We start from the raw sequence: 288,358 nt of genomic DNA on the forward strand, positions 1-288,358 counted from the left end.
GGAAATTTGTCCTTGACAGGATTATTATTATTGGGAAATAAGTGGTAAAAAACTTTTTGAGCAGCGAAACTTTTTAGTAACAATCTTAAATGTGAAAAATGGGAGGTTTTAGCTGAGGTTCCCTTTATATTATATTTTTATATCTCTTCATTTTCCTTTTCTTTTGGTAAAACACTTCTTATCTTACAAAATTAACACAATCATTTGCAAATAAGATGAGGGGATTTCAGAATTGAACAATTGGTGTTGTTTTTGGTTTCTGTGCAAGATGTTTGTAAAATGAGTAACTCTGTTATGAGAAAACACATAATGGGTTTTTAAAATTCTTTAAGCCAATGGTGAAGAATGGTGAATGGTAAAATTCTTTGAGCCAGGGATAATCAAAATGTGTGCCCAGACAACAATGGTACGTATGGTAAATATAATGTGAAGCGTGATATTGTGAGAGAAAATAGCATATTGTAAAATAACACCAGTTTTCGTGAATATGTGCATTGTTAAGGGGGTACTACACCCCTGCCTATTTGTGCATTTTTCTCAAAAATTATTATTAAGTAAGATATGTATATTATAGGGGCAAGGACTACAACTACTGCACTGGAAATTTTATTTCAACAGACAAAAGTTGTGGAGTTACAGTCAAAAATGAGGGAAACCCAATATTTGATCAATAAGTCAATAACTACTTGCCTTGAGTTGCTGAATTTTCAGTGCAGTAGTTGTAGTCCTTGCCCCTATAACATACATCTTACTTGTCACCAATGCGCTATCATTTTTGAGAAAAATGCAAAAATAGGCACAAAATTGGCCAGGGGTGTAGTACCCCCTTAAGTTGAGGATTTCATTTATTTCCAAAGCTTGCAACAGGCAAGTGAATTGTACTACATTTTTATATCAAGGTGATTTTATGCAACAGGGGAGAAACCCCATGATTGGAAACACAATTCTATTTTGATAATTCTGTTCTTAAGTTTAGCATAGACCTCTGACTGGAAGTTTATGTGACACAATCTAATCCATTCAGACCAAAGTCGGCAATGAAATTGAGGGATAGACAAAAATAAGGAACAAAGAGCATCAAAAGTTAATCACTTTGCAACCAAGTATGTCACGAGACTTGGAGATTTCAATATCATTAAACTTGGGTACTGAGCAAGTTAAAGGAGGATTTTGTGATCCTAGCATCCTCTTTTTATGACATTTTTCAGTAGATATCCACGAAAAAAAGCTTATTTCCAAAATTTCAGTTGATTCCGATTTTATGCTTTGCGAGTTATGCATGATTATGTGTATTACACTGCTCCATAGACAATGTGTTGTAATTTCGTTCTGGTGCACCAGAACGAAAATCAAATTTGGCAATATTTTTGCTAAACGAACTAATCTGCAAGAAATATTTGGTACATAAACATTATGTAGCCAGAGGTATCCAGTGGTGTAAAAATCTCAACTTTTTTGGGAAAAGTGGGGGATGAGGCTGTGGATCACGAAATGCCCCTTTAATTATGGTAATAACTCAATGTTGAAAAATGCACGTTAGATTGAGTGGATCATATGTGTCACATATTGTGTTTCAGAGTTTGCATGTGAAAGAAGAAACCATCACTTTTACCAAATATGTTGAAGAAACCATCACTTTTACCAATTATGTTGTTTGATCAAAGCTTTGATCAAGTATAAGTATAGTTTGCGATTTCCAAACGTAGTATCAAACACACATGATACGTACATTTGGAAATCGCAGTCTCTCTATTATGTTTCTTGTAAGTACATTGCAAATTAGCAATTCGATTCATACAATAAAGTGTAAAATTTTATAAATCTATAAATGGAATTATCAATTGTTATTCCTTAAAGGGGCATTTAGTGATCCACAGCATCATCCCCCCACTTTTCTCAAAAAAAGTTGAGATTTTTATATCACTGGAAACCTCGAGCTACATAATGTTTATGTACAAAAAATTTCTTGCAGATTAATTCGTTTAGCAAAGATATCGTGAAATTTGAATTTCGTTCTGGTATACCAGAACAAAATTACAACACATTGTCTATATGGAGTAGTGTAATACACATAATCATGCATAACTCGCAAACAGAAAATCGGAATCAACTGAAATTTTGGGAATAAGCTTTTTTCATAAAAAAGAGGATGCTAGGATCACGAAATCCTCCTTTAAATAAGCCATGATTTTTTATTTTACACAAGTTCATCAAGAATATAGAAAATTTAAGAAAACAATTTGGGAATAAATTAGCTTACATTTATATTTTGGTTATAATGTACTTTATTTTTGAATAAATACGGAAACCTATTGATGCCGACCAAATAACATGAATAATATTTTCTCTAAGGTGGTAGGACTAGAAAAGTTACCCCAAGTATTTTCTTTACAAATAGACAGTGGCGGTGCCACGGGGGGGGGCAAATGCCCCCAGTCTGAAGTCTTGCCCCCTGTTGCCCCCCAGAAAAAAACAAAAATTACGAAAAATTCCACTTTTTGCGGTAATTTTGCATAAAATTGGTTGATTTTGCCCCCTGAAATTCACTTTGCCCCCTAATGCCCCGAAAAAAATTTCCTGGTGCCGCCACTGCAAATAGAGCAGCTAAGTGTAAATATCATTATGCCTTGAATATGAAATAATGCACCTTTCATGGTTCACAGAGTAATCATGTAAATTATATGTACATTTTGAAAGGTATTTTGTATTTGAAAAGAGAAATAATTGCATTGTAAATTCACTTCAGTCAGAATTTGTTTTAATTGGTTACTGCTTATTGTTTTACAAATTATATTCTTGCTGTAAATAAAATACAGTGAAAATAACTATCCAAACAACTTTTTTGTCATAGTTCCTTTTGAGTGGGACATGCTTTTTGAAGTTCTGATAAAGTGGCATTGAGAAATGTTTATATTAAAAATTGAAATGATTAATTTAGGTCTTCCAGAAATATTAATGTCGTAAATGGTGGAATTACAGTCCTTAGAATTATGACTCCCACTCCATTTGATTTCCATGCAAGGTATTGTGTTAGGTTTTGTACCATTTACAGTAAAAAAACTGTATTGAACGATAAATACTCCGAAATAAATACTTATTTCAATAAGTTGAATTGAAAATGATAATGAAAGTAAGCGGAAAAAGATTGGTGTTATGAAGTAACAGTTAAACAGAGTTGGTTTAAAAAGATTAAATTTAAATGCATTAGATTGTTGGATGCAGGGTTGTGGCTACGCTGGGCGGTGGCGGGCGGACCCGCCCGGCACTCTTAATTTCCACCCGGCACTCAAGTTAATTTTAAGCCCAAATACCCGGCACTCCAGTCTCAAATGTTTCAAAATCAATGAACAATCAGTAGAAAAATTAGCAATTCTTATCAAAATTTCAATTTTTTTTATCATTTCATATAAATTTCACCCGGCACTAAAATTTGCCTAGCTATAACCCTGGTTGGGTGTTTTACCCGGAATATTTTGAAAGGAATTTTGTTTTGAGAACTTCTTAAAGCCATAATGTATGATCTTATAATATGAATTTGGTTAATCATAATTATGACTTCATGTCTGCTAAGAACTCCATGTTAAATGACCAAAATAGCCAGTGGAGCTTGTTTCACTTTCCCTTGTTATTTAAGCTTAAAATGGCCAGAAAGCCTTCCTAGCAGTTATTACTGATATTATTTCAGCATTTTGGGTAAAGAATGACAAAATTTAAATTTGACGGAAATTGTACATTATGGTTTTTAGTGAAATTTATGAACTATCATACCAGTCAATCTTCAAAGCCTAAACCAAGTCGGGTTTGGCTTTGAAAGAAATGTTATGAAAAATATAATTTGAACCAACTGTATGTTTTTTTTAATAAAATTGTGAGTATAATACATAGTTTTGCCAAGATGGGCAACTGAAATACTGCCATTTGGGAAGAGTCTTATCATGTGTACATGTTACACAAGGCCTGAATACTTGTAGAATCTGTCATGGAAGCACAAAATGTGTATGCTTCCAAAAAGATTGTTTTTCCTGTAACTTACATGTGTTTCCCTTATATGTATATAAACTGAAGTAGATTTATATAAAATAAATTTATTCACGACAGATGTATGAAACCCAAGACATATGAGCTGCATTAGTTACAAAAACAGTTTATAAATTTGAATAATGTGTCGAGAAAGTACAAATTAAATAATTTTATAAATAATTTTTAAAAATTGGAATGATTTGGATTATAATTACAGATTCAGATACCATTTAACTTTGATGATTAAGTAATGGTTTTGAGATGAATTTTGGCAATGGTCTTTTGTGTAATGATTAACAAATCGTAGAAGTTTACTGAAAGCTTGATTTTTGATTTTTATATGGTTATTAATTTGATAACCCCTTTCTGATAATCAACAGAAGTGGAAATTGCTTGTACTTATCTTCAGAATTATACAGTGGGTGCACTTGTAATTTGGACATTCGAAATCAAAAGTAAGATTGCTTCTATTATGTTACTTGTATTTTAATGTCAATATTTTGTCGAACTTTGTTATCAAGATGAAGTTATTTGAAATGTATTATACCAAATGAAATAAATTATGTTGTAAGGCTATGAGCAAAATTTTGTGTTGTCCATTTACCGACAGACCCGATTGTGTCACCGTTATTTCCCCATATTCCACATAGAAAGGATTTGAAAAGTCAATAAAAATTGAAGAATTTCAATACCTATGGCTAAACAAACGTGACTGTTGAACATCTCCTTGTTACTGTCTAAACTTTTAGAGAATAAAGGTATTGTTTGTAGCCGCTGTCGTGCATTTATCGTCTCGTTTAACACGGGCGATATCATTAATAGTGTTATATGAGACGATGCAAGACAGCGGCTAAAAACAATACAATGAAGTGATGTATAAGCTCATCGCACATCCACTCATTGTCGGATGATCATCTGACGTCAGTCGATGATCACCCACCTCATAGGCAAGGGCAGCCCATTTATTTAATAATCCCACAAAGAGGTATGGGGCAACCTATTTTGTTACAAAGTCTCTGCAGTTGCATCAGCAGATAGACGAGGTCTGCTTGTTTTATGTTGACAAGGGGCAATCATCAGTGAACGGCTCTTTTCAGAGCCACCCAACCTTTAATTTAGCAGATAGGTGAGGTCTGCTTGTTCTCTGTTGGCAATGGAGTCTTCAGTGAACGGCTCTTTTCAGAGCCACCAAACCTTTTACATTAGCAGATGTCTGCTTGTTCTCTGTTGACAAGGGGCAATCTTCAGTGAATGGCTCTTTTCAGAGCCACCAGTAGGCAAGGGGCGGTCTACATGTCTCATTCTTAGGTACTGTGTCCTGAAGAAGTCAGAGCTATTCCTGACGAAAGTTTGACAGTTTAAACTTATCCCATATAAAAATGAAACTCATCGTAAGACCCGGGTCAATTAATTTGGGTCCTTTTCACTCGGCCTTTTTATATCTCGAAATGCTAAGAAGGTATGATCCCCGAGTGGTGTCAATTGAAAGAAAAAAGTTAAAGAATATAATGAAAATATTTCCCCACTGGGGGTGACATTACTCATGTCCAAAACATGTGAGAGTGGTATAGGCCTATCATAATAAAGTGCCGAAACTTGCCATTTGGTAGGTCACCGCATCTTGCGAATGGTAGCGAGCTTTGGCAAAAATTGTATTGCTCATTTCATAGTGCGCGCGTAGAAGAATTTAAATATCACAGATATGCTCTTGTAGGTCCTGTGGTTATTGAGTTATGTTGTTTTGTAAAACGTACTTAACTTATTCACAACAATAAATCAAGCAAGTTTTCAAAGTATGATTTGTAGAATGAACTTTTGCAAAACAGCAAAGTGTTATTTTTGCTGAACCATGAAATGGTATCAGCCTATATTAGTGTATCTTACTTCCTTACTTGGTCTAAAATGGGCATATCTCAAAATGCCACTAAGGTATGACCACCAAATGGTGTCAAATGAAAGAGAAAAAAATAATGAATATAATAGAAATATTTCCCCACCTGGGGGTGGCACTCATAAGAAGCCCTGGGTCAATATTTATATGGATCCTCAAGTTTATATCTCAAAATGCCAAGAGGGTATGTACCCCCCGAGTGGTGTCAAATGAGAGAGACAAAGCCCGGAACAAAGTAAAGAATATAATAAAAATAATTTCCTCACCGGGGGTCACACTCCTCATAAGACCCGGTTCAATATTCCAATTTTGGGTCCTTTTCATATCTCAAAATGCCAAAAAGGTATGACCCCCTGAGTGGTGTCAAATGAAAGGCAAGAAAGTAAAAGACTTTAATTAAAATAATTTTCCAATCGGGGTGACACTTCTCGAATGACCTGGGTCAATATTCATAATTGTGGGTCCTTTTCATATCTTGAAATGCTGAGAAAGTATGACCCCCTGAGTGGTGTCAAATGAAAGAGAAAAAAGTACAAAATATTTAAGACAAATAATTTCGCCACCGGGGGTGACACCCCATGGTTCAGCTTTAGTGCAGTAACCGCTCTAGTTCAATGATATATTGATTTTGATAGTCAATTTTTTGGCTGTTTCGACCAACAATAGATCGTGTAGCCTTAAGGTTAGAAACTGTTGTGTTGCGATTTGGTAGTTCACATCATCTTGTGAATGGTAGTGAATTGCATTGATCATTTCATAGCGAGTGCGTATAAGAATGCAGATATACTTTTGAGGTCCTGCGGTTCATGAGTTATGTTGTAAAGAGGGCTGACACAACAACACTTTGTAAAACGTATAACTCATTCCCAACAATACATCAAGCAAGTTTTCAACGTATATGATTTGTAGAATGAACTTTTGCAAAACACCAAAGTGTTATTAATTTTTCAATATTGATTTCGATAATGAAGATCGATTCTTGACTGCTTCGACCAACCCCCGGGGACCAACCATACCAGTAGGGCCTAACCCAAATAATTTGGAAAGCGAAAATAACAGATGGGCAGATTTATGCCCTACATATTGTGCGTGTGGTTTGTCGTTTGTCCATAAAACGGCTGCAAAATATTTCTTTTGTCCCATAATCTGATAATAATAGCTAATAATGTTTTGTACATGTGTATACATGAATTATTAATGATTGTAGGCTTAGCTATAAGTATAAATGTATATTTCGACCCAGAGATACATGGAGATGAAGAATGAATTACCTAGTTTGATCAATGTATAATAATCATGATATTAATGTTTGATAAGTTATGTATTGGATATAGGCTATACAATTAAACAGTTTCATGTTTACTGTGTTGTATAAATGACGTATTTTTTACACAAAACATGCACGCTGTGAAGTGTATTGTTCATTGTATAGCTGTTCGGGAATCCCCAGTTTGTTATTTATAGTCTCGATCCCAGCCGGTTGTGTTCTTCCGTCACTAAACAAGCATAACCGGTTTGTTTAGTGACGAGGAGCACAAACCGACGCGACTGGGACTGAGACTAGGTTATTTATTAACTTTGGGAATTCCCCGGCTTTTAGACTCCTTAACAGTCTGTTTCTGTCGTTCATGTTCGCGACTGAGCCATATGCAGTGACTATCTCCGGTCTACTGAGCTTGTGTCGCACCTCTGCACCGAAAAATTCGGATTGGGATTGTTAATGTTTATATTAAATTTCCAGACTGAGATTTTAAGATCACCACTGCTTTCTGTGCAACTGGCGGGCTGCACTCGTTTTCATGCCTGTATAATATACCGTAGGGCAAAGCGCATTCGACAGGAATGGAGATTCCAAGCTATCCCAGAAAGCAGATACAGATACGCAAGAGCTTCAATATTATTGGTGCATGGTGCATTTAACATAAGAGGTATGGATCAAAAATGAGATGTCTTAGCAATGTTATTGTGAATTATTGTACACATCATCATGTTCAGCTTACTCGCACTGTGGGTTTTTTGGTAGGACGAAAGCGTTTTGTCTCATTTAGCTGCTACAGTTGTCCATGCATCGATCATGTTGATACCAGCCATGCTTCATCCACTTCTTCAAGAGCTTCAATGATGTAGTAAAATTACCAGAAATTTGCCTACACAAATTTACAATATTAAGCATCTCCCAGCCAGACTTCGTCAGAAAATACGGCATACTATTAAATTAATGTAGATATTGAATACATTTCATACGGATTTTGCCTTGACGGTAGGCCTATTACCTCTCTAAATACGCCAGTGATGATGAAACCCGCAGGTGATGAAGATGGAGCAAATGAAATGCTGATGTAAAATGTGACCAAACGATACTGAACAGCTTTATAGTGTTTTGTTTGCACTACATGGCAACAAATATATGACGTGGGAGTATCACTGTATTCATTTGGAGTATCTGGCTGATTGACATCGCCACTAGTAACCGTTATTATTTACAAACAAACAAATTCTGTTATATATTTGCAGCAATTATTTAAAAATATTTTAAAACTATACACGAGGCTAGGATCAACGGTTTACGGTTACCCTATCGAATTATTCCGTTTTATTCTAAGAAACAGGCGGAAAGGAAAAATAAAGTTGACATGTGATTTTCAGAATTAAAATGTCAGCTACACCGGATGCAAGCATTTGATTAAGAACAACTGTTTTTTGAAAAAAAAAAAAAAAAATACACGGAAACCTATTATCTGAACTTTTAACATTAAAACGAAAATTGTGTGTTTTAATAGCAGGAATATTTCCCCCTTTTTCAGTGTCAACGTTTCATTGATATATGGAAGACGCGTATATTGGTACAGTTTGTCATAAGGAATATGTTCGGACTTATAGCCAGGACCAGGAGGAGTTAAGGACATAATCTTTGGTTGGTAAGTTAAGAAGGTTAATAATATTTATTTGTTTGCTGGTTTGTTTATTTACCTGTAAGGGACGACACACGCTTGGTTCCTTGAAAATCCAGAACTATGCAGAAGCTTGCACAAGTCGGGCTAGCTTAGGCTATAGAAACAAAAGCGCGCGATGGCCATTTATGATTTATTAATTTCGTGATCCACAGCCTCATCCCCCACTTTTTTCAAAAAAAGTTGAGATTTTTATACCACTGGAAACCTCTGGCTACATAATGTTTATGTACCAAAAATTTCTTGCAGATTATTTCGTTTAACAAAAATATCGTCAAATTTGAATTTCGTTCTGGTGCACCAGAACGAAATTACACACAGTGGCCTATGGAGCAGTGTAATACACATAATCATGCATAACTCGCAAACGCAAAATCGGAATCAACTGAAATTTTGGGAATAAGCTTTTTTCGTGAATATCTACTGAAAAATGTCATAAAAAGAGGATGCTAGGATCACGAAATCCTCCTTTAAGAAACGTACAGCAAGAATACAGAAGCAAAGGCCACTTGTATGTTTGCCTCACGTTTAACAGCTTTTAACGTAGTTGGGGGACTTAAGACCGACGTTTACCTCAAAAAGCTGTAAAATGTAAATAACAAAATTGGAAAATGTATACGTATAGTTTTAAATTCTCCCCTTGCACCATGTACCAGGCTTACGTTTCCATATTATGTACCCGTGTTTTTGCTGAACCATGAAATGGTATCAGCCCACATCAGCTTATATTATTGGTGGACCGCATAGCCATGATAGCGGGAACACCCTATAGACATGATAGAAGTGTATGTTAACTACTTACTCACTAAGTAAAAAAGAAAAAGAAAGAAGTAAGGAATACAATAAAACACCGGGGGTTCTAATCCTAATACTAAATCCATTTTACTATCCCCACCCCTCCCATGAAAAAAGATGCAAGTGTGCTTCAATTCAGTGCAGCTGTGTGGTCAATGACAGGTTAGGACATGTATGTTGCAAATTGCCAAATCGGGGATGCATTATAACCCTTTAAATGAAGAAAGAAAGAGTATAGTCAGTTACATAAATAAAACATATGTAATTGAATTAATTGAATTAATAAATTAATTAATGTCATCAGGCAGAGGTCAACCGAGGTCAAAGGTCATATGGGGTCAACGAGATAGGTTTAGCTCGGTCCACCAGTTTGTGGTGCAAAAACCGCTCTTGTATATAGTGTATTATGTTACTAGCTTACTTATACTAGCTTACTAAGATTTTGGTCTGAAATGGATATATCTCAAAATGCCACGAAGGTATCACCCCTCCCCCCGAGTGGTGTCAAATGGAAGAGAAAACAAAGAAACACATGGGGTTCTACTCCCAATAGTTTTAAAGTTGTGGTCCTTTTTGATCTTCAAAATCATCAGAAATCGCACAATTGGGCTACTGATCACGCAAGTATTAAAACCGACCGTTATTATGTGCAGTGGATATGACCACAATAACTGGTAGTTAGAACTGGGGTGAACTTGTCAGTGTATCGGATTACGACACAACCATGCCAACTAGCATGGACAGACAGCACATTAACAAGTGATTAATCGAGTTAAAGAATTCGGTCGATTCACAATACGATGCGCCACCAGCGGTAGCTGGGGAAAGGCCGAAACACGCAGTGCATCATGGGAAAATGTCGACATCCAAAGCCCGCGTAATACGAATACAACACAGGAACATGTCATTGTGTGTTTAAATGTCAATATAATTATGTTACACGCGAATGTACACTGAACAGCAGTTTACAATAATTGTAGTAGATCTATTGATCACACGGAATCCCTCCTGGAGCTGTTTTCAGCATTATTATTATCACACTCGCGTAAAAATCCAATGGTGGCTAAGAGGGCGATGCCGATCCTGGAGGTCAAAAACTGGACTAGCAAGAGCAACCGTTGGTGGCGCATTGTATTGTGAATAGCGAGAATTAGTTAATGAATTAATTAAATGCCAATAAGTAATAAATTAATTTAATTCGAAATGCCAAGAAGGTATGACCCCTAAGTTGTCAAATAAACGAGAAAAGTCCCCCCGCCGCTGAAGCCACATGGTCACATGGTTCAGCTATGGTGCGGTAACCGCTCTAGTTTGTCTCGCCGAAGGTAAGGGATTCGGTATCCACTACTCAAAATATTAGACCTGCGGAGCCTGCCTGTCCATCTATCACACGACATAGCGTCATCATCCCTATATCTTCGTGTCCGAAACAGCCATGATAGTAGGGCGAATCCACTAGTTGGTCAACAGCACGGCATAGCAATTTTGTTCCGCCGTGATTTAATAGTTTCGAGATAAAGGCCAAGCACTCCATTCAAAGTATAACACACCACCTGTAGTCCTGTGTACCCACTGTGACCTGTACCTGTACGAACACCACCTGTGCGATAGATAGGCCTACATAACGTTTCTTTTCCACTACGCATACTATACGCATGTTCCGCTGCTGAAATCACGATCTGCGCATGCTCATTATCAAGTTCACGTTACTAACTCAAAAAGTACTCCCACCACATATTTTCCGAGTCAAGTGCTAGTTTGACTCGAAATCCGTGTGTTCTGGGCCCGGGTGCCTGGGAGCTGAGACTAGTATACCTAAGGTATACCAGTCTCAGCTGGGAGTCATTACCTGGAAATTTTACCCAGCAGAAATACGAGTATTTGTCTCGGTTCCTGCTTCCAGCCGGTTTGTGTTTCTCCGTCACTAGCAAACAGGTTTGCTTCGTGACGAATGAGCACGAATCGGCTGGGACCGAGACTATACGAGTGTATGAGGGAATTTAAAAACACTGCCAAAAAGGAAATAAAGCGAAATGGGAGTGGCTGTGGGTAGGAGATTCTCATGGTACTACATGTAGAAACGCAGGAAAGGAAACCAATATGCCTATCGAACATGTCGAAGAAGATGACTGGATGATCATAAAAGTGCGCCCTTTTCGCTCTCTGTACATTGCAGGCTGCTTCAGACGATGAACAATCCGATGGCAAGGTGCATGATGATCAGTTTTGATTGCGTGATTTTGTTTCAACATGGCGGGGAAAGCCCTTGCCGAAACACTTCGTGGCAATTTCCACATCATATTAAATGCATGGTAAAATCGATGCAATATCAAACCTTATAAATGGCGCTCAGTTAATAACTGCATTGAGAGCTTTAACGGTAAATACGTTTGTGGTAAGTTGCTGTAAGTTACGATGTTTGTTTTTTGTGTGTACGGCGTTTGTTGCTGCTGTCGTTATTGTTGCTCTTGAGGTTACGTTCTGTTATATTTGGTTGGAATTTTCGTGTTGTTTATCATGACAATTTTGATATTTATTTTGTACTACTAATTTAAAATTGCTTAACGTTCTTAAAGATTAATAATGTTTCTTGCACTTCAGTCGCGTGTGAATAGTTAGTAAAGTATCGTTACCGGCGCGAAGAACGCACGGAAATTGCTTCGAATGAATTCCACTACATTTTTATGAACTAGACACTTGAATTCAACTCTTATGTCCGATTTTTCTCTATTAAATTTGGACGAATTACAAGAATTATGTTTTAGTTCATTTCAGTAAATCGATGTAAACCGCGTGCAGGAAGACTACTTACAAGTTTGACATTCGAATATTTCTTTTTATTTGAAAAAGGTAAAAGACGCAGCAATTTCCATAAACCCCTTTTCGACGCAGCATGATTATTGATCCATATATACTCTGCACTTGTCTAGACTCATGAAATATGGTGAGAGAAACGTTTCAGGTGACCATATAAACATTTTGTTCCCATTCCAAAGGATGGGGACTTGCGGATGTTTATGACAATAGAATGTACGGTGTCCCATATGGTGAGGACATGTATACCTATATGGCTCCCCAGAGGTTGAGAATGGACTAAAATGTATTTTGATAGTCAAAAATTACACACCCCATCACTCCCGGGAAAGGGGAGTGGGAAGTATACTTGAATAGCGCATTACAGCCGGTGACATGAGAGGGGTTTTCCCCAACCATCATTATATCATGCAATCGTAAACTTCATACATTGCATGATTCAATTTAGTCGGCAAGGACGGTAGGATCCTCAGATTAGATAATCATAATGTATCCAATGGCGCATGAGGTGTCATTTACAAGCAGCTGACAGGATTATTTCCGACCCTTTCCGAAGTTTTGCAAGTCCATTTTATTCTAAACGTACAGCCATCGAGAAAGGTTTTCCCCATACGACGAAACAATCCTTTGTATAGAGAAATTAGTTTACAGTCATTCAACACAAAAATTATTGAGACTAACCTCAATATTTCGACGTGAAAACACACGCCTTCATCAGGAGAACTCCAGAGATGTTGTGAAGGAGTTGACTTCACGATTGACCTGAGATGACTTCGGGTCGAATAATTGAAGTGTAAAGTGTCGGAATCTCAAGGCACTGGTCATGTTTGAGTTGTGGGGAGGGTCTCCTATATTGAATGGCTTCCCTCATTAGGCGAGACTAGTCTCAATAAGAGTAGTGTTAATGACGTAAAAACTTTAATGGCTGTTCGTTTAACTACCAGCACGTATGAACATTCACTCACTCCAATAAGAATCACATGAAATCATTTGCAGCAATCCAAGTGAGCAGGAATGAACGCAAAATGCGAGAAAGCATAGGCCTATATGAACTTGGGCCAAAAACTCATCGGTGCACTGAGCTTTAATGCACAAGCATGTCCCTTCCAAACTCTCTAGCAATAAACACCATCTACCATGGATTTATCAATCCCTTAAGAGACAGATGCGTAAGCGGGATAAATTATTTAGCAAAGCTCGTAAATCTAACGCCTCATCCTCCCATGCATGGGCAGCCTACAAAGATCTTCGCAACACAAAGTCACCAAAACTGTTCGGCACTCACATACAAAGTACTTGAATGAAGTTGTCGGAGGTTCTTTACAAGAAATCCCTCAGACATTTTGGTCTTATGTTCGCCTCATGAAAACTGAAAACATTGGCATCTCTCCTCTGAAAAATTTGATGGCAAATTGCATGCCACTGACACAGCCAAAAGCGTCTACCTTAAACTGTCAGTTCAAATCTGTGTTCAACGTTGAATCCCCAGTTGATATACCTAGTAAAGGTCCCTCTCCGTATCAGACATCAGTTGCCTTGAAATACGAGTGGAAGGTGTTGCCAAGCAGGTTAATAACATCAACCCAAACAAGGCCGGTGGCCCGGATCAGCTTCCAGCAAGACTTTTTTAAAGACCATGGCCTTTGAAATAGCACCAGCAATTCAGTTCTTATTCCAGCAGTTCTACAACTGTGTTCCCGAAGACTGGACTAAAGCCATTGTCACAGTCATCCACAAGAAAGGACCAAAATCACACCCTGTTAACGGCCCATCTCCCTTACATGCTTAGTGTGCAAGATAATGGAACACGTTTTTTTAAGCCACATTCAGTTTCAAAACACCTAGCAGATCATTTTATTCTCCTTGACTCTCAGGATGGATTTCGTGAAAAACTGTCCACGCAAACACAACTCATATCCTCAGTTCAATTCAAGGATGGGCCGTGGCCAGACCGACTTGGTCTTGCTAGATTTCAGCAAGGCCTTTGACCTATATAATAGTGCCGCATCATAGACTTGCTACAAAATTGGATGTTTATGGCATTCGTGGTCCAACCCTGAGATGGATAACACCTTCCTCAGTGACAGACAGCAGGCGGTGGCAGTCAATGGTAGTCTCTTGTCATGGGAACAAGTTATATCTGGTGTCCCGCAAGGTTCAGTTTGGGACCGGCGCTATTTCTCTTGTATGTAATTATAAATGATAATAAGCCTTTTTGCTGATGACAGCATTGTGTTTAAAGAAATCGTCTCTCCGTCTGATCACAACATCCTCTGGCAAGATCTTAAAACCTTGGCTACCAAATGTGACCAAATGTACATTAAATATCTTCTAGGGTCTTTGGTAAAACGGATGTGCCTACTAAGAATGCCGGAAAATATACTGACCTATGTCATAGAGATGATATACTACTTGTGTGAATCGTGACCTTTTTCAGTCGCAATATATTTGTTTGTTCTGTAAAAAAAATGACGAACATTTTAGTCGTTTCTTTCCATTACTATCATATTGTGAAAAACCAAGTAGCTGAAGTGTTAGCTCAAATATGCTATGAAAATATTTAAACCGATGGCCCCACGTTGACTGACTAAATTAATCAGCTGTATTTTTACTGAAAAGGGTCCGAATTTATAGTATTCGATATCTCCTAAAATTCTGAAAAAAAAATATTTTAAGAATATATAGGCTGATAAATGTAAAATATCCGCTGGGACATCAAATGTAGCCATTGCCATTTTACAGATGTAGTCCTTAAACCGCCAACATCCCTCGGACTGTCTTATAGCTGGCGTGCAGGTCATCGGATTTAGTGGCAACATGTGATGTAGACCAACCGTTTGTATTGCGACATATTGAAAAATACGTCAGTTCTGTCAAAACACACAGAGTGGATGGCGAATTGTCATATGTGCAAGGAATGTGTATGCAAAGGATATAATGTCAGTTCTCTTCAAGTCTACAGTGGACTACAAGCGCAAGAAAGACTTTGTTGAGTATCAAACATAATATCTCTTGTAATGATCATAGATTTGAGTTGCCGGTATATGCGAGAGTATTGTCCAATCAACTGTGCGTTTTATTAGAGAATTAATTTTTGCGGTTGACTCATAGTCCATTGTGTACGTAGTACATCCTTAAAGGGAAATTTTGTGATTCTATCTAGCATCTATGTTTTATTGTTTGTTTCAATAGATATCCACGAAAAAAATCTGAATTCGAAATTTTCAGTTGATTCGGGCATTGAATATACTAGTTGCGCAGTACAGTTCTCCATAGGCTGTTAATCTTCGGTCTGCCGTCAGCCTGAAAATGACCGAATCTGCAGGAAAGGTTGTAGACTAGACACGATTTCAATAATTCCAATTTTATACGGCATTTGTTAGTAAAAGGTGATAAACCAAGTATCTTTACTAATTTGGACCTGCTGAATTAAGACAGTTATCAAGCGTTATTTTGAGTCTATGTCCCTCAAAATTACTCCGATTCCACCACAGATATTGGAACATATCTGTGATTCCACTCATCCAGGTCATAAGGAGTTATAAGGGAACGTCTTCGAATTACCACGTTACTTTTAACGTGTACACAACGTGCCACGTTGCAGTCAGCGCTCGTTAAAACTTAATAAATGTACTCCACTTTACATCCCGGGCTTTACCTCCACGTTAGCAGGGCTAACTTGCACGTTAAAAAGTACAAGTTGCTTTACTTTGAAAGTAGTCAGTGGTAGTAGGTGTTGAGCTAAAAGGGCAGAACTTACTACCAGCAAGCAGCTAATTTCCGCTCAGACGTTTCAAGAATCCTACATGCCACACGTACACACTGCAGGATGCATCCACCCATTGGTGTTTACCTCAAAGGGTACTGAGCACTTTACAGCAATGACTACAGCAATAATTACCTCTCTGCAGAAGTTCAATGAAAATAGAAGAATAGTCTACATTAAGCGGAGTGGGCACTATTTGGAAATCCTACCCTATATTTGGACCCAAGACATAGTGTTTTTCGTGCTAAAAAGTAAGATGCACAGGGCAAGTTTTTTCTTCTATTATGATTTTTAGGGGGCGTCCCCTCTTGCCAAAATTTAGGGGGCGTGTCCACCGCCATCCCCCTTCCGCCGCCTATGCATGTATTGCCAATTTGGTATAGCTAGCTTCCATTAGAAAATTTTGGGCATTTTATTATTTGGTTGAAGAAATGGTATTGAATATGTGAGATGAAACACTGTGACAAAGTGCACTTTGTGTATACATTGTATTTTACGTTTTCAATTCTATCAAACAGCAGCTTCATTTGTGGCTAAAATAGTCTGAAATTGATTTTTTTGCGCGCTTCGCGCCAACTGGTTGGTGAGTTATATGCCAAAATGTGCCGAATTTGATATGATAATGAGTGAAGGGTCCACGCTGACGAAGGACAATATAGGAGTGATCTAATAACACCAGGGATGCAGTGTGTTGTTTTCAATTCACTATTACAGCCTCACAAATTTCAGTGGATAACATTCTGAACTCTTTGGAACTTTTGGTTATCTCTAGAGTATTTTTTTGATATTTCATCCCCACTTCCTACAATCAAACAGCAGCTTCATTTGTGGCTAAAATAGTCTGAAATTGATTTTTTTTTGCGCGCTTCGCGCCAACTGGTTGGTGAGTTATGTGCCAAAATGTGCCGAATTTGATATGCTAATGAGTGAAGGGTCCAAGCTGACGAAGGACAATATAGGAGTGATCTAATAACACCAGGGATGCAGTGTGTTGTTTTCAATTCACTATTACAGCCTCACAAATTTCAGTGGATAACATTCTGAACTCTTTGGAACTTTTTGGTTATCTCTAGAGTATTTTTTTTGATATTTCATCCCCCACTTCCTACAATCAAACAGCAGCTTCATTTGTGGCTAAAATAGTCTGAAATTGATTTTTTTTTGCGCGCTTCGCGCCAACTGGTTGGTGAGTTATGTGCCAAAATATGCCGAATTTGATATGCTAATGAGTGAAGGGTCCAAGCTGACGAGGACAATATAGGAGTGATCTAATGACACCAGGGATGCAGTGTGTTGTTTTCAATTCACTATTACAGCCTCACAAATTTCAGTGGATAACATTCTGAACTCTTTGGAACTTTTTGGTTATCTCTAGAGTATTTTTTTTTGATATTTCATCCCCCACTTCCTACAACAAATATAATGTACACACTGAGATCGCGATGAGGTTTCTTTGAATTGAAGGTTTTTCGTTACGCGTTTGGCTTCAACTGGGACTTCAATTTTTATCCCCTTGGACACCCCTCCGAATGGATGAAAAAAGTAGCAGTTTTTGCTTTGGTTTTGGACACCCGCGCACCACAGACAAATGAGGGAGGTAAATAAGAATAATTGGCTGGGTTGGCAATTTTCATTTTTCTTGCCCAAATATTAGGACAAATTATCTACTGGGTGAGTAGCTGTATCCTTCACGGCATCCAGACCCGTAGCTAGCTAGAATAGATTTTCCAAAACAGAGATCTTTTTGTAAACCCTTCAAAGCCTTTAGTCCCCATAAAACGGACCTTTGATATTTTCCACAAAAGAAAATGGAAATAGTGTTATTTCCTATTGACACCTAAGAACAATAATATAGTTTTAGGCACAACATCTGTTTTGGTCCTATAGCACTATCGGTGCCCCGATAGGTACCGATGGCACTTTCTATCGCACACTGACCAATTGAACAATGCTATCGTTTTTTTATTTAATTGAAAGCGATAACACTATGCAAATGTTAATTATTACGCTTGATAGAATGCATTATATCTTAAAGATATGATAGAAAGAGTCATCGGTACCTAACCGGGCACCGATAGTGATATAGAACCAAATTTGATGTGGTGCCTTAGGGCTATTTAAAAGTAATAAATTATTGAGCACTCACACTTTGCACATTTCACGATAAGGGAACGTTCATAAATACTTTGGCGGGGGGGGGGGGGGCTGGAAAATTTTGATTTCGGTATGTCAAAACTTTTTTGACCCCCCCCCCTCTGTCTGTATGTTAAACTTTTAGAACCCCCCTCTTTATGGACTGAAAACTTTTTGGACCCCCCCCCCTTTTTGTATACACCCAAACTTTTTACCCCCCACACACACATAATGAAGGTATACTAGTACTTAATATAATCCGCACTTGTTTCCACTATAAGTAATGCTTTATTTTACTAGTATAGTGGATTAAACTTATACAGTTTGAACCTTGTTACAAATTCAAGCAAACAGATCCGCAATAAATTTATCATTTATCAGTGTCACTCTTACAGGCCTTTTGTCTATAATAGGCCTAAATTGTCAGGACATCATAAAATATAAATAAATTGCTTTCAAATAAGGTCTCAAAAGTTATTGCACGGATGTATCAGGGGTGTATCCAGCTTTCTTGGTGGGGGGGGGGCAAATAAAATGTTGGGGCACAGACGAAAAACAATTGCAGTTGCTTTACATACATATATACCAGAGCTTTAAAAAAATGCTTTACTGGATGTGCGCGCGTAGCGCGCAAAAATTTTGTATTTTACTCTATTTACACCTATGATCTGGATGAAAAGGGCTTTATTATTGTGACAATGTGCGCGCACAAATTTTGTATTTAACTTTTTAGACCCCCCCCCTTTATGGGTGTCAAAACTTTCTTGACCCCCCTTTGCCACGTTAAAACTTTTTGACCCCCTCTTTTGGAAGGTCAAAACTTTTTGACCCCCTACAAATTTTCCAGCCCCCCACATAAGGTATTTATGAACGTTCCCTAAGCACTCATGTAGCAATTTCTTGGTTTATAAGTAGACCAAAATAAGTAAAAATATAGACCAATACTTCTTAGTTCTACTCGGGCCAAATAATAATTCATGCTTTTGACGAAGTTCAACTGTTTAAATTATAGATTCATTGATAACAAAAATGCCATTTTTGAAGGGAAACTCATCCCACCGACCCCGTCATTACCAAAATTGTATCAAACAAATGTTGTCACCACAATTCACACTTACTCTAGGTTACACAAAACAACTTTCCAGTTTGTACATTATTTCTGCTTTATAGATTCATTGATAACAAAACATTGCCATTTTTGAAGGAAACTCATGCCCTTACCCCGCCATTACCGAAATTGTATCAATTGTAACAAATGTTGTCACCACAATCCACACTTATTCTATATATACAAATCTACTTTCCAGTTTGTACATTATTTTTGCTTTGTACATTAATAAACCATGAACAGGAAGTCTGAACAGGTAACAGTAACATTTCTTGACAATTGTTTTTTGCTCAGATAGCGAGACAAATTTGTTCCCCTAAAACTACCCATCGGCATCGGCTCCCTTGATATCTAATGGTGTGTCCTTAATTCGATGTGCTTGCTTTCTGAATGTTATTGCAACTCAACATGCATTGTAAGGGGCTTTTGACTAACACACGCGTCGCGTCACGTCACGTCACGTCACGTCGCGTCACGTCGCGTCACGTCACGTCACGTTGATATCTTCTTAAAAGTTACAAACAAGTCATACGGTTGAGATCCAATTTGACCTTGACCTCTATCAAGCTGGGGGGCATTGGGTGAATGCACCCGAGGTGGGCCACATACCCCGCCCAACGAACTGGGTACCGTTGGGTCCCTCAATTCTCTGTTTTCAACTCCTATTTTCCTATTTTATTTTTATTTGATAAAAACTTTCCCGGAAACTTTTTTCCCTTTCGCCACTTAGTTTGTATTTCTTTTGCCAATTGAGAATGCTTGACAACCACCTGTATTTACTGCCTTTTTGACAACCCGATCCAATCACCCAAAACAAGCCAGAACTCAACATGACCCTTGTTTGCACCCCAATCAATGTTTCGCTTAGCACATACCATGAACATGCACTAGGAACTTCCATTGAAAAGACCCGATATGAATGCATGGGATACGCGTGGCTATTTTTAAACTGTGGAAAATACCCCGGGCCGTATTCTCGCAAAGGGGCTAACACCCGTCCCAGGACACACCCCGGCCCCGCAGAAAAACCCGCAGACGCCACGAAAAAATGAACAACACAACCGCGCAATAACATGACCCAGCCCACCCCACTACATACAGCTGTGTTTGTTTTACTTGGTCACGTTGTTGCACACGTGTTTTCCATGGCCTGCTCTATTGCATATGATACACACATGCTGATATCGACAGCGAACGAACTTGCACCCGCTGGGCCTGTTGAAATCAAAACAAATCTTTGCCGGGGGTCCACTCTTGCAGTAGATGGGGCACTTGGGGTTCTTTTTAGACGGTATTGGGAGCCTCCGTGAGGGTAATTTGTGGAGTTTCCTGGGCCTGATTGAGTGGGATTTTTGAACCCAGAGAACCCATTAAATGGGGTCGGATTTGACATGAACATTACTGCAAGAGTGGACCCCCGGCAAAGATTTGTTTTGATTTCAACAGGCCCAGCGGGTGCAAGTTCGTTCGCTCATGAAGATATCAACGTGACGTGACGTGACGCGACGTGACGCGACGTGACGTGACGTGACGCGACGCGTGTGTTAGTCAAAAGCCTGGTAAGGCTATGTAAAGTGACAGAATGATTGACAGCTGTATTATAGGAGACACGCTCTGATTATAGTCGGCCCAGGGGACGGCAAAGAGTAAAGTATCCTTATAATGACAAAAAATGGGACAAGAAAAAAAATCGGGACGAAAATTTGGCTCTGCCCCCTCACACTAAAATCCTGGCTATGCTACTTAGTTGGACTGGCTATAGGAAGCGTCGGGAAATTTTCCGATGGGCTTTGACGGCCATACAGGCCAATATGAACTAACTCATCCTGTCAAACCAAGTAGCTAGCTGCATGGTTTCGGTATGTGGATGATATCTTCAGTAGGCTATCTGTAGTATTTCTAGCTATCATGCTAATATTCCCAGCAAGTATAATAGTCGGGCTCTCATTCACGCGCGGATGGGAAATAGTGTTCACTTTATGTTTGATACGGTTTCTAGACTGAAATTTTGCGTAGAACACGCTCCCGTAGTCCACTTTAATTAAAAAATGTGCCCAAAGTGCTTTTTCCGGGGGTGCCCCTACAATGGGGGTCAAAATTAGTAAAAATGTATTCTAAGGCCAATGGTGGTGATTTTGGTGTCTAAATATATGTTTATGGACATGAGAAAGTCATTTAGACAGTTTACGAAATCCAAAATGGTTTCCTTATGTGCCAAAATTCAAAATGGCGGCCAAAATCGTGAATTTTAGCCAAACTTATTTGAACGGCTTTTTCAGGCCGATGGTGGTGATTTGAGTGTCTATGAATATGTCTGTGGACATGAAAAAGTTATTTACATAGTTTATCAAAAGCCAAAATGGCTGCCTTATACAAAAAAATTCAAAATGGCCGCCAAAATGCCGAAATTTATTCTAATTTATTTGAACGGCGCTCTCGGCCCGATGGTCGTGATTTGGGTGTAGGTATATGTTTGCGGACATGAAACAATCATTTATATTGCTTATAAAAATCCAAAATGGCTGCCCTATGCCCAAAAATTCAAAATGGCGGTCAAAATGTCGAATATTAGTCTATATCATTTGAACGCCATTCTCAGGCCGATGGTGGTGATTTTGGTGTCCAGTTATATGTTAGGGGACATGACAAAGTCATTCAGCTAGTTTTCGAAATCCAAAAAAAGTTGCCCTATGGTCCAGAATTCAAAATGGCGGCCAAAATAGTGAATTTTAGTTAAAATTACTTGAAAGATATTCTTAGGCCGATGGTAGCGATATTGGTGTCTAGGTATATGTTTCTGACATATAGGTCCCTATAGTGTACATGACCAAGTCATTTCGATGATGAAATCTTAAATGGCTGCCCTATGCTAAAAAATTCAAGTGGTGGTCAAAATTGCAAATTTTATATTGATTTCACATAATTATCATATAGACACCCCAGCTCTTGGGACTTAATTTTTGTTTTAAATCTAAGGTCGCCGTGTCACAATATATAATCACTTGTAATTGGTACATAGATGTCCAAATTATTCAAAATGGCGCCATTAACCAAATAATAACATTTGATGTCCATTGATCTATTATGATTAAAAAATCATATCCCGTAAAAGATAAGCGATTTCTATCTTTAAACTGGGGTATTTGAAGATCGGCCATAATAAGAAACATAATAATCATTATAACGCAATTAAGGAAAGTGATTAACCCTAGAACTACGTAGGAGGTTGTACCACCCCTAAGCTTTTCCATCCGCCATAAAAAAAAACACGCCTCTTTACGCCCAAACGACTTAAACTAATCGTAGATCCATCAAGTACGCTCTTTTAAGTGATACAATTTTTACCCCAGCACCTTACCAGGGGTATGTCCGACCATCAAAGATGATTGATCATAGAGAGGGGGTGAGGCCCACCATAGGTTTCTGCAGTAAATACAGTTTCATTTCACTCCTGTAAAATTATTCCAAGATATATTGACTTTTACTTAATTGTTAGTTAGGTTGAAATAGTCATTTTCTTTTATATTTATGAGACAATTCGGTGAAAATCGCATATTCGTAGAATATTTGGAAGGAGATCAATTTTGCCTATACTTTTGTAAATAACCAAAATTGAATACATGAATACAAAACCCACCCAAGTCCATCGAAAGTGATTTTGAGAAAACTTAAAAACATATGTGTATCATACATGCCATTTTGGATTTCACATGCTAATAGACCCACGTAGATGGTTGATTTGGGTTCAACTTTTATACATATGATAGGCCTATGTATAAGCAACAATTTTCCATGCTTAACTCAATTTGGCCAAAGTATGGACTTGGGTGGGTTGTGCATTCATATATTCAATTTTGCAAGGATGTGCTCACATTATGACGTCATAGAGATATTATGTGGGAATGTTTGTAGTTGTACTTCTTTTGGTATCACTGGATAGACAAAGACCCATAGCTATACATTGGTACCAAATACAATTGAAAATTAGGGGCATTTATTTAACCTGGGGTGACCAATCAATGCACTGGCACTGTTCTCCCTTGGTTCCCAGTTCTAGTGTTAAACGTACACATGTTTCCACTTTTGATTTGTTATGAGTTAAAATGAGTCCAGGGACGCCGTTTTCAAGCAACCAGCCGTAGTTGAGAGGATATGTCTGTTTATACAAATCATAAAAGCAGTTAACAATGCCATTTGCGACGAATATTACTCGCAGGATATGACATTTCGTGGATTTTGTGCATGGTCAAGGAGCCTTTGCTAGGTGTAAACTTTTAGGCGTTTCTTCCTCATGCCGCTATCACCATGATGGTATATAGCGACTGTTCCTTGGAGTCAGTAGGGAACTGCGAAAGCTGGATTTGTTAGAAGCTGTACGAAAGCCATCACATTCGCTTGTTTGGTAATAATATTGACCAAGACCTGATATCCTTCTGATAAAGGCGAGTATCCATTGAGCAAGGATATATGATAAACAATAGTTGCCACTTTTAGCACATTAATTTCACTCATAACAGCCCGCATAACAGATCAAAAGTGGAAACGTGTGTAAGTTTAACCCTAGAACTACTGAGCCATATTTTGTAACACGGACTACAAAGGGGTTGGGTGTTGCAACCCCCCCTAATTTTCAATTACAAACGTCATATGCCGTTATATTTGGTACCAAAGTATAGCTATAGGTCTACTCTCTCCAGTGATTCCAAAAAAAGTCCACATTCCTCAGTCATAATATCGCTATGACGTCATAATGTGAGCACACCCTTGTAAAATTGGGACATTTTGGCTATCTACAAAAGTATAGGCAAAATAGATTCGGCCAAAAACATCAACGATTTTAAATCTAAAGTGCGATTTTCACCGAATTTTCTCATAAATATAAAAGGAAATAACTATTTCAACCTAATTAACAAGTAAAAAGTCAATATATCTTGGAATAATTTTACAAGAGTGAAATGAAAATCATGATGGGCCTCACCATGGCCATCTTTGATGGTCGGTCCTACCCCCGGGTAAGATGCTTGGGCAAACATTTTGACACTAATGAGCGCAATGGATGGATCTACGATTAGCTTGAGTCGTTTGGACGTAAATACGCGTGTGTTTTTGGCGGATGAAAAACCTTTGGGGTGGTACAACTCCCTGCTTAGTTCTAGGGTTTATCACTTTACTTATTGCGTTATAATGATTTCCATAATATGATGTTTCATATTATGGCCGCCAAGGTCTTCAAGTGCCCAGGTTTAGAGATAGAACTAGTTCACATTTTACGGGATATACAACATTTTCAATCGTCTTTGGACTACCTTATTAAATCATAATAGATCAATGGACATCAAATGTGATCCTTATAGTGTTAGTTAGTATTAACATTTGGTTTAATGACGCCATTTTGAATATTTTGGGCATCTATGTTCCATTTATAAGTGATTATATTGTAACACGGCGAATTTAGATTTAAAACAAAATTTAAGTCCCAAGAGCTGTGGTGTCTATATGATAATTAGATAAAATCAATATAAAATTTGCAATTTTGGCCACCATTTGATTTTTTTAGCATAGGGCAGCCATTCTAGATTTCATCAACTATCTAAATGACTTGGTCATGTACACTATAGGGGCCTATATGTCACAAACATATACCTAGACACCAATATCGCTACCATCAGCCTAAGAATATCTTAGTGTCTTAGAGTATCTAAGTAATTTTTACTAAAATTCATTATTTTAGCCGCCATTTTGAATCTTGAACCATAGGGCAACATTTTTGGATTTTGTAAACTAGCTGAATGACTTTGTCATGTCCCCAAACATATAACTGGACACCAAAATCACCACCAGCCGCCTGAGAATGTCGTTCAAATGATATAGACTAATATTCGACATTTTGACCGCCATTTTGAATTTTTGGGCATAGGGCAGCCATTTTGGATTTTTATAAGCAATATAAATGACTTTTTCATGTCCACAAACATATACCTACACCCAAATCACGATCATCGGGCCGAGAGTGCCGTTCAAATAAGTTCGAATAATTTTCGGCATTTTGGCGGCCATTTTGAATTTTTTTGTATAAGGCAGCCATTTTGGATTTTGATAAACTATGTGAATAACTTTTTCATGTCCACAGTCATATTCATAGACACTCTCATCACCACCATCGGCCTGATAAAGCCGTTCAAATAAGTTTGGCTAAAATTCACGATTTTGGCCGCCATTTTGAATTTGGGAACATAAGGAAGCCATTTTGGATTTCGTAAACTGTCTAAATGACTTTTTCATGTCCATAAACATATATTTAGACACCAAAATCACCACCATTGGCCTTAGAATACATTTTTAGTAATTTTGACCCCCATTGTAGGGGCACCCCCCGGAAAAGCACTTTGGGCACATTTTTAATTAAAGTGGACTACGGGAGCGTGTTCTACGCAAAATTTCAGTCTAGAAACCGTATCAAACATAAAGTGAACACTATTTCCCATCCGCGCGTGAATGAGAGCCCGACTATAAGTTACGCCATGGTCATTATTTCATGTCATTATGTACTCCCCTGCGATCTTTTAAAATGTTATTTGTTAATTTTAATCAAGCTTGAATTTTATTTTGGCGATTAGTAAATTCTTACACGTAGCCTACACATGTCCCAACTTACACTTACCGGTAATAAAGTACTAGTAGCTTATAACTCAATGTTAATTTGTTTTGCTCGTGAGTCGTGACCATGACGTCTATGAGAAATGTGGAAAAAGCATAAGTATATGGTCGAATCCAACCAAAAGTGTCCACGGGCTAAAAATAAAAGTCCGAAATAAAAATGTCTCCACAATTTTTTCCTTTTGTCCATTGATTGATGACATATTGGCCTTATAGGAACCAAAAGTGCCATTACTAATCTTGAAAAATAAATCCAGGACGTGTGATAGTAAATGTGATATCAAAACCCAATGTTACCTACGAATACCACTAGGATGCTTTCACTATCGCAATACTAATCAACCTAAAACAAATGGAATATTCCCATTAACGCTTTTTTCGTGTAATGTAAACCACAGGGTGTCAGGAAAATGCTAGCTCAGCCAGAAAATATTTGTTTTTATTTTTATAATGCGATCAATATGATCTTAGTCAATTTATGCTAGTTTATTTTTGAAAACGAAGTTTAGGTCAGTTTCTGTATTTTATTTATCAAATGAGTATGAATCAATTTACACATTGTATAAGAACGAATCGGATATATGTTTTCAAGAATATTAGGAATTATACGCATACACCTAACGCTTTATACAATGAAAAGGTGAAGAAACCCGGGTATTCGTAGGTAACATGAGCGATTTAACAATATCTATATTGAGTTTAGAGGTTTAAATTTTGCTATTATGGTAATGAATTAATAAAATGGTAGTTTTAGATCTCTTTCAGATGGTACGTCCAAATGAATAAATGCTATTACCTTAGATCAAAAAAATTTTGATGCTTTTAGCAAGATTTTGACCACTTCATTTTGATATACAAGTAGTTAATCAGCAATTATACATAATAAATAATTGTTGAATGAATCCGTATATGGGTAATAATAGTGTCCTGGGGTACCGCTTAAAGTTTTTGACAATTAATTTCCATTGGTAGGGACACTTCATTACACATGTCATGTATTATGCTGTATTCGTAAGTAACATTTCAGTATTTGTAGGTAAGAATTAGACTTTTGGTGGATATCACAATCAAAACTTCATTTTATAAAGTACTTTGAATGTATTATTTTCTTTATGTGCGTTTATTGATACTTTAGACCCTATCATGTATTAATAATGTCGGTTCACAGCGGTTGAAAGAGGATTGAAGTAAGAAACAAAGGCACTAAAGTGACTTTAATTTGCTTAATTGCACACAAATCGCTTAAAACCGTTATTTGCAGACTTGTGAAGTCCATCTTGGAGTCAGTTACGTCTTGTGGCCTTTCATTTGAGGGCAACTACAATTAGCTTTATACCAGGGTCCATCACTGTGTTGTCTAGATCATGAAACAATGAGAACAGTCGTTTTTTCCATGGTATTCGTAGGTAACCTTAGCGAAAACGTCAAAAGTTACCTTCGAATAAATCAATTTGGACACAAATTACTCAGAAACCAGAAGGTCGGTAAACATTTAAAATGAAGCACACATGACAGTTGACAAATCCAAGTATTTATCCCTTCTAATCTTCTTTGAATCTGATTTTTCTTTCAAATGAGCAGACCGTCGTCTATTTCAGTACATATTTTTCAACAATTAAGCCGTATTCACTTTTGCGTGGTGGGCATGTATGTGAATTCGCAACTTTCATTGACATATGATTTGATAGCAAACACACAGGCCTTCGTTATGTAGCAATGTGGGCATTGGCATGAATGGCGGTGTTTCACAATACTGTCATGATAAAAATTGTATTCGTAGGTAACATTCGGTTACCGAAATTTACCTACGAATACTTGCTTTTATTGTTGACATCTCAGAAATATTTAAACGCAGGCTATTGAAACTTGGTAGAAATAAAGAGTGTATTACCCTGCACCTATTGCTTAACTATTGTTTACTATTCTCTCACTTTGTGGAAATGACACAGCTTTTAACATGTATTCGGAGGTAATGCATATTTTTACCAAACCTACCTTTGTGCCATTTAGAATTTCTGGCAGCTAAACACAATAATAAAGATGTCCGAATGCAATGCATTTCAGTATTGGACATATCAAAGCTTGTATCAATTGCGCATTTATTAGTGATTTCCATTTTTTAAGATATATCTAGTGCTATGAAAAATTGTATTCGTAGGTAATGTAAAAAAATACCACTCAAAAAATTATCACAAAAAATTCATAATTATGTACAAATATGTGAAAAATTGAACTGGCAATCTTTGAATACACACCTTTCAGAAAATCAATTTAGATTCAATCCAATGACTTCTTTTCATAACTGATTTAGATGTTTTTAAAAATACCTTAAGAAATATTTTGAAAAAATGGGTAAAAATAGCATGTTTTGGGGTCTCTGTGTCTAAGTTTTTCACAGAAGGGGGTCTTATTATATATGGCGCGAAGCGTATGATCAAGGCGAATAAACACAATACAAAAACGAATGCTAATTGATTAATACTTTTAAGTTATGGCCCTGAACATGCCGTGTACACTTTTCGTTGGATTCGACCATATAGTGACATTTCTGAACTACGTAAAACGGATTTAAAAATTTGGAATGTTGTGCTTGTTAATACTACAATAGACCAATTTACCATTGGAAATAAACATGCCTTGACACACTTTTCATTTACAAAATATATGCACAATTTCGGGAAATTGAGTATTAAATAAAGCATTGTAAGAAACGAGATATAACAATATGAAATGATCGTCATTTAAAATCTTGGAAATGGTGAAAGAAATGAAAAGTAGAAGTATTAGTTTTCTGTTCCTTGAAATCATACTCAAAATACCAAATTAAGAAACAAGAGCATTTATTGGAAACAATGATAAAACACAAGACTATTAGTGCTGAATGCTAATTCAAGTTATATGTTCTGCAAGTTTGATAAGCTTTGCCGTGGTAAGCAGGTTAAGCAGGCTAAAAGATTAAGATTGAAAATTCAAATCACTCGACTGAATAATACAATCAAAAACCAGAGCCCTGATCAAAAACGATTTGTCCCTAATTCGGGACGGCATACGATTGAAAATTCAATCTTTTTTGATTGTATATTCAATCGGGCAAAAAGAGAGTTCCATTGGTTCCAGTTTCAAGAACTTGATGTTGTCGTTATGAAAAAAACAAATAACTATATATAATTGATTAAGAATCACCGACTTTAGCGTTGGAAACAAATTATCGCAATATCATGAATATTGTTCACGTTACAGATTACAAGTTACAGGGTGCAGATTACAAGTTTCAGGGTGACGATTGTCATAGCCCAAAACATGAATACGTAACGAAAGCCCAGACGATGGTCCGCCCGGGCCGATATATGGACATATTACCGTGTTCTTGTCATTCAAATGTTGCAGTTTGTTAATTTTACTCAAACTTGGGTAATGGGTATTTCAAAACACGCTACTCCCGCTAAGATTAAAAAAGTAATCTATTCGATTGCGATGAGGGACAAATCCAAGCTTTTTTGTTTCATCTCATTTCGATCACTTACAAAAATAATTTTACTCGGCATATTGCAAACTATGACAATGACGAATAAATTGACCAGAGCAGATACCACTATTGCATAATGTATGTTATCATTTACCGGGAAACTATTGATAATAATAATCAACAAAGTATTGACATAATTATTCTAGTATAAGCTGGTTCCTCTTATTTGAAGTGGCCAAATGATAATGAACAAAGGTATTTCTATACTCGGACACATGCAATCCGTGGAGTGATTCCCAAAATGACAGGAATATTGCCATTGGTGTTATTGCAATACATATTGAAAATAGTTGGAACTCTCCCTTCTGAGATGCTTTAATCGTAACATGAAAACCTGAGACCAACACATTTTTTCCAATTAAACAAAATGGTATAGCAATTTTGTATAGAGGGTTTATATACTGTTTACAAGTGTACTTGATTTCTTGATATTTGATAAAGACTTTTGTGTGATTTTGCTTATTTTTAAGTCTTTATTCATCTCATCTCGTTCACTGCCCTATACTTAATCAAAATAATTTGACTCTGCATACCATGATACGGGAAACTATGGAAATGACGAATCGATTGACCAGAATAAATACTATTGCGTAATGTATTGGCATTTACTGGGAAACAAAGAATTAAATCAACAAAGTTTCAAAGCATTCTTGCAGTCTAGTTCCCCTTATTATAAAGTGACCAAAGATATAATCATGAAAAATGAACACAATTGTTAGACATCCCTGGTGTGATTCCCAGATGACACAAATGGCACGATTGGTGTTATTATTATTTATTGCCACTGTACGTGTAAATGAATAATTTGAAAAATACGTAATAATTATGATAGGCTAATTAAAACTTAGAAGTATATTAATTTGCAATTCACATCACAACAGCAACGCCATCCGTAAGCAACGCTTGATGTCTTTGTTATATGTCATCTCGGCAGACTCTGTACAAGATATCAAATCAAATTTGATTGGAATAACACTTTTGTTACATCAGACATCTCACGGAGCTTCCAACATAAGTTTACATTAAAGAATACAGGTAAAATTGATAGCAAATCTTAGAAAGTACACAAGTATTCGTGAACAAAATTATAAATTAATAAACGAAAACATAATGATATTCTATTCTATTCTATTCTATTCTATTCTATTCTATTCTATTCTATTCTATTCTATTCATCTATTGACATTATCCGTCTACACATTATGCTGAAATAAATTTACTTACATATATACAGCATGAAGAAATAAATTTGACAAATAAAATATGCTAGATCATTATTATTGGTAATGATATTGATATAATGATGAAGTGGGTGATGCAATATGACGATGGTGACGATGACTCGGATGACGACGATGATGATGAAGATGATGATGTGAAATTTACTCATGATATACCGTATAATATAGGGCCTATATCGTGTTAAATTAAATATAATTGCAAATATCATTACAAAATATACCAAAACAGTGGAACATATTAAAAAATACATTACATTTCAACACCACTATTTCTTTCATGGAAAACACGTATAGTTGAAGAGCAACATCGCTAAGGGGAATCCCCGTGATGAGGATATAAACAAGCGACAGAATAAATTGAGATGTATGCTGCATCCGATACATTGATTGGTACCTTCTAATATACGAATAATTATCGAAGCTTTTTTTGACAGAGTAAATTATAAGCAAAATATATTATAATAACGGTAAATGTAAATTGGTAGAATGATGGTATTATCGATTTGATGTTCCTTGTCATATATATAAAGATCTTGTCAAGTTGTGCATGGATCAGACAATGTGTTTAAACTGAAACACCCAAAGCAGCAAAGCTGATACGTCTTCACCTGCGTAACAGGGAACCCAATTCAAAGCCCATTGAATCATTTTAATCTTGATCTTTTTTGTGATGTTACATAGGTAACAAAATACCTGAGATATAGTAAACTATTCTTTGTTTAAAATGTTGTTTAAAATATTGTTCCAAGTGGAACAATTTGAGACCATTTTGAGCGATTTTTGATTTTTTTTTACCCCTGTACGTTCATGGAGACCAAAATTTGTCATTTGACCTTAATGCCTATAACTCAAGAACTATACATCGGAGATAGGTCAAACTATACTTTTTCTGAATACAATTATATGATTTATCTCCACATGCCCCTAATTTTGACATTGGACAAAAATGTTGGAGGCCTGCATTACGGCCATTTTGGATATGCAAATTAACATTTCCCCTGTGCCCTGTTTTGCCCTTTTTGGATATGTTGTTGAGTTTGTCTAGCTCATTTAACTGAATTAACTCATCTAATTCTTTCGCTTTTATAATGTATATTGCCTATGGGGATTCCCCTTTGCTCTTAAAAACTACGTGTTGTATGTGAAAGACACTTATCATGCTTATTGTGTTGAAAAAATTACACAAATGTCTTGCTCGGATAACACGTACGCAGAGCAAATGACGCAAAGGGGGACTGAATATTATGTTGAGAAAATAATTATACAGTACTGTGATGTAATGTGATCAATAATATTGATTAGTACTTCGAATAATTATTGGCAAAGAAGTAAATTATTTAGCATAATAATAAGTTTCACAAAGGTGATGTAAATGCTCGCTACTTGTATTTAACGTTGTTACTGTATCACTCTTTGTGGGGGGGGTAAATAAAAATTCTGCACAATGAAACGGCTCAATCCTATATAATCATTCATTTAGTACTAACTTGAGATACAAGAAAAGTTCACTATTTTACTAATTTCTTGAAAAAAAAAGAGCCAGAAACATGCATTTTCGGCATGTTTTCGGACAGTTAAATAAACATCTCAAAAAAAAGTAACTAACCCCCTTAAATAATGACCATTATTCAAAAACAGGTGATTGTATTACAAATCTGTAAAATGCGTTGGAAGCAGAATTTATTTCTGCACATTTTGACACCTCATTTGTAGCAATTGACTAAATATTGACGTCACAGCGTACATTTGAATCAATGTAGCCCAAGATTTGAAAATTGCAGTATATTCTATTGATTTTGCATTCAGTGTAATGGAAGGAAATCTGTGTAATGATATCTGAGTGTTTTTGTATTGTAACAATTTTATGTAAGTGCAACTTTCAAATCTGGACCTCACTACATTAAATTGACCGGTGTTTTATTGTTTTCCGGGCTATCGTATCAAATGAGGTGTCAAAATGCGCATTTTACAGAATTACAATAGCCCCTTTTGAATAATGGCCATTATTTAAGGGGGTTAGTTACTCTTTTGAGATGTTTATATCATTTAAATATATCAGTAATGAAATAAATAGTCAGATCTTTAGCAACAAAATAATAATGTTGGCGTGCTCTACCCAGGCCTACTGTTATTACTGTTTTTGATTTCTCTCTCTTTGCCTGTTTCGTTACATGCATACATATCGTAAAGATGCATGATAGTCTAAATAGTGTTTATTTATTACGGTATTTATTGTGTGTTGATTAAGTAAAATGTTCGAATCAGCCTATATTTGGTCAAAAATATAATATGCTCTTTTTCTGGGTCATGTCCGGGGCTATGCGTCCTTTTCTTTGATATTTGTTATATCACCTGACAATCACCTGATAATACTTGAAAGAAGTATAACAAAAGTTATCTATGCATGATTGGTATACAAGAAGGAACTAACAGAACAAACTTGGCAAACAACAACAGCATTGAAATTAAAATTTAACTCGTTAGTTTCTCAGCTCTATTTTAACATGATTTTGATACATTCAACAGGTCATGTTTAATCCCAATATTCCACTTGGAAGTGACTACTCCCCGGGCCAGCTTCGTAGCACTCCGTCGTATATATTTAAGACAGCGGACGTATTGGGAGAAGGAGCAACAAGCAAAGTCTTTCTTGGAAGAAATAAGGTAAGCTTCTTGTCTGAAAATGTCAAGTAAAAATGACTACCCCATAATGGTTGAAATCCGGTTAATGATCAACGTCTATTCACGGTGACGTAAGTATCAACTCGTTGATCATGAACCTGATTTCATTCCAACGTGAAGTTAATATCGGGTCGAACATTTTGTCGAATGGTTGAAATTAAGTCGATAAAAGGTTGAAACGCGGACGCACATCGATGTTGATTCGATGTCGATTGACTTTGATGCAAATTTTTTGCTGGGATTATATGAAACTTGATAGATAAAACTAACAACTTTCATATAGCGCAAAGAAAGTAAAATAAAAAGTTACAAAAGCAATTCTTAATATTCATAGTGAATATGCCGGCCTATAACTTACATTATTTACATAAACAGTAAAAACCCATTTTTCATGCCAAAATTGTCACATATACAAATACTAACGAAATAGTAGATCAGTAAGTGAGAAAGTAAACAATTTCTGTCAGTTAAACCAGGCCAAGTATATCATTTTTTAAAAACAAAGTCTGTATTTGTCCTAAATATGAACGAGTCACAGGTTGGAGTGAAGCTTCATCTATACCTCGTGAAAGCACGGCAGCCGGATACTTGGCATAGTTTTAGTTTTTATTAAATAGACAAAGTCACGCACAATGCAGACTGTCACTTTGCAAACGACTAGCCACGCACAGCAGTGTCATCGCTCCGATATCTTCATGGCAGAAATCCCTGTGATGGTAGTTCGAATCCACTAGTTCTTCAACAGCCACGCAAAGCCATTCTGTTCCGACCCGTTTAATAGTTTGAGACTATAGCGAATAGAAATGTCAACTCTATTTTATAAATGGTGATATAGCGGCGTGATATCAGATACACGTGTATTGATTTAGTTTCCCGCTTGTACAATATAATTATTTACCTGGTGTTGTCGCTGTTCCCTAGTGGGCATGATGCAGGCTGTTGGCCACCAGGCCGGTCAATTTAACTTAGTGTTGCCTAGTAGTAGTAGTAGATGCATCACTGACTGCAAGGATCGAAACCCAAGTAGGGCCCCCTATATACCTTCCAGTGTTTCTTTCTTGTTCCGAGTAGAATGGCAATATTTGTTTCTGCTCATTTTTGTTTTGTTTTTGTTTTTTCTCCCAAAAGAATTTATATTGCATGTGGTAGGCCTGTATCACCATTCAGATTCGCCCACACACTTTGATATACCGGTGATTTTTTTAATGACTTTAAGTCACTTTTAAGATGAGAAAACGAGTATTTTATACAAAAAGGTGTCGGACTCCCCGTCAGACTCCTTCGCTTAGTGAGCGACTTTACGGTGGCATTAATTGAAGGTCTCACACTTTAATGAATAGAGCAGCGATCTGCCTGAATTGTGGCGATTCACAATATAATGCGCCGCCAGCGGTTGCTCTTATCAGTATGGGTCTCCAGGGTCGACATCACTGTTCTAGCCACCATTGGATTTTCATGCAAGTGTGATAATAATAATGTTGAATACAACTCCACGAAGGATTCCGTGTGATCAATGGATAGAAAATGGAACCACTAATATTTGTAAATTACTGTTTTACTGTGTATTCGCGTGTAACATCATTATATTGACATTTAAACACACAATGACATTATGTATGCTACCTGTGTTGTATTCGTATCAAGTTACGCGGGCTTTGGATGTCGACATTTTCCCATTATGCACTGTATATTTTGACCTCTCCCCCCGGGCCTCTCCCCCAGCAAACGCTGGAGGCGCATCATATTATGAACCGACCGAATTGATCCCGCATTTGACAGGACAGTAATTGTTTGATACAGGTTTATAATTCGCCGTAGAAGTAGTGATGTAACAGCATAGCAACATAGGTTTACACTATTTTTGAATGTATTGTCCCGCACTATAAGCAGGATTCACTCATCATCTGTGTATGTGTGCAATGATAGATTGACTACGATACCGCTCTTTTCAAAGACACTAATCTTATGCGGCTTATACACGATCAATGTGATTGATCAATATCAAAGACCCTATACAAGAGTGGATACAAAATCTGCGATTGTGCACTGTACACACGAACATCAATAGTGATTTTGTTGTCCAACCGTCAATAAAATCAAACTATATTAGATGATCTCTTCAATAATATTGAACATAATATTATGTTGTATACAATCCTAGGGTCCCCAATAAAATGTGTATAGAATTACGATCTTTATCCCTGTTCTTAGATAATCTATGTGCAACGGCGTAACGTCTAGTGCTGGGCAAAACGTAAACCCTTTGCATCATGGCTATGGTAATTAATCCTGTTTCATCACTACTTCTGCGGCGAATTAAATGCACAAGCACAATATTCTTATTAATTTGCAATCAACATTCACCCACCGACAGCAGCCCATGCAAAGAACCTGTCCACGTACCTACCAACATCCACATACCGTAAAGATTCGCATAATGACGCACATGGGCTACTTTGCCCTAGCGTAAATTAAACGTACAAATAGAGAGCTCCTTCCTCTTAAAATCTCAACAAGAATTAAAGGTTCGTGCCCTTATTGTTGTGGGATTTTTACCGGAGGGCACTTTAAGTTTGTGATATAAATTCTAGTTAATGTCAAGGGAGCCCATATGCACCATAAGGCGAATCTCGATTACGCTTACCACAAAATGTCTTACAGATTCATACGTGAAAAACTGCTGATTATAATTTATTTAAACTTGTGCCATATTTTTAATTTCACCTATTGCGTCGTCATATTGGTGGCCCTGACGATTTCTTGAAATCGACTGTAGAATTGTTTGGGAATTTCCTTGAATCGGTCAGAGATTACAGCCGATTCCAAGAAATCATCAGAGCAGTATCCGGTTGACGACGCTGAAGGTCCGCGAGAGCGATCCCGATACACCCAATTGAAAAGTATTGTTTAAAATTCAGATTAAACTCAATCCACACGACATTACTGGTTATTTTCCAGAAATCCGGGGAAAAGGTTGCTGTAAAGGTTTTCAACAATGAGAGTTTTCAGCGTCCAGATGCTGTTCAGGAAAGAGAGTTTAATGTTTTACTAAAAATTAACCATAAAAACATTGTGAAGCTTCTCGCTATTGAGAATGACGTAAGTATGACATGGCATTATTTATTTTGATCAGAAACCGACAAGGGTATAGCAAATTGTGAACAGGGTTTTTTTTATTGAATCTTAAGCTATGCAGTAGTATTGTATTAGGCCAAAACCTTTTGCTGCTTTTTTTTTTTCAAACCGTTATTAAAAATTCAGTGGGCCGGTCGGAGAAGAGATCACAGACAAGAAACGAGTTTACCTCAGCACATTTGCCACTCTAGTGAAATAACACCGTTAAGACAAGCTAAGACAATAGTTGACCTGATTGTGTCATCCAGGTACGAAGAGTGTATTCGTGATCATATGGTGAATAAGTAATACATAGCGTTGAGGCATACTCTTCACGTTGATCGATGAAACCATTAACCATTCTTGTTTCAGCAAATATCCAAACACAGGATCATCATACTGGAGCTATGTGGTTGCAGTGTACTCAATATGCTTGATGAACCCAAATATATCTATGGCTTTCCCGATCAAGAATTCTTACAGGTTCTTGGTGATACAAGTAAGTGTTGCTTTTATATAAGAACAGATTTCTTTATCACGAAATTCGGCATATGATTTCGACCAAATCTACGAATATGATGGGTGATAGATGTTACTCTTAACTTTAAAATTAAACAGCAAACACCCCTCGGCTCGCTTTTATCCATACAACCCACATTTCCAACAAGATCTCACTTTCTTCACCAAGCTGTATTCGACCATTGTTGGAGGTAGTCCTCTTCATACAATATCTTCCTACGGTCATCGTGCTACCTCCGTTTCTGTATGCCTCTTGATCTTTTTCCTGTACTTGGTTACCACTCTGTAAGGCTTTTTGCCAATCTGTAAAGCCTTTTGGCCAACAAAACCATCGACTCCAAATATTGAGGTCATTTCCCATCAGCATTATTGATGCTTAAATGTTCTTCATTTTGACTTGTATTGATCAATATTTGCAGCATCAGGAATGAAGTACCTCCAGGAACAAGGCATAGTACATAGGGATATCAAGCCCGGGAATGTAATGAAGAGACTGGGCCCGGGAAGATGTCCCATCTATAAACTTGCTGATTTTGGAGCCGCCCGACAGCTGCAAGCTGAAGAGAACTTTACTAGCCTGTATGGAACTGAAGAATATCTGGTTAGCATTTTTACTGCTTTGATTAGTTTCATCGATGATGAAAATATTGATCTTCAGTTAGAGAAAAGCAGTTAACATACTTTATGTTGTTGCCATGCATTGTATATTGCTATTACCAGACAATGTCATGTATGGAATCATTTTTGTACTAAACTCCTCAACAAAAGTTTGGAAAGTTTTTTCAAGCATCTATATCTCAAAAGTATTTGTGACATGTTCATATCGTGTTGCATATCAATGGATAGCTACTTTATACCCCTTTACAATGACACCACATTAAAAACAATCACTTTTTTCACGGCTGAGTACAAGTCTTGTGAATATAGTGGGGTCTCAAACAGAATGTGCTAAATTGACCATTATTCTGTGCAGCAAGCTGGGATCCTATAAGCTCCCATATCTTCACAATCTGGGATCTAATGCAATCCTCCAAGAAGACAACGCTCGCCGCTACAGAGCCATGGTAGTCAACGACTACCTACAGAGTATGGGAGTAGAGAGAATGGAATGGCCTGCCATCAGCCCAGAGTTGAACCCGATTGAACACTTGTGGGGCCAGCCTGGTCATACTGTGCATGCCAGAGCAGCCAATAAAACCACATTGAATGACCTGCGACGAATCTTGGTTGAAGAATGGAAAGCTATCCCACAGCAACGTGTGACCACCAGGCTGGTGAGCAGCACGAGGAGGAGGTGTCTGGCTGTTGTGGCTGCGTATGATTGACTACTGACTAGTGTTGTTTGAGCACAGAATAATGGTCAATTTGGCATAATTCTGTTTGAGACCCCACTACATTAACAAGACATTATACTAATCTGTGAAAAAGGTGATTGTTTCAAATGTGGTGTCTTTGTTAATGGAATAAATGAGCTGTTCACTGATATGCAACACGATATAATGTCACGATTAATCTGAGGTTTAGATGCTTGAAAAAACTTTCCAAACTTTTGTTGAGAAGTTTATATATAAATTGATTGTCATAAACATGCACAACAAGTTAGAGTAACATTGTACCCAATTAACACGGTATGTTACTATAGATAGATTACACACAATCAGACATCTTCAAGGTATAGAAAATCTAATTAAATTGCTTAAAACAATACGGCTTCCTGCAACAAGTATTTAAATGATTGGTACCCAGCAGTTTCAACCATTTGCTGAATGAGAAGACCGCCACCTACGACACCAACATTTGATCAACTTGAAACACCAGAAACATAGCTACTGTGATTCCAAGTGGATCCTATGTTGCATTTCAGGTGGCATCCTTTGCAATAAACATTGGAAAGTCACCTTATCAGAGTCCAGTCCTCGTTTACGGAGTTTAGGGTTGGGGTAGGGCAGTCTTGTAATAAGACTAGTAGAGTTGCACCCTATTCGGCAATCGTTTTGAAACATGTTGTATTTTCTGTTATTGATGTCTCCTCGTGAAGAATACGGATAAATGTATTATCATTTCATTGATCAACAGCATCCTCATATGTTTGAACGTGCTCTTCTGAAGAAACCTTTGGTGAAACCTTTCAATGCTAAGGTGGACCTGTGGTCCTTTGGAGTGACAGTCTACCACATTGCTACAGGGTTGCTTCCATTCAGACCGTATGGAGGGAGGAAAAACAGGAGCACAATGTAAGTACAAAATACCTATTTCGTCAATCTTGCACCTCGGACATGTCGGAGTTAAATTGTGAAATATGTGCCGAAGAGAATTTGCATAACTTGTACTCGGTATACTGCATCGATGCGGCAGTCAGTAACAGTCTCTATTCTTCGTTGCCTGTTCGACAAAATACACGATAGCTTATTATATTATAGCCATGCTAATATTTTATATATTTGTTCCAGGCATAAACTTACGACACAGAAGGCTACGGGTGTCATTTCTGCAGTGCAGAGGGAGTCCGAAGATGGACCTATTGAATATGGGACTGAATTGCCCAAGAACACCAGAATGACATTGTAAGAATTAAGAATATCACCTATTTTAACATTGAGATACCCACACTTTATCATATCACGAACTGCTTTCATATATAATTTGCAAAGGTCAAGTGCCAGTAAAACCGTGAACATTATTAGCCTAGAATTTGCATTCTCTCTTTAATGAGCAATGAACAATAACCATTCATTTATTTGTTGCTGAATGTGCTGTGAAAAAGAAACATGTAATTGTTATATGTTATTCTATTGCGTGAGCCTCTGAGGTAACGAATCTTGGTGTGTTTTTGTTTTCGGTTTTGTTCTATAGTGGATTGAAGTTTCAGATAACAGACATGCTAGCTGGTCTACTGGAATCAAACACAGATAAGATGTGGTCATTTGAGACGTTATTTCAGATGGTTCAATCTATTCTTAATATGCGTGTATTGGACATACTTTGTGTGTCATCGGCTCAGTTAGTGCGAATCTACATTGATCCAACAGCATCGTAAGTGTTTAAATGTAAAAAAAAATATGGTCAAACGAAGGAAAAGAAATGAAAAGATAAAAAAAATTACTAGTCCTGAACTCAACGTTGGCTATCTTATCATTCAAAAAGTCATACGTATAGAGCCTCATTTATAACTTTAGTGATAGCCGTATGGAACAGAACACTCTGGTATGGAAAGAAATGGAAATCTTCTAATTTTGTTTGTGTGAATTCGTTGAAAAGGTCTGGTCTCGTTTAGCTTTAAGGTTATAGGAAACAAAAGCGTTCAACCATTTTTCTCTCTCTACGTCACCCCAAACCCCAAACATGTGTTAATCAATTCAGTCAATTTGTCAGTTTGATTTTGCTTTACGTCACCTAAACCATCATCCAAAACACGAGTTAAACCATTTTGTCAATTTGCCAGTTTGGTTTTAAAGACACGTCTGAAAACAGGTTGTCAAGTATTTAAATCTTAACCCATGCTTCTTTATTTTTGTACAATGATAATGTCTTATTTACACGTTACTTGGTTCATTCGCCTGACTTTGTTGTAGGTATGCCGAGTTCCAAGAGCACGTAGCGGTGCAAACAAGTATTCCGTCAGATATGCAGATTCATATCTACGACAATGAGTTCTTCCATCCTGAGGCATCAGTGACATGTGCATCATATCCAGTGACATCAGAAGAAGATCCAATCTATCTCATTCCACATGGATTTAAAGGGTCTGCAACACCTGTTTCACCTAACGCACGTAAGACTTCTTCGATCCCATTGTCGTAGTCAACCAATTCTATTGATGTTGATATTTTCAATCGCACTGCACAGAATGAATAACCCTTTTTGTAGTAATGCTCGCATATTATTATAAACCAAACACCCAGTTTATCAAATTCTAATGTAATGATATTTTGTGTCTTTGCAGCTTCTATGCCTGAAGTGAAAAGTAACTATTCATTAGATGGGGATTATCCATTGGCAAGAGTGAGTAGGCTATAGCGTTTGCCCGAACGTTTGACAAGATGGGGACTGAAAGCATGGCTGCCCCTAATTTATCTACTTTCTTATTCCGCATCCATCTGCATGAATGAGTTGACTTTAAATATATTAATAGAGAGGAATCAGTGATTGTATTTGAAGGCTTTTTTGGATGGGGTTTTCTGTAACCATTTTGCTCTATAGCCCTAAATTACCAAGAATGGCTATAAAGAGTTTTGAATCATCATAGTGATCATTGTAATTTTAATTAGACATGCAATGTGCAATATGTGATACTTTGTGTAAAAATATATGTTTTCCTTCTTAGCTTTGTGCAGGTGTATTACATTTTATGCAGTGGAAACAGAGTACATTACTGACAACAATGAAGACATTTACTCCAGTAGTTAAAGCAATTAGGTGAGAACATATATCGATTTGCATTACATGTACAAGATTTTTTTTAATGATTGATGCCACTGTCTTCAATGAATATTGGAAGTTCCTGGATACCAATCGTAAACGGATTGTAGAAATTACAACACAAATGATGTGTGTATCTCTTATAGTATTTTAATATTGTTTAATATTTGGGATTTCGTACTAAGCAATCATAGATGTATGGTCCACAACACCAACCTCACCCAAACGAAAAGGCGCAATCGAGGTAGAATAGAGCTGTTAGTGGATAATCCGCAATCCTGCGCGAAAAGCTTGGGACAATTTGTTTATTTTACGCATCCCCGCTCCACTTATTCAATGTTGAATGCTGAAAAATAATAAAAAGTGGGCGCGCTCAATGTCTGCTCCAACATTGTTTCCAGGGGAGGAGGAGGGGGCGTAAGTAAGTAACGTATCATGTATTTTCAGCCTCATGTTCAATTCACAGGAATTTGATCTTTAAAATATCATCAGCCTATACCTTTTTGCAATTGAGATGATTTGCGTCTCAATATGTCAATTGGGGGCCTTGTCAAAGCGGATCATTGAGTAATTACCGAAGCACATTTGCAACTATCAACGTCATTGATTTATTTTTGATCTTTTGTTTTCCTCTAAAAGGCGTATTACCAGAAATGAGGTAATGGAGCTAAGGGTTCATCTTGTTACCATCGATGTTAAACAGCAGTCCGTTGAAAATTCCCTCCAATGTGTCAGCGAGAAAACAACATTCATACTTGAACTTGTGGATTCGTATTTACTGCAAGCAAACGGCAGTATTGACGAAGGGAATTCAGTACAACAGACATTGATTGGTATCCAGAATGAAATAGATGACACTAAACAATCATTGCAAGCTGTAAGTTGAATTTGGTCTTTTTTGTCGCGTTTTAACCATGAGTCGTGATTTTAAACATGTCATTTGGTAAAAACTAAGTTTTTGATTCATGAGATCTTGTATAACACTTCAAATTGGAAGTCAATAATATTACCCATAAATTAATATAATTCTTGAATACCAGATTACAGCAAAGCAGTTGCTGGCAAAGAAGACGTTAGCAACATGTGAAGATACAATGAGCTGGGAAAATATACACGAATGCCGTGCAGACGACAGATGGTAAGACAATCAATACACCATTGCGTTGTATAATGCAGTGTTTCTATATCCTTTGCGTTTTATAATGCAGTGTTTCTATATCAGATATAAGGCTTCATATTCTATATACACATTTAAGAATATCAGTCGTTAAAATTACATCTGTAATAAGTCAAAATGTTTATATAGTAAAACATGTTTTATGAATCTACCTTATGCCAGGGACGTAGCAAGGGCCTCAGGGGCCCATGGACAAGGAGCAGGTCGGGGGCATTTTGATATCTCCTTTATCAGCCCTGTCCCTAACCCATTTCATTTTCGCTTTTGCTCGGGCCCCTGAACCGTTGGTGCCCATGGCCACCCTGTCCACCCGCTTGCTACGCCCCTGCCTTATGTAATTATGTGTTCATATTGATAATCTTGATTTCACCCCTCGATTTCTCTAAAGCTTCGAGAAGCTAGACGTATTCCGAGAAGGTGTTGAAGAAATTATGACGCAGTATCGACGTGATAGGAGAAGCAAGCATCTGGGATACAATGAAGTACAAATACACAAAATGGAAAAGTACGTTTCATTGTTTACATAAAAGCATAATGATTAACACTCACGGTGACCGCGAAAGACGGTGATCGCGAAAGATGGGTGACCGCTAGTTATATTTAATATCTCGTGTACATCAAGCTTTATCTGTGCTGCGACTAAAACAGTACAATACAAACGTATTAATGATGCAGAATCATTACAGAAGATCCCGAAGCACGAAACATAATAATGCAAAGTCTATAGTTGAACGTTAATCTTCGCTTCTCTCAAAGAATACACTATCAATTTGATCAATCTGGTACCTTTTATTCTCATCAATAGATTGAAGCTACGAGAGCTGACAACAGAAGCTGTATCCCTTCTGCGAAATCACTGCGAAAACAATTGGCGCGAATGTCATTTGCAACTCATGGAATGGTTTCAGTAAGTATATTGGGAGTCTGAAGTAAGCTGAGTAGTGTATTATCTTTTTATAATCTTTTTACTCGATGAATGTAAATCATAATACTACTCCTACTAGTAACAGTGAAGTTTTTGACATTTCCCCTGTATCCCATCAAATATAAATCAATATTAAGGGACTACAAAATGCAGGACACTCTGATCTCCTAACATTCATCCTTTGCAACTATTGCATCCTTTGCAACTGTTTGTTTTCAAACCCAGGAATCCAGGGTCTCCTCAGTAGAAAATACCAATAGTAATGTACAAATATTGTCATACATAGAGTCTCTTCATAAGGATCATGTGCCTTTTCCACGCATGTGTCCTCCTCAGAGAAAGGGTAATTACTGTGTCTACTGTGTACAGCGGTCCGGGTGTTCAGCAGTGTGACTGATTCATTGACGTCATTCAGTCTTGGCATCGCAATTTGCTTCTTGGTAAACAGTACCACAGCATTTTCCGGGAGGAATCTTATTCTTGGACGCAACAAGTGCCGAGCGTATGACGGACACACCTTGCTTGGTGAAAATTTTGCGTAGGGCTTCCGACGCACTACGACGTACGGTATACTACTAATGTGGGGTTTATCTCTGATGGAGAACCCAGTTATGTAAAGCATACATTACTTTTGTACATTGTTACAAAGAACCCAGGTTTGGAAATAAAACACTGCTTTTGCCCATTGTCACAAAGGAGGAAAGCATACATTAATTTTGCCCAATGTCTCAAAGGAGATCACGTATGGAAAGCAAAAACTCCTTTTGCCCATTGTGACAAAGGAGAACCCAGTTATGGGAAGCATATACGGTACATCACTTTTTGTCACAATGGAGAACCTAGGTATGGAAAGCAAACACTACTTTCGCAATTCGTCCAATATCAGAGGAGAATACAGGTATGGAAAGCAAACACCGTTGTTACCCATTGTCACAAAGGAGAATCCAGGTATGGAAAGCAAACCACTGTTTTTGCCCAATGTCATGAATGTCAGAAACGCAAAATAACTAAGGGCATTGTGGGCTAGGATTTATTGGAGCTGATGCTTTTCAGTTTGATGCTTTAACAAAAATACAACTTTTTTCTACTTTCTAGACAAATCTCCCCAATCCAAGAGAACATCCGCACTGTAGACTCATTATTAACAAACCTCATCAACGAAGAATATCCCAGGATTGTCGCAGTAGTCAATGCAAAATGCGCAATATGGGAGAGCCGACTTCTTAGCACTCGTGAAAATCTAGCAGGGGTATTCAAGATGTCGGGTAAGACCCAACTACGGAGCAGAGGACTCAGTATGGTAAGTGTAGTAGGAGAATATTGATTGGGCGTAAACTTCTTAACTTTAGTCATAGCGTATAGTCGTTAATAATTGTACTTTATCATATTTATTGTTGATTGCAGACTCCAAGACACGGCAAAGCAAGTAGTTCCATTGGAAAGTTGACTTCTGCTTACATGAACGGCAATGAGCAACCTACAATATACCATCCACCAGATAGTCCTGAGAGTCTATCATTGCAAATGTCCTCTGCAGGAGCTAGTAATGTCACCATGATCAGCGTACCAAGATCATTGAAACAAGAGTAAGTAACTTATAGCAGCTTAGTTTACACATCTTGAATGATAAACGTGATGAACGAACACCTTCCTGATACATTTCATGAAATTAAACTTTTATTTAAAAGTGTTAGAACGAAAACACTCAAGTGCTTCATTTCATTTGAATTATCTGTTTCTATATTTTTAGTCATTATTTTCCTACTTCTTCAATTAGCTGGCGCAGTGCACGTTAGAATCTGACCGTTGCCTGGGCAACTGGCTCACGCTTTCTTTGTTACGAACCACTGATCGAAATGATCACAACACAAAACCTATGACATGTCATAATTCGGAATAGGTGTATAAGCCTAAGCAACCAATAACCATTGGATACTAATGTATAGGCTACCACGTCAGCGAATTATATCTATACACCTATCCGACTTCGCCATTACTGCGGTGTCCCCGATGTAAAACTGCGGTGTCCCGAGGTCGGGGGTTCTATCCATTATTTATTGTGTGCTATACAGAATTGTACCCGGGAATTGTACACAACAGTGATATTCAATACACAATCATGAGTATTGAATTACGAATTAAATCTCCCGCTCTGGTACATCTGTGTTGCCGTCAATAGAGGGCCAAATACAGTAAACGCTTCTCGGATTGGTGTATACCTCACGTATCACCGAATGTAGTACGGTATTCGTTTAAATGATTCGTGTAATAACTCCCCTTTTTCTTGCAAAGAAGCTTAAAACAATAGTGTTTATCATGACTAAACTAATTTACATTCTTGTGTTCATTGACACCATAATAGATTGCAGTCATATGAATCAACAGCTGATCGAACCAAAGAGACAATTGAACTCAGTAAACAATTGATGAAAGAAATAAAGGACGCATCGCTAGACAGCAGCCGATTCATGGAAGAATTACAGGATTTTTCTTTGGGTATCTCAGATCAACCAGATGTGAACTTAGTTAATCACTTAGAAGATTGACTTAAGGATGTACGCAGGAAGGGTCTACTTTGGTGGGAAATATATAACCTTAATTTTGATCTTATTTTTAAAGGTAACAAAGGCAAATACATAAAAGTATAATAGTTTAGTTTGAAGAAGGGGTATCCTGCACCCTCAGAAATCTAATTCTACTCGCTATATCTCTATCAGAAATGTTCGTAAAAAACGATAAGCTATGTTAACAAAATTTCGAACAATTTGAGACCATTTTTGGTGAAGTCGGAGCACCAAAAAAACTAACCACACCCCCTGCTTTGACCTTTTTGCTTATATTTCAAAAACGGTATGTTGCAGGTAGGTCAAACTTCTTAAATCTTTATGACCAGAGGAATATTTCGGCATGTTCTTTGACAAAATCTGAGCAATTTTGAAATTTGAACTCTGTTGTATGAAATTTGACCCCTTTGGACATTTTTAAATTTGCTAACATTTCTTATCGTTTTTTACGCATTTTTCTGATCTTGGACAGCGATTAGTTGAGGGTGCAGGATATCCCTTCTTCCAACTGAACTATAATCGTTGGAAAGGAAATGACGTAAGAAGCCCAGCTATGTCTTCACATTTAAATGGAAATAACGTAGTTTTAGATATCACCAAAAACAATTCCAAAAATAAATAACTTTCATGAAAAATTATCTTTACACAAATAGATGTTATAAAAATGCACATAAACATTAACGAGTTCACAAATATACTCGCCTGTTTATCTTGGGTCCTTAATTGATTTGTTTTTATTATGGTAATTCATTGTTTTAAATGGAAAATCCATTTGTGGTGGTAGTCTCAAAATATGCTATTTTCACCAAATAGTTGTGTTTCTGGTGTCGATTCCTTGCCATCTTTCACGTACTTGTCTTTGTTGCTTTTAGAGATAATTGAAGAACGTTAATTGTCCCATCAAAGTGACCCTCCCTGTATTGTTTTTGCAACATAAGTATATGAAGATTTGAATGTCAGGTATCATGTCATCAGAAATATCGCATGGTGACATTACACTACCAATTCAAAGTGTTATATTCTTTACAAGAATTATAAGAATGCATCGGGGGTATATATACATGTGTAAACAACCCCGGGTATGGATTGGAGCACACAGATTTGCAACTGGCAGTGAGCAGACTATATAGTTGGCTAGTGAGGGGATTGGTCGATGGTTGGCGAATGTTGTTTGGAACAAGATGGCCGTTGAACTTGAAATCGAAGGTCGGACTTTTTGATACAGACACTTATTTAAGGCAGATTTTAACCAACTTGGATAACACCTATCGAATCTCTCTCTCTCTCTATCCTCATGCACTGGAAGTTAATAACCCTGGATTTATGGAAACTTTCGGGCCTCAAGACTTGATGAATCCATTTGTGAGGTTGTGACCCAATGTTTTTCGGGAAACGTAACAAAAAAATTTCATTAATATTTACATTTTTGATTGAATAATGCTAAATGTTGCTCAAAAATCATAAAAAGCCTGATTTTCGCCCAGATTTCAAATCGTTGGCAGAGTGCTACACTATCGTAAGTGCAGTTTAGACAATTTTACAGGAGTAGCATATTTTGTGTTTTGCGTAGCCGTTTATTATCAAGTAGGCCTAGGCCTAGCCATAAAATATCATGAGAATGTAAAGCAATTTTAATTTTAATCATACTGCAGTTACTGTCCGTTTTCCTATACACAATACACAGTGCTCTCACCATTGACGCGTGACCCTACAAATGATGTATGTTGGGAGAATGGACACTTGCCTAGTTAACATCACTGTGTGAAAAATAACCAGCCAATATTTTATTTATTCTCCAAAACTTCTAGCAAATATATTTCTCTAACATGACCTAAAATTACAGCTAGGTTAGATGTTCAGAAATGGTCGTACTTTTGTAAAATATGAGTGAGGGCAAGGCATAGCTAGCCAACTCCCCGTGTTATTTGAATGGAGATTTGACCGAAAATATTGGTATCGGACCGCTCACTTCTGAAGGATGCCACAAAAAACCGGTAAAAGCTACATTTAAATTATTCTAAATAGGTTCTAGAAAATAAAGTTTTGTAACATGTCCTAAATTTTTAGCTAATTTAGGTGTTTGGAGAGGGTCGTACTTTTGTGTTTTAGGAAGGACATGTAAACGACAGATAACACCAAAAATATGAAGAAATTATTTCTAAACCGTGTGAAGTCAAAAATCATTATGTTGCTCATTTTCAAGAATGCTGGTTTACAAAAAGCACGACATTGTCTGATTTCGTGAACAAAGCCACACATAACATTGTTTCCTTTCGTTTCCTTTGTAATCGGTTACCCAACTGAAGCTATGAATAGCTATGAATACCAGCTTTATTGCGATATCGCACATGAAAACAGTCACTTGTGCACAACCAGAGAAGATCCGATTTAATCAGTTGAGCTGTTTCAATGAGTGTTATCTTGGTTTAATAGCTTTTAATGGGGTTAAGTCCTGCAAAGGTCGAGATGAATTCTACTGTAGACATGACTGCATCATGTACTATATAAATGGTGTTAAAGTTAAAGAGGAGAGCGTGGCCTAGCGGTTAAGGCGTAGGACTGTGAATCCAAGGGTCAAGGGTTCGAATCCCAGGTCCGGCTCTTTGTGTCCTTGAGCAAGGCACTTCACTCTACTTGCTTAGTGCTTCGGAGGGCACTTTAAGCTGTCGGTCCCGTGTACATGCATATTTTCTCACATTAATGTAGTGTGCACGTAAAAGAACGTCACAGGCTATTCGAAAAGAGCAGGGGATCATCCCGGTACTGTTGACTGTACTTCAAAATACACTCAATCTACTCTAGGTTCCAGAGTAAAAATAAGTACAGCTTGTCTGTACGCAGTGCGATAATACTCATACATATGAGGTAGGCACTTACAAGGAAGAAGAAGAAGAAGAAGAAGTTTACTGATTTAGATGTCGTAAGTGCCACATACGATAGTGTTGCACTCAAATAGAAAGTAGTGTAGAGTGCAACACTATCGTATGTGCCACATACGATAGTGTTGCACTCAAATAGAAATGGGTATAGAGTGCAACACTATCGTATGTACCACATACGATAGTGTACCGTAGCATTGATTGCTAAACTAGGATATACGTAATATCGGTTCAAGTTTCCTATATCTGTTATTTTTGTTACTTAACAACTGTTAATTTATTTCGGCACATGGTAGTTACAATAGCAAGACACCTTTTGCTCTAATGTTATCTCTCGAGATTTATTACTGAATCTAAGAATAAAAACTTGGTGACAACGCCTACAGCCGCCAGCGTGGTTAGTGATGTGTTAGAGAATTTGCACTTACGACGATGGTGTAGCATTCTGTGATTTTTGTTTAGGTCTAAAGTAGCGTGTGGCACATACGATGGTCTTGCAGCAGATGGAAAAACAAGATTAGCGTACAAGACTATCGTAAGTGGCACATACGTTAGTCTTGCAGGCATTAATAAAATGGCATTGCACTTACGATATTTTATTTTATTAATTAAAAAATAATTATGAACCTTAAAACCTGGTTTAAAATATGTGTTTTTATACGACCATCAATAACTCATCAACATCTCAAATTGGCCAAAAATGTCATTTACGATGAAGCACTCCGCCGATGAAATTTTTCTTTTGGTGCAGATGATCAAAATAAAAACAACAACAACAAAACGGGTCCTATGTTTGTCTATCTAGTTTTTAAATATTAATAAAAGAAATTTTACTCAAGAATGTTTTTGTTACGTTTCCCGAAAAAATTTGGATAAAAGACCGTTTTGGGGGCTTTTCTCCAAAACTGAGCATCTTTGCCCAAATTGGTCCTCACAGATGGATTTCCAAGTCTTTGCCATTCTTAATATGTATAGTTTTATATACTTTAGACCAACAATTTAGCAGTTATAAGGATCTAAAGTTTCCATAATTCCAGGGTTAAGACGACAATAAGTATTGTTCAGGCTTTCACAGTGAAGTGCAGTAATAACATTAAAATAAGTATTTCTCCTTATCCCTGCTTCAATTCTACGATCCTGTTTTACGCAAATAACCAGTTTAGTCATCATAACTTTAAAGTAAAAAGTATATGAAACTATTTTTTTCTTGTGCAAGAACACACAGAATGAAAGGAAATCAAGGTGAAGAGTGATTTGAGGATCCGGGTTGGGATCCGGGTTCACCTGCAAAAAGTGAAAAGAAGAACTGATTAAGGGCTGGGGTATGAACGTTTGGGCAGTATTTATTTTGGGACATCAGAGCACATCAGACATATCGAATTGCATTCTGAATACGAAGAATGTCATTCTGATATCAAATAATTTTGATTTTTTGAAATTCGCAATTTAATACACATTTTATGGCAAATCATTAAAATTGATATTTTTGATATTTAACAGTACTTGAAGTAAACTTTATAAATCTGATGATTTATACTTAAAGTGTATGTAGGTGGGATGAAAAGCCGACGATCAATTAAAAATGTTGACCTTTTGTATTGAAGATATGGATTTTTTTCCCAAAACACCAAACAAAATTAGGTCTTTTTGGGGAAAAAATCCATATCTTCAATATGAAAGGTCAAAATTTTCAATTGACCGTCGGCTTTTCCTCCTGCTACATACACTTTAAGAATATATCATTAGATTTATATAATTTACTTCGAGGACTGTTACATATCAAAATTTGAAAAATATCAAATTTTTATAATTTGTCATAAAATTTGTATTATATTGTGATTTTCAAAAATGAAAATTATTTGATATCAGAAAGACATGCTTCGTATTCAGAATGCAATTCGATAGGTCCGAGGTGCTCTCATATCCACACAAAAAACTGTCGAAACGCAATAAACGCTCATTTTAGATCCCTTAACTGAAGTATAAAAGTGCAAGTAAAGTTAACGTAACTTCAATTGAATTATATGATGAAAAGCACCCTTCTGGATAGCTAAGGTAATTCCGGTGTTTTTTTGAACCCGTTGGTATAGAAATAGTTGCGCCGATTGCATTGCCTTGTAGGCTTACTATGTATCCAAGAAACAGTGCGTAATGTTCAAGAGGGGTGTGTGTGTGTGTGGGGGGGGGTGTGAGAGGAGAGAGAGAGAGATAGAAGGGGGGGAGAGAGAGAGAGGAGACTATACTTTCGTTATGAATTATTATTGCATTCCAGATTGAAATTGTTGCTATGTAAAGGGGCTGTGCAATCATTATGAGTCCCCACCACCCTCCTCCCCCGGTGAAAAATTTCCAAACGGTGTGCCAAAATCGCTTGCTCCCACTCTCGGTCTGCCAAGGAATATCTCCCCTCCCCCTAGGCCTGCCAAGAAATCACCCCTTTCACATGGCAAATTGTTGGGATCCCAATTTGCAAACCTTAAATGGTCTAGATATATATTTCGAGCGCAGCGAGCATGACAATTTGCATATTTAAACGTTTCTTTACTGTTTTCCATAAGCCTTAGAGTTTTATTTTCTTAGAGGCCCCATAAATGTGTGCCAAACAGTTCTTGCCTCCCCAATTTTACCCTCCCCCAAGGGCTCATGATTATTGCACAGCTCCTATGTGTTTTCAAGTTATGAGACCAATAGGCTGTAATTTTCGTCTGCAGGATGCCCGGGATCATAAATACGTAAGGTTATAATTTTCTCCAAAAAATTAGGGTCATAGGGCTTTATTTGCAGCTATACAGTCAAATGTTCGCGCACGCATTCTTTTTCAGATAAAAATGGAGGACTCTCACTCCTGTAACACATTTCTTGATCGTTAATTGTGTTGGGTCCGTGTGAGCCATTCCCTCATTTCAAATATTGAGTTTTGATTTTGGTTTTGGTCACGTGGTGTCCTATTATCCTGCTTAAGCTCTTGACTGACATAATTATCGATATCTTTGTTTCTACCCTTTGTTAGAAACTTAAGGAGATTCGGTTTTCATTTCAGTTTGTTGTATAATCGTGTGAAGAAGATAATAACTTGGTTTGAAGTTACCTGATCTAAGTATACAAAAGAAATGTTTAGATTTCGCAGTGCAATATTCACGAGCAGAGAAATCAAGCATGTCAATCTACATTTAAAAAACGTGGTTTAGAAAATCCAATCAGCCTTGGCTATTTTCGCTGTGAAAAAATATAGACTATCGAAATATTTGCATTTGACATTACAAAAGGGGCGACTCAAGTGACATCGATTCATGTCCCACCCCTTTGGCTACGCCACTGGTGTGCCAGCGGAAGTGGGCACAAATTTCGACCCGGTGACCGGTGGTTAGGGAAAATGACCGTCTACTCACTGACCTATTTTGGACCCCCCTCCCGAAGAAAGAGCACTGATTTCCAGGGGAGGCATGGGAGTTTTTTGAAGAAAAAACTGCGCCCACTACACTAGGTGAGCCCTAAAATTTTTCCGCCCCCAGTGATGAATAAAAAAAACCACCCATGCCCCATAAGGTATACATTAATATTAAAAATAAAAACTATCAGGGGTCGGATAGCAGTATTTTTTTAGTGGGACATGAGAGCACACCAGATACATCAAATTGCATTCTGAATACGAGGTATGTGTTCTTCTATGGCAAATTATTAAAAGTTATTAAAAAGTATTTTTGACATTTAAAGGGGCATTTCGTGATCCACAGCCTCATCCCCCCACTTTCCCAAAATAAGTTGAGATTTTTACACCACTGGATACCTCTGGCTACATAATGTTTATGTACCAAATATTTCTTGCAGATTAATTCGTTTAGCAAAAATATCGCCAAATTTGAATTTCGTTCTGGTGCACCAGAACGAAATTACAACACATTGTCTATGGAGCAGTGTAATACACATAATCATGCATAACTCGCAAACGCAAAATCGGAATCAACTGAAATTTTGGAAATAAGCTTTTTCGTGGATATCTACTGAAAAATGTCATAAAAGAGGATGCTAGGATCACGAAATCCTCCTTTAACAGTCCTCGAAGTAAACTTTATAAATCTAATGATATGTACTTGAAGTGTATGTAGCTGGGAGGAAAAGCCGTCCATTATTTGAACCTTTTGACCTTTCGCATTAAAGCTATACATTTTCCCCCAAAAGACCTAGATGTTTGGCCTTTTGAAGAAAAAATGTATGTTCAATACAAAAGGTCAAAATGTTCAAATGATGGACGGCCTAGCTTTCCAGCTCTTTCCTCCCAGCTATATACACTTTAAGTTCATATCATTACATTTACAAAGTTTACTTCAGACTGTTAAATATCAAAAATATCAATTTTTTAATTTAATTTAATAATTTGCCATAACATTTTTTATTATATCGCGAATTTCAAAAAAAAAATCAGAAGGACATTACTTATATTCAAAATGCAATTTGGTGTGTCTGATGTGCTCTCAGGAACAACAAAACATACTATGCAAACGTTGCTATCCGATTCCTTAAATTAAAAAAATCCACCCGCGCCAACCGCTGATCCCCCATCCCTTCAAATGGTGCGTCCCTTAATTTACTTTGTTAGGACGTTCGTCATCAGCTTATTTCGCCATTCGCTATGTACGGTTGGGATTTTTATAAATAAAATTTAATGCTTTATGTGTGTAGCAAATTGCAGTGTTTAGTTCCACAAAAGAATATATTTTGTAAGATATGCAGTGCTCCTTTTTTGACTGATTCAAAAGCCCGTTCAAAAGATGAAAATATGTCAACGCCAATTACCAAATCATGTCTTTCTTTTATGTTTAAAAAAGTGAGAGCATTCAATTTTTAGAGTCATAGCCAATGACCCACCTTCTTTTTTAGGTTCGGCTACCCATTGGTACCCCTCTTTCCAGATTTGTAATACTGCAAAAACTCACATTCTCTTGTTTCAGCAAACTTTCGTATTTGTACTAGTTTGGCAAAAAAAATATAATTTTCCTAATTTGCTTTGTTTGGAAATTTATACCCGATGATCCCAAGATCAAGTAATAAGTTGACGAGTTCCTTCAGGAGGATCATTTTAAACAAAACAATGAATCATCCCCGTCACATTATAAACCTCTGGTATTGAACATGGTGTTGCCAGAGTCCACAACTCGCCTATCACCCTTGACCACAACTCGCCTTTCACCCAGTCTATATAACTCACCTTTCGCCCTTGAACACAACTCGCCTTTTGCCCTTGACCATAACTGTCAGTAAATCACCCGTTCCATAACTCACCATTTACCCAGCCCCCCCCGCCCCCCCAAAAACAGCGCCACCATAAAACTCACACCACAAACACGCTTTAATAATATCATGCTTGTTTACTTCTGTCTCTGTGAGGTCATATGCAAATAATAACACACGGGTCAAAATTATTCTCTTGCATATATTAAAAACTATTTTTGGAAACACGGGAAATCCCAAATACATTTATAGAGAAGGAACTGAGTGGAAACGAAAAATACGGAAGTGTCTCGTCAATGTCACTTTTTCTTTAAAATATATGCTTCTTTTTTGCCTAATCAAACCGGACTCATCAAATACTGGAAATATTGAATCATCTGACACAGCACAGATCTTGAATATTTGGATTTCAATCCGGGATCAATGAGTTCCCGGATCAATTAGTTCCTATATGAAGATTGAATATATTGTGCTATTAATATGGAATTTATATACTTCAAGAAACCTGGTGTTCGAGACAGGACAGCATTGTCGGGACAAGGAAGGTAAGACGATCGAGTAGACCTGCATTAGTCTGATTTTCGATTAATAATTAGTCGTTTAATTAGTCATTCAATTTGTAGGGCCTAATACATGTAAATGACTAATTAAATCACGATAAATCACGAAATCATAAATTCGCCATTAGTCACATAATTTCTTATTCATTATAAATGGAATATTATTTATAAGTCATGAAAATGAGTCAAATTAATGTGAAATGCTAATGTGGTTTTTTTAGTACTACAAATACATCATTTCAGCATTATTTTTAATGAATAACAAAATTATATACAGTCCCAATTGAAACCCAATGGGGTTCTTTGTAGAACCAAACAAAGTTCTGTAGCCAAGAAAAAGGTTCTTTGTAGAACCTAAAGCTTGAAGAACCTTTAAGGAATCTTAAAGAAAGAACCCTCAAAGGTTCTAAGTAGAACAGAAAAAAATGTTCTTTATCCAAGGAAATGATTTTTTAGTACCAGAAAGGGTTAACACTACGTTTTACTTTTCTTAACTTTGTGATGAGTCCCTGAATGAATGAATTAGAATGTCCCCAGGCCTATTTAAATCTTTAAGGTTCTTTATAGAACTTTTGAAGGTTCTTTTTAGAACCTTATTACTGCTTAGGGTTCTGCATACAGGACAAAAAATTTTTTAAGTTGAACCTTTTTTCTGAGAGTGTATCTTCAATGACTAATTTTTAATTAGTCGAATTAGACACTTTTTTGACTAATTGAATTTTAAAAGCGATGTGAAGATAGCATTATAAGTATAAGCATTTTCTTTACTTAAAGGGTTTCTTTACTTAAAAGTAAAGAAACCCTCTGTTCTATATACGGGTGGAGGGACTCTTAAAGCCGGATCGGTCGTTCGGTTGGTTTTCATTTATATTTGTTCAATACACTTATCATGATTAATGTACTAGTACATTAATAACAAATATTCATTATTTACAATATAGGCCACATATTAACTAACGTTAATTACTTTAATTTGCATTGTTAAGAATTGTCAATAAAAGCATTTCCATCCCTTTATATATATATACGAGTATAATCATGATGTTTACAGGAGCAAATAATCAGATCATTTAAAAAAATGTTTTCAGAAATAAGTGTCTATACTCGTTTGTATACAAGATAAAACGTTTTTGACAAGTTCTAACTTGAGAATTTGTGTCGGTCGGGCCCGTAGAACAGGGTTTCTAAAACAGGTTTCTTGTCAAAAAAGTTTTTGAGAAGTTCTAAGAATTTGGGTCGGTCGGACCCGTAGAACAGGGTTTCTAAAACAGGTTTCTTGTCAAAAAAGTTTTTGAGAAGTTCTAAGAATTTGGGCCGGTCGGGCCCGTAGAACAGTGTTTCTCTTTTTTCGTCGCCTAAACGCGTGTAATAACCATAAACCATTTAAAAAAATACCTTTAAAAGTATTTCAGTTTGTCCAAAGTTCAGAATAAAGGTGAAACAAAACCCACCATGTGGAGCCTTTTGTAATTGTAGATGATCCTTTATGAATTCATATGAAACCTACTTTAAAGCCATATAACATTTGCTGAGGAAGACGCCCTCACTGAATTTTTAAAATTCCTTTTTTCACATGATTAAATTGTACTTTATTAAACCAATATACCCTGCAAAAATCAAGACTCTAGGTGCTGTAGTTTTGTCAAAATCCGAGATTTTGAATAAAACGCCGGAACCGGCGCTTTATTATTACGATGGAATTATTAGTCGAACGCATACACGATGTCGTACCGTAAAGGGTCGTACCACAACATGACCGAAGGAGTGGTACGTATTGGCGACATGTGCGCTGGTAGTAAATTCAATTTTCTTTGCTATGCCGTAGTTGTTCGGCTCAAATATCAAAGGGGATATATCTGACAGTAAAAGCTAACATTTTATGGCAAATAAATGCTAATCATATTTTGTTTGAAAATGCTATAATATGGCTTTAACTTTACTACCTCATTAATATAATATTTTATATAATATGAATGAATCTTTAAGCATATCTCCATAATAACAAGCAAAATACATTATAAATTATAAATTGAAACAGAAAATAATCCGAAAACAATTATGGAGTCACGTGTACTCAGTGAGTAATATGCAGAAGGACTCGGATCACTGATGTTAATTGTTATACTTATTCTTTTTAATCCTTTCAAAAATCAATCTATAAGAGTCGTTAATAAAACGTAAGAAATATAATAGTCATGTGATGGTCATTTGCCGATTACGTCAGGTATAACGTCATATCAGGCGCAAAGTGCAAACTGAGCTCAGGTGCAAAGTAAGCAATTAATATTGTACGTGATGCATGTTCATCACTGCTGCTTAACAATTTCTACATACAAATGGCAATAACTGAAAACGTCATATAATATCATTGAAGTCCATAATTTGAAATTGTGTAGAAAGAATTTTAACACCAATACTAAGCATCGGAAATTTAGTATGATTTTTTTTGAGCTTTAAGAAAGCCCCACGTCAAGCTTTAAAAAACACTAGACCCCTACTGTCATGACTGTATTCATGATGAGTGCCAATCTGTTATTTTTTCTGTGTTAGGGGTTCACATGCATTGGTAAACCATGTAATGCACGTATATGAAAATAGAGAAGGGCAGACCTATCGATGTAGTCTCGATTCTATTTCTACAACCCAGGAAAAAAAGGTTGGCACAGTTTGCCTGTCTTTTGGTATATCTCTGCCCCCGCTCCCCCAATTCAATGTTGGACCAAGCCATGTTGTCAACAGGTCCATGAGACCCTCCAACATTGAATGATGGGGAGTGGGGAAGGATGAGATATAGGGGGGAGTCTGTACAACACATATATTGTATGCATGTTTTCCTGGTTAGTGTTCCATATAAGATTAATAAGATACCATTAACATAAATTTACATATAGATACCATTAACATAAATTTACATATAAACCATAAATATTAATATAAATTAGTAAATAAAAAAATAAATAAATAAATAAATAAATAAATAAATAAATAAATAAATAAATAAATAAATAAATAAATAAATAAATAAATAAATAAATAAATAACTTCAGTACATCCCAGTACATTCTAATATATCCATGTACATTCTAGTACATCCCAGTACATTCTAGTATATTCTAGTACATTTTAGTACATTCTAGGACATTCTAGTACATTGTAGTACATTCTAGTACATTCTAGTACATCCCAGTATATTATAGTACATCCCAGTACATTCTAGTAAATTCTAGTACATTATAGTACATTATAGTACATCCCAGTACATTCTAGTATATCCCAGTACATTCTAGTACATCCCAGTACATTCTAGTAAATTCTAGTACATTCTAGTACATTCTAGTACATCCCAGTACATTCTAGTATATCCCAGTACATTCGAGTACATCCCAGTACATTCTAGTACATTCTAGTACATTCTAGTACATTCTAGTACATTCTAGTACATCCCAGTATATTCTAGTACATCCCAGTACATTCTAGTAAATTCTAGTACATTCTAGTACATCCCAGTACATTCTAGTATATCCCAGTACATTCTAGTATATCCCAGTACATTCTAGTACATCCCAGTACATTCTAGTAAATTCTAGTACATTCTAGTACATTAGAGTACATCCCAGTATATTCTAGTACATCCCAGTACATTCTAGTAAATTCTAGTACATCCCAGTATATTATAGTACATCCCAGTACATTCTAGTATATCCCAGTACATTCTAGTACATCCCAGTACATTCTAGTAAATTCTAGTACATTCTAGTACATTCTAGTACATCCCAGTACATTCTAGTATATCCCAGTACATTCGAGTACATCCCAGTACATTCTAGTACATTCTAGTACATTCTAGTACATTCTAGTACATCCCAGTATATTCTAGTACATCCCAGTACATTCTAGTAAATTCTAGTACATTATAGTACATCCCAGTACATTCTAGTATATCCCAGTACATTCTAGTACATCGCAGTACATTCTAGTACATTAGAGTACATTAGAGTACATCCCAGTATATTCTAGTACATCCCAGTACATTCTAGTACATTCTAGTACATTCTAGTACATCCCAGTACATTCTAGTATATCCCAGTACATTCGAGTACATTCTAGTACATTCTAGTACATTCTAGTACATCCCAGTATATTCTAGTACATCCCAGTACATTCTAGTAAATTCTAGTACATTCTAGTACATTATAGTACATCCCAGTACATTCTAGTATATCCCAGTACATTCTAGTACATCGCAGTACATTCTAGTACATTAGAGTACATCCCAGTATATTCTAGTACATCCCAGTACATTCTAGTAAATTCTAGTACATTCTAGTACATTATAGTACATCCCAGTACATTCTAGTATATCCCAGTACATTCTAGTACATCCCAGTACATTCTAGTAAATTCTAGTACATTCTAGTACATTCTAGTACATCCCAGTACATTCTAGTATATCCCAGTACATTCGAGTACATACCAGTACATTCTAGTACATTCTAGTACATTCTAGTACATTCTAGTACATTCTAGTACATCCCAGTATATTCTAGTACATCCCAGTACATTCTAGTAAATTCTAGTACATTATAGTACATCCCAGTACATTCTAGTATATCCCAGTACATTCTAGTACATCCCAGTACATTCTAGTACATTCTAGTACATTATCGTACATCCCAGTACATTCTAGTACATCCCAGTACGTAATAGTACATCCCAGTACGTTCTAGTACATTCTAGTACATTATAGTACATCCCAGTACATTCCAGTACATCCCAGTACGTACTAGTACATCCCAGTACGTTGTAGTACATCCCAGTACATTCTAGTACATCCCAGTACATTCTAGTACATTCTAGTACATCCCAGTACGTTCTAGTACATCCCAGTACATTCTAGTACATCCCAGTACATTCTAGTACATTATAGTACATCCCAGTACATTATAGTATATCCCAGTACGTACTAGTACATCCCAGTACGTTCTAGTACATCCCAGTACATTCTAGTACATTCTAGTACATTACAGTACATCCCAGTACATTCTAGTACATCCCAGTACGTACTAGTACATCCCAGTACGTTCTAGTACATCCCAGTACATTCTAGTACATCCCAGTACATTCTAGTACATTCTATTACATCCCAGTACGTTCTAGTACATCCCAGTACGTTCTAGTACATCCCAATTCATATCCCAGTACATCCTAGTACAACCTAGTACATCCAAGTACATTCTAGTACATCCCAGTACATTCTAGTACATCCCAGTACATTTTAGTACCACCCAGTACATTCTAGTACATCCCAGTACATTTTAGTACATCCCAATGCATTCTAGTACATCTCAGTACATTCTAGTACATCCCAGTACATTCTGGTACATCCCAGTACAGCCTAGTACATCATAGTACATCCCAGTACATTATGGTACATCCCAGTACATCCTAGTACAACCTAGTACATCCAAGTACATCCCAGTACATTCTAGTACGTTCTAGTACATCCCAGTACATTCTAGTACATCCCAGTACATTTTAGTACATCTCAGTACATTCTAGTACATCTTAGTACATTCTAGTACATCCCAGTACATTCTAGTACATATCTAGTACATTCTAGTACATCCCATTACATCCTAGTACATCCGAGTACATTATAGTACATCTCAGTACATTCTAGTATATCCCAGTACATTCTAGTACATCCCAGTACGTTCTAGTACATCCCAGTACAATTCTAGTACATCCCAGTACATTCTAGTATATTCTAGTACATTTTAGTACATTCTAGGACATTCTAGTACATTGTAGTACATTGTAGTACATTCTAGTACATCCCAGTATATTCTAGTACATCCCAGTACATTCTAGTAAATTCTAATACATTATAGTACATTATAGTACATCCCAGTACATTCTAGTATATCCCAGTACATTCTAGTACATCCCAGTACATTCTAGTAAATTCTAGTACATTCTAGTACATTCTAGTACATCCCAGTACATTCTAGTATATCCCAGTACATTCGAGTACATCCCAGTACATTCTAGTACATTCTAGTACATTCTAGTACATTCTAGTACATCCCAGTATATTCTAGTACATCCCAGTACATTCTAGTAAATTCTAGTACATTCTAGTACATCCCAGTACATTCTAGTATATCCCAGTACATTCTAGTATATCCCAGTACATTCTAGTACATCCCAGTACATTCTAGTAAATTCTAGTACATTAGAGTACATCCCAGTATATTCTAGTACATCCCAGTACATTCTAGTAAATTCTAGTACATTCTAGTACATTATAGTACATCCCAGTACATTCTAGTATATCCCAGTACATTCTAGTACATCCCAGTACATTCTAGTAAATTCTAGTACATTCTAGTACATTCTAGTACATCCCAGTACATTCTAGTATATCCCAGTACATTCGAGTACATCCCAGTACATTCTAGTACATTCTAGTACATTCTAGTACATTCTAGTACATCCCAGTATATTCTAGTACATCCCAGTACATTCTAGTAAATTCTAGTACATTATAGTACATCCCAGTACATTCTAGTATATCCCAGTACATTCTAGTACATCGCAGTACATTCTAGTACATTAGAGTACATTAGAGTACATCCCAGTATATTCTAGTACATCCCAGTACATTCTAGTACATTCTAGTACATTCTAGTACATCCCAGTACATTCTAGTATATCCCAGTACATTCGAGTACATCCCAGTACATTCTAGTACATTCTAGTACATTCTAGTACATTCTAGTACATTCTAGTACATCCCAGTATATTCTAGTACATCCCAGTACATTCTAGTAAATTCTAGTACATTCTAGTACATTCTAGTACATCCCAGTACATTCTAGTATATCCCAGTACATTCTAGTATATCCCAGTACATTCTAGTACATCCCAGTACATTCTAGTAAATTCTAGTACATTCTAGTACATTAGAGTACATCCCAGTATATTCTAGTACATCCCAGTACATTCTAGTAAATTCTAGTACATCCCAGTATATTATAGTACATCCCAGTACATTCTAGTATATCCCAGTACATTCTAGTACATCCCAGTACATTCTAGTAAATTCTAGTACATTCTAGTACATTCTAGTACATCCCAGTACATTCTAGTATATCCCAGTACATTCGAGTACATCCCAGTACATTCTAGTACATTCTAGTACATTCTAGTACATTCTAGTACATCCCAGTATATTCTAGTACATCCCAGTACATTCTAGTAAATTCTAGTACATTATAGTACATCCCAGTACATTCTAGTATATCCCAGTACATTCTAGTACATCGCAGTACATTCTAGTACATTAGAGTACATTAGAGTACATCCCAGTATATTCTAGTACATCCCAGTACATTCTAGTACATTCTAGTACATTCTAGTACATCCCAGTACATTCTAGTATATCCCAGTACATTCGAGTACATCCCAGTACATTCTAGTACATTCTAGTACATTCTAGTACATTCTAGTACATCCCAGTATATTCTAGTACATCCCAGTACATTCTAGTAAATTCTAGTACATTCTAGTACATTCTAGTACATCCCATTACATTCTAGTATATCCCAGTACATTCTAGTATATCCCAGTACATTCTAGTACATCCCAGTACATTCTAGTAAATTCTAGTACATTCTAGTACATTAGAGTACATCCCAGTATATTCTAGTACATCCCAGTACATTCTAGTAAATTCTAGTACATCCCAGTATATTATAGTACATCCCAGTACATTCTAGTATATCCCAGTACATTCTAGTACATCCCAGTACATTCTAGTAAATTCTAGTACATTCTAGTACATCCCAGTACATTCTAGTATATCCCAGTACATTCGAGTACATCCCAGTACATTCTAGTACATTCTAGTACATTCTAGTACATTCTAGTACATCCCAGTATATTCTAGTACATCCCAGTACATTCTAGTAAATTCTAGTACATTCTAGTACATTATAGTACATCCCAGTACATTCTAGTATATCCCAGTACATTCTAGTACATCGCAGTACATTCTAGTACATTAGAGTACATCCCAGTATATTCTAGTACATCCCAGTACATTCTAGTAAATTCTAGTACATTCTAGTACATTATAGTACATCCCAGTACATTCTAGTATATCCCAGTACATTCTAGTACATCCCAGTACATTCTAGTAAATTCTAGTACATTCTAGTACATTCTAGTACATCCCAGTACATTCTAGTATATCCCAGTACATTCGAGTACATCCCAGTACATTCTAGTACATTCTAGTACATTCTAGTACATTCTAGTACATTCTAGTACATCCCAGTATATTCTAGTACATCCCAGTACATTCTAGTAAATTCTAGTACATTATAGTACATCCCAGTACATTCTAGTATATCCCAGTACATTCTAGTACATCCCAGTACATTCTAGTACATTCTAGTACATTATCGTACATCCCAGTACATTCTAGTACATCCCAGTACGTAATAGTACATCTCAGTACGTTCTAGTACATTCTAGTACATTATAGTACATCCCAGTACATTCCAGTACATCCCAGTACGTACTAGTACATCCCAGTACGTTGTAGTACATCCCAGTACATTCTAGTACATCCCAGTACATTCTAGTACATTCTAGTACATCCCAGTACGTTCTAGTACATCCCAGTACATTCTAGTACATCCCAGTACATTCTAGTACATTATAGTACATCCCAGTACATTCTAGTATATCCCAGTACGTACTAGTACATCCCAGTACGTTCTAGTACATCCCAGTACATTCTAGTACATTCTAGTACATTACAGTACATCCCAGTACATTCTAGTACATCCCAGTATATTCTAGTACATCCCAGTACATTCTAGTAAATTCTAGTACATTCTAGTACATTCTAGTACATCCCAGTACATTCTAGTATATCCCTGTACATTCTAGTATATCCCAGTACATTCTAGTACATCCCAGTACATTCTAGTAAATTCTAGTACATTCTAGTACATTAGAGTACATCCCAGTATATTCTAGTACATCCCAGTACATTCTAGTAAATTCTAGTACATCCCAGTATATTATAGTACATCCCAGTACATTCTAGTATATCCCAGTACATTCTAGTACATCCCAGTACATTCTAGTAAATTCTAGTACATTCTAGTACATTCTAGTACATCCCAGTACATTCTAGTATATCCCAGTACATTCGAGTACATCCCAGTACATTCTAGTACATTCTAGTACATTCTAGTACATTCTAGTACATCCCAGTATATTCTAGTACATCCCAGTACATTCTAGTAAATTCTAGTACATTATAGTACATCCCAGTACATTCTAGTATATCCCAGTACATTCTAGTACATCGCAGTACATTCTAGTACATTAGAGTACATTAGAGTACATCCCAGTATATTCTAGTACATCCCAGTACATTCTAGTACATTCTAGTACATTCTAGTACATTCTAGTACATCCCAGTACATTCTAGTATATCCCAGTACATTCGAGTACATCCCAGTACATTCTAGTACATTCTAGTACATTCTAGTACATTCTAGTACATTCTAGTACATCCCAGTATATTCTAGTACATCCCAGTACATTCTAGTAAATTCTAGTACATTCTAGTACATTCTAGTACATCCCATTACATTCTAGTATATCCCAGTACATTCTAGTATATCCCAGTACATTCTAGTACATCCCAGTACATTCTAGTACATCCCAGTACATTCTAGTAAATTCTAGTACATCCCAGTATATTATAGTACATCCCAGTACATTCTAGTATATCCCAGTACATTCTAGTACATCCCAGTACATTCTAGTAAATTCTAGTACATTCTAGTACATCCCAGTACATTCTAGTATATCCCAGTACATTCGAGTACATCCCAGTACATTCTAGTACATTCTAGTACATTCTAGTACATTCTAGTACATCCCAGTATATTCTAGTACATCCCAGTACATTCTAGTAAATTCTAGTACATTCTAGTACATTATAGTACATCCCAGTACATTCTAGTATATCCCAGTACATTCTAGTACATCGCAGTACATTCTAGTACATTAGAGTACATCCCAGTATATTCTAGTACATCCCAGTACATTCTAGTAAATTCTAGTACATTCTAGTACATTATAGTACATCCCAGTACATTCTAGTATATCCCAGTACATTCTAGTACATCCCAGTACATTCTAGTAAATTCTAGTACATTCTAGTACATTCTAGTACATCCCAGTACATTCTAGTATATCCCAGTACATTCGAGTACATCCCAGTACATTCTAGTACATTCTAGTACATTCTAGTACATTCTAGTACATTCTAGTACATCCCAGTATATTCTAGTACATCCCAGTACATTCTAGTAAATTCTAGTACATTATAGTACATCCCAGTACATTCTAGTATATCCCAGTACATTCTAGTACATCCCAGTACATTCTAGTACATTCTAGTACATTATCGTACATCCCAGTACATTCTAGTACATCCCAGTACGTAATAGTACATCCCAGTACGTTCTAGTACATTCTAGTACATTATAGTACATCCCAGTACATTCCAGTACATCCCAGTACGTACTAGTACATCCCAGTACGTTGTAGTACATCCCAGTACATTCTAGTACATCCCAGTACATTCTAGTACATTCTAGTACATCCCAGTACGTTCTAGTACATCCCAGTACATTCTAGTACATCCCAGTACATTCTAGTACATTATAGTACATCCCAGTACATTCTAGTATATCCCAGTACGTACTAGTACATCCCAGTACGTTCTAGTACATCCCAGTACATTCTAGTACATTCTAGTACATTACAGTACATCCCAGTACATTCTAGTACATCCCAGTACATACTAGTACATCCCAGTACGTTCTAGTACATTAGAGTACATCCCAGTATATTCTAGTACATCCCAGTACATTCTAGTAAATTCTAGTACATTCTAGTACATTATAGTACATCCCAGTACATTCTAGTATATCCCAGTACATTCTAGTACATCCCAGTACATTCTAGTAAATTCTAGTACATTCTAGTACATTCTAGTACATCCCAGTACATTCTAGTACATCCCAGTACATTCGAGTACATCCCAGTACATTCTAGTACATTCTAGTACATTCTAGTACATTCTAGTACATTCTAGTACATCCCAGTACATTCTAGTAAATTCTAGTACATTCTAGTACATTATAGTACATCCCAGTACATTCTAGTATATCCCAGTACATTCTAGTACATCGCAGTACATTCTAGTACATTAGAGTACATCCCAGTATATTCTAGTACATCCCAGTACATTCTAGTAAATTCTAGTACATTCTAGTACATTATAGTACATCCCAGTACATTCTAGTATATCCCAGTACATTCTAGTACATCCCAGTACATTCTAGTAAATTCTAGTACATTCTAGTACATTCTAGTACATCCCAGTACATTCTAGTATATCCCAGTACATTCGAGTACATCCCAGTACATTCTAGTACATTCTAGTACATTCTAGTACATTCTAGTACATTCTAGTACATTCTAGTAAATTCTAGTACATCCCAGTATATTATAGTACATCCCAGTACATTCTAGTATATCCCAGTACATTCTAGTACATCCCAGTACATTCTAGTAAATTCTAGTACATTCTAGTACATCCCAGTACATTCTAGTATATCCCAGTACATTCGAGTACATCCCAGTACATTCTAGTACATTCTAGTACATTCTAGTACATTCTAGTACATCCCAGTATATTCTAGTACATCCCAGTACATTCTAGTAAATTCTAGTACATTCTAGTACATTATAGTACATCCCAGTACATTCTAGTATATCCCAGTACATTCTAGTACATCCCAGTACATTCTAGTACATTCTAGTACATTATCGTACATCCCAGTACATTCTAGTACATCCCAGTACGTAATAGTACATCCCAGTACGTTCTAGTACATTCTAGTACATTATAGTACATCCCAGTACATTCCAGTACATCCCAGTACGTACTAGTACATCCCAGTACGTTGTAGTACATCCCAGTACATTCTAGTACATCCCAGTACATTCTAGTACATTCTAGTACATCCCAGTACGTTCTAGTACATCCCAGTACATTCTAGTACATCCCAGTACATTCTAGTACATTATAGTACATCCCAGTACATTCTAGTATATCCCAGTACGTACTAGTACATCCCAGTACGTTCTAGTACATCCCAGTACATTCTAGTACATTCTAGTACATTACAGTACATCCCAGTACATTCTAGTACATCCCAGTACGTACTAGTACATCCCAGTACGTTCTAGTACATCCCAGTACATTCTAGTACATCCCAGTACATTCTAGTACATTCTATTACATCCCAGTACGTTCTAGTACATCCCAGTACGTTCTAGTACATCCCAATTCATATCCCAGTACATCCTAGTACAACCTAGTACATCCAAGTACATTCTAGTACATCCCAGTACATTCTAGTACATCCCAGTACATTTTAGTACATCCCAGTACATTCTAGTACATCCCAGTACATTTTAGTACATCCCAGTGCATTCTAGTACATCTCAGTACATTCTAGTACATCCCAGTACATTCTGGTACATCCCAGTACAGCCTAGTACATCATAGTACATCCCAGTACATTATGGTAAATTCTAGTACATCCCAGTATATTATAGTACATCCCAGTACATTCTAGTATATCCCAGTACATTCTAGTACATCCCAGTACATTCTAGTAAATTCTAGTACATTCTAGTACATCCCAGTACATTCTAGTAAATTCTAGTACATTCTAGTACATTAGAGTACATCCCAGTATATTCTAGTACATCCCAGTACATTCTAGTAAATTCTAGTACATCCCAGTATATTATAGTACATCCCAGTACATTCTAGTATATCCCAGTACATTCTAGTACATCCCAGTACATTCTAGTAAATTCTGGTACATTCTAGTACATCCCAGTACATTCTAGTATATCCCAGTACATTCGAGTACATCCCAGTACATTCTAGTACATTCTAGTACATTCTAGTACATTCTAGTACATCCCAGTATATTCTAGTACATCCCAGTACATTCTAGTAAATTCTAGTACATTCTAGTACATTATAGTACATCCCAGTACATTCTAGTATATCCCAGTACATTCTAGTACATCGCAGTACATTCTAGTACATTAGAGTACATCCCAGTATATTCTAGTACATCCCAGTACATTCTAGTAAATTCTAGTACATTCTAGTACATTATAGTACATCCCAGTACATTCTAGTATATCCCAGTACATTCTAGTACATCCCAGTACATTCTAGTAAATTCTAGTACATTCTAGTACATTCTAGTACATCCCAGTACATTCTAGTACATCCCAGTACATTCTAGTACATCCCAGTACATTCTAGTACATTCTAGTACATTCTAGTACATTCTAGTACATTCTAGTACATCCCAGTATATTCTAGTACATCCCAGTACATTCTAGTAAATTCTAGTACATTATAGTACATCCCAGTACATTCTAGTATATCCCAGTACATTCTAGTACATCCCAGTACATTCTAGTACATTCTAGTACATTATCGTACATCCCTGTACATTCTAGTACATCCCAGTACGTAATAGTACATCCCAGTACGTTCTAGTACATTCTAGTACATTATAGTACATCCCAGTACATTCCAGTACATCCCAGTACGTACTAGTACATCCCAGTACGTTGTAGTACATCCCAGTACATTCTAGTACATCCCAGTACATTCTAGTACATTCTAGTACATCCCAGTACGTTCTAGTACATCCCAGTACATTCTAGTACATCCCAGTACATTCTAGTACATTATAGTACATCCCAGTACATTCTAGTATATCCCAGTACGTACTAGTACATCCCAGTACGTTCTAGTACATCCCAGTACATTCTAGTACATTCTAGTACATTACAGTACATCCCAGTACATTCTAGTACATCCCAGTACGTACTAGTACATCCCAGTACGTTCTAGTACATCCCAGTACATTCTAGTACATCCCAGTACATTCTAGTACATTCTATTACATCCCAGTACGTTCTAGTACATCCCAGTACGTTGTAGTACATCCCAATTCATATCCCAGTACATCCTAGTACAACCTAGTACATCCAAGTACATTCTAGTACATCCCAGTACATTCTAGTACATCCCAGTACATTCTGGTACATCCCAGTACAGCCTAGTACATCATAGTACATCCCAGTACATTATGGTACATCCCAGTACATCCTAGTACAACCCAGTACATCCAAGTACATCCCAGTACATTTTAGTACATCCCAGTACATTCTAGTACGTTCTAGTACATCCCAGTACATTCTAGTACATCCCAGTACATTTTAGTACATCTCAGTACATTCTAGTACATCTTAGTACATTCTAGTACATCCCAGTACATTCTAGTACATATCTAGTACATTCTAGTACATCCCATTACATCCTAGTACATCCGAGTACATTATAGTACATCTCAGTACATTCTAGTATATCCCAGTACATTCTAGTACATCCCAGTACGTTCTAGTACATCCCAGTACATTCTAGTACATCCCAGTACATTCTAGTACATCCCAGTACATTCTAGTACATCTCAGTACATTCTAGTACATCCCAGTACATTCTAGTATATCCCAGTACATTCTAGTACATCTCGGTACATTCTAGTACATCCTAGTACTAGTACATCCCAGTACATTCTAGTACATCCTAGTACATCTCAGTACATTCTAGTATATATTAGTAAAATCTAGTACATTCTAGTACATCCCAATACATCATGGTACATCCCAGTACATTCTAGTACATCTCAATACATTCTAGTACATCTTAGTACATTCTAGTACATCACAGTACTTTCTAGTACATCACAGTACATCTCAGTACATCCCAGTACATTCTAGTACATTCTAGTACATTCTAGTACATTCTAGTACATTCTAGTACATCCCAGTACATTCTAGTATATCCCAGTACATTCGAGTACATCCCAGTACATTCTAGTACATTCTAGTACATTCTAGTACATTCTAGTACATCCCAGTATATTCTAGTACATCCCAGTACATTCTAGTAAATTCTAGTACATTCTAGTACATTATAGTACATCCCAGTACATTCTAGTATATCCCAGTACATTCTAGTACATCGCAGTACATTCTAGTACATTAGAGTACATCCCAGTATATTCTAGTACATCCCAGTACATTCTAGTAAATTCTAGTACATTCTAGTACATTATAGTACATCCCAGTACATTCTAGTATATCCCAGTACATTCTAGTACATCCCAGTACATTCTAGTAAATTCTAGTACATTCTAGTACATTCTAGTACATTCTAGTACATCCCAGTATATTCTAGTACATCCCAGTACATTCTAGTAAATTCTAGTACATTCTAGTACATTATAGTACATCCCAGTACATTCTAGTATATCCCAGTACATTCTAGTACATTCTAGTACATTACCGTACATCCCAGTACATTCTAGTACATCCCAGTACGTAATAGTACATCCCAGTACGTTCTAGTACATTCTAGTACATTATAGTACATCCCAGTACATTCCAGTACATCCCAGTACGTACTAGTACATCCCAGTACGTTGTAGTACATCCCAGTACATTCTAGTACATCCCAGTACATTCTAGTACATTCTAGTACATCCCAGTACGTTCTAGTACATCCCAGTACATTCTAGTACATCCCAGTACATTCTAGTACATTATAGTACATCCCAGTACATTCTAGTATATCCCAGTACGTACTAGTACATCCCAGTACGTTCTAGTACATCCCAGTACATTCTAGTACATTCTAGTACATTACAGTACATCCCAGTACATTCTAGTACATCCCAGTACGTACTAGTACATCCCAGTACGTTCTAGTACATCCCAGTACATTCTAGTACATCCCAGTACATTCTAGTACATTATAGTACATCCCAGTACATTCTAGTATATCCCAGTACGTACTAGTACATCCCAGTACGTTCTAGTACATCCCAGTACATTCTAGTACATTCTAGTACATTACAGTACATCCCAGTACATTCTAGTACATCCCAGTACGTACTAGTACATCCCAGTACGTTCTAGTACATCCCAGTACATTCTAGTACATCCCAGTACATTCTAGTACATTCTATTACATCCCAGTACGTTCTAGTACATCCCAGTACGTTGTAGTACATCCCAATTCATATCCCAGTACATCCTAGTACAACCTAGTACATCCAAGTACATTCTAGTACATCCCAGTACATTCTAGTACATCCCAGTACATTTTAGTACATCCCAGTACATTCTAGTACATCCCAGTACATTTTAGTACATCCCAGTGCATTCTAGTACATCTCAGTACATTCTAGTACATCCCAGTACATTCTGGTACATCCCAGTACAGCCTAGTACATCATAGTACATCCCAGTACATTATGGTACATCCCAGTACATCCTAGTACAACCCAGTACATCCAAGTACATCCCAGTACATTTTAGTACATCCCAGTACATTCTAGTACGTTCTAGTACATCCCAGTACATTCTAGTAAATTCTAGTACATTCTAGTACATTATAGTACATCCCAGTACATTCTAGTATATCCCAGTACATTCTAGTACATCCCAGTACATTCTAGTACATTCTAGTACATTACCGTACATCCCAGTACATTCTAGTACATCCCAGTACGTAATAGTACATCCCAGTACGTTCTAGTACATTCTAGTACATTATAGTACATCCCAGTACATTCCAGTACATCCCAGTACGTACTAGTACATCCCAGTACATTGTAGTACATCCCAGTACATTTTAGTACATCCTAGTACATTCTAGTACATTCTAGTACATCCCAGTACGTTCTAGTACATCCCAGTACATTCTAGTACATCCCAGTACATTCTAGTACATTATAGTACATCCCAGTACATTCTAGTATATCCCAGCGTACTAGTACATCCCAGTACGTTCTAGTACATCCCAGTACATTCTAGTACATTCTAGTACATTACAGTACATCCCAGTACATTCTAGTACATCCCAGTACGTACTAGTACATCCCAGTACGTTCTAGTACATCCCAGTACATTCTAGTACATCCCAGTACATTCTAGTACATTCTATTACATCCCAGTACGTTCTAGTACATCCCAGTACGTTGTAGTACATCCCAATTCATATCCCAGTACATCCTAGTACAACATAGTACATCCAAGTACATTCTAGTACATCCCAGTACATTCTAGTACATCCCAGTACATTCTGGTACATCCCAGTACAGCCTAGTACATCATAGTACATCCCAGTACATTATGGTACATCCCAGTACATCCTAGTACAACCCAGTACATCCAAGTACATCCCAGTACATTTTAGTACATCCCAGTACATTCTAGTACGTTCTAGTACATCCCAGTACATTCTAGTACATCCCAGTACATTTTAGTACATCTCAGTACATTCTAGTACATCTTAGTACATTCTAGTACATCCCAGTACATTCTAGTACATATCTAGTACATTCTAGTACATCCCATTACATCCTAGTACATCCGAGTACATTATAGTACATCTCAGTACATTCTAGTATATCCCAGTACATTCTAGTACATCCCAGTACGTTCTAGTACATCCCAGTACATTCTAGTACATCCCAGTACATTCTAGTACATCCCAGTACATTCTAGTACATCTCAGTACATTCTAGTACATCTTAGTACATTCTAGTATATCCCAGTACATTCTAGTACATCTCGGTACATTCTAGTACATCCTAGTACATCCCAGTACATTCTAGTACATCCTAGTACATCTCAGTACATTCTAGTATATATTAGTAAAATCTAGTACATTCTAGTACATCCCAATACATCATGGTACATCCCAGTACATTCTAGTACATCTCAATACATTCTAGTACATCTGAGTACATTCTAGTACATCACAGTACTTTCTAGTACATCACAGTACATCTCAGTACATCCCAGTACATTCTAGTAAATTCTAGTACATTCTAGTACATTCTAGTACATCCCAGTACATTCTAGTATATCCCAGTACATTCGAGTACATCCCAGTACATTCTAGTACATTCTAGTACATTCTAGTACATTCTAGTACATCCCAGTATATTCTAGTACATCCCAGTACATTCTAGTAAATTCTAGTACATTCTAGTACATTATAGTACATCCCAGTACATTCTAGTATATCCCAGTACATTCTAGTACATCGCAGTACATTCTAGTACATTAGAGTACATCCCAGTATATTCTAGTACATCCCAGTACATTCTAGTAAATTCTAGTACATTCTAGTACATTATAGTACATCCCAGTACATTCTAGTATATCCCAGTACATTCTAGTACATCCCAGTACATTCTAGTAAATTCTAGTACATTCTAGTACATTCTAGTACATTCTAGTACATCCCAGTATATTCTAGTACATCCCAGTACATTCTAGTAAATTCTAGTACATTCTAGTACATTATAGTACATCCCAGTACATTCTAGTATATCCCAGTACATTCTAGTACATCCCAGTACATTCTAGTACATTCTAGTACATTACCGTACATCCCAGTACATTCTAGTACATCCCAGTACGTAATAGTACATCCCAGTACGTTCTAGTACATTCTAGTACATTATAGTACATCCCAGTACATTCTAGTATACCCCAGTACATTCCAGTACATCCCAGTACGTACTAGTACATCCCAGTACGTTGTAGTACATCCCAGTACATTCTAGTACATCCCAGTACATTCTAGTACATTCTAGTACATCCCAGTACGTTCTAGTACATCCCAGTACATTCTAGTACATCCCAGTACATTCTAGTACATTATAGTACATCCCAGTACATTCTAGTATATCCCAGTACGTACTAGTACATCCCAGTACGTTCTAGTACATCCCAGTACATTCTAGTACATTCTAGTACATTACAGTACATCCCAGTACATTCTAGTACATCCCAGTACGTACTAGTACATCCCAGTACGTTCTAGTACATCCCAGTACATTCTAGTACATCCCAGTACATTCTAGTACATTATAGTACATCCCAGTACATTCTAGTATATCCCAGTACGTACTAGTACATCCCAGTACGTTCTAGTACATCCCAGTACATTCTAGTACATTCTAGTACATTACAGTACATCCCAGTACATTCTAGTACATCCCAGTACGTACTAGTACATCCCAGTACGTTCTAGTACATCCCAGTACATTCTAGTACATCCCAGTACATTCTAGTACATTCTATTACATCCCAGTACGTTCTAGTACATCCCAGTACGTTGTAGTACATCCCAATTCATATCCCAGTACATCCTAGTACAACCTAGTACATCCAAGTACATTCTAGTACATCCCAGTACATTCTAGTACATCCCAGTACATTTTAGTACATCCCAGTACATTCTAGTACATCCCAGTACATTTTAGTACATCCCAGTGCATTCTAGTACATCTCAGTACATTCTAGTACATCCCAGTACATTCTGGTACATCCCAGTACAGCCTAGTACATCATAGTACATCCCAGTACATTATGGTACATCCCAGTACATCCTAGTACAACCCAGTACATCCAAGTACATCCCAGTACATTTTAGTACATCCCAGTACATTCTAGTACGTTCTAGTACATCCCAGTACATTCTAGTACATCCCAGTACATTTTAGTACATCTCAGTACATTCTAGTACATCTTAGTACATTCTAGTACATCCCATTACATCCTAGTACATCCGAGTACATTATAGTACATCTCAGTACATTCTAGTATATCCCAGTACATTCTAGTACATCCCAGTACGTTCTAGTACATCCCAGTACATTCTAGTACATCCCAGTACATTTTAGTACATCCCAGTACATTCTAGTACATCTCAGTACATTCTAGTACATCTTAGTACATTCTAGTACATCCCAGTACATTCTAGTACATCTCGGTACATTCTAGTACATCCTAGTACATCCCAGTACATTCTAGTACATCTCAGTACATTCTAGTTCATCCCACTACATTCTATCATTATAGTACATACCAGTACATTATAGTATATCACAGTACATCTCAGTACATCCCAGTACATTATAGTACATTTCAGTACATCCCAGTATATTTTAATACATCCCAGTACATTCTAGTACATCCCAGTACATTCTAGTACATCACAGTACATTCTAGTACATCCCAGTACATTCTAGTATATCCCAGTACATTGTAGTACATCCCAGTACATTCTGGTACATCCCAGTACATCCTAGTACATCCCAGTACATTCTGGTACATCCCACTACATCCTAGTAAAACCCAGTACATCCAAGTACATTCTAGTACATCCCAGTACATTCTAGTACATCCCAGTACATTTTAGTACATCCCAGTACATTCTAGTACATCCCAGTACATTCTAGTACATCTCAGTACATTCTAGTACATCCTAGTACATTTTAGTACATCCCATTACATGTACGTTCTAGTACATCTAAGTACATTCTAGTACATCTTAGTACATATTCTAGTACATTCTAGTACATCCCAGTACATTCTAGTAAATCCCATTCCCAGTATAATTATTATAGTATATCCTAGTACATCCCAGTACATTCTAGTACATCCCAGTATATTCTGCTACAGCACAGTACATTCTAGTAAATCATAGTACATCCCAGTACATTTTAGTACATCCTAGTACATTCTAGTACATCTTTAGTACATCACAGTACATCCTAGAACATTCTAGGACATCATAGTACATCCCAGTACATTGTAGTACATCTCAGTACATTCTAGTTCATCCTAGTATATCCCAGTACATCGCAGTACATTCTAGTACATCTCAGTACATTCTAGTATATATTAGTAAAATCTAGTACATTCTAGTACATCCCAATACATCATGGTACATCCCAGTACATTCTAGTACATCTCAATACATTCTAGTACATCTTAGTACATTCTAGTACATCACAGTACTTTCTAGTACATCACAGTACATCTCAGTACATCTCAGTACATCCCAGTACATTCTAGTACATATCAGTACATCCAAGTACATCACAGTACATTCTAGTACATCCCAGTACATTATAGTACATCATAGTACATCCCAGTACATTATAGTACATCCCAGTACATTCTAGTACATCTTAGTACATTCTAGTACATCCCAGTACATTATAGTACATCCTAGTACATCCTAGTACTTTCCAGTACATTCTAGTACATCCCAGTACATTCTAGTACATCCCAGTACATTCTAGTACATTCTAGTACATCATAGTACATCACAGTACATTTTAGTACATCCTAGTACATTCTAGTACATCCTAGTAATATCCCAGTACATTCTAGTACATCATAGTACATCTCAGTACATTCTAGTACATCCCAGTACATTCTAGTACATCCCAGTACATTCTAGTACATCCTAGTACATCCCAGTTCATTCTAGTACATCCCAATACATTCTAGTACATCCCAGTATATTCTAGTATATCCTAGTACATCTTAGTACATCCCAGTACATTCTAGTACATCCCAGTACATTCTAGTACATCCCAGTACATTCTAGTACAGTACAGTACATTCTAGTACATCCCAGTACATTTTAGTACATTTTCGTACATTATAGTACATCCTAGTACATCCCAGTACATCCTAGTACATTCTAGTACATCATAGTACATCCCAATACATTCTAGTACATCTCAGTACATTCTAGTTCATCCTAGTAGGCCTACATCCCAGTACATCCCAGTACATCCCAGTACATTCTAGTACATCTCAGTACATTCTAGTACATCTTAGTAAAATCTAGTACATCCCAGTACATCATATTACATCCCAGTACATTCTAGTACATCTCAGTACATTCTAGTACATCTTAGTACATCCTAGTACATCCCAGTACATCCCAGTACATTCTAGTACATCTCAGTACATTCTAGTACATCTTAGTAAAATCTAGTAGGCTACATTCCAGTACATCCCAGTACATCATAGTACATCCCAGTACATTCTAGTACATCTCAGTACATTCTAGTACATAGTACATTCTATTACATCCCAGTACATCACAGTACATCTCAGTACATCCCAGAACATTCTAGTACATCTCATTACATCCCAGTACATTATAGTACATCCCAGTACATCATAGTAAATCCCAGTACATTATAGTACATCCCAGTACATTCTAGAACATCTCATTACATTCTAGTACATCTTAGTACATTCTAGTACATCCCAGTACATTATAGTACGTCCTAGTACATCCCAGTACATTCAAGTACATCCCAGTACATTCTATTACATCACAGTACATTCTAGTACATCATAGTACATCCCAGTACATTCTAGTACATCCCAGCACATTCTAGTACATCACAGTACATTCTAGTACATTATAGTACATCCCAGTACATTTTAGTACATCCTAGTACATTCTAGTACATTCTAGTATATCCCAGTACATCCTAGTACATTCTAGTACATCACAGTAGGCCTAGTTCATCCTAGTACATCCCAGTACATTATAGTACATCTCAGTACATTGTGGTACATCCTAGTACATTATAGTACATCCCAGTACATTCTAGTACATTTTACATCCTATTTCATTATAGTACATCCCAGTACATTCTAGTACATCACAGTACATTCTACATAGATCTATGCTGTTAGTTTCCGTTTCCATATTATTTATTTACTAGCGGGAGACCCGCGCTTCGCGCGCGGTTCCCCGCTAGTTGAGTAAACGGGAGCGGTTAGTAAACGGGAGTGGTTAGTAAACATGGTAAATGGTGTCTTGGTGTAGATTATTCATCCAGTATACATGTATAGCAATGATCATGTTAGCTTGATAATCATATGTTATAGCTCCTGTCATATTAAAGAAGCTAAACTTTAAGTGAATCCAGACCTGTGATAATGTTGTTACTCACTCAATCCCTCAGATTTCTTTTGAAACAGCTCGTGACAAAATGGTTGATTTCTTTAACTTTATCCCAACTAACATAAAACATTAATGTTAGAAGAGGTTGCTAGAAAACGTTTCAATTTTGGGTTATAACGGTATAAAACATGTAAGCAACATGTTTAAAATTGCAGCAAAACATTTTAAGCGAGCCTGTGTTGTTAATAGCTAGGCCTACATTATAGCCAGGATTTATTTGCGAGGTATATTTACATTCCATGCTATTATTCGGTACTTAACTGCAAACTGAAACTCGCTTCTGTTAACCTCTATTTGTTCAAGTATGCCTGTGTACTGTAATACATCCGAAAGCATGTAGACTATGGGGCATGCATCTCTACGGCCCTTGGTTTTCCACTTTTGTAGTCTACTCTTGGGAACTACATGAAAACACAACAAATCAACAGTAAAGATATGTCTGAATTGATATTCAAAAAGTTCCCACGTTTTACTTGGGACATTAAGGAGTTATTTAGGGTTAAAAATGGGTTTTTCGTGATTGTTTTCCATTTTTGCCCAAAAATATCAAATATTAAAATAGCTGTAACTTTCAAAATAAATTGAGTAGAAATTTCATTTCTATTGTAGATGTTTCATGTCACATGGATTTCCAACACTGATGAATAAAAATGTTACAGCACAACTCTAAAATATAAAAAAATGGCAAAAACCATATTTTTGTGCTATTTTGGCCATTTTTGAGCTAAAAATGTAATTTTTGCATGGGAAAAAAATATATATATATTTTATTGATTTAAAAAATATGTCATTATTTCAACCTAGTTATTCTGAACAAAAAAGTTAATGATGGTGAATGTCTGTGACCTATAGTTTTTGATCTATGGCCCTTTCAAATTCACATATGGACTAAAATAGCACATTTTTGTTCAATATTTCCAAAATAAGTTGAGATTTTTATACCACTGGGTATCTCTGGCTACACAATGTTTATGTACCATAAAATGGGGTAACTTCAGTCAGCGGGGTAACTTTGGTCGGTCAAATATATTTTTCTTAATGGTCATATTTTTGTACAGCAATATTATTTCTAGTCATATTTGGTGTCAATTTGTTAAGATATATGTTTATAATGTATAGGCCCACTGTTAAAGCGAACTTTCCTTCTTCAGGATATCCTTGCAAAATTATTAAAATTCAACGGAGACCTACTGGGATCAACTTCAATAGGAGTTCAGCGCCCTCATAGATATGAAATCCATGAACATAAATTCTGAGGGCACTAATACTAGGGATGACCACTGTCAAGAAATTTATGCAAAATAAAAGCACCCTGAACATTTATGCATGCATTTTTAGCAAAATATTCGCAAAAATTATATGTAAATGAGCTTCTCCAGTCATTTTAGCTCATTAGCTTTATTGATTATTGATAAAAACAATAAGATACAAAGAAAATATAAATTGATATATTTTGAAAACTGTATGTCCGATTGACTCCAAACAAAAGGCATATTGATCAGTGTACTTTGCTCTACTCAATTAATATGTTTCAAACATGTGAGAGCACTTTCATAATGCCTCCATAACCACCTTAACATCTGTCCATTCATTTACCATGTTTACAACTTCGGAATAGATATAATTAATTATTACAGAGTACAAAATGATATAGAAAGGCCAAACTTACTATTACAAGCAATTTCCACAAAACCTGAAAGAATTCTTACGAGCCCAGACATTTGGGTATTGTTAAATAAGCATTGTTTTAATAGACACCAAGTATTTACTATTTAGTTATTTTCAGTTGTGGCGTTAAAATATCCAAACAATTACGTTTCCGACAATACAGTTCTTTCAGGGACACCATGTAGCTAATATAAGCAACTCAACAAGTGTTTTTGTGTGTGTTCTTGAAATGTTAAATAAAAATTCCTTTAAAAAGGAATGGGGCGCCCAATGTGAGCTGCACGGGATATGATGATCAAATATGAGAGAAATGCTTCATGGAATGAAGCTTTCGTGTCAATTTGCGATTATGTGGGGTGGAAGTTCTGTTTGGGGGCCCTATTGTAGTGAGGATATTGCTTTGGATATTGATTATTGTTAAATTTTGTTATGCAGGGCCTAGGGTATATGATGGATAGTATAGAAGACACAAATAAGTAAGCTTCCCCTAGTCATGTTTGTAAAATAGTTTACAATAACATTTTTTGAAAACATTTACAAATATTGTTGTAGTGTGTTTTCATACAAAACGTTATCATGACCTTTATATAACCCGACATTTTAATGTCATTAAAACGTTGTTACCTAAACCAAAACCCAAAATATAACTTATTTAAAACGTTTTTAAAACGTTTTTGTGTTTGCTGGTTCTAATATCTTTGGTAACAATCAGTTAGCAGTCAAGCGCATAAACCAATTAGTGATTTCATGATTGGTCAATGGTTGTTTGGTTTGGTTTAAGGATTAGGTGTGCAAGGTCACGGCCCTGTTGCTACTGCAATCACTATGGACCACAATGGCCTCATTCCAGTCGCATATTATCAATAGCCTCAATTAAACAATCATAGTGCAAAATTGGACCTTAAGTTGCAGAGTATGAGTTTTTGTACTCACATTTTCAAAGGTCATTCAATGAATGCACAAATGTATTGGGGTTAAAGAACTGTCCCCTGATAGATGAGCATGTTGTAGATTCTTCACGCTGTAAACAACTAGTTCATGTGCAAACATGTTCAAAACATACATAATTAGAATGGTCAAATGTCACCGTCTATCGGGTTCTAAGAGGCGGTAAACTGGTTTAAACCAATACATGAGCATACAAAGGTCACGGTTTATTTGGCGTTTTTATAAGGCCATTAATTTTGTATTTTAAACAAAGAATATACGCACAACATTTTATCCCGTGCATATCAGAAAACAATAATAAAATAAAATCCAAGCATATTGTGGTTTTATTCATAAGCTTGGCAAGTTTTAAGCAAAACAGTTACGAAGTAAATCTAGCAAGACCGAAATTAGAAGCATTTTGCAAAGTCAAGCCTAATAATGGGGCCGCCGCCGTAGCGGGCGCCCCAAAAAGGGGTACTTTTGTAAAAGTGTACTTGAAATGCATAAAATAGGGTATTTTCTAAGGCTAATTTGTACCCGTTTTCGTGTCCAATAGGGTTAAGAAATGACGAAAATGTTCTTGAAAGCGCGCAGAATGGGCTATTTCAGAAAATAGATGCACATCCCCTATAGAGGAGGTCGGATATCCGGACTTTTTGGTCAGTCGTGACTGTCGGAAATCCAGACTTTTAAAGTGCTCAAAGGCAAAAAAATCCGGAAGAAAAACAGTTCAAAATCAGGAATCCTTCATTTGAGAGCATTGAAGAAACTGTGTTCGAATTTAGGCAAAATAAATAGTTAGTGCCAAGGACAACCAGATTACAATATCTGGTTGTCCGTCTAAGTTCTAAATGGCTTCAAATGGCTTTGTCATTTCAAAATAAGTAACAAAATCAGTGATAGATGACTCGTTGCTGTTCAAATGGATATACATGTATAAGGGTCTTTGGGTGGCAGATCAAAAGGAAAATATAAGGAGTATTTGGGGTGACAGAGCATGTGACAATAAAAACAAATATGGGGTCTTTGGGTGACTGCGGTGCATTTCACACGACATAAGAGTCATTCCATTAAACTGACTATGGCGAGTATACAGCTAGAAATGCCGTAACTTAATTACACAAATGCTCTTCTACCATATTCTGCCCAGTCTTTCAGAAGTTCAAAGACGGTCCCTTTCCTCATCTGTTGACAGATACATTTCTTCTTTCATAATTATCAATTGAATATACTCAGATTACCTCATACCAAAATAAGGTCTGTAAACTGCTTTGGTCCTCACTTCTGCTTCTTTTTATTACACGTTCCTCAAAGCCACCACGGAAACATTTTTGAACATTTTGCAGGGGTCAGGTCAAAGGTCATCTGGGGTCAAATTTTAAAATTACTTTTTCTGTTTATTCGTAAGGAGAAAGGGACTCAAACTCGAATTTACTAGAATGTACTGGGATGTACTAGAATGTACTGGGATATACTAGAATGTACTGGGATGTACTATAATGTACTAGAATAAACTCACCTTATATGTACATTTTTTATTTTAAAATAATTTGATATTAATTCGCAATGTATAGTTTACTATATAATAGATGATGGCAAAAACATTTATAAAGGATTCATTACTCACTGCAATCTTCACTCTTGTGTGTTTTGACTGCAAGTTTATGAATGAAATAAAAAAGATAGAAAGTAGCTTCACTTACGTTATGTGTCATTTTATTTATAACATAGAAGTTATTAAATTAATAAAGTAAGACAATTTATTTATCTATAAGTGCATGTCAAATGGGTACATTGTTGAATACTAATAGGCCTACATGCATAGATTATGTCCATATTATAGCTAGGCCCTAAAAACTTTATTTTGCATCGGATGTTTCCCGTTGGAAAGACAAAACTGATGTTTATTATCATGATTATAGCAACTATTTCATCAATAGCATTTTGAGTCATTTTTATCCATAAAACGACACAGGATAGGATAGAAAATTACTTTGACATCAATATGGTCCATATGATTAAGATTTTGATTCTTAGATCTGTTATCATTATCAACATGATATCACGCTGTTCAGTGGTCAAGGACCCCGGGTCAAAGACACTGAAATGACATACTTTTCTTCTGCTGACCATATGATGCTGTATATTAACTATTATTGTTACATTTTAGGCCTATACCTAATAAAACTACTTTGGTAATACTCACTCGTTTTCATTCGTTGAAACAGCAAAACATACTTACTTTTCCTGACAAATCGAATTACAATAATTTTTAAAAATTGCACCGCAAAAAAAAAAAAAAAAAAAGTCATTCCAGTACCAATAAAAGTTAATCTCTTGAACAAACAGACCCGATCCCAGAATATATACCAGCCCGCGAATGGGCTGGCGAGAATATTCTAAATATAGTTGATGAGAACGTAGAATGAACTAGAATGTACTAAGATGTACTAGCATGTACTGGGATGTACTATGATGTACTAGAATGTACTGTGATGTACTAGAATGTACTGGGATGTACTATAATGTACTAGGATGTACTGGGATGTACTACAATGTACTGGGATGTACTAGAATGTACTGGTATGTACTATAATGATCTAGAATGTAGTGGGATGAACTAGAATGTACTGAGATGTACTAGTATGTACTGGGATGTACTAGGATGTACTAGAATGTACCGAGGTGTACTAGAATGTACTTAGATGTACTAAAATGTACTGGGATGTACTAAAATGTACTGGGATGTACTAGAATGTACTGGGATGTACTAGAACGTACTGGGATGTACTAGAATGTACTCGGATGTACTAGGATGTACTAGAATGTACTAGATTTTACTAAGATGTACTGGGATGTACTGGAATGTACTAAGATGTACTAGAATGTACTGGATGTACTGTGTACTGGGAGTACTAGAATGTACCGAGATGTACTAAAATGTACTGGGATGTACTAGAATATACTAGAATGTACTAAGATGTACCAGAATGTACTGGGATGTACTATGATGTACTAGGATGTACTGGGATGTACTAGAATGTACTGGGATGTACTAGAATGTACTGGGATGTACTAGAATGTACTGGGACGTACTAAAATGTACTGGGATGTACTAGGATGTACTAGAATGTACCGAGATGTACTAAAATGTACTGGGATGTACTGGGATGTACTAGAATGTACTAGATTTTACTGGGATGTACTAGAATGTACTGGGATGTACTAGAATGTACTGGGACGTACTAAAATGTACTGGGATGTACTAGGATGTACTAGAATGTACCGAGATGTACTGATATGTACTGGAATGTACTGGGATGTACTAGAATGTACTAAGATGTACTAGAATGTACTGAGATGTACTAGAATGTACTGGGATGTACTAGAATGTACCGAGATGTACTAAAATGTACTGGGATGTACTAGAATATACTAGAATGTACTAAGATGTACCAGAATGTACTGGGATGTACTAGGATGTACTAGGATATACTGGGATGTACTAGAATGTACTGGGATGTACTAGAATGTACTGGGATGTACTAGAATGTACTATGTACTAAAATGTACTGGGATGTACTGGGATGTACTAGAATGTACTAGATTTTACTAAGATGTACTAGAATGTACTGATATGTACTGGAATGTACTGGAATGTACTGGAATGTACTGGGATGTACTAGAATGTACTAAGATGTACTAGAATGTACTGAGATGTACTAGAATGTACTGGGATGTACTAGAATGTACTGGGATGTATTAAAATGTACCGAGATGTACTAAAATGTACTGGGATGTACTAGAGTATACTAAAATGTACTAAGATGTACCAGAATGTACTGGGATGTACTATGATGTACTAGGATGTACTGGGATGTACTAGAATGTACTGGGATGTACTAGAATGTACTGGGATGTACTAGAATGTACTGGGACGTACTAGAATGTATTGGGATGTACTAGGATGTACTAGAATGTACCGAGATGTACTAAAATGTACTGGGATGTACTGGGATGTACTAGAATATACTAGAATGTAATAAGATAAACCAGAATGTACTGGGATGTACTATGATGTACTAGAATGTACTGGAATGTACTGGGATGTACTAGAATGTACTAAGATGTACTAGAATGTACTGAGATGTACTAGAATGTACTGGGATGTACTAGAATGTAACGAGATGTACTAAAATGTACTGAGATGTACTAGAATGTACTCGGATGTACTAGGATGTACTGAGATGTACTAGAATGTACTGGGATGTACTGCGATGTACTAGAATGTACTAGGATGATCTAGAATGTACTAAGATGTTCTAGCATGTACTGGGATGTACTAGAATGTACTAGAATGTACTGTGATGTACTAGAATGTACTGGGATGTACTATAATGTACTAGGATGTACTAAAATGTACTGGGATGTACTACAATGTACTGGGATGTACTAGGATGTACTAGAATGTACCGAGATGTACTAGAATGTACTGGGATGTACTTGGATGTACTAGAATGTACTAAGATGTACTAGAATGTACTGAGATGTACTAGAATGTACTGGGATGTACTAAAATGTACTGGGATGTACTATAATGTACTGGGATGTACTAGAACGTACTGGGATGTACTAGAATGTACTGGGATATACTAGAATGTACTAAGATGTACTAGCATGTACTGGGATGTACTATGATGTACTAGAATGTACTGTGATGTACTAGAATGTACTGGGATGTACTATAATGTACTAGGATGTACTCAAATGTACTGGGATGTACTACAATGTACTGGGATGTACTAGGATGTACTAGAATGTACCGAGATGTACTAGAATGTACTGGGATGTACTTGGATGTACTAGAATGTACTAAGATGTACTAGAATGTACTGAGATGTACTAGAATGTACTGGGATGTACTAAAATGTACTGGGATGTACTATAATGTACTGAGATGTACTAGAACGTACTGGGATGTACTAGAATGTACTGGGATATACTAGAATGTACTGAGATGTACTAGAATGTACTCGGATGTACTAGGATGTACTGGGATGTACTAGAATGTACTATGATGTACTAGAATATACTGTGATGTACTAGAATGTACTGGGATGTACTATAATGTACTAGGATGTACTGGGATTTACTAAAATGTACTGGGATGTACTACAATGTACTGGGATGTACTAGGATGTACTAGAATGTACCGAGATGTACTAGAATGTACTGGGATGTACTTGGATGTACTAGAATGTACTAATGAGAATGTACTGACTGGAATGTACTGGGATGTACTAGAATGTACTAAGATGTACTAAAATGTACTGAGATGTACTAGAATGTACTCGGATGTACTAGGATGTACTGAGATGTACTAGAATGTACTGGGATGTACTGCGATGTACTAGAATGTACTAGGATGAACTAGAATGTACTAAGATGTACTAGCATGTACTGGGATGTACTATGATGTACTAGAATGTACTGTGATGTACTAGAATGTACTGGGATGTACTATAATGTACTAGGATGTACTAGAATGTACTGGGATGTACTACAATGTACTGGGATGTACTAGGATGTACTAGAATGTACCGAGATGTACTAGAATGTACTGGGATGTACTTGGATGTACTAGAATGTACTAAGATGTACTAGAATGTACTGAGATGTACTAGAATGTACTGGGATGTACTAAAATGTACTGGGATGTACTATAATGTACTGGGATGTACTAGAACGTACTGGGATGTACTAGAATGTACTGGGATATACTAGAATGTACTAAGATGTACTAGCATGTACTGGGATGTACTATGATGTACTAGAATGTACTGTGATGTACTAGAATGTACTGGGATGTACTATAATGTACTAGGATGTACTAAAATGTACTGGGATGTACTACAATGTACTGGGATGTACTTGGATGTACTAGAATGTACTAAGATGTACTAGAATGTACTGAGATGTACTAGAATGTACTGGGATGTACTAAAATGTACTGTACTGGGATGTACTGGGATGTACTAGAACGTACTGGGATGTACTAGAATGTACTGGGATATACTAGAATGTACTGAGATGTACTAAAATGTACTGGGATGTACTATAATGTACTGGGATGTACTAGAACGTACTGGGATGTACTAGAATGTACTGGGATATACTAGAATGTACTAAGATGTACTAGCATGTACTGGGATGTACTATGATGTACTAGAATGTACTGTGATGTACTAGAATGTACTGGGATGTACTATAATGTACTAGGATGTACTAAAATGTACTGGGATGTACTACAATGTACTGGGATGTACTAGGATGTACTAGAATGTACCGAGATGTACTAGAATGTACTGGGATGTACTTGGATGTACTAGAATGTACTAAGATGTACTAGAATGTACTGAGATGTACTAGAATGTACCGGGATGTACTAAAATGTACTGGGATGTACTATAATGTACTGGGATGTACTAGAACGTACTGGGATGTACTAGAATGTACTGGGATATACTAGAATGTACTGAGATGTACTAGAATGTACTCGGATGTACTAGGATGTACTGGGATGTACTAGAATGTACTATGATGTACTAGAATGTACTGTGATGTACTAGAATGTACTGGGATGTACTTGGATGTACTAGAATGTAGTAAGATGTACTAGAATGTACTGAGATGTACTAGAATGTACTGGGATGTACTAAAATGTACTGGGATGTACTATAATGTACTGGGATGTACTAGAACGTACTGGGATGTACTAGAATGTACTGGGATATACTAGAATGTACTAAGATGTACTAGCATGTACTGGGATGTACTATGATGTACTAGAATGTACTGTGATGTACTAGAATGTACTGGGATGTACTATAATGTACTAGGATGTACTCAAATGTACTGGGATGTACTACAATGTATGTACTGGGATGTACTAGGATGTACTAGAATGTACCGAGATGTACTAGAATGTACTGGGATGTACTTGGATGTACTAGAATGTACTAAGATGTACTAGAATGTACTGAGATGTACTAGAATGTACTGGGATGTACTAAAATGTACTGGGATGTACTATAATGTACTGAGATGTACTAGAACGTACTGGGATGTACTAGAATGTACTGGGATATACTAGAATGTACTGAGATGTACTAGAATGTACTCGGATGTACTAGGATGTACTGGGATGTACTAGAATGTACTATGATGTACTAGAATATACTGTGATGTACTAGAATGTACTGGGATGTACTATAATGTACTAGGATGTACTGGGATTTACTAAAATGTACTGGGATGTACTACAATGTACTGGGATGTACTAGGATGTACTAGAATGTACCGAGATGTGCTAGAATGTACTGGGATGTACTTGGATGTACTAGAATGTACTAAAAGGTACTAGAATGTACTGGGATGTACTAGAATGTACCGAGATGTACTAAAATGTACTGAGATGTACTAGAATGTACTCGGATGTACTAGGATGTACTGAGATGTACTAGAATGTACTGGGATGTACTGCGATGTACTAGAATGTACTAGGATGAACTAGAATGTACTAAGATGTACTAGCATGTACTGGGATGTACTATGATGTACTAGAATGTACTGTGATGTACTAGAATGTACTGGGATGTACTATAATGTACTAGGATGTACTAAAATGTACTGGGATGTACTACAATGTACTGGGATGTACTAGGATGTACTAGAATGTACCGAGATGTACTAGAATGTACTGGGATGTACTTGGATGTACTAGAATGTACTAAGATGTACTAGAATGTACTGAGATGTACTAGAATGTACTGGGATGTACTAAAATGTACTGGGATGTACTATAATGTACTGGGATGTACTAGAACGTACTGGGATGTACTAGAATGTACTGGGATATACTAGAATGTACTGAGATGTACTAAAATGTACTGGGATGTACTATAATGTACTGGGATGTACTAGAACGTACTGGGATGTACTAGAATGTACTGGGATATACTAGAATGTACTAAGATGTACTAGCATGTACTGGGATGTACTATGATGTACTAGAATGTACTGTGATGTACTAGAATGTACTGGGATGTACTATAATGTACTAGGATGTACTAAAATGTACTGGGATGTACTACAATGTACTGGGATGTACTAGGATGTACTAGAATGTACCGAGATGTACTAGAATGTACTGGGATGTACTTGGATGTACTAGAATGTACTAAGATGTACTAGAATGTACTGAGATGTACTAGAATGTACTGGGATGTACTAAAATGTACTGGGATGTACTATAATGTACTGGGATGTACTAGAACGTACTGGGATGTACTAGAATGTACTGGGATATACTAGAATGTACTGAGATGTACTAGAATGTACTCGGATGTACTAGGATGTACTGGGATGTACTAGGATGTACTAGAATGTACTGTGATGTACTAGAATGTACTGGGATGTACTATAATGTACTAGGATGTACTAAAATGTACTGGGATGTACTACAATGTACTGGGATGTACTAGGATGTACTAGAATGTACCGAGATGTACTAGAATGTACTGGGATGTACTTGGATGTACTAGAATGTACTAAGATGTACTAGAATGTACTGAGATGTACTAGAATGTACTGGGATGTACTAAAATGTACTGGGATGTACTATAATGTACTGGGATGTACTAGAACGTACTGGGATGTACTAGAATGTACTGGGATATACTAGAATGTACTAAGATGTACTAGCATGTACTGGGATGTACTATGATGTACTAGAATGTACTGTGATGTACTAGAATGTACTGGGATGTACTATAATGTACTAGGATGTACTAAAATGTACTGGGATGTACTACAATGTACTGGGATGTACTAGAATGTACCGAGATGTACTAGAATGTACTGGGATGTACTTGGATGTACTAGAATGTACTAAGATGTACTAGAATGTACTGAGATGTACTAGAATGTACTGGGATGTACTAAAATGTACTGGGATGTACTATAATGTACTGGGATGTACTAGAACGTACTGGGATGTACTAGAATGTACTGGGATATACTAGAATGTACTGAGATGTACTAGAATGTACTCGGATGTACTAGGATGTACTGGGATGTACTAGAATGTACTATGATGTACTAGAATGTACTGTGATGTACTAGAATGTACTGGGATGTACTATAATGTACTAGGATGTACTAAAATGTACTGGGATGTACTACAATGTACTGGGATGTACTAGGATGTACTAGAATGTACCGAGATGTACTAGAATGTACTGGGATGTACTTGGATGTACTAGAATGTACTAAGATGTACTAGAATGTACTGAGATGTACTAGAATGTACTGGGATGTACTAAAATGTACTGGGATGTACTATAATGTACTGGGATGTACTAGAACGTACTGGGATGTACTAGAATGTACTGGGATATACTAGAATGTACTAAGATGTACTAGCATGTACTGGGATGTACTATGATGTACTAGAATGTACTGTGATGTACTAGAATGTACTGGGATGTACTATAATGTACTGGGATATACTAGAATGTACTCGGATGTACTAGGATGTACTGGGATGTACTAGAATGTACTGGGATGTACTACAATGTACTGGGATGTACTAGAATGTACTAGAATGTACTACAATGTACAAGAATGTCCTGGAATGTAGTACAATGTACTAGAATATACTAGAATAAATTCAAAAATAGTAATGAGTATTCATGAATATATTTGCATATTAATAAGAAAATGGCTGAACATAATTTGCATGCATATTCTATTCTTACATAGAACGTATACCCTTCTCCTCGCCTCCCCAATTTTAATAGGGCTCGCATTTCCATTGTTTAGTGCATGTGTGCCAACTATTAATTTCCCGTTTTGTCCGAAAAAATTCCAAAAATATGCATCTAATTTCATATTTTGGCTTGTAAAATAAAAACCGTTAAAGGTATGGCCACCAAATTTTCAGGAAATAATCCTCACATTCATATCAATATATGAAATTAATATAAACAAACAATATTGTGAAATAAGGTATAAGTCAAACGAATATTATATAATTGCCGATTATTTTCGAAGTTTAAAGCTATGATAACTCGTCCAAAATATGCATCTAACTTCATATTTTGGTTTATAAACTAAAAACCATAAAAGGTATGAGCACCAAATTTTCAGGGAGTAATCCTCACATTCATATCAATATGTAAAGCTCATATTGATAAAAAATATTGTGAAATAAGGAATAAGTCAAAAGAATATTATATGATTGCCGATTATTTTCGTAGTTTAAAGCTATGATAATTCTTCCTAAAATGCATCTAATTTCATATTTTGGCTTATAAAATATAAAGCATTAAGATATGGCCACCAAATGTTCATGGATTAATCCCCATATTCGTTTCAATATGCAAAAATTAAAATTAATCAAAAATATTACCGATAATCAATAATTATCGATTATCGATAATCAATAAATCCTTTTTTAATATTCAATGTTTAAAAATGTATAGGCCTACGCAACCAACAAAACTGTATATCTGCAGTAATTTGAAAATATGACTTTCTCGTAAGTGCTATAAAAGCATCATTTTTTACCATTTATATGCACATCATATCTCATGCAACCTGAAGGAACGAAACTTGTTTCCGGTTTGGATTGTAACACCTTAAAATTCACATTTTTCGTAAAAACGGTTCAAATATTTTTTCTGAATTGAAAAATCTCTCATGGTATATAATGGCCATATTAGGCATTGTGATTGGCAATTTCAAACTTTTTTAGTTCAAGCATCATGGCCGTGGACACGTGATGCTCTGTTTTGAAAGCCATCCGAGTTTCCATTTTGACAAACAACTTGGTGCCGCAATTATGGTGATATTTGTACAGTGTGTAAATAAAGGTAGAAATACAGAAAAAAAGAAGGACGGACATTGGCAAAAATTAATAGAATGATGAATATAATATGATGAAGGATATTGTAAAATAATAACAAAAAGAAAAGTAAAAGAAATCTAAATATATTCAGGGGCTCGAACCCGTGTTCCAATGCGCCTGTGGCAGATGCCGTATCCATTGAACCACAGAGCTGTGTAACTTCAACAGGCTTAAACTATAATATAATGCTATTCAAGATGCATGTATATAAATATACGCTCTACATACGGTATACAGTCCAAAAATTACTTTTTACGGCATTTTGTTTCATTAACTGAATATTTATCATATAGCAGGTGTTGGCTGACATTGTGCTCCACATTTATTTCAGTTTTGGGCCGGTGTAAAATGACTTTGGGACAAAAAACGAACGATGTACACGTTTGTATAAATAAAAAGAAAGTAATATTATATTAAAATTCTTTACTCTTAAAAGACGTGTATACCGTCCGATTTTGTCCCGTAGTCATTTATCCCGGACAAAAACTGAACTAAATGTGAAGCACAATGTCAGCCAACACCTGCTATATGATAAATATTCAGTTAATGAAACAAATGCCGTAAAAAAGTAATTCTTTGGACTGTATACCGTATGTAGAGCGTATATTTATATACATGCATCTTGAATAGCATTATATTATAGTTTAAGCCTGTTGAAGTTACACAGCTCTGTGGCGCAATTGATACGGCATCTGCCTCAGGCGCAGTGGAACACGGGTTCGAGCCCCTGAATGTATTTAGATTTCTTTTTCATTTTTATTTTACAATATTCTTCATCATATTATATTTGTCATAAGCCAATGTCCGTCTTTTTTTCTGTATGTCTACCTATATTTTACGGCACTGTACAAATATCATCGTAATTTCCGCACTGATGATGTTTTTATATAAACATACATAAAATTGCCCTATCTATGATACGGGTGCAATTACATTAATTTGATGTAATAATAGCTGATTGAAAATTGCTCATTCAGTTCTTTTTATTTATCATTTGAATTAGAAGCAATTCGATGTAATACTGCATTTAAAAATCATTCTTTCTTTTTTGTCAGTTTTCGCGTAATTCAGACCCAAGCCAAGACGCAAAACCACGCATTAGCGATGTTTTTAATGACCACTCCCTAAAGAAACAAATACATTTTTTCAATTTTTTTTATTTATCGTAAAGCCCTATCACTTATATGTTTTTGTGTGAAATATGAAGATAATTCAACATTCCGTTGCAAAGTTATTGAGTAAAAACGGAAAACAGATGCAATATTTAGGATTTGACTCGGACAACCCAGGAAAAAAAGGTTGGCACAGTTTGCCTGTCTTTTGGTATATCTCTGCCCCCGCTCCCCCAATTCAATGTTGGACCAAGCCATGTTGTCAACAGGTCCATGAGACCCTCCAACATTGAATGATGGGGAGTGGGGAAGAATGAATATAGGGGAGTCTGTACAACACATATATTGTATGCATGTTTTCCTCGCCTCCCCAATTTTAATAGGGCTCGCATTTCCATTGTTTAGTGCATGTGTGCCAACTATTAATTTCCCGGGTTGTCCGAATCAATTCCAAAAATATGCATCTAATTTCATATTTTGGCTTGTAAAATAAAAACCGTTAAAGGTATGGCCACCAAATTTTCAGGAAATAATCCTCACATTCATAGCAATATATGAAATTAATATAAACAAACAATATTGTGAAATAAGGTATAAGTCAAACGAATATTATATAATTGCCGATTATTTTCGAAGTTTAAAGCTATGATAACTCGTCCAAAATATGCATCTAACTTCATATTTTGGTTTATAAACTAAAACCATAAAAGGTATGAGCACCAAATTTTCAGGGAGTAATCCTCACATTCATATCAATATGTAAAGCTCATATTGATAAAAATATTGTGAAATAAGGAATAAGTCAAAAGAATATTATATGATTGCCGATTATTTTCGTAGTTTAAAGCTATGATAATTCTTCCTAAAAATGCATCTAATTTCATATTTTGGCTTATAAAATATAAAGCATTAAGATATGGCCACCAAATGTTCATGGATTAATCCCCATATTCGTTTCAATATGCAAAAATTAAAATTAATCAAAAATATTACCGATAATCAATAATTATCGATTATCGATAATCAATAAATCCTTTTTAATATTCAATGTTTAAAATGTATAGGCCTACGCAACCAACAAAACTGTATATCTGCAGTAATTTGAAAATATGACTTTCTCGTAAGTGCTATAAAAGCATCATTTTTTACCATTTATATGCACATCATATCTCATGCAACCTGAAGGAACGAAACTTGTTTCCGGTTTGGATTGTAACACCTTAAAATTCACATTTTTCGTAAAAACGGTTCAAATATTTTTTCTGAATTGAAAAATCTCTCATGGTATATAATGGCCATATTAGGCATTGTGATTGGCAATTTCAAACTTTTTTAGTTCAAGCATCATGGCCGTGGACACGTGATGCTCTGTTTTGAAAGCCATCCGAGTTTCCATTTTGACAAACAACTTGGTGCCGCAATTATGGTGATATTTGTACAGTGCCGTAAAATAAAGGTAGAAATACAGAAAAAAAAAGAAGGACGGACATTGGCAAAAATTAATAGAATGATGAATATAATATGATGAAGGATATTGTAAAATAATAACAAAAAAGAAAAGTAAAAGAAATCTAAATATATTCAGGGGCTCGAACCCGTGTTCCAATGCGCCTGTGGCAGATGCCGTATCCATTGAACCACAGAGCTGTGTAACTTCAACAGGCTTAAACTATAATATAATGCTATTCAAGATGCATGTATATAAATATACGCTCTACATACGGTATACAGTCAAAAATTACTTTTTTACGGCATTTTGTTTCATTAACTGAATATTTATCATATAGCAGGTGTTGGCTGACATTGTGCTCCACATTTATTTCAGTTTTGGGCCGGGGTAAAATGACTTTGGGACAAAAAACGAACGATGTACACGTTTGTATAAAAAAAAAAGAAAGTAATATTATATTAAAATTCTTTACTCTTAAAAGACGTGTATACCGTCCGATTTTGTCCCGTAGTCATTTATCCCGGACAAAAACTGAACTAAATGTGAAGCACAATGTCAGCCAACACCTGCTATATGATAAATATTCAGTTAATGAAACAAATGCCGTAAAAAGTAATTTTTGGACTGTATACCGTATGTAGAGCGTATATTTATATACATGCATCTTGAATAGCATTATATTATAGTTTAAGCCTGTTGAAGTTACACAGCTCTGTGGCGCAATTGATACGGCATCTGCCTCAGGCGCAGTGGAACACGGTTCGAGCCCTGAATGTATTTAGATTTCTTTTCATTTTTATTTTACAATATTCTTCATCATATTATATTTGTCATAAGCCAATGTCCGTCTTTTTTCTTTATTTCTACCTATATTTTACGGCACTGTACAAATATCATCGTAATTTCCGCACTGATGATGTTTTTATATAAACATACATAAAATTGCCCTATCTATGATACGGGTGCAATTACATTAATTTGATGTAATAATAGCTGATTGAAAATTGCTCATTCAGTTCTTTTTATTTATCATTTGAATTAGAAGCAATTCGATGTAATACTGCATTTAAAAATCATTCTTTCTTTTTTTGTCAGTTTTCGCGTAATTCAGACCCAAGCCAAGACGCAAAACCACGCATTAGCGATGTTTTTAATGACCACTCCCTAAAGAAACAAATACATTTTTTCAATTTTTTTTATTTATCGTAAAGCCCTATCACTTATATGTTTTTGTGTGAAATATGAAGATAATTCAACATTCCGTTGCAAAGTTATTGAGTAAAACGGAAAACAGATGCAATATTTAGGATTTGACTCGGACAACCCAGGAAAAAAGGTTGGCACAGTTTGCCTGTCTTTTGGTATATCTCTGCCCCCGCTCCCCCAATTCAATGTTGGACCAAGCCATGTTGTCAACAGGTCCATGAGACCCTCCAACATTGAATGATGGGGAGTGGGGAAGAATGAATATAGGGGGAGTCTGTACAACACATATATTGTATGCATGTTTTCCTCGCCTCCCCAATTTTAATAGGGCTCGCATTTCCATTGTTTAGTGCATGTGTGCCAACTATTAATTTCCCGGGTTGTCCGAATCAATTCCAAAAATATGCATCTAATTTCATATTTTGGCTTGTAAAATAAAAACCGTTAAAGGTATGGCCACCAAATTTTCAGGAAATAATCCTCACATTCATAGCAATATATGAAATTAATATAAACAAACAATATTGTGAAATAAGGTATAAGTCAAACGAATATTATATAATTGCCGATTATTTTCGAAGTTTAAAGCTATGATAACTCGTCCAAAATATGCATCTAACTTCATATTTTGGTTTATAAACTAAAACCATAAAAGGTATGAGCACCAAATTTTCAGGGAGTAATCCTCACATTCATATCAATATGTAAAGCTCATATTGATAAAAAATATTGTGAAATAAGGAATAAGTCAAAAGAATATTATATGATTGCCGATTATTTTCGTAGTTTAAAGCTATGATAATTCTTCCTAAAATGCATCTAATTTCATATTTTGGCTTATAAAATATAAAGCATTAAGATATGGCCACCAAATGTTCATGGATTAATCCCCATATTCGTTTCAATATGCAAAAATTAAAATTAATCAAAAATATTACCGATAATCAATAATTATCGATTATCGATAATCAATAAATCCTTTTTTAATATTCAATGTTTAAAAATGTATAGGCCTACGCAACCAACAAAACTGTATATCTGCAGTAATTTGAAAATATGACTTTCTCGTAAGTGCTATAAAAGCATCATTTTTTACCATTTATATGCACATCATATCTCATGCAACCTGAAGGAACGAAACTTGTTTCCGGTTTGGATTGTAACACCTTAAAATTCACATTTTTCGTAAAAAACGGTTCAAATAGTTTTTTCTGAATTGAAAAATCTCTCATGGTATATAATGGCCATATTAGGCATTGTGATTGGCAATTTCAAACTTTTTTAGTTCAAGCATCATGGCCGTGGACACGTGATGCTCTGTTTTGAAAGCCATCCGAGTTTCCATTTTGACAAACAACTTGGTGCCGCAATTATGGTGATATTTGTACAGTGCCGTAAAATAAAGGTAGAAATACAGAAAAAAAGAAGGACGGACATTGGCAAAAATTAATAGAATGATGAATATAATATGATGAAGGATATTGTAAAATAATAACAAAAAAGAAAAGTAAAATAAATCTAAATATATTCAGGGGCTCGAACCCGTGTTCCAATGCGCCTGTGGCAGATGCCGTATCCATTGAACCACAGAGCTGTGTAACTTCAACAGGCTTAAACTATAATATAATGCTATTCAAGATGCATGTATATAAATATACGCTCTACATACGGTATACAGTCCAAAAAGTTACTTTTTTTTGCATTTTGTTTCATTAACTGAATATTTATCATATAGCAGGTGTTGGCTGACATTGTGCTCCACATTTATTTCAGTTTTGGGCCGGGGTAAAATGACTTTGGGACAAAAAACGAACGATGTACACGTTTGTATAAATAAAAAAGAAAGTAATATTATATTAAAATTCTTTACTCTTAAAAGACGTGTATACCGTCCGATTTTGTCCCGTAGTCATTTATCCCGGACAAAAACTCAACTAAATGTGAAGCACAATGTCAGCCAACACCTGCTATATGATAAATATTCAGTTAATGAAACAAATGCCGTAAAAAGTAATTTTTGGACTGTATACCGTATGTAGAGCGTATATTTATATACATGCATCTTGAATAGCATTATATTATAGTTTAAGCCTGTTGAAGTTACACAGCTCTGTGGCGCAATTGATACGGCATCTGCCTCAGGCGCAGTGGAACACGGGTTCGAGCCCTGAATGTATTTAGATTTCTTTTTCATTTTATTTTACAATATTCTTCATCATATTATATTTGTCATAAGCCAATGTCCGTCTTTTTCTGTATGTCTACCTATATTTTACGGCACTGTACAAATATCATCGTAATTTCCGCACTGATGATGTTTTTATATAAACATACATAAAATTGCCCTATCTATGATACGGGTGCAATTACATTAATTTGATGTAATAATAGCTGATTGAAAATTGCTCATTCAGTTCTTTTTATTTATCATTTGAATTAGAAGCAATTCGATGTAATACTGCATTTAAAAATCATTCTTTCTTTTTTTGTTAGTTTTCGCGTAATTCAGACCCAAGCCAAGACGCAAAACCACGCATTAGCGATGTTTTTAATGACCACTCCCTAAAGAAACAAATACATTTTTTCAATTTTTTTTATTTATCGTAAAGCCCTATCACTTATATGTTTTTGTGTGAAATATGAAGATAATTCAACATTCCGTTGCAAAGTTATTGAGTAAAAACGGAAAACAGATGCAATATTTAGGATTTGACTCGGACAACCCAGGAAAAAAAGGTTGGCACAGTTTGCCTGTCTTTTGGTATATCTCTGCCCCCGCTCCCCCCAATTCAATGTTGGACCAAGCCATGTTGTCAACAGGTCCATGAGACCCTCCAACATTGAATGATGGGGAGTGGGGAAGAATGAATATAGGGGGAGTCTGTACAACACATATATTGTATGCATGTTTTCCTCGCCTCCCCAATTTTAATAGGGCTCGCATTTCCATTGTTTAGTGCATGTGTGCCAACTATTAATTTCCCAGGTTGTCGAATCAATTCCAAAAATATGCATCTAATTTCATATTTTAGCATGTAAAAAAAAACCGTTAAAGGTATGGCCACCAAATTTTCAGGAAATAATCCTCACATTCATAGCAATATATGAAATTAATATAAACAAACAATATTGTGAAATAAGGTATAAGTCAAACGAATATTATATAATTGCCGATTATTTTCGAAGTTTAAAGCTATGATAACTCGTCCAAAATATGCATCTAACTTCATATTTTGGTTTATAAACAAAAAACCATAAAAGGTATGAGCACCAAATTTTCAGGGAGTAATCCTCACATTCATATCAATATGTAAAGCTCATATTGATAAAAAATATTAATGAAATAAGGAATAAGTCAAAAGAATATTATATGATTGCCGATTATTTTCGTAGTTTAAAGCTATGATAATTCTTCCTAAAAATGCATCTAATTTCATATTTTGGCTTATAAAATATAAAGCATTAAGATATGGCCACCAAATGTTCATGGATTAATCCCCATATTCGTTTCAATATGCAAAAATTAAAATTAATCAAAAATATTACCGATAATCAATAATTATCGATTATCGATAATCAATAAATCCTTTTTAATATTCAATGTTTAAAAATGTATAGGCCTACGCAACCAACAAAACTGTATATCTGCAGTAATTTGAAAATATGACTTTCTCGTAAGTGCTATAAAAGCATCATTTTTTACCATTTATATGCACATCATATCTCATGCAACCTGAAGGAACTAAACTTGTTTCCGGTTTGGATTGTAACACCTTAAAATTCACATTTTTCGTAAAAACGGTTCAAATATTTTTTCTGAATTGAAAAATCTCTCATGGTATATAATGGCCATATTAGGCATTGTGATTGGCAATTTCAAACTTTTTTTAGTTCAAGCATCATGGCCGTGGACACGTGATGCTCTGTTTTGAAAGCCATCCGAGTTTCCATTTTGACAAACAACTTGGTGCCGCAATTATGGTGATATTTGTACAGTGCCGTAAAATAAAGGTAGAAATACAGAAAAAAAAAGAAGGACGGACATTGGCAAAAATTAATAGAATGATGAATATAATATGATGAAGGATATTGTAAAATAATAACAAAAAGAAAAGTAAAAGAAATCTAAATAAATTAAGGGCTCGAACCCGTGTTCCAATGCGCCTGTGGCAGATGCCGTATCCATTGAACCACAGAGCTGTGTAACTTCAACAGGCTTAAACTATAATATAATGCTATTCAAGATGCATGTATATAAATATACGCTCTACATACGGTATACAGTCAAAAATTACTTTTTACGGCATTTTGTTTCATTAACTGAATATTTATCATATAGCAGGTGTTGGCTGACATTGTGCTCCACATTTATTTCAGTTTTGGGCCGGTGTAAAATGACTTTGGGACAAAAAAACGAACGATGTACACGTTTGTATAAATAAAAAAGAAAGTAATATTATATTAAAATTCTTTACTCTTAAAAGACGTGTATACCGTCCGATTTTGTCCCGTAGTCATTTATCCCGGACAAAAACTGAACTAAATGTGAAGCACAATGTCAGCCAACACCTGCTATATGATAAATATTCAGTTAATGAAACAAATGCCGTAAAAAGTAATTTTTGGACTGTATACCGTATGTAGAGCGTATATTTATATACATGCATCTTGAATAGCATTATATTATAGTTTAAGCCTGTTGAAGTTACACAGCTCTGTGGCGCAATTGATACGGCATCTGCCTCAGGCGCAGTGGAACACGGGTTCGAGCCCCTGAATGTATTTAGATTTCTTTTTCATTTTTATTTTACAATATTCTTCATCATATTATATTTGTCATAAGCCAATGTCCGTCTTTTTTCTGTATGTCTACCTATATTTTACGGCACTGTACAAATATCATCGTAATTTCCGCACTGATGATGTTTTTATATAAACATACATAAAATTGCCCTATCTATGATACGGGTGCAATTACATTAATTTGATGTAATAATAGCTGATTGAAAATTGCTCATTCAGTTCTTTTTATTTATCATTTGAATTAGAAGCAATTCGATGTAATACTGCATTTAAAAATCATTCTTTCTTTTTTTGTCAGTTTTCGCGTAATTCAGACCCAAGCCAAGACGCAAAACCACGCATTAGCGATGTTTTTAATGACCACTCCCTAAAGAAACAAATACATTTTTCAATTTTTTTATTTATCGTAAAGCCCTATCACTTATATGTTTTTTTTTTTTATATGAAGATAATTCAACATTCCGTTGCAAAGTTATTGAGTAAAACGGAAAACAGATGCAATATTTAGGATTTGACTCGGACAACCCAGGAAAAAAGGTTGGCACAGTTTGCCTGTCTTTTGGTATATCTCTGCCCCCGCTCCCCCAATTCAATGTTGGACCAAGCCATGTTGTCAACAGGTCCATGAGACCCTCCAACATTGAATGATGGGGAGTGGGGAAGAATGAATATAGGGGAGTCTGTACAACACATATATTGTATGCGTGTTTTCCTCGCCTCCCCAATTTTAATAGGGCTCGCATTTCCATTGTTTAGTGCATGTGTGCCAACTATTAATTTCCCAGGTTGTCCGAATCAATTCCAAAAATATGCATCTAATTTCATATTTTGGCTTGTAAAATAAAAACCGTTAAAGGTATGGCCACCAAATTTTCAGGAAATAATCCTCACATTCATATCAATATATGAAATTAATATAAACAAACAATATTGTGAAATAAGGTATAAGTCAAACGAATATTATATAATTGCCGATTATTTTCGAAGTTTAAAGCTATGATAACTCGTCCAAAATATGCATCTAACTTCATATTTTGGTTTATAAACTAAAACCATAAAAGGTATGAGCACCAAATTTTCAGGGAGTAATCCTCACATTCATATCAATATGTAAAGCTCATATTGATAAAAATATTAATGAAATAAGGAATAAGTCAAAAGAATATTATATGATTGCCGATTATTTTCGTAGTTTAAAGCTATGATAATTCTTCCTAAAAATGCATCTAATTTCATATTTTGGCTTATAAAATATAAAGCATTAAGATATGGCCACCAAATGTTCATGGATTAATCCCCATATTCGTTTCAATATGCAAAAATTAAAATTAATCAAAATATTACCGATAATCAATAATTATCGATTATCGATAATCAATAAATCCTTTTTAATATTCAATGTTTAAAATGTATAGGCCTACGCAACCAACAAAACTGTATATCTGCAGTAATTTGAAAATATGACTTTCTCGTAAGTGCTATAAAAGCATCATTTTTTACCATTTATATGCACATCATATCTCATGCAACCTGAAGGAACGAAACTTGTTTCCGGTTTGGTTTGTAACACCTTAAAATTCACATTTTTCGTAAAAAACGGTTCAAATATTAATAAAAAAAAAGAAAAATCTCTCATGGTATATAATGGCCATATTAGGCATTGTGATTGGCAATTTCAATTTTTAGTTCAAGCATCATGGCCGTGGACACGTGATGCTCTGTTTTGAAAGCCATCCGAGTTTCCATTTTGACAAACAACTTGGTGCCGCAATTATGGTGATATTTGTACAGTGCCGTAAAATAAAGGTAGAAATACAGAAAAAAAAAGAAGGACGGACATTGGCAAAAATTAATAGAATGATGAATATAATATGATGAAGGATATTGTAAAATAATAACAAAAAAGAAAAGTAAAAGAAATCTAAATATATTCAGGGCTCGAACCCGTGTTCCAATGCGCCTGTGGCAGATGCCGTATCCATTGAACCACAGAGCTGTGTAACTTCAACAGGCTTAAACTATAATATAATGCTATTCAAGATGCATGTATATAAATATACGCTCTACATACGGTATACAGTCCAAAAATTACTTTTTACGGCATTTTGTTTCATTAACTGAATATTTATCATATAGCAGGTGTTGGCTGACATTGTGCTCCACATTTATTTCAGTTTTGGGCCGGGGTAAAATGACTTTGGGACAAAAAACGAACGATGTACACGTTTGTATAAATAAAAAAGAAAGTAATATTATATTAAAATTCTTTACTCTTAAAGACGTGTATACCGTCCGATTTTGTCCCGTAGTCATTTATCCCGGACAAAAACTGAACTAAATGTGAAGCACAATGTCAGCCAACACCTGCTATATGATAAATATTCAGTTAATGAAACAAATGCCGTAAAAAGTAATTTTTGGACTGTATACCGTATGTAGAGCGTATATTTATATACATGCATCTTGAATAGCATTATATTATAGTTTAAGCCTGTTGAAGTTACACAGCTCTGTGGCGCAATTGATACGGCATCTGCCTCAGGCGCAGTGGAACACAGGTTCGAGCCCCTGAATGTATTTAGATTTCTTTTTCATTTTTATTTTACAATATTCTTCATCATATTATATTTGTCATAAGCCAATGTCCGTCTTTTTTCTGTATGTCTACCTATATTTTACGGCACTGTACAAATATCATCGTAATTTCCGCACTGATGATGTTTTTATATAAACATACATAAAATTGCCCTATCTATGATACGGGTGCAATTACATTAATTTGATGTAATAATAGCTGATTGAAAATTGCTCATTCAGTTCTTTTTATTTATCATTTGAATTAGAAGCAATTCGATGTAATACTGCATTTAAAAATCATTCTTTCTTTTTTTGTCAGTTTTCGCGTAATTCAGACCCAAGCCAAGACGCAAAACCACGCATTAGCGATGTTTTTAATGACCACTCCCTAAAGAAACAAATACATTTTTCAATTTTTTTATTTATCGTAAAGCCCTATCACTTATATGTTTTTGTGTGAAATATGAAGATAATTCAACATTCCGTTGCAAAGTTATTGAGTAAAAACGGAAAACAGATGCAATATTTAGGATTTGACTCGGACAACCCAGGAAAAAAAGGTTGGCACAGTTTGCCTGTCTTTTGGTATATCTCTGCCCCCGCTCCCCCAATTCAATGTTGGACCAAGCCATGTTGTCAACAGGTCCATGAGACCCTCCAACATTGAATGATGGGGAGTGGGGAAGGATGAGATATAGGGGGGAGTCTGTACAACACATATATTGTATGCATGTTTTCCTCGCCTCCCCAATTTTAATAGGGCTCGCATTTCCATTGTTTAGTGCATGTGTGCCAACTATTAATTTCCAGGTTGTCGAATCAATTCCAAAAATATGCATCTAATTTCATATTTTGGCTTGTAAAATAAAAACCGTTAAAGGTATGGCCACCAAATTTTCAGGAAATAATCCTCACATTCATATCAATATATGAAATTAATATAAACAAACAATATTGTGAAATAAGGTATAAGTCAAACGAATATTATATAATTGCCGATTATTTTCGAAGTTTAAAGCTATGATAACTCGTCCAAAATATGCATCTAACTTCATATTTTGGTTTATAAACTAAAAACCATAAAAGGTATGAGCACCAAATTTTCAGGGAGTAATCCTCACATTCATATCAATATGTAAAGCTCATATTGATAAAAATATTGAAATAAGGAATAAGTCAAAAGAATATTATATGATTGCCGATTATTTTCGTAGTTTAAAGCTATGATAATTCTTCCTAAAAATGCATCTAATTTCATATTTTGGCTTATAAAATATAAAGCATTAAGATATGGCCACCAAATGTTCATGGATTAATCCCCATATTCGTTTCAATATGCAAAATTAAAATTAATCAAAAATATTACCGATAATCAATAATTATCGATTATCGATAATCAATAAATCCTTTTTTTTTATTTAATGTTTAAAAATGTATAGGCCTACGCAACCAACAAAACTGTATATCTGCAGTAATTTGAAAATATGACTTTATCCTAAGTGCTATAAAAGCATCATTTTTTACCATTTATATGCACATCATATCTCATGCAACCTGAAGGAACGAAACTTGTTTCCGGTTTGGATTGTAACACCTTAAAATTCACATTTTTCGTAAAAAACGGTTCAAATATTTTTTCTGAATTGAAAAATCTCTCATGGTATATAATGGCCATATTAGGCATTGTGATTGGCAATTTCAAACTTTTTTTAGTTCAAGCATCATGGCCGTGGACACGTGATGCTCTGTTTTGAAAGCCATCCGAGTTTCCATTTTGACAAACAACTTGGTGCCGCAATTATGGTGATATTTGTACAGTGCCGTAAAATAAAGGTAGAAATAAAGAAAAAAAAAGAAGGACGGACATTGGCAAAAATTAATAGAATGATGAATATAATATGATGAAGGATATTGTAAAATAATAACAAAAAGAAAAGTAAAAAGAAATCTAAATATATTCAGGGGCTCGAACCCGTGTTCCAATGCGCCTGTGGCAGATGCCGTATCCATTGAACCACAGAGCTGTGTAACTTCAACAGGCTTAAACTATAATATAATGCTATTCAAGATGCATGTATATAAATATACGCTCTACATACGGTATACAGTCAAAAATTACTTTTTACGGCATTTTGTTTCATTAACTGAATATTTATCATATAGCAGGTGTTGGCTGACATTGTGCTCCACATTTATTTCAGTTTTGGGCCGGGGTAAAATGACTTTGGGACAAAAAACGAACGATGTACACGTTTGTATAAATAAAAAAGAAAGTAATATTATATTAAAATTCTTTACTCTTAAAAGACGTGTATACCGTCCGATTTTGTCCCGTAGTCATTTATCCCGGACAAAAACTGAACTAAATGTGAAGCACAATGTCAGCCAACACCTGCTATATGATAAATATTCAGTTAATGAAACAAATGCCGTAAAAAAGTAATTTTTTGGACTGTATACCGTATGTAGAGCGTATATTTATACATGCATCTTGAATAGCATTATATTATAGTTTAAATATTCTTCATCATCTGCCTCAGGCGCAGTTTGTTCGAGCCCCTGAATGTATTTAGATTTCTTTTTTCATACAATATTCAATGTCCGTCTTTTTTCTGTATGTCTACCTATATTTTACGGCACTGTACAAATATCATCGTAATTTCCGCACTGATGATGTTTTTATATAAACATACATAAAATTGCCCTATCTATGATACGGGTGCAATTACATTAATTTGATGTAATAATAGCTGATTGAAAATTGCTCATTCAGTTCTTTTTATTTATCATTTGAATTAGAAGCAATTCGATGTAATACTGCATTTAAAAATCATTCTTTCTTTTTTTGTCAGTTTTCGCGTAATTCAGACCCAAGCCAAGACGCAAAACCACGCATTAGCGATGTTTTTAATGACCACTCCCTAAAGAAACAAATACATTTTTTCAATTTTTTTTATTTATCGTAAAGCCCTATCACTTATATGTTTTTGTGTGAAATATGAAGATAATTCAACATTCCGTTGCAAAGTTATTGAGTAAAAACGGAAAACAGATGCAATATTTAGGATTTGACTCGGACAACCCAGGAAAAAAAGGTTGGCACAGTTTGCCTGTCTTTTGGTATATCTCTGCCCCCGCTCCCCCAATTCAATGTTGGACCAAGCCATGTTGTCAACAGGTCCATGAGACCCTCAACATTGAATGATGGGGAGTGGGGAAGAATGAATATAGGGGGGAGTCTGTACAACACATATATTGTATGCATGTTTTCCTCGCCTCCCCAATTTTAATAGGGCTCGCATTTCCATTGTTTAGTGCATGTGTGCCAACTATTAATTTCCAGGTTGTCGAATCAATTCCAAAAATATGCATCTAATTTCATATTTTGGCTTGTAAAATAAAAACCGTTAAAGGTATGGCCACCAAATTTTCAGGAAATAATCCTCACATTCATATCAATATATGAAATTAATATAAACAAACAATATTGTGAAATAAGGTATAAGTCAAACGAATATTATATAATTGCCGATTATTTTCGAAGTTTAAAGCTATGATAACTCGTCCAAAATATGCATCTAACTTCATATTTTGGTTTATAAACTAAAACCATAAAAGGTATGAGCACCAAATTTTCAGGGAGTAATCCTCACATTCATATCAATATGTAAAGCTCATATTGATAAAAATATTGTTAAATAAGGAATAAGTCAAAAGAATATTATATGATTGCCGATTATTTTCGTAGTTTAAAGCTATGATAATTCTTCCTAAAAATGCATCTAATTTCATATTTTGGCTTATAAAATATAAAGCATTAAGATATGGCCACCAAATGTTCATGGATTAATCCCCATATTCGTTTCAATATGCAAAAAATAAAATTAATCAAAAATATTACCGATAATCAATAATTATCGATTATCGATAATCAATAAATCCTTTTTAATATTCAATGTTTAAAAATGTATAGGCCTACGCAACCAACAAAACTGTATATCTGCAGTAATTTGAAAATATGACTTTCTCGTAAGTGCTATAAAAGCATCATTTTTTTACCATTTATATGCACATCATATCTCATGCAACCTGAAGGAACGAAACTTGTTTCCGGTTTGGATTGTAACACCTTAAAATTCACATTTTCGTAAAAACGGTTCAAATATTTTTTCTGAATTGAAAAATCTCTCATGGTATATAATGGCCATATTAGGCATTGTGATTGGCAATTTCAAACTTTTTTTTTTTTTTTCATCATGGCCGTGGACACGTGATGCTCTGTTTTGAAAGCCATCCGAGTTTCCATTTTGACAAACAACTTGGTGCCGCAATTATGGTGATATTTGTACAGTGCCGTAAAATAAAGGTAGAAATACAGAAAAAAAAAGAAGGACGGACATTGGCAAAAATTAATAGAATGATGAATATAATATGATGAAGGATATTGTAAAATAATAACAAAAAAGAAAAGTAAAAGAAATCTAAATATATTCAGGGGCTCGAACCCGTGTTCCAATGCGCCTGTGGCAGATGCCGTATCCATTGAACCACAGAGCTGTGTAACTTCAACAGGCTTAAACTATAATATAATGCTATTCAAGATGCATGTATATAAATATACGCTCTACATACGGTATACAGTCAAAAATTACTTTTTACGGCATTTGTTTCATTAACTGAATATTTATCATATAGCAGGTGTTGGCTGACATTGTGCTCCACATTTATTTCAGTTTTGGGCCGGGGTAAAATGACTTTGGGACAAAAAACGAACGATGTACACGTTTGTATAAATAAAAAAGAGAAGTAATATTATATTAAAATTCTTTACTCTTAAAGACGTGTATACCGTCCGATTTTGTCCCAAAGTCATTTATCCCGGACAAAAACTGAACTTTGAATGAGCATTAATGTCATAGTTTAATTTTTGACTGTAACCGTATATTTGATGGCTGAGCATCTCTGTTTGCCTCCTAAGTGGAACACGGTTCGAGCCCCTTTTTAGATTTCTTTTTCATTTTTATTTTACAATATTCTTCATCATATTATATTTGTCATAAGCCAATGTCCGTCTTTTTTCTGTATGTCTACCTATTTTACGGCACTGTACAAATATCATCGTAATTTCCGCACTGATGATGTTTTATATAAACATACATAAAATTGCCCTATCTATGATACGGGTGCAATTACATTAATTTGATGTAATAATAGCTGATTGAAAATTGCTCATTCAGTTCTTTTTATTTATCATTTGAATTAGAAGCAATTCGATGTAATACTGCATTTAAAAATCATTCTTTCTTTTTTTTTGTCAGTTTTCGCGTAATTCAGACCCAAGCCAAGACGCAAAACCACGCATTATCGATGTTTTTAATGACCACTTCCTAAAGAAACAAATACATTTTTTCAATTTTTTTTATTTATCGTAAAGCCCTATCACTTATATGTTTTTGTGTGAAATATGAAGATAATTCAACATTCCGTTGCAAAGTTATTGAGTAAAAACGGAAAACAGATGCAATATTTAGGATTTGACTCGTTGGCACAGTTTGCCTGTCTTTTGGTATATCTCTGCCCCGCTCCCCCAATTCAATGTTGGACCAAGCCATGTTGTCAACAGGTCCATGAGACCCTCCAACATTGAATGATGGGGAGTGGGGAAGAATGAATATAGGAGGAGTCTGTACAACACATATATTGTATGCATGTTTTCCTCGCCTCCCCAATTTTAATAGGGCTGCATTTCCATTGTTTAGTGCATGTGTGCAAACTAATAATTTCCCGGGTTGTCCGAATCAATTCCAAAAATATGCATCTAATTTCATATTTTGGCTTGTAAAATAAAAACCGTTAAAGGTATGGCCACCAAATTTTCAGGAAATAATCCTCACATTCATATCAATATATGAAATTAATATAAACAAACAATATTGTGAAATAAGGTATAAGTCAAACGAATATTATATAATTGCCGATTATTTTCGAAGTTTAAAGCTATGATAACTCGTCCAAAATATGCATCTAACTTCATATTTTGGTTTATAAACTAAAAACCATAAAAGGTATGAGCACCAAATTTTCAGTTTTGGGCCGGGGTAAAATGACTTTGGGACAAAAACGAACGATGTACACGTTTGTATAAATAAAAAAGAAAGTAATATTATATTAAAATTCTTTACTCTTAAAAGACGTGTATACCGTCCGATTTTGTCCCGTAGTCATTTATCCCGGACAAAAACTGAACTAAATGTGAAGCACAATGTCAGCCAACACCTGCTATATGATAAATATTCAGTTAATGAAACAAATGCCGTAAAAAGTAATTTTTGGACTGTATACCGTATGTAGAGCGTATATTTATATACATGCATCTTGAATAGCATTATATTATAGTTTAAGCCTGTTGAAGTTACACAGCTCTGTGGCGCAATTGATACGGCATCTGCCTCAGGCGCAGTGGAACACGGGTTCGAGCCCCTGAATGTATTTAGATTTCTTTTTCATTTTTATTTTACAATATTCTTCATCATATTATATTTGTCATAAGCCAATGTCCGTCTTTTTTCTGTATGTCTACCTATATTTTACGGCACTGTACAAATATCATCGTAATTTCCGCACTGATGATGTTTTTATATAAACATACATAAAATTGCCCTATCTATGATACGGGTGCAATTACATTAATTTGATGTAATAATAGCTGATTGAAAATTGCTCATTCAGTTCTTTTTATTTATCATTTGAATTAGAAGCAATTCGATGTAATACTGCATTTAAAAATCATTCTTTCTTTTTTGTCAGTTTTCGCGTAATTCAGACCCAAGCCAAGACGCAAAACCACGCATTAGCGATGTTTTTAATGACCACTCCCTAAAGAAACAAATACATTTTTTCACTTTTTTTTTTTTTATCGTAAAGCCCTATCACTTATATGTTTTTGTGTGAAATATGAAGATAATTCAACATTCCGTTGCAAAGTTATTGAGTAAAACGGAAAACAGATGCAATATTTAGGATTTGACTCGGACAACCCAGGAAAAAAAGTTTGGCACAGTTTGCCTGTCTTTTGGTATATCTCTGCCCCCGCTCCCCCAATTCAATGTTGGACCAAACCATGTTGTCAACAGGTCCATGAGACCCTCAAACATTGAATGATGGGGAGTGGGGAAGGATGAGATATAGGGGGTAGTCTGTACAACACATATATTGTATGCATGTTTTCCTCGCCTCCCCAATTTTAATAGGGCTCGCATTTCCATTGTTTAGTGCATGTGTGCCAACTATTAATTTCCCGGGTTGTTCGAAAAAAAAAAAAAAATATGCATCTAATTTCATATTTTGGCTTGTAAAATAAAAACCGTTAAAGGTATGGCCACCAAATTTTCAGGAAATAATCCTCACATTCATATCAATATATGAAATTAATATAAACAAAAATATTGTGAAATAAGGTATAAGTCAAACGAATATTATATAATTGCCGATTATTTTCGAAGTTTAAAGCTATGATAACTCGTCCAAAATATGCATCTAACTTCATATTTTGGTTTATAAACTAAAACCATAAAAGGTATGAGCACCAAATTTTCAGGGAGTAATCCTCACATTCATATCAATATGTAAAGTTCATATTGATAAAAATATTAAAAATAAGGAATAAGTCAAAAGAATATTATATGATTGCCGATTATTTTCGTAGTTTAAAGCTATGATAATTCTTCCAAAAATGCATCTAATTTCATATTTTGGCTTATAAAATATAAAGCATTAAGCATATAGCCACAAATGTTCATGGATTAATCCCCATATTCGTTTCAATATGCAAAAATTAAAATTAATCAAAAATATTATCGATAATCAATTATTATCGATTATCGATAATCAATAAATCCTGTTTTAATATTCAATGTTTAAAAATGTATAGGCCTACGCAACCAACAAAACTGTATATCTGCAGTAATTTGAAAATATGACTTTCTCCTAAGTGCTATAAAAGCATCATTTTTTTTTTTTTTATATGCACATCATATCTCATGCAACCTGAAGGAACGAAACTTGTTTCCGGTTTGGATTGTAACAGCTTAAAATTCACATTTTTCGTAAAAACGGTTCAAATATTTTTTCTGAATTGAAAAATCTCTCATGGTATATAATGGCCATATTAGGCATTGTGATTGGCAATTTCAAACTTTTTTAGTTCAAGCATCATGGCCGTGGACACGTGATGCTCTGTTTTGAAAGCCATCCGAGTTTCCATTTTGACAAACAACTCGGTGCCGCAATTATGGTGATATTTGTACAGTGCCGTAAAATAAAGGTAGAAATACAGAAAAAAAAAGGACGGACATTGGCAAAATTAATAGAATGATGAATATAATATGATGAAGGATATTGTAAAATAATAACAAAAAGAAAAGAAAAAGAAATCTAAATATATTCAGGGGCTCAAACCCGTGTTCCAATGCGCCTGTGGCAGATGCCGTATCCATTGAACCACAGAGCTGTGTAACTTCAACAGGCTTAAACTATAATATAATGCTATTCAAGATGCATGTATATAAATATACGCTCTACATACGGTATACAGTCCAAAAATTACTTTTTACGGCATTTGTTTCATTAACTGAATATTTATCATATAGCAGGTGTTGGCTGACATTGTGCTCCACATTTATTTCAGTTTTGGGCCGGGGTAAAATGACTTTGGGACAAAAAACGAACGATGTACACGTTTGTATAAATAAAAAAGAAAGTAATATTATATTAAAATTCTTTACTCTTTAAAGACGTGTATACCGTCCGATTTTGTCCCGTAGTCATTTATCCCGGACAAAACTGAACTAAATGTGAAGCACAATGTCAGCCAACACCTGCTATATGATAAATATTCAGTTAATGAAACAAATGCCGTAAAAAAGTAATTTTTTGGACTGTATACCGTATGTAGAGCGTATATTTATATACATGCATCTTGAATAGCATTATATAATAGTTTAAGCCTGTTGAAGTTACACAGCTCTGTGGCGCAATTGATACGGCATCTGCCTCAGGCGCAGTGGAACACAGGTTCAGCCCCTGAATGTATTTAGATTTCTTTTCATTTTATTTTACAATATTCTTCATCATATTATATTTGTCATAAGCCAATGTCCGTCTTTTTTCTGTATGTCTACCTATATTTTACGGCACTGTACAAATATCATCGTAATTTCCGCACTGATGATGTTTTTATATAAACATACATAAAATTGCCCTATCTATGATACGGGTGCAATTACATTAATTTGATGTAATAATAGCTGATTGAAAATTGCTCATTCAGTTCTTTTTATTTATCATTTGAATTAGAAGCAATTCGATGTAATACTGCATTTAAAAATCATTCTTTCTTTTTTTGTCAGTTTTCGCGTAATTCAGACCCAAGCCAAGACGCAAAACCACGCATTAGCGATGTTTTTAATGACCACTCCCTAAAGAAACAAATACATTTTTCAATTTTTTTTATTTATCGTAAAGCCCTATCACTTATATGTTTTTGTGTGAAATATGAAGATAATTCAACATTCCGTTGCAAAGTTATTGAGTAAAACGGAAAACAGATGCAATATTTAGGATTTGACTCGGACAACCCAGGAAAAAAGGTTGGCACAGTTTGCCTGTCTTTTGGTATATCTCTGCCCCCGCTCCCCCAATTCAATGTTGGACCAAGCCATGTTGTCAACAGGTCCATGAGACCCTCAACATTGAATGATGGGGAGTGGGGAAGAATGAATATAGAGGAGTCTGTACAACACATATATTGTATGCATGTTTTCCTCGCCTCCCCAATTTTAATAGGGCTCGCATTTCCATTGTTTAGTGCATGTGTGCCAACTATTAATTTCCCAGGTTGTCCGAAAAAAAAAAAAAAAATATGCATCTAATTTCATATTTTGGCTTGTAAAATAAAAACCGTTAAAGGTATGGCCACCAAATTTTCAGGAAATAATCCTCACATTCATATCAATATATGAAATTAATATAAACAAAAATATTGTGAAATAAGGTATAAGTCAAACGAATATTATATAATTGCCGATTATTTTCGAAGTTTAAAGCTATGATAACTCGTCCAAAATATGCATCTAACTTCATATTTTGGTTTATAAACTAAAAACCATAAAAGGTATGAGCACCAAATTTTCAGGGAGTAATCCTCACATTCATATCAATATGTAAAGTTCATATTGATAAAAATATTAATGAAATAAGGAATAAGTCAAAAGAATATTATATGATTGCCGATTATTTTCGTAGTTTAAAGCTATGATAATTCTTCCAAAAATGCATCTAATTTCATATTTTGGCTTATAAAATATAAAGCATTAAGCATATGGCCACAAATGTTCATGGATTAATCCCCATATTCGTTTCAATATGCAAAAATTAAAATTAATCAAAAATATTATCGATAATCAATTATTATCGATTATCGATAATCAATAAATCCTTTTTAATATTCAATGTTTAAAATGTATAGGCCTACGCAACCAACAAAACTGTATATCTGCAGTAATTTGAAAATATGACTTTCTCCTAAGTGCTATAAGCATCATTTTTTACCATTTATATGCACATCATATCTCATGCAACCTGAAGGAACGAAACTTGTTTCCGGTTTGGATTATAACACCTTAAAATTCACATTTTTCGTAAAAACGGTTCAAATATTTTTTCTGAATTGAAAAATCTCTCATGGTATATAATGGCCATATTAGGCATTGTGATTGGCAATTTCAAACTTTTTTAGTTCAAGCATCATGGCCGTGGACACGTGATGCTCTGTTTTGAAAGCCATCCGAGTTTCCATTTTGACAAACAACTCGGTGCCGCAATTATGGTGATATTTGTACAGTGCCGTAAAATAAAGGTAGAAATACAGAAAAAAAGAAGGACGGACATTGGCAAAATTAATAGAATGATGAATATAATATGATGAAGGATATTGTAAAATAATAACAAAAAAGAAAAGAAAAAGAAATCTAAATATATTCAGGGGCTCGAACCCGTGTTCCAATGCGCCTGTGGCAGATGCCGTATCCATTGAACCACAGAGCTGTGTAACTTCAACAGGCTTAAACTATAATATAATGCTATTCAAGATGCATGTATATAAATATACGCTCTACATACGGTATACAGTCCAAAAATTACTTTTTACGGCATTTGTTTCATTAACTGAATATTTATCATATAGCAGGTGTTGGCTGACATTGTGCTCCACATTTATTTCAGTTTTGGGCCGGGGTAAAATGACTTTGGGACAAAAAACGAACGATGTACACGTTTGTATAAATAAAAAAAAGTAATATTATATTAAAATTCTTTACTCTTTAAAGACGTGTATACCGTCCGATTTTGTCCCGTAGTCATTTATCCCGGACAAAAACTGAACTAAATGTGAAGCACAATGTCAACCAACACCTGCTATATGATAAATATTCAGTTAATGAAACAAATGCCGTAAAAAAGTAATTTTTGGACTGTATACCGTATGTAGAGCGTATATATATACATGCATCTGATTATATTAGTTTAAGCCTGTTGAAGTTACACACTTTGGCTTTGATACGGCATCTGCCTCAGGCGCAGTGGAACACGGGTTCAGCCCCTGAATATTCTTCATTTTTATTTTACAATATTCTTCATCATATTATATTTGTCATAAGCCAATGTCCGTCTTTTTTCTGTATGTCTACCTATATTTTACGGCACTGTACAAATATCATCGTAATTTCCACACTGATGATGTTTTTATATAAACATACATAAAATTGCCCTATCTATGATACGGGTGCAATTACATTAATTTGATGTAATAATAGCTGATTGAAAATTGCTCATTCAGTTCTTTTTATTTATCATTTGAATTAGAAGCAATTCGATGTAATACTGCATTTAAAAATCATTCTTTCTTTTTTTGTCAGTTTTCGCGTAATTCAGACCCAAGCCAAGACGCAAAACCACGCATTAGCGATGTTTTTAATGACCACTCCCTAAAGAAACAAATACATTTTTCAATTTTTTTATTTATCGTAAAGCCATATCACTTATATGTTTTTGTGTGAAATATGAAGATAATTCAACATTCCGTTGCAAAGTTATTGAGTAAAAACGGAAAACAGATGCAATATTTAGGATTTGACTCGGACAACCCAGGAAAAAAAGGTTGGCACAGTTTGCCTGTCTTTTGGTATATCTCTGCCCCCGCTCCCCCAATTCAATGTTGGACCAAGCCATGTTGTCAACAGGTCCATGAGACCCTCCAACATTGAATGATGGGGAGTGGGGAAGAATGAATATAGGGGTAGTCTGTACAACACATATATTGTATGCATGTTTTCCTCGCCTCCCCAATTTTAATAGGGCTCGCATTTCCATTGTTTAGTGCATGTGTGCCAACTATTAATTTCCCGTGTTGTCCGAATCAATTCCAAAAATATGCATCTAATTTCATATTTTGGCTTGTAAAATAAAAACCGTTAAAGGTATGGCCACCAAATTTTCAGGAAATAATCCTCACATTCATATCAATATATGAAATTAATATAAACAAAAATATTGTGAAATAAGGTATAAGTCAAACGAATATTATATAATTGCCGATTATTTTCGAAGTTTAAAGCTATGATAACTCGTCCAAAATATGCATCTAACTTCATATTTTGGTTTATAAACTAAAAACCATAAAAGGTATGAGCACCAAATTTTCAGGGAGTAATCCTCACATTCATATCAATATGTAAAGTTCATATTGATAAAAAATATTAATGAAATAAGGAATAAGTCAAAAGAATATTATATGATTGCCGATTATTTTCGTAGTTTAAAGCTATGATAATTCTTCCAAAAATGCATCTAATTTCATATTTTGGCTTATAAAATATAAAGCATTAAGCATATGGCCACAAAATGTTCATGGATTAATCCCCATATTCGTTTCAATATGCAAAAATTAAAATTAATCAAAAATATTATCGATAATCAATTATTATCGATTATCGATAATCAATAAATAATTTTTAATATTCAATGTTTAAAAATGTATAGGCCTACGCAACCAACAAAACTGTATATCTGCAGTAATTTGAAAATATGACTTTCTCCTAAGTGCTATAAAAGCATCATTTTTTTACCATTTATATGCACATCATATCTCATGCAACCTGAAGGAACGAAACTTGTTTCCGGTTTGGATTGTAACACCTTAAAATTCACATTTTTCGTAAAAACGGTTCAAATATTTTTTCTGAATTGAAAAATCTCTCATGGTATATAATGGCCATATTAGGCATTGTGATTGGCAATTTCAAACTTTTTTAGTTCAAGCATCATGGCCGTGGACACGTGATGCTCTGTTTTGAAAAGCCATCCGAGTTTCCATTTTGACAAACAACTCGGTGCCGCAATTATGGTGATATTTGTACAGTGCCGTAAAATAAAGGTAGAAATACAGAAAAAAAGAAGGACGGACATTGGCAAAAATTAATAGAATGATGAATATAATATGATGAAGGAAATTGTGAAATAATAACAAAAAGAAAAGAAAAAAGAAATCTAAATATATTCAGGGCTCGAACCCGTGTTCCAATGCGCCTGTGGCAGATGCCGTATCCATTGAACCACAGAGCTGTGTAACTTCAACAGGCTTAAACTATAATATAATGCTATTCAAGATGCATGTATATAAATATACGCTCTACATACGGTATACAGTCCAAAAAATTACTTTTTTACGGCATTTGTTTCATTAACTGAATATTTATCATATAGCAGGTGTTGGCTGACATTGTGCTCCACATTTATTTCAGTTTTGGGCCGGGGTAAAATGACTTTGGGACAAAAAACGAACGATGTACACGTTTGTATAAATAAAAAGAAAGTAATATTATATTAAAATTCTTTACTCTTTAAAGACGTGTATACCGTCCGATTTTGTCCCGTAGTCATTTATCCCGGACAAAAACTGAACTAAATGTGAAGCACAATGTCAGCCAACACCTGCTATATGATAAATATTCAGTTAATGAAACAAATGCCGTGAGAGAGTATTTTTTTGGACTGTATACCGTATGTAAGCGTATATTTATATACATGCATCTTGAATAGCATTATTATAGTTTAAGCCTGTTGAAGTTACACAGCTCTGTGGCAATTGATACGGCATCTGCCTCAGGCGAGTGGAACACAGTTCAAGCTGAATTCTTTCATTTTATTTTACAATATTCTTCATCATATTATATTTGTCATAAGCCAATGTCCGTCTTTTTTCTGTATGTCTACCTATATTTTACGGCACTGTACAAATATCATCGTAATTTCCGCACTGATGATGTTTTATATAAACATACATAAAATTGCCCTATCTATGATACGGGTGCAATTACATTAATTTGATGTAATAATAGCTGATTGAAAATTGCTCATTCAGTTCTTTTTATTTATCATTTGAATTAGAAGCAATTCGATGTAATACTGCATTTAAAAATCATTCTTTCTTTTTTTGTCAGTTTTCGCGTAATTCAGACCCAAGCCAAGACGCAAAACCACGCATTAGCGATGTTTTTAATGACCACTCCCTAAAGAAACAAATACATTGTTTCAATTTTTTTTATTTATCGTAAAGCCATATCACTTATATGTTTTTGTGTGAAATATGAAGATAATTCAACATTCCGTTGCAAAGTTATTGAGTAAAACGGAAAACAGATGCAATATTTAGGATTTGACTCGGACAACCCAGGAAAAAAAGGTTGGCACAGTTTGCCTGTCTTTTGGTATATCTCTGCCCCCGCTCCCCCAATTCAATGTTGGACCAAGCCATGTTGTCAACAGGTCCATGAGACCCTCAACATTGAATGATGGGGAGTGGGGAAGAATGAATATAGGGGGAGTCTGTACAACACATATATTGTATGCATGTTTTCCTCGCCTCCCCAATTTTAATAGGGCTCGCATTTCCATTGTTTAGTGCATGTGTGCCAACTATTAATTTCCCGGGTTAAAAAAAAAAATTCCAAAAATATGCATCTAATTTCATATTTTGGCTTGTAAAATAAAAACCGTTAAAGGTATGGCCACCAAATTTTCAGGAAATAATCCTCACATTCATATCAATATATGAAATTAATATAAACAAAAATATTGTGAAATAAGGTATAAGTCAAACGAATATTATATAATTGCCGATTATTTTCGAAGTTTAAAGCTATGATAACTCGTCCAAAATATGCATCTAACTTCATATTTTGGTTTATAAACTAAAAACCATAAAAGGTATGAGCACCAAATTTTCAGGGAGTAATCCTCACATTCATATCAATATGTAAAGTTCATATTGATAAAAATATTAATGAAATAAGGAATAAGTCAAAAGAATATTATATGATTGCCGATTATTTTCGTAGTTTAAAGCTATGATAATTCTTCCAAAAATGCATCTAATTTCATATTTTGGCTTATAAAATATAAAGCATTAAGCATATGGCCACCAAATGTTCATGGATTAATCCCCATATTCGTTTCAATATGCAAAAATTAAAATTAATCAAAAATATTATCGATAATCAATTATTATCGATTATCGATAATCAATAAATCCTTTTTAATATTCAATGTTTAAAATGTATAGGCCTACGCAACCAACAAAACTGTATATCTGCAGTAATTTGAAAATATGACTTTCTCCTAAGTGCTATAAAAGCATCATTTTTTACCATTTATATGCACATCATATCTCATGCAACCTGAAGGAACGAAACTTGTTTCCGGTTTGGATTGTAACACCTTAAAATTCACATTTTTCGTAAAAACGGTTCAAATATTTTTTCTGAATTGAAAAATCTCTCATGGTATATAATGGCCATATTAGGCATTGTGATTGGCAATTTCAAACTTTTTTTATTTCAAGCATCATGGCCGTGGACACGTGATGCTCTGTTTTGAAAGCCATCCGAGTTTCCATTTTGACAAACAACTCGGTGCCGCAATTATGGTGATATTTGTACAGTGCCGTAAAATAAAGGTAGAAATACAGAAAAAAAGAAGGACGGACATTGGCAAAAATTAATAGAATGATGAATATAATATGATGAAGGATATTGTAAAATAATAACAGAAAAAGAAATCTAAATATATTCAGGGGCTCGAACCCGTGTTCCAATGCGCCTGTGGCAGATGCCGTATCCATTGAACCACAGAGCTGTGTAACTTCAACAGGCTTAAACTATAATATAATGCTATTCAAGATGCATGTATATAAATATACGCTCTACATACGGTATATACAGTCAAAAATTACTTTTTTACGGCATTTGTTTCATTAACTGAATATTTATCATATAGCAGGTGTTGGCTGACATTGTGCTCCACATTTATTTCAGTTTTGGGCCGGGGTAAAATGACTTTGGGACAAAAAACGAACGATGTACACGTTTGTATAAATAAAAAAGAAAGTAATATTATATTAAAATTCTTTACTCTTTAAAGACGTGTATACCGTCCGATTTTGTCCCGTAGTCATTTATCCCGGACAAAAACTGAACTAAATGTGAAGCACAATGTCAGCCAACACCTGCTATATGATAAATATTCAGTTAATGAAACAAATGCCGTAAAAAAGTAATTCTTTGGACTGTATACCGTATGTAGAGCATATTTATATACATGCATCTTGAATAGCATTATATTATAGTTTAAGCACACAGCTTGGCGCAATTGATACGGCATCTGCCTCAGGCACAGTTCAACCCCTTTTTCTTTTTCATTTTTTTTACAATATTCTTCATCATATTATATTTGTCATAAGCCAATGTCCGTCTTTTTTCTGTATGTCTACCTATATTTTACGGCACTGTACAAATATCATCGTAATTTCCGCACTGATGATGTTTTTATATAAACATACATAAAATTGCCCTATCTATGATACGGGTGCAATTACATTAATTTGATGTAATAATAGCTGATTGAAAATTGCTCATTCAGTTCTTTTTATTTATCATTTGAATTAGAAGCAATTCGATGTAATACTGCATTTATAATTCATTCTTTCTTTTTTGTCAGTTTTCGCGTAATTCAGACCCAAGCCAAGACGCAAAACCACGCATTAGCGATGTTTTTAATGACCACTCCCTAAAAAACAAATACATTTTTCAATTTTTTTTATTTATCGTAAAGCCATATCACTTATATGTTTTTGTGTGAAATATGAAGATAATTCAACATTCCGTTGCAAAGTTATTGAGTAAAAACGGAAAACAGATGCAATATTTAGGATTTGACTCGGACAACCCAGGAAAAAAAGGTTGGCACAGTTTGCCTGTCTTTTGGTATATCTCTGCCCCGCTCCCCCAATTCAATGTTGGACCAAGCCATGTTGTCAACAGGTCCATGAGACCCTCAACATTGAATGATGGGGAGTGGGAAGAATGAATATAGGAAGTCTGTACAACACATATATTGTATGCATGTTTTCCTCGCCTCCCCAATTTTAATAGGGCTCGCATTTCCATTGTTTAGTGCATGTGTGCCAACTATTAATTTCCAGGTTGTCGAATCAATTCCAAAAATATGCATCTAATTTCATATTTTGGCTTGTAAAATAAAAACCGTTAAAGGTATGGCCACCAAATTTTCAGGAAATAATCCTCACATTCATATCAATATATGAAATTAATATAAACAAAAATATTGTGAAATAAGGTATAAGTCAAACGAATATTATATAATTGCCGATTATTTTCGAAGTTTAAAGCTATGATAACTCGTCCAAAATATGCATCTAACTTCATATTTTGGTTTATAAACTAAAACCATAAAAGGTATGAGCACCAAATTTTCAGGGAGTAATCCTCACATTCATATCAATATGTAAAGTTCATATTGATAAAAAATATTAATGAAATAAGGAATAAGTCAAAAGAATATTATATGATTGCCGATTATTTTCGTAGTTTAAAGCTATGATAATTCTTCCAAAAATGCATCTAATTTCATATTTTGGCTTATAAAATATAAAGCATTAAGCATATGGCCACCAAATGTTCATGGATTAATCCCCATATTCGTTTCAATATGCAAAAATTAAAATTAATCAAAAATATTATCGATAATCAATTATTATCGATTATCGATAATCAATAAATCCTTTTTAATATTCAATGTTTAAAAATGTATAGGCCTACGCAACCAACAAAACTGTATATCTGCAGTAATTTGAAAATATGACTTTCTCCTAAGTGCTATAAAAGCATCATTTTTTTACTATTTTTATTCACATCATATCTCATGCAACCTGAAGGAACGAAACTTGTTTCCGGTTTGGATTATAACACCTTAAAATTCACATTTTTTTTCGTAAAAACGGTTCAAATATTTTTTCTGAATTGAAAAATCTCTCATGGTATATAATGGCCATATTAGGCATTGTGATTGGCAATTTCAAACTTTTTTAGTTCAAGCATCATGGCCGTGGACACGTGATGCTCTGTTTTGAAAGCCATCCGAGTTTCCATTTTGACAAACAACTCGGTGCCGCAATTATGGTGATATTTGTACAGTGCCGTAAAATAAAGGTAGAAATACAGAAAAAAAGAAGGACGGACATTGGCAAAAATTAATAGAATGATGAATATAATATGATGAAGGATATTGTAAAATAATAAAAAAAAGAAAAGAAAAAGAAATCTAAATATATTCAGGGGCTCGAACCCGTGTTCCAATGCGCCTGTGGCAGATGCCGTATCCATTGAACCACAGAGCTGTGTAACTTCAACAGGCTTAAACTATAATATAATGCTATTCAAGATGCATGTATATAAATATACGCTCTACATACGGTATACAGTCCAAAAAATTACTTTTTTACGGCATTTGTTTCATTAACTGAATATTTATCATATAGCAGGTGTTGGCTGACATTGTGCTCCACATTTATTTCAGTTTTGGGCCGGGGTAAAATGACTTTGGGACAAAAAAAACGAACGATGTACACGTTTGTATAAATAAAAAGAAAGTAATATTATATTAAAATTCTTTACTCTTTAAAGACGTGTATACCGTCCGATTTTGTCCCGTAGTCATTTATCCCGGACAAAAACTGAACTAAATGTGAAGCACAATGTCAGCCAACACCTGCTATATGATAAATATTCAGTTAATGAAACAAATGCCGTAAAAAAGTAATTTTTTGGACTGTATACCGTATGTAGAGCGTATATTTATATACATGCATCTTGAATAGCATTATATTATAGTTTAAGCCTGTTAATTGATACGGCATCTGCCTCAGGCGCAGTGGAACACAGGTTCGAGCTGAATGTATTTATTTCTTTTCATTTTATTTTACAATATTCTTCATCATATTATATTTGTCATAAGCCAATGTCCGTCTTTTTTCTGTATGTCTACCTATATTTTACGGCACTGTACAAATATCATCGTAATTTCCGCACTGATGATGTTTTATATAAACATACATAAAATTGCCCTATCTATGATACGGGTGCAATTACATTAATTTGATGTAATAATAGCTGATTGAAAATTGCTCATTCAGTTCTTTTTATTTATCATTTGAATTAGAAGCAATTCGATGTAATACTGCATTTAAAATCATTCTTTCTTTTTTTGTCAGTTTTCGCGTAATTCAGACCCAAGCCAAGACGCAAAACCACGCATTAGCGATGTTTTTAATGACCACTCCCTAAAGAAACAAATACATTTTTTCAATTTTTTTTTATTTATCGTAAAGCCATATCACTTATATGTTTTTGTGTGAAATATGAAGATAATTCAACATTCCGGTGCAAAGTTTTTGAGTAAAACGGAAAACAGATGCAATATTTAGGATTTGAATCAGAAAAAAAAGGAAAAAAGGTTGGCACAGTTTGCCTGTCTTTTGGTATATCTCTGCCCCCGCTCCCCCAATTCAATGTTGGACCAAGCCATGTTGTCAACAGGTCCATGAGACCCTCAACATTGAATGATGGGGAGTGGGGAAGAATGAATATAGGGGTAGTCTGTACAACACATATATTGTATGCATGTTTTCCTCGCCTCCCCAATTTTAATAGGGCTCGCATTTCCATTGTTTAGTGCATGTGTGCCAACTATTAATTTCCCAGGTTGTCGAATCAATTCCAAAAATATGCATCTAATTTCATATTTTGGCTTGTAAAATAAAAACCGTTAAAGGTATGGCCACCAAATTTTCAGGAAATAATCCTCACATTCATATCAATATATGAAATTAATATAAACAAAAATATTGTGAAATAAGGTATAAGTCAAACGAATATTATATAATTGCCGATTATTTTCGAAGTTTAAAGCTATGATAACTCGTCCAAAATATGCATCTAACTTCATATTTTGGAAAAAAAAAAAAAAACCATAAAAGGTATGAGCACCAAATTTTCAGGGAGTAATCCTCACATTCATATCAATATGTAAAGTTCATATTGATAAAAAATATTAATGAAATAAGGAATAAGTCAAAAGAATATTATATGATTGCCGATTATTTTCGTAGTTTAAAGCTATGATAATTCTTCCAAAAATGCATCTAATTTCATATTTTGGCTTATAAAATATAAAGCATTAAGCATATGGCCACCAAATGTTCATGGATTAATCCCCATATTCGTTTCAATATGCAAAAATTAAAATTAATCAAAAATATTATCGATAATCAATTATTATCGATTATCGATAATCAATAAATCCTTTTTAATATTCAATGTTTAAAATGTATAGGCCTACGCAACCAACAAAACTGTATATCTGCAGTAATTTGAAAATATGACTTTCTCCTAAGTGCTATAAAAGCATCATTTTTTACCATTTATATGCACATCATATCTCATGCAACCTGAAGGAACGAAACTTGTTTCCGGTTTGGATTGTAACACCTTAAAATTCACATTTTTTTTTTTTTATTGTTTAAATATTTTTTTTGAATTTATAAATTTCTTATGGTATATAATGGCCATTTTATTCATTGTGATTGGCAATTTCAAACTTTTTTAGTTCAAGCATCATGGCCGTGGACACGTGATGCTCTGTTTTGAAAAGCCATCCGAGTTTCCATTTTGACAAACAACTCGGTGCCGCAATTATGGTGATATTTGTACAGTGCCGTAAAATAAAGGTAGAAATACAGAAAAAAAGAAGGACGGACATTGGCAAAAATTAATAGAATGATGAATATAATATGATGAAGGATATTGTAAAATAATAACAAAAAAGAAAAAAAAAAGAAATCTAAATAAATTCAGGGCTCGAACCCGTGTTCCAATGCGCCTGTGGCAGATGCCGTATCCATTGAACCACAGAGCTGTGTAACTTCAACAGGCTTAAACTATAATATAATGCTATTCAAGATGCATGTATATAAATATACGCTCTACATACGGTATACAGTCAAAATTACTTTTTACGGCATTTGTTTCATTAACTGAATATTTATCATATAGCAGGTGTTGGCTGACATTGTGCTCCACATTTATTTCAGTTTTGGGCCGGGGTAAAATGACTTTGGGACAAAAAACGAACGATGTACACGTTTGTATAAATAAAAAAGAAAGTAATATTATATTAAAATTCTTTACTCTTTAAAGACGTGTATACCGTCCGATTTTGTCCCGTAGTCATTTATCCCGGACAAAACTGAACTAAATGTGAAGCACAATGTCAGCCAACACCTGCTATATGATAAATATTCAGTTAATGAAACAAATGCCGTAAAAAGTAATTTTTTGGACTGTATACCGTATGTAGAGCGTATATTTATATACATGCATCTTGAATAGCATTATATATAGTTTAAGCCTGTTGAAGTTACACAGCTCTGTGGCAATTGATACGGCATCTGCCTCAGGCTGCAGTGGAACACAGGTTCAGCCCCTGAATTTTTCTCATTTTATTTTACAATATTCTTCATCATATTATATTTGTCATAAGCCAATGTCCGTCTTTTTTCTGTATGTCTACCTATATTTTACGGCACTGTACAAATATCATCGTAATTTCCGCACTGATGATGTTTTTATATATAAACATACATAAAATTGCCCTATCTATGATACGGGTGCAATTACATTAATTTGATGTAATAATAGCTGATTGAAAATTGCTCATTCAGTTCTTTTTATTTATCATTTGAATTAGAAGCAATTCGATGTAATACTGCATTTAAAAATCATTCTTTCTTTTTTTGTCAGTTTTCGCGTAATTCAGACCCAAGCCAAGACGCAAAACCACGCATTAGCGATGTTTTTAATGACCACTCCCTAAAGAAACAAATACATTTTTCAATTTTTTTATTTATCGTAAAGCCATATCACTTATATGTTTTTGTTTGAAATATGAAGATAATTCAACATTCCGTTGCAAAGTTATTGAGTAAAACGGAAAACAGATGCAATATTTAGGATTTGACTCGGACAACCCAGGAAAAAAAGGTTGGCACAGTTTGCCTGTCTTTTGGTATATCTCTGCCCCCGCTCCCCCAATTCAATGTTGGACCAAGCCATGTTGTCAACAGGTCCATGAGACCCTCAACATTGAATGATGGGGAGTGGGGAAGAATGAATATAGGTAAGTCTGTACAACACATATATTGTATGCATGTTTTCCTCGCCTCCCCAATTTTAATAGGGCTCGCATTTCCATTGTTTAGTGCATGTGTGCCAACTATTAATTTCCCAGGTTGTCGAATCAATTCCAAAAATATGCATCTAATTTCATATTTTAGATAGTAAAATAAAACCGTTAAAGGTATGGCCACCAAATTTTCAGGAAATAATCCTCACATTCATATCAATATATGAAATTAATATAAACAAAAAATATTGTGAAATAAGGTATAAGTCAAACGAATATTATATAATTGCCGATTATTTTCGAAGTTTAAAGCTATGATAACTCGTCCAAAATATGCATCTAACTTCATATTTTGGTTTATAAACTAAAAACCATAAAAGGTATGAGCACCAAATTTTCAGGGAGTAATCCTCACATTCATATCAATATGTAAAGTTCATATTGATAAAAAATATTTTAAAATAAGGAATAAGTCAAAAGAATATTATATGATTGCCGATTATTTTCGTAGTTTAAAGCTATGATAATTCTTCCAAAAATGCATCTAATTTCATATTTTGGCTTATAAAATATAAAGCATTAAGCATATGGCCACCAAATGTTCATGGATTAATCCCCATATTCGTTTCAATATGCAAAAATTAAAATTAATCAAAAATATTATCGATAATCAATTATTATCGATTATCGATAATCAATAAATCCTTTTTAATATTCAATGTTTAAAAATGTATAGGCCTACGCAACCAACAAAACTGTATATCTGCAGTAATTTGAAAATATGACTTTCTCCTAAGTGCTATAAAAGCATCATTTTTTACCATTTATATGCACATCATATCTCATGCAACCTGAAGGAACGAAACTTGTTTCCGGTTTGGATTGTAACACCTTAAAATTCACATTTTTCGTAAAAAACGGTTCAAATATTTTTAACAAAAATAAAAAATCTCTCATGGTATATAATGGCCATATTAGGCATTGTGATTGGCAATTTCAAACTTTTTTAGTTCAAGCATCATGGCCGTGGACACGTGATGCTCTGTTTTGAAAAGCCATCCGAGTTTCCATTTTGACAAACAACTCGGTGCCGCAATTATGGTGATATTTGTACAGTGCCGTAAAATAAAGGTAGAAATACAGAAAAAAAGAAGGACGGACATTGGCAAAAATTAATAGAATGATGAATATAATATGATGAAGGATATTGTAAAATAATAACAAAAAAGAAAAGAAAAAGAAATCTAAATATATTCAGGGGCTCGAACCCGTGTTCCAATGCGCCTGTGGCAGATGCCGTATCCATTGAACCACAGAGCTGTGTAACTTCAACAGGCTTAAACTATAATATAATGCTATTCAAGATGCATGTATATAAATATACGCTCTACATACGGTATACAGTCCAAAAAATTACTTTTTTACGGCATTTGTTTCATTAACTGAATATTTATCATATAGCAGGTGTTGGCTGACATTGTGCTCCACATTTATTTCAGTTTTGGGCCGGGGTAAAATGACTTTGGGACAAAAAACGAACGATGTACACGTTTGTATAAATAAAAAAGAAAGTAATATTATATTAAAATTCTTTACTCTTTAAAGACGTGTATACCGTCCGATTTTGTCCCGTAGTCATTTATCCCGGACAAAAACTGAACTAAATGTGAAGCACAATGTCAGCCAACACCTGCTATATGATAAATATTCAGTTAATGAAACAAATGCCGTAAAAAAGTAATTTTTGGACTGTATACAAGCTATATTTATATACATGCATCTTGAATAGCATTATATTATAGTTTAAGCCTGTTGAACAGTTCAATTGATACGGCATCTGCCTCAGGCGCAGTGGAACAGGTTCAGCCCCTTATTTAGATTTCTTTTTCATTTTTTTTTTACAATATTCTTCATCATATTATATTTGTCATAAGCCAATGTCCGTCTTTTTTCTGTATGTCTACCTATATTTTACGGCACTGTACAAATATCATCGTAATTTCCGCACTGATGATGTTTTTATATAAACATACATAAAATTGCCCTATCTATGATACGGGTGCAATTACATTAATTTGATGTAATAATAGCTGATTGAAAATTGCTCATTCAGTTCTTTTTATTTATCATTTGAATTAGAAGCAATTCGATGTAATACTGCATTTAAAAATCATTCTTTCTTTTTTTTTCAGTTTTCGCGTAATTCAGACCCAAGCCAAGACGCAAAACCACGCATTAGCGATGTTTTTAATGACCACTCCCTAAAGAAACAAATACATTTTTCAATTTTTTTATTTATCGTAAAGCCAAATCACTTATATGTTTTTGTGTGAAATATGAAGATAATTCAACATTCCGTTGCAAAGTTATTGAGTAAAAACGGAAAACAGATGCAATATTTAGGATTTGACTCGGACAACCCAGGAAAAAAAGGTTGGCACAGTTTGCCTGTCTTTTGGTATATATCTGCCCCCGCCCCCCCAATTCAATGTTGGACCAAGCCATGTTGTCAACAGGTCCATGAGACCCTCAACATTGAATGATGGGGAGTGGGGAAGAATGAATATAGGGGTAGTCTGTACAACACATATATTGTATGCATGTTTTCCTCGCCTCCCCAATTTTAATAGGGCTCGCATTTCCATTGTTTAGTGCATGTGTGCCAACTATTAATTTCCCGGGTTGTCCGAATCAATTCCAAAAATATGCATCTAATTTCATATTTTGGCTTGTAAAATAAAAACCGTTAAAGGTATGGCCACCAAATTTTCAGGAAATAATCCTCACATTCATATCAATATATGAAATTAATATAAACAAAAATATTGTGAAATAAGGTATAAGTCAAACGAATATTATATAATTGCCGATTATTTTCGAAGTTTAAAGCTATGATAACTCGTCCAAAATATGCATCTAACTTCATATTTTGGTTTATAAACTAAAAACCATAAAAGGTATGAGCACAAATTTTCAGGGAGTAATCCTCACATTCATATCAATATGTAAAGTTCATATTGATAAAAATATTAATGAAATAAGGAATAAGTCAAAAGAATATTATATGATTGCCGATTATTTTCGTAGTTTAAAGCTATGATAATTCTTCCAAAAATGCATCTAATTTCATATTTTGGCTTATAAAATATAAAGCATTAAGCATATGGCCACCAAATGTTCATGGATTAATCCCCATATTCGTTTCAATATGCAAAAATTAAAATTAATCAAAAATATTATCGATAATCAATTATTATCGATTATCGATAATCAATAAATCCTTTTTAATATTCAATGTTTAAAATGTATAGGCCTACGCAACCAACAAAACTGTATATCTGCAGTAATTTGAAAATATGACTTTCTCCTAAGTGCTATAAAAGCATCATTTTTTTACCATTTATATGCACATCATATCTCATGCAACCTGAAGGAACGAAACTTGTTTCCGGTTTGGATTGTAACACCTTAAAATTCACATTTTTCGTAAAAACGGTTCAAATATTTTTTCTGAATTGAAAAATCTCTCATGGTATATAATGGCCATATTAGGCATTGTGATTGGCAATTTCAAACTTTTTTTAGTTCAAGCATCATGGCCGTGGACACGTGATGCTCTGTTTTGAAAGCCATCCGAGTTTCCATTTTGACAAACAACTCGGTGCCGCAATTATGGTGATATTTGTACAGTGCCGTAAAATAAAGGTAGAAATACAGAAAAAAAGAAGGACGTACATTTGCAAAATTAATAGAATGATGAATATAATATGATGAAGGATATTGTAAAATAATAACAAAAAAGAAAAGAAAAAGAAATCTAAATATATTCAGGGGCTCGAACCCGTGTTCCAATGCGCCTGTGGCAGATGCCGTATCCATTGAACCACAGAGCTGTGTAACTTCAACAGGCTTAAACTATAATATAATGCTATTCAAGATGCATGTATATAAATATACGCTCTACATACGGTATACAGTCCAAAAATTACTTTTTACGGCATTTGTTTCATTAACTGAATATTTATCATATAGCAGGTGTTGGCTGACATTGTGCTCCACATTTATTTCAGTTTTGGGCCGGGGTAAAATGACTTTGGGACAAAAAAACGAACGATGTACACGTTTGTATAAATAAAAAAGAAAGTAATATTATATTAAAATTCTTTACTCTTTAAAGACGTGTATACCGTCCGATTTTGTCCCGTAGTCATTTATCCCGGACAAAAACTGAACTAAATGTGAAGCACAATGTCAGCCAACACCTGCTATATGATAAATATTCAGTTAATGAAACAAATGCCGTAAAAAGTAATTTTTGGACTGTATACCGTATGTAGAGCGTATATTTATATACATGCATCTTGAATAGCATTATATTATAGTTTAAGCCTGTTGAAGTTACACAGCTTTGTGGCGCAATTGATACGGCATCTGCCTCAGGCGCAGTGGAACACGGGTTCGAGCCCCTGAATGTATTTAGATTTCTTTTTCTTTTTTATTTTACAATATTCTTCATCATATTATATTTGTCATAAGCCAATGTCCGTCTTTTTTCTGTATGTCTACCTATATTTTACGGCACTGTACAAATATCATCGTAATTTCCGCACTGATGATGTTTTTATATAAACATACATAAAATTGCCCTATCTATGATACGGGTGCAATTACATTAATTTGATGTAATAATAGCTGATTGAAAATTGCTCATTCAGTTCTTTTTATTTATCATTTGAATTAGAAGCAATTCGATGTAATACTGCATTTAAAAATCATTCTTTCTTTTTTTGTCAGTTTTCGCGTAATTCAGACCCAAGCCAAGACGCAAAACCACGCATTAGCGATGTTTTTAATGACCACTCCCTAAAGAAACAAATACATTTTTTCAATTTTTTTTTATTTATCGTAAAGCCATATCACTTATATGTTTTTGTGTGAAATATGAAGATAATTCAACATTCCGTTGCAAAGTTATTGAGTAAAAACGGAAAACAGATGCAATATTTAGGATTTGACTCGGACAACCCAGGAAAAAAAGGTTGGCACAGTTTGCCTGTCTTTTGGTATATCTCTGCCCCCGCTCCCCCAATTCAATGTTGGACCAAGCCATGTTGTCAACAGGTCCATGAGACCCTCCAACATTGAATGATGGGGAGTGGGGAAGAATGAATATAGGGGTAGTCTGTACAACACATATATTGTATGCATGTTTTCCTCGCCTCCCCAATTTTAATAGGGCTCGCATTTCCATTGTTTAGTGCATGTGTGCCAACTATTAATTTCCCAGGTTGTCCGAATCAATTCCAAAAATATGCATCTAATTTCATATTTTGGCTTGTAAAATAAAAACCGTTAAAGGTATGGCCACCAAATTTTCAGGAAATAATCCTCACATTCATATCAATATATGAAATTAATATAAACAAAAATATTGTGAAATAAGGTATAAGTCAAACGAATATTATATAATTGCCGATTATTTTCGAAGTTTAAAGCTATGATAACTCGTCCAAAATATGCATCTAACTTCATATTTTGGTTTATAAACTAAAAACCATAAAAGGTATGAGCACCAAATTTTCAGGGAGTAATCCTCACATTCATATCAATATGTAAAGTTCATATTGATAAAAAATATTAATGAAATAAGGAATAAGTCAAAAGAATATTATATGATTGCCGATTATTTTCGTAGTTTAAAGCTATGATAATTCTTCCAAAAATGCATCTAATTTCATATTTTGGCTTATAAAATATAAAGCATTAAGATATATAGCCAAATGTTCATGGATTAATCCCCATATTCGTTTCAATATGCAAAAATTAAAATTAATCAAAAATATTATCGATAATCAATTATTATCGATTATCGATAATCAATAAATCCTTTTTTTAATATTCAATGTTTAAAAATGTATAGGCCTACGCAACCAACAAAACTGTATATCTGCAGTAATTTGAAAATATGACTTTCTCCTAAGTGCTATAAAAGCATCATTTTTTTACCATTTATATGCACATCATATCTCATGCAACCTGAAGGAACGAAACTTGTTTCCGGTTTGGATTGTAACACCTTAAAATTCACATTTTTCGTAAAAAACGGTTCAAATATTTTTTCTGAATTGAAAAATCTCTCATGGTATATAATGGCCATATTAGGCATTGTGATTGGCAATTTCAAACTTTTTTAGTTCAAGCATCATGGCCGTGGACACGTGATGCTCTGTTTTGAAAGCCATCCGAGTTTCCATTTTGACAAACAACTCGGTGCCGCAATTATGGTGATATTTGTACAGTGCCGTAAAATAAAGGTAGAAATACAGAAAAAAAAGAAGGACGGACATTGGCAAAAATTAATAGAATGATGAATATAATATGATGAAGGATATTGTAAAATAATAACAAAAAAGAAAAGAAAAAGAAATCTAAATATATTCAGGGGCTCGAACCCGTGTTCCAATGCGCCTGTGGCAGATGCCGTATCCATTGAACCACAGAGCTGTGTAACTTCAACAGGCTTAAACTATAATATAATGCTATTCAAGATGCATGTATATAAATATACGCTCTACATACGGTATACAGTCCAAAAATTACTTTTTACGGCATTTGTTTCATTAACTGAATATTTATCATATAGCAGGTGTTGGCTGACATTGTGCTCCACATTTATTTCAGTTTTGGGCCGGGTAAAATGACTTTGGGACAAAAACGAACGATGTACACGTTTGTATAAATAAAAAGAAAGTAATATTATATTAAAATTCTTTACTCTTTAAAGACGTGTATACCGTCCGATTTTGTCCCGTAGTCATTTATCCCGGACAAAAACTGAACTAAATGTGAAGCACAATGTCAGCCAACACCTGCTATATGATAAATATTCAGTTAATGAAACAAATGCCGTAAAAAAGTAATTTTTGGACTGTATACCGTATGTAGAGCGTATATTTATATACATGCATCTTGAATAGCATTATATTATAGTTTAAGCCTGTTGAAGTTACACAGCTTTGTGGCGCAATTGATACGGCATCTGCCTCAGGCGCAGTGGAACACGGGTTCGAGCCCTGAATGTATTTAGATTTCTTTTTTCATTTTTATTTTACAATATTCTTCATCATATTATATTTGTCATAAGCCAATGTCCGTCTTTTTTCTGTATGTCTACCTATATTTTACGGCACTGTACAAATATCATCGTAATTTCCGCACTGATGATGTTTTTATATAAACATACATAAAATTGCCCTATCTATGATACGGGTGCAATTACATTAATTTGATGTAATAATAGCTGATTGAAAATTGCTCATTCAGTTCTTTTTATTTATCATTTGAATTAGAAGCAATTCGATGTAATACTGCATTTAAAAATCATTCTTTCTTTTTTTGTCAGTTTTCGCGTAATTCAGACCCAAGCCAAGACGCAAAACCACGCATTAGCGATATTTTTAATGACCACTCCCTAAAGAAACAAATACATTTTTTCAATTTTTTTTTTTATCGTAAAGCCCTATCACTTATATGTTTTTGTGTGAAATATGAAGATAATTCAACATTCCGTTGCAAAGTTATTGAGTAAAAACGGAAAACAGATGCAATATTTAGGATTTGACTCGGACATGTCCGAATCAATTCCAAAAATATGCATCTAATTTCATATTTTGGCTTGTAAAAATAAAAACCGTTAAAGGTATGGCCACCAAATTTTCAGGAAATAATCCTCACATTCATATCAATATATGAAATTAATATAAACAAACAATATTGTGAAATAAGGTATAAGTCAAACGAATATTATATAATTGCCGATTATTTTCGAAGTTTAAAGCTATGATAACTCGTCCAAAATATGCATCTAACTTCATATTTTGGTTTATAAACTAAAACCATAAAAGGTATGAGCACCAAATTTTCAGGGAGTAATCCTCACATTCATATCAATATGTAAAGCTCATATTGATAAAAAATATTGTGAAATAAGGAATAAGTCAAAAGAATATTATATGATTGCCGATTATTTTCGTAGTTTAAAGCTATGATAATTCTTCCTAAAAATGCATCTAATTTCATATTTTGGCTTATAAAATATAAAGCATTAAGATATGGCCACCAAATGTTCATGGATTAATCCCCATATTCGTTTCAATATGCAAAAATTAAAATTAATCAAAAATATTACCGATAATCAATAATTATCGATTATCGATAATCAATAAATCCTTTTTTAATATTCAATGTTTAAAAATGTATAGGCCTACGCAACCAACAAAACTGTATATCTGCAGTAATTTGAAAATATGACTTTCTCGTAAGTGCTATAAAAGCATCATTTTTTTTTTTTTTATATGCACATCATATCTCATGCAACCTGAAGGAACGAAACTTGTTTCCGGTTTGGATTGTAACACCTTAAAATTCACATTTTTCGTAAAAAACGGTTCAAATATTTTTTCTGAATTGAAAAATCTCTCATGGTATATAATGGCCATATTAGGCATTGTGATTGGCAATTTCAAACTTTTTTAGTTCAAGCATCATGGCCGTGGACACGTGATGCTCTGTTTTGAAAGCCATCCGAGTTTCCATTTTGACAAACAACTTGGTGCCGCAATTATGGTGATATTTGTACAGTGCCGTAAAATAAAGGTAGAAATACAGAAAAAAAAGAAGGACGGACATTGGCAAAAATTAATAGAATGATGAATATAATATGATGAAGGATATTGTAAAATAATAACAAAAAAGAAAAGTAAAAGAAATCTAAATATATTCAGGGCTCGAACCCGTGTTCCAATGCGCCTGTGGCAGATGCCGTATCCATTGAACCACAGAGCTGTGTAACTTCAACAGGCTTAAACTATAATATAATGCTATTCAAGATGCATGTATATAAATATACGCTCTACATACGGTATACAGTCCAAAAAATTACTTTTTTTACGGCATTTTGTTTCATTAACTGAATATTTATCATATAGCAGGTGTTGGCTGACATTGTGCTCCACATTTATTTCAGTTTTGGGCCGGGTAAAATGACTTTGGGACAAAAACGAACGATGTACACGTTTGTATAAATAAAAAGAAAGTAATATTATATTAAAATTCTTTACTCTTAAAAGACGTGTATACCGTCCGATTTTGTCCCGTAGTCATTTATCCCGGACAAAAACTGAACTAAATGTGAAGCACAATGTCAGCCAACACCTGCTATATGATAAATATTCAGTTAATGAAACAAATGCCGTAAAAAAGTAATTTTTTGGACTGTATACCGTATGTAGAGCGTATATTTATATACATGCATCTTGAATAGCATTATATTATAGTTTAAGCCTGTTGAAGTTACACAGCTCTGTGGCGCAATTGATACGGCATCTGCCTCAGGCGCAGTGGAACACGGGTTCGAGCCCCTGAATGTATTTAGATTTCTTTTTCATTTTTATTTTACAATATTCTTCATCATATTATATTTGTCATAAGCCAATGTCCGTCTTTTTTCTGTATGTCTACCTATATTTTACGGCACTGTACAAATATCATCGTAATTTCCGCACTGATGATGTTTTATATAAACATACATAAAATTGCCCTATCTATGATACGGGTGCAATTACATTAATTTGATGTAATAATAGCTGATTGAAAATTGCTCATTCAGTTCTTTTTATTTATCATTTGAATTAGAAGCAATTCGATGTAATACTGCATTTAAAAATCATTCTTTCTTTTTTTTTGTCAGTTTTCGCGTAATTCAGACCCAAGCCAAGACGCAAAACCACGCATTAGCGATGTTTTTAATGACCACTCCCTAAAGAAACAAATACATTTTTTCAATTTTTTTTTTATTTATCGTAAAGCCCTATCACTTATATGTTTTTGTGTGAAATATGAAGATAATTCAACATTCCGTTGCAAAGTTATTGAGTAAAAACGGAAAACAGATGCAATATTTAGGATTTGACTCGGACAACCCAGGAAAAAAAGGTTGGCACAGTTTGCCTGTCTTTTGGTATATCTCTGCCCCGCTCCCCAATTCAATGTTGGACCAAGCCATGTTGTCAACAGGTCCATGAGACCCTCCAACATTGAATGATGGGGAGTGGGAAGAATGAGATATAGGGGAGTCTGTACAACACATATATTGTATGCATGTTTTCCTCGCCTCCCCAATTTTAATAGGGCTCGCATTTCCATTGTTTAGTGCATGTGTGCCAACTATTAATTTCCCGGGTTGTCCGAATCAATTCCAAAAATATGCATCTAATTTCATATTTTGGCTTGTAAAATAAAAACCGTTAAAGGTATGGCCACCAAATTTTCAGGAAATAATCCTCACATTCATATCAATATATGAAATTAATATAAACAAACAATATTGTGAAATAAGGTATAAGTCAAACGAATATTATATAATTGCCGATTATTTTCGAAGTTTAAAGCTATGATAACTCGTCCAAAATATGCATCTAACTTCATATTTTGGTTTATAAACTAAAAACCATAAAAGGTATGAGCACCAAATTTTCAGGGAGTAATCCTCACATTCATATCAATATGTAAAGCTCATATTGATAAAATATTGTGAAATAAGGAATAAGTCAAAAGAATATTATATGATTGCCGATTATTTTCGTAGTTTAAAGCTATGATAATTCTTCCTAAAAATGCATCTAATTTCATATTTTGGCTTATAAAATATAAAGCATTAAGATATGGCCACCAAATGTTCATGGATTAATCCCCATATTCGTTTCAATATGCAAAAATTAAAATTAATCAAAAATATTACCGATAATCAATAATTATCGATTATCGATAATCAATAAATCCTTTTTAATATTCAATGTTTAAAATGTATAGGCCTACGCAACCAACAAAACTGTATATCTGCAGTAATTTGAAAATATGACTTTCTCGTAAGTGCTATAAAAGCATCATTTTTTTACCATTTATATGCACATCATATCTCATGCAACCTGAAGGAACGAAACTTGTTTCCGGTTTGGATTGTAAAAACTTAAAATTCAAATTTTTCGTAAAAAACGGTTCAAATATTTTTTCTGAATTGAAAAATCTCTCATGGTATATAATGGCCATATTAGGCATTGTGATTGGCAATTTCAAACTTTTTTAGTTCAAGCATCATGGCCGTGGACACGTGATGCTCTGTTTTGAAAGCCATCCGAGTTTCCATTTTGACAAACAACTTGGTGCCGCAATTATGGTGATATTTGTACAGTGCCGTAAAATAAAGGTAGAAATACAAAAAAAAAAAGAAGGACGGACATTGGCAAAAATTAATAGAATGATGAATATAATATGATGAAGGCTATTGTAAAATAATAACAAAAAAGAAAAGAAAAAGAAATCTAAATATATTCAGGGGCTCGAACCCGTGTTCCAATGCGCCTGTGGCAGATGCCGTATCCATTGAACCACAGAGCTGTGTAACTTCAACAGGCTTAAACTATAATATAATGCTATTCAAGATGCATGTATATAAATATACGCTCTACATACGGTATACAGTCCAAAAAATTACTTTTTTACGGCATTTTGTTTCATTAACTGAATATTTATCATATAGCAGGTGTTGGCTGACATTGTGCTCCACATTTATTTCAGTTTTGGGCCGGGGTAAAATGACTTTGGAACAAAAAACGAACGATGTACACGTTTGTATAAATAAAAAGAAAGTAATATTATATTAAAATTCTTTACTCTTAAAGACGTGTATACCGTCCGATTTTGTCCCGTAGTCATTTATCCCGGACAAAACTGAACTAAATGTGAAGCACAATGTCAGCCAACACCTGCTATATGATAAATATTCAGTTAATGAAACAAATGCCGTAAAAAGTAATTTTTGGACTGTATACCGTATGTAGAGCGTATATTTATATACATGCATCTTGAATAGCATTATATTATAGTTTAAGCCTGTTGAAGTTACACAGCTTTGTGGCGCAATTGATACGGCATCTGCCTCAGGCGCAGTGGAACACGGGTTCGAGCCCCTGAATGTATTTAGATTTCTTTTTCATTTTTATTTTACAATATTCTTCATCATATTATATTTGTCATAAGCCAATGTCCGTCTTTTTTCTGTATGTCTACCTATATTTTACGGCACTGTACAAATATCATCGTAATTTCCGCACTGATGATGTTTTTATATAAACATACATAAAATTGCCCTATCTATGATACGGGTGCAATTACATTAATTTGATGTAATAATAGCTGATTGAAAATTGCTCATTCAGTTCTTTTTATTTATCATTTGAATTAGAAGCAATTCGATGTAATACTGCATTTAAAAATCATTCTTTCTTTTTTTGTCAGTTTTCGCGTAATTCAGACCCAAGCCAAGACGCAAAACCACGCATTAGCGATGTTTTTAATGACCACTCCCTAAAGAAACAAATACATTTTTTCAATTTTTTTTATTTATCGTAAAGCCCTATCACTTATATGTTTTTGTGTGAAATATGAAGATAATTCAACATTCCGTTGCAAAGTTATTGAGTAAAAACGGAAAACAGATGCAATATTTAGGATTTGACTCGGACAACCCAGGAAAAAAAGGTTGGCACAGTTTGCCTGTCTTTTGGTATATCTCTGCCCCGCTCCCCAATTCAATGTTGGACCAAGCCATGTTGTCAACAGGTCCATGAGACCCTCCAACATTGAATGATGGGGAGTGGGGAAGGATGAGATATAGGGGGGAGTCTGTACAACACATATATTGTATGCATGTTTTCCTCGCCTCCCCAATTTTAATAGGGCTCGCATTTCCATTGTTTAGTGCATGTGTGCCAACTATTAATTTCCCGGGTTGTACGAATCAAATCCAAAAATATGCATCTAATTTCATATTTTGGCTTGTAAAATAAAAACCGTTAAAGGTATGGCCACCAAATTTTCAGGAAATAATCCTCACATTCATATCAATATATGAAATTAATATAAACAAACAATATTGTGAAATAAGGTATAAGTCAAACGAATATTATATAATTGCCGATTATTTTCGAAGTTTAAAGCTATGATAACTCGTCCAAAATATGCATCTAACTTCATATTTTGGTTTATAAACTAAAAGCCATAAAAGGTATGAGCACCAAATTTTCAGGGAGTAATCCTCACATTCATATCAATATGTAAAGCTCATATTGATAAAAATATTGTGAAATAAGGAATAAGTCAAAAGAATATTATATGATTGCCGATTATTTTCGTAGTTTAAAGCTATGATAATTCTTCCTAAAATGCATCTAATTTCATATTTTGGCTTATAAAATATAAAGCATTAAGATATGGCCACCAAATGTTCATGGATTAATCCCCATATTCGTTTCAATATGCAAAAATTAAAATTAATCAAAATATTACCGATAATCAATAATTATCGATTATCGATAATCAATAAATCCTTTTTAATATTCAATGTTTAAAATGTATAGGCCTACGCAACCAACAAAACTGTATATCTGCAGTAATTTGAAAATATGACTTTCTCGTAAGTGCTATAAAAGCATCATTTTTTTACCATTTATATGCACATCATATCTCATGCAACCTGAAGGAACGAAACTTGTTTCCGGTTTGGATTGTAACACCTTAAAATTCACATTTTTCGTAAAAAACGGTTCAAATATTTTTTCTGAATTGAAAAATCTCTCATGGTATATAATGGCCATATTAGGCATTGTGATTGGCAATTTCAAACTTTTTTTTTTTCAAGCATCATGGCCGTGGACACGTGATGCTCTGTTTTGAAAGCCATCCGAGTTTCCATTTTGACAAACAACTTGGTGCCGCAATTATGGTGATATTTGTACAGTGCCGTAAAATAAAGGTAGAAATACAGAAAAAAAAGAAGGACGGACATTGGCAAAAATTAATAGAATGATGAATATAATATGATGAAGGATATTGTAAAATAATAACAAAAAAGAAAAGTAAAAGAAATCTAAATATATTCAGGGGCTCGAACCCGTGTTCCAATGCGCCTGTGGCAGATGCCGTATCCATTGAACCACAGAGCTGTGTAACTTCAACAGGCTTAAACTATAATATAATGCTATTCAAGATGCATGTATATAAATATACGCTCTACATACGGTATCCAGTCCGAAAAATTACTATCTTACGGCATTGTTTCATTAACTGAATATTTATTATTATAGCAGATGTTGGCTGACATTGTGCTCCACATTTATTTCAGTTTTGGGCCGGGGTAAAATGACTTTGGGACAAAAAACGAACGATGTACGTTTGTATAAATAAAAAGAAAGTAATATTATATTAAAATTCTTTACTCTTAAAAGACGTTACCGTCCGATTTTGTCCCGTAGTCATTTATCCCGGACAAAAACTGAACTAAATGTGAAGCACAATGTCAGCCAACACCTGCTATATGATAAATATTCAGTTAATGAAACAAATGCTTAAAAAGTAATTTTTGGACTGTATACCGTATGTAGAGCGTATATTTATATACATGCATCTTGAATAGCATTATATTATAGTTTAAGCCTGTTGAAGTTACACAGCTTTGTGGCGCAATTGATACGGCATCTGCCTCAGGCGCAGTGGAACACGGGTTCGAGCCCTGAATGTATTTAGATTTCTTTTTTCATTTTATTTTACAATATTCTTCATCATATTATATTTGTCATAAGCCAATGTCCGTCTTTTTTCTGTATGTCTACCTATATTTTACGGCACTGTACAAATATCATCGTAATTTCCGCACTGATGATGTTTTTATATAAACATACATAAAATTGCCCTATCTATGATACGGGTGCAATTACATTAATTTGATGTAATAATAGCTGATTGAAAATTGCTCATTCAGTTCTTTTTATTTATCATTTGAATTAGAAGCAATTCGATGTAATACTGCATTTAAAAATCATTCTTTCTTTTTTTTGTCAGTTTTCGCGTAATTCAGACCCAAGCCAAGACGCAAAACCACGCATTAGCGATGTTTTTAATGACCACTCCCTAAAGAAACAAATACATTTTTTCAATTTTTTTTTATTTATCGTAAAGCCCTATCACTTATATGTTTTTGTGTGAAATATGAAGATAATTCAACATTCCGTTGCAAAGTTATTGAGTAAAACGGAAAACAGATGCAATATTTAGGATTTGACTCGGACAACCCAGGAAAAAAAGGTTGGCACAGTTTGCCTGTCTTTTGGTATATCTCTGCCCCCGCTCCCCCCAATTCAATGTTGGACCAAGCCATGTTGTCAACAGGTCCATGAGACCCTCCAACATTGAATGATGGGGAGTGGGAAAGGATGAGATATAGGGGGGAGTCTGTACAACACATATATTGTATGCATGTTTTCCTCGCCTCCCCAATTTTAATAGGGCTCGCATTTCCATTGTTTAGTGCATGTGTGCCAACTATTAATTTCCCGGGTTGTCCGAATCAATTCCAAAAATATGCATCTAATTTCATATTTTGGCTTGTAAAATAAAAACCGTTAAAGGTATGGCCACCAAATTTTCAGGAAATAATCCTCACATTCATATCAATATATGAAATTAATATAAACAAACAATATTGTGAAATAAGGTATAAGTCAAACGAATATTATATAATTGCCGATTATTTTCGAAGTTTAAAGCTATGATAACTCGTCCAAAATATGCATCTAACTTCATATTTTGGTTTATAAACTAAAAACCATAAAAGGTATGAGCACCAAATTTTCAGGGAGTAATCCTCACATTCATATCAATATGTAAAGCTCATATTGATAAAAATATTGTGAAATAAGGAATAAGTCAAAAGAATATTATATGATTGCCGATTATTTTCGTAGTTTAAAGCTATGATAATTCTTCCTAAAATGCATCTAATTTCATATTTTGGCTTATAAAATATAAAGCATTAAGATATGGCCACCAAATGTTCATGGATTAATCCCCATATTCGTTTCAATATGCAAAAATTAAAATTAATCAAAAATATTACCGATAATCAATAATTATCGATTATCGATAATCAATAAATCCTTTTTAATATTCAATGTTTAAAATGTATAGGCCTACGCAACCAACAAAACTGTATATCTGCAGTAATTTGAAAATATGACTTTCTTGTAAGTGCTATAAAAGCATCATTTTTTTACCATTTATATGCACATCATATCTCATGCAACCTGAAGGAACGAAACTTGTTTCCGGTTTGGATTGTAACACCTTAAAATTCACATTTTTCGTAAAAAACGGTTCAAATATTTTTTCTGAATTGAAAAAATCTCTCATGGTATATAATGGCCATATTAGGCATTGTGATTGGCAATTTCAAACTTTTTTAGTTCAAGCATCATGGCCGTGGACACGTGATGCTCTGTTTTGAAAGCCATCCGAGTTTCCATTTTGACAAACAACTTGGTGCCGCAATTATGGTGATATTTGTACAGTGCCGTAAAATAAAGGTAGAAATACAGAAAAAAAAGAAGGACGGACATTGGCAAAAATTAACAGAATGATGAATATAATATGATGAAGGATATTGTAAAATAATAACAAAAAGAAAAGTAAAAGAAATCTAAATATATTCAGGGGCTCGAACCCGTGTTCCAATGCGCCTGTGGCAGATGCCGTATCCATTGAACCACAGAGCTGTGTAACTTCAACAGGCTTAAACTATAATATAATGCTATTCAAGATGCATGTATATAAATATACGCTCTACATACGGTATACAGTCCAAAAAATTACTTTTTTACGGCATTTTGTTTCATTAACTGAATATTTATTATATAGCAGGTGTTGGCTGACATTGTGCTCCACATTTATTTCAGTTTTGGGCCGGTGTAAAATGACTTTGGGACAAAAAACGAACGATGTACACGTTTGTATAAATAAAAAAGAAAGTAATATTATATTAAAATTCTTTACTCTTAAAAGACGTGTATACCGTCCGATTTTGTCCCGTAGTCATTTATCCCGGACAAAACTGAACTAAATGTGAAGCACAATGTCAGCCAACACCTGCTATATGATAAATATTCAGTTAATGAAACAAATGCCGTAAAAAGTAATTTTTGGACTGTATACCGTATGTAGAGCGTATATTTATATACATGCATCTTGAATAGCATTATATTATAGTTTAAGCCTGTTGAAGTTACACAGCTCTGTGGCGCAATTGATACGGCATCTGCCTCAGGCGCAGTGGAACACGGGTTCGAGCCCCTGAATGTATTTAGATTTCTTTTTCATTTTTATTTTACAATATTCTTCATCATATTATATTTGTCATAAGCCAATGTCCGTCTTTTTCTGTTTGTCTACCTATATTTTACGGCACTGTACAAATATCATCGTAATTTCCGCACTGATGATGTTTTTATATAAACATACATAAAATTGCCCTATCTATGATACGGGTGCAATTACATTAATTTGATGTAATAATAGCTGATTGAAAATTGCTCATTCAGTTCTTTTTATTTATCATTTGAATTAGAAGCAATTCGATGTAATACTGCATTTAAAAATCATTCTTTCTTTTTTGTCAGTTTTCGCGTAATTCAGACCCAAGCCAAGACGCAAAACCACGCATTAGCGATGTTTTTAATGACCACTCCCTAAAGAAACAAATACATTTTTTCAATTTTTTTTATTTATCGTAAAGCCCTATCACTTATATGTTTTTGTGTGAAATATGAAGATAATTCAACATTCCGTTGCAAAGTTATTGAGTAAAAACGGAAAACAGATGCAATATTTAGGATTTGACTCGGACAACCCAGGAAAAAAGGTTGGCACAGTTTGCCTGTCTTTTGGTATATCTCTGCCCCTGCTCCCCCAATTCAATGTTGGACCAAGCCATGTTGTCAACAGGTCCATGAGACCCTCCAACATTGAATGATGGGGAGTGGGGAAGGATGAGATATAGGGGGGAGTCTGTACAACACATATATTGTATGCATGTTTTCCTCGCCTCCCCAATTTTAATAGGGCTCGCATTTCCATTGTTTAGTGCATGTGTGCCAACTATTAATTTCCCGGGTTGTAGCTTAGATTGGGTATTTGAGCATACATAGATATGATTGGTGTGTTGGAATCATTTTATATGTATAAACATTGTCAATTCAGCATGGGTCCTTTTATTTTCACAATCTGAAGTCTGGAACACCAAATACCCTTCTATTTATAAGTTAGTCATGATAGTAAATATGCTGTATGTCTCCAATGATTTCTTTTTAAAATTGAATAATTCAGCCGGTTGGCAAGCAACATTTAGGTATACGTATATCTTTTTTACTATTTATACAAGATCGTTTTACTGATTGCACCTTTACCAGAAACGTACTCATCAATATCAATTTCTGATTTTTCTTGATAAATAATAAAAGGTGCTATATATATTTATGACATAAGGAATAAGTAAATTATAAAAAAATGCTGACTGGTTCAAAATGGCCGCGCCCATAAAGCAGCAAATCATTGAACATTCTGTTTGTTAATGTTGTAGCTTGTTGTGCAATCATCATAATCAGTCATTGCAATTTTACTGCAACGTTGGTTTATTCTCTTGTCTGCTGTCGTGGCATCCATATGTTCATGAAATTCTAAGGTATGTATCATGCCATTTTACTTAATTTGTTTCTATAAATTACCAACATTGATTCAAAAATAATTTTTCGATGTAAATTGTGACTTGAATTTATTAATGTAAATAAACAAATACTCACTAAATAAGATCGATACGTCGTACTAAGTAGTAAATATGCAAAATTGAAATTTTAATAAATAAATTTGCCGTTATTGGGAACAGTATTCAAATTCCGCTCACCACGGGAAGGTTTTTAACCTTTATTCTTTATTAGAAACTTTAAATATAAAAAATAATGAAAAATGGAGAAAGAGGAGTGAATTAAAAGAGTGGATATAGAGTGGGAAAAGAGTGAAAGTCACTCTAAAAAGGGATGTCGTCACACTAAAAAAAATGAATATGGAGTCCAATTCTGAAGAGTGAGATTTCAATAACTGATTAAATATGGTGCAAAAGTAGAATGAATGTGCGAAAATGTGCACTTCTAATGGGCAAAAACGAGGTTAATTTGGTCAGAAACCCATATTTCAGGCGTCAACATTCGGGGGGGGGGGATGATTGTATGGACCATCCTCCCTGGCAAAATATTGGGGGGATTTATCCCCCGGGATCTACGCCTATGAGGCACTCTTAAATCGCGTAACCATTATTTTTCAGTTTGATGGCAAAATTTTAATGAATGTAATAAATGTTGATATGGCCGAAAATATATCCCTAATTGGCAAAAACGTCTATGTCGCGTGAATGCTCAAAATTCGACCCTTTTTTTTTGCTTTTTTTTCACGTAGCAACTTCCGTCGGCAAAAAATATTTCCGTCGGTACATTTACAAATTGTGCCTCCCCCCTCCCCGGTTCCAAAAACTGTTTTATAGATCACTATCACTAACAGTACCGGTAAATAGGTTGGCCATATCGGAACAACATAGGCTTATATTGTTGGTTGAGTGGGTATGATTTCTTCCGTGCGGAAAATGTCAATTGATGCTGTCAGATATGATCTAAATATCCATCGTGGGAAAGTTGGTATAGCTCACTATAAGATGATCATGACATCGGTGTTCACATTAAGTTTACTTAATTTTGAGCCATGTTGAGGGAAAGAACGCCCTTTCGAACACTTTAAATATACCAATGGTCCGTAAACACAGAATAATACACATAAGAATAAGTCTACAATTAAATGTAGCAAGTCATGCAAATACTGTCGAGTCATAATGATATTCTTCAAAAAATGCTGAGAACAATATCCCAATTTCGCTTCACCCTATTGAAACTAAGTCTTATAAAACCAATACAATTGCAAAGTCACATTTATAAAATAAAGGACAAACAAATTATTGGTTCCAACATCCTTAAGCGCTTGATATTTTACGGATCTTATAAGGATTAGTTCAAATATAAATCTCTTTTATTTTTTCTTATTTTTATATACCATTAAAAACGTTCTTCTCGATTGCCACCTCAAAAGCTTCAAACGCTCCAATTTTCTATGACCTCATTCATTATTAGATATCATACATCATTTCACTCTTTTCTTCACTTTCGTACCTGTTGATCATCGTAAGAAACGGTGGTGGAAGTTCATTATCAATTCATGGTATTTTGAATAGCAGATTAAGGTATGGTATTCTGATTTTCTTTATATGAATGAGGGGAGCAGAAAAAATTTGGCTAAAGCGGGATTCGAACCGGCGATCTTTGGTTACCATATCGTGACTATTTTTTTTATAAAAGTGCTTTACCACCATAGCTATTCCGTCCACTGATGGCCTACCGTTTCTTGCCTTTCACAGCCATCAGAAACAAGAACCGCGCTGTCGTGTTTCCGAGGATCTTGCCCACATTGCGGTACAACCCGGGAAGCGACAGTAGAATGCGGCTTTTAAATATATACATTTTATTTTAATGTAAAGACATATCAAAGCCATAATGTACGATTTCCGTCGAATTTTAATATTGTTATTCTTTGAATTCGTGAAAGAAACCCCACTGGCTATTTTGGCTGTTAAGGGGGAATTAAAGTCATAATATGACTTTATGTCGAAATTGCTCTGTTGACCTACAAACATGCTAAACGACTTTTGCCGATTCTATTGTTGTGGCTTTTGTAAACGTTACAAATCTGTCAAAAGATCAGGTTTGAAAGAAAAAACCCATTTCATATTATATAGTGCATTCACAAAACTTTTATCAGTCAAAGATGATACATGTAATTGTGATAAAGTTAATTATCAAACAACATCGCTGCTTAAACAATGAGTGGAAAAGCGCTATTCATATGACAACACTTAAAACGATCTATTCATTTTTGAATAGAAACTAGTCAAATTTGAATAGGGACACTAATCAGATGGGGACATAACAGATATCTCTTTAAAAAATGACAAGAAACCCCGGGCAAGAAACTACCGTATTCAAATAGATAACTTTATAAGATTGCCTTGTCATTTAAAACGGCGATACTGTTAATTATTAGGCCTATAGAATGAATAGATTTTTGTCAAAAATGACCCAACCACCAAATTTGAGTAGGCCTATAGGTTGCTTTATATGCCTCCAACTACTCCATCTGGTCATTGCTGGTAGGCTATTCCAAACGTGAACTACAGTGTAGTGTGGATGAAGGTCCACAGTAGATATGGTTCTAGAAACTGGTGGCAAGGCATGGACAAGCTGGATCGGGTAGATTTTCTGACTACAGATTTGGTAGCAGTACCTTCAGATCTGGTGGGCACAAGCTGGTGTGCATTTTGTAGAGGACTGTTGCTGCAGCCACTTGACGTCTTTGATGGAGTCCCATGGAGATATGTGATGTTCAGCTCTGTGTTTGCTTCCTCTTCGCTCACGCCTGTGATTCGTAGGGCCTTCCTCTGGATAGATTCTAGTAATCCTAGAGTGGTTGCGCTGTCACTCATTCAAGACAGTGAGGCGTATTCCTGGGAACTTACAGTGCGAACTTGATATTGCCATTGTCTTACATATCGATGGATCGAAAGCCATCTTCCATCTGTCTGTCCAGATCCTCATTTTCTTTAGGTCTGTGTTCAGGCTTGCAGTAACAGTTTCAGGGTTGTCTGTAGATGTAATCTCATATGGAATCATCTGCGTAGTGCGTAGAGGTAGAGTTGGTTTTCACACTCATCACCCAGGTTATCAATGAAGACAGAGAACAAACGTGGGCCCAATATTGACCCCTGGGGAACGGATGCATTAATGGAGGAAATCCTTGATGACTGGCTAGATAAGACAACTTTGATGGAACGATCTGTCAGGTAGCTCCTAATCCAGGTGAGCAGCCTGCCAGGTACTCCTTTTGCCGTGAGTTTCGAGCAAAGGCCATTATGCCAGAATTATACCTTGACAAATGCTCCTTTGATCTCCAGGGCAATCAGGCGCACTTCGTTGCCTCTGTCGAGGGAGTTGGACCACTCTTGGGTCAGAATGGTGCTGTGGTGTGGCCTAAATTCTGTACAACAGCCTCCATGACCTTGCTGATGATGCAAAGCTGAGAGATGGGCGGTACATAGATGGATTAGACTTTGAATCACTCTTTATGAATATGGATGACAGGTGCTGTCTACCATTGGCTTGGGAAACCTCCCTTCGAGAAGCAAAGCTCAAACAACAGGATGAGTGGCAAGTTCTGCGATGCACTCCTTCAGGATAGAATCTTGCAGGGACTTCATTAGGACCAGAAGCTTTATCTGGTTGTAGATTCCTGAGAAGCGCCCTAACATCTTTGACCTTGTTGAAGGCTATCTTTTCCATTGAGCACGTTGCTGAATGCTGAACTTAAGGAGCAGATTCTTCTGCGCTGGCAAGCTGACATTTAGTGGCAAAGGTCTGGCAAAATTGTTCAGCTTTGTCTTTGATGTAGTGTAAACTTGACGCCCATCCTTCGGCACTGGTATATCAACTCTGTTGGACATACCAGACAGGGTGTTGTTCCACCATTTCTTGCTGCTGAGGCTGCCATCTGAGAGTTCTTTCCTCCACTTGTTGCTATAGCTCCTTGGCTACCTTCTCTGCATGATAATACTCCTCTCTAGCTTTTGTAAACTTATCCTTGTTTGCCTCGGCGTCAGTATTCTTCTTTAGCTTCCTGAAAGCGACGTTTCTTGGTTCCTGCTTGTAATTGCAGTGGGCATCAAACCATACCTTGTCAATAAGTTTTCTTGAAAACAAGCTTTGCTGATATGAAAATATCAATTTCACCACTTAGAATAGTGGTGATGTTGCTGCAAGCTTCTTCTGGGTCATCAGATTGAAGTGCACGAGACTAGTCTGCAAATGCAAGAAAACCTCTTATTCCCCAGTAGTCAGCCTTATCGTACTGCCACACTTTGCGCTTTCCAAAATGGAATATGAATTTTAATATGAATTTTACCTCATTGCACTACATTATAATGAAACGAGCCAAAAGACAACATGACACCACAATTTACCGCACGGGAGCGCATGTTTCTTTTGACGAAGTATCATGAAACTAAGAGTCCCACTGAAGTTCAGCGTGTTTTTCGCCTCCAATTTCCCGCAGCTAATCGGATTCCATGTAAGGGAGCAGTATATAAGAATGTGAACAAGCTCAATGTGCACGGGAAACTAAGGAACAGACAGTCTTCAGGCAGACTACGAACTGCTAGATCACAAGTGAACATTGCTAGAGTTACACATGCGTTACAGCAAGACACAAAGATCAGCTCAAGATGCAATCCTTTACCCACCATTCCCCGATCAAGCTTTTACCGGATCGTTCGTAAAGACTTGAATTGGTACATCCCTATCACCTATAGTACTACAGTACCGTCATGGACTTCATCCTGTTTGTTGAATATTAATTAAAGGCAAAAGTTGTCATTTCAACAATATCCTGCCAGTAGCACTTTGCTGATTCGTCGAAATTGAAATGGATGAAAATCAATCAGCCGGGTGGTTGTATTCAAATGAGTTTTATTTTTATACAAAATACAAACACACATGAGTGGCCAAAGTTTATATATTATTGGTGCTGGACCTTTTAAAACAATATAAATGATTTTTATTCGGTGCTTTTTACGTAAACATTACCTAAAGACCCGGCTAAAGTCATGAAAACATTTACGAAATGTCAATTGAACTTACTCATTCTTGATATAGATGACATAGTATTATAGAGTCAAACTTCATGATTAGGGGATAACACGGGGATAACCGTCGCGTTAAAATTTCGGAATAATATTCAATTATATTTTCTGAAATGTTGACACTACTATGGAGGGCCTCCTTGGAAATCAGTGTTTCAACATTGAAGGAGCTTCACTAGGTAGAGAAAGATGAAATAAATAAACATGAATATATAAATAAATAAATAAATAAATAAATATGTGAAGTTGTAAAAATGGTAACGAAGTTCTGATATGTTATTGTTGTATTTGTCGAAAAGGAAGCGTTTTCACAAGTTAATGGTCTAAATTAGCATTTTTTACCATTTATTTTCAAAATGCCGAATTTGTGCCACCTGTCATATACTCTAGAACATTTGACCAACCATTCCTGAATTTTGACAGTCCGTATGTGAGAGTGGGCCGTGTCTGGGTCGGTGGGTAGATGACTAAGCGTTCCCGTGTCAAAAAACACGCACACCCACAAACCGAAAATGCATACCTTCAGTATATTAGCTTATATTGCTTGACTATTGTCATGATCGCTTACGAGTACATGTATCGTGATTAAAATCACGATCGGGCATTTACTTTCTTCAATATTTCACCTATATATTATTTACAAAAAGTCAGGTGGAACGTGTTTTGACGTCATGAGTCATAAGCAGTGTCAAAGTCAAGGTCGATCGCTCAATTACATCACAATAGATAAATTCATAGGATGATATACGGGGTATACCTTTCATTGCATTTGGTATCCATAGGAAATACATGCAAATACATTATGCTGGTCAACAAAAGCTAACAAAAATGGTGCCATAAATTTTGCAATATGAAATTCTAAATTATTGATGATTATTAGATAGATATATATATGTTTAATAATAAATAATTATGAGGTAAGAATCGATTGAAGTCATTTTTCATTATAAAGCGTAATAGCTGAAGCAACGGGTTATTTGTCATTAACCATAGCCTAAGTCAAGGTATAGCAGAAGGCATTGACGAATTGAAGGGACAGTGCTGTATATATTTATGTATATTTTATTTATTAACATGTACAAAACATAATTTGATTCTACTTGCACTCCACAACCGGAAATAAAGAAAGCCACGTGATCAAGAAATTTATATATTTTCAAAATGGAGATACCGCGAGTTAGACAATATGAAGCGATATTTATTTGATTGTTTTCAGTAACAACCTTTACGGTAGGTAGGCCTATTATAGGCATATGTAATCATGTATTTGAAAGTTGAAACAAATTGCAAAATGTAACAAATTGTTGCAAAAGCGATACGGGTATGCTATACATGTATATACATGTATGTGGGGGTGGGTGGGTGAAGTCAGGCGATCATCATGCGTGATGTGTAATACTAAAGCTATAATAAATAAGGGATTGAGGTTGAATCACGTTTTGGCGGGTGGGTGGACCAGGGCCATAAACGTGGGAAATTCCACACAATTCATCAAGAAATTGACCTTTGACACACATTTGCAATCGGTATAATAAACACATACGAATAACCACGTGTCGTCTTCATCTTCGTAATTTATATAAATACAAAAAATCGTGAGTAAGACTTTGTCATCTGCATGGAGATAAGTCTTAACAGAGACTGCCCGTTTATTTTATATACTACTGTGGATTCGGCAACAAGTGCTGTTTATGAGTGGCAGATACAACATAATTTAATATTGTAAGTATCTAACTCAAAGGTATATACAGATCGTGGCATAATATAGTAGTTGTAGCAGTATTTCAATGTGCAAATATTGAATGCCCCAGTGTGAAATGGTAAAAAGTATAGTAAAATGTTAATTTAATTTTTCCCATTTCGCGAGGTGATATAGTACAAACATGGGCATATAACTTGTTTTATTGACAAATTATCCTGTCAATAGTCAATACCATCGTTATATAATAACAATCAGTCTATTCTCTGTATTCTTTGTAGGTCATGTTCAATGGATCAAAGAGCAAGGTGTTATTCGGCGATTTCTCACCAGGCCAGTTAAGGAGTACCAAATCTTACATCTTTAAAACTGATGATATCTTAGGTGAAGGTGCTACAAGTCACGTATTTGAAGGCAGAAACAAGGTAGGCACTATATTGCTAAAAATAGCATTGTTGGTTACTTACTTAATCATGCAAATCACAATAGGTTCACAGTTCACTTCACTATCTTTACTATGATTTAAACGGAGGAAAAAATGCAGCAACTTGCCCTGAGTGCGGGACATGTAGCTGCAATTTGGTACACCATGATGGGATATCTGGAAGTTGTTACATAACATATAAACTTGATAAATAACATAGAATTAAGGTACCAGAAAGCCTTTCAAATAATGTAAAGGGAATATAAACATTACCAAAAACATGGCATTTAACATTTCAACATTGTTCGTGGGTATGGTCGGAGTAAGTTATTATGTTGGGTAGGTAGCTGGGGGAAAGTTTTACACGGAAGTTGATACACTGTTACAACTTACCTTGAATGATCTTTTATACACACAAGAACGACTAAAACAAATTTGTTGCAATGCGAAGGATAAAGTTGACACTCCAATAACATGATAAAACAGATAAATAGCCACTATTGTGAAACATCAATAAGATCTGAGCCCGGGAATCTTAGCATGTTTCACCAGACAATAGATTTTTACAAATCTCTGTTAGTTTCCTAGAGAAATATGGACAATTGCAACCTGGTAAAAGTAGTCATTCAGCCCGTCATTCAGATTGGACCCTCCAGAACATCATCAGGCCAGGTATAGCATTCAACCCATCGTGGAACGTTTTTCAAACAAATTTAGGCTACCGGGCGATCATGGCATATCACGCTAATATTATTGACTGCATGGCAGATGATTGACCGGCAGCCTGGATTTAGTGTTGGAAAAACGTTCCACGATGGGTTGATGCTATATAGTCCGGCTGCCAAACACAATTTTTAAAGAAGCTAATTGTTTTGGTGTCCATAGTTTTGTTTTTGATGGATATTGCTTCTCAAGATCACCAACTTAAAAAATAACTTTACTGGACCTCTGTCAGCATTGAGCATTTTGAGATATTGAATTTGCCTAGTTTTTTAATTGTTGCATAGATAATGCGATGGAAATAGTACAAAATAATGCGATTAGGTTAACATGTGATTTGCAGTCATTTTCAAGGCCATATGACATTTTGACCTCTCAAGACGTATGGCTGTTCGAAAATCATATAATTATCATTATGTTTGGTATTGCTGCAGTTTATATCTATGCAACAAGACCAAGAATTGTGACATTTGACTGAGTAAAACATGGGATATGCTCAATAGTGCTCTTAATTTACCAACTCAAATGTCATCGATCATTCAACTACATAGTACAATATCTTTGGAAAAAATATTGGTAACCAAATTGAGACTGACTGGGATGTTCTAGAGGGTCCAAAGAAACTACCATGCTCAATGTGTTTAACATTTGTTTTTGTGTAAACACAATAGTTTAGTCCAGGTTGTCAACAAACCAACTAGAGGGAATACAATACTAGATAACATTTTAACAAACATTGCTGGATATTACTTCACCCCCACCATCGGGTGATTCGGGTCCCCAATCGGGTTAAGTGACCATTCAACAATTATTTAGCTACCTAACAAAACAGCGCAAAAAGCTCCAAATAAGACAATTACGCTTACTGTTCGCCTACGTTTCGTCCTATAAAAGATTCTTGCGTGCGAGATTTTGGATCATGGATAGTTAATCACGATTGGAAATAAGTTATAGAACAAGCTAATGCCAGTGATAGTGATTTGGCTATATCTATTGCCTGGGTGAAAGATGCTCGGATCTTACTGATAATTCAGCACAATAGTCATGATAGTAAAGTATACCCAAGTATTACAAATTCTCCCAGAGTTCCAAGTCGATCCGAGCTAAAAAAAAGTGTTTTTCATCCCACCATAATGTACATGTTTGTCGCTAAATATAAGACCCATCAATTTACTATGGGTTTATGTGGTATTATGTGGTATGTGATAGAGTCAAGAATTGAACACTATTTTCTTGGTTTGTGAGTAGTTGTTGCTTAGGAAAATTATTCAAATGCATACAGACATGCCAAAAGGCAGGCCATTTTATCAGTTTATTACGGCAGATGGTTTAGACTGATAAGATGTAAAATTGCTTCTTGCCTATTAAATTGCTTATTGCCACACTCATAGTCGTCCGATGCCCTTCTTTATTCTTTACATTGTATAGAAAGTGAAAGTAAGCTAAAGTTAAAATCAAAGAATCTATGGTCATTGAACTTATAATGTTTCTTTCAGAAATCTGGTGACAAGGTTGCAGTGAAAGTATTCAAAAATGCAAGTTACGAGCGATCCAACGCAGTTCAAGAGAGAGAATTCAATGTACTACTCAAGATCAAACATGAGAATATTGTACAACTACTCGCCATCGAAAATGACGTAAGTCACATTCGTAATATAATCATAGAGGATACAATAATATAAGGTGTCACAAATGACACAAACGATGTATTCAGATACTTGAAGAATCATGGAATGAAGTAGAAGAAGACGATTTTCTTAAACTGGCAAGATCTGCCCATTACATTACATTACATTACATGACATGACATGACATGACATGACATGACATGACATTATATTACATTACATTACATTACATTACATTACTATTGAAGTCGTCATTCTTGTTATCTCACCTTGTGACACAAATTATTATGAATTTTGCTGAAATAAAATTGAAAAATAAGATTAATTAAATCTTAGGAAAATAAGATTGATTAATAAGAACTAGAGGTATACCCGTATGGCCGTATACTACGGAGCCTTTTAGCCTTCAAAACCCACAGTGGAAGACATTGGCTTAATATAGATTTTACCAAGTAAAAGTGCAATTGTTTATACCATGGTCACTGACTTTTGAAAATGCACATTTTTGCGAATTTTGAGCCCAATCCTTTACCGATCGCAACCAAATGTGATCCCCGCATTCGATCGAAAGTAGCTTAGGACACTCCCCATATTTTCCTTGATCTCTCGTATAAATTACAGCCCAATCGGACCAAGTTTAAAAATTGACCTTTGACCTTCGACCTCCGATTTCGACCGAAGGTAGCTTAGGTCACTCCCCGTATTTTCCTTGATCTCCCGTATGAATTACAGCCCAATCGGACCAAGTTTAAAATTTGACCTTTGACCTTCGACCTCCGATTTCGACCGAAGGTAGCTTAGGACACTCCCCGTATTTTCCTTGATCTCCCGTAAGAATTACAGCCCAATCGGACCAAGTTTAAAATTTGACCTTTGACCTTCCACCTCCGATTTCGACCGAAGGTAGCTTAGGTCACTCCCCGTATTTTCCTTGATCTCCCGTATGAATTACAGCCCAATCGGACCAAGTTTAAAATTTGACCTTTGACCTTCGACCTCCGATTTCGACCGAAGGTAGCTTAGGATACTCCCCGTATTTTCCTTGATCTCCCGTATGAATGGCAGCCCAATCGGACCAAGTTTAAAATTTGACCTTTGACCTTCGACCTCCGATTTCGACCGAAGGTAGCTTACGACACTCCCCGTATTTTTCTGCATCCCCCGTGCGAATTTGGCGAGGCTGGGATCAAAACTGACGGAGCCTTTTACACACATACATACATACATACATACAACATTAGGCAAATTATAGTAAGACTAGAGGTATACCCGTATGGCCGTATGCTACAGAGCCTTTTACCCTTCAAAACCCACAGTGGAAGACATTGGCTTAATATAGATTTTACCAAGTTCAAGTACATGAATCAGAATGCATCAGAGCTATTTATAGAACACAGGCAGCAAGTGCAATTGTTTATACCATGGTCACTGACTTTTGAAAATGCACATTTTTGCGAATTTTGAGCCCAATCCTTTACCGATCGCAACCAAATGTGATCCCCGCATTCGACCGAAAGTAGCTTAGGACACTCCCCATATTTTCCTTGATCTCTCGTATAAATTACAGCCCAATCGGACCAAGTTTAAAAATTGACCTTTGACCTTCGACCTCCGATTTCGACCGAAGGTAGCTTAGGTCACTACCCGTATTTTCCTTGATCTCCCGTATGAATTACAGCCCAATCGGACCAAGTTTAAAATTTGACCTTTGACCTTCGACCTCCGATTTCGACCGAAGGTAGCTTAGGACACTCCCCGTATTTTCCTTGATCTCCCGTAAGAATTACAGCCCAATCGGACCAAGTTTAAAATTTGACCTTTGACCTTCCACCTCCGATTTCGACCGAAGGTAGCTTAGGTTACTCCCCGTATTTTCCTTGATCTCCCGTATGAATTACAGCCCAATCGGACCAAGTTTAAAATTTGACCTTTGACCTTCGACCTCCGATTTCGACCGAAGGTAGCTTACGACACTCCCCGTATTTTCCTTGATCTCCTGTATGAATTACAGCCCAATCGGACAAAGTTTAAAATTTGACCTTTGACCTTCGACCTCCGATTTCGACCGAAGGTAGCTTACGACACTCCCCGTATTTTTCTTGATCTCCTGTATGAATTACAGCCCAATCGGACCAAGTTTAAAATTTGACCTTTGACCTTCGACCTCCGATTTCGACCGAAGGTAGCTTACGACACTCCCCGTATTTTTCTGCATCCCCCGTGCGAATTTGGCGAGGCTGGGATCAAAACTGACGGAGCCTTTTACACACATACATACATACATACACGCAACATAAGGCAAATTATAGTAAGATGATTAAAACTGACCAAACCTAACTTTGTGTCAACCTACAGCAAATATCGAAGCAACGGATAATAATCATGGAAGTGTGTGACTGCAGTGTCCTCAACATGTTGGATCAACCCCGATATGTCTATGGATTTCCAGAAACACAGTTTCTTGAGGTTCTAAAAGACACCAGTAAGTCTAGATATTGCTTTGCCCGTTTGAAAATACTTGTTGTTGATGAAAATATTGCTAAATGTTGTACACATGAGAATTGCATAGATAAACAGATAAAATAAATGTACGTATGAATGAAAAGCATCACCAACGTCTGCAAAAGCTTGCTATAAATAAAGGAAATTTTCATGATCAATGCTTTTTAAGTCTTTAAATTCTGACACATTTCAGCTGCAGGTATGAAGTACCTCCAGGAGGAAGGAATAGTCCACCGAGATATTAAGCCTGGAAACATCATGAGAATAATTGGAGAGGATGGGCAAGCTACCTATAAACTCGCGGATTTTGGAGCAGCCAGAGAACTACAAAATGATGAAAATTTCGTGAGCCTCTATGGGACTGAAGAGTACTTGGTAAATAGGAAATGATAAAATCCTCAAGTTATATACTATTTCTGTGTATTTTAACTGCTGAAAGTATAATGTCATATTGTCAGGAGAAACATGTATTAAACAACATACTAAAATTGTTGTAGTAACCTCCAACGGATACGTCAAAACATCACAAATGTCCGTAATTGCCCATTATTCATAAAGTTTAAAAAATTTTTATCTTAAATAATTTAATAATCATTAAAACATATGAATCATAATACTTTTGAAAATGATATGATAAACTATTATTATGTTAGCATCACTTGATACATCCCTTTCATTAATCTATGATTTTTTCTCGTTGTATCTATTTTTGTTATCAGCATCCTGCAATGTTTGGAAGAGCCTTGTTGAGACAACCACTTCTGACACCATTCACAGCAACCGTTGATCTGTGGAGTCTTGGTGTCACACTCTACCATATTGCTACAGGTATTCTACCATTCAGACCATTTGGAGGTAGACGGAATAGAAAGACAATGTGAGTCCAAACATCATTTTAAAATGACAATGGTCGTTTCACATATTGTGTACCCAACACCTTCACTGCATGGATGCATCAATGTTTGTTCCAACCTTAGAACCATCTTACGATGTAATGGTGTATTTTTTAAACTTGCGAATTAAAGGAGAAGTACGGAAAAATATTCAGGCCATTTTAGTAATATACTTTTATCTAATTTTATCAAAAGGCCTGATGACAATGAATCGGAAGTACAGATTTCTTACAATTGTTGTGCTAAATTCAACATTTCTACCAAAGTTAGCTATAAATATATTATTTTGTATCTCCAACTGAAGCTTAGCGAGGACAATGGCATAATCCGTTAACAGCATTGTTCACGGATTACTTGGTTACACGGACACATCATATAAACTTGTAATGAATAGGTTGCGTCCTTTGGAAGTATAGTAGTGATGTCATCGCCACCTTTCAGATGGCAGTGACATCATCATTCCTTTGTTGAAATACAAATAAAATAAACTACATCAACAATAAAATGCCATTTCTTATTTTTTTCGGTGAAAATTTATGGGAAATATATGCTTGCAATGAGGTCCGCCGGTTCCGTCCGGTTTATATTGTTCTTAACGATGGAAACCGGACGGAACCGGCGGTCAACCACCGGTCGAGTTTTGCTTTCCCTAAAACCTCAATATTATTTCTTATCGTTCTCAGTTTCCTTTGACATTTTAAAGATGGTGTAACTGGTTTTCACCTTCAAGTAGGAGATAAACGTGAAAGTTAAAATAAATGGTGTCATGAAGCAAGGCTGTAAGTTTAGTTTCATATAAACTTACAAAAAGACATTCTAAACGTTTCACTAAAATGCTAAATGGCGAAATAATGATCTAAAGATACGGACAACTATTTTCCATTGTTTCAATTTCTGAACCTGACCATTGTTGTCGTTGCTTACTTTCCTATCCAGGCACAAGATAACAACTCAAAAGGCGTCAGGAGTGATTTCTGGTGTACAAAAAGAATCCGAGGATGGACCAATAACATGGAGTACTGAACTACCGAAACACTGCCACATCTCTTCGTAAGTTATTTTCATTTGATAATTTGCGAATCACACGTTTGATTAAATGCAACCAGGAGTCGATACTAACTAATATAGAAAAGTACATTAAAATTCAAAAATCAAGTTATTTATTTCTGCAGTTACATTTTACCCGAGAACTGCTTAAAGATTATTATAAATAGCATCTTACATTTTGAAACAAACATTTTTTTCCTGCAGAGGCTTAAAGCAGCCATTGACTGAGATGCTGGCTGGGCTACTCGAATGTAACACGGAAAACATGTGGTCATTTGAAACATACTTCAACACCGCCAACTCCATTGTGAGCATGCGTGTTGTTGATGTTCTTAATGTCCCAACGTCACAACTAATGAAAATCTACGTTGACCCCAATGCCACGTAAGTGTGTACATTAGATTGTAGTTACAAGAGTTGTCATTTTTACAGAATACCATAGCGATTACAAGTAATAAGCTGATAATATGAACATTGTGCAAACGTTCAGTCAGTCAAAACCCCGTGAACATGGATAGTGAAGTGTATATAATCAAGAATTTCGAAACAGGCAAAACAATTCTATAGTGTTGTTCGCGCACATGATACACTCTTAATGACGCAATTGTAAAATGGGTGAAAACCAATAACACAGATAAGGAAAGTTGTTTAAACATTTTAAGGAAATTCCTCCCACAAAATATATATGGACTAATATTATTGTAGTCACGAGTCCCTTACAAATTAATGACTCGGTATTCTAGTAAGAATTCCGTAACGTAATGACAACAATGACAAGTCCTATTATTTTGTAAACAAAATTTTCACTTTTTTCAGGTACGCAGAATTTCAAGAGCATGTCGCTCTGCAGACAAACATTGCCGCCGACCAGCAGCTTTTCATACATGACGACGCGCCATTCCATCCGGATTTGTCTGTTTGTTGCACAGATTATCCAGAAACCTCTGCAGACTGTCCAGTCATGATGATACCAAAACTGTTTGATGGATCTAGCTCACCTATACCACCTGATTGTCGTAAGTGATGAATTGCATACCATAATGATTACTTAATATTAACTGATGTGCCATCAGACCATAGTAATTCAGTGAAGTATCAATGTTGCCTGGTGATATTGCACTAGCAAAATCAAATAAAGCACAATAAATGAATGGGGCGATCCATAGCTGTTGTCGCCTGCACTTTTACAACTATTCAATGTAAAATTCAGTTGTATAAAAGCACAATAACTCGGTCACGGGTTCCATTTGGTCGTCATGTGTATTCTTCAAATCAAATTTGTACTTCTCTTTGCCATGTAAATTTGTGCATTAATTAACCCACACCATCGAAACTCCTGAATGATTATAATTATGATGAGGCTAATGGTAGTTATCTGTGCCCACTTCTTTTGAGCCCATTGTCAATCCACGTCGAATGTTGTCATTACAGCTGCCATGCCAGCCATACGAACCGACTACTTACTGGAAAGAGACTATCCATATGCACGGGTAAGAAGTTGTTAAACAACTACAACAAGTCAACAACAAGTCAACAACAGAAACATCAACACCAAAAGCAATACACGAAAATATATTTTAGGATGTAATTATACATCACGGACATGATAGAAAATTGAATTTGTAGCGTATTAATCATAGCGTACAATAATAATGCACCATTCTACTTTTAATTACATTTGAAATATTTTGCAAACTGTCAGATTCGATTATGAATGGGCGGTGTTATTGCCTCCATAAAATTGTCATTAGGTGAAATGCAATAACACTTAATATTGACTCCGATACTTTATTCCTTACAGTTATGTACTGCTGTGATGTATTTCTTACAATGGAAGCAACAACAACTCTTCACTTTGAACAAAACCAATGCGAAAGTAACAAAGGCTGTCAGGTAACATTTTCAATACTTGGAATTATTACAAATTTTCATCATACCTCAGTCATTACATGTAAACTTTAAAAATGCTTCAATTTACAATCTATCAGAAATTGAAGTTGAATGAATAGTTAAAATCCACACTACCTCTGTAGCTCCCTGTGGAATTTTATTTATTTATTCAAGGTTTATTAGAAAAAATGCACTTCGCAGCCAAGGGCTGAATTACATACATTGCACATATAAAAATACATAAGCTAAATAATAAATGGCATATAAATATAAATTGACAATATTTTTAAACAAAGACACTTCAAATGCAAATAACTTTCCTTGCTCGTTCATACAAGCTGCCACTCACATTTACACAACTGCAACACCACATTCACACCCACTTACACCCATCACACTCACCAAATATCACCAATAAATAATTGACCTACAACTACCAAAATTAGTACTACAACAAACAATATATGCAAAGAGATTGACTTTCCTCACCTCACAACCACACACCCAACACGTCACACACACCCTCATCCAAACTTGAATTTCATAGCAACAAAATATCAATGATCAAATATTAAGCAATGATCAAAAACACACTAAAAACTATATCTACACGCAAATGGAATGATCACATTAGGCAGCTCCATTTGACACTCACCCACCCTCTGTGGAAGATTCATGTTGAATCTTTTTTAGAGGGTGTATGAAATTCACAGGGGTAGTGTGGATATTAAATAGCCCATTACGTTTATTTGACAATATAAAGCAATCAGAAAGAGATACAGAAATTAAGCATATCTTATAGTAACATGTTACTTTACAACATTTTTGTTTCAAGATTATCAAATCATTGAACCAAACACGATACACAAACTTTGTTTTTACAGCACCATTACGAAGCAACAAATCCTGCAGCTCTCGCTACATCTCAGTGAAGTTACAGTGTATAAGGAAATCACAGAAGGTGCTTTGCAATGTCGAACAGATAAACTTGACACAATGATCGAGTTGCTGGACGCATATCTTGTTGTTGCTAATGGTAGCAGACTGGATGGGGAGAGGATTAGACAGGAGCTAACTGACATACAAACAGCTGTAACGAGAGCCAAGGATACGAACAACATGGTAAGAAAAGGACATTTGGATCACAGTGACAATAGCCTTGATTCAAGTGTTTCAATCGGGTTTCCTTTGATATTTGTAATTCCATTGAATGTGCTTTGCACCTTTTTGTGTCTCGTATTCATAATTACAAAATATTTGAACTACACTCCCGTAAATCATGTTAACAGTCATCCTTCTTTACATCGATTTACTAGTCAAAGATTGGTAAGAGACCCACCCCAAACAATTAGCCCGGAGTTTTATTCGCGGATGAAAACTTTCCCATAAGTCTGCAATGATTGACAGCTGTATCAGCATGATCAGTGGCGGTATTATGAGTGTACCATGAGTGCAAGTTACACATTGTAGATCAAAGACTTTAACCACACCAATTATCATGCTGTAAACATTAAAAGATCTCCTGATGACAAATAGATTATGATGTTCGACACAATGTACAAGTTTGGAATATCGGCGACACGTCTGTGATCTAGGTACATAGTAATTAGGACCATAAACCGTTGCCCTAATTAAAATGCTGACAGTTTAACTATAACAGTAAGCTTCAAGCCAACTATAAACCATAGTCCAGGATCTCACGTGCTTATACCAGGAGCATAATTTGCAAGATGTTGACGATATTTCAGATAAACAAAAGACAACATGTCCTATGGTTGTTCTTGTCATGAAAATAGAAAGTGCTAACAAAATACCTACACATGTGGCATCTGGTGGGAATTGTGCTTCATGGATATGCATTGGGGAGTTTCAACCATCCACTAATGATCTGTTAAAGTATAATGGTTGGAAAAAAGGAACATTTTCAATAACACATTGAAATTTTTTGACGTTCACAGATGGTCTCCAAGTGGACATCAGCTCAAGCTCTTCTGGAACAATTACATGCTCATGACACCGGATCCAACCGAGTTGACTCATTGATGAAAGGTTGCGGGTGCAAACCTAAGGATAGATGGTATGTGATCTGATAAGTGTATTTATCTATACCAGTATTTCATATATATGTAATAAGAATAAGTATTCGCTTCCTAAAATGACAAAATGTACTTCAGTGATTTTTTATTTACTTGATACTAATCGTTATTTCTATTTTCATCAGCCGAGAACGTTTATGTGTTCTACTGGAAGACACGAAGAAAATTATGACTCAATTTCGCAGGGACGGGAAGGTGAAGCAATTACCTTACAACGAGGAACAGATACACAAGATAGATAAGTAAGATATTATGTTGTCTTATACTTGTCTTTATGTACATTTTTTTTTCAAATGTTCAACTTGTCGTCGAATGTGAAAACACGTTGGGTCCTAATATATGCACAGCTTAAGTCTCACAAAAGAGAGATGGGTAGCTGATGTGACTACACAAGTATCCACAAGAGATGTATAGTATACCCAAGAAGCCATTCGAACAAGATAATCCACTGGGACGAGAAATGAAGAGAAAATATAACACTCTACCCGGTATTCAATAACATCTAATTGTTGATGCAGCTTTGTAAATCTATAATTTGGTACCAGACAAATAGTATGTTTATTTGAAATTAATTATGTCTGTTGAATTTACGATGAGATATGTCAATGCAGCTTTACTATGTTGACGTATGCCTACATCACACATTATCTTGCGTAGAATGCATTATCAGATTCAGGATGTAAAATTGTATAACCAAAATGTGATGTTATTTCCCTAAATTGATTTAATGTATTTATCTTTGCAGGATTAAGCTGAATGAAAAATCCATGCAAGCAACGACGTTGATAAATGAGCACTGTGTTAAGAGATGGCGGGAAAGCCATTCTGAACTTATGACATGGTTCAGGTTAGTATCTGAGAACTTGCGTAAATTAATTGTTGAATGTGTCTAAAAGCTATCCTTATGGGTCTTCTTTCAGTGATGAGACTCCGAGAATGCGTCTGGACGTTCATTTGTTAATGCATTTTTGTTGTTGTTTTTCCTTCTAAGTCGATCATAGCTAGAACTTATTATTTAAAATGTATTTTGATCACAGTGACATGGCACCAATTCAGCAAGTTATACACACATTAGATTCGGAGTTAGCCTACCTTGTGGCTGAATACCCCAAGCTACAACAAGATGTCCTAGCTAAGAGTAGTCAATGGGCTGCAAGGATTGCTGATGCCACGGCGCAGCTTGCACTGCTACTCAAAAAGCCACAATCTCCAAGAGTGATTCCATCGGTAAAAATTTGCTCTTTATTTATTCCATTCTATAGATCATTTAACATTTTTTATGTGCACTTTCAGACAAGTATTTTCACTGTTGTAGTAATACCACTGCATCAGTCAAACATCCAAAATATATAATAATAGGGATGACCAATGAACCATCAACTTGATTAGAACACTCCCATAGACATGCAGGGAGCTCAACTGTGCACTGCTTGCACATACATTTCTAAATTGATCTCATTCTTTTATTTTTCAATATTTTTCTGTAAAATTTGGGGAAGTTGTAACTATCTTGCAAATTACAGCAACATAATTTATTTTGTTTTTCTGTAAGTGCGAGTCAAAATTGGTCCATCGCCACAGTGCGCTTAATTGCCAGTGGCTGAGTTTAGCACTGCTCAAGAATGGCACAAAATATTCAAATCAGTAAGATCAGGTGAAAAACGTGGCCTACTGAGCTGTAATTTGGCAGAGTTGCCAGTAATACCTCTATCATACCCTCTGTAAAAAGGTTAAAAAATTGAACAAGTAGATCTCGAGTTACAAATTAAATCACCAGCTTCCCTTTGGAATTTTTATATTCCTTTCAAATCATGTTAAGAAGACACCTTTCTGAACATAAATGTGAAGTTTCGTGCTCATTCGATGTATTGTTCACCTGATCTTAACCCTAAACGTTTTCTTATATTTAGGCCTATAACATCTACAACTTGCTGCTGGCTATACCTTGTTTAGGACTTTCAAAAGAAGTACCTGAATGTGCAACCATAACTGTTTCAAAATAGCCCGCGATAGTCATGCAGGTAACTCCGAGGTCAAGCATTGAATTGGTTTGAACAAAGATACTCATAATGTATTGAGTGCTACTTTGGTTTGAATGAGGAATACTACAGGAATACACATGAGCATGATGAGGATAATCTCTATTGTTGTGAATGAGTCAATGACCTTCAAAACTTAAGATTTTGTTTACATACACCTACTAATTGGTCATATTAAACCCAATAACATTGAAATTCTTGGTTGTGAAAAAAAGTTCACCTACTTAGTGCAATTTTGATTTTGTGCCATATCGGCTATCTTGGATGATTTTTGGCAAATGTCCTCTAAATGCATGATTTCAATGCCTTGGTTTGAAAAAATAAGTTATGCCAGTGACTAGTTAAGTGCCATTTCATAAGAAACCCTTTGATACTTTCACAATATGCTTGTTTCATGTTTGCAAATATGTTAAAATAAAGAAATATATAAAGGTAAATATATGCTTATGCCAGTTTTGCTCCCAACTGCTATTTTTGGACCTTGCATTTTATTTCGTTCCAATGACCGGTCAGAATGGGAAACTTTGATAATTCATAATTCGAAAAGTTTTTGACCGATTTTGACCATTGAACCACTAAAATACTTCTGTTGATTAGTTCTACTCAGAAAACAATCTTTTGTAGCAATAGGGTCAACATGAAATTTTGATGGTTATCCCTAATAATAAGCTTATAATTTGGAGTTTTCATCTTAAAAACCAGAATTTTGACACTGACCTGACAGTTTCGTGTGTCATGGACGACATACTTCTTCAGAGTGATTGGTATCCCATGGAGCTGTGTTACCACCAAAGATGGTGAAGGGATACCAACCACTCTGAAGAAATATGTCGTCCATGACATATGAAACTGTCAGGTCAGTGTCAAAATTCTGGTTTTGTAAGATGAGAACTCCAAATTATAATTACATGTATCCACAAACCTGATGAATCTCTTCACGAATTAAGCTTATAAAATAGGCGTATGTTCCAGTCAATCCAGTGGCTAGGGAAGAGTGATTGATATTACTGGAATGAATTGCTGATACTATAAAAAAAAACAGCAATAAACGACCGAGTTCATTGGTTACATTTTAATTACTTACTAAAACTACAGAACAATGCGACTATAATAGGAATAATTTGATTCTCCATTATTTGTGATTGTTTTATGTTGAAGTTTATTATATTAATAAAGTGTAGTACACGATTGAGAAATTTTTCACGATAAATTTGAACTAAACCAAGACGTATTGTTTTCTACAGCCATCAAGCAACGGTGATCATCCACTGAACAACAGTGCCATGCCAGAACCAATAAGGATATGTTATCCGCCTGAGTCGAGACCAGATGACTCGGATGCAACCCCATCACCACCACGATCACCGCCTAGTGATAGCAGCAAACAAGGAGGAATGGTTATTGCCGTGCCGAAATCTCTTAAAAGAAAGTAAGATATTTTAGACTACTCATAGATGGTACGGTGGCTTAGCGGTACGGCACTCATAACTCATAATCAGAGGGTTGCGGGTTGGAACCCTGGTGGTGGTGCTATCGTGTCATACCCTTAAACAAAGCTCTTACGTGTTGAAGCCTCTATTAACACCACTCAGGTGTATAAATGGGTATTGGCATAATGTAGTGCTGGGAAAGTAAAACAAACATGACAAACAACAAACTTGTTGTGTAGGAGGAGTGGCGGACCCCACAACAAGTTTATTCAGGGAAGTCTGGTCCAAACACCATCAAGGGAAAAGAGATGAGCGCTTCGGCCTGTGAGAATTGCTCCTAGTCCTACACGGCTTTACTTTTACCTACATGTACTCGTTGGAGCAGATGGGTGATATAGATAGCTATAGATGTTCACTTCGAAACAGGGCCAACTTTTTTCAGTAGTAACCTGAAACAATGATGTGTTTATCCTTTGGTAATAATAGTATAGACAGATAGATGCATTTATATTACCCCTCATTTTGCATACACATCGGGCATTAGACAGAACCCTTGCGAGATGACACAAGTCCAGTCTAGTGTCTCGAGGTGACTACCCGGGGGTACATGTAAGACATAAAATTTCTGATCAATATGAAGGCATGTTATTACCCCTTCCTATGACTAGCGTATTCCTCTGATCCTGAAAGTCCAGTGTCCCGCGTGGCGCCGTCCTGTCATTTGCCTGTTTAGTGCACCTCACATGGTAAGTTGTGCTTTTAAGGGAGTGTTCAGAAATACTTTGGTGGGGGGCTGGTAAAAGGAGGGGGGGGCCAAAAAGTTTTGGACCTTAAAAGAGGGGGGACCAAAAAGTTTTGGGTGGTAGGAAAGGGGGGCCAAAAAGTTTTCTGCTTTAAAACCCAAAATTTTCGCGCGCTTCGCGCGCATTTACACCATCTATATCACTTTTAACATGGGCAAGTTTCGGTTTTCAGTGCTTTTGTTCGAAAAAATGACGGCACTTAATATAACATTAAAGATGATCAGCAACATCTGGGTTGGTCTAATAAATACTGGCACTTTTATCATAGAATATTATATCTCTACAAATTAGGCTACAAACATGATTAAAATACACTATCAAAATACACTAAATCAAGAAAATATTGCAAATAAATTGGATTTCTTTGCACGTAAACTACACACTTCAGTTTACTATTTCTCACTGCAAAATTATTTTTGTACTCATAGGCCCATGGGTAGATTACCATAGGACAGTCCTATCATAATAGCCACGGATCCAAATTATGCTGCTGTGCCTATGAACCTCCAAATAAATCCTCCATTTCACTTATCCCTGTACAATCAGATAAACACCCTGATGATTGGGGACAAATCTAAATTAAGTATCGAATGAAAATTTCCTTAGTGCTTTTGTATTTCATGCGCAATTGTCCCACCGGGAATGTTTCAAACATTTTCCTCCCTCAATGACATGTGACCCAGATACCACACCACTGGAAACAACACGATTAAGTATAACTAGCGGGATACCCGCGCTTCGCGCGGGTCCCCGCTAGATGAGTAAATGGGAGCGATCACTAAAACAGGAGGAATTACTGAAAAGGTAGAATCATTGAAAGGTAAATTTTATTTTTCTAAACCTGTCCCTTCTTGCATTTCCATTTTCTTTTCAGTTTCTTCTGCACGGGCCTAGTTTGTTTCCATTAAAACAAAATGCTATTTAGCTTGTGATTTTCCGTTTCCATGTTATTTATCTATCTAGGCCTAACCCCATTCCCATTATTTTCTAAATCTATCCGTTCTTATACGTTTCCCTTTATAGCTTCATTTTTATTAGCTGCTTAGCTTGTGATTTCCCGTTTCCTTCAGTTGTTATTTATGTTTCTTATTTTTCCTGATTAGTTTCTAATTTTAACTTCTTTTTTTTTTTTTTTAATTTTCCTGATTAGTTTCTTTCTTTCCTCTTAATAGTTTGCTCCCGTTTCATTTAGTTACTGTAACCATAACCCGTATAATAGGCCTACCCGTATCTTTTTTGTCTTCTTCTTTTTTTTCTTTTTTTTTATTTCATTTATCTCCTTTCTTTCTCTTCAGTTTCTTTTGCATAGGTCTATTTTGTTCCCATGCTGCTTAGCTTGTGATTTCCGTTTCCATGTTATTCATTTATTGAGCCCCGTTTCCATGCATTATTTTATAAATCTACCATTTCTTACATTTCTCCTTTTAGTTTTGGCTTTTTTCTACGTTTTATTCCCATTTTTCATATTTCCTGCTTAGCTTGTGATTTCCCGTTTGAATTTTATCTATTTAATTCTATTCTCATTATTTTAGTTTTTTTACATGAGCTATTTATTTATTTATTTATCTTTCCTCTCGTATCCTCACAATTTTTTATCATCTTGGCGGGTAATCTCTTAATCGAATCCAGTACCATGCATATAATCCACAACCCGACCCATCCATAGGCCTACCTTTTCAGTTTTGTCTTCCTTTCTTTTCTTTTCTATTTCTCTGGCACGGAAAGTTGGTCTGTGCATATTATGCACCCCGTACGTGCGCGTCACATTGCTCAGTACGCCGACGTACTAACGCCAACGCGCTGCTGCCAGTTAGTTAGTTACGGTACGCGCTACCACTGAGTTTTGACAACAAAAATCCCGGAAAAAACCCCGGTTTTAACCATATTTTCACTGATTTTGAGGCCAATTCTTGGTCTTGACAGTTTTCAACCAAATAAAGTGCAATGCGTTCCCGGTATATTCCTTAATCTCCCGTATGAATTTGGCTGTAAAACTAAACGACGATTCATAGGCCTAGAATAAATAATAAAATTCACGCGACGTAGCCTTAATCTCTTGGCTGCCAACTTCGGTGCAGTGGCGGAAAATGGGGTGCGTAGCTCTGCGTAGGGGCGAAAAGCTCGTAAGATCATTCTTAAAGTACGCGATGTTGTGCATCTAGATAGCCTGAATCATTTCTTGGCCACCTCGCAGTTGGCAGAAAACAGGGCAATGTTGCTCTGCGTATGGTTTTTAATGGAAATATTATTACGCGGTTCACACTGTCCTTATTACCCACAATGCCACTGCATGCGATTTTGCATAGCAACACGACAGTTTTTATGTTATTCTCTTAGTTACCATCAATTTTTGCAAAATGAACCTCAGATGGTTTAATGGCAATATGTACCCGATCAATGTACGAATAAATCAGAGCTGAAAGTGAAATCATCTCTGAGTCTATTCGCGCACAAGATTTAGCGACTTCCTTTTATTTATATAGAATGTTTGTTATACGATAATGGGGGGGGGGGGGGCAAAAAAGTTTTGTCTGTCAAAAGAGGGGGGTCAAAAAGTTTAGCGGTCCATCGAGGGGGGTCAAACAAGTTTTCGAGCGAAAAATTTGAGGAAGACCAGCCCCCCCTACCAAAGTATTAATGAACACTCCCTAAGATCATTTGTGTTATCTGACTCAGACTCTGTGGTTAGAGGCTGAGCTACTCATCCGGCGGTGGATCAGATAAGCTATGCATTTAAGATATGAACAGCCGCCATTGGAAAGATCACGCACCAGACCCAAGCCCGGGGTCCTAGGTAAAAATGACCCTAGGAAGATGTGCCACAAATATACGGGCCTCTGATATAACAATGCCCCCCTTTTCTAGGGCAAGTTTGGTATAATAATGATTGGTTTTTTTAAATGTTTTGAACAAATAACATAATTTCACATAAGTGGAGCCCAAATTAAAAAAATAAATTTCCATCTTCCAAACAAATAAATATTCACCTACAATTTTCTCTGTATTTGAATTATGCTATAGTGTGGAGGCACATTTAAGCCAGCAATCGGATATCTCAAGTACGGCGAAGGAGGTGACAGACAGTCAGCGATTGATGAAAGAGATGCAAGATGAACTCTCACTCGGGATCCCAGATCAACCAGACTTCAATTTGCCAAATCACATTGATCAGTAATTGATCGATGTACAGACAAGTACAATGAGTGGTGAATAAGAACAATCAGGCATGAGAATTTTCAGGCTTTTGCCTGAATTAAGGCTATGTTTTTGTCCACATTAACGCATTTTTTTCAGCCTGTTGTCGAATTCACGCGCTTTTCATACAGTTTTCAAAAAAGGCCATTCTCATGCCTGAACAATGTATCAAACAAATTTGCCACATTGTCATTCGTTTGGTATGAAAGGTGGTATTTTCAGAACATTGGTTTAGCAGTGGCTTAATCCCATATGAAGATTTATTTATCGCTACTGGTGCTTTAAGTCCGGTTCTTACTCCACATGCTGCGATGCTATAAAAACTGTAATCTGAGCCAGGTTTTTACGAGCTCAGCGGTGAAAATTCTGATCGCGCGATGGAAATTTCGGTCCGCGATGGAGTTGGATTTTGTTCAACTTTATAGCATCGCGCTGCGATATCGCAGCCGTGCACGCTTGTGTTTGGCTGGTGGAAAATCAAGGTCGGCAGAATGACCATAAAAGGAGATGCAGACCCCACATGCTTTTAAAACATCGCAGCATCGCGCGATGAAATTAAAATGTACATTTTAATTTCATCGCACGATGCTGCGATGTTCTAAAAGTATCGCAGCATCGCATCGCGCTGCGATGTGGCGTAAGAATCGGACTTTAGTCAACCGCTACTCGTCCACTTAATGAGCTTCTAACACAAAAGAAGCAGGACACCAATATTGCTGATTCAATGTGGTAAAAGGCAACCTTTCATATTTTACGAACAGCATGCAACTATGCATGTGACCTGACACTACTATACAGGCGCGTAGCAAGCGGGGGGACAGGGTGGACGAAGTCCATGGGCCCCGAGTTTTCAGGGGCCCCGAGCACAAAAGCGAAAATTAAATAAGGGCTGATAATGGCGAGCAGGGCCGGATTTTTATACCCCAAAATTTGGGGGCCCCAAAATTGCCCTATGCATCTTTCTTTTAACCCCAATAACAGCATTTTTTTGGACAAAACAGGGCAAAATTGTAAAATTTTCCGCGCTTCGCGCGCATTCAAATGGCAGAATTCATGTTGGTCTGGGGCCCAAATAGTCCGAAATTGAATTGAACAAAATCCCCCTTAGTCCCCCTTTAGTTAAACCAAAACTTGGCCACTGACTTGAGTGCATATGCCTTCCTTGGCACGTGAGTTCGGGGCCTCCAAATTTTGGCCTGGCCCAGGGCCCATAAGGTAGGCTAAATCCCGCCCTGGTTAAAAGGGCCCGTACTGCTTCTTGTCCATGGGCCCCTGATGCTCTTGCTACGCCCCTGCTACTATATAGGCTAATCTATTTGGCTTCCTCGAGACAGTAGCGTCCGCGTGTGACACACTGGGGATCAAAGGCGATGTATCCGTAAGGCACAGTCCCTAAATTTGCGCCGCATCGCACGCTACAGAACAGATGCACCGGCTTTGATCGCGCGTGTATCACACGCGGACGCCACTGTCTTGAGGAAGCCAAACCTCATGTGGTTGAAATGTTTGATACCTTGTTCGTGACTTCATCCTCATGGTATAACTCTAAAATAAGGGTTGTTGTTGCTTTTGTGATAAGTAATGAAACAAGAACGGAGGAATTAGCTAGAAAACAAAGAGGTTAAAAAATATGTTGGTGATAGACAGATGATGGTGGATGCGATATCAGCATTTTTGACGTCACCATTGGATTAACACATATGGTAGCTGCAGGTAATATGGGACAGCAGGTAATATGGGACACCTGTTTTCATTTTAACAAAAAGTAGCTTAGAGAAGGTACACACTTTAAGTTGATTTGTCAAGTGTTTAGAGACATCAATTGTGCTTCTAGAAATGCAGTTTTGGAGTCTGTGTATCAAACTCTTGGAAATCAATGCCGAAAAGAGTGAAATTGCCGAAAAATTTACGTCGTTTTTTTGGCCTGATATAAAATCAATGACGCCACATTTTATGATTGTGTATCCAAATACTCTGGTACTGAGGGTGCATTTGTCACTTTTTATGATCTTTAGGTGATGGGTTAAGCTTATCAGCAGGTAAAATTCCACTGAAAAGTGGCACTTTCCTTTTATAAATGATTATTTTCTCTGATTTTCAACTGAATGGGTGCAGGTAATATGGGACACATAGGAAATTGTGTGCATTGTCAATGCGAAAAGCAAAACTATTTAGAAAATTGAATTTTCTTGTTGAAATTTGCATTTAACATTCAAAATCATGTAACAAAAATGTTTTTAGAACAAAAGAGTGATTTTCTGAACATTTTGATTTTCACCATAGAGATAACACAGTGTCCCATATTACCTGCACATGCAGGTAATATGGGACACTTGACGATGACGTCATTTTGACGTCATAGCGTCCAAACACATAAAAACAAGATAACATTGCCTGTTTTATTAATCTTAAAGGACAGGTTGTTCATCATAACAATCTCTTTTGGGCATATCTTCTATAGTTTTTATGCACATAAGCTAAACGTCCTTAATGGTCCCATATTACCTGCATCATGAAATCTTCACGAACAATTCTAAATTTGTTATGTGGTGTAAAAGCAAAATTATCTTACTCTAAAACCGTCGGGGTACGACGATGTACCACACTGCAAGTATGTTAATTTTCCATTTGTAATTGCTAACCGTGTATTTTGAATGGGGCTATCAGCCCTGTATCTTCGCCAGCCTCGTACGTCACGTGTTGCGCTTCCTACGCCGCCTGGTGATAGAGAGATTTTTAAATTTGGCACAACAATATCAATACCAACAAATCTTCTTCAGTTCAACAAAAATAGCACCGAACTGTATTCGTGTAGCGATAATAATGTAATAATTATAGGCTAATTGGTTTACGGTGACTTGATGAAGTAAAATTAACCATTTTGTCGAGGTTTTTAAGGGAATATTTTAGTCCAATGTAAACGTTACAATATGTTGAAACTCAATCAAAATATTGTACTTGTGATCCAATACATATGATAGCATTTAGACTACGTTGACGAAGAGACGAAAAAAGAAAATATCTTTCTCTTCGCCATATCTCAAATTTAATTTGAGTGACAAACGATTTATATTGCCTGATTACGTCACATAATTAGGGGATGAAATCAAAACTCGACCGGCGGTTGACCGCCGGTTCCGCCCAGTTGTGTCCGGTTTCTATTGTTTAGAACAATAGAAACCGGATGGTTGAAAATTTTTGTGTATTATTTTATGATTTTGTGACCTTTGCCAACGTTTTATTCTAAAAAACCCTAATATTTTAGTATTTATGTAATTGATTTCAAATTATAGTTTTAACATATATCAATGTGTTTATGTTAAATGTAATTAAAAATGAAGAGTAGATTTGCTAACATTTCATGCTTTTGGGGAAAAAATGACAACTGCTTAGTATGCCATGAAGATCAAGAAGCAATTTGTTATCTGTAATTGCAGGCAGCTATAAAGCAGGCACATTAATAATACTTGATGTAAAGTTTAATAATAGCTTATTATCTTTAGTTTTGTAACAGGAAAATGTGACCCATCATATCGAAAACAATATAGGTCACATAGCCTGTAATGAGATATAGGCAAAATATAATGAAACTAATTAGAATAATTATTTTCTTCAAATTTCACAAATAATTTATCATTTTAAAACTTGGAAATTTATTTGCTCTCTAAGGACATGTTCAAATCTCAATTTTGTCGTTTCTTTTGATATGGTGGGTCACAAATGTTAAGAACTAACAACCATTTAATGCGTGGTTACCGTGCTTTGTATATAGCTTATAGTAATAAATTATTAACACAAGAGTAGAAAGGCCAGGGGAAAAAACAAAGATTGTTCCAAGAAAAGGAAACTATGTGACATTTACCGCGATATTAACGTGTTTTTTTACCGCGTAGTCTTACACAAACGATCCATTTGGGTCTCTTTTTAAACGTCAGGGTGAAAAAGTGGGTCAAAATACTATAACAAACGAAACCTTGCGTCGCTCATAAATATTTACTACGTTTCTTTTTAACGCATAGCACACACGTGAATACTTTCAAAAACTTTTTTGTTTGTTCTGATCTTTCCTTTATTCTATAATGACGTAATCATGCTAAGTGTACCAGGAGGGTGAAAGTGCATATAGGAACAATGCCAAAAACTACGTCACGCCGGTCACGCTATTGTTCGACTTAAACTACATCATTCGCCATTTTGTAAATATTAACGCATGATCGTTGCTTTGAAGTTTCCACCGGATAGTCTGTGGATAGCGCAAGAGCATGCTTTGACCATGCGCAAAAAATGAATATCATGAAGATGTTTAAGATTGATTCTTAGATGTTTCAAAAATTACCGTCATATTGCATATATTCATCAAAGAATGGTTTGAAGTACTAACCTTATTTAGTAATTTTAAAAAATCGGGAGAATTTTACAAAATCAATGTTTTTACCTGTCGGTATTACAACTCGTGAAACATATTAGTGATGTGCCTGGGTGACCTAATCTACTAACCTTTAACGTTTCCTCTATGAACTCTAACCCTCCTGCAATATGGCGCCTATTGTCTAGAGTTAAACTACATCTTTCGGTGTGTTACGTAATACTACGATGCCTATCCCATTATATCGATCCCTGAGTGTACTGTCTTCTGAAACACTGGAGAGAGTGATCATGGTTAGCAAAGATGACCAGAAACCGTATCGTTAACAAGTGGCGTAGCTACGGGGCAATGGAGGGCACGTGCTCTGGGCGCCATCTTTAAGGGGCGCCGAATCGACCAATTCAGCGCACCATATATCGATTTTGCGTCCCCTCCAAGCGGTAAAAGTCCAATTTTCGCTCGCTTCCCGCATTTCAACATAAAAAGCCATTTAAAAGACCGTTTTAAAACTGATTTAAACTTGATTATAACCAAATTAGTAGTATTCGTGCAAATTGCTTCATGAATTCTGAGGGGCATCATTCTGTATGATCCTTGTCCCGCGAGGCACCACAATCCTTAGCTACGCCAATTTTGTTGACACATATATAATTTCTTTTTTTTTTTTTTACGATTTACACCAACTTCTACGCGTACGCCAATATTATATATATGGAGGCCGTTCGAGTGCAGATCCTCGGAACGCTTTTCAATACGGAATAAATTAATGCTAACCTCGTCGTGACATCATCCATGCAGCAAAGTTCATTTCCCATTGAAAAAGCATTATTCGACGGATCTGCAGTCGACTATTCTGTATGAGTGTGATAGTCGAAATATAATCACGAGGTGAAAGATAGATCGTTCCATTCCACAAGCCGGAACGGCGATTAGAATAGAACAATACATCTCTTCTTTCACCGAGTGATTATATATTTCGACCATTGCATGAATTTGAGACAATTAATAATTTGGTTTATATCACTCAGATATAAATTATATTACTTACAAGTACTATTTAAGGTAGGAAATTCATTTTTCATCAACATAACACCATGTTTTGCTGTGACACACTCAGCATTTTGAGGTCCACCCCATAAACTAAATCGACTAGTCTAAGAGTCAACGCACGACCTTGCGCGTGCGGAGGGGCTAATGGTAAAGTTGATCAATGGCAATCAACCAGTGAACTGTCTAGAATTTATGTATGAGTGATAACATAAAAGATATTCAAAATCACTCTGCTGCGACAGATTTCCAAATGATTCAAATGACATACGCGTATTGGTAAGCATTGGCGTATGAAATCACAATATTTGGCTTCCTCGAGAGACAGTAGCGCATGATACACGCGCGATCAAAGGCGGTACATCTGTAGCATGCAATGCGGCGCGAAGTTACTGCGCTCTAACGATACACCGCCTTTGATCGTGCGTATATCACGCGCGGACGCTACTGAAATAGACTGGGATGGTGTTTTGCTTCGCCTCGATATTCTTTGTCTAGATCCCAGCCGGTTTGTGTTCCTCCGTCACTAAACAAACCGACGAAGGAGCACAAATCAGCTGGGACCGAGACTACGATATTCTATGAACTATTATGTTCATAATTATAATTATGTGCACATGCTTCAACATCTCCCTTTTCCCATCTATTTATTTTAGTATTCACTTTTCGGTGACACTATTGAAATCATTGCATCTATCATTTTATTGGGTGCTTTGCTGGTCAGATTTGTGTGCGATTTTAACCACAATAAATAAATATTATATTTTTCTAACAAAGTTTTAGCATATTTTGTTTTTGTGTTATTGTGATGTGATGTGTGTTAGTTTAAGGGAGTCAGAAATCATGTGCGGTGGTTAGAGTACTCGTCTCCGGGGGGGGCACTTCTTTGTTGAGTATATTTCCCCGGAATTTGAGGTGGTCGGGAGCTGACGCGTACCGGTAAAATGAAGTCAAGGGTCTTTCTTGGCTTTCTTGTTGAAAATTACCTGAAAAACCAGAAATGTGAGGAATGGGCAATTTGGTTTTTTTTTAGAACTGGGAAAATATCATAATCAAGGGTCTTTCAGAGCTCTATTTTGGTCAAATTTAGGGTGTCTTTCTGAGCTGCAAAATCCAAAAAGAGGGTCTTTACGGGGGAACATCCCCCACCCGACTCATCTCTAGTGCATGACGGCCTGGTTTCAATCACCGGGGTACTGGGTTAACTTGACCTTTTCGGTAAATCCCATAAGCCTTTGCGAGTACACCTGAGAACTCCTCATTTGACGTCACGCCGTTCTGGGGACATTTGATATTATGTTCCCCTCACCATGCTCACTTTGAAAAAAAAAAGTGGCCGGGGGGGGGGGTGTCCCCTGTCCCCCATCCGATCCGGCAAAATATTTTAAAATTGGCCTGGTAAACACAAGTGGGTGTAAAATAGTGTACAATTGTCGGTAAATCAAATCGGCCTTAAAGAAACAATGCGTTACATAATAACCTCCTTGGTCCAACATCTTTATTGGTCCCACTCATCGTGCACCTGTTTCACATTCTAAGCAAGTAAGGTTTTGATATCTCAAGAACCTCAATAAGCAACTTTGAGGGTGCAATCTACGACAACAGGTTTTTAGTATGTTTTTATACCATTACTGCAAATTTGGACCCAAAACAAATCTCTTGCCAACTCATTCTTGTATGTTTTTTGTCTTGATGTACAGCGCTTTGATGACGTAATGTTTAAGCATGGTATATTATTAACATTTAAAGGAGTGTCACATTAGTACGTGCAAAGGTGTGTCAAAGTAAACAAATAAAGGTTGTTGTTGAAAGGTTACAGGAACTATCACATCTATTTACGATGATAATGTCATGACACATTGAACTTTGAAATACGCACGTGGCTCGATATAAGGAAATAATTATATACTATTTACATGCAATCAAATGTATTGGTCATTCGTGTGCAACATGTGATGTTGTCATATCGGCCTCGTGTGAAAAAGAACGTTGTTTTTCCATATTCCACTCAGCGACTAAATCATTCCTGCACAAAAAAACCCCAACAACAACAGCAACAACAACAAAACAAAAAAACAAACAAAAAACTCAACAACAACAACAAAGATAAATTTATACACTTTACAAATTGACGCTGACCACTATGGCCCCTAACTAAGAAATGCACACTATATGACAAACTTCAATAAAATGAAATAACCCTTCGCAGCTAAGACCAGCTACCCGAATTTCCTATGGGCAATTCAATTTTTGCTGAACCATGAAATGGTCTCAGCCTATATTAGTCTTTCTCACTTACTTCATTACTTACTCAGCAACCTTTTGGTCTTAAATAGACATATCTCCAAATGCCAAGAAGGTATGACCACCGGGTGGTATCAAATGAAAGAGTAAAAAGTAAGGAATATAATAAACATATTTCCTCCCCCGGGGGTGACACTATACGACCTGGGTCAATATTCATGTGGGTTCAAAAGATTAAACTCTAGTTCAAAAGAGTAAACCACCGACAGAGGCAACTTAAAAAATATTCACCAAACATGTTGAAAAATGCTAAATTTAGGGGCAGTGGCGTAACTAGACATTTTCATTTGGGGGGCAAGCGGGGCAAACATAATAAATGAGGGGGCAGGAATCCAGCACATTTTGGCGACAAAAGAAGTGTATGGTACAAATGCGCGCGAAGCACGCGAAAATTTTTGGCATATTGAAGCTAAACTGGTGACATATGGTAAAAAAGTGGAATAAATGCGCGCGAAGCGCGCAAAAATGTGTGTTTTTAAGGTTAAAATGACCAGATATGAGGTTAATTAATAACTCTCAGAAGTAGGCCTACTTTAACTTTTTCATTTGGGGGCAAACAGGGGCAAGGGTTCAAAATGGGGGCTCCAGCCCCCCCCCCCCGCTGGTTACGCCACTGTTTAGGGGGAAATCACAAAAAGCACGATTTTCACCAAAATGTCAGGCATATTTTTGTGGTACAAGTCAAAAATAAATAAATAAATAATAAAAAAACCTTTTTGCTAGATATTTATATTTAGTTTTTGAAAATTACTGAAGTAAAATTTGAGCCAAGATATTTTTTGGACGTCACAGATATAGATCCGTCAGGTGTTAACTATTCACATACTCTTATATACGTTAGACCAACAATGTAGAAGAACTTAGCAGTTATGAGGCCCAAAAAGGTTTTCACAATTCCAGGGTTAAGACCAACCTTAAAAGGAAGTTCATGTAGGGCGAGTTAAAGGGAGGGCGAGTTAGCGCAGCGGTAGTTCCCTCGCTTTGCACCACTGAGGTCCCGGGTTCAAGCCCTGGCGTGGCCCAAGGACTCATGTGCACTTGGTTTATCCCGATTCCATGCTCGCTCTCGCAGGTTTTCTCCGGGATCTCCGGTTTCCTCCTGTATCGCAAAAATCGGTGATTAGTTGGTTGGTTGGTTATCAAAAATTTCCTTCACCCAATGGCATTTGGGGAGCTGCACAGATAATTGGTGGATGTTACAATCTAAATGCGGATAGGTGTGCGCCGTTCGGCAGCAACTGGCCTAGTTGATGCGATCTGATTTTGATGATTCACCATTGCAGCGAAATTACAGCGCTTTGATTCCTCTAAGATCTGGAGAAAGGCGCTTTATAAATCCAAAATTTATTATTATTTATTTTAGGTAGAAACAGACTCAATTATTATGTTCCTTGGTATATCTGTAGGCTATGCATGCTTTCACCTATTTAACGAACGATGAAAACAAATCTGTCACCCCGTTGATACTATACTTTTTACCACAGGTGTGCAAGTTTTGACATTTCAGTTTATTTGGAAATACAATCATACTTCATTCAAACTTTTACTTCTTTCGTTTTTAAGTTCATTCATTGTTCCTGGAAAATAAATTTAACTTTGTGGTTTATCAGATATATACTAGTAGATTGCATTTACTGTATGGTGTCATTTTCACCTGATTTCATATGTATGACCTTTGAACAAACAAAATATTTATCTTGAAATTAAACAATCAGTCAGTCATATACAATAAACAAACATATCAGCACTCTTGATGCTTGGTAATATTCATAATACAAGGTACCTACAGGTATTAGTAGTTCATTAATGCACCGAGCCCGAGTCCAAGCTTTAAACGTCGTGGTAATAAATTGCTGATATACGTACTGCTGATATATGTACTTACGCTTCAGTGCTTTCCAATTTATACGACAGAAAAAGAAACCGACATGTTTATAACTTAAACAGGTAAGTGCAATTTTAACTTTCAACTTAAAGTTACTTAAAACTGTTTTTGCAACGAAGTTATTTGACAATGAAGTAGTTGATTAATCGTTAGTTTTCACATGGATGAGAACATGCATGTTATCTGATATCTGAAACAGTTCATGAACAACTAAGTCTGCACGAAACACAAGTAGGAGAAACCAAAGAGTAACTTGAATAAAAATAAGCGTTACTAGACCTGATTCACATGGACACGCATGAAATGGCTTTGACATTACTTTAAACATGTTAATATTAACACTTCTTTTATTTACCGTGACTGTGGGTAGGTTGCCTGCTGGAAAAAAATGGATAACGATTTATTTTATCATTGATTATGCAGCTGTTACATACATACATAGCTATTGTCAATTAACATGAGATTGCATGTACAATAGCGACATTAATTTATTTTACACAGTTTTAATGTTGGTTCATGATTCATCTATGGATATGCATATAACGTGGTAACTGGAAAACATGGCACAGTGTCATGCAAACCTGGGCATGCAAATAGACACTGAATAGGTTCAACATAATGTGTATGTAATGTCTCCAGGACATGGAACCCATTTCAGATATGAACTGCACCTTCGACAATCATACTGTAATTTGCAGCAGTACCACAATCTTGGAAATCTAGTTCCGAGTATAGATTACGTCAGGTTTACACATGATGCCAATGCAATTGCTTGCCTACGATTGCGCCACGGCTTCGATTTAGGAAAAAGATGATTGCTGGGTTGAACGTCGAAAGTGCTGTGATTGGAACACTTAACGCTCTTTTGCTGTTATTTACTTCTTCGATGTAGTGAAGCGGTCTCCCAGATAGTGCTCTCTTTGTATGGCAATGTCTATCTTCCATTATCATGCATGAGAATTATGCATGAGAACTAATATAGTTTTTTGCAGGCAGATGGAGTGGATTCTCTCCCAGAAGTCCAATGACGCAGACTCTGAAAGATTCCAGTGGTGTAACTAAATGTGACGATCGTTCATCAACTAGGACCTGCTCCTTATATCCCAATTGATCATGTTTTAGCTGAAACAACCCTGATAAGCAGCTGCATTATGTAAGTTGCAAAGCTTTTCAAAATGTAATCACGGATCAACTGTTCTAAGGAAGTGAGACGATTGCTGTGGCTGGTTGTGATCGCTTTAAGCCGCGAAAAGCTTGATCCGAATTTTTCGAGCTTAAGGGGTTGCTTGACCCGAATCTGGACGATGGAAAGGTACAAGAAGAGAGAAGTAGATAGATCATTAGCGCCATTAAGCCGTTAAACTTCAGAGCTCGTTTAAAGATGTGCACTTCTTGTGAGGTCTCTGTCAGGCTTTGGAGGATTAAACCGGTTTTATGTATCCACTACATTCAAAAGTTGCCTTGGTACCAATGACATCTACTGAAAATCTTTGGAATTTCTGCTAAACAAGATGATGTAGCTTCCACCTAGTCTGCATTGTTTATTTTGTTTTGTCCCTTCCTTTTGGTGGCATGCTGCTAGGTATTTGGGCCAGGATGTGTTGTAGAAATCCCTGCTTACCCTTCTTGGTTTGGAATCTTATAGTTAAAACTATCCTTGCTGGCGACACTTAACTTGGAATGGATGGTTTCTTCTGTTTTTTTTTGCGTCTTGATTGTTAGGAAGCAAACCGCTAATGCTCTGAAAGTTAAGTCGTGGTTCCAGTTGTATCTTCCACTGTCAAGGGAGTGCTTGCAGCCATTTAAGATGTGGAATATAGCCCAGTATTGATGATTGCATAGTTGACAGAGACTAAGATTGGTTTCCACAGAAGCTTGAGGTTGGCTGGAGATGGGAGCGCGTCGTGGACGGAGATTACATAGAGTGCAAGCAGCTCGGAAGACCAGTGAAACGGTTTTTTCACGATGTATCTTTTTTTTAATTTTTATTTATTTCAGTGCATATTTAGGCATTTTACTGATCAGTTAAAAACTATCATCTAGTAGAAGCTGCTGACAGATCACCCAGACAGCGATAGGCATCCTTGCTGGTAAAGCAGGTAATAGTGTTACGCGTCCTGCGCAAGAACAAAGAAACACAATAAGGAACTATTGCTCACTACAATAGGCAACTGAATATATTATCTAAAAAAGAGGGAACAGTTACCAAACCCAAAGTGTTGCAATTAAACAAGATCGGTCGGCGCACAACCAACTGAAACAAAGTAAGGAAATGTGCCAGCATGGGATTCAAACCAAATAACTTCCGTTTTCTAGTCAGACGCCGTATGCTTTAAACTACCAGCTACCACTGATAAACGGTGGTTAAAACTAGATGTTGGCATTCGGGGTATGCAATACACATTCAAAACCTCCTTTGCATGCTGAACTGAGCCCGTGAGCTGAAAACAGGGATATTCGCGGAAAGAGCACTCCATATGCTATATTGATGACAGGACAGATCTCTGGTGGCTGACTAGGTTTGGTCTCAGTATCAAGGTCATGGGATCTAACAGAGATGAGCCATACGCTTCATCAAAAATAACTATGACAAGAGAGCTAATGTAACCGAAATGTTAAAGAACTCAAACTGGTCGTCACTACAGCAAAGACGTAAGATAGCAAGACTGTCAACTTTCCAGAAAGCATACCAGGGTTATCTGTCCATCCCTATCCGAACACTGCTACGCCCGGTCACACATATAACACGTCGCTCACACAGCAAAACATTTATCGAAGTACAATAATCTAAAGACTGTTTTAAGCACTCTTTTCTACCTAGGACTCCTAAGGAATGGAACAGTTTGCCAGAGGAGATAGTAAACATTGAAGATCCCAAACAATTCAAGCAACAAGTCATAAACTACCAGTAACTAAGCATCTATGCGCACACCACAACCCGGTTCGTCTTCCCCACGATCGAGGGGTGTTGAACTGTATACAAAGAAAATGAAGAAGTTGAACTGTATACAAACAAGTAGTTGACTATTTCAACAGTATTACAAACAGTGTTGACTATTTCTTAGAACGGATCATGATCGCTCAATGCAGGATTTAGGGGCCTGCTCTGCGAAGAAGACTCAACTACTTGCAAACTGTTTTGACCATTTCACTAACAACTGGATTCCATGACATATCGCTGTTCAAGGTGACTTCGAGCAGATCTATATAATTATCTTCATCAATCAGTGCTGTGCCAAAGAAGTTGAGGTCAAGATGTTTACTCTCAACAGCCCTACAATATAGTGGTGGTATTACATTTGACGGCACCAAACAGTATGTTCCATGTCATAACCTCGATCGTTTTAGGTCCTGGTCAAGTGATGCAGCAGTTTGGTCCCTTGTAGTCCATGAACCTGATGAAGGACATTGTGAAGTATCATCAGCGTAGATAATGGACTGATTGACAAGGGATTCTGAGATGTCATCGATGAATATGATGAATAGTAAGGGGCCCAATATTGGTGTACCCCTCCATTGATCAGCTTCACACTTGATTCTTTCCCATTTAAGACAATCAAACAACATTTGATTTCAGCACGATGCATGTTGCCAATTTATTTTAAAAAGCAAGACTTTAAAGGCGTCAATTTGAGCTTTTCGCTCATTCGGAGAGTGTCTCGGACACATCAATAATATTTACTGCAGTGTGCGACGGTTTTTAGCCTTTGCGTTGGCCTCACTATAATTATTAGTAGCTTAAAATAAATACGAGTGTATATTATTATTTATCTTCTTGGTATCCTATCTCTTGCTAAACAAATGTATTTAGACCAAAATATCACAATTAATATTGATTTGAATATGTTATCTTCATATTACATTAATGTTAAACAAAATTAAAAAACCGACACACGTACCTGATGTAATTTCAACCAAGAATTTCACTGTTTTGTAGTGAATTAAGGCCCGATAATGCCATTGACAATACATGGTACCGTGCGGTCAGCGCTGACTTGTACAGAAGGCTGTGTGCTACCATTAATACTACAGTCCATTCATGAAAATATCAAACTCACTCGATAGTATGAACCATAACGTATATTTCAAGCAAATTTTCACATCATTCGGGTATATTTTCCTGTACCATTCAATATTTATAAATATTGGTCGGAAACCACCACTATATGTAAATTGATCATGCATGACTCATGGCCGCTTGATGAAATTTGCCTTCTGCTTGGCTGATCGATATTGCATAACAGGTTCACATTCCAACAAAGGATTTGAACCGGCGTGCTTCACCGTAATCAGTGGCGCAGTACAGTCCATTCAATCAAATATTGTCATCAACCTATTTGATTGTTGTGCATTTGTTATGTGTGTGAGACGACCTGTCGCGGTAGATTGCAATCATGCTTTTGTTGAATACATTTGAGTAGTCCGCCATATTTACGGTATACGTCATATGCACAACCTCTATAGCCGTGTATGCGCAGGTCATTGTGTACATTCTCATTTACATGATGATCCTCTCGTGGCAGTGTATGCAGTTCTCATGAATATTTGGCAAATAGGCCAATGGTGCTCCAATTGTGTTGGCTGTTGACGGCGATATGTAAATTGGGAGATGATGTCACAGCTTATTATAGTTTGTCACTCGGTCTGTGGTAACTTGCTGTAATGATTAGAATTTGTTCTTGAGAACATAAAGGCAACTGGTGCGAGTGGGATAGCAGATTGCTTAGTCTTCAGTGTCCCATTAACACACCTACAAATATCACTGATATCTCTAGAGCATTCTTCACTTTTTATATGGGAAATTCCAACATAAATAAAGTAATCATTCTTTTCATTATAGTATGAAACTGACCGTCAATGTCTATTTTCTAGGTAACGATGTTTGGGTGGAAGAATAAATCCAGTAGTACAACTAGCAGTAAAGGGTGTCGATTAAAGAGCACTAGATCTTTCATTTATTTCCCGGATCAAATACTTGGAGATGGAGCTACGAGTTCAGTTTACCTCGGAAGGAATAAGGTACCTTTCATTATCATATAACATGTATAAAAAAATTTAATAAAAGGATATGAAAATGCTTCATATTTTAACATCTTTTTCAATCTAAGTTCAGATAAACTGTAATACCTCATGCTTTGCTTCACACATTTTATTATAAGACATAAATTTAATTATCTTTTCTGTAATGAAAACGTAATAACCTCTCTCTTAACTAGAAAAGTGGTGAGAAAGTTGCTATCAAGGTTTTTAACAGAGCGAGTTATCAGCGCTCAGGGGACGTGCAAGACAGAGAGTTCGAAGTACTTCATAAGCTGAAACATGAAAATATCGTCAGACTTCTAGCTATTGAAGATGATGTAAGTCAAGTAGAGAATATGCAGATATAATGAAATATTGAAGTGTAAAAATGAAAGTATAGTTTATACATGTTTTAATCAATCGACTGTATAAAAGTCGGATGCTTATTTTGTATTGTGACATATTTCTGCACTAATGTTTCACTTTTAATTGCTATAATTGCGCTGACTTTTGGGATGATATTGAATATCGTCCAAAATACTACCACTACGCAGACTGGTACCAGAGAAAGGGTATTGATCATGGAGCTATGTGACTGCAGTGTATTAAACATGTTAGAAAAACCAGAGTATGCATTTGGTTTTCAAGAAGACGAATTTCTTGGTATATTGAAAGATATTAGTAAGTATTTTTTAGTAAGTATCTCTCTCTTCATGATGTGCACCGTTCGACATGTTAAAGCAAATTTAGAGGCATATGTTGTCACAAAAGAATTTTACTCCTCTGCTTTTATGCAATTGATAATGAATTCATCGTGAAATCGTCTCATTATCTCTATGAGAAAATGACATCTTGCGATCAAATGACTCTAATTCCAGCTGCGGGAATGATGTACATGCAAGATGTAGACATAGTGCATCGAGATATTAAACCAGGAAACATTATGAGACGAGTGGGAGCTGATAAACGATCGATATTCAAATTGGCTGACTTTGGCGCAGCAAGAGAACTGGAAGAAGGAGAACAGTTCATGAGTCTTTACGGAACTGAAGAGTATCTCGTAAGTTAACCGAAAGCACGTCATCCCCGCCACCAATTGAATAAAATAGGAAGTGAATGGATCGCATACAATATCTAAGCTGAAAAAAAAAACACTTTAAAGACAACTATACCCACATACATTCCGCCCAAAATGCTGTCCAAAACTTATCGTATACATAAGGGTTTGACTCCGACTCTGACGAGTCAAGCAAGTGCTTCACTCGGAACACAATATCCTTTTTAATCGGCTCCAGGTATGGAGTACTACATGTATTATGTTGTGCAAAAATCATGCCAGCCCTGTATGTTTTGTGTGGGTAATAATATTGTAGCATAAAGTTATCTCAGGGCAGGGGCGAGGTGTTGCGGGGCGTGGCTACTGAGGCATTCGTTTCACCTTCTCCATTTCATTAAATGCTATTTATGTATGTATTTTGTGATTTGGAATAAAGTTGATTCCCGGGAGTTGATTTGATTTAGATTTGCTAGCTTGATTTACTATACCGGGTCTTTCGTTTTTCTATTTGCTACCTCAAAGGCTTGCCACAATCATCGCACTTTAAGCCTGTCAACCATTTATTATGTTGACTTACTATGGTGATAGTTCACTGTGTTAATTTTTATTTTCAATTGCATTCTTCACCTTACTGATTCTTTTCAATATTTTATTTACGTTAACAATGAATTTGAATACAAACTATTTGTAGGGGTTTTCCCTTTGGATTTCCCCGATTTGTGCCACTGTTGTTGCATAGAATTCATTCAACTATAATATTCAATTGCCACTCTGGTCAAAGTTTAAGAACCTTTATTAGATCATAAGCAAATCTAGTCAAATCAGCTAGAATAAAACGGTAAACTATGTACAGCTACAAAACCATTAGAGATGAAATTGATATAGAAATCCAAAAATACAAAACAAATTAACTGACGAAATTTATTAGAAATTGAAGCGTACACGTTGAAGTCAAATAATATCTGGTTTTCTTATGTCCTTTTTATACAAAGTTATTTGTTATAACTAATTTTATGGAGAGATTGTTGTATATCACCAATTTTCATATTAACAGCATCCAGATATGTACGGCCGTGCTTTATTAAGGAAAACTCCGAACAATCCATTCACTGCCAAAGTGGATCTATGGAGCCTAGGAGTTACCTTGTATCATATTGCTACTGGTAATCTTCCGTTCAGGCCATTCGGAGGTAGAAGCAACAAGAAAACAATGTAAGAATGGATAAGATTATGTAGACACTAAGCACGAACAACTTAAAATAAATCAGAATTAGACATACTGCAGTTACTGTCCATTTTCCTATACATAATACACAGTACTCTCACCATTGACGCATGACCTCTACAAACAGTGCATGTTATAGGTATACGGGCATTGCCTAGTTAACGTCATTGTGTGAAAAATAACCGGCCAATATTTAAAGTACTCTCTGAAATTCTAGAAAATATAGTTTTGTAACATGTCCTAAATTTTTAGCTAATTTAGGTGTTTGGTAATATTCGCACTTTGGTGTTTTAGTGTATGTTATAGGTAATAGGGCATTGCCTAGTTAACGTCACTGTGTGAAAAATAACGGCCAATATTTAAAGTTCTCTCTGATATTCTAGAAAATATAGTTTTGTAACATGTCCTAATTTTTAGCTAATTTAGGTGTTTTAGGAAGGATATGTAAACGACAGATAACTCCAAAAATATGAAGAAATTATTTCCAAACCGTTATGTTTCTCATTGATTAACAATATGCAGACTATTGTTTCATTTCGTAAACAAAGGCACACACAGTATTGTTACCTTGCGTGTGCTTTATAGTCGTTCACCCAACTGAAACTATAATACCAGCTCATTGCTCATTGCACAGGTAAAACAGAAACATGTGTAGTGTGGATTTAACCAGAGAAGATCTGATTTAACATAGTTGAGCTGTTTTCAATGAGTGTTATCTTGGTTTAATAGCTTTTAATGGGGTTTAAGTCCTGCAAAGGTCGTGGTGAATTCTACTGTAGACATGACTGCATCATGAAGAACAACATGCTAACATAATTAATTTCACCTATGATCTTAATGTAAAATTAAGACGTACCTCAAATTTTGGTCACAACTTTAACCGCCATCAGGCATGTCAGGAGACTGGCAACCCAGGTTAGGGATCAGTAACATAGACCTTTCGGCCACGTGACACCAAAAGTTGATCGTACACTCTTGGTAACTTGGATCAGCCCCTGTCGCGGTTGAGTGATAGTTGGCGGGCTCTGATGTAAATAGACTCATTCACATCTCTTTCAAAATATCTTGACTTGTCCAAATCATTATTACGGAAGATTTACGGTAGAACCGCTTGCCTTTTAGCTCAACGTTTGTATTGTATGGCTGTTGTTGGATTTAGCTTCCTTAGCTTTAGTAGCTTTGTCAAAGGACCAATTAGATACACTGTTAATGTGAGAACTCTCCTTTTTGGCCTCCTGTATGGTTAGATATGATGCCATCTGCCTGTGGTATAGAGTCTGAATTACACCAGAGAAGATGATTAGGCTACATCTAGTTTATGCTGGATTGGCTGATTTGAAATTCAAATACTCTTCCGCTTACTCTTTAAGTTTGTATGGGTATCGTTCATATAATGTGTTGTGATCAAGTAAAATCAGTCGGAGGTCGGAAATATTGATTTTGAGATATAGTTAAACAAAGGAAATAATTTCTTCTCTTTCCTATTGTCTTGGAAACCTTTCAACTGCTCATATCTTTGGAACAGTTTGTCCAATTTCAATGGGGTAATTTTCTGCAAAATGTAGCTTTGTAAATGCTTTTTACATCAAAGTAGAAAGATGAAAATTAAATATGCCAGACTTCAGACTAATTTTGCTTGATCACACGACATGGATCACCACCACATGGTCCCGAGGGGAGAGTGAGCGGAAGAGAGAGTAACTGATCTTATGGCTTCCTGTTCTTTCCATACCCATCGCGGCGCCATGGATTTGTTGTTAGTCATTTCCATTGTCTGCAAAGTACGCGTAGATGCAATTTAAACACACTTCCAGAAGTTTGGGGAAGATACCTCTTACATCTTATAAAATCTCTCATGTTTTAATTGTTAGGTACGAGATGACTTCTAAGAAAGAACTTGGTGTCATATCAGCAGTACAAAGGACATCAACACACGGAAGAATTGAATACAGCAAAGGATTGACGAAATATTGCCATCTCTCCGAGTGCGTAAATTGACCCATTCGCTCAGTTTGATATAGCCTACTGTGCATTAGCTATATCCCTCAAAGATATTGTTTCTACATAATATGCCTCCTTATCTTCTTCTCCCATTGTTTTTTCGGATTGATCATTCATGCTCTGATCAGGGGTGGTTTCTGTAAAAATGCATGTATCACTATATACAATACGATGTGCCGCCAGCGGTTGCTCTTCCCAATCCAGTTTGTAACCTCCTGGACGCAACGTTCCCGGGACCACCGCTAGGTGGCAGCACACGACGAAAGCTTTGATGGAACACCTTAATTACTTTCATATGGAAAAACCAGGTAATGCTCTGAGATGCCCGAGATATTGTAGCCACAATTTTGACATTGTAGCGCATGGAATGCCTTAGAATGGTTTCAAAAGGGTTGGAAACGCTCATAAATATACGAAACAGCATAGATCTGGGCAAAAAAGTGCATTTAATCGACAAATCTAATAGACCCGTGACGTCTGCGTGACGTCACGGGTCTATACATGTACAGCATGGAAGAAAGAGATGAGAAGGAACCACAACGACTTCGATCGGCCAAGTTTTAATCCGCTTATCTATTGACGCATGAAAAGAAAAGCTATTAATGGTACTTACTTTCATGTATGATCCATTTACCGCGATCGATGCTTGGCAAAATTATTACTGGAAAAATTTATAACAAACCCATCCACGAACAAACAAACGCTACTCATAAGTAAGATTATGGAATTTCACTGATGCTCTGAACATGTATAGTAGCTTTGTTTTGGGATCTAAAGTCAAACTGTTTTCTTGATCGTGTTGTGTAGAAAATGTCCTATAAAACATCGAAAAGGTAATCAAAATCGGCCGTTTTTTTTTTTTTTTTCATCTTTAGCAAATAAGGTAAGATTTTGGTGACTTTTTCGATGAAAAATAGATGTAAAATGTTCTTAAATAATGTACAATGTTCCGGTTGAGTCCGGTACATAAAACCTGTTTAATTTAATAGTTTATATGTGTATAATCGTAACTAGCTAACTCGTTTCAGTGCCAAAGACTGCCAACTCTGAGAAAAAAGTCATCAAAGTTCGGAAAAATTGGGCAAAATGGAAGAAAAAGATGTAGGCCATCAATGACCGATGATCACGTCACCAAAGAAAATCCTATAGGGTGCTTGCACGGAAGGTCATTAGTTCAAATCATCCTTCACACACGCTCCAGAAGACATGCAAATACATGGAATACAATACCAATCACCTATTTAACGCGGGGTATTGATCAAAGTAAATCCTCATGAATAACAATGTCAACTAAATGTCGGTAAAGGGAGTGGACAAAGTGAATGCGTTCGTTGTGGTTCCTTCTTATCTCTTTCTTCCATGTGTACAGGTAGCCGGGTATAGCCCCCTTCATCTGGCCAGACGCCACCAACGGCATCTATATATCTAGCTCCGAAAAACTCTTCGTCATTAGATTATCACGCGGCTGTAATAATAATAATGTTGAACAGAAATAGTTAGAAAATGGATCTACTATAAAATTGTAAATTAATGATTTAGTCTGCATATCTGATATATATTGACATTTAAACACACAATAACATAAAATGCTGTGTTGTATTTGAATTACGCGGTTTTTTTCCATGATGCACTGCGTATTTTGGCCTCTCCCCGGCAACTGTTGGAGGCGCATCGTATTGTGAATCGGCCCAGGGAATCTGCAGGGAATCGACCGAAATTCGATTTTGTTTTGTTGTGGCCACGATTGGTATTTTGTCGTGATGGCTTTCATGTTGGGTGCCACAGATAATTTGATGAAGACATGCAGCCCAGTTTACGTTCAATATTATCAACAAAGATTCGCTCACACCACTGAATGCCCAAATTTTACTATAAATTATAATGTTTTAAATTAAAGTTGATAAGAATAAATCTAATATATACTTGTTTGATAAACTATACGAGATTCATTATGTCTATCCATGTTTACGCTTCAGAGGCTTAAGACAGCTCATTACACCAATATTAGCTGGCTTACTAGAAAGTGATCCTAGTAAGATGTGGTCTTTTAAGACGTTCTTCGACACAACGCAACGGATCTTTGCTATGAAGAAGATATTCTTATATGTGGCTGAAAGTTCGCAACTTTTGAGACTTTACAGTAAACCCGAATTCACGTGAGTTTCTCGGTACTAGTTGTTGCTGTCCAATAATAAATCTGCGGAAGAAAGGCTTCAAAAAAGAAATAAAAAACCCAGTTTTTTCAAACGATAATTATTCAAATTCACAGCTTTTTAATAAGATAAAACGTTTGGTTGGCTATGTAAAATCTGTATTAGGCTGTCAACTTTCAGCATTGCTTGGCGTGAGATATTGTTTAAGATTATAAAGTTCATTCAAAATATGTATTCCGTGCGTAGTCCCCATATAACTGTGGACAAAATTCCAAAATGAAAGTCTGAATGAAGTTATTTGGTGCACCATTTGGTACACTATTATTGGTTATTTCAAAATATTTTGACGATGCTTGAGATTTTACTACGCCCTGTACATTGGCAGCTCTTGGTGTGAGGTTTACTACACGGCGTGAGATCTTGCTACCAGGCGTGAGAGTGCGCGAATGTGCCTGAATGCGTGAGTGTCACACTCAATGCGTGAGGAGTTGACAGCCCTGTTCTATACCGTGTAAGATTATTTAACAAGTCATCCGATGAGTAATTCATACAAGAAGGCCCTAGCTGAAGTATATATAGTAGCTATAGTTGTCATTTGTGAACAATATAGAATGCAGAAATTGTCAAGTGTCTATAAGACAACTAAAGAGGTTATCCGTGTTCTCTAAGTTGCATATCCTATCAGCGACTGCTATACCTTGTATATAGGACTTTCAAAAGTAGTACCTGCATGTGCAACTATGACTGCTTCAAAATAGGTCGCCGAAGTCATGCAGGTAACTCCGAGGTCGTGCATTGAATTGGTTTGAATGAGGAATACTACGGGAACAAGTGCCTCTTTGTTAGAAGTCACACATGAAAAAGTTGATTGCACTATAAATCCTCGATATGTTTCATATAGATTGGCCGAGGTACAAGAACAAATTGCTGTACAGACAGACATTCCTGCCGATAGTTACATATTGATACACGACAGAAGCTTGTTTCAACCAGACAGTACGGTCAAATGCAGAAACTATCCACAAACAACAGAGCAATCGCCATTGATTCTCTGCCACCGGTGTTGCAATAATAACGTGTCTGACCCTATTCTACCTTGCACACGTATGTATGATTTTTAATATTTTGAAAGTTTAATTTTAGGCGTAGATCGTGAAGCAATCGGAGATCTCGAATAGAGTTAATGCTGAACTGTATATAAATCGAATCCGGTTGCTAACTTTGTTTCTTTAAACTTTTTATATGAACTTTTTTTCAATGAAAGTGTAAGATGGTGCTTATGTAAGACTGAACTTTGGTGAGACTTTGCCCTTGAGAATGCTGGCAATACTATTTTTGTAGATTTTTGTAAGAACAGTTTAAACTATATACTGGAAGTAATTTGAATTTGATCAAATCGGAAATCGACATTTATATAAAACGAAACCGTCCCTTATAGGTTTTGTATCGTAACCCAATAAAATGTCCCTACGAGCTCAATAATTTTAACCATTTACCAATATTTCAATTGAAATATTAAATTCTCATGTATTTTTTTACAACAGTTTTTACATATGACACAACATTAACATTTATTTCATAATTTATTTCTATAGCACCAATGCCGCAAGCGCCCAATACCGGTGCCGTGGCCCAAGACGCAGACTATTCTTTTGCTAAGGTGAGTAGTGTAGTTTTGACTCCAGCGAAGAAAGGCAATCATAATTTTTAATACTAAGATATTGAGTACACTGCTAAAGTGAGTTATCATTATTACATATCATATGAAACTTCACGAATGTTCAATTGAACCTCCTCTTATTGACATATCCATACCAATGTATTCGATTTTCAGAAATGTGTTGCGGGGATAACTTACAAGATCATCAACCAACGAGTCATCTTCAATATCTTCGATCTGCAAACTGTAGTGGCAAAAGCATGCAGGTAACAACAGTACACGGTCTGTGTATTTGTTTTTGATTAAAAATAAATTTGATTGAACATTATTACTAAGACAGTTTCAACACGTTTTCAACACTTTTTGTATATACTGATGTTCACTGGTGTACTAAGTCCACTGATGTTGTTGTGGAAGCATTCTCATATGACCCGTTGCCTTCTGGTCTGTTGATGAGGGATGTAGACTTCTGACGAGGAATGTAGTTCACAGCTAAAATGATAAAGGTATTTATATAGGAAGTGCCGAAGGCTTTTACAAATTGTATAGCATCATAGACTCTGAAGACATAGCATTATGCTCTGCTTGGGGTTAAGATATGAGCGTCCTTGTATACACGCGACCCTGCATAACGCCTAACCAGATGAACTAATCCTATCACCACCACGTACAAGTAACACAGAAACATCACCACGATGCCACAACGAGGACCCTTTCTAGGACCTGGGCTGACAGTCATATCATCCAAAGTCGAAGGTTTCTCAACTGCTAAGCAAAGCTTAGTAGCCGAGTTGTGTAACAATCTCCAGTGTGATGTCCTCTGTTTGCAAGAGGCACGTCGAGGAAGTAACAACATCCGCCCTACCATACCTGGCAGGGTTTTAGCCATCGACAGAATGGCAGTGCTGTATTTGTCGAGGCTGGTTCAATTATAGAAGCTATGTCCCTCTCTGCAGATGAAGACATTAAGATCTTAACTGTGAAAATGAGTAGTGTTGTAGTGACCTCTGTGTATAACCACCACTGTTGCCTTCAAGTTCTACCAACCAGTTCCCAATGTGAACAACAAGCCTCAAATCATTATTGGTGACCTTATATAGCCACAGTACCCTGTGGGGGTATAGAGAAACCAACAAGGATGGAGAAGCGGTAGAAATGTGGATGGACACAAACCAACTCAGTCTCATTCATGACCCCAAGCTCCCTCCTTCGTTCTACTGTGACATTGGAAACTGGATACAATCCAAACCTCGCCATAGTGACTAGCAACATTGCAGGCATGTGCCAGAAGTTCTTAATGGATTCCATCCCACAAAGTCAACACCGTCCAATTGGTATCAACGTAGATGCAGTCCTCAAACCAAAAACGGTGCCTTTCAGTCGGCGCTTCAACTACAAGAAAGCCAAGTGGCAGAACTTTACTGACGAACTGGATCAGAAAGTGAAACATATTAAGCCAACAGCATGTAGCAACCGTCAATTCACTCCACTAGTTAGGAAGACACATCCTACGAGGTTGCAGAGTAAATTACATCCCTGGACTCTCAAAGGAAGGAGCTCTATGAAGAATATATCACCATGTTTGAGACAGACCCCTTCTCTGACGAAACAACTTTTAAAGGAAAGAAATTGATGGAGAGTATCTCTCAAGAGCGCCGCAAGACCTGGAATGCCTTGATTGAGTTAACAGATATGTCAAAGAATAGCAAGAAAGTTTGGTCGACTATCCTCAACCCAGAGGCGATTCCATAGCAGTTCCACTCAAGGTTACAGCAAACCAAGTCGCACACCAACTACTCCTGAATGGTAGAAGTGAAAACAAAAACAGAAAAAGATCAAGTTTAACCGTCAAAAGGACAGCAAGGGCCATGGTTTTACAAGACCTTTCATCATGGAGGAGCTGGAAGCAAGAATGTCCACTCTAAAACCAGGAAAAGCGATAGGTTTAGACAACATCGCAACTGAACAGATCAAAAACTTTGGACTTGAGACAAGGAAGTGGCTCCTACAGTTCTTTAATCAATGTCTGGCAACACACATGCTCCCAGAGATCTGGAAGAAAGCTCGTGTGACAGTACTTCTGAAACCTGGAAAAGATCCATCAATTCCAAAGAACTAACGCCTAATACTCACCTGTTATCGATGAACGCCTCATCCTTGAGCAAGCCGGCTTTCGCTCTGGCAAATCAACAACCAAGTTCTCAACTTCACCCAGTACATCGAAGAAGGTTACGAGAAAGGAATGGTGCCTGGAGTTGTGTTCGTCGATTTATCAGCAGCTTACGATACATTCAACCACTGATGTCTTCTCCACAAGATCCAGGAGCTGACTAAAGATGTACAGTTAACAGAACTAATAGAAAGCATACTTAAGGATAGACTCTTCTTTGTTGAGATGGGTAGCAAGAAGAGCAGATGGCGTAGGCTCAAGAACGGTCTTCCACAGGGAAGTGTGCTTTCACCACTCCTCTTCAACATCTATATGAACGATTAAGTGAGAACACTGTTCGATTCATCTATGCTGACGATCTCGGTATTGAAGCTCAAGATTTCACAGTTGTGGAATAACGTCTCTCCAAAGCTCTATGAGGATAACCACCTGCGAGCCAACACATCAAAGACACAACTGTGTGCCTTTCATTTACGCAACCGTGAAGCTAGACGCCATCTTAATGTCACCTGGTCTGGTACAGCACTAGAATACGGTGAATACCCTGTTTATTTTGGACTTACTCTGGATAGGTGTCTCTCCTATAAGAACCATGTTGAAAAGACAAAGATGAAAGTCAGCACAAGAGACAACATCTTGAGTAAACTCGCTGGAACAAGCTGGGTGCAAGTCCTCACACATTGAAGGCATGAAGGCAACGGCCTTGGTTGTATGCTACTCAACAGCAGATTATGAATACCCTGTATGGGAAAGATCACCTCATGTAATGAAGATGCATCCAGCCCTGAATGCTAGCTGTCGACTGATAACAGGTTGTCTTAGAGCAACACCAACGTAATGTAACAAGCATGAAAGATCGCCAGCACCAAGCTACTGATATAAGACATCCCCTGTTTGGACATGTCCCTCCAGACAGTCGTCTTAAATCCAGAGATAGCTTCCTCAAAAGTGTTACTCCACTTAAAACGTCAGTTAACAGTAAAAGAGTGGCAATATGGGAGGAGATATCTACCAATCACCTACCAACTATGAATATTCCTGTTGGCGATTGTAAGAGCCCAATACGTAACAAAATCCCAGTACGTATCAATTTGATACGTATTGGGCTCAACCTCTTCTACCTAGAACAAAAAGTGGCAAAAAATAATTCATCCCGCCCAATACGTAACAAAACTAAAATTTGATTAAAATTACTTTATTCATACTCCCTCCCTCTGTAGTGGTTTTTGTTACGTATTGGGCTCTATACATTTTTTTTGTTACGTAGGCCTATTGGGCTCCGGTTGTTTTTCAAGCAAATTATGGATATTATGTGCATGTGTTTTATAGAAGTACTTTATAATTGACCCAGTAACTCATTTTGAGTCTTTCTAGAACAAAATATTTGACAGTGTTTTATCTCTAGACTTGGAATTTATTTGTTACGTATTGGCCTCTGGTTATTTTAAAAGGACATTATCATGATTAAATGCATGTTTTTGTTATAGAATTACTTTATATTGACTCAGTAAATCCTTTTGAGTCATTTTGATTCTTTCTAGAAAGAAAAAAAAAAATTTGACAGTGTTTTTTCTCTAGACTTAGAATTTTTTTGTTACGTATTGGTCTCTGGTTATTGTGGTGATTAGTTGCATTTTTTGTTTGCTATAAACTTACTTTATATTGACCCGGTAACTCATTTTGAGTCATTTTGAATAATTCTAGAACAAAGCTGATTATGGTTATTAGGTGCATGTTTTTGTTATAGAATTACTTTATATTGACTCAGTAACTAATTTTGAGTCATTTTGGGCGAGTTTCCCGACAGGAGTCTTATTAAGCCGTAGTCTTAAGGTGGCCTTGAGGCTACTAAGCCTAGCCCGCTCTCGAAGCCCGAGTCTTAACTCTAGCCGGATTTCTTCAACGCAAATTCAACCTAGTCTTAGTGGCCTTGCAGGCTTAACGCTTGACAACCTCGTCCCTTTCAACCAGCGATTTAATTGTATAGGCTGTTGGAGGTAGATGTACATAAGCTATGGTCCTCACGGTTTACCGTACTAACAAGGTTGTCGTCTCATTATCGCAATGTTCCCGGCGCAAAGACTAGCCTGGACCCGCGGTCTTGTGCTTGGGCTTATACCGTACACAACTTGATGCAAGAATATTGTGTCTGTTTTTGTGTCTTTTATGTATTATTTTATTTCCACTTGACTTTTTATGAGTCCAACTTGTATGAATGATACGTCTATGCTTTATACTCGTGATTTTTTCTTTGCATCCCAAAAAGGGTAAAACTGTAAACCTAATGGAAAGGAATCTGTGATTCCCCTAAAAAGGAAAGCAACCAACGTGCTATCTACTGCTGATAACAGTAGTCTTCTCAGATCTCAAAAGAAGTTATCTGTTGGTACAATATTTATAATTATTGAAGTAGAAGATATAGCAATATTATATGCATCTTTATCCGTAAATTCAGTTTTAATACTGCATACATTATTGTTTCGTGTCAAATATATCAAACTATTAAGGCTTGGATAGGGATGATGATGATGATGATGATGATGATGATCATGATGATGATGATGATGATGATGATCATGATGATGATGATGATGATGATGATGATGATGATGATGATGATGATGATTATGATGATGATCATGATCATGATGATGATGAAAGAATTTTTTTAAAATTATATCGTTGTTAAAAAAACCATCATTCAAAATGAGTAGGTCTTATGATAGCAACAGCTACTTAAAAAAATTCAAATGAAAACTTAAATAAAATGCTGAAATGTTCAACTAAATCGAACAATTACTTACCCACAGTGGCGTAACTATAGACATTTTCATTTGGGCTGGGGTGGGGGAAAGCGGGGGCAAACATAATAAATGAGGGGCAGGCATCGTTCATGCTGTTTGGGTTTGTAAGGGGTGGAGTGGGTATGAGGAGTTATGGGATCTGCTTGGAATGTGCCCGGAACATTGGCGTAGGTTTCTTTTTGACATGGAGGGGGGGGGAGGTGGGATTGAAAAAAAAATTATGGTACAAATGCCATATTTAAGGTATTAAAGCTGGTGACATATACATTGTAGGCCAATGGTACAAATTTATTTAACCTTAAAAATTGAGTTCTTATGGTTAAAATGACCAAATAATGAGGTTAATTAATAACCTTCAGAAACAGGTCTAATTTACCAAGAGCTCCCCCACCCACATGTTTCATTATCATTGAGGTATAGGACTTTTTATTTTTTCGGAGAAGAGCAGGTAGGGCAACTACTTGATTATATTTCTACATGTTCATACTACATACTCTGACAATTTTAGAATTTAGAATGCCTAGAGTCCGTTTTTTTTAAATCACATTTTTGTTCCAAAAATGGGGGTTATAGCGCCCTCAACGGGCACTCTCTCCATAGGGCTACATGTAAAGACCAGTTATAGACAAAATGGCCCTACTATAAAACGGACTCGTGCGAATTTCCTCAAATTTTGCATATGATGTAGATTTAACACCTGTAATGTAATGCAAGTGATGTCGTTGCTGCTCTTCTAAATTAATTTTTAAAATGTCCGCGCCAGACCAAGGTGTGCACCCTAGACGCGACTGCTTACTCATGTTAATTGAAAGACCGTAAAAAATATGAAAGATAAACTTTGCGTTATAATTTAAATCATTTGTAAATTGAAATAGACCAAGGCTTACGACCTAAGACCTGCTCTGAGGCAGGGCCAAGAAAAGCCGCTGTAAGCCTGGTCTAACAGGCTTGCGTAGACTACGGCTACAGAAGACTGATTTCGAGAAATGCAAATTTGACTGAAGTCTGGGGCTAATCCTACAAGCCTGGCCCACGGGCTAACGAAGCCTCGAGGCTATGGTAGCCGTGCTTCGGGAAATACGTTTTCAGTTAAGCCTGGTCTTACGACCTCTTAAGCCTTGAGGCTAGACAAGCCAATTGCTAAGCCACCCGTCGAGAAATTCGCCCTTTGAGTCTTCTAGAAAAAAATTTGACAGTGTTTTTTCTTTAGACATAGAATTTTTCTTGTTACGTATTGGGCTCTGGTTATTTTTAAAGCAAATTATGGTTATTAGTGCGTGTTATTTTATAGAATTACTTTATATTGACCCAGTAACTCATTTTGAGTCATTTGTGGCTCTTTCTAGAGTCATTTTGAGTATTTTTAGAACAAAATATTTGTCAGTGTTTTTCGGCTGGATTTTTTTTTGTTACGTATTGGGCTCTATACATTTTTTATGCGTTTTGGAGGTTACACTGTCGAAAAAGCTCTTTTATCCGGATTTTTTCGCATATATGGACATGACTTGACCTCCGGTTAATATTTATCGAAGAAAGAAAACAATTCGAGTGGGTCTAGATTTTTGTTACGTATTGGGCTCTATACATTTTTTATGTGCTTTGGAGGTTACACTGTCGGTAAAGCTCTTTTATCCGGATTTTTTCGCATATATGGACATGACCTGACCTCCATTTAATATTTATCGAAGAAAGAAAAAAAAAATTCGAGTGGGTCTAATTTTTTGTTACGTATTGGGCTCTATACATTCTTTATGCGTTACACGATCGGTAAAGCTCTTTTATCCGGATTTTTCGCATATATGGACATGACCTGACCTCCAGTTAATATTTATCGAAGAAAGAAAAAAAAATTCGAGTGGGTCTAATTTTTTGTTACGTATTGGGCTCTATACATTTTTTATGCGTTTTGGAGGTTACACTGTCGGAAAAGCTCTTTTATCCGGATTTTTTCGCATATATGGACATGACCTGACCTCCATTTAATATTTATCGAAGAAAGAAAAAAATTTGAGTGGGTCTAATTTTTTGTTACGTATTGGGCTCTATACATTTTGTATGCGTTTTGGAGGTTACACTGTCGGAAAAGCTCTTTTATCCGGATTTGTTTCGCATATATGGACATGACCTCACCTCCGGTTAATATTTATCGAAGAAAGAAAAAAATTCAAGGGGGTCTAATTGTTTTTTACGTATTGGACTCTTTACATTTTTATGTGTTTTGGAGGTTACACTGTCGGAAAAGCTCTTTTATCCGGATTTTTTCGCATATATGGAAATAACTTGACCTCCGGTTAATATTTATCGAAGAAAGAAAACAATTCGAGTGGGTCTAATCTTTTGTTACGTATTGGGCTCCATACATTTTTTATGTGTTTTGGAGGTTACACTGTCGGAAAAGCTCTGTTATCCGGATTTTTTCGCATATAAGGAAATGACTTGACCTTCGGTTAATATTTATCGAAGAAAGAAAACAATTCGAGTGGGTCTAATTTTTTGTTACGTATTGGGCTCTATATATTTTTATGTGTTTTGGAGGTTACACTGTCGGTAAAGCTCTTTTATCCGGATTTTTTCGCATATATGGACATGAGCTGACCTCCAGTTAATATTTATCGAAGAAAGAAAAAAATTCGAGTGGGTCTAATTTTTTGTTACGTATTGGGCTCTATACATTTTTTATGCGTTTTGGAGGTTCCACGCTCTTCCGAGCTCGTGTCTCCATCTGCAATCCAATATATGGACATGACCTGACCTCCAGTTAATATTTATCGAAGAAAGAAAAAAAAAAAATTCAGTGGGTCTAATTTTTTGTTACGTATTGGGCTCTTTACATTTTTTATTCGTTTTGGAGGTTACACTGTTGGAAAAGCTCTTTTATCGGGATTTTTTCGCATATATGGACATGACTTGACCTCCGGTTAATATTAATCGAAGAAAGAAAACAATTCGAGTGGGTCTAATTTTTTGTTACGTATTGGGCTCCATACATTTTTATGTGTTTTGGAGGTTACACTGTCGGAAAAGCTCTTTTATCCGGATTTTTTCGCATATATGGACATGACCTGACCTCCATTTAATATTTATCGAAGAAAAAAAAAATTCGAGTGGGTCTAATTTTTTGTTACGTATTGGGCTCTATACATTCTTTATGCGTTACACGGTCGGTAAAGCTCTTTTATCCGGATTTTTCGCATATATGGACATGACCTGACCTCCAGTTAATATTTATCGAAGAAAGAAAAAAAAATCGAGTGGGTCTAATTTTTTGTTACGTATTGGGCTCTATACATTTTTTTATGCGTTTTGGAGGTTACACTGTCGGAAAAGCTCTTTTATCCGGATTTTTTCGCATATATGTACATGACCTGACATCCAGTTAATATTTATCGAAGAAAGAAAAAAAAAATTTGAGTGGGTCTAATTTTTTGTTACGTATTGGGCTCTATACATTTTGTATGCGTTTTGGAGGTTACACTGTCGGAAAAGCTCTTTTATCCGGATTTGTTTCGCATATATGGACATGACCTCACCTCCGGTTAATATTTATCGAAGAAAGAAAAAATTCAAGGGGGTCTAATTGTTTTTTACGTATTGGACTCTTTACATTTTTTATGTGTTTTGGAGGTTACACTGTCGGAAAAGCTCTTTTATCCGGATTTTTTCGCATATAAGGAAATGACTTGACCTCCGGTTAATATTTATCGAAGAAAGAAAAAAAATTCGAGTGGGTCTAATTTTTTGTTACGTATTGGGCTCTATACATTCTTTATGCGTTACACGATCGGTAAAGCTCTTTTATCCGGATTTTTTCGCATATATGGACATGACCTGACCTCCAGTTAATATTTATCGAAGAAAGAAAAAAATTCGAGTGGGTCTAATTTTTTGTTACGTATTGGGCTCTATACATTTTTTTATGCGTTTTGGAGGTTACCCTGTCGGAAAAGCTCTTTTATCCGGATTTTTTCGCATATATGGACATGACCTGACCTCCAGTTAATATTTATCGAAGAAAGAAAAAAATTTGAGTGGGTCTAATTTTTTGTTACGTATTGGGCTCTATACATTTTGTATGCGTTTTGGAGGTTACACTGTCGGAAAAGCTCTTTTATCCGGATTTGTTTCGCATATATGGACATGACCTCACCTCCGGTTAATATTTATCGAAGAAAGAAAAAATTCAAGGGGGTCTAATTGTTTTTTACGTATTGGACTCTTTACATTTTTATGTGTTTTGGAGGTTACACTGTCGGAAAAGCTCTTTTATCCGGATTTTTTCGCATATATGGAAATAACTTGACCTCCGGTTAATATTTATCGAAGAAAGAAAACAATTCGAGTGGGTCTAATCTTTTGTTACGTATTGGGCTCCATACATTTTTTATGTGTTTTGGAGGTTACACTGTCGGAAAAGCTCTGTTATCCGGATTTTTTTCGCATATATGGAAATGACTTGACCTTCGGTTAATATTTATCGAAGAAAGAAAACAATTCGAGTGGGTCTAATTTTTTTGTTACGTATTGGGCTCTATATATTTTTTATGTGTTTTGGAGGTTACACTGTCGGTAAAGCTCTTTTATCCGGATTTTTTCGCATATATGGACATGAGCTGACCTCCAGTTAATATTTATCGAAGAAAGAAAAAAATTCGAGTGGGTCTATTTTTTTGTTACGTATTGGGCTCTATACATTTTTTTATGCGTTTTGGAGGTAGACTGTCGGAAAAGCTCTTTTATCCGGATTAAAGCGCATATATGGACATGACCTGACCTCCAGTTAATATTTATCGAAGAAAGAAAAAAATTCGAGTGGGTCTAATTTTTTGTTACGTATTGGGCTCTTTACATTTTTTATTCGTTTTGGAGGTTACACTGTTGGAAAAGCTCTTTTATCGGGATTTTTTCGCATATATGGACATGACTTGACCTCCGGTTAATATTAATCGAAGAAAGAAAACAATTCGAGTGGGTCTAATTTTTTGTTACGTATTGGGCTCCATACATTTTTTATGTGTTTTGGAGGTTACACTGTCGGAAAAGCTCTTTTATCCAGATTTTTTCGCATATATGGACATGACCTGACCTCCATTTAATATTTATCGAAGAAAGAAAAAAATTCGAGTGGGTCTAATTTTTTGTTACGTATTGGGCTCTATACATTCTTTATGCGTTACACGGTCGGTAAAGCTCTTTTATCCGGATTTTTCGCATATATGGACATGACCTGACCTCCAGTTAATATTTATCGAAGAAAGAAAAAAATCGAGTGGGTCTAATTTTTTTGTTACGTATTGGGCTCTATACATTTTTTATGCGTTTTGGAGGTTACACTGTCGGAAAAGCTCTTTTATCCGGATTTTTTCGCATATATGTACATGACCTGACATCCAGTTAATATTTATCGAAGAAAGAAAAAAATTTGAGTGGGTCTAATTTTTTGTTACGTATTGGGCTCTATACATTTTGTATGCGTTTTGGAGGTTACACTGTCGGAAAAGCTCTTTTATCCGGATTTGTTTCGCATATATGGACATGACCTCACCTCCGGTTAATATTTATCGAAGAAAGAAAAAAAATTCAAGGGGTCTAATTGTTTTTTACGTATTGGACTCTTTACATTTTTATGTGTTTTGGAGGTTACACTGTCGGAAAAGCTCTTTTATCCGGATTTTTTCGCATATAAGGAAATGACTTGACCTCCGGTTAATATTTATCGAAGAAAGAAAACAATTCGAGTGGGTCTAATTTTTTGTTACGTATTGGTCTCTATACATTTTTTATGTGTTTTGGAGGTTACACTGTCGGTAAAGCTCTTTTATCCGGATTTTTTCGCATATATGGACATGAGCTGACCTCCAGTTAATATTTATCGAAGAAAGAAACAAATTCGAGTGGGTCTAATTTTTTGTTACGTATTGGGCTCTTTACATTTTTTACTCGTTTTGGAGGTTACACTGTTGGAAAAGCTCTTTTATCGGGATTTTTTCGCATATATGGACATGACATGTCCTCCAGTTAATATTTATCGAAGAAAGAAAAAAATTCGAGTGGGTCTAATTTTTTGTAGCGTATTAGGCTCTATACATTTTGTATGCGTTTTGGAGGTTACACTGTCGGAAAAGCTCTTTTATCCGGATTATTTCGCATTTATGGACATGACCTCACCTCCGGTTAATATTTATCGAAGAAAAAAAAAATTCAAGGGGGTCTAATTGTTTTTTACGTATTGGGCTCTTTACATTTTTTATGTGTTTTGGAGGTTACACTGTCGGAAAAGCTCTTTTATCCGGATTTTTTCGCATATATGGAAATGACTTGACCTCCAGTTAATATTTATCGAAGAAAGAAAACAATTCGAGTGGGTCTAATCTTTTGTTACGTATTGGGCTCCATACATTTTTTATGCGTTACACGGTCGGTAAAGCTCTTTTATCCGGATTTTTCGCATATATGGACATGACCTGACCTCCAGTTAATATTTATCGAACAAAAAAAAAATCGAGTGGGTCTACTTTTTTGTTACGTATTGGGCTCTATACATTTTTTATGCGTTTTGGAGGTTACACTGTCGGAAAAGCTCTTTTATCCGGATTTTTTCGCATATATGGACATGACCTGACCTCCATTTAATATTTATCGAAGAAAGAAAAAAAATTCGAGTGGGTCTAATTTTTTGTTACGTATTGGGCTCTATACATTCTTTATGCGTTACACGATCGGTAAAGCTCTTTTATCCGGATTTTTCGCATATATGGACATGACCTGACCTCCAGTTAATATTTATCGAAGAAAGAAAAAAATTCGAGTGGGTCTAATTTTTTGTTACGTATTGGGCTCTATACATTTTTTATGCGTTTTGGAGGTTACATTGTCGGAAAAGCTCTTTTATCCGGATTTTTTTCGCATATATGGACATGACTTGACCTTTAGTTAATATTTATCGAAGAAAGAAAAAAAAAAATTCGAGTGGGTCTAATTTTTTGTTACGTATTGGGCTCTATACATTCTTTATGCGTTACACGGTCGGTAAAGCTCTTTTATCCGGATTTTTCGCATATATGGACATGACCTGACCTCCAGTTAATATTTATCGAACAAAGAAAAAAATTCGAGTGGGTCTAATTTTTTGTTACGTATTGGGCTCTTTACATTTTTTATGCGTTTTGGAGGTTACACTGTCGGAAAAGCTCTTTTATCCGGATTTTTTCGCATATATGGACATGACCTGACCTCCATTTAATATTTATCGAAGAAAGAAAAAAAAAATTCGAGTGGGTCTAATTTTTTGTAACGTATTGGGCTCTATACATTCTTTATGCGTTACACGATCGGTAAAGCTCTTTTATCCGGATTTTTCGCATATATGGACATGACCTGACCTCCAGTTAATATTTATCGAAGAAAGAAAAAAAAATTCGAGTGGGTCTAATTTTTTTGTTACGTATTGGGCTCTATACATTTTTTATGCGTTTTGGAGGTTACATTGTCGGAAAAGCTCTTTTATCCGGATTTTTTTCGCATATATGGACATGAGCTGACCTCCAGTTAATATTTATCGAAGAAAAAAAAAAAAATTCGAGTGGGTCTAATTTTTTGTTACGTATTGGGCTCTTTACATTTTTTATGCGTTTTGGAGGTTACACTGTCGGAAAAGCTCTTTTATCCGGATTTTTCCGCATATATGGACATGACCTGACCTCCATTTAATATTTATCGAAGAAAGAAAAAAATTCGATTGGGTCTAATTTTTTGTAACGTATTAGGCTCTATACATTTTGTATGCGTTTTGGAGGTTACACTGTCGGAAAAGCTCTTTTATCCGGAGTTTTTCGCATATATGGACATGACCTCACCTCCGGTTAATATTTGTCGAAGAAAGAAAAAAATCGACTGGACCGACCGGCCCATTCTTCCCATTTTGAACATAGAATAGCTTGTTATTTAGAGGGCGAATGCGTACGGGATGAGAGTGTGCTGGGATGAAAGTGTGCGGGGCGCGTGGAAATATACGTGGTGAAAGTGTGCGGGGTGAAGTGTCCAGTATTATCCCATACTTACAATTTATTATGAATCGGATATTCATATTGGTATCGGTACCTTGCGAAAAAGTTATATTCGATCGTCGATTTTTATTACACAAGATAATAATTATCTAGCTCTGTTCAGTAAGCCAATGGGCGAATATCGTAATTATACGAAAAATGTGTCCAATATACGATATTTGTTAATGTCACTGATATAATATGATATCAAGTTATTTAAACGTGTGTGCAAATCCTATTGGGAAATTATGAAAAAATTATAAATTATTATCCTGGTGGGCCAGAAAAGGTGTTATTTTAATGCTTACATTCTTAAGAGGGTTGACCGTGTGTTGTATTCTTTCTTTTTTAATTTTTTAAAATTGTTTTATTACTATTATTTTCCTCTCAAGACTTGCCCCTTCTCTAGATCGTGGCCCCATTTACCCCCATTTGTTATTTTACTGAGAAATGTGCTCAATTTTACTGGGAGAATTTGCTTTAAAATGAGTATATATGGCCGTTGCCATGGAAACTGCCTTCACTTTGAATGCTCCTAATACTAGCTTAAACTTAAAGCTTGTATATCAATAATATAAAGTTTAATACAAACTTTTGTAATGCAAGAAACTGCTCAATTAGATTATAAAAGAGGCTCCATCACTAAAACACGCATTAGTGCCTACTTTTAATTTCAAGAGTTCATAGGTCAGAAACCAGAGGTCTCAGAAAAATGTTTGTATTGACTTTTGAAAAAAAACAAAAAATCAAATGTCTTGAATGAACACAAAAAAATTTGAAGTTACTACCCCCCATGCATATCCGCTGACCCCTTTTTATTGCTTTAACCTAAAATTTCAAAAATAATTAGTCAATTTTTTCAAAAATGACTAAATTGGTCTATATTTTTGTTAGCTCATTCCAAAAAAGACAATACTTTGGTGAAACCGACACCAAATGATAAACATTTTCACTCCCCACAAACACTTTTGCATTGCATTCTCTAAATTCAGTAAATTTTCATCGTCAACCGTGTAATTGAATGGGATTATTTTGAAATTTTAAAACGCTTGAAATATCACAAACAAATAGGCCTATGTTGATAAATAATATAAATACAAGCTAAAACCGTTGGGGTTCGATAATGAACCCCACAAAACTAACCGAGTATATTGGAAAATGCCATACGGCCGGGCGGTTTCACAAGTTGCCGGCTCGATCATGTCATCCGCCGCCTGGGTCAACCAGGAATCAAATTTAGAAGAAGAGAATCCATTTTCTGGAATCCGTCACTCCCCCCCTGGCCTCCTGTTATGCACCTGGTGCGCCTAACTTTATAGGCCATATGCCTTTAACCATTATTAGTTTTCTAAATCACAGCAGAATGTCAATTTTCCGGGGGGGAGGGGCTTTCCCACTGAGGCTCTGGACCCCGACAGAGGCCTAGCATTGAGTCCCCTGGACCCCCCCTGTCGATGTCTTTGGGCACGCCCATGATATTCTTGCAGCAATTTCATGTTCAAAGGGAAGCAAGAAACGTCATTCCCCTTCATAATAATTTCCAACTTGTTTTTATACTTTTGTAGGCCTACATCGCGGCATCACATGATCAGGTGTACAGTGACTTGTTAACTGTAAAAAGTAAATCTATGATTTTAGTGCTGTAACATTCTGACTGGATAATGTGAGAACCAGTACAAGTGTCAACCGAAAGCATTCGATAAAAACAAATCAAAAACAAAAAAGACCAAGGACTTGTTTTTAGTTAGGAGAGGAGAACATCAATATTTTTTACCTGATTGGTTGGGGAACCTGAAAGGGGGAACGTAAAAAATCGAGAAAAAATATGGAAATCCTCCATCCCCCCCCCCCTTGCTGGCGTAATTAAATAATGACCGCTCCCTAAATACTGCAAATGTGTGAAAATCATAGATTTTCTATTATGTTGTCCTGCAATCACACCAAATTTGTCTGAAAGTTTGGCACATGTGTAAACATACAACAAATTTGCAAAAAAGGTTTTAAAGGGGTACTACACCCATTGATTTTTTTTTGCATTTTTTTGCATTTTGTAAAGAAATGAGAAAAACAATTGGACAAAGTGGTATGCAAAATGAAGGGTAAATCTTCTCGTTCTATTGGTGGCATCGGTATCAATATAACTTACATGCTTTTAAAGGTAGAAGCCAAACGGTAGTACATCACTGGTGTTTTAAATTCACTTCATTTTGGAAAGATTACTATCATCGGATTTCGTTAAAATTTTGGATATGTGTTGCTAACACATTAGGGAAATAATGTTGATATGTAAAATCGGAATAAGCGGTTCCTGATTTCTTTTATGACTTCATGAACTTGGTGCTCCACACCTATCAAAAAACAAACTGGTTAAAATGCTTCTATTTTCAATTTTGAGCTATACTTTTTAACTTGCGACATTATTTCACGGAAACTTAATTAAGCCATAGGTAACAGGTTACCACAACCACACTACAGCAATGTTGAAAAATATTGTATTTCTTGTCACCTATACCACCATATTAGGTAGTTTTTCGTAAGCTTCACTTTTGTGATTTTGGTAACTATTTTATATTTATGTGTCCAATCCATCTCAACTAGGCAATCTAAATTGTACTCACCATTTACATCCCAAGGTATTTTAGTATATCCACCTCACACCTTTTCAATATTATATCCAGTAAAAGACAAAATATCAAAATTGATGCCTCATTATGATATCAGAGACTATCACAAGTTTTCAAAATGGATGCCTAAATTTGACCTGAACCAAGTGACCTATAACCTGACCTATGATGACATATAGCCTTTTTAAATCTCTTTTCCTAACAACACATTATAGAAGGTATATAGTATTAAATTGACTATGCATCCATTGTGGAAAAGTTTATTTAATTTATTCAGTGTTATTTAGCATGCATTGCTGAATAAGTTTTCTATAGATAGTATAACAAAGGATTTAATGTATTCTATTCATGTACTCTACTTAAAGAGAATAAATTATGTACTTCATAAATTTGCAACAAAAAAAGAAGAGGGATACTGATCAAAATCATGGTATTATACCCCCTTAAGCAGAATCCATATTACATTCCCTGAGTCCTCGACCATACCCGTCCTGAGGGCCAGGTCGATTCGCACCCAAAACAATTCGGTCCCACGCCAATTCGGCCACAAACCATTTTGAGCACATGCGATTTCTGTTCCAAACAAAATCGGTCATTTACCAATAAACTGTAAATGGTTTTTTAGTATAAACGTTACGTTCATCATTAAACAGAGAAAATTAAAAGATATATCATGAAAGAGGACGCCCCAAAAGGACAAAAACATGCCGGAAACTAGGAAGGAATGAATATATGCTAGTATGGTGCCCAGTCATTCCTTTTTGATTGCGGTGACGTAATTATGCGGGCTGCCGCTAGCAGGGGGTGGGGGTGGGGTGGTATTATATGGGGTGAGACACCCCTCCTCCAATTCTTAATGTTGTCGGTAAAAGTGACGGTTGTCGGCAAAACATATAGGATTGTCGGCAGATTACAAAAGCCAATGTGCGGAAGTTGTTGTTATACAATATTGTTATTGTAAAAGTAGTTAATAATGAAAAAAAAAATATTGAGGAAAAATTTTGATTATCACCCCCCACACACACACACACACCCCCCCCACACACACACACCCACCTTTTAGATTCTTGAGCGCCCTGGCGAAAAAATAAATTTGGGATCTACAATTCACAATTGTATTACACAGACCAAAATATTTCCGTCGGCAAAATATGCCGTATACCCCCAATGCGATTGGTCTAACGACGCCCCTGCTTACTTTGCTAGATGGCTATGTGAAGTTATTGCTATCTATTCACGATAGCTGCTGGCTCTATGACGTCATTGTTATCTACTGAAGTTAGGTAATGTATATGTGATGTCATTATTATCTACTGAAGATAGCTGATGGCAATGATAAGTCATTAATATCTACTGAATGTAGCTGATGACTATTAAAGTCATTGCTATCTACTGAAGATAGCTGATGACTATGTGAAGTCATTGCTATCTACTGATGTTAGCTGATGGCGCTCTGAAATCATTGCTATCTACTGAATATAGCTGATGACTAAGTTAAGTCTTTCATATCTACTGATGTTAGCTGATGGCTCTGTGGAGTCATTGCTATCTACTTAGAAAAGCTGACGGCTATGTAAACTCATTGATATCTACTTAAGACACTGATGGCTATGGGAAGTCAGTGCTATGAAATGAAGATAGTTGACTGCTCTGTGAAGTCATTACTATCTACCATGTCTACTGAAGATAACCGATATGGCAATGTGAAGTCAGTGCTATCAAATAAATATCTGCGAAATCATTACTATCTAACTTTTGAAGATAGCTGTTGGCTATATAAAGTCAGTGCTATCTGCTGAAGATAGCCAGTGCTATCTACTGAAGATAGCCGATTGCCCTGAGAAGTCATTTCAAACTACTAAAAATAGCTGCTTGTTCTGCGAAGTCTTTGCTATCTACAGAGGTTACCTGATGGCTGTGTCAATTCATTTCATTACCGAAGATAGCTGATAGCTCTGTGAAGTCATTGCTATATCTGGTGAAGATAGCTGATTACTGTGTGAAGCTATCTACTAAAGATAGCTGATGGCTATGTGATGTCATTGCTATCTACTGAGGTTAGCTGATGGCTATGTGAAGTTATTGCTAATTATTCAAGATATGGCTCTATGAAGTCATTGTTATTTGAAGTTATTATTATCTACTGAAGATAGTTGATGTCTAATATGGAGTAATTGCCAGCTACTAAAGAAAAAGCCGATGGCTATTATGAAGTCATTGCTATCTACTAAAGATAGCTGGTTGCTCTGTGAGGTCATTGTTATCTACTGAGGTTAGCTGATGGCTATGTGAATTCATTAATATCTACTAAAGATAGCTGATGACTATGTGAAGTCATTTCTATCTACTGAAGATAGCTAATGGATATATGTGATGTCAGTGCTACCTACTGATATTAGCGGATGGCTATGTGAAGTCTTTACTATCTGCTGAAGATAGCTAATGGCTATGTAAAGTTAATGCTATACACCGGGGTTAGCTGATGGCTCTGTGAAGTTATTCTCACCTACTAAAGGGAAACAGGACATTTCGCATCCCTACCATTTCACCCCCTACATGCTGAACTGCTGAATATAGTGCTCACACACCACGTATCTACTAAAGGGAAACAGGACACTTCGCCTACCTGACATTTCTCCCCCTATATGCTGAACTGCTAAATACAATCCCAACCCACCGAATTAGTTATGGTTAGGGTTTAGGGTTTGGACTTAGGGTAATGGTTTAGGGTTTAGGATATTCGGGTTGGGTTAAGGTTTTCAGAGCGTACGGGTAGGGGCGCTGCTTGTGGTTAGGGTTTTGGTTTGGGACTTGGGTTAAGATTTACAGTTATAGGGCTTAGGGTTAGGGTTAAAGGTTAGGGTGAGGGCTACGGCCCTATATCAATTGTCAACTTGATACAGTATTTGCCAATCTAGAAATGGTCATATAAAGTCATTGTTATCTATTATAATGCTGATGGCTATGTAAAGTCATATTTATTTACTGAGGTTGCTGATGGCTATGTGAAGTAATTGCTATCTACTGAAGATAGCTGATGGTTATGTAAAGACAGTGCTATCAAATGATAGCAGATTGTTATGTGAAGTCATTGCTATCTACTGAAGATTATATTTCATATTTTATTTCATTGTGGCATTTTCCCAGGGGCGTTGAACCTCCTTGATATACGAGGGCCATTCAAAAGTTCTACCTCCACTCTTATAACTTCTGTCCTGTATAAAATGATAGCTTCTTCAAGCTTAGCATAATTGTACATCTAAATGTTACCTACACTGTTTTTTATACATTTTCCATATTTTTGTAGGTGAACTCATAACGAAAGTAAGATTTCATATGCCGGAAACGATATAAAGTCGTAAACATTTAAATGAAAATAATGTGTGTATTCCTCTTAGGAGATTAGATCGATATACAAGTGTTATGATTAGGTAAAAAAAAAAGTTGTTGTGTTGCCATCCGCGACCGGGTCAAAATCGCGAAAATAATTATGGGCCCGGTTTATGTTGGGTTTAAAAAAACAAATTAAACAAATTTAAAAAAAATTAAATAAGTAAACTAAGAGTTAATTGTGAAGGGCCTTGATATTATTTACTTCAATAAAATAGTCAACATCGGGTAGAAAATACAGCCGATATTATGCATTTGCCTCTCTTCACTCATGTTACTGTGAAATAGTAGGTATCAAATGGTTGAGTTGGTTAAAACAATCCGGCCGGCTGTACCACCAGATTTTAGGCTTGGGAGGGCAAGACAACAATTTAGTTTTTTTGGCCTAATATGCTAGCATATTATAACTGAAACAACATCAAATGTGTAACCAAACATCAACAATACCAGTTATAAAAATGTATCTTATGTTTAAAAACATATCCCAACATCCAATTCTTTTCGGTAAATCCCATAAGCCTTTGCGAGTACACCTGAGATGTCGTTACTTGACGTCACGTCGACTTATACAATATCGCAGTAACGATGTTTGCTAAACGATGTTCGGATCGGCCTGACGCGTACTGAAGTCAAATGACGACATATCAGGTGTAATCGCAAAAGGCTTATGGGTTCACCGAAAAGATCAATTACACGAAATAGACACTGAAGTAATAATTTAGCAAGATTGAAAAATACGTGCGTGTCCGATTACCCTCCGCACCACACCCTAAATCAGCACCAATGGAGTATCGCCCTGGGGCAGAGTGGCAAGTTCCCCTCTCCTGCTCAGTCGACAGAAATGTGAAAAAAATACAGTTTGCAATTTCCTTTTGGTTTATTTTAGACTTAAAATTAACCCCATTTTGAGCCATGTCAATGTCCTGTTTTCTAAAAGGACTGTACGCTAAACATTAAATTGGCCTCATGTGCTTTTCATATTTGTCAACAATGTAGGCCTAAATATTATACCCAAATTTTCACAAAATACAGTCCGAAATTGAATCAAGCGCCGATAAAATTTCGGAAGCGGTGGTCTCACAGGGCTGTCATTTTTTTTTTCTTCTAAAGGGGTGGGGTCATTATGTCCGACCAGAGTCCATTTTGTTTACGGCCGCCCTGTCTCTCTCCGTTTTCTCTTTTCTCCTTCCCCTCTTCTTTATACGTTAACCATCACGTTCTTTCTTTGTTTAGGCCTATATCTCTACATTTTCTCTCCTTTTATTCGTTCTTCTATGCAATTTATTCCCGCGTTTCATCACAGTCCACCGGCTTTCTTTTGGACCCTTCTACACTCGGATCCGTGGATAATGACTGGTAATGAAGACTATGTAACATTATTAATCAGTTCAATGTTTGGTTACTGGTTACTGGGTTTTCGATTACAATTTGTTTTCGTTAAAAGAAATAATAGTGTCTGTCAATCATTACACTACAATTTGTATTTCTAGGGCTGTTTGATTTCTTCAAATAAAGTAAATCCCCTGGCCCTCTATAATTACGCACAAAAGATCGCCGCATGATCCGACAGTGTGTGTAATCATTGACATTGATTTGTGGAGAAAGAAGAATGGATTTTGGCACGGAGTAGGCCTATTTTAGAAGCGGAATTTGAAACTGGGCGGGTTAATGGGGTTACAGAACTTTTTGTTCATAGGTCGTATGTAATTATGTATCGTTCCATTATCCAAAGACGGAACCGAACCAAGATTGTGGGACAGCCCAGGACACTCTGTGTGGGACTGAACACATCTCACACAACACTCATCTCAAAGTTTGTTCGGTGCATCATGCAGTTATTGTTGCCTACATGTATGTACACAACACAGGGGCAATCACAATAGGCAATTGACCCCTACTGGTAGCGCTGTGTTGTAGATATAGGAGATGAACTAGTTAGCGTCATATATCAAAAAGTATAAAAGCTATGATTTAGTACTTGCTCTATGTTTCAATTACTTATTCTTTTCAAAATTTCTGAATTTTCGACCCGGTACATGCTTCAATAACGAGGGACCATACATTTGTATGAGAAAGAAATCCTACCATCTATATCCAAACTCCCATGTTATTCCAATGCACATTTTGCTTCACCGGACCGCCCTGGCTTGGTTGCATTTGGAAGAGGGGTGTCACGAAACCGTAATAGGTACAAACTTAGTACTTTCTGTCAATCAAGTATGGTTTATTCTCTACATGTCAATATTTAAATCATTAGCATAGTCCTTATAATAACGGGGGACCACCTTGATGAGTAAATGACAGCAAACCATTGCAAAATACCCCAAAACTCGGTCAGTGGAGCTCCGCCCGTACATGTCAATAGCGTCATTATCGATTGGATTAGTCGACCGTAGCGGTCTTGGATTTATATTATCACGTGGTAATAAATTTGCATTGGACAATCGATAATGGTTTAGTACTGCATATCTCGGTTTAATCTTCACTAAGCGGGTTTATGGTTGGAAAGGTCACGGTGAATTTGTCGTGGACAATACTGCACTATGGTTTTAACAAGCGATTTGTTACACGGGTATTGCTTCAGCTGGCTTCGCCGCTAAAAAATATCAGAATAAAACAATTTTTTTACATTAACACCTACAAATGGAATAATTTTTGTCTATGATTAATATTAATGGGATATCAAATGAAGTCGAACCATGAAACCAAAAAATCCTATAAACCCCATTTTTTTGACATGCAAACCTCCAAACGCATAACATAACAAAATCTGTGAACTTGTACTCCTAGGGCCTAGGGCAAAGGATAAAAAGCCCATATTTGCAAGACTATCCTTGACTTCAAGGTAAAACAAACATACTCATGTTACCCTCGGGCCATGGGCTGGCCTGGTGTCAGATCTTACCCAGGGAAAGATGACATTCCAATATGCGCCTTTAAAAGAAATAGTCGGTACTTTCTGTTTCTTCAATAAATAAATATTAATTAGAGATCAAATCAAGTAACTCCTTGCGAAAAAAATCCGGATAAAAGAACTTTTCCGACAGGGTAACCTCCAAAACGCATAACGTAACAAAAAATTAGACCCCCACTTGATTTTTTTTTTTTCTTCTATAAATATTAACTGGAGGTCAGGTCATGTCCATATTTGCGATAAATTCCGGGTAAAAAGACCTTTCCGCCGGCGTAACCTCCAAAACGCATAAAAATGTAAAGAGCCCAATACGTAACAAAAAAATAGACCCACTCGAATTTTTTTCTTTCTTCGATAAATATTAACTGGAGGTCATGTCATGTCCATATATGCGAAAAAATCCCGATAAAAGAGCTTTTCCAACTGTGTAACCTCTAAAACGCATAAAAAAGTATACTGCCCAATACGTAACAAAAAATTAGAACCACTCGAATTTTTTTTTCTTTCTTCGATAAATATTAACCGGAGGTCAAGTCATGTCCATATATGCAAAGAAATCCGGATAAAAGAGCTTTTCCGACAGAGTAACCTCCAAAACGCATAAAAAATGTATAGAGCCCAATACGTAACAAAAAATTAGACCCACTCGATTTTTTTTTCTTTCTTCAATAAATATTAACCGGAGATAAAGTCATGTCCATATATGAGAAAAAATCCGGATAAAACAGCTTTGCCGACAGTGTAACCTCCAAAACGAATACAAAATATACAGAGCCCAATACGTAACAAAAAATTAGACCCACTCGAATTTTTTTTTTCTTTCTTCGATAAATATTAACTAGAGGTCAAGTCATGTCCATATATGCGAAAAAATTCCGAATAAGAGCTTTTCCGACAATGTAACCTCCAAAACGCATTACAATGTAGAGAGCCCAATACGTAACAAAAAATTAGACCCACTCGAATTTTTTTCTTTCTTCGATAAATATTAACCGGAGGTCAAGTCATGTCCATATATGCGAACAAATCCGGATAAAAGAGCATTTCCGACAGTGTAACCTCCAAAACGCATAAAAAATGTATAGAGCCCAATACGTAACAAAAAATTAGACCCACTCGAATTTTTTTCTTTCTTCGATAAATATTAACTAGAGGTCAAGTCATGTCCATATATGCGAAAAAATCCGGATAAAAGAGCTTTTCCGACAGTGTAACCTCCAAAACACATAAAAAAATGTATAGAGCCCAATACGTAACAAAAAATTAGACCCACTCGATTTTTTTTCTTTCTTCGATAAATATTAACTGGAGGTCAAGTCATGTCCATATATGAGAAAAAATCCGGATAAAAGAGCTTTTCCGACAGTGTAACCTCCAAAACGCATAAAAAATGTATAGATCCCAATACGTAACAAAAAATTAGACCCACTCGAATTTTTTTCTTTCTTGATAAATATTAACCGGATGTCAAGTCATGTCCATATATGAGAAAAAATCCGAATAAAAGAGCTTTTCCGACAGTGTAACCTCCAAAACGCATAACGTAACAAAAAATTAGACCCGCTCGATTTTTTTTCTTTCTTCGATAAATATTAACTGGAGGTCAGGTCATGTCCATATATGCGAAAAATCCCGATAAAAGAGTTTTTCCGACAGTGTTACCTCAAAAACGCATACAAAATATACAGAGCCCAATACGTAACAAAAAAATTAGACCCACTCGAATTGTTTTCTTTCTTCGATAAATATTAACCGGAGGTCATGTCATTTCCATATATGCGAAAAAATCCGGATAAAAGAGCTTTTCCGACAGTGTAACCTCCAAAACACATAAAAATGTATGGAGCCCAATACGTAACACAAAATTAGACCCACTCGAATTGTTTTATTTCTTCGATAAATATTAACCGGAGGTCAAGTCATTTCCATATATGCTTGATATATCAAGTCATTTCCGGATAAAAGAGCTTTTCCGACAGTGTAACCTCCAAAACACATAAAAATGTAAAGAGCCCAATAGGCCTACGTAACAAAAAATTAGACCCACTCCAATTTTTTTCTTTGATCGATAAATATTAACTGGAGGTCAGGTCATGTCCATATATGAGAAAATCCGGCTAAAAGAGCTTTACCGACCGTGTAACGCATAAAGAATGTATAGAGCCCAATACGTAACAAAAAATTAGACCCACCTGATTTTTTTTCTTTCTTCGATAAAATATTAAATGGAGGTCAGGTCATGTCCATATATTCGAAAAAATCCGAATAAAAGAGCTTTTCCGACAGTGTAACCTCCAAAACGCATAAAAAAATGTAAAGAGCCCAATACGTAACAAAAAATGAGACCCACTCGAATTTTTTTCTTTCTCCGATAAATATTAACTGGAGGTCAGCTCATGTCCATATATGCGAAAAAATCCGGATAAAAGAGCTTTACCGACAGTGTAACCTCCAAAACACATAAAAAAGGTATAGAGCCCAATACGTAACAAAAAATTAGACCCACTCGAATTTTTTTTCTTTCTTCGATAAATATTAACTGGAGGTCAGCTCATGTCCATATATGCGAAAAAATCCGGATAAAAGAGCTTTACCGACAGTGTAACCTCCAAAACACATAAAAAATGTAGGCCTATATAGCCCAATACGTAACAAAAAATGAGACCCACTCGAATTGTTTTCTTTCTTTGATAAATATTAACCGGAGGTCAAGTCATTTCCATATATGCGAAAAAATCCGGATAAAAGAGCTTTTCCGACAGTGTAACCTCCAAAACACATAAAAATGTATAGAGCCCAATACGTAACAAAAATTAGACCCACTCGAATTGTTTTCTTTCTTCGATAAATATTAACCGGAGGTCAAGTCATTTCCATATATGCGAAAAAAATCCGGATAAAAGAGCTTTTCCGACAGTGTAACCTCCAAAACACATAAAAAATGTAAAGAGCCCAATACGTAACAAAAAATTAGACCCACTCGAATTTTTTTCTTTCTTCGATAAATATTAACTGGAGGTCAGGTCGTGTCCATATATGCGAAAAATCCGGATAAAAGAGCTTAACTGACCGTGTAACGCATTAAGAATGTATAGAGCCCAATACGTAACAAAAAAGTAGACCCACTCGAATTTTTTTCTTTCTTCGATAAATATTAAACTCAGGTCATGTCCATATATGCAAAAAAATCCGGATAAAAGAGCTTTTCCGACAGTGTAACCTCCAAAACGCATAAAAAATGTAAAGAGCCAATACGTAACAAAAAATTAGACCCACTCGAATTTTTTTTTTTCTTCGATAAATATTAACTGGAGGTCAGCTCATGTCCATATATGCGAAAAAATCCGGATAAAAGAGCTTTACCGACAGTGTAACCTCCAAAACACATAAAAAATGTATAGAGCCCAATACGTAACAAAAAATTAGACCCACTCGAATTTTTTTCTTTCTTCGATAAATATTAACTGGAGGTCAGCTCATGTCCTATATGCGAAAAAATCCGGATAAAAGAGCTTTACCGACAGTGTAACCTCCAAAACACATAAAAAAATGTATAGAGCCCAATACGTAACAAAAATTTGAACCAATCGAATTTTTTTTTCTTCGATAAATATTAACTGGAGGTCAGCTCATGTCCATATATGCGAAAAAATCCGGATAAAAGAGCTTTTCCGACAGTTTAACCTCCAAAACGCATAAAAAATGTATAGAGCCCAATACGTAACAAAAAGAATCCAGCCGAAAAACACTGACAAATATTTTGTTCTAAAAATACTCAAAATGACTCTAGAAAGAGTCACAAATGACTCAAAATGAGTTACTGGGTCAATATAAAGTAATTCTATAACATAAACACGCACTAATAACCATAATTTGCTTTAAAAATAACCAGAGCCCAATACGTAACAAGAAAAATTATATGTCTAAAGAAAAAACACTGTCAAATTTTTTTCTAGAAGACTCAAAATTACTCAAAATGAGTTACTGAGTCAATATAAAGTAATTCTATAACAAAAACATGCACCTAATAACCATAATCAGCTTTGTTCTAGAATTATTCAAAATGACTCAAAATGAGTTACCGGGTCAATATAAAGTAAGTTTATAGCAAACAAAAAATACAACTAAGCACCACAATAACCAGAGACCAATACGTAACAAAAAAATTCTAAGTCTTAGAGAAAAAACACTGTAAAAAATAATTTTCTAGAAAGACTCAAAATGACTCAAAAGGATTTACTGAGTCAATATAAAGTAATTCTATAACAAAAACATGCACCTAAAACCCATAATTTGCTTTAAAAATAACCAGAGCCCAATACGTAACAAAAAATTCTAAGTCTAGAGAAAAAACACTGTCAAATTGTTTTTTCTAGAAAGACTCAAAATGACTCAAAAGGATTTACTGAGTCAATATCAATGAGGTAGAAAGGATAGAGTGCCCTGCTCGCCGAATCTGTGAAGCAGGTTTGGGTCCCGGTTTGGGTGCTGTATAGATCACAAAGTTGAACAAATCATGTATTAAAACGCATTGAATTTCCCAGTATACCATTGTCTTTATCAAAAAATTGCTGAATTATAAAGGCAAACACGCCTGAATCTGGTATTTCATCAGTGTTGCCACGCTAAACAACTCTACCACTTTACGAAATTTCGCCTTCAGTCGCCGTTCCTGTAGCGCCGCATGGCAACGGGCGAATGAACTAGATTTAGGAGCGTGCTTGCCTTTATTATTCAGCAATTTTTGATAAAAAATGGTACACAGTAAAGTTGAATATGCTAAAACAAGTAATTTATTTAATTTTATTAATCCATACATGCTAGAGTAAATTCAGTTTCCATTTTAGTTGTATTTGATGCTGATTTTGTTAGGTCCCTTCATTTCATAATGGCTTATTCAGTGTGTGATTGTCAATGATGCGGCAACGTACCAGCTCGAGCTCAGCGATCTATGTTTTTCTACGTCATTGGTCAATATAAAGTAATTCTATAACAAAAACATGCACCTAAAACCCATAATTTGCTTTAAAAATAACCAGAGCCCAATACGTAACAAAAACATTCTAAGTCTAGAGAAAAAACACTGTCAAAATTTTTTTTCTAGAAAGACTCCAAATGACTCAAAAGGATTTACTGAGTCAATATAAAGTAATTCTATAACAAAAACATGCATTTAATCATGATAATGTCCTTTTAAAATAACCAGAGGCCAATACGTAACAAATAAATTCCAAGTCTAGAGATAAAACACTGTCAATATATTTTGTTCTAGAAAGACTCAAAATGAGTTACTGGGTCAATATAAAGTACTTCTATAAAAACACATGCACATAATATCCATAATTTGCTTGAAAAACAACCGGAGCCCAATACGTAACAAAAAAAATATAGAGCCCAATACGTAACAAAAACCACTACAGAGGGAGGGAGTATGAATAAAGTAATTTTAATCAAATTTTAGTTTTGTTACGTATTGGGCGGGATGAATTATTTTTTGCCACTTTTTGTTCTAGGTAGAAGAGGTTGAGCCCAGTACGTATCAAATTGATACGTACTGGGATTTTGTTACGTATTGGGCTCTTACAGGCGATGAACTACCACCTGCTGGTGCAGATGCAATTGAATGGAAATGCCTCAATAGGTTAGGGCATGGTGTAGGAAGATGTTATAAGTCAACCTCAGCAAATGGGGATATCGAAAGAATGCAGATGTAACCTGCGATTGTGGAACAGAACTACAAACAATGGAACACCTACTGTGTTGCCCTTAACTGGAGCAAACATGCACAACTGCTGTGTTAGTACTTTACGATGCCAAAAAATGTGTGCAGCACTGGCTGAAACACATCAAAATCTTGTGCCGTGGACATGCTAAGAAGAAGAAGATGCTCTACCAGCGCGTATGATCTTGCATTTAGATAATTAATATTGTTATTGTCGTGTTTGTCTGTTCGTTTTCTTTCTGATGTACATGTGCGGTCTTATTCGTTTTGTTTCCTTATAGTCAGGTACGTACAAAATTGTAATTCAGTTGATTATATTAAGTCATCATTATACAATTATATTTTTTCACAGTGCAATTGTACAATCACATGTAGGGAAGCTGCAATATCATCATGCCGTGATGAAAGGCTTGCGAACAACAGTAGAAACACTGCTTGCAGACAAACGTCGTGAGGTATCCCATGTATCATCGCTATTAAATGCATACAAGGTCCACTCGAATGGCAACAGAACCGATCTGGAACAATCTTGTAGGCAATTGGACTTGCAGGAACAAGAAATATCAGCACAGGAAGACTGCTTAAATCGGGTAAGAATGGTACTCATTGAGAAAACGGATTTAAATTGTTCCTGGAATAACAAACTCATTTTGCCTATACGGTAACACCAACCATGGATCTCACTTAAGTTCTGAAGGAAGGAAAAAATGCTGGGTCGGATTAAATAACACTTTGCCACATATTCAACCTTTCACCAGATATGCCACGGTTTATAGCCACCTCAAACTTGCAAATGAATTCCAATTTACAAATGTAACGATCTATCCTCACTAAACTAATCATCCAGTATCCATCCTCTCAGCATTATATAAACTTCTCGAAAGATCAATTGTGTGTTTACACACCCGACTCATTTCTTTCATCAACACACATAATATCCTAACGAACTCACATTTGATTTTCGTGGCTAGCACACTACGCATTTGGCACTTATACACCTTTTAACACAAATTAAGGAAGCACTAAAGTAACAAACTCGACACTGTTAGTATCTTTTTTTAAAAACGCTCGACTAAACTCGAACACTGGTGTGTGCGACCATATATCCGGACACTGCACTTCGATGGTTCAAAATTAACTCTCTCATCGCCATCGATTCGTCAAAGTTTGCAACACCAACTCCACTCTTATATTATCCTCTTGCGGGTTCCCTCAAGGATCAATCTATCTTGGGACCCCTATTTTACCTTATCCACATACCGGTATATAAATTAAGACATCACTGACACAAACTCCAAAGTTTCATTCATAATAGTGAATATTCTCAGTCATCCAGTCGTTAAAATCACAAAGTTTTGAATTAAATCAAATACTGGAACTTACATACGTTGCGTCTGAAACCATCAGACTTCATCAGGCAACTGACCCGCTGGGCTGGTCATGTGACGAACTGGGCTTTTCTAAAAGCCAACAAGAGCAGGAAAGACCAAAAACAGTCTGATGGTGGTGGTCAACCCAACAAAGCTCGCGTCACAATCCCATATATAGCTGGACTGTCAGAACGTGTAAAGAAACACCTCAAAGCTTTTGGGATTTCCTCGTCGTTTAAGTCAAATAACACCCTTCGTGGCAAGCTCGTTCAAGTAAAGGACAAACAATCAAAAGAAAAACGCTCAAACTTAGTGTATGGATTAGTGTGCGGTGACGCTGATTGTTCTGCTGCCTACGTTGGCGAAACAAAACAAGCCTTGAAAGCTAGACTCAATCAACATAGGAGGCCCAGTTCAAACGAGGCCCAGAACTCCGCCGTGTACCTTCACCTTAAAGACACTGGTCATAATATTGACACCGAGGACGCAGTGATTCTCGATAAGGAGGAACAGTGGCATAGGAGAGGCATCAAGGAAGCCATCTGGGAGAGAGTAGAGCAGCCGTCACTTAACAAGAAAGGGGGACTGAGACACAACTTATCTCACGCATGGGACCGGGCCATCAAGACGATCCCTAGCCGTCTCAAAGTGTCACATGACCAGCCCAGCGGGTCAGTTGCCTGATGAAGTATGATGGTTTCAGACGCAACGTATGTAAGTTCCAGTATTTGATTTAATTCAAAACTTTGTGTTTCATTCATAATCTTTGCAGATGATAATAACTTACTTATTTCCCCACAAGTACATGAATGCCTTGCAAAATATCACTAACACTGAACTTAATAACTTAACAATTGGGTCAAGGTTAACCAGTTTTCTCTTTTTACAGGTCGATATAAAATTCCAGAAGGTGGATCGTCTCATTAGCGAATTGCTACCGAATGTATTTCGTAAAGACCCAATCAAGAAATGGGAAACTGATCAAAAGTGTACTAAAGCAGACAGATGGTTGGTATTTCTATGCGCTATGCTACTTGAAATAAATCATTCTTTGAGAATAAAACATCGTACCTTTTCTATATCTATATTAATGGAGATGCTCTTACCAATGTATCGGAAGATGCGTTGAAATTAGCGTACACGATGTTCGAACACTCGTAACTCTCCAACACTCAAAAAATCTCATTTGAGACTACTTTTAATAATCATGAATCACTATAATAATAATAATAATTTCCATTGCAGCTTAGAACGATTGGAGGTTTATCTAGAAGAGGCACAGAGTATTTTCGAAGCATTCAAAGAGGACAGAAGAACTCCTCGATTGGCCTATAACGATGAACAAGTTCATAAAATGGCACTGTAAGACAATAGATAACATATACGCGTACAAAAAGATCGACTAGCACAAATCAACCGAATTCAAAGTAATGATATCTGGAAAAACAATATGTTGAATGGTAACATCATATTCTATTCAAAAGAATTTAAAATCACCGCTTCTTTAGTCAAATGAAGAGCAACCTATAAAATACCGAGTTCGTGGATTAAAAAAACAACAACAAAATTTGATATTATTAATACTGTTTAACCTGCTCTTTTAGGCAAAAAATGCGTGATATATCAGTTGAAGCAACACAGCTACTACACAGTCATTGTGAGGACAACCTGAAAAAATCCCACGTCAACTTCACCAAATGGCTTTTGTAAGTACAGAGAACAATAGTCATAATAAGCTTTGTTAAATCATTTGTTCTCGTGTAATTGTTTGGAGATTAAACTAGGCTTGTCGTGTTTAACTTTTCTTATTTCTCACAAACTTGAAATTGCTTACCGAGAGGAAGCTTTCGTCCAGTGTTCTCTTGGACGTCTTCAGTCCCAATATATGGCACGTGGGGGCGCTGTTGGCTATTCTGAGCCACCGTCACCAGACGGTGTCAGTCGGCTCAGAAGAGAGTTGTACACGGCGGGCAGGTAGTATCTCCCGGCATCCCTGTTGAGGTCGCTCTTATTAATTCTGATGTGGCAGGCTTCGCGAACCCCACGACCAAACCATGACTCATCCTGGTCGATGATTTTGACCTGTTCGGTGGGAATGTTATGTCCTGTGTTCCTGGCATGTAGCGCTACAGGAGAGGGTTCACGTTTATGCTTGCGACTTCTAACCCCTAGAGGGCGTTTAGTTTCACCGATGTAAATGGCGTTGCACGACTGACAGGCGATGTTATACACAGTGTGGCACCGTTCTTCCTTTCTGATCTTATCCTTAGGAGAAACTAGAAGTTCGCGTAGTGTGTTGCGGGGCTTGAAATGAACTTGGATCCCTTGTTTTGTGAGCACACATCGCAAACCCTCGGACACCCCTCTTGCATAGGGTATATAGTTACATGACCCCTGCTAGAGGGTACAGAGTCATGTTGGTTGCGAGTTGGAGGGTTGTTGGAGTTCGCGATCGCGAAGTGTGACCTTTTGTATCCACTGTGACCCAGTACCTGTCTGATGTGTTCCAGTTCAGCGAAATTGTCCTCTGGGTTAGACACCAAGGTATTAGCACGATATTCTAAAGTTCTGATCACACCTAATTTGTGCTGAAGTGGATGATGTGAGTCCATAGACAGGTACTGGTCAGTGTGTGTCGGCTTGCGATAGATAGTGACCTTGAGAGCGCCATCCTCCTTTCTGTTAATCATGGTGTACAGCATGGCGATTTGTCCGTTCTCCTCGCGCTCGATGGTGAATTTGATGGAAGGCGAGATGTTATTTATGTGCGTGGTGAAAGTATCGACTTGTTGATCTTGAATAACCACGACGGTATCGTCGACATATCCAGCCCAGAACGATGGTGGCGCTGGGTAAGTACTAAGAGCCTGCTGCTCGAACCATTCCATAAATAAGTTCGCTACCAAGGGGGAGACAGGCGAACCCATGGCCGCTCCATTTTCCTGGCGGAAAATGTCTCCTTGAAACATGAAATAGGTGGTGTTAACACAGAAAGTTAACAGTTCCATGATGTTGTTGACTGACAGAGAGGTACGGTCAACGAGAGTAGAGTCATTGTTCAACAATTCGCGAATGATGCGAAGCGTATCAGGTATCGGCGTCTTAGTAAACAAGGCTCTGACGTCATATGACACCATAACATCCCCTGGTCCTAGCGTGAGATTACTGATCTTGTCAACAAAATCAGCCGAGGCTTATTGTCATTATTTTGTTATTATAAGTATCACTATAACTTTACCTAAATAGGAGTCTTTCAGAAACAAGGAATATAATCGACAAACTTGACGAACAAATGGCGCCTCTTGAGAATCAATTAACAGAGCTTCACACCAGCATCAAGCAGGTAAGTATGATTTAGCAGAATGATCATTACCATTATAAATTATGACAATCGCAACTGCCTGACAAATCGGTTGAGTACTCAGTCTGACGAAGGTATCATAGAATACAACTGTTCAACGCATTCTAATGTAGTTTACCACATCCTGGAATACCATTGTTCAACGCATTCTAATGTAGGTTTTCCACATCCTAGAATACCATTGTTAAACGAATTCTAATGTAGTTTTTCTACATCCTGGAATACCATTGTTCAACGCATTCCAATGTAGTTTTACCACATCCTAGAATAACGTTGTTCGACGCATTCTAATGTAGTTTTTCCACATCATGGAATACATTGTTCAACCCATTCTAATGTATTTTACCACATCCTGGAATATAATTGTTCACCGCATTCTAAAAAAAATATTCAATGCATTCTAATGAAGTGTTCCACATCCTGTAATACCATTGCCTTCTGTTGTATTTGTTCAATACCCTGGAATATTATTTTAAATGCATTCTACAGTAGTTTCAAGTCGATTCTATCAAAGTGGCCCGCAGTTTATCCCATTAGCCCGGCCCGGACTTTCGTAAAACTATATTAGAATGCACTGAACAGTGGTATTCCAGAATATGGTAAAACTGCATTAGAATGCGTTGAACAATGGTATTCCACGATGCGGTAAAACTGCATTAGAATGCGTTGAACAGTGGTATTCCAGGACGTGGTAAAACTACGTTAGGATGCGTTGAACAATGGTATTCCAGGATGCGGTAAAACAACGTTAGAATGCGTTGAATAGTGGTAATTCAGGATGTGGTAAAACTATATTAGGGTGCGTTGAATAGTGGTAATCCAGGATGTGGTAAAACTATATAAGAATGCGTTGAACAGTGGTATTCAAGATGCGGGAAAATACATTAAAATGCGTTGAACAGTGTCATTCTAGGATGTGGTAACACTACATTAGAATACGCTGAACAATGGCATTCTAGGATATGGTAAAACTATATTAGAATTCGCTGAACAATGGTATTTCAGGATGTGGAAAAACTACATTAGAATGCGTTGAATAATGGTATTCCAGGATGTGGAAAACTACATTAGAATGCGTTGAACAACGGTATTCCAGGGCGTGGTAAAACTACGTTAGAATGCGTTGAATATTGGTATTCGAGGATGTGGTAAAACTTCATTAGAATACTTTGAATAATGATATTCCAGGATATGGAAAACCTATATTAGAATGCGTTGAACAATGGTATTCCAGGATATGACAAAACTACATTAGAATGCGTTGAACAACGGTATTCCAGGATGTGGTAAAACTACATTGGAATGCGTTGAACACTGGTATTCCAGGATGCGGTAAAACTAAATTATAATTAGTTGAACAATGGTATTTCAGTATGTGGAAAAACTACATTAGAATGCGTTGAATAATGGTATTCTATGATGTGGTAAAACTACATTAAAATGGGTTGAAAAATGTTATTAAAGGTTGTGGTAAAACTATATTAGAAGATGTTGAATCACGGTATTTTAGAATGTGGTAAAACTACATTAGAATGCATTAAATAATTGGATTACAGGTTGTGGTAAACTATATTTTAATGCATTGAACAGTGGAATTCCTAGATGTGGTAAAACTACATTCGAATGCTTTGAACAATGGTATTCCAGGGTGTGGTAAAAATACATTAGAATGCGTTAAACTGTGGTATTCCAGGATGTGGAAAAAATGCATTAGAATGCGTTAAATAATGGCATTCGAGGATGTGGTAAAACTACATCGGAATACGTTGAACAATGGTATTAGACGATGTGGTAAAACTACATTAGAATGCGTTGAACAATGGAATTCCAGGATGTGGTAAGACTTGATAAGAATGCGTTGAACTGTGATATTCCAGGACGTGGTAAAACTACATTCGAATGCTTTGAACACTGGCATTCCAGGATGCGGTGAAATACGTTAGAATGCATTAAACAGTGGTATTCCAGGATGTGGAAAAACTACATTATAATGGGTTGAATAATTGTATTCCAGAATTTGGTAAAACTACATTAGAAAGCGTTGAACTGTGGTTTTCCAGGATGTGGTAAAATACATGCGTTGAATAATGGCATTCTAGTGGTATTCCAGGATGTGGAAAGCTACATTTGAATGCAAGGCACAATGGTATTCCAGGTTGTGGTAAAAACTACTTTAGAAGGTGTTGAATCCCGATACTCCATTGTGGTAAAAAATACTACATTAGAATGCGTTGAACAATGGTATTCCAGGGTGTGGTAAAACTACATTAGAATGCGTTGAATAATGGAATTCCAGTGTGTGTTAAAACTTCATTAGAATGCATTGAACAGTGGTATTACAGGATATGGTAAATGTACATTAGAATGCGTTGAAGAATGGTATTCTAGAATGTGGTAAAAGTACATTAGAATGCGTTGAATAATGGTATTCCAGGATGTAGTAAAACTACTTTAGAATGCACCGAACATTGGTATTCCAGGATATGGTAAAACTACATTAGAATGCGTTGAACAATGGTATTCCAGGGTGTGGTAAAACTACATTAGAATGCGTTGAACAATGGTATTCCAGGGTGTGGTAAAACTACATTAGAATGCGTTGAATAATGGTATTCCAGGGTGTGGTAAAACTACATTAGAATGCGTTGAACAATGGTATTCCAGGGTGTGGTAAAACTACATTAGAATGCGTTGAATAATGGTATTCCAGGGTGTGGTAAAACTTCACTAGAATGCATTGAACAGTGGTATTACAGGATGTGGAAAGCTACATTAGAATGCAAAGCAAAATGGTATTCCAGGATGTGCACTACATTAGAATGCGTTGAACAGTGGCTTTCCAGGATGTGGTAAAATACATTAGAATGCGTTGTACAATGGTGTTCCAGGATGTGGTAAAGCCACATTAGAATGCGTTGAACAATAAATATATTCCAAGATGTGGAAAGTTACATTAAAATGCTAGGAACAATGGTATTTCAGGATGTGGTGAACAATGGAAAGCTACTTGTGCACTATTTAACACAGAAATCGCCGTGAAATATGTCTCTTGAAATCCTGACATAAATCATGTAAACCATACGTTATTTTTGTTACTTTCGTGTCTTCTCAAACAGGCGGCTGATAAATGGTCACGTGATATTGACGAGACAGTTGCTAAGCTTGGGACTCTTCTTCAAAATTCTCCACGACAATGTCTAAATCAGGTGACTTTACAAACTCTTTTTTATTTTTATCTATAAACATTCTACGCAGCGGCGTAGCTGGGATTTTTTCCAGGGGGTAAGCCTGTATGGGGCGGGGGCCCAAATCCACCAAATTTACCTGCACTTGGGGGGTGAGAGGGGGCAGGGGCCCAAATAATCGTATGGTATTGCATATCGTATGGATTCCCCATTTCTCTGCCCTCCTCCTCTCTCTCTCTCTTTTTCCTCTTTCTCCCCCTTTTCCTCTTTTTTCCTTGAACTAGGGGCGGAGGCCCAAATAGGCAATTTTTGCCAGAGGGGCAATTCCCCCCCCCCTGCCCCCGGCAGCTACGCCACTGATTCTACGAACCTTTTCAAGAACAAATAACTATTTAAGAGACGGTTGAGAACTACTCGGTTATACAGTCATTTTCAGCGTATTTCGTCTATTACTCGTGGAAGGATATTGTCTGTTACACACAAAATGTAATAGTGAATGTTAAAATATTATTATGGCGCCGTGTATATTTTTTTCTAGGATCAAAAGGCAATTGACAATGACCTAGCGACCGATTGTTCCTTGGAAGACCAAATATCACAATACCAATCCATGTCCCCTCTCCATGTCATTGGCGGCGAAGAAGTGCGTGTACTTGAGGTATCCTCGGAGTTCAAGAAAGAGTAAGTCTTGGAGTGCTTATCTTGTAATTCGACTGAGGTTTATTATGCCCTATACCGACAATTAAGGAAATTTGAACTTTTAGATTTTGAAGATTTGTGAATAATATATTATAACATTCCTAGATTAATAGGATCAACTTTAAGTTTATATAATTCATAATTGCTCTGGTTAATTGTATATTCAGATTGGATCGAATGAATCCAGATGACACGAAGGACACAATTGAGCAGAGTCGACAATTGTTGGAGAAGTTGTCATCCTTGACCTGTGACGTCAAACCATTGGACCTATCAGATTTTGAGATAAGTGATGATGAGTACGATGACTTGGGTGGCTGCACGAATGCGAACAAGTTTTAATTTAATACAGGAGCACAGGATTACAGGATGAGAACATATTGACATTGTATATTGTTTACAACAGAATATCATTATCCTTGTTAGGATATACCCGCTAGATCACTGCTGGGGGTAGTTGACTCAGATTGTAGGGTACGTTTTTCGCTAGAGGCCACAAAAGGTCACACAGGGTAAAAAATTGAAAATGCTTCGATTTTGTTGAAAGGTATGTCAAATTACTCGTCTGATGACAAGGATAACTTGGATGACAAAATGTATAGTTTGTATTATATCACTCATACATAAATTCTAGACAGTTCATTGGTTGATTACCATTTGTCATTTTTACTATCACCCTCTCCGTGTGATAGTCTTTACCATCATAGTGCTCTGCCGTAGTGCGGCTGCGCCAAGCCGTGCGCCGACTCTTGGACTCGCCGATTTAGTTATGGGGTGGACTCCAAAATGTGAAGTATATCACGGCAAAACATGGTGTTATGTTGATGAAAAAATGTATTTCATACCTTAAATAGTATTTTAGTAATAGAATTTATGCATGAGTGATATAAAACAAATATTAACTGTCTTAAATTCGTGTAATGGTCGAAATATAATCACTCGGTGAAAGATGCATTGTTCCATTCCACTCGCCGTTCCGGCTCGTGGAATGGAACAATCCATCTTTCACCTCGTGATTATATTTCGACCATCACACTCATAGACAGTTAATATTTGTATAGTATCTACAACCTATCGTTATTGAGCTTATTCTACATAAACCTCATTTTTAGACATGTTTTTGGTTGTACGGGATCAAAATTTCAACTTATTCTGATTTGGGCAAAAATGGTGGCAAATTGCTCAACTTGATATAAGAACCAAGAAACGGAATAGAACTTACCTTCTGAACTGTTTATTTTATTTGATATATGCAATGGAAGTCAGCGATCAACAATGGCCTATGGTCACCCAATGGCATTTGACCTTGTTTGCACTCTATCTCAGTAAGTGAACACAGTAGATAGGCAAAACTATTCTTTTTCTAATCAGCTGCACAAACAATTTGCTACTATTTTTGCCCAAATCAGAGAGTGTTGAAATTTTAATCCATGTACAACCAAAAACATGTCATTTAGCCTAAAAATGATGTTTTTGTAGGACAACTCAATAACTAATTTTCAATTTTCATACACCGTTATTTTGGTACCAATGTATAGCTATGAATCTCCTCTACCCAGTAATACCAAAATAATAAAAAGTATAAACATTCCCCACATAATGTCGCTATGACGTCACAATGTGAGGGCTATGTATTCTGGCTATGTACAAAAGCATAGGCAAAATTAATTTTTGGCTAAAAGTTCTACAAAAATATAAAAGAAAATGAATATTTTTACATTATAGTAACAAGTAAAAAGTCAGTAGCTCTTGAAATAATTTTACAAGACCGAAATGAAAATCGTTGATTTTACTGTATACTATACCAATGGTGGGCCTCACCACAACCCCCACTATCGTTATCTTATGGCCGGTCCTACCCCCAGGTAAGGTGCTGGGGTAAAAAATTTATCACTGACATGAGCGAAAAGGATGGATCTACGATTAGCTTAGGTCGTTTGGGCGTAAACGCGTGGGTTTTTTAGGACGGATAAAAAAATCTTGGGGTGGGGTGGGGTAGGGTTCTAGGGTTAAGCATTTCGAGATAATGAAGTTATGTCCTTTCAGCCACGACAGGAATCCAACAGTCCAACATTGGCAAAGTAAACTGTAACCTTTTGTAATATATTGTAAAAATGATTATAACGTATGCTTGATTATTGAAATACTAGAACTCATTTATTAATTATCCACTAAACTGGCAAATGATAAGAATACTTGTAAAAAAAGAACATTGTGTTAAAACTTGGAAAGCCGTTAGAAATATTTCGGGTTTGTTCAGTTAATTTCTAATTGGATGTTTCGTCGTTCACGAAACTTTGCCCATTTGTTTACAAGACAAACAGACTTGTATCAAATGTAATGTGGTTTTAAGTGTTTATTCTATAGATTCGAGTTAAGGTGTTCAATACTGTATTAATTTTTATCTTTGGGGCAAAGTGCAATTTGTATATACTATTATGGAACATGTTTTCTGTTGCCTTGGCACTGGGGCACTCGCGCAATCTGGACCGCATATTCGTGATAATGAAAATGCCAAGATTGCATTTTTTTATTTATAGGCTACAAAATTATTTCGTAGCCTTTCAGTGCATATGATGGATGCAAACCTTAAGTTAAAAAGGTAATTTTGAAAAGGTAAGGTGTTGATACCGTGATCTTGTGGAAAGTGCCTGGAGGAGGGGAAGTAACGGGCAGTCTGTTTAGCAACCATAATGTGCCTCAATATCCTAAACCCCAACCCTAAAGCTCCCTAACACTAACCCTTAGGGTTAGTGTTATTGCAGCCCATTATGATTGCAGAAAGAAATTAAGCTGGCCGAACAAGGTGTGTATGTTCTTGCTACAGATTTCTTGGCAGAATCACAGGTGCAGATCACGTGAGTCTCTTCAGTGTCTCGAGATATTGAAGTCAAATCTTGTCAGGCACAACAGAAATCGAACAATCCATAACATTGGTAAATTAACCCGTAACGTCTGTAAAAATGTATAGGGTAATATATTGTAACATTATTATAATGTATGTTCATGATTGGATATGAATTGCGAAATATGCCGGGGAAATATGAAACAAAAGCGGTGAAGGTGTGCATAATTGAGCGGATATGGGTTAAAAGCAATATCTGTGGCAATATGTAAATTCCAATAAACAATCCGCAAAAAGAAGTGGAATTTGTACGAGGGTCATTCAAAAAGTTCTGCGACCATCATCACGTCTCTGTTATCGTACGTGCCAGGATATTGAAATTAACCATGATTATACTCTCAAATCTAGGCTACAAAATAAAAGTTATTCGATGACTACAGATTTGGTACGTCAGTAACGAGTAAAAACTGAAGCCGAAAGTTTAGTAAGCATCATATTGTAGCTTTGGATAATCTCCGTAAAAATGTTTAGAAGATGCTGTTGTCTAACTGCTTACTCAGAATAAATAGTTTGTTGTTCCTATTTGAGCTCCCTGACATGCAAGACATGTCTTGGGACTTCAAAATCATCGAAGGGTGCAAAACATTGGCCAGATTTCTACCAGGCCACGTTTAAGGATATTTCGTTATTACGTCCTTGAATGCATGCGTTGAACGGATGCATCTTGACGTGGAAATAAGATGAACAGTTTGTATACCGTATATATGAACTACTTACAAAATAAAAGAACAGTGCATACGACTATTTGATTTTAACTTAAAGCCTTAATGTACGATATTTTTTTCAGAATATATCTTTATTTTTTCAAACCGATTTTTTGGCATATTTGTAATACTTACACATGTTCCAACTTACGTCTATGAGCAAACTGTTAAATTCGCCCTTGTAGTAAAACGGGATGATTTTCTGTTGGTCCGACATATTATCATAATATTTCAGATTATGATGATATGTCGGAACGATCGCAATTCTTAATCTCCTACGAAGCCAGTTTGGTTACGCTCCCTCCACACATGTGTGGAGGGTGCATAACCAAACTGGCTGCGTAGGAGACTAACTTTGAGGCCGCACTCGGCGTCCTAATCCAAAAAGTGCGAGATATTTCGAGTGATAGAGGTGAAGTTTATGATGTTATTTCTTTGCAAATTTCCAATGTTTATCGCGTCCAAATGTATTGGGAACTTTCATAATGATCTCATATTATCATTTTGGAATGTTAGAAAAACAATTATCAAGCACGAATCAACATGATCAAACTCATACTGACCATAAAAACGAATAAAAAACAGCCGGCTCTCAACACGCGATATTCAAAATTCCCGCGCCGAAATTGTCTAGGGCAATGACGTCATAGTAATTTGTGCTCAAATGTCGTCAGCCTTGTATTACTGGGACGTGATTGCCACAGGCATTTTCGGTTTCCGGGAAGTTTAAATATCGCGTGGTGAGAGACTGGTTCTATTCTGAACATGTATCGGTTTATCGGTTTTGTTGTGCAAAAGACACAATACCTAGTAAAACTGTACTACCTGGATATTGATTAAATTATTGAAACAGAAATAAAGCAATTAAATAATTTTCAGAATTATCCCTGAAGATGAGAACAGGAAGATAGTCCATATAGACTTCTTCAAATTGTTCGAACAATGTGTCCTGGCATCTTGGTGTAGATTAGTCATCCAGTAAATAACATAAACTCCTCAACAAAAGTTTGGAAAGTTTTTTCAAGCATCTGTATCTCCAATTATTTGTGACATATTCATATCGTGTTGCATATCACTGGATAGCTACAAATTTCCCTTTACAATGACACCCCATTTGAAACAACAATATTTTTCATGGCTGAGTACACGCCTTGTGAATGTAGTGGGGTCTCAAACAGAATTTGCCAAATTGACCAATATTCTGTGCTCAAACAAAGCTAGCCACTATAATACCTCAATAGCGGGTAGAAAAACCACAGGCAGCCACAATAGTCAGGCACATTCTCCTCATGCTGCTCACCGACCCGGTTACACGTTACTGTGGGATGGAATTCCATTCTTCAACAAGGATTCGTCGCAGGTCATGCATGCAATGTGGTTGCATATGGGCTTCTCTGGCACGCACAACACGATCAAGCTGGTCCCACAAGTGTTCAATTGGGTTGAAGTCTGGCCCCGGGGCTGGCCTGATGGCAGGCCATCTTGACTCTACTTCCATATTCTGTAGGTAGTCGTTGACTACCGTGGCTATGTGGGTCGAGCGGTGTCATCTTGGAGGGGAGGATTGCATTAGGTCCCAGATTGTGAAGTTATGGGATTGCAGCTTGCTGCACAAAATTATGGTCAATTTGGCAAATTCCTTTTGAGACCCCACTACATTCACAAGGCGTGTACTCAGCCGCGAAAATTGTGTTATTGTTTCAAATGGGGTGTCATTGTAAAGAGGAGTATTGTAGCTATCCATTGATATGCAACACGATATGAATATGTCACAAATAATTTGACATACAGATGCTTACGTGACAAACAACGGGGAAGATTTTGCAAAGCTTGATCCCAGGCGTGAGGCAGTTGAAAGCGGAGTCCCCCTTTTTTGTTGATGGCTGACTGCTTCACTCTCTCCCAAATGGCTTCCCTGACACCACGCTCGAACCACTTATCTTCTTTGTCGAGGATCACAACCTCCTCTGCATGGCTTTAAGTATTCCGATGTTTTGCAGTGATTAAAAACCGCAGAGTCCTGAGCTTCGCTGGAGCTAGGTCTCCGATGTTGGTTTATCCTAGCCCTGAGAGACTGTTTGGTCTCTCCTACGTAGGCTTCACCACAGTCAGTAGCCGCACAGGTTATGCCACAAACCAAATTACTCTGCTTGTCCTTGGGGGATTATCCTTAACGTGGACTAATTGCCCCCTGATGATGTTGGTGGGTTTATAAGACGTTACGATCCCAAAGGACTTCAGAGTATTCTTGATTCTTTCTGACAAGCCAGATATGTAGGGTATTATTACCTGGGTACCCGTGCCCGTTTTTGCGTTTTGATTCTGTGTGTGCTCTTTGGTCTTTTTTGCTTTGGTGAAGGCCCAGTTGGGGTAGCCACAGCAACCCAAGGATTTCTGAATATGATTTTGTTCTCCAGGAAGGTCCTCTTGGTCGCTGATGATAGTATTAGCCCGATGTTGCAGGGATCTAATCACCCCGAGTTTGTGTATTAAGGGATGATGAGAGTCAAATTGTAAGTAAAAGTCCGTATGAGTTGGTTTCCTGTAAACCGTGATCCGTCCTCGTGAATGTGAACTTGACAGTCCAAGAAAGCTAGCTTGGTATCAACGCACTCCTCCTGGGTAAACTTGATGTTTGGGTCTACCTTTGTAAAATGAAGCAGCCTCATTCCTGTCAATAACAACAAACGTGTCATCGACGTAGCGCAGCCACAATTTAGGAGGGTTTCCATGATATTTTTCTAGCACGATCTGCTCAAAATTCTCCAGGTAGATGTTAACAACAATAGGTGAGACAGCTGAACTGGCACAGCCATATTGTTGAATGAAGAATTTGTTGTTATACGAGAAATACGTAGTCTTGAGGCAGATGGTTAAGAGTTCAATGATTTGGTCCACTGATAAATCCGTTCGGTCACCTAGAGTCTTGTCCTCGGTGAGATATTCTTTCACCACTTTTATAGCATCGTTGGGAGGAATGGATGTGAATAGAGCAGTCACGTCGTATGATGTGATGATCTCATTCCCTGTAAGCTTGATGTCCTGGATTTTATGAACAAAATCCTGAGTGTTCTTTCAGTGGTGGTGGTGGTGGTGGTGGTGGGGGTGGGGTGGGGGGGGTGGGGGTGTGACCAACTAGGGGGCCAATGATCAACAAAAAAGGGGCTTTCAACTGCCGCATGCCTGGGACCGATCCCCGTCGTTTGTCACGTGACTAATCAGATCATCAGATGATGCCTGATGAAGTTCGGAGTTACCGGACGCAACTGTCGCATGTAAGTTGCAAATTTCAATGTGTCCTGGCCTATATGAAGGTGAAAAACAGCTGATGAAGCTATATATATACCACAAAGCTTCCTGCCCCAATGATATTCCAGCTTGCAACTCTTCTTGCTCGCATTTTCCAATTAAATATGCTTTGACAAGGGATGCATGCCAACACATTGAAAGTGTGCAAATGTCACAAGGCTACATACAAGAAGTTGATAAATATGCGCTAGGTAATTACAGACTCATCTCGTTGCTCATTGTCTAAATCCAACCGGCTTACATTTCATATCACTCACCTAAGCAATAAACAACAAGGACGACGCTCCTGTGTCTGCCTTAACATTTCAGTAGAGCTTTCGACCGTGTCTGGCATGCATGGTGTCTGGACCAAACTCTCTGTACTTGGCTTCACTGGAACACTCAATGACTGGATAACTAAGTACAATAGACCGGGGTAATAGATCACTGGAGATTGTCCTAAATGGCAAAGCATCGGGCGTAAAGCTGATCAGTGCTGTAGCCTGTTGTACCACAGGGTTCCATACTGGGGCCCTAATTTGTACCATAGCCTATTCGTCGATAATATCTCTGTAAATCTGGCAAATCTATACGCTGATGATACTACCATCTTGTCCTTCATCACATCCATAAAAGACAGGAGCCATGCTGCTGCATCTTTCAATCAGGATCTAGAAAAGATAGAGACATGGGCTACCGTCAACATGGAATGTCCTGTTCAGAGCTGCCAAGTGCAAGTCCACCACAATTTCCAAGCGTAGAGATACTGCGGGTAACCATCATGAGACGTCTTTGGTTATGTAGATATTCTTGGTCTTACCCTTTGATCTATCGTGGAATAACCTAGTTCTAAGTCACGGTAAGTTATGATCTCGAGGTCACGAGTTCCTGACATAACTGAGTCAGGATCTCGAGTTCCTGACATAAACTTCAGGAAGTCGCGATCTCGTGATCACAAGGTCCTGACTATCGACTTCCTGACTTTAATTTAGGAATTCACAATCACGAGATCACAACTTTACCGACTTACGGTTAGGATCTCGTGAATCCCGTCTTAAAGTCGGGATTTCCGAATCACGAGATCCTGCCAATTTTTTTTCCTGACTTTAAGTCTAGAAGTCAGATACTCGTTGCTGAGATCCTAGAGTTCTGAATTCAGCATGTTCAGTCCTATTAAACTTGAAGTTGGGAACTCAGGAACTTGTGACTAAAGTTTTATTTTATATCTCTTCTATTACTTTATTTCAAACTACTATGAACACAAGTCGTGATCACAAGATCCTGAGTTACAAAGCGAACCGCATGACCCTTTCCGACCCGTATCAGCTCATTTGTAAATTCTAATGTTTGTTATTCACGTATTAAATGTAAATTAATCAATAATATATTTCACCAGATATTCGACTCCGTTGGCAGATATAAACATGAATTGACACAGATTGAATAACGTATACTTGATGCATTGAATAGCACGTAAATACAAGCAGGGAACCTCTATTATTATCGGGAATTGCCTGTCACACATGATCGCACACAAGGTCGTAGGCAATTGGTGGGACCTCATCTGCCCAGAACATATTGACCCAGGTCAGCATACCGCCATATCCTTCCCGACATGCTTAGTAGCCAACCCAGTGGGCACAGGGTTAGGATTTCGACGTTGTATCAACGTTGATACAACGTCGATACAACGTCAGAAACTGACCCGTGTGCCCACTGGGCAAGTCCGTAGAAGAGTGGATCCACACACTATGTATACAAATATACATTTGGCCACATTTTATTATACGATTAATACGAATTTATTAAACATGGTAACAAATATTCTCTAGCAAATCGGTTATACGGTGGAACTGGTAGGCATATTATAAATTCGGGATATTAAATATCTTCCTGACCAGCCAGATCTGCGCATGGTCAAAGACGAGGATAGACGAGTATCAGACCGACGCAAACTGGCTTAGTCTCCACATCAGCCAGTTTGGTTCCGCCCCTCCACAGGGAGCGTAACCTGTGTAGGAGACTCGGTCGGACCTGGTGGGACCTCATCTCTCCCCATCGATTGAAAAATTGTGATCTATAATCCCCGACATTGCTCTTACAGTCAGCTACCTGCACAACCGATTCTTTTGTTCTGCAAGGCTCACTCAGTCATTTAATGAGGCAATACAAACGATCGAAATTGGTGTTGAAATGAGCAAAATTTTGAGTTACACCTTTTCAGTGTAAAATTTTTTTCTCAGCCAAATGAAAAGCAATAATTTTCATTTTTTCAGTAAATGGCTGGAAAAACTATAATGCTTGATACTGATTTTTTTTTTTAATCCTGGTGTTAAACTTAGGCCTGAAATTCAGTCATTTAGTGTAAGATATTCGATTTTTATAGGCTTCAGCTCGGGCCGCGAGCTTTTTCTTGGATCAACCTTTTAGCTTTTCAAAGTAATATAGTTCGCTAATGAAGGATTTTCCCCAACTTTCTAAAGCACATCACCGTGAGCTATATATCATAGTTTTGTCAGAATTTCCGTTTTGATTTCACCATCTTTCACTGTCGGCTGAAAAAATTTCTAAATCAACACGTGAAATCTAAAGGCTAGTACTAGCATTGTGGATCGATATCTCTGGGTTTAATAGGAATACCGGCATGGCTATAGTGTTGCCAGAACTTCAATATAGCAAAGAAATTCCCAGACCTATAGCGCTCCTACTGATCATGTTTAACCAGAACACCCAATTGGGGATTTAATCGCTGGTCGGGCAATTTGCTTTCAATGAAAAATTGACCTGGATAACAACAAAGGAAATATCGACTATTTATGCTGGTTGCTCTCGAGATAAAAGTACTCACCATTGCCTACTTTTACTTAGTTTGACATTTTCGGATCATGAATGGAAAAAGGGTAAAACAAAAACGGAAATTCTGACAAAACTATAACATATAGACCCACACGATGTGCTTTACAGAGGTGGGAAATATCTTTCTTTAGCAAACTATGTTAGTTTGAGACGCTAAAACATGAATTCCGTAAAAAGCTCGCAGGCGAATTCAAGGCCTATAAAAATCAAAAATATCACACTAAAAGACACAATTTGATGCTTAATTTTAACACCAGGATTTAAAAAAATGTATATCCAAGCACCAAGTTTTTAACTGACATTACTGAAGAAAAAAAAAATATTGCTTTATATTTGACCGAGAAAATTAATTTCATAGCAAAAAGGTATATCTCTGAATTGTGCTGATTTTTACATGTATCGATCGACTTTTAGCGCGACTAAGCATTTCTAAAGAATTGGTTGTCCAGGCGGCAGACTGCTTATGAACTGACATCCACCTGATACAAGGGTCATTCAAAAAAATTCTACCTCCACCTTCATAGCTCAGCTTCTGCATATGATTATAACCAACGCACCGCAGGGTTTATTGTTCTATTGTGTCCGATTTGAGAGCTGACATATTGGAAAATGTTGCCATTCAATATTCATGAGAGTGTACATTCAACGTCCAGTTATCGAAATTGGATGAATTGTGTTTGGCATGTGTAAAATACATCCGACTGGGTGTTTTAATTATGTTACGCATAAAGGTTTTGGCATCATTGAATGGCTGCCTAGTGCTGCTATATTTTTTGGTACTTTAACACATAAACCAAACGTAACTAAATAACTGATAATGTTGAGGAATATATCAGCTATCACATACTTTTTGAATTTTGACAATTGACCGCTCCGTTTTTGAAATAAAAGATTTGAACGAAACTACCTAATGTTCAATCCGTTCCACGGAGTCAATATCTATCGATGACATGACAACAGACGCATCATCATGGCGCTGGTGATGCGAAGTGATTAGACCGTCTTAATTTAACAATTCGTCTCAAAGCCCTTCCCAAGTTAAAAACCTTTTTTTTTTTTATATCTGTGGCAAGAATAAACCACATTTTCATCTCTCAAGGCTGTTGCACTGTGGTCAAGATGAAGAATTTTTATTGAGATTTACGCTGTGTACGTGGTGGATCGAAAAAAGATAAAACCGCGGGAAACAATCCCTGTAATTTACTAAATTCATCGGGAATAACGCGATTTTGCTAATGCGTGAGGGGCTTTGAGACGAATTATTAAATCAAGATGGCCTTTAGCACTCTGAAATTCAGAGTAGATCATCGATTGATATTTGAATCCGTGGAAAGGTTTGAAAGTGAGGGCGTTTCATAAAATCTTATGTTTCAAGTACGATATGGTCAATTGTCAAAATTCAAAAAGTATTGCTGATTTATTCCTCAACCACACCAAGAATTTAGTTATGTTTAGTTGTGGCGTTAAAATACTTAAACAATTAAGTTTCCGACGATACAGTTCTTTCAGGGACACCCTGTATAGTAATAAATATTATTATTTTCTTTCTCTCCCTTTCCTTTTCTTTTTGTCTTCCTTGAAAAAGCTACCATGTATATATATTAATAGTATATAATAGAACCAAAGTTAAAAGAACTTATATAAAACTTATTGAATGACCGTCGTACATAAACGCTTCCAAAATGTTTAATGATCGGAAATTGACAAATACTCAAGGTCACTCGTGTTTACGCTCGTGTCACGCATCAATAGGCCCACATAGACCTATTGCAGATAGACTTTAGGCCTATGGACATGAAGAAAGTGTTTCACAATCGCATAAACAACGGACGGTTAATGCTGTTATAAAATGAGTCGTGTTGTTGACAAAATGGCGTCATGTAAAAACCAAACGTGTCACTCTGGTAACCCAGTGCATGCAATCATGGAAGTAAGAGAAATGTTTCGAGAAATACGTGGTTAATTTGAAACTTTGAAGCGAACCCGTACCGAGTGTCGTTTAGTGACAGGACTTCACAACAAATTTCCTTGCAACATTGATGTGTGCAAGCAGTAAAGATGGTGCAACCAATGCTGCCAATGGATCCCAGTCGCCAAACTCTGCATAATAACCATCCAACTCAGTTTATTAGTCTCCTTCTGAAAAGAGCAGTAGCTGGAGGATTTGCCGGGACCTGCTCTGCTATCGTTGGTCACCCATTTGATACTGTTAAGGTAAATGTTTTTGAATATTTAATAGGTCTGTCCTTTTTTTTAAAAGTCGAGCGGTACAGAAAATTTAACGCCTATCTGCTAAATTTAAAGGTCTGGTGGCTCTGAAAAGAGCCGTTCACTGAAGACTGCCCTTGTCAACAGAAAAACAAACATACCTCGCCTATTTGCTCAATTTAAAGGTTTGGTCTCTGAAAAGAGGTGAGGTCTGCTTGTTTTCCGTAGACAAGGGGCGGCAGTCATCTTGCCTATCTGCTAAATTTGAAGGTCTGATGGCTCTGAAAAGAGCCGTTCACTGAAGACTGCCCCTTGTCAACAGAACAACAAGCACACCTCGCCTATCTGCTAAATTGAAAAGTTTGGTGGCTCTGAGAAGAGGTGAGGTCTGCTTGTTTTCCGTAGACAAGGGGTAGTCTTCAGTGAACAGCTCTTTTCAGAGACATCAGTAGGCAAAGGGCCAGCAGAGCGCCTACATGTCTCATTCTTAGGTACTTAACTTTGTCCTGAAGAAGTCAGAGCTACTCCTGACGAAAGCTTGACAGTTGTAAACTTGACCGACGGCGAACCCGCTAAAAACCCACTAATTAGTAGATTTTTGTTTAACACTAACAGATATTTACACAATTTGTGTAATTGACTCTACTGATCAATGGTCATTGTTTATAGGTAACAATGCAGATAGACAACAAGCTATGGAGGAATTACGAAAGACAAAGTGGCCCGTTGAAACACGAGGTAAATATATTTAATTGTTGCATTATCTTTTGTATCATCTCCTCCTATAAATCGTGAACACCAAACCCAATAGGCCTACAGTGAAAAAATATGACAAGTTTAAAGGGGCTATATCCGATCAGAAACTTTCCCAAAACATGTCTTTCTTTGTAGATTGGTATACTCATCCAGAGAGTTATTATATCGGCCTAACCGAGCAGTAAAATATACAAACCAAAATTTATACGAATGAAATTGAAATAATTAGTGAACGGTCGCTTATACCTGCTACTGAATGTGATGGGAATTATTAAGTTCGTGATCCTTCGTGATCCTTGGACATAGATTTACGTTTAATTCGTCTAACTACCATAGCAATAGGTGAAAACAATTTTGAATATATCGCGCTGCACTACAAGCAGGTTGCACTCATCACCTGTGTATGTCTGTAATCATAGTATTGAACACAATACCGCCGGGAATACCGCTCTTTTCAAAGATACTAATCTTACAGGTGCGAGTGATCAGCATGACATGGTTCAATGCAGAGGTACCGCGTGAACGTACTAGTGCAGCGCGGTATAATCAAAAATTGTTTTCACCCATTGCTATTGTAGTTAATCCGATTATTACGTCACTTCGCCGGCGAATATAACTATTTAAAAGGCATAACGATCAAGTAGTGTATTATATAGTAACCAAAATGGTTAAATTATTGGCCTATCTTTTTATTAATTTCAGATACGAGGGCAACGAGGTCTGATCTCCCCACACAGGTTTAAGCATTTGGGTATCACTTTGAAATGCGCTGCACAGATTTTACGAAATGAGGTAAATTATTAAGTTACGTTACTTCACTTCTGAATAATGTTTGGTGGTTTGCATTTACTGTGTATGTCCTACTTTTCTTTCATGAGTCCCCGGGCATGAATCTTTCAGTATAATTATTTAATATGCATTTATAGTAAGCTGTAGTATTTGTAAAGTATGCTTTCGAAGTTTATAACTCAAATGTACCCTAAATTATGCATCCATTGACTGCTATACATAAGTTGATAGAATTTCTTGAGCCTGACCCAGACCAGAGCCAACAAATACATCCTTATGCATGGTCTAATATCAATTAACATAAGTTTCCTTCTTTTAAATGAGTCGTTCCTGATAATGTTATAAATAAGTCCTTAAAGGGGCATTTCGTGATCCACAGCCTCATCCCCCCAATTTTCCCAAACAAAATTGAGATTTTTACACCACTGGATACCTCTGGCTACATAATGTTTATGTACCAAATATTTCTTGCAAAAATATCGCCAAATTTGAATTTCGTTCTGGTGCACCAGAACGAAATTACAACACATTGTATATGGAGCAGTGTAATACACATAATCATTCATAACTCGCAAACGCAAAATCGGAATCAAATGAAATTTTGGAAATAAGTTTTTTTCGTGGATATCTACTGAAACATGTCATAAAAAGAGGATGCTAGGATCACAAAATCCTCCTTTAAGTTAAACTGACGCCATACACCCAAGTTTCATATTTGTCTATATTTTCTTTTAAATATTCAGGGAGTGTTTGCATTCTACAAGGGAATGTTGTTTCCGTTACTTTCGAGTGTTCCGTGGACTGCTGCAACATTTGCTGGTTATACTGTTGGGGAGCAACTGTTTGAATCCATATCAGCACAACCACCAGGACAGTTTTCGTAAGTACAATAATAATACACCTTTGTTTATGAGACCATTACAGATTTGAGGAATTAATGTAAAATTTACAGTGTCATCATATTGGACATCATTTTAATAAAGATGGTCCAGATATACAAACACTTGAGTCCCGGATGGGTCAGGCTCAAAGAAAAAGCTCGAGCCGAGCTATAAGCATGCTGGCCTGTAGGCTTATAGAGAGAAAATGCAGAAATAGAAGAAAAAGAAAAATTGAAGAAAAAGAACAAACTTGGAATGGCAATTCGAAACAAATCAAGTGAACAAAATTTGCTCTAGCCCTTGGGTCGATAAATAAGAACTTTGACATTCATTCTTATTCCGTGCTCCGATACAGCAGTGGCGCAGATTTCTTTTTGACATTGGGGGATGGGGTTGGAAAAAAATTCTTGGATTATAATGAATCCAGCACTTTTGGCGACATAATACGTTTATTGTACAAATGCAAGCGAAGCGCGCAAAAAAATTGGCCATTATGAAGTTGAAATTATGAAATATGGTGCAAAAGTGGGATAAATTCGCCTTTTTTCTATGTGTTTTATTTGCTATAGGAACAAAAAATTCCTCATTGGTGGATTTGCAGCCGGTTTTTTCAGTTCATTCATTGCATGCCCGATTGATAGAGTCAAATGTCTTCTTCAAGTGAGTATAATTCTTTTCCTTTTTCTTTTCTACTTTCTCCCCTCCTTCCCCTGCCCTCCTCTTCTTTCTTTCATCGGGAAAATTGATTACTATTGTTTATTCAATCATTACTATTACTGTATATTCTGAACTTTTCCTTTCTTATCTCCTTTCTCCTCTCCCCTTTCCTTTCCTTCTTTCATTCTTTTTGCTTGTGAGTGCAAATTATAATTATATCGTGAATTGATACTATTATTTTATTCACTCTATTTAATACTATATATTATAGGCGCAGACAAAAAGTCGTTTCAATTCATCAGTGAGATACAAAGGCCCATTCCATTGCGCTCTCCAGGTATACAAACACGAAGGATTTTTCTACGGAAACTACAAAGGGTTTGGCATTACACTTTGGCGTCGTAAGTATAACCAGAAAAGATGTGTTTTTTTGACCAAAAAAAAAAACAAAACATTAACAAAGCAAAAAAACAAAACAAAAACAAAACACCAAAAAAACAAAACAAATAAAAAGCAAAAACAAAAAACACGTTTACGTGTTTGTGTTTGAGACCATCATCATCCTCATCTTCCTCATCATCATCATCCTCATCATCATCCTCATCATCATGATTATCATCATCATCATCCTCATCATCACCCTCCTCATCATCCTCATCCTCATCCTCCTCCTCCTCCTCATTATCATCCTCATCCTCATCCTCATCCTCCTCATCCTCATCCTCATCATCCTCATCCTGCTCCTCATCATCCGCGTATAGCATTTAGCGTTATGCGTAATCATAATTTCCTTCTATTATCATATCAGGGATACCAAATTTTGGGATATACTTCATTGTTTACGAGAACACGAAGGAACTTTGTCGCAAGAGAAGACACAGTAGGTAAGTATAGGAATATCCCGGATGGTGAATGATCACGAGCATACGTGTCAGAGACCCGTCCGGCCAGACCGTGTCAGGAACCGAACCGTTGTATAGGAACCCCTATATCTGACATACAATCCTGGTCCTACCTACCCTTTTTGGAATAGTTCATGTCTTTGTATATAGTCCAGTCAAAGTGGGTTTTGACTCGCCACTAATTGCAACAGAATTTTTTTCACTGCTATGAATGTTAGAGATGTCCCCTGAACAGTATACAAAAGTATACTAAAATATACTTGGTGGAAATGTAGTTTTTGGCGGGAAAAGGTCACACAGGGGTCAAATTTCAAAATCGCTCCAATCATTTTAAAAACTATACCAAATTATTCCTCTAGTCATAAGGATTCAGAAAAAATATAGTTTGTCATATCTGTGATGTACGGTTCTTGAGTTATAACAAAAAAGGTCAAAGGTCAAATATTGGGTTCAACTGAGGTCAAAAAACTAAAAATTGTCTGATTTTAACCAAAATGGTCTCAAATTGTTCAGCTTCCAAACATAATTAATTTAAAGAATATTTGCACTGTTTAGGTTGTTTAATTACATGCGTAACATCGAAAACTAGGTCGGGGTCAATAGAGTTCAATGGTCAATGACCTCTTTTACCCTGCTACCTGGGTAACGAAACATCCGAGATATGGCAAACTATTCTTATTTTGGGGTGATTTTAAAGGACGAACACATTGAGACCATTTTTAAGGAGATCGGAGCATTTTTTCGAAGTTGACCCACGTGGAGCCCAAAATTTGACCTTTGACCTTTTTGCTTATAACTTGAGAATGGTACATCACAGATATGACAAACTATACTTTTTCTGAATCCTTAAGACTAGAGGAATGCTTTGGTATATTTTTAAAAGATTGAAGCAATTTGAAATTTGACCCTGTATGACCTTTTCCCGCCAAAAATACCTTTCCACCAAGTATATTTTAGTATATTTTTGGTATGATGTTCAGGGGACATCTCTAAAATGTATAAAAGTGAAAAAAATTCTGTTGCAATTAGTGGTGGGTGACACCACTAATTTGCTTAGATTGACTGGACTAATAGTACATGTTTTGTATGTGTGTTGTGTCTGGTTACCTTACCAGTGGTATACCGCCATAGGGACATGGAGGGCACACCCAATTGATTTGAACATTTAGAAAATCCTATTTGCCGAAAATTGCCGAAAACGGTTTATTCCCCACAATCAGGCCCGGTGTCCCCATCCTCATCATAGTCGGTGTCTTATACCTTTGATAAAGATTCTCCGGATCGAATGCTGAGGCTACATAAAACTTAAATAAATACTGAACGTACGTACTTTAGTCCGAAATGCTCGATTCCAATGTTTCGTTATTTCGTTTTTTGGAACCCAGTGTAAAATCTACTAGTCAGCCTCTCAGCCACGCGCAATTGGGAAATGGTGTTAACTTTATGTTTGAAGTCGATTCTAGACCAAAATTTTCCGAGGAACACGATCCCGGTGGGCCTTTTTTGAAAAAATGTGCCCAAAGTGCTCTTTTCCGGGGGTGCTCCCATTTTGGGGGTCAAAATTTGTTTTTAAGTATTCTCTGGCCAAATATGGTATATTTGGTGTCTATTTATATGTTTTCGAGCATGGAAAATCTATTCTGATAGTTTTAAAATAAAAATAGCTGCTTTATGCACAAAAATCCAAAATGGCGCCCAAAATGCCTTTTTCCGGGAGTGCTCCCATTTTGGGGGTCAAAATTTGTTTTTAAGCATACTCTGGCCAAATATCGTATATTTGGTGTCTATTTATATGTTTTCGAGCATGGAAAATCTATTCTGATAGTTTTAAAATAGCTGCCTTTGCTCAAAAATCCAAAATGGCGCCCGAAATGCCCTTTTTCCGGGGGTGCTCCCATGTTGGGGGTCAAAATTTGTTTTTAAGCATTCTCTGGCCAAATATGGTACATTTGGTGTCTCTTTATATGTTTTCAAGCATGACAAATCTATTCTGATAGTTTTTAAAATCAAAAATAGCTGCCTTATGCTCAAAAATCCAAAATGGCGCCTAACATGCAATATTTGTCCAAATTGAAATATTTGCCCATGTAGGAACATTTTTAAAATGATTTTAGTACTTATTTGCATTGTGTGGGGTACAAAGATCACAATCAATCTATTTTCAAAATTCAAAATGGCTGCTGCATACCCAAAACTCAAATTGGCGGCCAAAACGATGTAGTAATGTGGCCAAAAGAAAACAATGTTCCACAACGTTAGTGTCGAAAATTAAGTGTTAGTCTAAATATAATCATGTAGAAATGTGTTGGCAGCAGTTTATGAAAGCTCAAAATGGTTACTATTGGCTGAAATCATATAGTAATGTCCGTCACATAGCTCATAATGACTGTTTGTACAAGTATATGATAATTATCTTAGGTTCAATTTGCATTTTCCTGATTTAAACTTATATTACAGCTCCCTTCAAAATCCAAAATAGCTGCAAGAACTAAAACACCATCTAATAGTGATTTGCTGTTCGCAGGTCATTTTGATCGCCATTTTGAACACCAATTACCTTAATTACCGTTACATTCAAGATGGCCGATAAAGTTTATTTCGTATTTTCCTATTTCATATAGTTATTAATTGTCATTTTTACGAGTCCTCTTCTGAACTCTCTTCACTCAACGGGACTTCTTCGTCCTCTGAATCTTCAGAGTCGCTGATCAGATCATATCCCCTTTACAAAATAGTGAATATTCTCAGTCATCCAGTCGTTAAAATCACAAAGTTTTGAATTAAATCAAATACTGGAACTTACATTTTTTACGTTGCGTCTGAAACCATCAGACTTCATCATATCCCCTTTAGTTCTGTTGGGATTTCTGGAGTCGGCATGACTGCTTCTAGAGGTTCATCCCCTTCCTCCTCTTCCACCATCTATCTCACGTCACTTCATTTGGAAGTGCGAACCACAGTACCAAACGGGCTTCAGAACATCATCATCATCAAGTTCCCAGCCGTAGTATAGAGGATTCTGTTGTTTGAACATACCAACCAGGCAATTAACCATACAGTTTACTACAAAGTTTGCACGTTGGATGTGGCATTTCATTGATTTACTGTCAGGGGGAAGCCTCTGAGACGGGGTTACCTTCCGCTTCTTTCCCTTTCCACACATTCTCATTGCATAGCGACTATCCCCTGCCGTCTTTTCAATCCTTGGCCTGTTGTAAACTATGTGAAGTATGAAGTCTGTAACTTCATTAACATTGGCTGCAGTTCCTTCAAGGCTAGATATAAGTTCTAGGCTTTCTGGATTCTGTTGTATCTTGGTAAAGGCTCTCATTTTAGACCGGCCATAGAAAGGTTGCGTGAAGTCGCTGCCTGTTACTACATGAAAAGCAGGTAGGCTCTTGCAAATATCTCTTCCAAGGTGATTTGCCTGCTCTTGGCAGCCTGGTCCCTTGTCTGAAATACAGGTTCTTAGTAGCAACAGAATAAATACATCTGTGTCATCAGCTACCACACAAGTATTATGTGTTGCAGTAGAATACACTGCGTGGAAAGCCAGGCGAGGATCAGCTTCTCTTTGATAGGAAACTGTGATTTCTCGTATTACTGACTCTGGTTCTGACGGAAGGCAAAAACACACATGACCCTTTGTGACAAAAACATCTCTTCCTAGAGTAGATTCATCAGATAAGATGAAATCAGCTAGAAGTTGCGTTAGATGCAGTTTGTTGGATTCATTTGTAAGGAAGTCATTCCATTCACCAAGCTGTGGTAACAGTTGGTCAAGGTGTCCACTGAGTTTATCTTCTTTTCTTCCTTTGTCTGGACGACCCTTAGACAGGTACAGTGTTGAACTTCTATCTAGCCTTGAAGGAACTGCAGCCAATGTTAATGAAGTTACAGACTTCATACTTCACATAGTTTACAACAGGCCAATGAAGGAAATGACGGCAGGGGATAGTCGCTATGCAATGAGAATATGTGGAAAGGGAAAGAAGCGGAAGGTAACCTCGTCTCAGAGGCTTCCCCCTGACGGTAAATCAATGAAATGCCACATCCAACGTGCAAACTTTGTAGTAAACTGTATGGTTAATTGCCTGGTTGGTATGTTCAAACAACAGAATCCTCTATACTACGCCTGGGAACTTGATGATGATGTTCTTAAGCCCGTTTGGTACCGTGGTTCGGCACTTCCAAATGAAGATGAGGTGAGACAGATGGTGGAAGAGGAGAAAATGCAAATTGAACCTAAGAACATTATCATACTCGAATGTAAGTTCATACGTGCTTGTAATAAACAATTTCCAAAAGTTTAAACTGACTTTCAGCACAAAAATTCACTAACCTTGAATTTTCGATGTGTGACACACATCTTCATCAGAAGAAGTCCTAAGATGTTGTGATGGACTTGCCCTTTTGTTGATCATTGGCAACTTTTGGTCGAATGAGGGCGTTGTATAAGGTCGGCAATTCCAGTCCTTGGTCGCGATTTAGTTCTGTCGATTTCTTCTTGATCTGGAGGGCCTCCCGCACTAAACGGGGGTACTCCTTTATAGAGGGGTTGTCACAGAAGCTCCAGCGTATTTTCAAATCCTACGGTGTTGCTACAAGCTTCAGACCGCACAATACCCTGAGAAAACTATTAGTCGCACCTAAGGATCCCACTCCAACTGAGAAAAAATCAGGTGTGGTCTACGAGATACCCTGCGGCGAGTGTACAAGTTCATACATCGGCCAGACAGGTACGTAGACAACTCGGAGATAGACTGAAGGAGCACAAGTCAACTGCCCCCAGCCGCAAACCATCTGCTGTTGCAGAGCACAAAACAGAGTCCCACCACAACATCGACTTGGAATCCACAAAGGTGTTAGCCAAGGATGATAGAGAGTACCCCCGTTTAATGCGGGAGGCCCTCCAGATCAAGAAGAAATCGCCAGAACTAAATCGTGATCAAGGACTGGAATTGCCAACCTTATACAACGCCCTCATTCGACCAAAAGTTGCCAATGATCAACAAAAGGGCAAGTCCATCACAACATCTTAGGACTTCTTCTGATGAAGATGTGTGTCACACATCGAAAATTCAAGGTTAGTGAATTTTTGTGCTGAAAGTCAGTTTAAACTTTTGGAAACATCATATACTAGTATATGAGCTATGTGACGGACATTACTATATGATTTCAGCCAATAGTAACCATTTTGAGCTTTCATAAACTGCTGCCAACACATTTCTACATGATTATATTTAGACTAACACTTAATTTTCGACACTAAAGTTGTGGAACATTGTTTTCTTTTGGCCACATTACTACATCGTTTTGGCCGCCAATTTGAGTTTTGGGTATGCAGGAGCCATTTTGAATTTTGAAAATAGATTGATTGTGATCTTTGTACCCCACACAATGCAAATAAGTACTAAAATCATTTTAAAAATGTTCCTACATGGGCAAATATTTCAATTTGGACAAATATTGCATTTTAGGCGCCATTTTGGATTTTTGAGCATAAGGCAGCTATTTTTGATTTTAAAAACTATCAGAATAGATTTGTCATGCTCGAAAACATATACAGATACACCAAATGTACCATATTTGGCCAGAGAATGCTTAAAAACAAATTTTGACCCCCAACATGGGAGCACCCCGGAAAAAGGGCATTTCAGGGCGCCATTTTGGATTTTTGAGCAAAGGCAGCTATTTTAAAACTATCAGAATAGATTTTCCATGCTCGAAAACATATAAATAGACACCAAATATACGATATTTGGGCAGAGTATGCTTAAAAACTAATTTTGACCCCCAAAATGGGAGCACTCCCGGAAAAAGGCATTTTTGGCGCCATTTTGGATTTTTGTGCATAAGGCAGCTATTTTTTATTTTAAAAACTATCAGAATAGATTTTCCATGCTCGATAACATATAAATAGACACCAAATATACCATATTTGGCCAGAGAATACTTAAAAACAAATTTTGACCCCCAAAATGGGAGCACCCCCGGAAAAGAGCACTTTGGGCACATTTTTTCAAAAAAGGCCCACCGGGATCGTGTTCCTCGGAAAATTTTGGTCTAGAATCGACTTCAAACATAAAGTGAACACCATTTCCCAATTGCGCGTGGCTATTAATATGTACACTCGTTATAGGCCCTAGTACAAATCTGTTCTTTTTCTTTACAGTAAATCGTCTGGAGCTGAAATACTTTTAGCAGGAGGCATGGGTGGTACGACGGCCTGCATTTTCTCAATAGCACCAGATACAATTAAAACACGCGTTCAAACAGGTACTTGACATTTTCTCATTTTATGGTGTCTGCTTATCCAACAAAGTGATGTAAGATGAATGTATCTCCTGGTGTATGCGTACAAGTGGCGCAGTTTCCTCTGAAAGAGGCAAAGGGGTGATGTACAAAGCGGAAAATTGACAAAATTGAGCATTTTATAACGGTCAGCATTCCACAGGAGGGGAGATGTCCCACATTTGGGTAGGGGTGGGGGGCTACGCCATTTAGGCGCCTGATGTATGCGTCAGTACGGTCCTATGCATCTCGCAATCTTTCATGCTTTTGGGACTTTCAGAGATCCGTCGTGGACCAACAAAAAAATATAGGTCTTTAATTTTCTGAAGTCACTTAAAATTCGTCGATAAATCATCGAAGAAACACCCTTATACAATTTTTTTTCAGAAACTTCGATAAAATAAGAATATGAAAGAAACTGAAAAGTAATGTCCGAGTGACATGCTATACTTTTGGCCCATACACAAGTTTCTCGTCTGTTTCTTTCCCATCTAGCACAACCTGGTCAGTATCCCCGAGGAATGAGAAGCGTCATTAAAGAGATGATACACCGGGGTGAACCTGCTACTACTTTATTTAGAGGACTGCCTCCTGCACTCATAAGAACCTTTCCAGCATCTGCGGTAAGCTGGCTATGCATGCCTTTGCGTATATATTAGGTATGCTAGGTGAATTCAAATTTGCCATCAAACTGAACCATTTTACATATCAAATTAAAGCCCTTGAGTAAACAAAGCCAAAACTGAAAACATTTTTGTCATAGCACTTTCCGTAACAAAGTTACATCTTGTCAAAGATTGACTTTCATCAAAAAGATTCTGCTAGCAAAATTCCCAAAACGGCATTTAGGGGTGTTTCTAGGTCTTAGTCTCATGGCCATAGCAGCTTTTTTTAATGGAACTGCTATCAAAATCCCTCTAAAAGTCCACCAAAGAGCACCATAAAAAATCATATATTTGGGTCAAGTGAAGTATAGAAAACATATTTATGTAGGTTTCCTTCACCGACCTATTCTCGAAAAAAATTCAAATTTCTATGTATATATGCATTGTGTTTGGGTCCCGGTCTCGGCGAAATTCGCTGACTAGCAAATGTGTTAAATAAGGTTTGCCTGGGATACCTATATATATGCTATCTTGCTATGGTTAATACCAGAGGATGATTTAAGGAAGCCCCATCATGCACTGCAAAAGTGTTATCACTAGAGTTTCAACTGCCACTTTACTTTTCAAATCACATTGAACTCGGTGCAAAAGATGTTTTAGAATTGCGTGTGTGTCATTATTACTTGGTCGATTTCAGAACAAAAGTGATGTGTGTATATAAAGGATAATTCACACCTTCTGTAGATAACATAAAATGTGAAATCGACCAGCAAATTAACAGTGTTTTTTATTGTAAATATAGCAGTAGGCCTACAAATTCAATTTTAACATGCACGTCTATGCAATATAGCAGAGCAGTGGTGTCATGTTACTCATACAGCTCTGCTCACTGCAGTGGGGTGTTGGGTAGTGCTTAAATCATCCTCTGGGTATACTGCTCTATTTATAATACATGTATGTATGGATTGATGCTTTGGACGAAAAGATTTCTTAATAGCAAACGTGTCTGCAGTAGATATGCATGCAGCTGGGTATTAAGACAGCTATAGGTTTTGGCCGAAGTACGGTACATGTAGGTAATTGACATTATAAAACTAAATTGGTAAATTCTTCTGTGCGAGATACCCGGCAAGATAGCAAATGAAAAAAATGTTAATAGAAGACTGAAGAAAACGTCAATTAATAGGCATATTCGCTGTATAAATGTATAATATACAATGTATCAAACATTCACAAAATGGGGTCGCCTACTGAAGCTATGACAAAGGGCCCTTTAAGCAAGCAAGGTTTGTGCAATTCTTCTTACTATGCCTAAATGAGCTTAAGGTTGGTCTGAACCCTGGAATTATGGAAACTTTCGGGCCTCATAACTGCTAAATTGTTGGAGTTATGAGGCCCGAAAGTTTCCATAATTCCAGGGTTCAGACCAACCTTAATGCTCTACGTGCTATCCATGCGCTTCAAGTTTTGAAATATTTTCTCAAAATATCAAGAGCTATCTTAAGAACTACTGAATCAATACTAGGCTTGTTTGTACTCATTTTAATGCATTTTTCATGCCGATTCCAAATATGGTCATGAAAATTTACATTTTTGACATTTTTGAATTAAAAAAATTTGAAACTTGTCGTCTGCAGTCGACACCCGCGTGAAGAGAGTTAAATGCTGTTATGGACTGAACATGTCTATGTTAATTATCTTTACAGATGTACATGTTTTCATACGAACTGGTCATGAAATACTTGCACAACGAAAGACATTTGCCAAGGTGATTCGATCGTCAACAGCAGATATAGGCCTAGGATCTACAGCTCATGATAATGATATCGGAAGTCCGGAAGACTGAAGGAGCAGCCTCGGATGGAAGGCGGTGCTAATATTTTTTAATGTTATACTGTTTATAAAAACTTTATAAATTGGCCTGCAATAACGATAGAAAGCTGAAATAGCTTCTACATGTAGTCGCGAGAGGAGTTAATTTAATTTCTTAATTTTTTTGATGTTCCACGTTCGTTCGTTTTCATCATGTTCATAAAATCGTACTAAAGCAATCATGATTATCATGGTGTTGCCATGCATAATTCGACAAGTCAATTCCGACTGAGATCTGAATGACACGTGTAGCTTTAATTAAGTAAAAACTCGCGCCAAAACAGCACGGTGGACTCTCCAATTGCCAGGGCGATGTATTTAGGGGCTGTGCAATATAATGATCTGTCCGGGTGGGGGAACATTTCAAAATGGCCTGCCATAAAAAAAGCCCACCCACTCGGCCTGCCAAAATATTTGTCCTTCCCTTTAATTTGCACATGCCATATTTTTGGGAACCCGATTTAGACTGTGATGTTCTCCTTCCCGGGGTATGAATTATGAAGCGACTGAGCATAGCGAGCAGGAAATTTTGCACAATAGCGTGTCCGTACTGTTTTTCTAATCCTAGCGGCGTATTATTTACAAGGTACCCCATGACCACGAATACCTGGGACTCCAAAATCTGTGCCCCCTCCTTTCGACCTGCTTGCCACCCCTTTGCCCTGCCAAAATTACTCCCCTCTCCACTATTTGCCGGGGCCAGATATTGCACAGCCCTTAGAAGCCAGAATGTGTGATTTGCCCTGCAACGCCCTCAAATTTTGTCGAATTTCTACTTTTTGCATGATGATGATTGTATTGCCCAATGGTGTACTAAAATGCCACGTGAAAGACTAAGCTTGGAGTGTCTTTTACGGTAAAATTTAAGGTTTTATGTAATCCGGAAATCTCCGGTTTTATTCCGAGACCACCGATCGAGTGATGGCTAACACATCATTGAATCAGTCACGTACAAACTGTGTGCACAGGCCTATCGCTATATTACGTCTTGACGCATAAACTGTGCATTACGCTATTCGTCTTACGTCTTGTTTGAAAGTCCCAGCTGCGTGAAGCTGCGCCAATAATCATGATAATAATACGATCGGCGAGCTAATACACGCATTCTAGAAAGTGGCCATTTTTGGTTGTGCAACTGGACTAGGAAAGTAGCCATTTTTGCGGGTCATTTCCTGTTAATGCTATTTTCATGATTTTGCTATTCACCGTCTCATGTCGTAGGCCTACAGGCTATATTTAGCTTACAGAAAAATACGTGCATGCTGATGACGAGATGGTCGTAATTTTGGTCAGGTATTAAAGCCATAAATTATGAACGATTTTTTAAATGTATTTGGTTAATTTTGTTCAAACCTGCTTTGTTTTTGTTGGGTTTTTTTATGTGTACATGTTATCATTTGTCTCAACTGACACTTGAAATTGAAATCAGCCGAATTTTGACTAAAAATGGACAGAGGATCGTCCTAACTTTTGTTACCGCTACTTATTATTTTTAATAATAAATCTACTATTTCCGGGACTATTTCATATTTTGGCAAAATCAAACAAAATTAAAATTTGGCCGAAATGGTATAATTATCTTTGCGTTTCGTTTAATTCTCTAAATTGTCACGCACTTTTGAGGAAAAGCAATTTTTGAGGACAAAATGTCATATTTGAGGTAAAAGTTTGTGTAATTTTGATCGAAGTTTAATAAAACATGATGTTTGTTATTAAAAAAAAGCATATCATAATACTATTTACAGAGTGTCCGTCCGTCCGTCCGTCCGTCCGTCCTCTGTCCGCGCGCTATCGCGTTCGCGTCCGCGCGTTTCGCGTTCACGCGGTGCACTATCGCGTGCTCGCGGTGCGCTATCGCGGAGTATCAACGGGAGTGTGCGCGGAGTACAGTGCGCGCATCGGAAAAACATTACAGTGTGACTAACAGGTGCATCTCATCGGACCAATAGGTCTATTTTCAAGACAGGATTAACATAAAAATCATCAGTTATGGTATAACCCGTTTGGGTTGTATTTCGGGGTATTTTGGGGTCCTCCAATGTGGTAGCAGGACAGGGTTTGAAAGAGGCGAACGATGGGTTTGCGTCACAGCTACAAAACATTAACAGAGTTGATTAATCATTGAGCGACGCATATCGTAGTAGTTTGAAAGGTTAGGACAAGTATTATGGGTAACGGGTGTTGGGTAATTAGAGATAGGCCTATCACGAGAACCGCCCAACCCGAGAACCGCGAAATCTAGTCTTAATACTAATTACGGCGTGTCCGTCCGTCCGTCCGTCCTCTGTCCGCGCGCTATCGCGTTCGCGTCCGCGCGTTTCGCGTTCACGCGGTGCACTATCGCGTGCTCGCGGTGCGCTATTTATTTTTTATTTTTATTTTATTTTATTTATTTATTTGAACAGACGCTTTTGAATCAGCGGCACACGTCTAAATTGGCGGTGCGTTCATATAAAAGACAAAAAATACATTTCAAACAATAACAACAATAACTCATAGTAATCAATATAAATATTAAATAATGTACAATGTATAAAAGATACACAACCCACTCACGCACACCCCCACGCTCTCATCCCTCTCACCCTTACTCACCCCATTCATATCACACATAATATACCCTCACACACATGTACACAAGATCAAACTTATGTAGGTCTATATTACAATAATTACAATCAAAATTATTTACAATCATATGTACAAAGGTAGGCTAAATCAAATCAAATCACGCACACACCCCCGCTCTCATCCCTCTCACCTTTACTCTCCCACGCCCATATCACACATACATACCCTCACACACATGCACACGAAATCAAACTTATGTAGGCCTATATTACAATAATTACAATCATAACTATTTACAATCATATGTACATAGGTGAATTAAATCAAATCAAATCAAGTTACAAAGTACATTTGATAGGCCTACAGATTTTATCAGCATCATTATTTGTATTAGACCAATATGAAACAGATTTGGAATTATTTTGAATTTAAAACTATATTAACAATCATATTGAATTTGTTACAAGAGAGTCCAATATACATAGGTTTACAATTAAACAAATTAATTATAAAGAACATTTAAACAAATTCCACTAGCATCACTTTATCAGATAATTTTATATTTCCTTAATAATCGATGATCTATATGTCCACGCACGTTTTAAAAAGGATTTGCAAAATATATCGAAACAATTACCACCTTCTTCCCAACTTACGGGGGTACCTAACATGAAACATATTTTTATATCTAAATCACCTGCAATGAATGTTTGCCAAAGGGCCTCTAGATTTCGATCACCGAGGTCACGCTCCAGCTTTAAATACTCTTCAGAACGAATATTATTCAGAGAGCTGCAAGTGAAAAGGAAGTGTCTGAGGTCTTCAATGCTCCCTTTACAAAGAGAGCAAGATTTGTCCATGCCCTCATTCCATCTATATATTCTGCCATTTAGGGGAAGGATGTTAGAACGTGCTTTAAATTTCAGGTTGGTTCCTTTGAAATCAGTTTCGTCAAGAAGGTACTTTTCCAAAATAAGAGAATTCTTGTATTTAACATAATCTGTGAGGGAAGATTTGCTTCTTGCATCTTCACACCATGCATTTTCGTAAACATCTTTGTTGATCTTCTTGAATGTCTTTGCCCATTTTGGATTAAGTGACGAGTTGTAAGTGAAGTGTTGATTCATATTACATTTATCAAGAGCAGTTTTGATACAACTTAACCATTTAAAACGAGTTTGGTTGACATTACGATGATTTAGAGTAAATAAAGTGTTGAAAAGCAGTTTTGGCCATCGGTGCATATCCATTGAACTTAGACGAGCAAAATAAGTTATTTTACAAGATTCTTGGATGGAAGCAACTGATTGCCATCCTAAGTCGCCATAAAGAGCAGCAGTCGGAGTGTTGCGTGGGGCCTTAAGAATATACCGGGCCATTTGTAACTGTAGGTTTTCAATTCTTTTCATATCTGTTTCACCCCGCATGTCCAAACAGCGCATGCATAATTTATGCACGGAAGAGCAATGGTGCGCCATAAGATATCTCCATAATATACTCTATTAAAGTCATCGTGATTGTTCAAGATCGACTTAATATAACCAATAAGTCTGTTCCTTTTTCACAACTTCATTGACATGAGTGTGATCTGAAAGGTTTTTTGATATATGTACCCCGAGATATTTGTAACTGTCACAACTAGATATTGTACTATCACACAAATTCCATACTTTTTCCTTTTTCACTTGTTTACCAACTACTAAAACATTAGACTTATCGTAGTTGAAATCTAGTTTCCACAGTCGTGAAAACGATGATGCAACGTCTAGCATTTTTTGAAGTTCTTCTTCGTCATTAGCAAGAAGAACGACGTCATCAGCCCAAAATAAACAACTTATTTGAACATCACAAATTCGAGTACCTGTTCCGCAGTCATTGAGAATTTTTGCAAGTTGATTAATATATATATTAAACAGTATCGGAGATAGTACGCATCCTTGTTTTAAACCTTCCTCCACATCAAAGAAGTCAGTGTCAATATTTCCAAAATTAACTTTACATTCTACATTACAATATAAGCTTTCAATTAGCTTCCATGCACCTCCTCGTATTCCCATGTTCCAGGCAACTGAAAGAAGACCGTTTCTCCATACAGTATCAAAAGCTTTTCGGAAATCCAAGAAGGCCAAGAAGGTTGGTTTATTCTCAGCCAGTCTAGTGGCAATGATACTTTTAATTGTGAAAATGTGATCCTCACATCTATGGTCCTTCCTGAAACCTCCTTGTATCTCCGAGAGTATATCATTTTCCTCCAGAAAATTGGCAATTGACTTTGAAATAATACGATTAAATATCTTAGAAACACATGACGTTAGGGTAATACCTCTGTAATTATTTAGATCCTTTTTATCACCCTTTTTAAAAATTGGAATAATTATACCTTTATTCCATTCCTGAGGGATTTTTTCTAAGTAAGTTAACCTTTTGAACAAGGTGAACATAGAACTATTTAGTGCATCACCGCCATTCTTGATGAGTTCATTTGTGATCGAATCAATGCCGGGTGCTTTGTTGTTTTTAGCATCATTAATAGATTCAATTACATCGTCAAGTGTTAAAACAATACTATGCAGAAAATTATCAGAAATATCACAATCACTGTGACTGCTCAAGTATTTAACATTTGAGTGCATATCATTAATAAATTCCTCTTGATACAATTGGTTGTTCATCTTGCCTAGTGAGTTATAATACTGTGAAACCGTTTGGTTCATAACTTTACAGTCATAAGTAATGTTATTGGAGTTTGGTAGTTTTAAAGAGCACACGTTATTATTTTCATTTTTATGTCCTCTTAGATTTTGCCAAAAATCTTTACAAGAAGGACCGCCCTCTTTAGCGATCTTAATACTACGATCAATTCTCATTTGCTTGATACGATCTTGAATCATACATTTAGCACGTGTTTTCTTTTGAATGTAATCATTCCATAATTCATTCCCTTTGTCTTTGTTTTTATCATTTAAAGTGGTCCATTTGCGGTGAGCCTGGCAACTTTTCTTCCGATCTTTTATAGCCTCATCAATTGTTTTGTCCCACCATTGCTTTTGTTTACAGTTTTTTTTTAGTACCTATTGTTTTACTTGCTGCTAATAAAAGCTTGTTCTTCCAGTCACACCATAGGGAATCAGGATCCCGAAACGAATTTTCATTCCAATCAGAAAATTGCAACTTGATCTCATTTCTATAATCTGTAAAATCTTGGTCTCTCTTAATATCCCATACAAGCCTGTTGTTATTTGGTTTATAACTTTTGAAGGCTTTATCATTAATAGTTAAGTATAGGAAAAGCATATTGTGATCACTGCCTATATTATATTTACGCTCCTCGTCAATAACCATTTTATTTGTACATCGAGATAAACTATCCGAGACGAGGAAATAATCAATAGTGGAAGAATGAGGGTGTCGAAACCATGTAATTTTACCACTACATTTGTTGGTACAATTTACAATAGCAAGACCCGAATCATGAGAGAAATCAAGCAGTTTTTCACCATTATTATTTACAACTGTATCCCCCGTTAGGTCTCCTATTCTACCATTGAAGTCACCCATGATTAAAATATGTGGGTCTACGTCATTCAAGTCCTGAATTTTTATAACTTCAGAAAGAATTTGATTGTACAGTTCATCGCTAAGAGTAGGGTTAGATCTATCTACTGGGAAATATGCACAACAGATGGAAATCTCCGAATTATCACTGGTTTTGACTTTAACCCATAGGCGCTCATATTCGTCATTACCAGACATAAACATGTTATCATCTATCGTATTATAAGTATCAGAAATTAGAAAACCGATACCACCACCTCCTTTATTATTTCGGTTTTTACCGATCCAATTGTAGCCGTCGACAGATATCTTATTATTATCTTTTAGAAATGTTTCACAAATACCAAAGATGTCAATGCTATTAGTCTTAAGAAATTTAGGGATTTCGTACATGCTTGAATTTATTCGGTTCACATTATTGAATGCTATCTTAATATGAACATTTTCGCTTGTTTCTGTTTGCTTTTTTCTACCTTTGTTACCACGTCTATGTCTTTTTCTACGTTTATGCTTAATATTACTACCAATACCATGGCTAGGCCTACTCAATTTGATGCCATTCGCTGTCTTCTTTCCATGTTTTACTGGAGGTGTGCTAACATGACAGATATTATCATTTATATTATTAAACATACATTGGTCATGATTTATGTCAAGCTCGTCATTTAAAACAGAAAACTTATTTATAGTGATGATGCCAGTACCGTATTTTGTAATTTCGGCACGATCTTCATTGCCTATAAATCAGATAGGCCTACACAAACCCATATGTGCTTTATGCCCTGTATCATTACATTGAAAGCAGCGGATGGGCTTCCCGTGTCTGCAGTTTTTCTTCATGTGGTTTTCTTCACCACAGAAGAAACATCTACCATATCTTTGGGTCGAATCTGCGATTGCTCCGCGGTTAAATCGCGCATAGTTACCTGGATACGACGTTTGAAGCGCGGAATGTTTTCGCGTGTGTAAGCGGAGATGGTCGCGTGAATTGTGTTCACGTCTTGGGGCCCGGCGGTTGAAATGCGGGTTAGTTTCACTCGTTGGGGTCCGGTGCTTGAAGTGCATATTGCTGTGTGCTGGAGGAGCCCGGTGGTTGGAGCGAGAGTTGTGATGTTCACGTTCTGGAGTCCAGTAGTTTTCGCGTACTGAAGGAGCCCGGTGGTTGGAGCGAGAGCTGTGTTCACTTTCTGGAGTCCGGTAGTTTTCGCGTACTGGAGGAGCCCGGTGGTTGGAGCGGGAGCTGTGTTCACGTTCTGGAGTCCGGTAGTTTTCGCGTACTGGAGGAGCCCGGTGGTTGGAGCGAGAGCTGTGTTCACGTTCTGGAGTCCGGTAGTTTTCGCGTATTGGAGGAGCCCGGTGGTTGAAGCGAGAGCTGTGTTCACGTTCTGGAGTCCGGTATCTTTCGCGTACTACTGGCTTAGCGATTCTGATTGGTTTCATTGTTATCTGGCGTTTGCTGTTTATGTTATGTAAAAGCTTCTTGATACCAGAATTTGATGGATGCAGACCTTTGATCTCAAGGAGGGACGTATCCTTATCTTCAAGCGTAGTATTGTTCTCAATGAGATCACACTTTTCTTTATATGCGATATCGCGTATTTCTTCATTCAGCAGATCCACACGCTTGTTGTTTTTGGTTGAATCTTCTCTGTTACAAATTGTAGACAGGAGAATATCTGATCTTGGGGCTTGAGTTTTGATGGCCTTGACTAGCTTGCCGTATCCTTTGAGCCCTTCCTGCAGTTTCTGATGCGAGGAGCAGTTATTAGTGCCGATATGAACAATAACAGCTTCATATTTGTCAACTTTGATGTTCCCAAGTGCACTATGAGCGTCAGAGATATTTGCTCCAGGCAAGCATTTCACTGTTGTATCTTTGAGTCCACGTTCATTAATTCCTCTTATCATTGAATCCCCTATAATTATTGTTCCTTTCGTGTTTTCATCCGTTGATTGTGAGGACATATCTTCTTTTACTTCTACCGAAGGATTGTGTTGCATCTCAGCTTTTGTCTCAGCTTTCGTGTTTTCATCCGTTGACTGTGAGGACGTATCTTCTTTAACTTTTACCGCGGAGTATCAACGGGAGTGTGCGTGGAGTACGCGCTATCGCGTTCGCGCGGTGCGTTATCGCGTACGCGCGGTGCGAAATCGCGTGCTCGCGGTGTGCTATCGCGGAGTATCAACGGGGGTGTGCGCATAGTGCGCATCGGTGCGCATAGTGCGCATAGTGCGCACTTGACAGGTGCATCTCATCGGACCAATATAGGCCTATTTTCAAGACATGATTAACATAAAAATCATCAGTTATGGTAAGGCCTATATAACCCTATTGAATTGACGGCCTACATCCAGATACTACTAGAATCTCGGGGTATTTTTGGGTCCTCCAATGTGGTAGCAGGACAGGGCTTGAAAGAGGCGAACGATCTGGGTTTTCAGATTATGGGTACCGAAGTAAAGCGCCACAGCTACAAGTACAAAACAGAGTTGATTAAGTTGTGAGAGGCGTATATCGTAGTAGTTTGAAAGGTCAGGACAAGTATTTATGGGTAACGGTGTTATACGTAATTAGAGATAGGCCTATCACGAGAACCGCCCAACCCGAGAACCGCGAAATCTAGTAATATTATATTATTGCGTTGATTTTGATGTTTGCATAATTGTTAACATTATCGGTATACCGATGTTGTATATCGGTATCAGTATATACCGATGTTGTATATCGGTATACCGATGTTGTATATCAATATAATGATGTTGTACATCGGTATACCGATGTTGTATATCAATATAATGATGTTGTACATCGGTATACCGATGTTGTATATCAATATAATGATGTTGTATATCGGTATACCGATGTTGTATATCAATATAATGATGTTGTACATCGGTATACCGATGTTGTATATCAATATAATGATGTTGTACATCGGTATACCGATGTTGTATATCAATATAATGATGTTGTATATCGGTACCGCGGTATACCGATGTTGTATATCAATATAATGATGTTGTACATCGGTATACCGATGTTGTATATCAATATAATGATGTTGTATATCGGTATACCGATGTTGTATATCAATATAATGATGTTGTACATCGGTATACCGATGTTGTATATCAATATAATGATGTTGTACATCGGTATACCGATGTTGTATATCAATATAATGGTGTTGTACATCAGTATAATGTTGTATAATGTTGTATACAACATTGGTATACCGATATACATAATACCGGTATTGTATATCGATAGATAGCATTGACCGTTCTTTTGAACGTGGACCAATCAATTCCTACATATTTGAACGGGGATAAATCAATTCATACTATCTACTGTACATGTAGATAGTATTTGACCATTCTATATTTGAACGGGGGTCATTTAATTCATGCTATCTACTGAAGATAGCATTTGACAATTTTATAATTGAACGGGGATCATTCAATTCGTGCTATCTACTGAAGATAGCATTTGACAATTTTATAATTGAACGGGGATCATTTAATTCATGCTATCTACTGAAGATAGCATTTGACAATTTTATAATTGAACGGGGATCATTCAATTCATGCTGTCTACTGAAATAGCATTTGACCATTACAATAACGGGGATCAATCTATTTATAAATGCTATCTAATGAAGATAACATCCACAGGAGATAGCACCTTGAAAATGCTATATTGATATTGATCTATTCATGCTATCTATTGGTGATTGCAATGCTGTATATTTGCCTTTTTCTCAAGGGGTGCGGGTGCAGTGGTATAGAGGGGATTGCCGACCCTCTCCTATCTCCATTTCCCTCCCTTGAGCTAAATCACGAGCATAAGTTACCAACAGCTTTCATGTTTATGATTATAAGTCCATTCTTTAGGATAATTTTAACTAGAAATGTTGATACCACTTAAAGGGGGTCTCCGGCAATCATAACATAATGCCTTATATGTTAGAAACATAATTATCAAGCATAATTCACATGGGTTTATTAAAAACAAACTCATATTGACCATAAAAATGAATAAAAACAGTCGGCTCTCAGCACGCGATATTCAAAATTCCCGGGCGCCGAAGTTGTCGAGTGCAATGACGTCTCAGTAATACAATGAAGGCTGACAACAATGGAGCACAAATAACCATTACGTCATTGCACTTAGACAATCTCGGCGCGGGAATTTTAAACATCGCGTCTTGAGATCCGACTGTTTTTATTCGTGTTTATGGTCAATATGAGATTGTTTTAAATAAAACCACGTGATTCATGCTCGATAATTTTTGTTAACATATAGGCCTAAGGCATAATGTTATGATTGCCGGAGACCCCCTTTTAACTCCGGCACGATGTTGTCGAAGTCCTATATAAACTGAGCTCAAAAAGAAACTTATAATTTTTTACAACGCGTGAATCACAAGCTCATATCTTAAAATACTGTCAATCAAAATGAACCAAAATTACACGCAGGATTACTTTAATACTCTATTCAAAACAAATGTCAGTAACCAAGCAGTTGTCCAACTGACACAACAGCAAAATGCACTGTCATGGGACAGCTTCCTGGACTTCTTTCACTTTCACACCAACATTTGGCACCCAGGACAAAAAATCTGTGAGAATGCACACAAGATCCTTGCACAGATGATAAAACGGTGCTGCTTTCTGCTTTTCATACACTTTTTTCATGAAACAGGGCTGGGCTGTGAATGTGGTCCAGGAAGCTGTCCAATGTCAGTGCATTTTGCTGTTGTGTCAGTTGGATAACTGCTTGGTTACTGACATGTGTTAAGAGTAGAGTATTGAAGTAAATCTGTGTGTAATTTTGGTTCAATTTGATGGACAGGATTTCAAGATATGACCTTGTGAAAAATTATAAGTTTCTTTTTGAGCTCAGTTTATATAGTTTGGGTTATTCTGTTGGTTCTTGACTAAACATGTATTTTACTAAAGAAACAATCTGGAGACCACCAAAGAGATACTTTTTGACTGACTTTAATATATTAATTTCTTAAATCTGTGATGTGTTTATTTATTGAAATACGAAATTGAGCTGCGATTTTATGTTTCCCTTGAATTGACCAGATAATTTAAAAGAGTTCGGTGATTTGTAGGCCTACCCTGGCTTGCTCAAGCTCAGCTCAGTCAGTCTACATTAGCGCTATGTGCGCTACACTCTTGACTTCAGTCCTTCTGTCATATGCATATTTGTAATCCTTCAAATAACCATCAGGTTCTTCTGAATATTGGCAAGTAAACTGGTACTAACGAAGATTTGCCAATCAGCATACGGGTTTTTCCAAAGTTCCATAATTTCTTGCTTTGCTGATTGCGATGCACACAGTGGTGATGACTTGGAACGGAAACTTTGTGAACAGAACCTCAACATCCTCCGAAACGTGTTCTTTCGTTTCTGCTTTACCTGAATGAAACGATAATATAAATAAGAAGTGAGCAATAGTTAGACATAATGCAAATGAAATTGACAAGTGTCGGCGCATCGCAAAATAAGTCTTACAAGAATTGAGAAAATTAATATTCTATTAAAATATGTATCTTAGAGTTTGAGTCTTCATCATAAATTTTCTTTTCATCTTATCTGTTTATAAACTATTTTGGTCTTTAATTTTTCTTTAAATCTGGTATGAAAAAGTACGTTGTTGACTGACACAAGTACGATATAAACGCATGATTTTTTTTACAAATTGTGTATCCTATAATTATAATAGAGGCCTATAAGGATAAACGCACCTCATATTCTGTCCAACATGCCACATGAGCTTCAACAACTCTGTTGAATTCTTCGGCTTCTGCTAGTTTCTTTTCGATTTTGTTGATCAAGCCATAGATTGCCACATTTCTTTGAATGAGATGGTTGCGGACGAACTCATCTTCAACCCGACTTATGAGATGTTCATTTAAGTCGGCTAGCAGCTTAAGACCTTCATGGTTTTTCTTGTTTGTGGTGGCAATGTCGGCCGTGGCGCATGGTGCATGGTTGTTGTTCGTGGAATTACACCTGAAATTTGCAAATACAAAATTCAAACATAATTACATAAAACCTTCAATTTATTGTAACTAAAAATACTTAAAATGGCAAACCGTCCTCACCGGTCTTCCACATCTATCTTGACATGCTTGAGATGCTATGCCTATTGATGATAATTATTTAGATAAATTTAGATAATGCTTTACAGTTCAAAGAGATGTTATAGGTAGGCTATAATACTGCTAAACTCGACGCTTTTGCATTTTTAATGTTGAAACCAATATAATTCTATACTTACGGTGCCATGGCCTGCTGCTTTACACATGCATTCATCAAATTATTTGCAAACGCAACTTTCAACAGTGATGACTGCATCTTAATAATCTTAAATTTTGCTTTAGTTTGCTGCACGAACTGAATTTATGAAACTTTATGAAGTGTAGCTTGATTTGGTTTGGTGCTGGTTTGGTGTTAATGTTGTTAGTAACCAATGCGCACGATGCGCGCAGTAAATACGCAACAATAACGCGCGTGACCTAAGCGAAACAATTGAAACACGCTCTACGCATTGCGAAGTACAGGTCCCTCGCGCGGATCCAGCGTGGACCTGTGCTGCGCATGCGTAGAGTGTGTTTCAATTGTTTGGCTTAGGTCTCGCGCGGTATTGTTGCGTGTTTAATGCGCGCATCGTGCGCATTGGTTACTAACAACCTATGCTAACAACACCAAACCAATACCAAACCATGCAAGTCAAGCACACTTACTCAAGTTTCATAAATTCAGTTCTTGCAGTACCGCAAATAAACTAGAGCAAAATTTTAAATTATCAAGATGAAGTCATCACTATTGAAAGTTGCGTTTGCAAACAATTTGATGAATAAATGTGTAAAGCAGCAGGCCATGGCACCGTAAGTATAAAATTATTATTAGTTTCAACATTAAAAACGCAAATGTGCCGAGTTTAGAAGTAAGTAGCCATACCTTTGTGGACTGTGATTTGTGAAGCGTTATCTATGCGTGCTAAGACTGATAGCTAGCTTCTCAAATATACCCAAGTTAAGCACAGATACAATAATATAGACATGTGGAAGACTGGTGACTATGTTACAATAAATGAATTTAAAGACTTTATTTATTTATGAATTTTTTTTTAATTTTCAGGTGGAATTCCACTAACAACAATCACGCACCATGCGCCACGGCCGACATTGCCACCACAAACAAGAAGAACCATGAAGGTCTTAAGCTGCTAGCCGACTTAAATGAACATCTCATAAGTCGAGTTGAAGATGAGTTCATCCGCAACCATCTCATTCAAAGAAATGTGGCAATCTATGGCTTGATCAACAAAATCGAAAAGAAACTAGCAGAAGCCGAAGAATTCAACAGAGTTGTTGAAGCTCATGTGGCATGTTGGACAGAATATGAGGTGCGTTTAAGCCTATACCCGGTATATAATGATATCATCCTATTTTGTAAAATTTTACACAGTGTGATTATAATCGTACTAGTTATCACGTTGTTTTTCATGCCTGATTAAGATTAAGACCAAGGTATAATTAAATGTAATAAATAAAAGATGAAAAAATGTATGATGTAGACTAAAACTCTGAGATATAAGCTATACCGAATGGAGTCAATGCACAGCAGCTGAAGGGAGTACCCCATTATGCTTTGCGGTACCATTAATAGAACTGTAGGGCCTATATGTGCCATAGAAAATGTACACAAAATCCCTCACTTCAACTTTCAATAACCGGCTTAAATCAAGGGAGGTTAAGACTTGTTTGCAAAAATATGACCCCTAAAGTATTGTGAAACTATCCATAGCTCTTAATATCTAAGAGGGTCTTGTTTATATTTTGTATACATTTGCTATGGAGCATGCAGTTATACTGCAATGCTTGCTGGGATACTCCTTTCAGCTGCCTTGGAGTCAATGTTTTATAATCGCAAGACCCGAATTCGCATTATTATATTATTGAGCAAATTATATCTCTACAAGGCCTCAAAATCTCAAAATTGACACAAAGGAGATAATTTAAACTCAAATAGCCATGGGATAGGCCCTTATTTATGACTTGAATATGCAGCAAAATAATGATCAGTGATGTGTACTCTTGTAAGACTTATTTTGCGATGCGCCGACGCTTGTTTATTTCATTCATTATGTCTAACTATTGCCCAATTCTTTCTTTTTTTATCAATTCATTCAGGTGAAGCTGAAACGAAAGAACACGTTTTGGAGGATGTTGAGGTTCTGTTCACAAAGTTTCCGTTCCAAGTCATCACCACTGTGTGCATCACAATCAGCAAAGCAAGACATTATGGAACTTGGGAAAAAACCCGTATGCTGATTGGCAAATCTTCGTCAGCAGCAGTTTGATTGCAAATATTCAGAAGAACTTGATAGTTATTTGAAGGATTAGAAACATACATATGACACTGAAGTCGGGAGTATAGCGCACATAGCGCTAATGTAGACTGACTGAGCTGAGTTATAGAGCAAGCCGGGGTATAAATCACCGAACTCTGTTTTTTGTCGTTAAATTATCTGGTCAATTCGTGGGAAACATATAAAATCGCAGCTCAATTTCGTATTTCAATAAATAAACACATCACAGATTTAAGAAATTAATATATTAAAGTCAGTCAAAAAGTATGTCTTTGGTGGTCTCCAGATTGTTTCTTCAGTAAAATACGTCAAGAACCAACAGAATAAACCAAACTATATAGGACTTCGACAACATAGCGCCGGAGTTAAGTGGTATCAAATTTTTTTCCGTTAAAATGACCGTAAAGAATGGACTTATAATCATAATTGACTGGTCCATGATCAATAGAATGGTCAAATGCTATTATACCCATTCACATATGCTATCTTCAGCAGATAGCACGAATTGCTTGATCCCCGTACAATAGAATGATTAAATGCTATCTTCAGTAGATAGCAGGAACTGAATGATCCACGTTCAATAGAACTGTTAATGCTATCTTTAGTAGATAGCAGGAATTGAATGACCCCCCTTCAAATATAGAATGGTTAAATGCTATCTTCAGTAGATAGCATGAATTTCTTGATCCACGTTCAAATATAAAATGGTCAAATGCTATCTTCTTCAGTAGATATCATGAATTGAATGATCCCCGTTCAAATATAAAAATCATAAATTGATTGGTCCACGTTCCATAGAATGGTCAAATGATATACCCATTGACATATGCTATCTTCAGTAGATATCACGTTCAATAGAATGGTGAATGCTATCTTCAGTAGATAGCATGAATTGATTGACCCCCGTTCAATAGAATGGTTAAAAACTCTTTGATAGCATGAATTGATTTATCTCTATTCAAATATAAAATTGTCCAATGCTATCTGCAGTAGATAGCAGGGATTGATTGATCCGCGTTCAATAGAACGGTCAATGCTATCTTCAGTAGATAGCACGAATTGCTTGATCCCCGTACAGTAGAATGGTTAAATGCTATCTGCAGTAGATAGCAGGGACTGATTGATCCACGTTCAATAGAACGGTCAATGCTATCTTCTGTAGATAGCATGAATAGGCCTACAGTAGAATGGTTAAATGCTATCTGCAGTAGATAGCAGGAATTGATTGATTCGCGTTCAATAGAACGGTCAATGCTATCTTCAGTAGATAGCATGGCTTGATCCCCGTACAGTAGAATGGTTAAATGCTATCTGCAGTAGATAGCAGGGATTGATTGATCCGCGTTCAATAGAACGGTCAATGCTATCTTCAGTAGATAGCATGAATATTGATCCACGTTCAAATATCTCTTGATGTTCAAATGCTATCTTCAGTAGATGGCATAACATGAATGATCCCCGTTCAAATATAAATTTAGTCCAATGTATCGATATACCGATATACAACATCGGTATACCGATATACAACACCGGTATACCGATATACAGCATCGGTATATCGATATTCAACATCGGTATACCGATAGTTAACATTTATCTTAATTTATGTAACATATAGTGCAATATAAGTGTTCTGTTGACGGAACATCGCAGTTTGAAGTTTGTTTGTTCCACAGTTTCGTTCAGTGCGAAGACACGCTTGGATCCTGAAATGGTGAAAAGGGGTATAATCCTTCTTGTCTTCATGAGCAACCGCGTCACATCGGGTATAATCTTCCTTCCAGGAGCAACCACTGTGCATGATTGACGGGCTATTCCATTGCTCGTAATAGGGTAGTGTATTTCAGCGGGACAATGCTGGATGGTGCACGCGCGCGTGCACGATGTGACTTTCGCCAACGACTTGGCATGTGGTTGTTGGCCCAGACAAACAAGTATAGGCCTATGGTTGTTGGTGTAGGGGTGTGGGTGTGTGTATTGGGGGAGGGGGGCGTGTTGTCCGAGATGTTAGGAATGATTTAATAATAGTTATTAATATTGGAAGAACGTTTTAAACTTTAATTTAAGATATCATATACGATTTTATACTACTAGGCCTATTTTAGATTTTCAATTAATAACAAAATAATAAAATAGCATTTAAAAATTATATTAATAGGCCTATTTATTATCGCACGCCATGGTAACAATAAAAAAATGGCAGACTTTCCGATGAAAATTTGGGAAACAAATTAATTTAAAAAAATAAATAAATAGGCCCCCTACAATCTTTCTTAAACCAAATTTTCATGAAATTGAGGGCCATCAATAAACCAAAATGCACCCCGAATCTGTCGCACATCCCCGTAGTAGGCCTACCCTCCTTTCCACCCCCGTAGACTGGCCCCCAGTCTCGGTTCGGTTCCATCTCTGGATAATGTAACAATAAATAATTACGTAATGCCCTATGAAAAAAATGCCAACTCCCCCCTTATTTTCTTCAATGCCAAAAACCCATTCCTCTTCATCCACAAATCGACGCCACTAATTACACCCACCACAGTCAACCATGCAGCAATATAGAAATATACTCGTATTATAAGTGAACGCGAAAGTCCATTGAGCGCTGATTCCGAGACTGGTCCAATCTGTTAGAGATCTCACTTCCAAATATTCGTTCAACGAAGCACGGTGATTCCGATGTCAATTACGAAAGCCCCGCCCCAGTTTCAATTCAAATATGGTAGCACAAAGCTATGCCGCGGGATGTGACGCAAGATCGGATGGGACACTTGTCAACAACTGAGAGGTATTGAGCTCAAGTGGCACGCGTCTGATAGACCCATGGTACGCGCAATAATAAAAGGCAACCACTCGACTCGGACTTAGGCCTATTGTCCATATTGCGTACATTATCGCGTGCGGTTTGCAAATGTTTGCACATTATTTAGCTAGGAAGCCTTTTCAAATATCCCCGCGCTGCCAAGCTGCGTTGATTGGTCGGATACAATATCGTTGTTTAGTCGCTTACACAAACGTTAATGTAGTGAAAACATGGACGTGGTATATAGAAAGATTGCGTGACTCCAAATCCGTAAAAGTGAACTTCCAGCAGTTTGTGGGAGCTGGAAGTCAAATTGCCTACAGACTGGGAGGGTCCGTGTATTGGGTTGATTTTTAATGCTATGTAATCTACATTACCAGTCGTTCTCCACGGACCCGAGGGAGGGTCTACCACCCCCGTTGCTAAAACCATGGAAGTAATATTACTTCCATGCTAAAACTAGACGTGTAATATAACCGCCACGAGTATTTTTTTACCTGTAGGCAAGCTCACCCCTACAGTCGCAATAGTTCTAGCCCAGATAGCTTTTCCTAATAACGTACTTTCATCAAGTGATGGCGCTATAAGGTTTACCACGGAAGCTGTTTGGTTTACCGTGGAAGAAGATTATACCCTATATGGAAATGGTGGGACCACTGCACCAGGTTCAAAGAAAATGCTCAAGCCAGGATATTATGACTAAAAAGCCCTTTTCCATAACAACACATTTGTTGCCATTTTTCATGGCACGGAACCAATTTGAAGAAGCGATGATTTTGTTCATTGATATTAAATATTAAAAAATCCATTTTATTAGAAGAAGAATCCTATTGTTTCGTGACCAAATCCACTTTTTCAAACTTTGCCCCAGTATGCAAAAAGGTCAAAATTTTGAAAAAAAAAAAAAGGGCCAGTTTTTCAAAATCAGCCCTCCCCCCAAAAAAAATCAGCCCCCCCCCTGTGGGATACTGGCCGCCCTGATCATGCTGATAGGCCTATATAAGATTTTAGCACTTTTTTGTACCGGTACTCCCCCTTAAAAGCGCCCCCCACACCTTTGCCCACCCTCTGAAAAAGTTAATTTAAGTTACCGGGCCGATAAAAAATTAAACATGCTCCGATTTCTCCAGTGGCGTAGCCAGCACTTTTTCATAGGGTGGGCAAAGGGAGGAGGGGGCACTTTTAAGGAGGGGATACAACTTAAGTGCTAAAAAATCTTACATAGGCCTATTAGCATGATCAGGGCGGCCAGCATCCCACATGCATGGGGAAGCTGATTTTGAAACTTTTGACCTGTTTGGACTTTTTTGTGTTACTTTTATAAATGGTTGGTTATAAGAATGGAATATGTCTTTTCCAAAAATGAGAATGCATAAACTGAAATTTAATAAGGGGCCCACAAGATTTTGGGCTTAATTGTCACAGCATACGAAAAACACCCTACAAACGCACTGATGTATTTTACCCTTACCCCGGACCCTTACATGTAGGCCTATTTCCAAAAATTGGGTAAATATCAAAAATTGACTTTTATTGCTAGTTAGGGCTAACTAAAGGATTAGGATTTAGCTATACTGCGCCAAGTAAGTATCCTTATACTTGGAAAAATAATCACAATTTCAAAACTGAACCATGTTGGGGTAAATTTGTTTTTTTAATAGATGCACTATCTAATCCGGCACATTTTGACACCCCATTGAATCCAATGTGACTTCAATAAGCAAAGTTACAAGGATTTTATTAGACGAAGGTCCAGTTTTAAAAGTGACACACTGGCCTATTCAAAACGCCACGGACTAGACATCTGGTTTGAGAGTGGTAAATGGCTAATTTGTGTGTGCCTTTAAAAAGGAACAAAAGAAAACTGAAACAAAAGAGCTGACAAATAAAATGCAAGTTATGAAAAGTACAGAGAAGTAAAAACTGAAATAAATAGGCCTACTGCTTTAAATACCGTAAAGCTTCATTGAAGAAACTGTGTAGGCCTAGTCTCTTTGTTGCGCTTGTTGGAATCTTTTTGCGCCTTGTATAAGCCAATTTGTCACTTTTAAAACTGGACCTTCGTCTATTAGTCAATTGCTTGTAACTTTACTTCTTGAGGTCACAGTGGATTCAATGTGGTGTCATAATGTGCAGGATTTAGATTGTGCATCTATTACAAAAACAAATTTACCCCGATATTGTTCAGTTTTGAAATTGTGAATATTTTTCCAAGTGTAAGGATACTTTCTTGGCGCAGTATAGGCCTATGTTTCATTTGGCAAAACACACGCTTGTGGCAAAACAGAATAATATTTTTTAATCCCCAAAATAGTTCTGTATTTTTCTGGAATACTGAGTAGGCCTAGGCCTAATCATAATTTTTGCAAATTTTCGCTCGCATTTTCCCCAGTAAAGTCATTTAGTACCCTTCCTCCGCTTCGGCGAATTTCCCTTAGTCCCCTTAGCATTTTCCACGGTCCTACCCCTTCCTCCGCTTCAAGGCGAATTTCTCCTTAGTGTTTGCTCCTATGCGTACACGAATCTCCAAGAAATGTAGGAGTGAGATTAATTGAGAGCTGTCAATTACCCACAATGCAATGCTGCACGTCTCTGTTCCCTAGCAACTGTAAACGAACGCGTGAAGTCCCGGCAAAATATACAGACTTCCGGGATAACAACAAGCACACAACAACACACGAAGAAGATTTCGCAGTACTTTCTCTACCATTTTTAGGACACAGACGATTAATACGTCTAGATATTGCAGTGAGAAGAACCAGTCGCATTTCTAAATATGGAGTTATCAAATAGAGATCCTTATCCTTTTCCAAGATTACAAAACGACGACAGTTTTATTGGAGCAACGCAAACTTATCAGGTAAGCTTAAACATATTAAATTCCGGGACATGAATGCTATAATAATAAAGCCATTTAGATATAGCCCAATCCATGTGGTGTGCCCCAATTCACTCACTTCCCACTCACTATTCAAAAATATCTTTTATTTCTTTGAACAAGCTTTATTTTGTTCCAAAATCCATATATTTTTTTTATGTAAAAGAGATGAATGCAAAACTGGTGATGCAAACTCCAAGTTCACAGCAACAGTTTTCACGTAGCATGAGCACTTGAATGATGTACGCTCGTTTTGATGGTGAATTGCGCTCGCATATCAAGCATATTCAAGCGTATTTGACAGTTTTTTACTGGATGACGTAATTCTGCATTATTCAAGATAGCAAATTTCTTGAAAAGTGATGTACCGTATTTTTCTTTTAAAAATTCCCTCATTTCACAAATTCTTTGGCTTTGCCACCTTCCACTTACTTATCTGATCATCCTTTTTTCAAACGGAAGTGATGCTGATTTTATGAAGGTATGTGTTCTTGCTTTTCCGATAATTTTTAAATTGTTTTTGAGACAAAAACTTCCAAGCAGAATAGCCGTTTTCACTTGTTTTCAAAAAACCGTTTTAACCTTGTTTTTTATCCCATCATTTCCTTCATTTCTCGAAGTCCTGCCCTCCTTCCAATACATTAAACCTTAACTTCAAAGTGTTTGGCAAAAGTAAACCTTGATGCAGTTCAATTGATTGCTGCAAATTTTAAATGTGTTCACATTTTTTGATTTATTTTCTTTATTTTCAGGATGTATCAAACAGAGATCCAACTCATATAGCTCAGAAGCAAGATCCATGGGACAGGTTAAATACTACTGCTACATTAGCTAGTTCAAGGAGAGAAATCTACCACCATGATCCTAAGGTGAGCATTTATTAAAACTAGCAATATTAGAAATACCGTATTCCTATACTGTGTATAATGTTCCATGTTTGAAAGAGCATGCTGATACATCTAAAATCATTTATCTTTATAAAAATGTAGCACTAGTTTGGTGACAATGTTTTTCTTGCAAATGCACCAGAAAATGGTCACATATATTTACATTGTGAAACATTTTCCGACTGGATTTCCTCTCATAATGATGACTAAAGAGATTGAAGCACATCTTGAAACTAACTACTTTGATCAATTTGTTTTGTCTTTGTATAATTCTATACACCTGTTTAAAGATGCACAAGGTATGTGTGAAAATGTTAACGTTATTAATTCCTGCTCCCCAAAGTGTTATTATTTTCAGAGTATATGTACCTACAGTAATGGCATACCTCGCAATTAATACAACTTTTAATGTTGCTGCATTTAATTTCTTACCCCATAGCTATTCTACATTTTAATATGTGGTTTTTTTTTGTATGTCTTTATTTTGTCCTTGTAAAATGACCAGTACTATGTAATTCTGGTTTTGTATGTTCATCCTGTATGTTATTTGGCTGTACCTAATTGTGATTTGCTGAAGTTGTATAAAGAAAAAGCTATAGACCCACATTCACCCAATTGTTCCTATAGTTTGATTGAATGATTCCAAAGATGTTTTCCTGCATCATTTTATGGTACCGGTATCATAAGTTCCGCATATCTCATTCATGGGCTATGGGAGTCTTGCAACTTTAATCATCACCTATGTTTGGATGTTATCTGGTGTCCTTATGAACAAAATTTTTCTTCAAAAGTCTTTGACCTTAAAATTTGCATTTTCATTTTAAAATTTGAAGCAGTATAATAATTAGTACCTACTAGTTTCTGCTGATTATGGACAATTGTCACATCAAGTAGATTAATGTTATACATTGTAAAAGATCATAATTTGTTTACACTAAAAATAGCTTTTGGGGTACGGTAGTTGTTAAGGGCTGGTGACTCAAAATTTCTGTGTGTTACGCTTGCATTCTTTCAATTTACAATCCAAATGTTTACACACCATTTAGTTATATAATGCAAACTCTTTGTGTGCCCTGTACGCGTTCTTTACACTTACGATCATAATTAGCGCCCGCTTTGTGCACTTTCTTTTCACTTACAATCAAAGTTTTTGTGCATTCCAACATTCAATAATTTGTCTTGAGTCTGTATGGGCAGAAGGAGGGCATAAATATTTTCGACCTGAGATAGGGGTCATGAAAAAATGACCCACAAATCCCACGATACAGGGGGTCATAAAAAATTGATTCTAATCACCAACATATTCATAATCCCCCTTACAAAGCATTACTAAACTGAACTGTTTTTCCGCATGATTCCTTTCAGGCAGCAAGAGACAGCTTAGATTTCATCTTGAAAGCCAACTATGACCACCATGGAGCATTTCTTCAATCTAAATCAGAAACTTTAGTTCAACCTGAAACAGTAGGAGCCAACCATGGGTAAGTGTAGTCAAGTGTCTAGCCTCCATCCATCAATTGACAGTGCTGGCAATCATTGACAAATTGACAGTGCTGTCAATCACCCTTATGACTAAAAATTAGGAAGATAGTACTTATTTTACTGTCAATTGTGAGAGTACAATAATTACTATACTATTGTTCATAACCTGAAAGTAATCATTGTACTCTCAATTTGTGACATAAAATCAATGTTAACAATTGGGAGCACTTTCCCAATTTGATGTCACTCCAGATGGCACCCTGTGATTATTTTAGAATGACTTATCATACACAGAAAAGAGCACAACTTGTGGGTGGCCTAACCTGATTGTAATCACTGTGGCTGTCATGTCATGTGAATCACTAGATTTGATCCAATGTGTGATACATGTCTATTTTAACATTACGTTTTACTACCTGAAGAAAATTGATCAAAAATTGAATTCCCTCCTGAGGTTAGTATCTGTCAATGAATTGACCAGATCACCAGGCTGTCATTATAGCTAGAGGCATTATATGACACACATGGGTCAATGTGTTGCATTAAAATGACCTTGTGTGGTATTTAGTTCCCAGGAAGGGAGTTTTGCCTGAGGCAATTTGTGGTTAAATATTAATCCCTCACTATAAGAGTTATTACCGTCGATTTGGTTGAAAAAGGAGGTGAGACATGGTCAATTCTGTTCAGGCAGTGAAACCTAATGAAAGAATATTAATTCAGATACTATTAATGATTTCTTGTTGAGTACTGATATTTTAATGAGCTTCTACATTTAAATTACTGATCAATCATGATTCTGATAGAACAGGTCTTCTCAACTAGTTGATTTGAAGTTCCAACTGGAAAATGTAGTGATCATGAAGTGCCAAGATGTTTAATGGAGGACTTTGTGACATTCAATTGTCATTCAGAAATACTCAAATCCTGCTCCAAAACATGGCTGCCATTTCAATTGTTATGCCATTCCGGTTAGGTTATATGATAGGGTCTTTCCTCTTGCATTCAGTCACAATATCTGTTAAAGATCACCTTGTTTTTGTTGCATCAAAACTTGTTTTACAACGCATGCTTTATTATTTTGTTTACTTTCAGTCGAATCCTGAAGAACAGAACGAAGGAAGTGGAACGTCCATTTGACCCCATGTCACCACCTCTTAGGAAGATAGAAATCCATGACCCCAAGAAAGATAGTCTACATAGTGTGAAAGGGGCAATAGAAAGTCATCACAGTGCTGCTACAAATCAAGGCTATTCAAGGAAACATGATGGGGGATTCTACACATAATTATCTTCCCTTCATTGTATTCAACTATATAGATATGTGATGTAACACCTTTTTTGTTGTTGTGAATTTTAGAGACTTGATTTTGATTGCTTACTGGAACTGGTTTTACATTTACATAAGTGATTAAAATACTTTGTGAAATGTAATTTCAAATATATTATAATGGTGTGTGGTTTGTCTATAGTCATATTTGCCTTGTGTAACTTAAATATCGTCATCCTATTATGCATCCATCCAAGTCATTAACCATAACCCCATGAGAACTACCTGCCGATTGGCCAAAATGAATATTGTGTCCAATTTTGAACCAATCAAGGAGGGCATTAATTAGATCATCTGCAAATGCAAGTTTTACCATAAATAGTTTAAAGCCTAGTCATAATTGGCAATTGAACATTTCAAGTTATTTTTATGAGCATTTCAAGTTTATCAACCAATCAGAAAATGCTGTTAGATGACCAGTAGTGTCCAGGGGTTAACCATGATTTCATAACCATATTTTAAATTCAAATCCATTACCTGTGTTGTGTGTTTGTTACAAGATACTAGTACTCTTAAACTTAGTAAATTTCCATTTCTTAGTTTTTGCTACATAATCTAAACGTATTGTACCCAGTATTCTGATTAAAAAGAATTCAAGTTGTTAGAAGCAAAATGAATTAAACCAATCATGTTTGAAGGATAAGCGGCACTATCATGACAATATTAAGTTTATCTATGCACAGTTATTGCTTATTATGCAAATTGGTACAGCATGGTTAAACAGTCGGATTTAGTGAAATTATGTATCGAGTCAAATTTGTGAAATCAAATGTTTTCAAAAAAGGTGATGTATATTAACACTGAAGCATATCCCACCGATTTTTCTCAGCGGTAGAATAATATTTACAGTATTTTATTGAATTACATATTTTGTGACTGTCTGATTTTTATGTACATACATGTATAAAAGCAATTTAAAAATAATATCATTATTCATATCCGGCCAGATGTACTCTTTTTTGTCAATGTTTATATGCGCTGGCTGCTCTGGGGAAAGATTACAATTTGTTCATACCTATCAACCCAGAGAAAGTATAATAACTTTCATATAATATTATTGTGAAATATCCAATGAAATCATGTATGCATACTTTATTTAATGCATTATGTATAGTTAGTTACATGCAATGGGCAGTGTTCTGTACGTAGTACATGTCCATCCATTTGAGCAAACCATTGTACAATATTTTATTCATTCAGGAATTGTGTCAAAAGAAATCCTTCACCACTGTATTTTATGTGACCCGTTTCAGCAAAGGATACCTTGGGTGATACTTTAGAACGGGAGAGGTAATGTTAATTTGGCAGACAATAAAATAAGCTTTAAAATGATACCATTGTGGCTTCCATTGTGAAGATATGAAGAAAAAACAAGTGAATTTTCTTATTTTTTTCTTTGTTATTGTGCAAATTTTCATCCCCAATATCTCATAATTTTTGCTGCAATGGGTCACCTGAACTCTAATGAAGTTATTCTCCATCGTGTAAATCATCACAATTATTTTAAGCTATATCTTTGTAATCATGATTTTAAAAGTAAATTTGTTTTGTAAATAATCAATAAAAAGAAAGCAATAATGAATGAAGTGTCTATCGTGTACCGATGTGTTTTTTTTCTGGAGTTTGTACATTAGTGAGCTTTATAAGCATCCATTATGATTTCATTACTGTTAAAGTATTAATTGTCCCATGTCCAGTTTTACTCTCCTGTCCAGCTTGTATGTTTGGAAAACTAGACATTTATGAAGATTCAAGTAATTCTAATCAGAGGTTTGGCCACAATCTTGCACACTTAGATTTACAGGGTGTATCAAAATAAGTATACAGTTTGAAAAATGCCTCGAGATTAAAAAGTATGAGGTATTGTATTTGGTCAAAATGCTATAATAGGGTTGACAGCTGAATCAACATTTTGTCATTCCATAGCTGTAAAATGACTCTGGCAGTTGTGCGAAGTCAATTAAAATCAAAACAACATGAAAATCACGTTTGACCACATGGTCACCATTCCTCTGTATGCAGATATCAGCTCTCCTCAACATGGCATTCACATGTCTAATGATAGACATCCTGCATGGGGATGTCAACTTGTGCAATTATGTGTTGATTTAGCTATCAACTAAATCATTTTGACCAAATACCTCATACTTTTTAAAACCAGTGGCATTTTTCAAACTGTATACTTTATTTTGATATACCCCATATATAGCAAAAATGTTGGCTTTGTTGAAGGGGATTTGAAGCAAATATTCAGACTGCATAGGTTCATGTACATGAGAGGAGAGAATCAGCTTCTCTCCTGAACACCCCATCCCAGAATTGATTTCTATGCAAAACAAGTTTCCAAATTTTCTTTTTTTTACATGTTGGGTAATAACATTTTGAATTTGTTAGATTTTCCCCCACACAAAAAGGAAACTGACACCAAGTTTTATTCTTTGGTAAATAAATTAAGGCTTTTTATTTTACAAAGTAATAATTATTGCTTTTCCACTGTATAAATGTAAATACAACTGTGTGTACATTTCAAATACATTGCTGATCTACAATTCAGAGGTTAGTAAATTAACTAGTAGATAAACATAATTAAATGAGTATTGAACCTGTTCATCTGGACTTACTAGACTATGTACACCGGACGATCTTGCCTTTCTGATGTTGATTAGTAAGAAGTATCTTAATCAACATCGGAAAGGTCAGATCGCTCCGGTTAGTAGTCTACAAAACATTTCTGTTTTGGAGTAGACTACGTACACTGGACGATCTGACCATTTCCGATGTTGATTAAGATACTTCATACTAATCAACATTGGTAAGGTAAAATCGCTCTGGTTAGTAGTCTACAAAACATTTCTGTTTTGGAGTAGACTACGTACACCAGACAATCTGACCATTTCCGATGTTGATTAAGATACTTCATACTAATCAACATTGGTAAGGTAAAATTGCTCTGGTTAGTAGTCTACAAAACATTTCTGTTTTGGAGTATTTTTGATCAAGTGTGTTACAGGTCAATAGTTCATCATCTGATATCAGTCAGCCTGATGATGCATCTTGGATGAGACGCGAAAAATAGTAAGTCCAGATGAACAGATTCAATACTCATTTTATTATACATAAAGAATTTATGGTTGCTGGACACATTTTGTATAAATTGTTGAAACACATGGTATCCATCATTTCACCAAGTTACATATATTGGCAAATATTCCCTGGGAATGTAATCATCAGTAAAATTCTGTATGTGGCAATGAAACACAATGGAATCAATTAAAAAACAAATTAATTTGATGATATTTCAGAACTACTGTTGAACTTCTAAAATTCTACACTATGATAACAGTCTGTCCTACTATATCTGGTACCAAACCATTCAAAAATTGCAGCTACAATCATGGAAATAAGTCTTGGAACACTTTTGAGTCAAGAATTGAAAACTGACACCCCCTCTCCCCTGTGCAATGTTGGGAAATGCCAATGTCTTCAGCAGTTTGCCAAAGTGTTCCAACATTGATTGATGGGGAGAGGGGAAGGGTAAATCATTGCTGTAGATGTCATGTTTGTTCAAAAACAAAATGCACGTCATTCCCATGCTCATTGCAAATTCTGCATGGAATTATGACAACGTGTACCAAGTGTTTCAAGTACTTTTTTCCAAGATTGTAGGCATGGCACAGATGTATTCAATTACCCAAGATAGACAGGGATTATAACTTGTGTTTATCGCAGGCTGGCAATCACTATCAGGGGTGGTTGATATTCAACAAATTTCTCTACTCCAATCAGGGACAGACTTAGGTTTCAGTTTTCTACTGGCCCTCCGGGCCAGTGAAATGGCAAATCTAGTGGCCCTGCAATAAGTTTACTGGCCCAGCTTTTTCAATATGTTCTACTGCAAAAAAAAAAAGACCTTTTTTTGGTGTTTTTGGGAAAAATCTATATGAATTTTTAATCATTTGTCATGAAATGTGTACTAGTATATCGCGAATTTCAAAAAAATCTAAATTTTATAATATCAGAAGGACATCCTCGTTTTCAAAATGCAATTCGATATGTCTGATGTGCTCTCCCACAAAAAAATATGTGGAAACTTTTGCTATCCGAGCCCTTGAAAGTCAAGCAAACCTTAACATTTTAATTTGTTTTGTACTGAATGTACTCGATGTAGAGAGTGTAGTCGCTAACACAAATTCAGTCAGTAATCCTGCCTTTTTTAGTTCCAAAAGTTCAAATATGTGTTTTTTGCGGTATCGCTATCATCATAAGATAGAGCACGCAAGAGATTGGAAGTAGTATGTACTATGTAGGCCTACTATCAACGTAAAAGCAGCCGTATATTTCCAACTTGCTAGCAACACAAGAATAAGAATATAAATATACGAAAAACCATTTAATAAAGATATAAATTACAGATGACAGATGGAGCAGAAACTGTGTAAATATGGCCTTCACTGATTATATATTTTTGTCTCAAATGTGTTATATCAGGCTCAAAAATCTAGTGGCCCACCGGGCCAGCTCTGTTGGAAGTTTATTGGCCCGACTCAAAATCCACTGGCCCCGGGCCACCGCTTAAATCGGTCCCTGACTCCAATACCACTTAATCACAATCACCTTTACACACAAGCGTGCAAGCACTGTTCATGGCATACATGCTTTCCAATTTGAAATATAGTATATCTTTTCTGAAACATAAATGCCCATTTTTTAGCAGGCTTATATCCAAGTGCTGTTCATGTACAGATTAATTACAACAGTGCATACTCTTAAATTTGTAGATATCAAATTGACACATTTTCATCAATAAATCTGTTATTATTTTGTACATCTGGACTAGTTTGGAATCAGTTTCATCACATAAAAATAAAGCAGTTAATTATGATACAAAATTGTTTCATACTCTATGGTTCAAGACTCAAGACTATATTTTCAGTATAAGGCACACAGATGCTGGCTGCATCAAAATATAAAATGGACATTTTACTACTTTTTCTCTAGCACAGGCTCTTGCAGTGTAATATGGTTCTTTAAATCTACATTAAACAATATGTCACATGTTGATGGTGATAATTTGCCATAGAAAAGAGGAGCAGGAGTTCCCAGTCTTTTGGGGGTTAAAAATCCCAATAGCAATACATAGAATATCCAAATTGTACAAATAATTTCTGAAATACTCAATGGCAAATATAAACAATAAATACATTATTATATTCACAACTAAAACTATAATTTATGAAATGTACATACAATATAAAACTAAACAAAATACAATTGTGCCATATACGCGTAAAAAAAAAAAATCAAAAATACATAAAGAAATAACATAATACATTTTTCATACTGAAGGTGAATTCAAGGTGTTTTAATGCATAGCGGCGCTGGGCTGGATGTCATTGGCCCCTGAACATGTTTAAAGCAAAACCTCCAATAAGCTTGTGACAATCTTGTTTTAAATTTAAGCATGTTCAAGGGCCACAAGTACATGGGTTTTTCCTGCCCAACGACGACAGGTTCCTGAGATTTTGGGTGCTAGAAATATCAAAAAAATACTAAAGTACAAATGATTATTAACTATACTTATTGCTAGTTTTATGCATAGGCGTAGATCCCGGGGGATGGGGGGATTTATCCCCCCAATATTTTGCCAGGGGATGCTCCATACAATCATCCCCCCAATGTTGATGCCTGAATATAGGTTTCTGACCAAATTAACCTCATATTGGCCCATTATAGCCCCAAAAGTGCAAATTTTTTTGACGCGCATTTATTCCACTTTTGCGCCATATTTCATCAGTTTAGCTTCAAAATAGTAAAATGTGCGCATTTGTAACATCAACTTATTCTGTCGCCAAAAGGTGCTGCATTCACTATTCTTCAAGAATTTTTTTCAACACCATCCCCCCAATGTCAAAAAGAAATCTACGCCACTGGTTTTATGACAAGTAAAAGGAATATGAAATGCATTCAAAGGTTACTAAAAAGTAATTTGAGATGGGAACTCTTCAAAACAAATTGCTACAAATATCTGACTTTTCAGAAAATAATACTGTATATATCTGACTTGTCAGAAAATAATACCAAAAATACCTTACTCTTCAGAAAATCATACTAAAACTAATATCTGCATACAGAATTTATCAAGTCCATTTGGGTAAAGAAAGTTAGAATCATATTTAATTTGGTTTTAGCTAAATTCATTCATCATTTAGGTCTGAAAGTTTGTGTATATTGAGCCTAATGAGCTTGATGCCTGTTATGTTTGCACCCCTACCTGAAACACTCCTCGCATATGAAATAAGACCTATAGTTTGATCAGCTCGTAATAGACGGGAATCTTTGCCTTTTACCACTACAACAAAAAGTAGACCCACGTTAAGAGTGCCATTATTTGACCTGTCTGGTTTATATTTTGTGTGTTAAAGAAAGTAGACAAAGTATATGAATTGAATTAATAAATCGCGATAGTTCTGGCGAGATGTCACAAGACAAATTTCAAAATAAAATATTTTGATATTAATCTGTGATGTTATAAGGCATTTTACACACTATTGGTCATTATCAAAGTCAAATATAATTTCTTGTGGTAGATCAGGGGTTCTCAATTATATTTGCTCGCAGGTAGTGGCAGCACTATGGGGCAAAATCACACAAATTTCCACTTTTTGCAGCAATGTTGTGCAAAGTTGGTTGATTTTGCCCCCCTGAAATTCACTTGCCCCCCCCCCCCCGAAAAAAATTCCTTGTGCTGCCACTGCTCGCAGGCCAAGGAGGGCCAAATTGATTTCAAAGATCTATCTTTGAGAGTCAACACACCTTGTTTTCCTATGTTAACTGTACATTCAAAAGCCCACAGACTGGCTATTGAGAACAACTGTTGTAGATAGGAAAAAGCTTCATTTGATACTGAATCATTATTAATCAGCTTTCATCAACTTCAAAAATATATGTTACCTATCTATAACAAGTATTCTAACATCATGTATATAGTTACATGCAATGGACATCTATGTATCTGGGACTTGATGCTGTCATCATTACTATTTGTGAATTGCAAGTATTTATACAATGATTTTGAAAGTCGACAGTACAGAATTCTACAGTGTAGTAACGATTTTGTGGTACAATAATTATTGCACACGCACACATGAATAAGTATAGCACTAGAAAAGAATCTTATTGCACTAGATGTTTGAAAGATCAGTATTAAGTAGGAATGATCATTAACCAAGAAGATGGGAAAACAAAACATGGCATTATCAAGACAGATTTAAAGCCATATTATAACATTTGCTGAGGAAGACGCCTCACTGAATTTTTAAAATTCCTTTTTTACACGATTAAATTGTACTTTATTAAACCAATATACCCTGCAAAAATCAAGACTCTAAGTGTTGTAGTTTTGTCAAAATCCATGATTTTGAATTAAAGGCTGATTCAGCGCTTTATTATTACGATGGAATTATTAGTCGAACGCATCCACGATGTTCATAATACACAGGTACGTCATGGCGTGCGGGGCGGTGATATACACAACAAAGGGTCGTACCACAACATGACCGAGGGAGTGGTAATTGACATGATATGTGCGCTGGTAGTAAATTCCAATTTTCTTTGCTTTGCCGTAGTTGTTCGGCTCAAAAATAAAAGGGATATATCTGACAGTAAAAGCTAACATTTTATGGCAAAGAAATGCTAATCTATTTTGTTTGAAAATGTTATAATATTGCTTTAAGTCAAAGAACAGTTTTCATCAAAACAAAAAAAAAATGTTGAGCATTTTACCAACCAAAGTACATTGTATAAACTTTATAACCCCGATGTTGTGAATTATTGATGCCCAAAATTCTTGCACTGAAAGATATAAAAACTTTCTTTTTTTCGTCAATGAATCATAGAAAGACAAAATAGATTATTGCTTGAATTATTATTGCATTTTCATATGCTATTATAAAAAAATACACACTATAATATTTTGCAGTAAACCTTTGACGAGCACATATTTTAAGCGTACATCACATATTTACTATGTTGAAACGCACTTGTCTCTGATTGGCTGCTGAGGCGATCTGCTGTTGCAGAGTGGAAATTTATGAATGAACTTTGCCCCGTACGCGTTGTTAGCGCCGCCTTTGCAACATCAAGGTAGTATGCGCTCGTCAAGTTTACTGCAAAATATTATAAAGCAAAGATGTACTCCATAAAATGAAATAATCCATACTGGAAAGATACACTTAACCGGGCACTTAACTTGCTTATGTGTAGAATTCTATCAATTTCTGCATTCATAAATATTTGGCTATGATTAGTAAATGAAATAAATTAAAGGCACACAAATTGTTATCTTTAGCATTCAATTTGCTGTCGTAGTGTGACGTCAAAAACGATCATCGCCAGGTCAACTGGTTCACGGTATCTGCGTTAGGAATAACAATCAAAATGATCACAACACAAAGTCAATGGACACTACGACAGTGACTATTACTGCCAAAGTAACAACATGTCTGGTTGTTTTAGTTCAATCACACACAAATTAGAAAGAGGAATGTCATTAATCAGTTACAATACAATGAGAAAAAAGGTTTTTGTTTTTTCAAATACTGTTGCTAATTCTAGGTGACAATAAACACTTTAACATTGATCTTCTGCATCATCAGAACTTCTAGAAACACCTTGACTTTTTGATGGTTTCTTTTTTGATTTTTTCTTTTTATCTTTTCTATCTGCGGTACCCCTGATATCTGCATACCTAGGGCTTCCTCTCAACGGAGGCAGGCCTTCAACAAATGACCCAGGTGCTGTGCTTGCTGGCAATGTCTTTGAGCCTCCAAAAGGAGATGGTCCCAGTGAGTTCTCAGACTGAATCACACTCCTAAATCTTGGCATAACTGGTGAATGAACAAGCACATTGTGTGATCGTTTATCTGCTGAGAGAGTTGAATTCATCACCCCTGTAGTTGACCACAACCGTGGCACTGAACTGTTTTCAAAACGATCTAACTGCACCTGTGTAGGTGTTGATGTACCTTTGTCATCTCGCTTAGACTTTCTGCCTGATTGACGGCGCTTTTTGTCTGTCTTTGACGATGAACGGCGTCCACTGGATCCACTTTCATAAGATGATTTCTTTTGTCCTGGATGTACATATTGGAGGATACTGGGTTCAATCCTCTCTTGTACAGTGTTTAATCTATTAGCATGGGGCAGTGTACCATCTCTAGGGCCATCACGAGTTGACATCAGGATTGTCTTTTCCTTCTGATACATTTCAAATACAGAAAGCCTCTTCTTTTGTCGTTCCAGCATATCCTTTCTCCTGTTCACCACTCGGCAACACCACTATTGAGAAAGAAAAAAATGGATCATAAAAATGTATTGCCACAAGCATAAAATCATCAATATTATTAAATCAGCTTCATTTTTTAAAATCTTTTGCATAGGACTAAATGTCTTATGCTTTTATTAGGAAAAAACACACAAAACTTGCGAAATAAACAGCATCATTACAACAATTGAAAGACCACAAACGTTAACCTGGAATTGTTCAAAATCATACATTTCCAGTTTCCCAAAATATATTCATTTATGGGCATATGTTGCAAATTTTTGAAGTTTTTTATCACATTTGTAATCTGCACTGGACAAGAGCCATGGAGAGGCCTGAGATAAAGAAAAACTGAAAATAAATCAAATGCCTTTCTACTTCGAACGACTGTAAGATTATGTTTCCCTCTGATAAGAACTACATGTAGAACAAATTAGAACAGAGGAATTGAAACTGGGCTTGGTGAGGCTTGATGGTCCACTTTTCCTTACACCAAGCATGGTGTGATCAAGCCTCTTATAATGCCTATAGCTCATTTTTATTCAGTTGGTGTGTCTTGTCAAGAATACAAACAATTTGATTGGTTTTTGGGTGTATTATATCACACAATAGTGGATAGTGATATTAGTCAAGGCGTGCGCCGTCACGCAACCGTGGCACACTTGTTGCTCCTCAATGATCGCGCGGTAATGCGTTTGCGTAATACATGTGCAAGCACTAAGAGCGCGGTTCGGTGGCTTAGATGTTCGTGATGGTCTTGTTCAATGTTCATTTAAAACAACAGGGATGTCCTCACATAACTAACTTTATTTTTTTCTGAAAATAACATTTTTTCTCACAAAAATTACATTTAAACTGAATAAGAATAAGAATAAAAGATAGGATTTTGTCTTTTGCCTATCCAATATCGTGTCATAAATGGATGGGCTGGGTAGTATCCACTACTCAAAATATTGGCCAGCCTATCCATTATGCCACGATATTGGATAGGACTTTTATTCTCTAAATATATTGAATATTGTATGCCTATACAAATTGACTGGCTCTTTAAAACAAAAGCTCTGAATCACACAGAAGAAAATGTGCTACACACAGCTAATAATCAACATTGTTGATATCACTTCCACAGAAATAAATTACTCAAAATTGTAACATATTTTGATATACACCCTGTACATTGTAGTAAACACAAGTCAACTTACCTTCCATCTTTGTTTGACCTCTCTCTTGGTTCTTGCTTGACTCTTGGCCAGCTTTTTAGTTACAAGCAATGCACGGGTGAAATAAAACTTTTCCTCTTCCTCCTTATCCTCCTCTTCCTCTGTCTTTTTAGGAGGTTTCTGTTGATCATCTTTACCAAGTTTCATGTCACTCATTGAGCTACTACTATCTACTGTAACTAGTGGCACTGTAGCGGAGTCTTTACGTTCACTTTTCATAGGAGACTGAAGCCCTCTGTAAAGATAAGGCAGCAATAAGAAGGATTACCTCACTGCAATAGTATTAACTTGTGTAGTAATGATTTCAATGGATGTTAAAAGGGCATTTAGTGATCCACAGCCTCATCCCCTCACTTTTCTCAAAAAAACCCAAAAAACTCACAAATGCAAAATTGGAATCAACTAAAATTTTGGGAATAAGCTTTTTTTGTGGACATATCTACTGCAAAATGTCATAAAAAGAGGGTGATCACAAAATACTCCTTTAAACAGTGAGAATTTCAAATGAATGAACAGTGTGCCATTTTTATAGACACATGCATAATTATGTGTGTCTTGCTGCTTCCAATACATGTCCTCCTTGGGTGTTTTGTCATAGTTGAGTGATGCTGTGTTCATTCATATCAAATTCTCACTAGCTAGTCCATGCATTTGCCCAACATGCATGTTGTATTTATAGAATAAGAAAGAGCATGGACTTGCAGTATA

General features: G+C 36.3%; 6 protein-coding genes and 1 long non-coding RNA gene across 11 annotated transcripts in view; 5 read left to right on the top strand and 2 right to left on the bottom strand.

The window, feature by feature from the left end:
• The first annotated feature begins 7,583 nt into the window (after positions 1-7,583).
• Positions 7,584-47,721, top strand: LOC140148209 (serine/threonine-protein kinase TBK1-like). 2 transcript variants are annotated; one of them, XM_072170071.1, is made up of 19 exons: positions 7,584-7,839; positions 8,716-8,829; positions 33,429-33,566; positions 36,543-36,683; positions 37,071-37,197; positions 37,637-37,818; positions 39,294-39,451; positions 39,668-39,781; positions 40,071-40,250; positions 40,790-40,989; positions 41,161-41,219; positions 41,542-41,633; positions 42,276-42,513; positions 42,677-42,774; positions 43,202-43,318; positions 43,619-43,720; positions 44,834-45,038; positions 45,143-45,324; positions 46,101-47,721. In XM_072170071.1, the coding sequence occupies exons 3-19, from the start codon at positions 33,432-33,434 to the stop codon at positions 46,282-46,284; spliced, it is 2,514 nt and encodes an 837-aa protein (XP_072026172.1). In that variant the 5' UTR covers positions 7,584-7,839; positions 8,716-8,829; positions 33,429-33,431; the 3' UTR covers positions 46,285-47,721. The 2 variants fall into 2 exon arrangements, with proteins under 2 accessions (XP_072026172.1, XP_072026171.1); XM_072170070.1 differs by lacking the exons at positions 7,584-7,839; positions 8,716-8,829 and adding an exon at positions 11,502-12,052.
• Positions 47,722-54,493: 6,772 nt separating this feature from the next.
• Positions 54,494-170,291, top strand: LOC140148210 (serine/threonine-protein kinase TBK1-like). 4 transcript variants are annotated; one of them, XM_072170073.1, is made up of 18 exons: positions 54,494-54,955; positions 151,112-151,255; positions 153,471-153,611; positions 155,958-156,084; positions 156,298-156,479; positions 156,824-156,981; positions 157,934-158,047; positions 158,249-158,428; positions 158,861-159,060; positions 159,476-159,534; positions 159,846-159,937; positions 160,819-161,056; positions 161,893-162,011; positions 162,156-162,272; positions 162,776-162,877; positions 163,068-163,257; positions 165,314-165,498; positions 169,324-170,291. In XM_072170073.1, exons 2-18 carry the CDS (start codon positions 151,115-151,117, stop codon positions 169,475-169,477), a joined length of 2,499 nt encoding a protein of 832 aa, XP_072026174.1. In that variant the 5' UTR covers positions 54,494-54,955; positions 151,112-151,114; the 3' UTR covers positions 169,478-170,291. The 4 variants fall into 4 exon arrangements, with proteins under 4 accessions (XP_072026174.1, XP_072026177.1, XP_072026175.1 ...); XM_072170076.1 differs by lacking the exon at positions 54,494-54,955 and adding an exon at positions 143,931-144,028; XM_072170074.1 differs by lacking the exon at positions 54,494-54,955 and adding an exon at positions 150,256-150,361.
• A 13,681-nt stretch (positions 170,292-183,972) lies between these two features.
• Positions 183,973-232,144, top strand: LOC140148211 (inhibitor of nuclear factor kappa-B kinase subunit epsilon-like). Its single transcript, XM_072170077.1, has 18 exons — positions 183,973-184,118; positions 184,316-184,456; positions 184,673-184,799; positions 184,997-185,178; positions 186,230-186,387; positions 188,272-188,385; positions 190,378-190,557; positions 191,456-191,658; positions 192,150-192,214; positions 192,389-192,480; positions 220,233-220,470; positions 222,140-222,258; positions 222,496-222,612; positions 222,855-222,956; positions 224,497-224,593; positions 227,728-227,817; positions 228,335-228,477; positions 228,663-232,144. The coding sequence occupies exons 1-18, from the start codon at positions 183,978-183,980 to the stop codon at positions 228,835-228,837; spliced, it is 2,484 nt and encodes an 827-aa protein (XP_072026178.1). The 5' UTR covers positions 183,973-183,977; the 3' UTR covers positions 228,838-232,144.
• A 5,012-nt stretch (positions 232,145-237,156) lies between these two features.
• On the bottom strand, positions 237,157-237,493 carry LOC140148212 (uncharacterized). The gene is made up of 2 exons (XR_011858455.1): positions 237,437-237,493; positions 237,157-237,403 (listed from the first exon to the last, which is right to left on the bottom strand). It is a non-coding gene; the product is annotated as an uncharacterized lncRNA (long non-coding RNA).
• Positions 237,494-240,093: 2,600 nt separating this feature from the next.
• Positions 240,094-254,534, top strand: LOC140148213 (mitochondrial carnitine/acylcarnitine carrier protein-like). The gene is made up of 10 exons (XM_072170078.1): positions 240,094-240,462; positions 241,126-241,194; positions 241,915-242,004; positions 242,745-242,881; positions 243,452-243,542; positions 243,811-243,940; positions 244,348-244,423; positions 250,617-250,720; positions 251,231-251,358; positions 253,047-254,534. Exons 1-10 carry the CDS (start codon positions 240,307-240,309, stop codon positions 253,110-253,112), a joined length of 1,047 nt encoding a protein of 348 aa, XP_072026179.1. The 5' UTR covers positions 240,094-240,306; the 3' UTR covers positions 253,113-254,534.
• An 18,698-nt stretch (positions 254,535-273,232) lies between these two features.
• On the top strand, positions 273,233-278,690 carry LOC140148214 (protein CFAP276-like). Its single transcript, XM_072170079.1, has 4 exons — positions 273,233-273,394; positions 274,165-274,281; positions 275,665-275,780; positions 276,874-278,690. Exons 1-4 carry the CDS (start codon positions 273,311-273,313, stop codon positions 277,064-277,066), a joined length of 510 nt encoding a protein of 169 aa, XP_072026180.1. The 5' UTR covers positions 273,233-273,310; the 3' UTR covers positions 277,067-278,690.
• Positions 278,691-285,354: 6,664 nt separating this feature from the next.
• LOC140148215 (transient receptor potential cation channel subfamily V member 6-like) overlaps positions 285,355-288,358 on the bottom strand; it is a 21,535-nt gene continuing 18,531 nt past the window's right edge. The window contains exons 13-14 of the mRNA XM_072170081.1: positions 287,633-287,885; positions 285,355-286,444 (exon numbers count right to left, since the gene is read on the bottom strand). Of these exons, the coding sequence (XP_072026182.1) occupies positions 285,737-286,444; positions 287,633-287,885 (961 nt within the window). The 3' untranslated portion in view covers positions 285,355-285,736. The remainder of the gene's footprint in view (positions 286,445-287,632; positions 287,886-288,358) is intronic.

This window comes from Amphiura filiformis, chromosome 3 (assembly GCF_039555335.1).
Source record: "Amphiura filiformis chromosome 3, Afil_fr2py, whole genome shotgun sequence".
In the NCBI taxonomy this organism is placed as follows: Eukaryota; Metazoa; Echinodermata; class Ophiuroidea; order Amphilepidida; family Amphiuridae; genus Amphiura; species Amphiura filiformis.

Bases quoted from the DNA above. Each gene is read 5' to 3' on its own strand.
- LOC140148209 (XM_072170070.1), top strand. From the start codon at position 11,963: ATGCATGGTAAAATCGATGCAATATCAAACCTTATAAATGGCGCTCAG. The intron at 37,198-37,636 runs GTAAGTGTTGCT...CAATATTTGCAG, and splicing joins ACAGGTTCTTGGTGATACAA to CATCAGGAATGAAGTACCTC. The intron at 41,634-42,275 runs GTGAGAACATAT...TTCCTCTAAAAG, and splicing joins CCAGTAGTTAAAGCAATTAG to GCGTATTACCAGAAATGAGG.
- LOC140148210 (XM_072170073.1), top strand. From the start codon at position 151,115: ATGTTCAATGGATCAAAGAGCAAGGTGTTATTCGGCGATTTCTCACCA. The intron at 153,612-155,957 runs GTAAGTCACATT...GTCAACCTACAG, and splicing joins TACTCGCCATCGAAAATGAC to CAAATATCGAAGCAACGGAT. The intron at 165,499-169,323 runs GTAAGATATTTT...ATTATGCTATAG, and splicing joins CCGAAATCTCTTAAAAGAAA to TGTGGAGGCACATTTAAGCC.
- LOC140148213 (XM_072170078.1), top strand. From the start codon at position 240,307: ATGGTGCAACCAATGCTGCCAATGGATCCCAGTCGCCAAACTCTGCAT. The intron at 240,463-241,125 runs GTAAATGTTTTT...CATTGTTTATAG, and splicing joins ACCCATTTGATACTGTTAAG to GTAACAATGCAGATAGACAA. The intron at 251,359-253,046 runs GTAAGCTGGCTA...TTATCTTTACAG, and splicing joins GAACCTTTCCAGCATCTGCG to ATGTACATGTTTTCATACGA.
- LOC140148214 (XM_072170079.1), top strand. From the start codon at position 273,311: ATGGAGTTATCAAATAGAGATCCTTATCCTTTTCCAAGATTACAAAAC. The intron at 273,395-274,164 runs GTAAGCTTAAAC...CTTTATTTTCAG, and splicing joins GAGCAACGCAAACTTATCAG to GATGTATCAAACAGAGATCC. The intron at 275,781-276,873 runs GTAAGTGTAGTC...GTTTACTTTCAG, and splicing joins ACAGTAGGAGCCAACCATGG to TCGAATCCTGAAGAACAGAA.
- LOC140148211 (XM_072170077.1), top strand. From the start codon at position 183,978: ATGTTTGGGTGGAAGAATAAATCCAGTAGTACAACTAGCAGTAAAGGG. The intron at 222,613-222,854 runs GTAAGACAATAG...CTGCTCTTTTAG, and splicing joins CAAGTTCATAAAATGGCACT to GCAAAAAATGCGTGATATAT. The intron at 222,957-224,496 runs GTAAGTACAGAG...TTACCTAAATAG, and splicing joins AACTTCACCAAATGGCTTTT to GAGTCTTTCAGAAACAAGGA.